A 242772-nucleotide genomic window follows, 5' to 3' on the forward strand; every position below is an offset into this window, starting at 1 on the left:
TATAGACTATTTATAGTAGTATCTTCTGAATAAAGCAGATACTACTACTAGTTCTGCGAGTTCTACTACTCTCTTATCTACCTCTTTTAACAGCATTACTATAGTTAACCTATAGTATATCTTTTAACTACCTCGATAAGCTTAGTATAATACTAAGCTCTCTAATATAGGAGCTTATAATAACTAAGGCTATTAACTAATAGCTTTATACTATTAACTAGAAGCTTATCTATCTTATCTCTAGGATTATAGTCTAAGTAAACCTTCTACTAACTTTCTTCTACTCTTTTATAATATTTTTTTAAAGTTCTAAATATATCTAATCTAGGGTTCTAACCTTAATAACTATTTAAAAACCTATATTTAGTTTACTCTCAGTATCTACCTAAATGGTATATCTCTAAAGGAGGTAGAATATGCCTTTCCTCCTCTAAAGTAAGCCTATAAAGATACTATTATTATGGCTAGAGAGGAGGATACTAAGATAGATGTTAAAGAAGAAGAGAAGTAGAGATAGAGAAAGACAAGAGGTATATATATATATAGGTTAGTACTAGAGCTTTCTACTATAAACCCATTATAGTTCTATAATAAAGAACTATAGTTAAATAAAAGTATTGCCCTCTATTATATTGTCCTCTATAAATATAGTTCCTTCTTCTAATATTCCTTTACTACTTTACTTTACCCCTACCCTTACCCTTTCTAGCTAGTTCTCTTTTTAGTCTAAATATTAGTTGGAATTTATTAAATTATCTAAAGTCTAGAATCTATTTTAATATATAATCTATTATGTTAATAACACCTAGTTACTTTAATAACGTATTAAAATTATTTAACTATAGTTAAAGCTTCTCTATAATATTAGTATACTGGAGTACTAAATATATATATATCTCTCTAACATTACTATAGTAATATAGTAATATTATTATATTTAGAACCTTCTATATATAGAGCAAAGCCCTTATAAAGCCTAATATTCCTAGTTCTTACTTATATATAGAGACTACTTCTTACCTTTAAGAGGCTCTATTTTAGATCCTTTAACCTATAATAGTTTACAATTAATATATTAAACTATATAGTTATATCAGCTAGTTTAAGAGCTCTAACTATCTCTTCTTTCTAATACTCTATCTATTCTCTCTTTATTACTATTACTATCTAATCTATAACCTGTTTTCTATAGTTTAATATTAGTTTACCTACCTCTAGTTCTGATATCCTCTCTTATACCCTCAATTTAAAGATACTCTACTCTAATACCTATATCCTCCTACTTACCTAACCCTTTCTCTACTAAGGCTACTACTACTTTACCTATTATCTACTCAAATATCCCTCTTCTACCTCTATATCTCCTATTCAAATATTATAGTAATAGTAGATAGAATCTAGAAGATTAGCTTTACCTCTTCTAATATCTATATATAACCCTTAAGGACTAGAAACTATTTATTAAGATAGAGATAAATTAGTATATAGTAGATCTTTAGTTCATGGTTCTAGGTTAGTATAGTCTTATATATCTCTATTATTATTTAGAGATATTATAACTAGACCTTTATAAACTTATTTATAATGCTATAGAAAGCCCCTCCTACTTCTATTAGAATATAGCAGTTTAAAGCTCTATATAATTATATTATATATTACCTTTAAATAAATCTCTTTATAAAAGTATATTTCTATATTTTTGTAATAAGTCTTACTGGAATATAAGTCTAGTTCTTTATCTTCTTTTTAACTATTATAAAATATATATAATAGTATAACTTTCTTGTGACGAACCTGTCTCTGGACCCGTCCTGTTAGGGTTCAGTATCGGTCGAAGGTATTCTCTCAAGGGTGCTTAGGTTCGGTGCAGCCAAAGGGTGCACAACAAAGACTTGTCTCAACAGTAGGCTCTCGAGCTTGTAGCGAACTGTAGTTGTGATTGCTAACTGGAGAACTCCCAGAGCTCTCCAGAACGAGTGACTATATACCTATCTAATTCTTGGGTGCTCAGTGTGCTCAGTCCGGGTTCGACAACTGAGCTCACTGATCACTTCTGAGTTACAATCGTCCTGATTGGTGACCTTGCCTGGTGCTCAGTGTGCTCAGTCCTGGCTTGGCAACTGAGCTCACTGATCACCATCGATCCTGTTCCTGCCTTCCGATTGGCTTATTCCATGACTGGCCCGGGGCGTCCCGCGCCCCGCGGTTCCGCCTGTTGGCATATTCGTGACACGATGCCCCCCCTCCAGGGTCGACGTCCCGTCGGCCACTTCCTTTAGCCAACTTCTTGAAATAGCGCCAACAGTCCCCAATCTGTTTGGTGAGTGGTCCCCACCATCCTTTCCCATTCATCCTTCATCATGGCTAACGGTGTGAGGAAACGCAAGCGAAAGCAAAAATCCAGCACCGAGCGCCGTCGTACTCGTGCAACTTTATCCAATCTTGTTGGCACCGAAATGGTGAGGTGTACTCGCTGCAGGGAAAAGAAACTTTCAGATTGCAAGGTTTCCGACAATTCCGACGTTTGCGGCAACTGTCTCGACGCGGGTAACCATTCATGCGACGCTTTTGGGTATAGTGATTCTGCCGTTCGTCGCATTGTTGACGAGGAGCGCGATCTGGACGAGCAGGAGCGTGCTGCCACTGATGCCATTCGGGAGGCACAGCGCGAGCTCCTGAATGCGAATCGCGACCTTGCGACGGCCCTGGCGAAAGCGGATCGCCTGCGGACCCAGCGTCTGGCCTTGAAACGCAGGGCCCTGGCGATGTTTGACCAGGAGGGGGAAGTGCTTGTGGAGCAGGAGCGCCGGGAGGTTGCTACCGGGCAACCGTCTTCCTCGGGTGTCGCCGGCGTTCCTTCTTTTGACTTTCCTTGGGTTCAAAAGTTCGTCTTCTTTACTCCCCTCCTTGCTTCCTTGCTGACAGTGCTTAGTTTTTCTTCGGACGACCCCTTCCTCGCCGGGGTCGACTTGTCTGTGGGGCTTCCTTTGGTCGGTCCGGATTCCTCTGGTGGAACTCCTGAAGTTTCTCGGGGCAGTTGAGGTTGGTAGCTGGTTGCCATGAATTGTCTTCTGGGCCAAAGTCCAGCCATTTGACCAAATACTCCAACTGTCCTTTCATGATGCGTGAATCTAGGACTTCCTCAACGTCCCATTCCTCCTCTTCGTCTTCTGCCTCGGCGTCCTTGTCGAGTCGCGCGTTCTCGGGCGCTGGTTCCAGAAGCGAGATGTGAAAAACGTTGGTCCGTAGTCGCATTGTCGAGGGTAACGCGAGTGCGTAGTTGTTCTCCGAAATCTTTTTGTCGATCTTGAACGGTCCGATTTTGCGAAAATCGAGTTTCCTGCTTGGTCGCTTCGTGCGAAGATTTCGAGAAACGAGGTAAACTTTGCCCCCCTCTTCTAGGCGAGGTCCCTCGAGCCTGTTTCTGTCGTAGAACTTCTTCATCCTGGTTCGTACGAACTCGAGTTCTTCCTTGAGCATCGCATGCAGCGAGCTCATCTTGTCGGCTTTGACTGCCGCTCGGGGCACCGAGACATCGGGCCCCTGTCGCAAATCTGCTTCGTAGCCGTAATTCGCGAAGAATGGCGTGACCTTCGTGGTCTCCGTGACGGTGGTGTTGTAGGCGAGTTGTGCTGCTGGCAACAGCTCGACCCAATCGTCCTGCTGGAAGTTGACGTACAACCGTAGATATTGCTCGACGACCTGGTTGAGTCGTTCCGTCTGTCCGTCCGTCTGTGGGTGGTAAGCAGTCGAGAGCTTACTCTTCGTACCCAGCTTCGTCATCAGAGCTTGCCAAAACTTTGATGCGAACTTCGTGTCTCTGTCCGTGATCCATTCCTCCGGCCATCCGTGGACCGAGGTGACGTTGCGATAGATCACGTCTGCAAGTTGTTCTGCCGACCATGTTTCCTTGTAAGGGAGGAAGTAGCTCCACTTGGTGAGTCTGTCCACCATTGTGAGGATGCTGTCGTATTCCACTCCCGTTACCGAGTCCTTGGACAGTGGTAGTTTGGTGATGAAGTCCATCGTCACCGAACTCCATGGTCGTTCCGCGACTGGCAATGGTTGCAACAGCCCGTATGGCTTGTGTCGTGGCGGTTTGCTTCGTCCGCAGAGGTCGCACTCTGCCAGGACTTCTTCCGTCGCTTGCTTGGTTCCTGGGAAGTCGTAGTTCTGCTTGACTTTTGCAATTGTCTTGCTGATTCCCATGTGCCCTCCGAGTTTCGACTTGTGGATCTTCCGAATGAGCTCCTTTTGGTCGCCGGGCCTGACGTAGGCTTTGTCGTGGTACCAGAGTCTCGTTCCTTCAAGTCGCAATCCCGCGATCTTGGATTCCGGCTCTTCTTGCCATGCATCGCGCTCGTCGTCCGCGATGGTTCCTTGGAAATCTTGTTCCAAACGTTGTTCCCTGAAGGCCGCACAGCATTCTACAAACGGTTGCAGAGGCCTAGCTTCGGGATCTTCCGACTGTTGCTGAAGTGCTGCGATCTCGTAGTCTTCAGTCGGTTGGGAAGCGTGCCGTAGCGATCCGTCTGTCTGTTGATGTAGCAATGGTGGTGAGGCTTCAGATGTGTTGTCATGATGATCCGCTCTCCTACTCAAGGCGTCCGCTCGTGCGTTCTCTGACCCTTTCTTGTAGTGGATCGTGAAGTTGAATTCGGACAGGAACTCTGCCCATCGAGTTTGTCGTCCGTTCAGCACCTTCGTGGTGGTGAAGTAGCGTAAGTTCTTGTGGTCCGTGTACACCTGGACTTCGTGTGTCGTGCCGCTGAGGTATGGTCTCCATTCCTGAAATGCTTCGATGATTGCGAGAAGCTCCTTGTCGTGGATCGGGTAGTTGAGCCTTGGTCCTTCGAGTTTCTTGGAGAAGAACGCAACTGGATGCAGCTTGCCGTCCTTGTCCCTCTGACCAAGTTGTCCTCCGATCGCGAAGTCCGAAGCATCAGCCTCGACTTCGAAAGGTGTGCTTGGATCAGGCAGCATGAGCACCGGGTCGGCGATGATCGCATCGCGGATCCGCTGGAAAGCCTGCTCGTGCTCCCGCTTCCACTGGAATGTGGCATCCTTTTTGGTAAGTTCGTGCAGAGGTCTCGCGATGTCGCCGAAGTTCTTGATGAACATCCGGACAAAGTTGGCGAATCCGATGAATCCTCTGACCTCTGTGGCGTTTGTTGGTGTCGGCCACGTCCTGACAGCTTCCAGTTTCTCGGGTTCGATCTTGACCCATCCTGGGGAGATTTCGTAACCCAGAAACACTGTCTTTTTGACATGAAACTCGCTCTTGTCCTTGTTGACTGACAACTTGTGCTCATGCAGTGCATCCAGCACCTGCTGCACATGCTTCTTGTGTTCTTCGAGTGTCTTGGAGTAGATGAGAATGTCATCCAAGTAACAGACTGCAAATTTATCGAGGCAATGTCGTATTGCGTGGTCGATAGCGGCTTGAAATGTCGCTGGTGCGTTGGTCAACCCAAACGGCATGACGAGGTACTCGTAGTGCCCGTAGGGTGTCCGAAAAGCCGTCTTCCATTCGTCTCCTTCCTTGATGCGGATGTGGGCGTACGCTGTCGGAAGATCGAGGCGCGTGAAGTATTGTGCCCCTGACAGTTGATCTCGGAGTCTCGAGATCAGTGGCAGTGGGTAGCGGTTCTTCACCGTCTCGTTGTTCAACTGTCGGTAGTCCACACACATCCTGAGCTTCCCATCCTTCTTTGGAACGAAGAGGACTGGGTAGCCCGCTGGAGATGTCGATGGTCTGATGTGTCCTATCTCGAGGTTCTTCTCGAGGTAGCTCCTCAACTCTGCATCTTGCTTCTCGTTGGTGTGATACACCTTGAAAAACTTCAACTGGGCGCCTTCCTTGAGTTTGATCTCGTGATCCCAAGGTCCGTGGTCTGGTAGCCCTGCAAGATGTTTTGCCGTGAACGCCGGGTGTCCCTTGTAATTGTCTGGGATCTGTCCCGTTTTCGCGTTCTTCGCCGTACCTTCGTAGTACGCGAACTTGTTGTTCCCAGGCTCGATGCTCGCTGCTTCGAGTTCCCTGACTTCTTCTGCTGCCAGCTCGATGCTTGTCGCTTCGAGCTGATTGACCCATTGTTCGTGTTTGAGCATTCCGTGCTCGTCGACTGAGACGACGGCGATGGTTCGTTCCTCCCGTGTCTGCTTCTTTCGTCGTGTGCCGCTTCTTCCGGATTCCAGAGTGCGTGGTTCTGCACTGGCTGCTTCCTGCGGTGGGCCCGTAGAGGGGGTCCGTCCTGACCCGCTGCTCTCCCGTGGCTCCTGTTCTGCGCGTTCTCCCATCAAGTTGGTCGGATGCTCCCGCTGTTCCCGCGGTCGCAGATGGCCATCTCCCTTCCAACTGATGTCTGGGTCGTAATCCTCATGCCATGGGCGTCCGAGAATCATGTCTTTCTCTGGTCCCATGTTCACGATGTCAAATACCACTTGGGTGGTTTTTCCCTCCACCTCGATGTCGAGTGGTTCTGTTTCTCGTCGTACCCATTGCGTGTCGAATGGTCCTTTGACGACGTGTGGTTGCTTCTTGATCCTCCATGGGATTCTGAGTTGATTCACAAATGCGGGCGAGATGAGATCCATCTGCGCTCCTCCATCCACTAACGCGAGGGCTTCGATCTTCCCCCATCGCGCTGTGATCCAGAGCCTGTTGTCTGGCTTGGTGCTTCGTACAGCAGCTACTTCGTGTTCGTCTGCTGGGAGGTCGTTGTAAGGCTTCTGCTTGCGCCAGTTCTTCCTGTACTGCGCAGCCTGTCTTCGTTGTTGTGGAGTTAAAGATTTCCGGGCCCCTCGGAGGGCCCTGAGCCGTTTCCCAAGCTCTCGTGGTGTTTCAAGGCGTCCCTGTCCGCACCTTGGCTTGCGGCGTCAATCGTCTGGTGTTCTTGGAGCCATTGGGCCGCCCATGCCTCAACTGGGCGCCTCTCGTTCCTTCGGGACGCTCTCGTCCTCTGGTGTGGCTTCCTCTGGGATTGCTGTTCCATGTATCCCCAGATTTTCTCGTCGGCGTGTGGTAGGCAGTCTGCGCTTCGGCATTCGTTGACTCCTACGCCCGCCATACAGCGTCGGGGCCAGGCTGCCTTGGGTTTAACCCTCAGCCTGCCCTCGTGAGTGCGTTGGGTGTCCCACAACATGCCTGCGGGAGCGTCGCCGCTGTCGTATACCCATCTGATGGGTAGGGGTTGCATTCCTTTTTCTTCCCTCGTGGGCCAGAAACTGTTGCGAAATTTGTCCTGGAAGTGGTACCGACATTCGTGCGCGATGCACTGGAACCAGGGCAGGTAGATGTGACTTTCTTTTCGTGGGTTCACCCGCTCGTGGTCTTCTGGCAACAACTGGAATCCCTCCGTGTTGTTCTCGCCCCGGAAACCCCACCATTCAAGGTCGGAGGTTTGTCGTCCGGCGCGCACGATGTGCTGATGTCGCGTCCAGTATTCTTCCCAGCTCTGCTGTTTTCTTCCTTTCGCCGCATTCTGTTCCTGTGCGTAGTCGAAAAGTTGCTCGGGGTATCGTACTCCGTTTTCGTATCCTTCCGCCTCTTCGGTGGGTCCATCCCACGGTGTGTGGTGCGGAAGTGCCTGGCGGATGTCGTCCTGCAAGGCCTGTGCCTCTCTTAATGTCTTTTCGACGTGATCCCCGGCCCTGTTGTTGGCCTCGGTGATCTCTTGGACTCGTTCCCTGGCGAAATCGAGTTCCGCGCAAAGTCGTCCGTACTGGTCGTTCCTTCTCTGGAGAAGTTGCTCGAGTTCTTCTTTCTCTCTTGACAACTCCTCGATCCTTTGCCGTTGGCTTAGGACCTTCTGTTGCAGAAAAATGAGGTTCGGGCTGACTCCTCCTTCACCCTCGTGGGTTCGCCATTGCCCGTCCTCTTGCTGAACCAGGGTGATGCCCCAGTCCTCAGCGACTTGTCGGATGTGCCGCGGGGGAGCCAGTTCTCCCTCGTCATCCGTTTCGATGAAAGCGTGATGGGCGGTGTCATTTCCCTCCTGGTGGTTGCTGCTCATCAAGTCTTCTTGATCCGAGTCGGTGAGTTCATCGTCCTGCTCGATGACTCGGTCAATGTCGATTTCGAGGTCGTCCTGCGTGTAGCTGGCGGCTGCGACCTCCAGAAACCGGGTTCTTCTTCCGACCGTGTTTTGGTCGATGGTGGCAGCTTCCTTCCCTGGAACCGGTCTCCACTCTTTCTTGCTGCGGCAGTCTCGTTTGAAGTGCCCCTTCTTGCCGCAATTGTAACAAGTGATGCCTGATTTGTCCTTGGCACCATCTCTCTTTCCTGCCCATTGTGCCTGGGCAGCGCTGACGTCCATGGGTCCCGAGTGCGTGCCGTATGACGTGCTCTGGTGCTGGCGTTTCTTTTTGTCGTTGGGCTTGTGGTAGCCTGCGGATCGCTGAATCTCGCTGCCCTTCTTCTGTTGTTTGCGGGCGAACTGTCGGTCGTCAATTTTGACAGCCATGGCGATGTACTCGTCGAGCGTGTCAGGTCGGCTCTCCTTGTAGAGCTCGTCCTTGACCTCCTCCTTCAGTCCTCCGTAGAACAGGTGCATCAGCCCCTCGTCGTCTATTTCTACCTTCATGGAGTCTTGTCGGAAAATCGTGGCGTAGGCGGTGGCTGACCTAGTCTGCTTCAGCCGTCCTAGCCGTTCCTGGGCGTGTAACTTCTCGTCCTTGTCACCGAACACCTTCTGAATCTCACTCTCGAACTCGGAGTAGTTCTCGAAGACCTTTTTGGTGAAGGGTTTGTGGATTGCTCCGCCGAGGAAATCACTCAGTGTTCCCGTGAACCACTTGAGGGCCTTGTCCTTGAGTCGGGTGGCGGCGTATCTGGTCTTGGATTCCTCAGTGGCGAACTGGTGCGAGTTGTGGTCGAGATAGTTCCGCATCTCCGTGATCCAACCTGGCAAGGCTTCCTGGTCGCCCCCGTACTTCTCGGGTTGCTCCAATTTGACCTTCGTCTTGGCCGGGTCCTTGGTGTGGACCTCGGTCGCCGCAAGTCGGGCTGCCAATGCCGCGTTGCTGGCCTTGGTCTTCGCAAGCTCTTCTTCAGTTTCATCGAGTCGTTCGGTGACTCTCTGAAGCGCGGCCGTGATCTGGCCCGGCGTCGGTTGAGTTGCCATGTCGTTTTACCTTCGAGCCTGAACTGTAACAGATCAAAGGGAGTTAGCAACGTGTGACGAACCTGTCTCTGGACCCGTCCTGTTAGGGTTCAGTATCGGTCGAAGGTATTCTCTCAAGGGTGCTTAGGTTCGGTGCAGCCAAAGGGTGCACAACAAAGACTTGTCTCAACAGTAGGCTCTCGAGCTTGTAGCGAACTGTAGTTGTGATTGCTAACTGGAGAACTCCCAGAGCTCTCCAGAACGAGTGACTATATACCTATCTAATTCTTGGGTGCTCAGTGTGCTCAGTCCGGGTTCGACAACTGAGCTCACTGATCACTTCTGAGTTACAATCGTCCTGATTGGTGACCTTGCCTGGTGCTCAGTGTGCTCAGTCCTGGCTTGGCAACTGAGCTCACTGATCACCATCGATCCTGTTCCTGCCTTCCGATTGGCTTATTCCATGACTGGCCCGGGGCGTCCCGCGCCCCGCGGTTCCGCCTGTTGGCATATTCGTGACATTTCTATTAAGCTAAACTCTAAGAAACCTTTTATCTTTAACTAAGCTATATTCTATATCCTCTATTATTAAGGTCTTTATTACTAATAGCCTTATCTAAACAAAGCAGATTCCTTAATCTATTAGTTTAAACTTTATTCCTTTCTCTACTATCTAGTTTATATATTATCACTATACCTCTACTAAGATATTATAGATCCCTTTTATTATCTCTATTCCTAATAGTATATTAATACTATCTATAAATCTAATAACTATAGCTATACTTATTGCCTTAAATATCTGATAGAGTATAGAGATAAATAGGAGAAAGTGGATTAGTAAGAGGGAGGCCTTTTATAGAACCTCTATAGTTACTTTATAGCTCTCTAAGAAGGTAATATTGAATTAGAGCTTTACTAACTACTCTATAGTGAATAAATTCATCTATCTAAAGGTCTACTTTAGGAGTTCTAACTCTATAAAGGTTTATAAACTAACTATAGTAAATATAATTAAAGGCCTCTTTATACTTTAGCTAGTAGATGGAAATACTTACTTACATTATACCTCTAAACTCTATATATAGTATCTATAACTACCCTTATTATAAAGTCTATTAAATGTTTATTATTGTTTTCTATCTACTCTTTAAAGAGTTAGTTTTAGTTTTCTACTTCTTAGAAAAAGTACTATTCTATAACTACTATCTTTTATCTTTCTAATACTATTTAGAAAAGAGATTAATTTCTAAACTCCTACCATTTAGTATTACTCTTTAGTTTTACCTAGTTTTCTAAATATTATTATACTATCTTTAAATATATTATAGTAGAATACTATATCTATAAGGCTTACCTTTATAAAAACTACTAATACTTTATAGAGAGGTTTACTATATATCTTTAGATATCTATTTAATATCTCATTACCTTCTAATACTATATTATTTACTATCTTTACTAATAGCCTTTTAATCTCCTTACTAGTAACTCTATATATAATATAGAAACTTATATTCTTATTAGGCTTATAGCTATACTCTTTTTATAGCTTTAGATCCTCTTCTAGTATAGTATTAGTAAGGAATCTACTAGTAAGGGCTTTAAACCTATCTCTATATATCTCTACAATATCTCTATTCTCTTTTACTAGGGTAGGAATCTTCGATAGTACTACTACTATATAGCTTCAGAGTCTTACCTACCTTTTAACAGCCTATAGCTTTCAAAGATTAGCCGTAGCTTTATAGATACTTTATATCTAATATCTTATTTATAATCTTCTAATAGCTAATCTCTACTTTTTCCTAACTTCTTTAAGTTCCTTATAGTACTACTATATTCTTACTATCTTCTAATTCTAATAAACCTTTCTAAACCTCTATATAGCTACCTTAGCCTTACTATTATTAAATAGCTTATCTTCTATAGCTATACTTCCTCTATAGAACTACTTTATTACTATTTCTATTAGTTCTATAATTAGTTTATAATAAAGAGGCTCTAACTCCTACTATTACCAGACCTCCTCTAGCATAGTAACTTTTGCTACTATAAGTTCTCTAACCTATCCTCTATTTATTAGTCCCTAGCTCTAGCTCTTAATAGTCTTACTATACTTCCCCCTCTACTTTACATTATAAATTAAGATTTATTATAGAATATAATCTAATCCTTAAAGGATAGATTACCTACTCTCTAATACTCTACTCTACTAGTTTATATAACCTATATATACTTAATAGTACTATTATATTCCTTCTTTATTATATTATTATAGTAAGTAATTATATACTATAGTAAAGTTTAGTAGGTTATAGAGTAAGTTTATTCTTTAGTTTATCTTACCTTTTATATCCTATACCAGATAGTAGAGGTTTATATTATCTATAACTATATTATAGTCTTATAGCTACATCTATATATATTCTCTAAAAGGTATTTTATATTAGTTATATAACCTTTTAGGCCTTTAGCCTAAGGAGTATATTAACTATATAATTAGTACCTCTTTAGTTCTGTTATAGAATGTTACTACTATTTAGTTATCTCCTCTTTTAAACTTCTAGCTTTCCTCTATATACTCCTTACTAAATTAATACCCTTTCTCTATTTATACTTATTATTATTCAATATCTATAGCCTACTAGATAGTATAAACCTCTATTAAACCCTATCCTAGACTTTTAGATCTCTTAACTACTATCGGTTCCGCTATAGTATTAGTACTTACTTATACTACTATATAGTATATCTATAGAGGCAATGAGCCTTTGCGAAAATAACTCTATTATTAGTTTAAGTTGATATACTAATATTATTAACATTAAAAGTATAATTATTATAAGTATTAAATACTTATATATAACTATTTAACTATATATATAAATAATTATCTGATATAGTTATAGGATTAAGAGTATAGAATCTAGGTAATTAAGTTTATCTAATTGCTTTTCTAGAATATTAGAACTTATTAGTGTTATATTATAAACCTAATGTAATATATAACCTAACCTTATTATAAATTAAGTAGAAAGAATGTTTAAACTAAAATAATAAGTAAATAACTTGAAGTTATTAGAGTAGCTTCTAAATAATACTATCTCTTACTTACTTTATATTAAAGTAGTATAAACTAACTATAAAAATAGTAACCTTTATAATAGTAAAGTCTAGATGTAACCTAACTAGGTTACTCTTTAGGAGAGAGGTAACCTACCTCTAGATACTATAGGATATCCCTAACTTAACTAAACGAATCTAAAGATAAGAGTAGCCTAGATAATAAAGTAGTTATTAAATAAGAGACTCCTATAATTCTAGATCTACTAGTTAGACTATTAGGGTAAGTAATTTTAAAGATTATAGTTAAAGAGTTATTATTAAGCTTAGAGAAGAACTTAACTAGGTTACTGAAATTCCTAACTATATACTATTTCTAGAACCTATAAATACTAATAGATATAGTCTTAAATAGGCTTATTTATAAAGATATACTACCAGATACTTCTAACTAGGAGGGCTCTACTCTTACTTTATTTAGTAATACTCTAGTTCTTAGTTAGGCTCTAAGTAGGGAATATTAGAAGACTTATAACCTAGCTAAAGTACTTTAGATAGCAAGCTTTAATATAAATAATAATATTCTAGTTTACCTCTAATTAATCCAATATAAAGCTAAAGCCTAGAGTAAAGAACTTTAGAAGGTAGTTAATATACTATATTATAATATAGATAAAGAGATAGGCTGTAAATAAGTAGTCGGTACCCTAGCTGCTTATACTCTAACTACCTATACCTTAGCTACTTTGAACCTCTAAGCCTATAGTTCAGTAATCATCTATATTAAATACCTATTTAATAGGTCTACCTTATAATTATTAGAGAAATAATAGTACTTTAGAAATATATTACTCTATATAGATAGCTAGTCTAAAGGATTCTAAACTATACTTTAAATAATACTCTATTAATAAATACTAAGGTTTACCTACCTATTATTTAAAAACTAAATAGTACTAGGGCTAGACCTTTATATAGATAGAGGAAGTAATATATATATAGTATAATTATTACTAGTAGAGGTAGAAGTTATATATAGAGTATATATAGCAAGATAACTAGAAAGAGTAGGTTTAAACTTATAGGTAGGAGGTATTATAACTCTGAAAGAGAAGTATAAACTACGATATTAGCCTCTCTGTAACTAGAGGGCTATAGAGTCTAGATATTTATTTATCTATTTCTTTATTATATTTATCTACCTAAGGTATCCTTATATTTAGAGGCTTAAGCCCTCTCAAGGTTTATAGGGCATACAATTCTATTTCTTTTTTTCCACTTATTTAAGTAACTTCTTTTTGTAGTAGGTATAACTGTGCCTTCTAACCAGAATGCTATATATAAAGGTATATCGATTATATAATTATAGAGTCTATAGATATTAAAAGTTATTCTCTAAGCTAATTCTTCCTTTATATAACATTGATATTATAATGTATATAGTATGTAAGCTACTATATAGTATTTGGTAGTGTATATAGTTTTGAAGTATAATACTACTTTAATATTTATTCGATATTACTTTAATACATTAATTAATACTCTTTAATAGTAAAGTGTTATTTTAATCTAACTTCTTAATATACTAATAGCTATATAGAAATATTAGTATATCCAGTACTTATATTTCATTATATAAAGATAATTACTATCTTTAGTTATTAGTATTAATATTATTTTAAGATTAAGTAGATATAGAATAGAAGATTAGAATACTGTAATTGGTTTTATAGAAGGTATTAGTAAAGCTATTATTATATTAACTATCTATTTGTAAGCTTTTTACAATAGTAAGGGCTATATTATTGTTATTTATATTATACTTAAACTTATATATTATAGAGAGATTGTCACGGATTAGGCCCAACGCGGTCTTGGCCTGCGGGATGCGGGACGTCCCGGCCAATCATTTAAGGGTCCAACGGCCAATCGTTGCGACAAGTGAAAGCGCTCCCGACGCTCCCTCTCGAGGAAGGGAGCACGGGGAGCACTCGCCGCACTCACTGCTCACGACGCTCCCATCGCTCCTCGGGAGCATAGGGAGCAGAGGGATCAACACGTTAGATAGCAGTATATAGTCACTCGTTCTGGAGAGCTCTGGGAGTTCTCCAGTTAGCAATCACAACTACAGTTCGCTACAAGATCGAGAGCCTACTGTTGAGACAAGTCTTTGTTGTGCACCTTTTGGCTGCACCGAACCTAAGCACCCTTGAGAGAATACCTTCGACCGATACTGAACCCTAACAGGACGGGTCCAGAGACAGGTTCGTCACACGTTGCTAACTCCCTTTGATCTGTTACAGTTCAGGCTCGAAGGTAAAACGATATGGCGACTCAACCGACGCCGGGCCAGATCACGGCCGCGCTTCAGAGAGTCACCGAACGACTCGATGAAACTGAAGAAGAGCTTGCGAAGACCAAGGCCAGCAACGCGGCATTGGCAGCCCGACTTGCGGCGACCGAGGTCCACACCAAGGACCCGGCCAAGACGAAGGTCAAATTGGAGCAACCCGAGAAGTACGGGGGCGACCAGGAAGCCTTGCCAGGTTGGATCACGGCGATGCGGAACTACCTCGACCACAACTCGCACCAATTCGCCACCGAGGAGTCCAAGACCAGATACGCCGCCACCCGACTCAAGGACAAGGCACTCAAGTGGTTCACGGGAACACTGAGTGATTTCCTCGGCGGAGCAATCCACAAACCCTTCACCAAAAAGGTCTTCGAGAACTACTCCGAGTTCGAGAACGAGATTCAGAAGGTGTTCGGCGACAAGGACGAGAAGTTGCACGCCCAGGAACGGCTAGGACGGCTGAAGCAGACTAGGTCAGCCACCGCCTACGCCACGATTTTCCGACAAGACTCCATGAAGGCAGAGATAGACGACGAGGGGCTGATGCACCTGTTCTACGGAGGGCTGAAGGAGGAGGTCAAGGACGAGCTCTACAAGGAGAGCCGACCCGACACGCTCGACGAGTACATCGCCATGGCTGTCAAGATTGACGACCGACAGTTCGCCCGCAAACAACAGAAGAAGGGCAGCGAGATTCAGCGATCCCCAGGCTACCACAAGCCCAACGACAAAAAGAAACGCCAGCACCAGAGCACGTCATACGGCACGCACTCGGGACCCATGGACGTCAGCGCTGCCCAGGCACAGTGGGCAGGAAAGAGAGATGGTGCCAAGGACAAATCAGGCATCACCTGTTACAACTGCGGAAGGAAGGGTCACTTCAAACGTGACTGCCGCAGCAAGAAAGAGTGGAGACCGGTTCCAGGGAAGGAAGCTGCCACCATCGACCAAGACACGGTCGGAAGAAGAACCCGGTTTCTGGAGGTCGCAGCCGCCAGCTACACGCAGGACGACCTCGAAATCGACATTGACCGAGTCATCGAGCAGGACGATGAACTCACCGACTCGGATCAAGAAGACTTGAGGAGCAGCAACCACCAGGAGGGAAATGACACCGCCCATCACGCTTTCATCGAAACGGATGACGAGGGAGAACTGGCTCCCCCGCGGTACATCCGACAAGTCGCTGAGGACTGGGGCATCACCCTGGTTCAGCAAGAGGACGGGCAATGGCGAACCCACGAGGGTGAAGGAGGAGTCAGCCCGAACCTCACCTTCCTACAGCAGAGGGTCCTAAGCCAACGGCAAAGGATCGAGGAGTTGTCGAGAGAGAAAGAAGAACTCGAGCAGCTTCTCCAAGCAAGGAACGACCAGTATGGACAACTTTGCGCGGAACTCGATTTCGCCAGAGAACGAGTCCAAGAGATCACCGAGGCCAACAACAGGGCCGGGGATCACGTCGAAAAGACATTAAGAGAGGCACAGGCCTTGCAGGACGACATCCGCCAGGCACTTCCGCATCACACACCGTGGGATGGACCCACCGAAGAGGCGGAGGAATACGAAAACGGAGTGCGATATCCCGAGCAACTTTTCGACTACGCACAGGAGCAGAATGCGGCGAAAGGAAGGAAACAACAGAACTGGGAAGAATACTGGACTCGACATCAGCACATCGTGCGCACCGGGCGACAAACCTCCGACCTTGAATGGTGGGGTTTCCGGGGCGAGAACAACACGGAGGGATTCCAGTTGTTGCCAGAAGACCACGAGCGGGTGAACCCACGAAAAGAAAGTCACATCTACCTGCCCTGGTTCCAGTGCATCGCGCACGAATGTCGGTACCACTTCCAGGACAAATTTCGCAACAGTTTCTGGCCCACGAGGGAAGAAAAAGGAATGCAACCCCTACCCATCAGATGGGTATACGACAGCGGCGACGCTCCCGCAGGCATGTTGTGGGACACCCAACGCACTCACGAGGGCAGGCTGAGGGTTAGACCCAAGGCAGCCTGGCCCCGACGCTGTATGGCGGGCGTAGGAGTCAACGAATGCCGAAGCGCAGACTGCCTACCACACGCCGACGAGAAAATCTGGGGATACATGGAACAGCAATCCCAGAGGAAGCCACACCAGAGGACGAGAGCGTCCCGAAGGAACGAGAGGCGCCCAGTTGAGGCATGGGCGGCCCAATGGCTCCAAGAACACCAGACGATTGACGCCGCAAGCCAAGGTGCGGACAGGGACGCCTTGAAACACCACGAGAGCTTGGGAAACGGCTCAGGGCCCTCCGAGGGGCCCGGAAACCTCTAACTCCACAACAACGGAGACAGGCTGCGCAGTACAGGAAGAACTGGCGCAAGCAGAAGCCTTACAACGACCTCCCAGCAGACGAACACGAAGTAGCTGCTGTACGAAGCACCAAACCAGACAACAGACTCTGGATCACAGCGCGATGGGGGAAATTCGAAGCCCTCGCGTTAGTGGACGGAGGAGCGCAGATGGACCTCATTGCGCCCACATTTGTGAATCAACTCAGAATCCCATGGAGGATCAAGAAACAACCACACGTCGTCAAAGGACCATTCGACACACAATGGGTACGACGAGAGACAGAACCACTCGACATTGAGGTGGAAGGAAAAACCACCCAAGTGGTGTTCGACATCGTGAACATGGGACCGAAGAAAGACATGATTCTCGGACGCCCATGGCATGAGGATTACGACCCAGACATCAGTTGGAAGGGAGATGGCCATCTGCGACCGCGGGAACAGCGGGAGCATCCGACCAACTCGATGGGAGAACGCGCAGAACAGGAGCCACGGGAGAGTAGCGGGTCAGAACAAACCCCCTCTACGGGCCCACCGCAGGAAGCAGCCAGTGCAGAACCACGCACTCTGGAGTCCGGAAGAAGCGGCACACGACGAAAGAAGCAGACACGGGAGGAACGAACCATCGCCGTCGTCTCAGTCGACGAGCACGGAATGCTCAAACACGAACAATGGGTCAATCAGCTCGAAGCGGCAAACATCGAGCTGGCAGCAGAAGAAGTCAGGGAACTCGAAGCAGCAAGCATCGAGCCTGGAAACAGCAAGTTCGCGTACTACGAAGGTACGGCGAAGAACGCGAAAACGGGACAGATTCCAGACGATTACAAGGGACACCCGGCGTTCACGGCAAAACATCTTGCAGGGCTACCAGACCACGGACCTTGGGATCACGAGATCAAACTCAAGGAAGGCGCCCAGTTGAAATTTTTCAAGGTGTACCACACCAACGAGAAGCAAGATGCAGAGTTGAGGAGCTATCTCGAAAAGAACCTCGAGATAGGACACATCAGACCATCGACATCTCCAGCGGGCTACCCAGTCCTCTTCGTTCCAAAGAAGGATGGGAAACTCAGGATGTGTGTGGACTACCGACAGTTGAACGGCGAAACGGTGAAGAACCGCTACCCACTGCCACTGATCTCGAGGCTTCGAGATCAACTGTCAGGGGCACAATACTTCACGCGTCTCGACCTTCCGACAGCGTACGCCCACATCCGCATCAAGGAAGGAGATGAATGGAAAACGGCCTTTCGGACACCCTATGGGCACTACGAGTACCTCGTCATGCCGTTCGGGTTGACCAACGCACCAGCGACGTTTCAAGCCGCTATCGACCACGCAATTCGACATTGCCTCGATAAATTTGCAGTCTGTTATTTGGATGACATTCTCATCTACTCCAAGACACTCGAAGAACACAAGAAACATGTGCAGCAGGTGCTGAATGCACTGCACGAGCACAAGTTGTCAGTCAACAAGGACAAGAGCGAGTTTCATGTCAAGAAGACAGTGTTTCTGGGTTACGAGATCTCTCCAGGATGGGTCAAGATCGAACCCGAGAAACTGGAAGCTGTCAGGACGTGGCCGACACCAACAAACGCCACAGAGGTTAGGGGGTTTATCGGATTCGCCAACTTTGTCAGGATGTTCATCAAGAACTTTGGCGATATCGCGAGACCTCTACACGAACTTACCAAGAAGGATGCCACATTCCAGTGGAAGCGGGAGCACGAGCAGGCTTTCCAGCGGATCCGCGATGCCATCATCGCCGACCCGGTGCTCATGCTGCCCGATCCAAGTACGCCTTTCGAAGTCGAGGCTGATGCTTCGGACTTCGCGATCGGAGGACAACTTGGTCAGAGGGACAAGGACGGCAAGCTTCACCCAGTTGCGTTCTTCTCCAAGAAACTCGAAGGACCAAGGCTTAACTACCCGATCCACGACAAGGAGCTTCTCGCAATTATCGAAGCATTTCAGGAATGGAGACCATACCTCAGCGGCACGACACACGAAGTCCAGGTGTACACGGACCACAAGAACTTACGATACTTCACCACCACCAAGGTGCTGAACGGACGACAGACTCGATGGGCAGAATTTCTGTCCGAATTCAACTTCACGATCCACTACAAGAAAGGCTCAGAAAACGCACGAGCGGATGCCTTGAGTAGGAGAGCGGATCACCACGACAACGCGTCTGAAGCCTCACCACCATTGCTACATCAACAGACAGACGGATCGCTACGGCACGCTTCCCAACCGACTGAAGACTACGAGATCGCAGCACTTCAGCAACAGTCGGAAGATCCCGAAGCCAGGCCTCTGCAACCGTTTGTAGAATGCTGTGCGGCCTTCAGAGAACAGAGACTGGAACGAGACTTCCAAGGAATCATCGCGGACGACGAACGCGATGCATGGCAAGAAGAGCCGGAATCCAAGATCGCAGGGTTGCGACTTGAAGGAACGAGGCTCTGGTACCACGACAAGGCCTACGTCAGGCTTGGTGACCAAAAGGAGCTCATTCAAAAAATCCACGAGTCGAGACTCGGAGGACACATGGGAATCAGCAAGACAATTGCGAAAGTCAAGCAGAACTACGACTTCCCAGGAATCAAGCAGACGGCAGAAGGGGTCCGAGCGGAATGCGACCTCTGCAAGCGGAGCAAGCCAGGACGACACAAGCCGTACGGGCTACTACAGCCATTGCCAGTCGCAGAACGACCATGGAGTTCGGTGACGATGGACTTCATCACCAAACTACCAGCCTCCAAGGACTCAGTAACGGGAGTAGAATACGACAGCATCCTCACGATGGTGGACAGACTCACCAAGTGGAGTTACTTCCTCCCTTACAAGGAGACATGGTCAGCAGAACAACTCGCAGATGTGATCTACCGCAACATCACCTCGGTCCACGGCTGGCCGGAGGAATGGATCACGGACAGAGACACCAAGTTCGCATCAAAGTTTTGGCAGGCTCTGATGACGAGACTGGGTACGAAAAGTAAGCTCTCAACCGCTTACCACCCACAGACGGACGGACAGACGGAACGACTCAACCAGGTTGTCGAACAATACCTACGGTTGTACGTCAATTTCCAGCAGGATGACTGGGTCGAGCTGTTGCCAACGGCACAACTCGCCTACAACACCACCGTCACGGAGACCACGAAGGTCACACCATTCTTCGCGAATTACGGCTACGAAGCAGATTTGCGACAAGGGCCCGAGGTTTCGGTGCCCAGAGCGGCAGTCAAAGCCGACAAAATGAGCTCGCTGCACGCGATGCTCAAGGAAGAACTCGAATTCGTACGAACACGGATGAAGAAGTTCTACGACAGAAACAGGCTCGAGGGACCTCGCCTAGAGGAGGGGGGCAAAGTCTACCTCATTTCTCGAAATCTTCGCACGAAGCGACCAAGCAGGAAGCTCGACTTTCGCAAAGTCGGACCGTTCAAGATCGACAAAAAGATTTCGGAGAACAATTACGCTCTCGCGTTACCCTCGACAATGCGACTACGGACCAACGTTTTCCACATCTCACTTCTGGAACCAGCGCCCAAGGGCGCACGACTCGACAAGGACGCCGAGGCAGAAGACGAAGAGGAGGAATGGGACGTTGAGGAAGTCCTAGATTCACGCATCACGAAAGGACAGTTGGAGTATTTGGTCAAATGGCTGGACTTTGGCCCAGAAGACAATTCATGGCAACCAGCTACAAATCTCAACTGCCCCGAGAAACTTCAGGAGTTCCACCAGAGGAACCCGGATCGACCAAGGGAAACCCCGCAGACAAGTCGACCCCAGCGAGGAAGGGGTCGTCCGAAAAGAAACTAGCATAGTCAGCACGAGGACGAGAAGAAGCAGGAGAGAGAGGGGGCACACCTTTGACCCCAGGAAGGACCCAGGGGAGAAGCGACAACGGCACTCGAAGACGGCTGCGCGACGGCAGCCTCGCGGCGCTCTTGCTCCTCCAGCACCCTCCCCTCCTGGTCAAACATCCGGCGTGCCTGATCCTCCAAGGACTGGTGTTGACGGCGCAAGCGGTCAACCCGCGCGAGGGCGGCGCCTAGGGCCTGATCGGCCTCTTGACGCTCCTTGTCCAGTTGACGTTTCTGCAGGACCAAGCGTTGGAAGGCGGAACTATCGTAACCGAAGGAGTCACAATTGTTATTGTGCACCTTGGCGCATGCGGTGCAGACGTCGTCCTCAGGAGGCACGCGGCAATCAGGAATGTTCTTTTCTTTGCAACGAGAACAACGGGCCATTTCAACGGCAAACTCGTCTCGGGCGGATGCGCGATCGCGGCGGCGATCAGTACTGGATTTCTGCGATCGTTTCTTTCGCACACGGTTAGGAGGCATGATGGGTAGAGGCGCAGAAAGAAGGGAGACACCCACCCCAGGACGAAGGGAGGAGGACTAGCCGGCTCCTTATGACAAAAACCACGGAAGGGAATAAGGTCGTCGGGACGTCGACCGCGGAGGAGGGGCATCGTGTCACGGATTAGGCCCAACGCGGTCTTGGCCTGCGGGATGCGGGACGTCCCGGCCAATCATTTAAGGGTCCAACGGCCAATCGTTGCGACAAGTGAAAGCGCTCCCGACGCTCCCTCTCGAGGAAGGGAGCACGGGGAGCACTCGCCGCACTCACTGCTCACGACGCTCCCATCGCTCCTCGGGAGCATAGGGAGCAGAGGGATCAACACGTTAGATAGCAGTATATAGTCACTCGTTCTGGAGAGCTCTGGGAGTTCTCCAGTTAGCAATCACAACTACAGTTCGCTACAAGATCGAGAGCCTACTGTTGAGACAAGTCTTTGTTGTGCACCTTTTGGCTGCACCGAACCTAAGCACCCTTGAGAGAATACCTTCGACCGATACTGAACCCTAACAGGACGGGTCCAGAGACAGGTTCGTCACAGAGATAAATAGTTGTTAATAAGGTCTAATAATAGGATAGGATAAACTTATAAAGTTTAGCATTCTCTTCATTAAATATTGTTAAAATATTTAAAATGAGATATAACTAGTTAACTTAGTTATTTAAATATATATAGTTATATCTAGTACTTAAGAATATTTTATATTATTACTATTATAGCTTGCTGTTTTCAAAAATATATATATCTAAAGTAAGTAGCTATCCTAAATATTTATTTATTTATATAGTAGAGTAGTTAAATACCTTAATATTATTAGAGTATACTATAAGTATTAGATATATAGAAGTAAGTTATTATTATTATACCTAATATTTACGTAATACTTTGCTTAATATAAGATATAAATGTTTATAATTTATTAAATTTATTTAATGGTTTATAAGAGGGATATTTAAACTATAGAAAAGGGGGTAATATAATAATAACAGTATATTTAATTCCTTAGCTCATTCTTTACTATATAATATATTATACTATAGTAAATTAACTAATTATCATCGATTCTAATTAACACTTCAGTTATATAAACTAAGATTATACCTTAAGAAGTTAGCTTTCTACAATATTATCTCCTCAACTTATTAGGAGTCTCTAACTAAAGAACTAGAAACTGAACTCTTTAGAGAATTACTAAAGAAGATGCTAGTACAGATACGGGCTGCGGAACTAAGGCGATTTACAGGCAAACAAAGATTTAATTCCTAGCTAAACACTCTTGTTTAGACCTAAGGTTAGGTCTGGGGAGTAACTGGAACTGATCCTTGGGGAGCTTCCCCAGGATCGGGTTCGACTATGCTTAAAAGGCTCCTTACTGAGCCTCATAACATTACTATCCATTCTGGGGCTCTGAGGCCCTGTTTTGTAACAAAAACTTAGATCCTAGCTAAGAATCCTAACTTAATAATATAAATATATATTTTTAAGGAAAAAGACCTTTTTAGTTAGAGTTGTTTTTACAAATGCTCCTATATATTGAATTTTGCCTGTAATTTCAACGATTGTTAGGCTATTAAGGTAAGGGGGTTTTTAAATTTTAAATGTAGGCCTGTGTTAGAAGAACCGCGTTAATAAACAAACCCGGGTTGTACTGTAGAATACCCGGTGGTTATGTGTAGAGGTAGAGTTGAGCTAAGATCACCTGACCACCGGGTACTTAATATATGATATATTTTATTTCTCTGCTTTTGTACCTTGACGTTATGCTGTATTTCTTTACTTTAGTTTCCCCCATTAGCTTCGCCAATATTCAACGTACAGTCGTTCACTTCCTGGTAAAGGGAGAATGGCTTGTTTTATTGTACGAATCCATGTTCGACCTGTGACGCTTAACATCGGGTATCGTGATATTAAAACAGCTCGCAATGAGAGCTGAGCACAAATGACGTGGGAAACCAAGTAAAGCCAATTGAACATGCTTCAAACGAAAGGAAAGAAAAGACCCAATCCTCGACAAGACTGCCGCCTCGCTATGGCTCAGAAACGGCCCGCATCCCTCGCTTCGCGCCCGAGAATCCGGCATCTCCCGTCGAGCACTGCCTCGATCCCAAGACCAAATGCTGGTGGTCGGTGGCTTGGCGCCCAGCCAAGACTCTTGGAAGTTGATGTCATCGCTGCCGGCCCCACTGGTGACTTCTGGTGGTGGTGTTCTCGAGAAAACGCCGACAAGTTCGCTATTCTGTCGTCTGTAGACTTGAGCGCGCGTGAGTTTATCACGGGGGCTTCATCGGGCGTCGAACCAGGCGAGGTAATCATGGCCGGGCCCTCCTTAGTATCTGCAAATAATCCATAAGGCGTGGACGATACCGGGGAGGTACTGCAGAGGGCAGTTAGTTTTGCTGCGCGTTGGGATCATGCGGGACAGAACGAAACTTACGCCCAGGATAGTCAAGAGGATGTTAATTAGCAGGTCGGAGCCACACCCGCGCTCGAGGAAGACACCCAGCGGCGGGAGGATGACAGCAAAGATGATCTTGCAGATGTCGCTAACAGAGAGGGTAAGTAGACTGCTAAACAGGCGCGGGGGGGTTGGGCCGGTGTGTTCTGGGGCTTACCTCGCGGTGAAAGGCATGCTGACGGTGTTTGTTGAGTGTTGATGTGAATGAAATGTTTTACTTTTGCGGTTGATTTCGGCTGAGGGACTCGACAGGTTCGAAGAAATCGTTGATAGCCGGTGATTGTGTGTGAAGAGGAGGACAGGAGTGAGGGCGCTGGCGGCGTCTTAAATATCTGCCGGGTGTCCAGTGACACGTCGGGCGGCTGCCAAGGGATGCTCCGTAGGCTTTTCCAAGGTAGGGATGGCAAGTGTGTGTGCCGCCGGATGGGTTTGGAGCAGGCAGGGCGGATTACACCTTGTCGCGACAATAACCTAGCGAGACTGCGTCATACCACGGCACGCACGTCGCATGCAGCCGGCCATTCCAGGTTGCCCAGTTTGGAGGCAAGCCCTCCAGTGGCGGGGATCCCGACGCTTCACCGTACTTCCCGCGGGCGGAACTCGGAACTCAACGGCTGTCGGCACTCGGAGGGCCGAGAACTCGTCGACGGGACCGCCAATGCGAACGGGAATACCGTATCGTGTTATACGGAAATGATCTCACGTTAGGGCCGAACCTGGTGAAATTCGTCACTCCCGGGCTGCGAGTTCCCGACGGAGCCAACCAACGGCTTTGTTTGTTTGTGTTTCAGGCAAATCAGGAGGGTCCTCATTGTTTCGCGAGCGCGCGGAGCTGGTAACGATTGTAGAGTCCTCGTCCTCATGGTCGTGAAAACGTACGAGGTGCGTTGTTACACCCGGTACATTCCCGCCTGCGCCGCCTCCCCTGTTACATAAACCCTTGCTGCGGCATTCGCCATGCCTCTGTTTCTGTTGGCTGGCGCCAACATGCTTGGTGGCATGGCGCAGCGTCTCAACGGCAGCTGGGCAGCTTGGCGGCTGGGACCCAAGTGTTTGCCAATGCCACATGCATCTCCTGCATCCCTTGAACGCGCACTTGGAACAGTTTTTAGCGGGTCCGAAAATCTACTTGGGTACAATCAGCCACATTATTTTGGTGAGATTGTGGCGCCCAACAGGGGGGATTTTGGTGTTGGCTAGGGTCAACAAATGTATCACCACCAAACAACAATGTACTGTGGATACGGACTTGGCGCATCTACAGCTTCCAATTGGTGGCCCCGCTAAAACTGTTCCAAGTGCGCGTTAAAGGGATAGGGCTCGACACTCAGCCGAGCGCCTGCCCCAAAGTGACGTCCCGTAAACGGATGACGTCACAACTATACGTAATGTGGCTGAAGGGCGTGGCGTAGGCTGGTCACGAACCAAACGTAATTTAACCAGAACCTTTGGTTACGGCTTTGTATTCGTAGCGTGGCCGTGGATAGGTAGTTAAGGTTATCCTGCCCGGGCCCATGGCACCTTGAGGAGCTCTGGTCAATACCCAGGTTCCAATATATACTGCTTGTCAAGGCAGATAAACAACCCGTTCTCCTTCGTACAAAATCCCAAGAACGCTATTGAACGGCGGTTGACCTCGTTGCCCGTCTTATTTCTAGCGTTGAATAACAGGTTTGGCCGTTTGACAGATTGATATGCATATGGTTCCGTCCATCGACGTACTCCCGACCACCTTACTACCAGCAACGAGAGTTCTGCAATGCGATGCGGCGCAAAACTTTGCCAGAAGCCCGTTCGGCATGAGCCTTGGCACGGACCTTGGCACGGACCCGTTCCTCTGAGTGCTTCGGCCCCACCATAACCCTCAAAGCCCTAAAGTTTGGGCCACATTTTTGCGAAACGCTCCCCAATAGAATCTTTCACCGCCCGCAACGCAAGATTTCTCGATATTTTAATATCGCGACACCACACAACTAGGCGCAGGATATCAACCTCTTTGCGTCCCAGACAACAACGGTTAATACTCACCGACCCTTACCGACAGAAACAATGGCTCCCATCGCAGTATGTCCCACAACCTGACGGCTTTGCTGTTGGCCCAGTCCCTCGGGCCACCGAGTCGGATCATGGCGTGAAGCAGTAGGCTAAGTCAATTCCTTCGGGATAACAGAAGAAGACCGGCGCCAAGAAGGGCCCTAAGGTGACGAAGAAGGTGAGTGCCGCACCGCCGATTATGCTTGCTTGCTGTCGCTAACAAGCCGCCCGCACAGTTCATCATCAACGCTTCGCAGCCCGCCAGCGACAAGATCTTCGATGTCTCGGCATTTGAGAAGTTCCTGAACGAGAAGATCAAGGTCGAGGGCCGCGTCGGCAACCTCGGCGAGACTATCAAGATCTCGCAGCAGGGAGAGGGCAAGATCGAGATCATTGCCCACAACGAGCTCTCTGGCCGGTATCTCAAGTACCTGTAGGTCCTCGCTATATCTGCTGCCGATCCTATCAGCAGAGTGCTAACGTCCGTCGCAGGACCAAGAAGTTCCTCAAGAAGATGCAGCTCCGTGACTGGCTCCGCGTCGTCTCCACCTCCAAGGGTGTCTACGAGCTCAAGTTCTTCAATGTCGTCAACGACGAGGCCGAGGATGACGAGGAGTAACCTGTTCGGACTTCTGCGAGATCATTGGCATGAATAACAAAAGCATACTGGACGGTTGTGCATAGCGGGAATGGGTCAATAAAAGACACAGCCGTTGGTACGGCTACAGCGCATCTAGTCAAACCGCTTTAATTCTCTGGGTATAATATCGTGTGTGATCAAAGAGCCTCGCCTCCGTCTCCAGCGCTCAACCAACTGTAAATAGCAACTCATTCCGGCAACGACCGCATTGCCGCCTCAAACGCCACCAGCGCCATTGCATTTGCAGGAAACGCCCGTAGAAAACAGGGCAAGAAACCGCGCCAGTACCCCATAGCACCGCTCTCCCGGTAAACTGCCTTTGCACCGTCCTTCCATCTCGGGAACCTCTTGATCCCGTCATTCAACCCGCCCCCCAGCGGATCTGTCATGATCCTCTGCTTCACCACATCGCTCGGGTAGCTCATGATCCAAAACACCTGCGCGCTCAACCCACCCGCCCAGAAGTTGATCGCCGGAGCGCTCAAGTTCGTGCGCTGCCGCATCCAGCGCGAGAACAAGTCGTAGCTGCCCCACCAAAAGAAGAAGAAGCTCCTAAACAACAAGGTTGCCTGTAGTCCGTGGTAGACGCCCCGAATTCCGTGGCTCGCCCATACCTTCCGCACGCAGTCCACGGGCCCGCTGTAGAGGCGGTCGCGCTTGCGCGCGGCGTACTGGATCTGCAGGCGCGCCTTGACGTGCTCGACGGGGGCCGCCACGAAGCTGACCGTCGCGCCCGCCAGAACCCCGGCCAGGCCGTGCCCGTGCGCCGGCAGCGCCGCCGCGCTGTCGAACAGCTGCTCCTTGACCAGCCGCCGGTACACCGACAGCGAACCCAGCATCACGCTGTCCATAAACATCCACCCCACCAGCGGCGGCGTCGCGCCCTTGTAGAGTCCCACTAGCCCCTCATGGCGGAGGGTTTGTGTGAGGCATTGCAACGGGCCGGAGAAGCGTGTTGATGTGGTTGTTTGGAGCCGGACTTTGATCGTGTCGAAGGGGTGACCGACTGTAGTGGTGCACGGGGGAAATTAGTGCTGGTAGGACGGCGGGAAGTAGGGAGGTAGGGGAGGGAGGTACCGGAGAGCTTGGCTATCCCCGAGAAGACGCCTGCTACAAAGCCTTTATAATTCTTATTGGACTTGGTTGGGGTTTGTGGTGGTGGTTGCGCAGGCTCCGGTGCCGGGGCTGGGGACTGTATGGTTATGTTGGTTGCCATTGGGGCTGATCCGGGGGGACGGTCGGGAGGGAGGCGGTGGCGCAAGACGGAGGAGACGACCCAGCACGGCAGTGGGCTGGCAATTGGCGTTTAGGGAACGCATAGACGTCTTATAGGAGCCATCTTTGTTGATGTGTCGGATGTGCGGGAGGAAATTCGGGGTCTCACTGACCCACAGATGCGGTATCGGACCAGCGACAGCCGAACAGCTCGGGGTTAGTGGGGCCGACAAGTCAAAGTGTGCCGAGCCAGCATTCTTCAGTCGCCTTCACCTTAGCTGGATGCCTTCCCTACAGAAGGGGACTCATTGGTACATCAGGTAGTTACCATATGCTCCTGACTCAGGCGCTCGACCTCCTGTCCTGGAGTACCGAAAACGTTATTAGGTAGCTAGGAAGTAAATTGTGACGCGAGCTTCCAATCTGTAGTTAATGCACACGCGAAGGGCATTCCAGCTCGGGGATTGTTATGATTTTCACATGTGGCCAGACGAGGATATTTATTCCGCGTTATATGGTTTACTACCCAGTTGGGAAATATACAATATGCCCTCTCAGTGTCCATCCCTGCGCAGTAAGGGTATCTCCTCCAACTCTTCTCCCGCCCCGACACCTCCAGCTTACTTATACCCGCCGTGTTTTTATATTTCTGCCCTCAGAAGCTCTTTCCCCAAACCAATGTCCCTCCCACAACTCGTCCGAGTACGTACCCCCCCATACAGACCACACAGAATCGTAACCGGCCACCGCTGCCACTCGCGATCCCAATCCAGCGGGATTGGCACGGCCCCAAGCCAAGCTCCCACCATGCCTCCTAGCAGTCCACCAAATGTCTCGTCGAGAGGCGCGCTAAAGCTGCCTACAACCGCCCAGGCACTCCCATCCACGCCGTGCACGAAGAAAAGCGGGAGGAGCGTTAGCACGGCTAGGTGCGCCGCGCACAGGAAGGTATGCGCGCTGTGCGTGAGGAAGGGCGCGCCGAATAGGATCATGGCCGCGTATAGGAAGGGCGAGACGAGAAGCGAGAGAACCAGTGAGAGGAGCGAAGTCTGTTTCCATCCCCCCATCACCGTCATCATTAGCGCGCACATTCAACAGGAAAAAAGAGAACGAAAGCACGCGGTGCAAAGAAAACAGCGCAACGTACAGCAACAGCATTGGGCGCACCCGCGTCCGCACCCGCCCTCCTCTTTATACTCTCGCCGGGCCTAAGCTTCGGGGCCTTCCGCGCCCCGCCACCACCACCGCTGCCAGTCTGAGTCGAGCCCGGAGCGGGGAGACAGAGCACGGCGTAAGCGACCTGTAGGGCGGCGACGAAGGGGAGGGCGGTGGCCATGGCCGAGACGGGGTCGGTGACGAGAGGGCGGAAGCGCGCGATGAAGAGGACGGCCAGCAGGGCGGGGAGCGCGTGGCGCGTGGCCTGGGCGAGCGGCGTCGGTCGGATCTGTACCGGGCGGAGCGTCGTAGCAGGCGAGACCGGTGCCGTCTTAGAGAAGGCGACTTGTGCTTGCGCCTGCGCGGCGGCGCCTTTGGCGAGGGTGGTCGACATTATTATTGGGTCGACGAGGGGCATCGCGTGGGTGCGGACGTAGATGACGGGGAAGGAGGGAAGGAAGAGGAATTAATGGATAATTAAAGTTCACAGGCTCGGCATACTCGGCATTGGACCCTAACCCTGCTTACTGCGAGGGGAAGTTTCGCCCTCTGTCCAGCTATGACACACCCGGGCATGGATGGAATTCATCGTGTGAAACTCAAACCCCCAATGTCCTAGGCCATCGGAATACCCTCACTGCGGCTCCTGGGCCGGGATAAGATTTCGCAGCGACAGATCGTACACCACATCCTCAACCTTCTTGACCGCATACTTGATTGAGTCCACCCGCTTTCTCAGGATATCGTTCTTCAAGTTCAGCACCTGAAACCCGGCATGTAGGTCCTTAATAAACCCGCTGATCTTCACGGCCATGGAAGTGTCGCCCAGAGTGACCGAGTTGACTGCCAGCCGGCTCAGGTCATCAATAACGGTAATCAGCCCAAGTAGGTACTCCTCGATTGTGATGTGGAAGGCATCACGGTCCTTGAGGTTGACGGGAACTATTTGGAGTCAGTTGGCGGCCTGTAGCAAAATGTATAACTAGAACGAGACGGACCGTTGAAGGCCTGCCCAATGTCTTCCAGCGTCAACAGGCGGCCAATCTCGCCGGGCTTGGAGTCGGTCGACATGCCGCCTAACCAGGCACAGATTATGACGGTAGAAACGGCGTCCTGAACCATACGCGTCCACTTGTGGTTATATCTACAAACATATATTTAGTACAGAAGGACCCTCGCGACCGGCACCAGGGAAAGCTCACTTGTAGTACGGATACTGGGACGCAAACGCCGACAGTTTGCCGACTGTCTCGATCTCCTTCCGGATACCACCCTCGATTTGGCCCAATAGGGTTGCATCTACTTCGTTGTCAGCCAAAGATCTATCGTAGTCAACTCTTGGTTAAGAACGCTGACATTTGGACCGCGGCGTGGAGTGTATCCGCGAGAGCACGCCCTGGGTGAAGGAAACCTGCTGGTTCAGGTCATCAAGGATCTGGTCCAGATCCTTCCGAACGCTGGTGTCCTCTTCGATCTTGGTTTTGAGCTCATCAAAGAGCGTGGGGTCGATCATGGGAGGTGCCATCTCGGACGCTATTTTGGATAGGTGAGTGTGTTTGTTGCTCGCCTGATGTTTGCGGGGTGGAGCTCGGTAGTGAAGACAATTACTTGTACTTGTTGGAATCGTCTCCGGAAGTTGGCTACAGACGTGAGCCGTGAAGACTAAACTCCCCAATCAATACGATGATTGAGGTAAGTATTGTATTCTTCAACGTTTACGCCTGGACTTCGCTTTTCTGAAAGGTGTGGCCGTGACATTTGACGTAGCCCTGCGCGCCAATCGCTGCTTTGTGGACCCTAACCCTGTTCTTTCCAGCACCTTCAACAGCCTCCCCCCTCCCCCGGCTCATCGTCGGGGCCCCTTTGGTGTGTTGAACTGCCTTAGTTATTTTACCATGAAACATAGAGCACACACGCCATATCGAAGCCACCAGCATTAATCGAGTTCCTGTAGAGGGGGGATTGATATTCGTTGTGTCCGTCATCAAAATACATCACATGCAGGGAGTTACTGGAAACTCATCCCTTTCTCATACCAAGCAAACAATCATCAAATCATCAAGGCATCCCTACCACCCACCCCAATCCTGCCCTTCGCTCACACAAATCATCGTTATCATCATCACCACCGTCAATCATCACCAGTCAAGAACCACCCAAAATAACTAAGAAAAAGTCGTATCTTCGTCACCCTCAACCAACCCGTATCAACTGCTCTTGCCCACCCCAAGTCTCGATCCCTCTCACGTACTACTCGTAAAGAACCGCTTGAAAGCAGCCCTAATCCCACCCTTCTCCTTCCCCTCCCTCTCTCGTTCCCGCTCCCTCTTCTCTTGTCTCTTGGCCCGATGTGCCTGCGAGTCCGGATCCCCTCCGCTTGCCGAAGAAGACAATCCGGCCGCATCATCACCACCACCGCCACCCACACCAGCCGACGCAGCCGGCGCCTTGACCTTCTGCTCCGCCGTCGTCGGTCTCGCTCTCTCGGTTTCCCTGTCCCTATCTTTATGTTCCCGGCTTGACTTGGGCACGGCCTCCTCGTCATCGCGGGCCGCCTTGCGCAAGGAGCGCTCCTCGGATCTGCGCAACTTGGTCGTGCTGCCACGCGTCGTGCTAGAGCGTCTGAGTTCGGGGATGACGGCCGTCCTGGAGGATGATGATGTCGGCGGCAGGGCACCGGCCGAGGCTGAGGTGTCACGAGGCCCGCCAAAGTTGGACTCGAGCACGCTCTGGCCATTCTTCATGTCGAAGAACTTCTTGCTTGCTGCCGGCGAGGGTGGAACAACTACGTCCGTTTTGGGATCGATGCTGTGGCGGCTCTGGCTGTGGCGGCGGGATTCGCGGTATTGAGAATGTCGGTGTTCCGAGGATCGCTCCGAGCGGTCGCGGGGGGCGGACCGGTCTCTGTCCTTATCTGTCCTGGCCGGTGAATCGGGTGTGCCGTCCCCGACCTTTTCTAGTTCCCGCGCACGGCGTCGCTCCTCCTTGCGCTTGTCGTGAGCTGCTTGTTCCTCCGGGGTCCGGTGTCTCCGGGAGTGGGGGCTGCTCTTATGCTCTCCGAAGCCGGGGTCCTCACGGGTTGGCGTACGCGGAGGCTCATCCTCGCCCCGCGAACGAACCGACGTGTGGCTATCTGACCGGGAGCGGTGGGAACGTTTGGATACGTCCTTGCTTCCATCCCGGCTGTCGCGGTGGGGTCGGTGGCGTGAAGAGTGGTGACTATGGCGTCTGGCGCTGTGAGCAACCTTGGAATCCTCGGCCTTCAGGGGTTCTCTAGTTTTTTCTTTGTCGTCTACTGAGAGGTCAGCAACAGGATCAGAAAGGTCTCTCGACCTGGCTCTGCCCCTATCCTGCTCATCCTCGGCGGGTATCGCGGAATCCTGGAGAGACATGATGGGCACCTCAACCTCCTTCCCCTTCCCCTTCACAGCAGAATGCATTTCGGGCGAACCAAGGACATCGGTGCCTGAACTGGCGAGTCTCGGACTCCCTGGCGGACTAAGAACCTCGGCCGTGGCGTAGATAACTACGGCGGCTGCCACCATCTCCTCGGCCTGTTTGATGGTGTTCCTCCGTTGTCGGCGCAAGCTGCGCATCCGGCTCAGTTGCCGAGCCACAGGATCGTCGAGGTCAGGAAGAATGAGAGCAGGTGTGGGTACGCGGAAGTCCACACTGATGTCTTGTTGAGCGGGTCCTGTTCCATCGGTTTTTGGCCTTGGGGCAACCAGATAGCCTTCGTCAGTCTTCTCTTCCCCGACACCAACAACGACACTCCGCGCGGCAGATTCCTCACCATCCTCAGAAGAAGCTTCCTTCTTTTTCTCACTCTCCGCCGCTTCTTCTTGGGCCGGCGTATCCTTATCCACAATGTGGAAAGACTCTGAGAGCGGGACAGATTTGTCCACCACAACTTGCGAAGTCTCTATCGCCTTGCCTTGCTCGTGGGGTAGCGACCTCTCCAGCTCGGCTCCCTCTCCGGAACTCTCCTTGACCGGGACGGTCTTTGGGGCTGCCGTGCCGTCAAGCTTGTCCGCAAACTGCTCAAGGCGCGCGATTGTTGGCGGGAGATCGGGGTTGTCAGAGAAGTTGGGTGCAGCCAGAGCAGCTGTAACCCCGACCGCGCCGGCTACTCCAGCACCGATTGCGACCTCCTTTACGCAAGAGTCACTCGTGTCCGCGCTACCCCCTTTCCCAGACAACGTCTCCTTCGCGACGCTAGGCAAAGAGAACGATGTGTCGGTGGGTAAAGTAAAGCTCGTATCTGTCGGCAGCGGGTACGTTGTCTCTGTTTGCAGAGAGAAATTCGTGTCTCTAGGGTCATAATCCGAGCCGGCATGATAAACTGTGTGTCCGAGAATAGGACTCTCCTTGCCCGTCTTCCTAGTGTCTCTGAAACCCGTGGCGGAGGCGTCGTGGGTGACCGCATAGTCGGCAATGGCGATTTGACCCGAGGTCTTCTCGTCGATGACTGAAGGCACTGGGACAGCGGCAGCCTTGATAGCACGAGACGTAGCATCTGGATCTGTCGCACTAGGCTCCAGGAGACGCTGTGCGTTGTGCTGAGCAACGGTTTCATACTCGGGTGCAGACTTGTCGGCCGCAAGGGGTGCGTTGTCGGTGACCGGTACCGGGGTCTCTGCGCCGCCGTCTGGAACAACCTGCCTGCTCGACATATCACTTTGAACTCGCCCTTCCGGCGATGGGAGTTTGGGGGCGGTTGCCTCTGGGGTAGCCTCCGTAGCTAAGTCAGTGGTTAGAACCGGTGGCTCTGCTGCATCAACTGACTTGGCCGCTACAGCGGCGGTAAAACCGCCAACAGCCAGCGAAGTCGCTAAAATTGGGACGGTTGAGTCCTCGCTATGTCTAACAGCTGGCTCCTTGGTTTCAAGTTCCCTCTCGGTCACTAACACCGTTGAGTCATCAGCCAGTTGAGGGTTCTCGGCGCTCAGCATGGCAATGGATTCATCGCCAACGGTGGCAGCAGGGATTTCATCTTGAGATCGCAAATGCTCGGAACTCGAGACCTGCTGGAGTGATGTGGTGGATTGGCCAATGAGCACTGGTTCGTCAACAAGCTGGGAACTTTCAGCGGCGACGACAGCAGGCTCGTCGACTGCAACATCGCTGGCGAGTGAGTCGTTCTGGGGCCCTGGCATGCCAGGATCAACGGCCGCTTGTGGTAGCGTAGTGGATGGCTCGGTAGCGGCTGATTCGCCAACGGCGGTCTCGGTTTGCCCGGCGTTGTCGGGGATTGAAGCAGCCTCGACCAAGATATACTCTTCCGAAGCCGTCTCAGAAGCGACCTTTTCGGCCCCAGGTTCTGGAACATGGCTCGAGACCTGCGTTGCTTCTGTTTCATTAGGCTCCGGCGTCGGCTCCGGCTCGCCAGAGTTGACCCGGGCAATATCGACATCTGGCTCGGTTACCTGTGTCTCGGCAGCGGCGTCGGTGGCGGCCTCGCTGACTGTGTCCTGAGAGATGGGTTCAAGGCAGTCGTCTGGCTCTTCTGTGATGTTAGACTTTTCAGCGTGGTGAGACTCAGTGGAGGCGGCAGATTCTTCTGTGCTGATTGGCAGCACAGATTGTTCGGTTATGGCGACTTCTCCATCGTCGGATGCCCCGACGTTAGCACCCTCGGCCACTTCAATCCCTTCAACTTCTTTGGTTTCGGTGGACTTCTCATCGACGGCGGGCTGGTCAACCGCGGGAACTTGCTCAGTCGGAGCAACTTCATCAAGTTTGACGGGGTTCCCGGGCTCAATGCTTTCCTCAGCCTGGTCAGACTGGTTTAGCAGGGGAAGTGCTTCGACTTCGGCGGGCTCTTGGGCTACAGTAGCCCCCGCAGCGGGTGCAACCTCCTCAATCTTGACGGCGGGCGCTAGGGCAGCAATGGTCTCATCACCGACAGTGGCGGTCTCCTCAGCCACGACGGGCTCCCCCGCCTCGGTGGTCTTTTCAGTGCTAACGGGTTCGCCAGCCTTCCCAAGGTTGACAGCTTCAGTGGCTTGTGTTGGCTCAACCACTTCTGATGTAGCAGTGTTGACGACTTCTTCTGTAGCTGTAACGCCGGGGGTCACTTGCACAAGGGCCGGGTTTTCCTGGGATTCAGCGATGCTCTCGACCTCTGCCATCACAGATGAGGTGGAAACCTGTCTCCCTGTGAGTAAACCTGTGGGAGAACCATGAGTCTTCATCCCTGCACTTACAACTTGCTCGCTGGTTGCCGTGCTTTCCAGATTTGAGTTTTCTTGGGTCTTGGTCTGCTCCGCGCCAGCGTCGGAAGAGACGTTTTTCGTTTCCATGTCGTTTTCATTATCTCCAGCCGTATTACCGGTATTAAGTTGTTTGGGGGTATCGGGGGTATCATTGTGAACAGCCGAAGTCGTCAAACTCGTGTCCTGGGTATCATGGGTATCCGGAAGTCGCAAGTCCGAGTCCGTGTCTGTTGGTTGCGAAATGCACTCTGCCGCCTCCTCTCCTGCCATTCCACTGCCATCCGGGGTATCAAGCAATGTGGGGTGTGCCTCACCTGTAGCCTTTCTCTCAGCTGCCTTTTGTTCACGAGGAATTGGCCCAACCGTGTCCTTGCTCTCGTCGTCTTCTGCCTTGGGTTCTTGGGGGTTTTCTGCCAACTTCTCTTGAACCGGAGGAGCGGCCTCGGGCTCTTTCTCTTGGTGTTGTTTCGGCTTGTCGGTCGTTGCCTCGTCGGGGACTAGCTCAGCGGTCTTGTCGGTGGGTTTCTCCTCCGGTGCTAGAGAAGCTTCATCTACGTTTTCCCTCTCGGGTGTAGTCACCACCTCATCGGACTCCGCTGCCGCCTCCAATTGGGGTTTCTCCACGAGCTCCTTGGACTCGGCCTCAGAAACATGCTCATGCATTACCTCCTCCGCGGATTTGGGCTCGACATCCTTAGCCAGTATAGACTCAGCTTCCTGGACCGGTTCTGTCTCGACTTCCTCCGCCGGTTTGGCTTCATTGGTTGATTCCAGCTTTGTCTCCTCGGCGAGTTCAGTCTTGACCTCTTCGGCCGGCGTCGGATCTTCCGCGGGTGTTGCCTGTGCTTCCCCAGTAGACTCGGCAGCAAGCTCTTCAAGAGGCGCTGCCATGGAGTCCTCGGCCTGCTCCACTTTAGCCTCTTCGACCGGTTCGGATTGAGACTCCTGGTCCGTTCCAGCCTTTGCAGCTTCGGTAGGCTCCAGCTTGGGCTCCTCGGAGTCTTCTTTGGTAGCCTCGGGTTCAGCGTTGACCTCCTCGACGGGTTCCGTTTTCACCTCCTCGGCAGGCTCAACCTTTGTCTCAGTAGGATCAACTTTCACCCCTTCGGCGGTCTCCGCAACAGCTTCAGCCTTGACTTCCTCGGGCTCGGCCCCGATATCATCAGTGGGCTCAACCTTGGCGTCTTCGGCGGCCTCCACAGCAGCTTCGGCCTTGACTTCCTCAGGCTCCGTCTTGATGTTTTCGGCAGGTTCAGCCTTGGTGTCTTCAGCGGCCTCCACAGCAGCTTCAGCCTTGACTTCCTCAGGCTCAGTCTTGATGTCTTCGGCAGGTTCAACATCAGTATCTTCAACAGCCGCGGTCTTGACCTCCTCTGGGGCCCGAGGCTTGGTGTCTTCGGCATTCCCGACCTTGGTTTCCTCGGATTCGACCTCGGCTTCTTCAACGGGTTCAACCTTGGCTTCTTCAACAAGTTCAACCTTGGCTTCTTCAACGGGTTCGGTCTTGACGTTCGCGTCAATGCCTTCCGCAGACTCGGGCTCGGGTATAGTTTCCTCTGCTGGTTCAGCCTTGACCTCGTCTTGAACCTCAGTCTTGGCTGCCTCAGGCTCGACCTTGGTTTCCTCGATGGGTTCACACCTCGCCTCCTCCACCGCCTCGGGTTCAGTTACCTCGACAGCCTCGGTCGCAGTTTTCTCGGTGGGCTCAGCCTTAGTTTCTTCTCCAGCCTTAACCTTGATTTCCTCTGTAGGTGTAGGCTCTGCCTCCGCGGTGGCCTCGTCGTTTGCGTCTTCGACAGCGGAACCCTTCGTCTCCTCGGCCGGTGCCACCTCTTCTGTTACCGCGGGGGGTTCTTCGGGAGCTGGGGCAGACTCTTCTTCTTCAATAGCTGTCACAGTAGGGATCTCAACCGCCGCCTCTGCCTTTGCTTTCTGAGCATCACTAGTCCCCTCCTCAGCCTGAGTCTCAGCGACAACAACTTCTGCCTTCTCTTCAGGCTGAGCAACTTCTTCGTCGGTAGCGGGGGCAGCCTTGATGTCGGTATCCGGATTGGCGGGCTCAGCTGAATCCTCTTGAGCAGCGCCGGTTTCGGCTGGCGTTTTGGTGTTGTCGCTTTCGGCTTTGGGCTCAGTAGTAGCCTGGGTTGTGTTAGCAGGGCGAACCTCCAGGTGCAGAAAGGTCGATCTTACCTCGTCGGCAACGGCAGGCTTCTCCTCATTACTCTCCTCTTCAGATTTGCCGTCGGCTTTCTCAGCAGGCTTCTCATCGGCCTCTGCCTTCTCCGGATCAGCAACCGCTTCCGCCGTGGTATCGGCAGCCTCAGCAGCCGGGGTCTCGGGCTCGTTCTTGGCTTTCTCGACGGGTGCGGGTTCGTCCACAGTATCGGCCTCGGCGGCAGCGGCAGCAGCTTCCAGGGTTGGGATTTCGCCCCTATTCTCGGCTTTTGACTCCTCAACCTCCTCGACCGGCGTGTCCTCGACGGTCTTTTCCACGACCGCCTCGGGGTCAGAGGTAGTTTCGGCCTTGACTTCAAAGGCAGGCTCAGCAGCTTCTGGTTCGGCCGCAGCCTCCTCAACCTTTTCCGATTTAGCGGTTTCCACCGCAACGGGGGCTTCCGTTTCAGCCGAAGCCTTGTCCTTGGTCCCCAGTTCAGGTTCACTTGGCTCTTCAGCCAAGCTAACCTCAGACATGAGCTTGTTTTCGCTAACGGGCTGCTCCTCCACCGGAAAGTTCTCTGTAACTTCCCTATGTCATTGTTAATATCATGTGAAACCAGGTGACGGAATAGCGCCACCGCATCAATTGCTTTACTTACTCGGTGGGCTTTTCATCGGCCTTGGTCACCTCTTCTGGAGCAGGCGCATCCTCAGTCGCAGTATTGCTGGTTTCAATAGCAGCAGCGAGTTCGTGAGTTGGTTCGGCGGCCGGCTTTTCCTCAAATTCGGTGACTGATTCGGGGTCGTCTTTTGGGTCACTGCCTGAAGTAGGCTCAGTTTCCGATGTTTGGCTGACCGCCACTTCGGACTCAGACTTGGGAGTCTCCGCCGCCTCGAGAGTAGGCTCTTCTTTAGCTTCTGTAATAAGCTCGGGGACGGGCGTCTCCTTGACGTCACCGGTGGGTTCGTCCCCAGCGGGTTCGTTCCCAGCCTCAACAACCGGGTCCGATTGGGGCCCAGCGGCCTCCTCGCTGTCGGCGGAGAGAGCAGGTTCTACCTCAGCGACTGGAGTTTCCTCGACGGCGGGTTCAGGGGCAACATCCGACACGCCCTCTTCCTTCTCGTCGGCTTTAGTGATCTCCTCGGTGTTGGCCACTTCGGGGGCCTTCTGAGCGTTTTCTTGAGGCGTATCGGCTTCAGGTTCGGGTTCGGCCTCATCCTTAGGCCCAGCAGTAGGTTCATCAGCCTCTAGGGGCTTCTGAACTTCCGCCGACTCGGCAGTTACCGTTTCGGTATCTTCTGTCGGCTTTTCGGGCTCGGCAGCAACCTCCACGGTTTCAGCAGCTGCTGCCTCGAGAACTGGCTTGTCATCCGCCTCCACAACCGGCCCTTCCGCAGGTGAAGCTTCAGCGTCAGCAATGGCCGGCTCTCCCTGCTCCTCTGCCGCTGCGGCCTCCTCGGCATGGGCTAGGGTATTTTGTTGTTCGGCAGGCTCGGCCTGCACTACTTCTGCGGGGGGCTCGGTCGGCGTAGCTTCGGCTTGAGAAGCGGCTTCTGTGGTCTCTTCGGGTTTTGACTCCGCCGAGGGCGCGTCGGCGGCAGGGGCATCCGCGGCCTTGGCTGTAACTTCTGGCTCAGGCGCAGCTTCTGTAGTAACCACAGATGCAACTTCTTCCGCCTTGGTCTCATCGTCCTTAAGCTCAGCGGAGGGTGATTCGGTGGTAGGTTCACTAGCCTTCTCCTCCTTGGCAGATGACGTCTGTGTCTTGGTTTCCTTTTTGTCTTTACCCTTCTTGCCCTTCTTTTTCTTTTTGCCTGCGGGTGTTGCCCCTTCGGGCTCATCTTTGACTTGGGGTCCAGGGTCAGGCGTAGGCTCAGGCGCAGGCTCAGGTTCGGCTGGCGGCGCCGGGGCGGGTTCGGGCTCGGCGGCCTTCTCTGCTGCTTTGGCGGCCTTCTTCTTTGCCTTCTTGTTCTTCTTCTTTGCCGCAGCACTCGTGGCGGGTGTGGCTTCCTCTACCGGCACCTCCACTTCCTCTGCCGGCAGGGCGGGGCCGGCCTCGCCTGCCTGGTCACCTAAGATAGGAGATGCCGTTAGTAACAAAATTTTACCCTCTTCTCATCCCGCCGTGCATAGAACATCAGGACGACAACTAATACTCACCCTCGCCATTCACCCCATTCGCATTCGCATTGTCGTCCTCTGAGTCGGTCGGCTGGAAGAACTTGACATCCCCATATTTGGCTACCTGCACCTTATTAAAATCGGCAAACTCGACTTGGTTATACTGGGCCTGGGACCAATGCAGGTCTGCCCGTGTCGGACAGAACTCGACATCTTCGCCTGGGAAGCTCATACTTGTGGGACGTCAACCTCGGCCTTGTCGCCGGAAGGGAGCTCGACCGTGAGGACTTGGGGGGTGTTCTTATTATCCTCCATAGAGCAGCACAGCGCACCACAGCCGTGTGCACTACTATCGCGGGAGAGAGAGGCGGGGCCGGTGTGACGGTCGAAGTTGGGGGTCGTTCGGGAGGCTGCAGATAGGCTTCCCGAAAAGTAACGTGGTGGGGCGTTGGGTCGCGAGTGTCTCACGGCCAGTGGTCGGGTTGGGTAAATGGGGGTTTAATGTATGCAGAGCTGCTGACGCGATTGCAACCGAGAGTAGGTTTCTTGATGGTGTCACGGTCTGTGGTTGGCCGTGACAATTCTCGCACCGGTGGTCAAAATCAAAAGTAAACAAACGGGATGCTCGGGAGAGGCCCGGTGTTGGGTTTTTGGCTTTGAGGAAAAGTCAACGCGCTTCACAGCTCCCGTGGGGCTGCAATATGTGAAAAGGAAAAACCTTGCACTTCTTGGACTGTTACTCAGAATTGGGACGAGGAGGGGAGACAATTCGGGAAGGAGGGACCCTGGAGGGAGGGGCAGGTCAGTGAAATGGCCATTGGGTCGGGTCTTGGCAAGAACTGCTTTATCCCACCACGGCAATCACCCCCCAATCCCATCGGCATGGAGACTCAAACCCCACGCAACAGGACAGACTCAATGCGCGGGGTCGTGAGACCTCAAGTGACTGGATTGAGGGGATTGACTGGACTGAGGACGAGGCATTGGCCCACCCAGCTGCAGTGGCGCCACGTCTGCAACGGGGGTTGGACACCGAGCCCATCAATCACTTGGATCGGAAACGATCACGACGACACAGGGCGAGGCTGCTGCCCAATCGATAGAGACGCATTCGGCAAGCAGCGTGGGCAATCACAAACTCGCAATGGCTCGTGACGAGGAGGACACCAGTCCAAGCTTAGAGCCGAGCGGAGAAGAACAATCCGTGCCTGGTATTCACGGTAAAAAGCTTGCCGGGTCTCCATTCTGCCCGGTCAGTCGACGGACTCGCCCAACTGGTGAGCGGATATCAGAGGCATTGAGAAAGCCTCGCGCCCAATTATTGGTCGGGAAGCATTGGGGAATTGGCGCAACATTGGGCAGCCATTGAGCCATCACGCGGCGCTTCCACACTCGGCCGAGGTGAGCTTCTTGGTGTGCCCTGTTTCGGGATGCCGGTCCAGTGCGGCATTGCAGACACAACAGACGCTGCGTCGAGATGGTGGTGTGGCGACGGGAAAGGTCCTGTGTATATACCCTTCCGGCCGGCCGAAAATGAGAATCAGTGCGGTGATACACTGCCCCCCGTCCAGCGAGTCCGGGGTGATGGTGGTGGTGCAAGTGCTGTCGTGTGGTGTTGCGGTGTGCTACGTGGTTGTTCGCTGGCTTGTCGCTTGTGGAATCCCTGCAGGACGGCCAGTCTAACCGCGAAGGTACCTTAGCTCTGTGGGGCCGCTAGCGACATCGGGACGGAGCGTGGGGCATTGACCGGGGCGGGTCCCAGCCAACGCAGCAACCCTAAATTTTTTCATTGCTTGCACCGAGCTCGGTGTCGCGCAATATTCCGATGTCTGGAACTCTCCTCGATACGGTTGGTAAATATCGGGTGCTGAGAAAAAAGCACTCGTTGCCAAGTCAGAGTGAACGGGAGTAGGCAGAGAATCCGATCTGTTAGCCTTGGGACCTCTGCGGGGATCGTCTGACCGCTCGCAATGGCGCTAGGCAGGGGTTGATACCATGTCCCGCGCTAACAACCTGGCGAGGAACGTTGACCTCGGCGAGTTTGCCGAGCTCCGGAAAACGCGACACCATAATCTTTCACCGCAAAACACGACAAGAGGCGGTGTGTTTTGGCGACGAAATCGACGAGGTTAGGCGAACTGACTGTCTGTAATCTGCTTCGTACAGTCATCCGGATTCCGTTTTACACCCCGCAAGACAACCAAATTTGAGTTCGAAAAAGCCGGAGTTGACGCTGAAATTTCAAGGCTCACCTCCCGCGAATTCCGTCCCGAATATCACGTGTGTACCGTACCGTGGTGGGAGTTCGAACTGCCCGTCTTCTGGGAACCCATCAGATACGGAATACACTGATTTGGACAGGAAGACTCATCTAACCGGAGCGAACCAGCCCAGTTATAACAATCATATTGCTCTCCAAATAGATAGCCAATTCCCTCCAATCTGGCCAATGGCTTGTTTTGACCGACACTGATGTGTTGGGGACTCACGTGGACAGCTCGGAGGTGATAAGTTTTCTCTAAAGCTCGGATGGTCGGCGTGGCTCGACCGCACCAACCAAAACTTGTGGCGACACTAAGTACGAGCAAATTAGACTTCAATTTGAGTGTTTGTCGCCAAATATGCGATGTGTTTCACTTCAAATCCATCTGCAAAACTCGACATTTCGTGGTTGAGGAACGGCAACAATGGCTTCGAAGGCTCAACCGCCAGCCAGCCCACACCATTCTTTCAGCAACAAGCGACGGAAGTTCCACTGTGCTTCGTACCGTGAATCTCAGATTTACGATGGTTTAGCTCCTGTTTGCTGAGATCGGATAAACAACGAGCATCGAGCTCTGGAACCACTTCAAGTGCGTCTCACGGTTTCAGTGTCCTCTAGCGCACAGCGGTTTCCTACAATTCCCATGAATTAAGCCTTTCGATAGTTTTCTACCATGTGCTCACCCCGGCGCGTTCTCTCCAGCTGTACCTTCCGGGCTCAAGTATCACCTGTACAAAGACTTTTCCAGGGTCTGGCTGGCAAGGTTCGGGTGGGAGGATGCGGCCCGATGTGCAGAGGCGGCGTAACGGAAACCTGGGAGTTGCTGTGGAGGCAACCGAATTATGAAAGGCAGTTGGCCTCTTGCGTATCATGGTTCTAGCCGCAAGAATCGCTCAGCAACCAACTGCGCAACGTGGAAGCAACCCAAGCTGTGAATCTACAACTCTCCGCGTATACTGGGAGAGCTTCCTTGCCCGTGGTCTTCTGCCAGGTAGAGCGTTCAGATAGATCCCGAGGAACTGCTGTCGATGACCGAGGATGGAACGTGGAGTTTCGATAATACCTTTACGATCGGTATGGTAATTATGTTCTTGTGACCGACGAGGGTGGAACCCAGTGTAGCAAACCCGAAGACAGTAGACCTCGTCTTGCCCCATTTCTCATCTGTATCAGATACCATTCTTCCTTTGCGTTTTCCCTTCTCGACGATAAAAGAACCGCTGCCGCTGACGATGGCAATGATTTGGCCAAATTTGTTGAGGCTGGACACTCTAAGCGTTTGATTGTGGCTCCAGGCAGCATAAAGACGGTGTAGGTCCCTTGTTTCCTAACGGGGCTGGGGGTCATTGGTCATGGACGAAAGAGGTTTTGGGTGTTCGACGACGACCATGTCAGTGCCCCAACAAACAAGCCCGTTAGAGTTCCGAGCAAGTCAATGGAAGGGTCTAGTGTATCAAGGGTTCGTACTACTTTAACCAAGTTGCATCTGAAATGTCCCCCGTGAGCTCCCATAACTACGTCAAATCCCGAACCTCAAACGCCGTCCCTCCTCAGCTAAGGCAAAACTCCCAAAGTCATGTTCATACTTACGCGGAAACAGTACCTATACCATCCACCAGCAGCCAACCCTCCTCCCATATGCTCATAACTGATGGGAGGGAGACCGCGACAAATCGAAAACCGGTTCGTATTACTCCACGCAAGTGACAGCGAGGCCACGCCATCTTGGCGCGAGTCTCGACGATCACATAGCCATTTCGGCTTGCAACCTCCTGAGTTCCGCTTCTTCGTCGTCCTCGGCAGCCACAGGTGCCTTGCCCTTGACTAGAACGGCATTAGCAAAGTCTGGTCCAGCACCAGGGTTATCCGAGCATGTATTAACTTACTATCTCCGTTCGCCACAGCCGGCAACCGCTGGATGGAGTCTACAGGGACGGCGCCCGTTTCCAACATTTTGTCTTCGAGCTCCTGCTGCTGGAGTGCCTCAAGCTCATCCTCCAGTTCTGTGTCGTCGAGTTGCGGGCCCACGCTGATGCTGCCCATTGCATCTGCGATCTCTTCATTGAGCCGGTTGTACTCCTGCAGTGTATCCCTGCCAGCGGGGTTAGTACTAGCCCGTGCTATATATAGGGAATGACCTACATCGTTTCGTCAACCTTGGTCGGTGTGAGTTTGCCGTGTATGGTTTTCATGGCATCGCCTGCCCGTTGCATAGCCATGAACGTCTCTTGGTTGATATTTGCCGACTCGATCGCGTTCACTTGCTGCTCGATGGTTCCGATGTGGTTTAGTGTCTGCTCGAGATTGTGTTCGTGGACCTTCTTGCGTCGTAGTGCCGCTTTCGCAGCTGTTGGGTTCCATGGGTCAGCACTCTCGTCGCATAGGAGCGAGCATCGACAGGGGAGCCATACTGGTCTTGTTTGTGTTGACATTTTTTCGCGCGATCTGTTCCTGTTCCTCGATCTGACGTGTGAGATGCATTTCGCGCTTCTGCAGCATCTCCAGCTGCGTCCGCAAGTCGAGGATGACATTCTTGGGCGTGTCTTTCCGCTTCTGCGCGGCGCCACCGCCAAACCAGCCCCAGATACCTGACATGGCGAGTTTGTCGAGTCGGAATTGGCGGGAGACGGTGGTCTAGGCGAGGTGGAGAGTCCGGGGTCGGAATCGAGGTCAGACTCGGGGTTTGTTGGAGTATTAGCGGGAGGGCAGGGGCACCTGATCAGCTGTGCCGATGACGCCTCGCGGTGTTTTGGCGGGGTCGAACCTGACTACAGGCAGTTTTATCGTTCGCTTATCGAATGGTCGCGAAGGAGAGAACGCGCCAGCTGAGCAGGCTGCCTCGTTCGAAATGTGTCGAAATAGGAGTAAACGCTGCGGGTGACGAAAGCATACGGGAATTGCCTGAAGGTTGAGCAAGGCTGCCTATCGGGGGTATGATGCAAGGCGTGGCCAACAAGGCCGCTGCTGGGTCGACGGGCAATTGCGGCACGCGCGCATGGAAGCCCGGTCCAACCCGGGATTTAACCGACCATGCCGACGAGTCATGTGACACAGGAGTTCGTTCGAGACGATGGGAAGGCACGGCACCACATAAGAGAAATTGACGACGTTCAGCATTCGGAAGGCGCCCTTGTTATCTGTGCCGCTCGGTACACCTTCCTTACCGTGGGAACCGATTTTCTTCAGCTACCTGGACAAGCGCCCAGCTGAAGTCGGAGTTTCGGACTCCAACGCTAAAGTTCAATGTAGAATGTGTTGACCGTGCCCGGGCCGCACAATCACCATGTCGTCGTACGGTCCACGCCCGTCCCAGTTATGCCTGCTCTCATCGCTGCCGCGGAAAGAGACGGGGGATAAAGTTCGATTCTTAGGGTGGTAAGTTCTTCTCTCTCCTGGTCACGAGCCATCATGTTTCCCGTTTATAGCACCCGTGAGATCAGACAGATGGTTCTAAATCGTCCCGCCCAAGCATCCGCGGACGGCTGTAGTGGCTCGGCTGGTACCTTCACAACCCATACTGACTAGATACCTACAGTGTAACATCCTACTCGCCAGAGTCTGGACTTTTGGCGCTGGAGCACCGTTTGCCGGAAGACACTCACTCCGTCCTCACCTTCGTGGATGTGAAATTGGTTCTCGAAAGCCTCGGATCGGAACAGACCCGCGTGGGAGAGTGGGTAAATGTCATCGGTTATATCACTGATACCGCTCCGATAACCTCAAGCGGAGAGTTAAGCCGTGGAAGCCTTGCGGTTCATACTCAGGCGGTCCTTCTGTGGTCGGCCGGGCCCTTCGATATACGCAGATACGAAACATCGGTCAAGGTCATCGAGCAAGCTACCCGAGCCACGGGCCGCGTCACTTCTTGATCTACACTTTTCCCATCAAACGGCATTACTCGAGGTATCGTCACCTGGTGTGGCACTGCGAGACATGCTGCCTCAATCATTATCCGAGGAGAAAATCCTCGAGCTCAGCGGGGAGAGCGCGCTAACTCAGAACTGGTTACCTTTCGGATCGCCTCCCCCCCTTTTCCTGCGCTTTCCGGGGGCAGGACACAGCTCTTGCTATGGGAGCACCACCAGCTCGAACTCAGTCAGCGTGGCACAGCATATGCTGTGAGACCACATTGAGCGGGAGCGCAACCCGGGCGTTCCTGCTCTCCACACATCCCGGGCCATGGCCTTATTTATGGAGAGTAAACACAATCGTGTTTAATTCACCATATTTTTCAGAGGCCACTATGTTCTCGCAGTACCGTGGTTGGCCGTCAATGGAGTCTTCGGGGTTGGGTGGGCGGAGAGGGCGTGATGCGACAATCGACATTTCTGCGGCAGTGCGGGATACAGACCAGTGCAAGCCTGCCACAGATACCTGCGCAAAGCTGGCCGCGATGACCCAGCATCTTCACGATCTCCAGTTTCAACCGTCGCTGAGTCTCGCCCCGTCTAAAATGCACAGGGATACGGACCCAGCCCAATTGGGGTTCCCTGTCTGTTCAAAAGCTTACTAGCCCTCGGTTCGGCTGCAGGATCCGACATACACATGCAGTTCTCCGCCAAACACAGGGGGAAATCCGATGTCCATTGCAGTCGCGGCATGCCAGATGGCACAATATTGCTGGTCCGAAGCTAAAACCCCCTGACCGCCATGCCACAGTCTGATCTTGCAGCTGCATCCTTGGCGGCCAATATCAAGTACTGTGCGCCATGCATTCACTCTCCTACCTCCCCCTTCCACAAACATCGGCCGAACCCATTGAATAGTGGAACACCAACCCCGGTGCCTCTTTCGCAAGACAACTCCCTGCAGGTTTACCCTCCGGCTCCCCGCATCCATCATTAGGTGCCAACAAACCATGGCCTGGGTTGGGCTTCCATTGGGGTATCATTATCAGTTTCTCCGTCTCTCATCACGTCGGCTTCTGGACTCGGTACTCCTTCGGCTCTCTCTCCTCCGCCTTGTCGAATCACTCGCGCCGGCCTTCGACATGACCACGGGCTGATGGAGTGGCCGCTTGAGGACTTTGTTCGCCGTCCCGGACGCCCTGGCTGCTGCTTGTTTTTCCCACATCTCTTTGGACTTGACACATATGTCGTCTATTTGCTCCTAGGGGGTGGGATGTCAACCTCGCGGTTGGGTTTGGGTTTCGCCGCGTAATCGGGTGGCTCACATCTGTCAGGCAAGGTCCTGGTGTTGTGATCAAGAAACCATCCTCTCCCTGTAGCCGTTAGCCCCCGGATTCCGTCGGAGCCAGGCGGATCGAGTAACGCACCTCGCGAGTGAAGGACCGCACTGTCGCCTCCGGCCCGAGGTAGTATTGTAGCTCCTGGGTGATGACTTTCTTGTGGATGTCCAAATGTGGGATCCAGTATTTGTTCATGGAGGAAGACGACGACATGGTGGGCAGGGGGGAATCTCGGGGGATGACGGCGGGTCAATCAAGTGTACGTTGCTTCCTTCTGCGTTCCTGTCTGAAAAACATGCGGGGTGGTCCCTATTTATGGTCTCGTACAAGGGGCCCTACGGCCGAGGCCTGTCCGGTGAAGGTACGTCCATGGTCGAGAAGGCTTCGTCCAAGGCCATACAAACCACATACCCTTTTCGTCAGCTACACCGCCCAGTCTGTCCGAACCACCCACGTCTACCTTACCGTAAGGTCGTGGATGGCACGGGAGCTGTTTTGGGAATTGGCAGACCCGCCCTGACTGGCTTGTTTTCACGACCCATGTGGTCCGCCTCACTTTTCCGCCTCGTCCCTCTCCCCCCCCCGCCCCCAAAACCCCTTTCATCTGTGAGACACACACGCCCGGAAGCGGACCCACTGCTCCAGCTGCACTTCCCTTGATATGGGCCGTCATACCAAAAGGCCCCTGGGTACCGCCAAGATGCTGCTTAACTATTGGTCACCGCCTGTTCCGTCGTTCATCTCCCATGTGTCCAGTAACATGGATCCGATGCAGCCCTATCAGCTCGCTTGGCGAACCGCGCCGGGTGTTCTCGAGCTTGGTTTCCGGTATTTCCAGCTGAGGTACCGCCGCGAATGGATGTGGCGATTCGTGTTCATAGTTGGTTATGCGCGAAATGCGATGCGCCGCTGTCGTCATAGGGGTTTCGCCACCGGCTCTTCTCTCTACATGTAGCATATGCAGGAAGGCCCAGACTGGAGATGCCCTGCCATCATCTGCCGAGGGATTTGGACGTGTTTCATACCCCAAGTGGTTTGGGGCTGGCTGTCGATCTCCCGTTCGTCTTGTGGAGTGAGTGAGAGGTGGGCCGCTGTCGTGCAGCCTCGTTGGAAACCGGTCGTAGTCTGTGTACAACGTCGATCGTTCTTCCTTGCTCCTGACTTCTGGTTTGAGGATGCTTCAGGCGGCTTACTGGTTCGCTTGAACGCCGGCGTCCAATATCATCTGCTCCCGTTTGGTTTTTCTTGGATGGCCATGACGGGTTTTTGGTGTCGTGGGGGTTTGATACCACCACACCATGCATCCATTGGGACATGCCTAGCATGTACGGTCATGGTTACGAACCACCATGTCCTACGTATACTGTTTACTGTGCGTCAGTCCTTGTTTAGCCCTTGTGTGCCGAGTCATCAAACCATCGTCCTCCATTCACACTTGTTCTGGGGCGATTTGGCTACCAAGGTAACATCGCATGCGCATGGCATGGCTGTCACTCATTCCTGCCTTTTCTTTTCAGTTCTTGTATTCGTCCGCTCCCAGCGGCATGGCAAAAGTCAGGCGTAACATGACGACAAGGGGGACTAATGGGGAACGCACGTGGACTGGGCTCGTGTGAAGTTTTGGCAGGGCTGCTTAGCAGTACTCCACACAACCAACAGTCAGTGACCGCCTGGCGGAAGGGTTGGGGGGTTGGCTAGTTCCCGTTGCTAACCTAGCTGAGCCGAGTGTTTTGGAAGGCCGCAGTGCAGGGCATCAGGTCTCGCCACCCTGGTTGCAACGCGTCTGGGAGCAGTTCCGCGGGCGCCAATAAAAAGACTGAGGCGAGGGGATCGCCGCACCAAGCATGAAGGGCTTTCTGGATGGCTTCAGTGTTTGTCTTGCTATTTTACACACCGTGTTGCTGTTGTGTTGCTGTTGGGAAGGTTTGGGTGCCGTAACCATGCTTGAATGTAAGCCGGCCATGAGATCGATGGACTTTGCCCGAGGTAGGAATATAGTGATCTTCCCGGTGATAAACACGGCAGTATTAGGATGAGCTCTTACATCAATGACCTGAGCGAAACGATAAGGTCACGAATAAGTGACTCAGATACTGCGGGTTCACGACCTCTCTCAGAACACGCGTTTGCCCGATGAACTCGCTGGACCATGTAGAATGAGGGGAAAGATAATAGATAGAGAGCTGGGAAACGAAAATAGAAAGCTCACCATGGGACCCGTTCGCCGTTTGTATGGAGGTTGATGGCTACGAAAACCCCAAAAACTACGTTTCTACGTCAGGCGTCGGAGCCGAACCGGCCCTCTCACAATGCTGCTGGGCGAAACCGGTGTCTAATTCCAATCTGGGGAGGAGAGTGACTACCTGACTGGGACCGGCCCGGCTCTAAGCAGAGATACTGATGTTTAACTAACTACATATGGAGACAGCAAAAGTACTACCTAGGTATATGGCGTGAACGGGCGGTTAACCTTTGATAGACAACTCAAACACAGCTACCCACCCCCGCATTTCCTGGGCCGATGAGAGACACTTGGCGTGTTAATGTCACGGCACTCCCAACTATGGTTTCAACGGCAAGTGTGAAGCGAAGGAGAGGTATGTGAGCATCCCGATCGGGCCCGAGCGCCTGGTTGCATCCCGGTCCCCGGTTCAAATGGCATCATCACGGCGGCCGGAGCGGAGACCCACCTTCGACCACAAACCCGGAATCCACTCGCTCCGAAAGGTGTGCGCTGGTGTGTGTGAATCATGTGGGCTTACTATGTAAGGGAGCCCTGGTTGGTGCATACCGAGCAGAAAGCCCTTAATCCGTCCATCGTGAGAAAAGGGCCAGTTGACGTTGTCGCTATCGACGCTCGTGGTTGGCGGGTGACAGGCTGTCACATGCCGCTGAACGATGCCAAGACCGCTGGCGCATGCATTAACTGAGGCGGTGAGATGCTGCTCGCTCAGGGGCCTAGCTGCATTCCCGAGTCTTGCGTCAATCATTTCCAACAAGATTCCGGCACATGCGACACGCCAACAGCAGCCTCTTCCTCCAACGCCCGGGAACCAGATCTCCATCTTCGATTCGCGTGGCCATGCTCAGAGATCGTTTGCCGGGACAGGTCCAGCCATCAGATCGGACGATGCAGTCAATGCCGGGGTCGACCTGAGCTGCAGCTGCGACTGGACACACGTGCAGATAACAGTGGACACTCTAAATTTTGGCGCAGGGCACGCTTCTTTTTTTGGACACGGTGGACAAGGAAAACTCTCAGAGAAACCTTCTTGAAAAAAGGTCCAAAGAAACGACAAGCTTTACGAATTTTCAGTGCTATATCTCGACGACGGCGTCACTCCAAACCGCCGGCCGCCAGCTCCCCACCATTCATGCGAAACATTGGGAACCAAATGGGCCACAGACCGATACCCCAGACCATTGACGAATCGATTCTTTCGACCACCGCTTAAGCCGCGAACTGTATCGCGCCATCGCATTCACCGCCTACGTTGACGAGACGGCGAACACCGTCGGCCGATCGTGGGAGCTTGTTGCTGTAGTATAACTACACCTCGGCTGCTCGATCGTTCTCGCCTTCCAATTTCTACCCCACCCCTTCAACAAGTGGGCGCACAGTGCCGAGCCCGCTTGTCACGAGCACCCCGCGACTGTCTACCACGACCGAACGTCGACGAAAACATATCCCTCGCCGTTGGCTCCGGTTCCCGGGCGTCACAATCGGTCACCGCTACGATGTGGTGGTTCATTAGCGCGTGCTCGAGCGCTATCTTCCTACTCAGCATCGTCCTCTCAATACCCATCGCCTTTGACGTCGGGGGCCGCGATGCCGGGCTAGCCTACTCGCTGGCGCTCTTCTTGTTCTACTTCTTCTACAGCATCGCAAAGCTGTTAACACCAGAAAAGTCGCGCGTACGGTGGTTCTTCAGGAATCTGGTCGGTCTGTCACAATGGGTAGTCATCCCGACGCTGTTGATTTGGTCGCTGAACCGCTTCTCGGTCGATGCCGAGAGCACCGGCTGGGTAGCGCGAACGTTCTCCCAAATTACATCGACACACCATAAGACCTGGAAGCAGTGGTTTTTTGGCCAGGAGGGATTTATCGAAACGGTGGCACTAGGCGCATGGGACAACACCCTGAGCTATTCGAGCCCTGTTTTCCAGCTGCTTGAGGGCTTCTGCAGCCTGCTGGTCATCCAGGCCGCCGGCCAGATTACAAGGTGGCTCGTCAACCGCGGGAGGAGTGACACATGGGTGGTGAGTACGCCGGTCCTAGAGGCAAGGCCCGTTACTAAATGAACTGCAGATCATCCTCCTCGTCTTCTCCGGTTCCATCATTTCAAGCGCCGTCTATTTCTTGTGGCGTGTAATTTCCTTCCCGCAAGTCAGCAACCTGGATGCCACTCTTATCGGGGTCGCCATGACATCAGCCGCCTTCCTGTGCGCTTTCGGCATCGCCAGCGGACGCGGAAATCCCGTAGAATCCTCCCTGCTATTCGCCTACGCCGTCCTCTGCGTCTACCAGATCTTTACCGATTACCAACCGTCGGCCGAGGCTGCAGCCGCGGCAGAGCAGGCAGCCGCGGCGCAGCCCGACTTCCCGCCGTTACCCCCGATTATCATGGCCTCGTACTCGACACTGATGCATATGCTGAGCAGCCTACCCACGGCCGTGAGCTCATCATTCCAGTTCCTCTACGCCGCATTCCAGACCATAACGCCCAGCGTCATCATCTCGCTAACGTACCGTATCATTGTATTCTATTGCGCCACGCGGATCATACCGGCCGTGAGGGAGTTGGGCGCAACGGCGATCATGGAGGAACCGACGCTGGAGGACACGGAGGGGGCGAACCGCCTGATTGGGTTCCTCAGCTGGTTTTCCCCCTCCATGCTCATTGCCGTCTACACTAGCCTTCTTCTGCAGCATTTCAGCGTCTCCAGTGGCGACGATGCCGGGTGGACACTGCGGGCGGGCGATGCCGGTGGCAGCACCTGGCGATGGGTCAACATTGCCGCAACCATGGGGCTGTATGCTGTCGAGTTGTACCTCGGAGGGGACGGGGACGGAGGAACGCATTGGAAAACCGACTAGGAAGGGCATGGATTCTGCAGATCCTCGAGCATAGGTCTGCTACGAAATTACTACCAGCGCTGTCAACTTGGACGCCCGAATAAGTCTCGCATACGAAGCGGTGGCCGCACCGCATTACGATGAGTGGAACCGGTGGTGGAAATGGCAACGGGAGCACCAAGCGGAAAGATGACGAGAATATGGAGGGAATGATACCCAGAGCTACGCCCGCACTCGGCCGGGATAGCCATTTCGGAAGGAGGGGGGAAGGAAAGAAAGGAGGTACGGGGACGGAAACAAACTGATGGAGGAATAACAAGGTGGACGGAATCAAGAACGGTCCTCGACGAATGATGCCGCATCAACGAGTCTTGTTAGCGGCCTGGTGGATCTATTACGTTTTGTTTTTTTCTCTTCTTTTATTTCTTGCTTTTGCATTCCCTTTGTCTTAGCTGCATCAGAGATACGGGATAGGACGGGAGCAAAAAGGGTACTGGGACGGGGGCGGCTGGGAATACCTGAGCGGTAATGGTATATGGCACACCGGCAATGCACACAGCGAATGGCGTTATTGGACTTCAGGCATAGTTTCGTTTAGTGTCATGTGTTCCCTTTGGCATATTGGTGGTCAAGGTCTACCTTATTCCTGATAACCTGGTTGGTTTGGCAGGTGTTCCTGTGAGATATGTGCGTCGTCGCCTTCACGCACGGGGTGACTGCTTCTGTTGAAGTTTTGGAAGGAGTTGGCTACCTCGGCAGCCGCTTCATCCGTCTCGATTGGTTCTGGATGAACATTCCATGTGGCATGGCACGAGGGCTTGTGGCTGGGCTATGGGATGCCCTCATTTTGACCCATTTCCGAGACTTTTGTATTTCGAGTAGGATAAACAGCTGGGTCTTCTCATCTGACAACCATAACAACCTTCCAATCACCCCAGCCTGTTGGCATCGCCAATACAAAACTGCAGGTTTAGCCGTACCGCGCGTTGCACTCGACCAGGGGTAATAACGTCACTACAGCCGGTATCTTACACGAAACCAGCATTGAGCAATAAGGAAGGAGCGAGACAAAAGGGATAAGAGAAATTGCCGAAAAAAAGAAAAAGAGATTGAAGTAACCGGAAATGGGCAGGTTAAAACCGAATTTTATGGTATTTGTTTGTTAGCCCGTGCACTGCTTCAACAACCGCCAACCGCTGATTTTCTTTCCTTGCTTCTTTTTCCCCCATTCTCACAAGGTAAATAGCAACGATTTGGAAACCCAATCTCATTTCATCCTGAGGCATTGCAGCACGGCCCACACATAACCTGCTTGCCTGCCCACGCGAGAAACCTGTCATGTTAAATTCGCCCTCGTAACAAATCCTTCAAACGTCATTGATTTAAACGGCAGAGACGCGTCTAAACGCGTCCTCGCGAGCAAGCAGCGAGCCGACCAAGCCAACAATCACGCCCCACCGCCAACACTACCTCGACCAGTACCTCCGAATCACCCGAAGAAAAAACGAACACAAGGCAAAAAGAAGTAAAACCAAAGTATGGCATCAACCCCCCCACCGTCCGCCAGCCCCAACGCGGACCAGCCCGCGAAGCGCAAGCGCGGGCGCCCCCCACTGTCGCCGTCCAAGCGCAAGCCGAAGCCGGTGCCGTCGGGCCGCCCGCGCGGGCGGCCCAAGGGCAGCGGCGCCAAGACGACGGGCGCCGGCGTGAAGAAGACGGCGGCCGCCGACCCCACCGCGTCCGTCGCGACGCCGCCGCGCCGCGGCAGGGGCCGGCCCAGGAAGGACCAGAGCGCGCAAAAGTTGCTGGATGCGGCTGTCACTGCTTCGACCACTGCTGCTGCTGCTGCTGCTGCTGCTGCTGGGGAGGAGGGAGCTGAGGTGGTTGCTGCTGCGACCACGCCCGTGGCGCAGGTCAAGAGGGGCCGCGGTAGACCGAAGGGGTCGGGGAAGAAAGCTGCTGCGGCTGCTGTTGCGGTGGCGGATACGACGAAGAGGAAGGGACCAACTACACCTGCGAGGGGAGGGCCCGGGCGCGGGAGGAGGTCTAGGTCAGCTGCGAAGCAGGCGGTGAAGGATGAGGATGAGGATGCGGATGGGAACGAGGATGAGGACGAGGATGAGGTGGAGGTCAAGGGGGTGGACGAGGACGAAGATGGTGGGGACGAGGATGATGTTGAGGGCGAGGATGTTGATGGGGAAGAGGACGACGTCGACGGAACATAGACTTGAGGACGTTACGGGGAGGAATTAACCTCTAGTGATGTGATGCCCAGTGAACCAAAGTCGACATGGGGCACGGGGTCGGCATACATCTAGTGGGAGAAGGCATCGCATTTCAGGTTGGGGCTTTCTTAGTTCTGGCAACCTAACAACGGGCGTTACAGCGACAGTCACCCCCGAACCATCCGAGCAGCGAATGGGTTTACGGGTGGCTAGAGCCGCTGGGTGTGGAGGCGATATTTTGCCATGTATACACGTTGCCTGCCATTGCTATTGACTTGGAAAGGGATCAGATTCTGTGGTACTTGATGGGCTTTTGCTATATATATATATATATTATTCAACGGGATATTTTGGGATCGACCGTTCACATAGGGTAACTTGTATTTAATGCTTCCGTTCTTGTTGGAATGATAGCCGCATCACCTTTCTGCCCACTCGTCGGAACCGATGATGGCCCGGGCCCTTAAACGGCGTAGAGTTGTTCGAACTGCCGTGTGTTGAAGGATGGAGGACGTATTGACCGCTTATAGCGAAACTCCCCGTAACTGCATGCCTCAAGCTTCAGGAAGGGCCCACAGCGCCAAGACCTGTCAATTATTCTCCAACCTTCAACACCGCTCCAGGCTTTTTCACTCCTGCCAAGGATTCTGCAAGGTCAATATTCATCTGAGCACACAGACGCATCTCACAGAAAATTGCTTGCGCTTGATGCGAACACGAGCAAGTCGCTGTTAACTCACTTCCCAAGCCCCGGACTGCCATGGACCGCTGTGCACCGGCAATTTCAGTACCAGGGTCATCTGCCATCGTGTGAATTTATTCACCCCAACACTCATGGTTCACTGATAACTATCCGAAACCTGCTTCTCAAAATTATCGTCAACCCATACCCAACTGGGAATCGAACGGATCAAGTCCCAAAATGGCAAAGAAGGGCAAAAAACACTAACAGCGCCCCGGCGTCCACACCGTCTGCCGCTCCCGCCAAAGCCAACAAGAAGGATGCCAAGACGAAGCCCCCTTCCGAAGGCGACTTTATTGTCTTTACCAACTCGGATAAGGATCCCAAAGGAAGACGAGGTGGTGGCGGCGGCCCCTCCAACACCACCACCGCCGCGCCTAGTAACAACGCCAACCCGTCCGAAACCCCCGATGGGCCGCCTCGCCCAACTGCCCGCCAGCTCATCGGCGGCGCTTCTTGGACCGGCAAACTGCCCGTCAACCTGCTCTCGGAGCACTGCCAAAAGCAAAAATGGGAGCGCCCAGACTACAACACTATCAAGACAAAGGAGGGCTTCTCCGTCTTCACTAGCCTCGCCGCCAAAAACCCCAAGACCGGTGAAGTCACCCGTCTGCCGCCCTTCAAGCTGCCGCCGAGCCACGTGCACCTGGCCTACAAGCCGACCGCACTCGAGGCGAAGCACTTTGCCGCCACTTACGCCCTGTATCGTGTGTGCAACATGAAGAACCTGCACATCTCGCTGCCGCCGGACTACAAGGCGTTGTGGAAGGACTTTGAGGCGCTCAAGAAGCAGGACGTGAAGGAAGGGAAGGGCTGGATGTACGAGGCCGATCCGTTCCAGGCAGCGAGAGAGCGGGAGGAGGCTAAAGCCACCGCCGAAAAGAAGAAGGCGCAGGCGCAGGCGCAGAGGGAGAAGGCTGCCGAAGGGAACCAGCCGGGGGTGTCGCTCGCTTTCAGGGGCAGCGGAGGTGGCGGCGGTGGTGGGGGTGGAGGGGGATCGCATTCCCTTATGAGGGGCTGGGCGACGGTGCCCAAGATTGAGATGGGGAATAGGACGCGGTCGCAGCTCGAGGACTTGTTGCGGAGGGAGACGGTGTGGAACCCCCATGGCGTGGTCATGCCGCCGGCTCAGAAGGCGGCGATTGTGAGGGAGTTCAAGGAGTTGGGGTTCCGTCAAAGCCACGCCGAAGAGGCGGTGGAGGAGTGCAAAGACCGCGAGGAGACCCTCGAGTGGCTGCTTGTCCACATCCCGGAAGACGATTTGCCGCGATGGGCTCTACCCGAGAGGTATACTGCCGGAGTAACGGTCGCAGCTACCGATTTGCGGAGAGAAGGCGTTATCAAGCGCCTCTCAGAATCCGGGTATTCAATAGATCTCTGTCGCCGGATTTTGGACGCCAACGGCGGCGATGAGGGCAGAGCTGCCGAGGCCTTGCAAAAATTGCTTCTGTCAAGCGGTACAGGTCAAGGTGCGGCCCAAGAGGAGGAAATCGACTCATGGAGGACCCCCGACGAGAGCTGGGATGAGGAAATGGCAACCATTGAGGCCAGTTTTGGGGACAAGTACACTCGCACTTCGCCCGAAGTATGCCAGGTACGGCTCGAATCGGTGGTTAACGGGCCCAATACCGACGTCGAGACGTATCTGCAGTTCCGGAAGACGCCTCAGTATCCGACTCATGTCGTCGTTTCGATCGTAGCTCCGCTGCCCGCCTACATCAAACTAAGCATCATCAAGAAAGCCCTTGCGTACGCAAGTGAATCGCTGCAGGGCGAGGAGGCGAAAATCTATTATCTCATAAGTTGGGTGCAGGAGAGTATCAACGAGATTATTGAACGGCCAGGAGCCCTGAGGGACGTTGCTGCTGTCTCATCAGCCGCTTCCGAAGAACCGACGACGGCTGCCGTCAGGACAGCGCGGCGGAGACCTCGGTACCCGAAGCCAATCAACTGGACGCCGAATCCCCATAGCAGACAAGAATGGGTGGCAAGGACGGAGGCACCCGGATACAAAAAGATGCTCTCACAGCGCGAGCGTCTCCCGGCGTGGCAGGTCAGAGCCGACGTCATCCGGACTGTCTCAGAGAATCAGGTCACCATTATTTCCGGTGAGACCGGTTCCGGCAAGTCGACACAGTCGGTACAGTTCATCTTGGACGACCTGTATAGCAAAGGCCTTGGAAACGGAGCCAACATTATCGTCACACAGCCACGCCGTATCTCTGCACTTGGTCTTGCCGACCGTGTCGCCGAGGAGCGGTGCACCCAGGTTGGACAGGAAGTCGGTTATACTATCCGCGGCGAGAGCAAAGTCACCCTGGACACCAAGATCACCTTCGTGACGACTGGTGTACTACTGAGGCGTCTCCAGACTTCCGGTGGTCGGGTTGAGGATGTAGTATCCTCGTTGGCGGATGTCAGTCATGTTGTGGTTGACGAAGTCCACGAGCGCAGCTTGGATACCGATTTCCTCTTGAGCATCGTCCGCGATGTCCTTTACAAGCGGCGGGATCTAAAGCTCATTTTGATGAGCGCCACCCTGGACGCTGCTTCCTTCAGGGACTACTTCACGGCGGATCGACAGAATGTCACCGTTGGCCTGGTAGAGATCTCGGGCCGCACATACCCAGTCCAGGACTACTACCTCGACGACGTCATCCGGATGACAGGTTTCAGCGTTGGGAATAGGTATGATTATTATGATGATGGGGCTAGCACACCCTCCGGAGACCAGGCGGATCCCATCAACAAGATTATCCAGAAACTTGGCACCCGTATTAATTACGATCTGCTTTTCGAGACGGTCAAGAGCATCGACGAGGATCTATCATCGAGGCAGAAGCTTGGCGGTATCCTAATCTTCCTCCCTGGCGTGGCTGAGATCAACCGCGCCTGCAACGCCCTACGGTCGGCACCGCCCCTTCACGTATTGCCTCTACATGCGTCTCTAGAGACTAGGGAGCAGAAGAAAGTCTTCGCCCCCGCTCCGCAAGGCAGGAGGAAGGTGGTTGTTGCCACCAATGTGGCAGAGACATCCATCACCATCGACGACATCGTCGCCGTCATCGACAGCGGCAGAGTCAAGGAGACCTCCTTCGACCCAGCAAACAACATGCGCAAATTGGAGGAGACTTGGGCGTCCCTTGCTGCCTGCAAGCAACGCCGCGGTCGTGCCGGTCGTGTCCAGGCCGGCAAATGCTACAAGCTGTACACACGCAACCTCGAATACCAGATGGCCGAGCGCCCGGAACCAGAAATCCGACGCGTTCCGCTCGAACAACTCAGTCTCGCTGTCCGTGCCATGGGCATCCGCGATATCAGCCACTTCCTCTCCCGCGCCCCCACCCCACCCGAGGCGACGGCCGTGGAGGGAGCCATCACCATGCTCCGGCGGATGGGCGCCCTGGATGGGGACGAGCTAACAGCCCTCGGTCAACAGCTAGCTATGATCCCCGCAGATCTGCGCTGCGGCAAGCTGATGGTCTACGGAGCCATCTTCGGTTGCCTTGACGACTGCGTCACTATCGCTGCGATCCTAAGCACAAAGAGCCCATTCTTGTCACCGGCTGAAAAACGCAGCGAGGCGAAGGAGGCAAAGATGCGCTTCGCTCGCGGGGACGGTGACTTGCTCACCGACCTGCGGGCATACCAGGAATGGGACAGTATGATGGCCGATCGCGCCATCCAGCACCGCAGGGTCCGGCAGTGGTGCGACGAGAACTTCCTGTCGTTCCCCACGCTGTCGGACATCGCCTCGACCAGATCGCAGTACTACACCTCGCTGTCCGAAATGGGCATTCGCCCTTCTACATCTCAGCCTTCAGCATCCACCCCGCTCCTCCGTGCCCTCACGGCATCCGCCTTCGCCCCGCAGCTCTGCCGCATCCAGTTCCCCGACAAGAAGTTCGCGACGTCAGTCTCCGGCGCGGTCGAACTCGACCCCGAGGCCAAGACGATCAAGTACTTCTCGCAAGACCACGGCCGCGTCTTCATCCATCCGTCCAGCACCATGTTTGACAGTCAGGGGTTCTCAGGGAATGCGACGTTCGTGTCGTATTTCAACATGATGGCCACGAGCAAGGTTTTTGTACGGGATTTGACGCGTGAGTTCCCCCTTTCCCCCCTTCTCTACGAACAAGGCCTTTTCGGTCTTTGGACTGCAATGGATAACAGACTCCCTCTCTTGCCCCCAACCGCCCTCGCGACACAGTAACTAATCAACCCCTCCGTACAGCATTCAACGCCTACACCCTCCTCCTCTTCACCGGCGCCATCGCACTCGACACGCAGGGTCGCGGGCTGTTGGTGGACGGCTGGCTGCGGTTGCGCGGATGGGCGCGCATCGGCGTGCTGGTGTCGCGGCTGCGCGGGGTTATCGATCGGCTGATCGAGCGGCGCATTGAGAACCCGGCCATGTTCAACTCGTCGGAAGGGCCCGGGGCCGAAATCATCCGGCTCGTTACGCGGTTGATTGAGTTGGATGGGATGGATGCGTGATGGATATCACGTCTTTCTTGTTGTTGCCGATGTTACATGAGGTTGAAGGTTGGAGGTGGCTGGGTCGTTGGGTTGCTTGGGTGTTGAATGAATGCTGAGTATATAGGATAGCCTGGTTGGTCTCGGGATGAATGCAATCAACGCAATTGACCGGCTCAACGAGGCTGTCGCGGCGAGTTGCATTGTCTAGGTACATACACGTGGGTGTATGTGGAAACACGGTTGGCTATTTGCTTTTGCAGGCCGTGGGAATAGACGAACTTGATCACGACAGCTGAGCCAACAGGGCGTTTGATTCTGACTACGTGAACGCCACACACGTCCATGATTTCACTCTGAACATCCATTATCTCTGCAATTTATGTCAACGACGTTGCCGTGGCTTCATTTGTCTGTCTGCAGGGAGCTACTAGTAGTTTGTATACCAGACACCCCATACATCCCGTCATCAAAACCTGTCTCGACTTTTCCTGCCGCCCACCACTTGGTGGGACCAGTAGCCAAAGACCAGTATCCACGGCAACCACCTCTCTTGTGACCATGCACTAGCAATGGCCGGTTCCGAGGCGATACATGCGCCCAGGTTTGAGCCATCTCGGCCCCATTTCACCTCTGGCGCGGCGCGGCTCGTGCGCCCCCACTGTCTTCGTCATAGGGTAGGAGCTATCAAGCTACCATTCAGACCCTCTTCTCCTTCTTGCGCTACTCGTGAGACGCATCCATGTTTTCATCAGGCTGGAGCTATCAAGCTACCAAAGGACCTGGCCGCTCCCTCTATGCTGTTATTCCGTGGGTTGTCGATAAAACAAAATTAAGGTAAAGCTTGTTGGGCTGTGGTGTGGTGTCGAGGGGTACGTGTGGGGGTTAAGGGATGGGTGGTGTTAGCCGAAAGCATAGACGTGTCGTGTCTTCGGAGTTCGGTGAAAAACGCAGCGGGACGGTAGGGATACCAGTATTGCATGGCTGGGGTGAGGGAAGAGGGCATGGTGCTCCCAGGAAGGCCGATGATAACAGCAAGGCCGACAGTGCATCGAGCCCACCCCTCAGCACCCAACCCGTCATATCCTTCCTTGGCCGGATTTCTTTACATGTCCATCGACTCGGCGCCGTTGCCACCAAAGTTGAAACCGCCCTGCTGAGAGCCGTTTGCGGCACCAAAGCCAAACTGTTGGTTCTGACCCATGGCATCATCAGCAGCGTTCTCCTCCTCATCTGAGAAGTACTTCTCGATGATGTTGTAGGCCTTCATGTAGATCTCCTCGTTGGCATTGGTCTGGCAGTCATGGATCTTCTCCATGCCGCCGCACTCCTCGATGAACAGCGCATAACGGTTGATCGAGTCGGAGCCCTCGCCAGACGCCTGCTTGTCGAGGTCGCCAACCTTGAGGATGTTCTCGAGACCGTCAAGCGCGACCTGAATGATCTTGTTATCAGGGCAAGCAAGGAGGTCACAGAGCGGCCTAATGCAGCCCTGGTTGACCAGGTACCGAATCTGATCAGGCTTCTGCAGACCGCCCGAGGTGGCGTTGCTGATTGCCCAGCATGCCTCCTTGCGAGTCTTCAGGTCGCCGTTGGTGAGCAGGTGGATGAGCGGCGGGATGATATTGGCATCAATGACTGCCTGGATCTGTGCAGAGTTCCCGGCCGTAATGTTGGAGATAGTCCAGCAAGCCTCCTTACGGATCCCATCCTTGTTGCTGCTCAGCAGCGAGAGCAAGCAGGGCAAGGCGCCACAGTTGATGATGACTTGAGTTTGTACATCATCGCCGGTAACGATGTTGCCGACAGAGCGGAGGGCGGGAGTCTGAACGGAGGTTGACGCATGCATGAGAAGCTCGACCAGCCGGCGCGGGATGCCCGCCTCGATCACGGCTTGGATCTTGTCGTTCGAACCGTCGGACAGGTATGAGATGGCCCAGCACGCATCGATCAAGACCTCATCATCCAGAGAATACACGAGCTTAGCGAGAATCGGAAGGGCGGGCTGAATCTGGGACACATTAGCATCACGTGATAGCGGACAGGAGTGGAGAAGAGGGAGGTCGACGCACCGTATTCCAGTCTGGCTGGGGCGTCTTTCCGCGGCAGAAGTTGCTCAAGGTCCAAGTCGCATTCCGAAGCATGCTTAGCTTGCGGCTGTCCCCAAGAAGGTTCAGCAAGGGGCGCAGGGCGCCCTGGCTCAATACATAATCTCTGCACTGCGGGCTGTCCCCGGCAATGTTACCAAGAGCCCAAACGGCCTGCTCACGGACGTCGGGCTCGGGGCTGTTGAGAAGTTCGACAAAAATGGGCACAGCGCCGGCCTCGATCACCACTTGGGTCTGTGTGGCGGAGCCGGAGGCGATGTTGGTGAGGGCCCAAGCAGCCTCGAACTGGACAAGTGTATGGGGCGACCGCAGGAACTCGACGAAACGGCTCACGACGCCAGTCTTGATAACCTCCTCGATAGGAGGGTTCCGCTCTTTGCTGAGGAGTTTCCGGAACTTTGTTGTCGCCTGAATCTGCAGGTCAATCTGCTCTGAGAAGACGCCAGCGACCATCTGGGGGAGGTCCTCGTTAAGCTACGCATTTTAAGTTAGCACCCGACTCTGGCAACGGCAGGCGTGATAAGGAATGGGCAGATGGTGCATGAAGCCGTTGAATAGTATTGCTGCAGCATTGCTGTGGTGCGATGATGCTGGTGTAGTGCGGGCGGCGCCGAATGCGGGCGCGGTCTCACCAGCGACGGCCACAACAGACGGCGGGGTACAAGTGGGGTGAATGTGCCATGGGAACTGCAGCTCTTGGATGCGGGGAGGCGATGACAAGTGATGATGATATGGGTATTCAGGAAAGGACAGAAGATATGACATACCTGAGACTCGCTCGGCGGGTTCTCATCGTCGCTATCGGGGGCAGCGCCCAAGGAAGCACCCGGACGGTCATCGCCAGTGCCAATACCACGGCGCTTGGCCAGGTTCTCCTCACGCTTCGCCTTGCGGATCTCGACCTGCTGCTCCTCGCGGCGGCGACGGAGCTCCTCGGGTTTGAAGGTGCTCTTCGCCTTGAACTGAGTCCGACGATGCTCGGGGATATAGCGTTCCGCCATGGTTGCGATTGTCGGTTGCCGTTAACGGCTAGAGCTTGAGTAATGGGAAAGGGAGGGGGAGCGGGCGGCGATCACTGAAACACAGCGACGAAGGCCGCGACAGTGATGTCGAACTAAAATAAATGAAGATATGCGCTGGAAGTCAGGTTGCCACAGCGTTGAGAAAAGCTATGTTCGGTGTGGCCCAGCACTTGGTCTTCTGAAAGGAATGGGTGGAAGAGTTTGTGATTGTTTTTGGACAATGAAAGAATTTGGAGATGCAGAAACTGGAAACAGAACGGGGCCTCTCGTCGCTCTCAGTGTTTGACCAGAATGGGGGGGCAGCCCAGTTTTACGCCCCACCAGGCCGAGTCATCGGCAAGCTGATTGGTGCCTGAGGCAAAAAGGCACAAGCAGCAGCGGGGCATTGCTCTAAAAGACCCACAGTGAAGCACGGACCCAGCAGCGGGGTCAAACTGCATGTGCACATGAAATGGCGATCGAATGGCGATTTGGTCATTTCCAAAGACGCGCCCACAGGCGCGTTTGTCGCAGCACCACGGCTCCACTGATAGTTGGTGGAATGGGACAGAAACCCAGAGACCAGCACCAGCAACACCGATCCACGCATGCCGATGGGGCTGCGACTTCGATTCCAAATACCGTCTCACTGGTTTTTGAAAATACTAAATAATATCTCTCCAGTCGTTGGCACCCTTCAACAACAATGACCGCGAGGGACTCCCGGAAGAGCGTGGGACTGGGAGGTGCTGCCCCACCGGAGCCCTCTCTTCCCCCCAAGTTTACCAACATCAGGGCCATCTTGGATGAGGATGTACCTGTAGGGAGCTTTGTCAATGTCATCGGGGTGGTAAAGGATTGCCGCCTCCCCATGCCAACAAGTCGCACCGGTGAGTTGCATCTGTTCGCAGTCTTTAACCAGAACCATTTCTCTAACATATCGGCAGACTATAAATCTACCATCACCCTGTATGACCTCTCCATTGATGATGAGAGTTACGGTCTCAACCTTGTTATTTTCCGTCCAGAGGCCTACATGCCCCAAGTCACCGTCGGTGATGTTATCCTCGTGACCTCTGCAAAGGTGCAGAAGTACCAGGCCAACCCCCTTTCCCTCATTACCAACCACGTAACTTCAATCCGCGTATACAAGGCCTCCAAGATCCCGGATCCCCCCCAATCCGCCAAAATCGCCCTGGAACCGGCACAAAAGGGAGATGGCCATGTGCCCAACCCCGAGGAGACTGCTTATGTCTCGCACATATATCACAAGATTGACAAGTATTCTCTCCCCGAGGAGACTGAGTTTCAGGCCAGAGCTGTACAATCTCTCAATATCAAACGGAAGTTCAGCTTGCTCAGGGATGTGGAAGAGGGCAAGTTCTACGACTTGGTCGTACAAGTGGCTAGGGAGCCCTACGCCGGCTTCGATCTGGTCACCCTGTACGTCTCAGATTACACCGAGAACCCACACTTCCACCCGCGTGTATGGGAAGGTCTATCAGAACCGACATCGGGCTATGGTGATCCGTACGGGTACACCACGGGCGGCGGCGATATGCCCCGCGAAGATTGGGTTGGGCCGTACGGGAAAAGGTCTCTTCAACTCACCTGCTTCGAGCCTCACTCTAGTTACATCCGTGACGAAGTAAAAGCCGGCCAGTGGGTCATGTTGCGCAACGTCCAGATCAAGCATGGCAAAAACGGCCAGTTTCTTGAAGGCTTCATGCGCGGGGAGCGCAATGCTTCTAGCACAACAATAAATGTGCATGTCCTCGAGACTAGAGACGCTGACACAATAGATCCAACCTTGAAGGAGGCGCTCCGCCGATGCCGCGACTACCAAAAGAAGAAAAAACGGCAAATTAAGGAGGTCAAATCGGCCCAAGCGGCAGGGCTGAAGCGAAAAGCTTCCTCTTCGTCAGGACAAGAAACCCGCCTCCCCAATGGGAAAGACCGCCGTAAGGCCCTCCGAGCGGTAAAAAATCAGGAGGAGGATGAAACCCCGAACAAACGGGGATTGCGACCCGATCTCAACCGCCATATTACCTGCGAAACCCACGACGCACCCTCCGCTACTATCGAATCCATCCTCCAGCCGACAGTACATGAGGTGACCAGCAAGAATCAAGCCACCGCCCTAGTGCTACCCTTCATTTGCGGCAAATCCCGAGCTTCCGCTCGCGTAATCGACTTTTTCCCGCCCTCGCTCGAAGACTTTGCCTGCGGCCGGAGACGAACGGAGTACGATGTGCTCTCCGACAACGAGGAAGACAGCGAGGATCCTTCGTCGTCACACGACGAGGATACCTCTAGCAGCCAGCTAATCTGGGAATGGCGCTTCGCCTTACACCTCGAAGACGCAGCCCTTCCTAGCGACGCAAAGGGGTCCGGGCCACGCTCTCGCCTGTGGGTCTTGGTTGACAACCCCGAGGCGCAGTGCCTAACTGGTCTTAATGCGGCCGACCTGCGCCAGGACCCAGACACGCTCAACAAGCTACGCGAGCGCATGTTTATGCTGTGGGGAAATTTGGAGGAGGTCAAGTCCCTGGCTGCGGAGAGGAAACCAACGGAAGAAAGGACGGAAGATGGCAAGCAACGCCGTCCCGGAAAGTCCCAACCGCCGCTCCCAAAGCCGCGGTTGCAGAGCTCCCCGGCTGAAGACGAGCGCGAGGGTAATGAAGAGACAGTCTCGAACAGCCCCTTTTCCTGCTGCATCAAGCAGTATGGAGTTTACGAAGGGAGGGAAGGCGAGGGTCAGTGGGTACGATGCTTTGGGCTTTTTGGGACCAAGATTCTCGTTTGAGGGTTCATGAATGTTAAGGCGAATGTGTTCGGGTATATACGTACGGTGCAGTGCCCCTGGAGTTTCAAGACGGCCGAGAATGGTGGTGGTGTTTGTAATTAGCCATGGATATACACCACTAAGGTCTTGTGAGGCTGTGATGCGACTGTAAGCTGGCTCTTCCTCGCATACACACATACAATAATAGCACGGGCAACACTCGAACTGTGAGGTCAGCGAAGCAGAATAGCCAGCGAAAAATATCTGGAAACTGATTCTACAAGAGCAAAGAATAATAGTGGTATGAACGAAAGTCAAGCCCAGTCTCATCACCCATACTCATGATACAACCGCCCCCCGCGTTAGGCGGGAAACGAAGAGAAAATAGGAACATCCGAGTAAAACCCAAGCACAAGCACCCGCCTCAATCTCCTAATACCGACTCATCTTCGTCCATCTTGTCTCCCCCACCGTCACCGTCCCCCAGCTCTTCATCCTCAATCGGATCATCCAACAACTCCCGTCTCCTCAAATCTTCCATCGAGCCCTCCTCCGGCTCGGGTTCGGCCTCCTCAACCTCGGATAACTCCGAGTCGTCATCCTCAACGACAATCTCTTCACTCAGCGCCGCCCTTTTCGACCCGGTCGCCGTCGACGCAGCGGTGCCGTTCCCAGTGGCACCCGCCGCAGCAGGCTTCGACTTGGCAGCAGACGCAGCAGCCTTCCCTTTCCCCTTATCCCTCTTCCTCCCCATGGCACCACCACCGCCGGCAGCCACCCGCTCCCTCAACTTGGCCTCGTCCAGGAACCCGACCGTCTCCCTCAGGTTCCCGCCCAGTTTCGCCTGGTTGCGCACCATCCTGCGGCGGAGCTTGCCGGCCTGCGGGCCGATCTGGTCGACCGTCTTGGCGAGGATCGCGAGCACCAGCTTGCCCGCCAGCTCGCACAGCGCGCGCTCCAGCTTGAGCTCCTTGCCCTTGCGCTCGGTGGGGCTCATGGCGGCGTCGGCGGCAGCTTCCTCCTCGTCCTCTTCGTCGTCATCGTCCTCCTCCCCGTCGTCGTCGCCCCCGTTCGGCGGCTGCGTCGGGTCCTGCTGCTGTTGTTGCCGCCGCTGTTCATCGGGCGAGGGCTCGTTCAGGGCGCGCTTGGTGACGCGCGCGTACGCGCGCTCGGCGGCGTTGTAGATCTCGATGAGCTCGTTGGTGAGGCCGGGCTGGATGGGTTCGTAGAGGGATTCTAGTTCCTGGTAGTCGTGGTGCGACTCCTGTTGTTGCTGTTGTTGTTTGACGGCCTCCCGGAGCGAGGCGAACAGCACGTGTAGGTCGCAGAGGGCGCCGGTGGCGAAGAGCCGCAGCTCGTCATTTGTGCCACGCGAGGAAAGCGTCCAGATCAGGTTGTCAGCGTAGGTTCGGCGGAGGGTAGATAGGCGCTCGATCGTGCGGATAGGGATGCTGGCGGATGATTGGACCGCAGAAAGGAAGGTGCGGACTTTCCACATGAAGTAGAAATGGGCAGCTTGGATCGCGTACGAGACGGCTTCGTCTTCAAGGTCGTCGAGGGCCTCGTCAACTTGGTCAAGTTTGCCGCGGTGGACGGTGCGAATGAGAAGTTCTATGACAGGGTTCGACGATTCTTCGGACTGGCCGTCAGCTTCGAGAACGTCGATGCATTCGGCAATGCCGGCGAGTTTGCTGATCTTGAGGAGAATGCTGCCCAGCTGGGAGACGGCTGCAGCCCCCATGTTGCCGCGGTCGTTTAGCTCTTGGGTCTTGTCCATATGCCGAAGCGCGTTGATGACGGTTTCCCAAAGGTCAGCGATCTTGGTATCTGTCATCTCCTCTAGCTCATCATACTTGCGAGCGTGCAGCAGCGCTGTTGTCGCTTCCGCAAGCACGCCTCTGTCGGCGTGCCGTTCGAACTGGGTGCATATCTCATCTAGCAAGCGGCTGTATGTAGTCGAGTCTTGACGAAGCTGTTGGAACACGTCGAGCGGCAAGAAGTGTTCCAGCCGTAGTACGACGACTGCGGTGCTCGCTTCGGCGCCATACTTGTTCAAAAGACGGGGGATGATGCTGGCTAGGTGCACGGCAGAATCTTCGGCGCCATCTACAGCATCTGGCCGCTGTTTCCTCCTGCTCCTATCGGTTTCTGAAGCAGAGGCAAGGCTCAACCTGACAGCAGAGGCAAGTACCTCAAGAAGCACCGGCTCCTCATTGCCTTCTGGAGCAACAGCGCTCTTGAGCGTTGCCTCGCTGGAAGTCCGCCTCGATGACGATCGTGATTTTGTACTCGTTGTGTGATCATAAAGCAGGTAACCCGACAAGAGTTCCCAGTTTTTGACCTGGTCAATCTTTTCGTACAGAACCTGGGCAGCCAGTGTAATACGGTTCTCAGGCGCCACGGCCTGAACCATCTCAACGGCGATATCGAGGCCACGAACTGGCAATGTTTGATTCTCCTCCTCGAGCTGGGCGTCGTATGCCGCGAGGAGCTCGGCGAGACACTTAATGCTGATCCAGTCCCTGCGGGGAGAGAAGTAGTCGTCATCCTCGTCATCCCCGAAGATTTCGTCGGCGGCATCGCTGCCTCCTAATTCCTCCATCTTGGTCTCGATCGAGTCGTTCACGCAACCGGCGAAGAAATCGATGACGGCTCTTCGTACACGAAGTTCAGAGTCGAAGACCAGCCGGCCGATCGAGTCGATCTCGTCGGGTTCAAGCATACCAGTGTCCTTGAGGATTTGTATGACCGAGATGGCTACAACTCGAACGCTGACGTCGGCGTCTTTGGTAGCCATCTCGACTAGGCGTGGCCGGAAGCGGTCGATAAAATGGCCAAGCTTCTCAGCATCGCGCTTCAATATACGAGCAAGCTGCTTCAGCACTTCCTGCCTCGTCTGTGACGTGATGTCGGACAGCATCCAGCCCAGGTACCGCAGATATTCGGGCTTCTCAAAGAATGTGGGCAGGAACCAGATCCAGGTGCCGAGGGCCTCAACACACTCGGTCCGGATTTTGGCGTCAATGTCGCGGTATCGGTGGACGAATACAGTTTCGAAGAAGTCCGTAACCTGCTCCTGGCAGAGCTGTCGGTTCTGTTCAGCTTCGTCGAGGTTTTTCTGGATTACGGCTAGTCGTTCCTTGTTTTTTCCTTTGCGGCTCTTCTCGGCGTCAACCTGCTGGGTCATCTTGGTGATGCGATCGTCGAGCTTCTTGGCGACTTCGACGAGAGCGGCCTCCATCGCGAGCGCGACAGTGGTTGCAGTGTGTCTAAACGGCCGCAGTGTTGACGAAGACATGGAGGCCACCCATCGCGCGATGTTCTCCATCAAGGTGCTGTCCTTGTAAAGTACGTCGGTCTCGTGGAGAACGGTCACGAGAGACCTGAAGAAGCCGATCAGCAAGTCGCGGAACGACTTGGTCGACTTGGCCTTGGAGATAAGGGGGTAGTCGGTGATTCCCTCCTGTAGCGGCCGACGTTAGCATGGCGCAGCACCCGACACACGTGCGTAGCCAAACATACCTCTGTGTAGACATTCTGTAGATCCGCCAGCCTGTTGGAACAGTTCTCGGGATCTCGGATATCGTCTTGGGTGACCTGCTGGTCGCACCCGGCGGACAGCAGGATGCAGTTCACCAGGTCGGTTACGGCAGCGGCATCGTCCTCTTGGTACTTGTGGTACCACTCTGTCGCTACCTTGTCGGGAAGATCCCCGGAGGCAAAGATGTCGGCTATATGGGCATGATTAGCACAGCACGAGCAGCCTACGCAGGCGCTTGCGGGAAGGGCACCCACCATAAAGCCCATCCGCGTCGCCCTGGGCAATCGCAATGCGCACCGCCTTCTTCGGGCGACTCGGCAGTTGTGCGCTATGCATGGTTTCACTTGCCAGCGCATCGCCGTTGATTTTGGGCTTTTTCGCAGCCGGTTTTCTCGACCTTGGCGCGTGCGACGATGAGGGCTTCTTCTTCTTGCTCGCGCGGCGGGGCTCTTCGGTAGCCGTATCGTCGGCATCATCATCATCAGGGTCGCTGACATCATCTATCTCGTCGGGCGACTCGTTCTCTGCGTCATCTTCGTCATGTTCCGCATTCCGCTTCCTCTTGGTAGCGGCGGGCGCATCCGGAGCGAACTTGGCGGGTGCCTTTGTGACGCGTCCGGACCGACGCGCGGTAGAAGTTGGAGCGGGCGAGCTCGTCGGGGTGTTGTCTGAGGTCTCCATGAGTGGTTGCCGTCCAAATGACATTACATTTGGGGTGTGGATGAGAGGACCGTCTCGAGAGAGGGCGGTGGGTTTTGGTTCGTTTTCGGCAATTGACGCGTCGAGGGCGACCACCCAAATCGCCAGATTATTTTGGCGGATTGGCACACCCAAACCTCTGGTCGACCCACAACGTCCCGCCAAGGCTAGCGCAATTATATGCAACTATCGGGACATGCACATACTTCAGCACCAATAACCAAGGAGAGGAGGGTAAAAGGATGAATAGTCTTTCTAGAAAATGTATATTGAAGAAAATCCGTGATATTAATGGATGACTGTGCTGGGTCTCGGTTAGATATCTTCACCAGGCAGTTTGCATGTCTGCTGTTTGGTCCCTGGAGCCCCCATCAGGCACCTGGGCTTGGCAGAGCGATCACAGAGTGTCTCGCCTAGGTAGTCAAGGGGAAGGGGGTTACCATCTCAGACACATCAGCGCCTGCTCGCCAAAGTTGTGTGCGATGCTGCCTTCTTGAGTCAACATGGATCCGATCCAGAGCCGGCCAGCCTCGACGGTGGGAGCACCGAACTTGACCACGACACATCCCCTGACACTGGCCGCAGACCAAAGCACTTTGCTGTCTTTCTCCCCCTGAAGCCTCTCTGCCCGCCACTTATCGAGGGGTGATAAACGATCATCCGACTCCTTCGAGTCCTTTGCGTCGTCATTCCGCCAGTCCCGAGCCCCGAGCCGGGGGAGAGCACCGAATTCAGCTAGGAAGAACTCCCCAACCGACTTCATCAGAGGGCCCCGCAAAATGAGAGTCCCGAATATGCTAAGCCCGTTCATCGACTCGCGCAGGGCCGGGAGATGGGGGTGGACGCTCTTGCTATCGAGGATCGCAACGTCTCTCACGAGCAACCGGTCTTGAGTGGCCTGGTCGTCGGCCATCCTCCAGACCTCGTTGCGGCCCACCCATTTGACGAAACTCCAGTGCTCCCCAAGGGCAGTTCGCCCCTCGGTGACCCAGTCCAAAAGGCATAGCGATGCGTTGTGTGCCAGCCTGAAGATCTGGATCTGCTCGTAGACGCTGTGTGCAAAAGGCTGAACCGGATCCGGGAGGAGGCAGATAGCGGCGTTGGTAGCAATATTGACGCGCATTGTCTGGCGAGTGACAATGTCCGGGCTTGCCGACTTGAAGATCTTGGTGTGCCCCTGCGTGGCCAAACTCAGCCTGGCACCGGTCTTGACCTCGATGGTCAGGTTGACTTGGTCACCCCCCACCAAACCGCCCCCGTACGAGAGCAAGTAAACCAGAGCGCTGGTCTGGGGGGGCCGCTTTGGGGTGACGAGCTTGAGCGGGTACTGGTATTCAAAAGTCTCAAGCCCTGAAACGCCTGAGGGGAGGCGTCGGACGACGATGCATCCCTTGCCATCGGCAGAGGAGGATTTGGGGAATGGTGAGTTCATGGTGCTTGTCACCTCATGCCGATTTCGAGGGCATCCGGGTTGCAACAGTCCAAAACAGTCCAAGGACGTGAGCGAGCAACTGGAGAAGAACCGAGTGGTGCGCTATCACCAAAACTTGGGAACCGCCCGGAACATGCCAAGACTTCGAAATCGCCCTTATCGCACAGCGACGTGCCCCGCGCTGGCGCTTGGTCCCCCACCTGTGATCCCTGCTCCCATGCTGACGTTCGTAGTGGGGCAGTCAAGAAATGCAACGGGCAGACGCGACTTTCTCTCCTCCTCGTTTCCCGTTTACAAATTCGCACCGATCATCACAACCACGCTGATCCATCACAGATGCCTCCAAAATCGACAACACGAGGGCGGGGACGAGGCCGTGGCCGGGGAGGCGCAGCCCGCGGTGCGGCTGCCGCTGCGGCTTCCCAAGATGCCGTGCAAATATCAGAAGCCGATGAGTCGACGCCGTCAACGACAGCAGGCGCCGCCAATCCCTCAGGGCCCGCACCCGTTCCGGTGATGACAATATCTTCCGGATCGACACCCGAAGTCGTCACAGCTTCAACATCTTCTAGAGTGCCCAGCACCACCCCCGGACCGAGCTCATCGACTCGTGCATCTACCACCAGCAAGTTCAAACCCAAGGCTGTCCGTCGGAGTGAAACAGAGCGTGCTCGCTTGGCCGAGGAACAATCGAGGATACAGGAGCAAAGGAACGCCGAGGAGGCAAGGCGATTAGCCCGCCTCAACCGTGGCCGAGGTCGGGGGCGTGGTCGCGGCCGTGGAGGGTTCCTCCGTGGGAACTTGAGGAATTCCACTGCTGCGGGGCCGCTCTCGGCGGGTGTAAGCTGTGAGTCGCTATTGCTCCAAACCGGATTGGTCTGTATTGTGCACGTCGTCTAACAATTTGATAGTCGGTGGAGGGGGTGCCTCAGGCTACCAAGGTGCAGGCGGCTACGCCGTCGCCTCTGGCTCCATCTCTGGCTCCGGCTCCGGCTCCAGCTTCGTCAAGGGCGAAGGCGGTATTAAAGGGGAGGGGTCCGTATACGACGCGTCGGGCATCATCGACAACAGTAGAATCAATGCCGACATGCTCTACAACTACGTCGAAATATCCGATGAAGAGGATCGCGCCTCAATTACATCAACGAAGAAGAAGAAGAAGGCCGTTATGCCTATGGGTATCCGGCGAGTGGAGCACAAGGATGAGGGGGTCACTATGACGACCGCTGCCGAGATTGAGGCCCAAGAGAAGGCCGGCGCTGTCGAAGTGGACTCGGATGAAGAAGGTCTATTTGTTGGCGGGCCTGCACAAGTTGAAGATCTCGAGGAGCCGGCCCAGGACGAGGCCGCCCCGGTGGTTGCGCAGACACGCAAAATCAAGCAGGAAGAGCCGGAAGGCGGCGCAATGGACCTGGACGTGATCCCCGAGGGAATCAAGGCACCCGACTCCCCCGAGCTAAAGAAGAAGGTGCTGGTGAACGAGCAGAAGCTTAAGAAGCCGACCGGACCGAAGGATACCGAAGCCGAAATCCTTGCACAAGACCTTCAACACATGCTCGATTTGTTTACCCTCCAAAGCGACGGCGCGGTGGCCGAAGATGGGACAACGAACAACGCCGCGCTCGAAGGACACATGTTCCTTTTCCAGTTCCCACCTGTCTTGCCACCGTTGCGAGTCGTTCCACGCGACGGCACCTCGACGAACCCGATCCCGATAAAGCCGGAGCCGGATCACGATGTTGACATGCTGAACCAAACGCCGGTGAATATTGACCTCACTGGGGACAAGGAAGATAAGGCCAAGAAAGAAGACGCTGGTGACGGCGAGGATTCTGGTCAGGACGAAGAGGATGGTGATGAGCTCAAGGAAGGGGGGTTCCTTGGCAACCTGACTGTGCGCAAGTCTGGCAAGGTCGAACTCAGCTGGGGCGGGCAGCAGCTGGCAATGATGCCGGGCATTCAAACTAACTTCCTGTCGACGGCTGTGCTGATTGAGCAAGCGGATGTCAAGCCCGGCGATCCGAGTCAGATGGCCGGTGTTGCGTATGGAATGGGCAAAATCCAGGGGTCGTTTTCGCTCGCCCCGGTTTGGGGAGATGAGGAGGAGTGGGTGGTGGATCCGAAAGATCTGGAGCTCCCTGGGCAATAGAGAGAGGATGGGTAACAAGGGCGGTGATAAGGTGTGACCTGTCGGTTGCCCTTTGACTGAACAAGAAGGCCCGGTATCGAAATAGTTCGTGTTGGGATATTATGTCCGAGGAAACGGAAAAGACAACAGGGCTACCAAAAGCGTATAGACGGATGGTGTATGGATTAGATACCCAGATTCAAGCACATGGCGGATCGGTTTGGGCAGAACCGACAGCCCCGTTACCTTCCATCTCTGTCTTCTGATCCGAGTAGGCAACATGATAAAAGTCATATGCCGAGTCGGGCCTACCCAGATATTCAAGCAGCCGACACGAACAGTCGGCCGCAATAACCCGAACCACATCCCCGCGTTTCCCGGCATCTCGGCATTCCCTCTTTTCCCCACACTCCAATGCTACATGAACAGCAGCTATCCCAAGACGCGGCATTAGTTACGCCGGTCATTGACACGTCTTGACTTTCGGTGCGTTTTAAGACGAACGAGGGGAAAGGAACAGTTCAATTACTTTCGCTAGTGGTTCCACAGACTTACAATCGTCGACGTGCACGAGTGTTGCCCCGAGTGTGTCCTTTACCTCACTAGTTTATCCAGGGCATATCTCTAACACCGGTACAATGGGGGGCGTACAAACCAACTCTGAAGAGGGAATCCACCTCATCATCATCGGTGCCGGCCTGGCAGGGTTGAGCGCCGCGTTGTCGACCAAACTAGCAAACCCAGCACATCGGGTGACTGTTTTGGAGGCTGTAAACGAGCTCCAGGAGGTCGGAGTAAGCTATACCATAACCCCCCAACCCCGGCCCCCCGCCTTCCATTCCTTTGCTCTCAACCAACCCAAGGCTACACCACACTCCCAAGCTCAAGCCACTCCCTCTCCCCAGACCAACCCAGCTCAACTCAACCCCACCCGGCCTCCCAATTCACACTAACCACCCCGATCTAATCCCCAGGCCGGTCTCCAACTCACCCCGAACGGCACGCGCCTGCTCAAGGCCTGGTCGCTGCACGAGCAGCTCGCACCGCTCGCGGCCGTCCCGTCTTCGCTCTCGGTCCGGCGCTACGACGGCACCAAGCTGCTCGCGCACGAGCCGGCCCTGCAGGCGCAGGTGCGCGAGCGCTACGGCGACGGCGCGCCCTTCTGGGACGTCCACCGCGTCGACCTGCAGCAGGCCATGGTGGCGCGGTGCGAGGCGCTCGGCGTCGAGATCCGGCTGGGCTCGCGCGTCGTCGCCGTGGATTTTGCCGAGGCCCGCGTGCGCCTAGCTCAGGGAGGGCTGGTCCTCCGCGGGGATGTGGTGCTGCTCGCCGATGGGCTGTGGAGTGCCATCCGGCCGGCGTTTTTGGGTAGGCCGAGCCCGGCGGTCCCGACGGGGGATCTGGCGTATCGGATTAGTATCCGTGTGGATCAGTTGGAGGGGGAGGATGCGGAGGAGCTGAGGGCGTTTATCAAAGACGCGACGGTTAACTTCTGGGTTGGGCCGCGGGCGCATTGTGTTGGGTACTCGGTGCGAGCCGGGGAGATGTATAATTTGGTGTTTTTGTGTCCGGATGACCTGCCCGGTGGCGTGATTAAGCGGGAGGGGGATATGGACGAGATGAGGGCGAGGTTTGGGGGGTGGGACCCGTTGTTGGGGCGGTTCTTGAAGCAGGTAAAAGGGGTGGTGCATAAGTGGCGCTTGATGTGGCTAGATGCGCTGCCAGAGTGGGCAAACGAGGAGGGGACGTTCTTCATGGCGGGTGATTGCTGCCACCCAATGTTGCCATATTTGGCACAGGGGGCGAACTCGAGTCTTGAGGATGGCGCTGTGCTAGGGTCGCTGCTAGGAAAGGTGAGGAGGAGTGAGATGGCGAGGCAGTTGCCAAGTGTGTCGACGCTGTATCAGAAGTTGCGGATAGAGAGGGGAAGAAAGATCCAGCTAGAAACGTTCAAGCAGAGGGACGATTCGCACATGGAAGACGGAGAGGCGCAGGAGAAGAGGGATGCTCTAATGGTGAGCATGCTGGGTAAGGAACTCAAGGCACCGTTCCCGAGCCGGTGGACGTGTCCTGAGATCCAACCGTTCTTGTATGGTTATGATGCATACGCAGAGGCCGAGAAGGGGTATCGGGAGAATCCCTTTTGATGAGTAGATGATAATATTATTGAACGTGGCCGTCTTTAGGAACTAAGGGGTAAACAGTGATTTTCCACACATATGTATTGGCGATAAGATCAATTAATCCCGTGATACCAATCCGTCGTCAATCTCGGGTACGGCCCAATGGGAACGGTTTGTTGTTGTCTTACCTCGACCCATTCCTCTGTAAGACATGTTTCCAACCCCATGTCTCAGATTATGAACCATCACAAGCCAACCTCAGATCTTCGCCCACAACTTAAAGCCTACCACGGCGCACCTCGTCGCCACGAACATCAGCGACGCCAGCACGATCACTATTCCGGCCCAGATCTGCGCCCACAAATAGCGTCCCCCGGACTTATCAATTATGGCACCGGCCGTCGGCGGCCCCGCAAGCGAAGCAAATGCCACGATGGTACAGACCATACCGAACCGCGTACCCATTTTCCTTGGATCCTTGGTCAAGCTAGCCAGCGACCCGGCAAATAGCCCCTGAGCGGCGCCAACTGAGAGGCCAAAGAAGACCGAGAACACGTACATGCCCGTCCGTGTCGTCACACCGGTCCACGCAAAGAGCAAGCACCCCATAACTAGCGTTTGGAAGGCATACAGATTGATGGGCCCAAAGTACCGGTCAGCGAGATAGCCCGTTACCGGCCTGCTCGGCACACTCATGCCGTTTGTGATGAGGAGGAGCTGCACCGAGTCCGTGGTCGAGAAGTGGATGGCGTTGCGGGCGTAGGCATTGATCTAAGAATGGTAAGTTTGTGTGCTCCCCTATACGCCCAATGAACAAGCATGAGTACTTACGTAGAAGAAGCCGAAATAAAGTGCCCAGAAGAAAAGGAAGGCACCAAGCATGTATAACAGGTAGGGACCCTCTTTGAATGCGTCCCACTCGATGATAGGGCCCGACCGTCTTGGCTTCAACTTCGGTCTCAACATCAAGACTGAGACCATCGACACAAACAGCGCCACGAAGGCAGCACACCTGACTGCCCACGGGAACCCAATTTGCGGGATCAGGTATTGGATCGTCGCAGGAAAGATGACACTTCCCAGACCGGTCCCGGTTGCCGAGATGGCGAGCGCCGAAGATCGTTTTGTCACAAAATATGAGTTTATGACGGACAGCGGAGGCATGAAGATGATGCCTAAGCCTAGCCCCGTACACAGTCCCTGGGCGAGGAAAATCTGCCAGTACTCCGTGCAAAGACTCGTCATGAAGGTCCCAAACACAACCATTAACGAACCCACAATGATGGTTGACTTTACATATCCAGCATCTGCTAGTCTCCCAGAGAAGGTGCACATAGCGAAGGCGAGGAAGACTTGCAGGGACCCAATCCACGATATCTGTGCCTCGGGGAGCTTGAGTGTGTCTCGGTAGTAGAGTTGATAAACGCCAAACGTCGATGGGTAGCCCCAAGCCATCATGTTAATAAAAATACCCGCCAGGACTTGGGTCCAGGCAACGAGTCCTCCGTCAGGAGGCTGGAACTCTTCTTCGGCTGGTGGAACGGCATCCTCGCCCCCTGATACCGAGACGTCATCGAGCCGTGAGGGCATTCTCTCCGCGGGAACCGCTTTCTCGGCGTCGGGTCCGGCAGTCATGTTGAAATGTGTTTTGGCGGCTCCTCCCAACACTTGATCTTTGCGAAGGGGTCAGCATGCGCGTAAAGGGTGTTCATGTCTATCCGGAGAGGCCGCGAAAGGACCATTGAGCACGGGAGTCTCCTCGCGTTCAAGTCCCGGGAAAACTCCACCGAGAATGGCTACATCCGGCCTTATTTCCGCCGACATCGCCCTCTCCTGGATGTCATCCTCCACGCCTTTTTGGTGGGCCCCAGCCCGTGCCGACCAACCTCCCGGCGGCGAATCGCGGGCCGGTCCCATGTTCCCCGCAGCCCGGTTGGTGACAGCCAAAATCGCACAAGGGAGATGCGAGCCCATCATAACCCGCCCCTTCGACAAGGTGGTTTGCGCAGCGTCTGTGGGTTCTGGGCGCCCAAGGGGCCATCTCCGAAAACCATCCCGGTAAGATCTAGAATCCAACCCGCTTGACCCGCACCAGCGATGACGGCGGCCGAGTCGAGCCGGGTTTCTGTCCGATTTTGGCCCGGGGAAAAGGTTCTTAGCAAAGGTCCACTTCAGGCGGGCTGGGCGCAAACGCAGTTGGTGTGAAAACTACAGAATGCCCTCATCGCTGCGATTGCGAGTCTTTGGGAAATTGAAGGTTTCTTGAAGCCACGAAGACGAACGAGTGCGTGGTCTGGATTGAAATAGAATGACTTTCGTCCTCATGCAGTGGTTGTGGTGGGTTTTCCTCACAGGGGCAGCCAGCGTCTTTCCTCGGCCAGCGATTTTTCCACTGAAGGGTGTGTGGGTGGGATCCGGAAACGGCGGCGTTTCAAGATCCTCCACCGGGGCTACCGGAGCTGCAAAGTGACAAAGTCTTGAGCAGAGAAAACATTGTCGCAACAACTCGCCTCTGACTCATTGTGGAGGGCAAGTCGGCCCAGAGCAACTCGCGGCGGGCCTTGGCACGGATGCTCCCTGTCAATTGAGCAAGGAAAATGGACTCGCCATCGAAGAAACTGTGAAAGCAGAGAAAAGGAAACAAGAGTTAACAGGCGGTGAGCACGGGAATGGTGAGCATCCCAGCAGAATGCGACACCCAATGCCAAAACCCAACCGGATCTCGCCCGAAAACCATGACCCAACCAGGACAGACCGCCAATCCGAATCAACTTCAACCCACGCCAACGCACCAGCTGTCCACAACCGCCACCCCCTCTCGAAATAACCCCACCTGAGAAAACTGGGTCTCACTCGCAAACGAGCCGATGGCCATCTCAGCCAATAAAACAACACCATTCTATCACATCTGATCGGAAAGGGAAGGCGCCGGGGCCGCTTTCGCCCCACATGCTAGGCTGGAACGCAAGAAGCAGCAAAAGCGAAAAAGCACAAGCTCACAGACGTGGCACACAGAAACGGAAACAGACTGAAATAGCCCCGGACTTACCCAAAAACAGGAAACCGGTGCGCGATTGACGAATCCCCGCAAAGCCATCATGTCAAAGAAGAACCAGTCAGCCCCGTCCGATGAGACTCGAAACGGGATTTTTTCGTCCGTTTGTTAAAGAAGGAACGTGGAAGAAAATGGAAGCGACCCCACTTTTCAACATCTCATTCCCGACTTGCCCGCACGCGCTAAGCTAGATTGGGAATAGCGCAAAAGTTTGTTTAAACGGACGGACAACTGAACATTCAGCACCTGGAGGGCAATGCTATCAGGTGTCAAGCAAGGAACGTAATTAGTTGATGCTGACAGAACGAAGGTGGCTGCGGCTGTAGTTTTAGGAGTAAAAAGCCGATGTGATAATGTGCAAAGTGTGTGGGATTCATGAGACGGGATCTGAGATCATCGATCTGCCAAGGGCCGTTTCCGCGCGGGTTGGAGCGGGCAAAGCCGGGTTTGCCGCAGGGGGATAACGATTGCGCGATGCTTGTTATTAATTCCGAAAGGTGATGGATTCAGCGTTGTTCAAGACTTGGATATTTTATGGCTTCAATATACTGGAAGTCTGCTTGATTTTGAAAATTCCAATTTCGCTGCATAAGGAGGGTAGACTACACCAAAGCACTTGGAAGCCATTCGGCGTTCCTTGCTGACCTTCACCGTTACCCCTGATGGACGCCGTTAGCCCGTGGACAAAGGGGGAAATACAAGCATGCGCAAAGCCATAAAAGCAACCCCATTGATACCCCGTCACCCAAATCCACATAGATCAACAGACAACATGATGCGAAGGGGAAAAAAGATCCAGAGCTGGAAATGCAACCCCGCAGTTCGCCCTGCTATCGCTGTGCCTTCATCGGCTTATCGCCCCAAACTCCCGAGATGCCTGTTTGCCTGCGGCGTCTCCAAACTACCATCACCGTTTCTTCCAGCCAGAATTCCCATACAGTACACTCCAGATGCAACTTGAAAATCCATTTCCCCCTCTCCTTCCTGGCGGCTGCTGTTCGCTCTACGCGAGTGGGTGATCGGGTTATGCGAATGCAAACGACAGAAGGATTGGCAAAATTCCACTGGTATTTGAAATGCCTGCTTCTCGTGTACACGGCAAGTCCGGATCGGCGCCCGGCGGTCGAGACAGCGCTGGAAATACCGTTGCTTCTAACCGCTTTCTCCCGAGGAGCGAGCAACTGACGTTGAAAACAAACAAACCCATGAAACTTGAAACAGGGGGCATGGATTGAAACAGGTGCCAGCAAGACAGAAAATCACTCCGTTTTCAAATGCTGCATGGTTTCTGATGCAAAGGAGCGGATGCCAATCCTTAGATGGCGTTAGGTATGGCGTACTCGAGCTCTCCCGAGATCTGGTAATGATGGCCCTAGTTCCAAGCGTAATCTTGCTGGAATTGGACAATGGGCGGTCTTGAGGAGAAAAGCCGACCTTTTCAATCAGAGAAAGGAAGCTTGCGTTCCTGAAACCCAATGGGGGGAGGGGTGCGGTAGCCGATTAGTGTTACCAGCGCCGTCCAACCCGAGAGCGGCAGCCGTCGCCGCCCGCCTACCGCTTCCGTTTCTTATTCTTGTCGAGAAGACTAGGCGCCGACATTGCGAACGCAAGCGCATTAGGAGCGATCGGAGCGGCGGGTAATAAGTTTGTAGCCGGGGGTGGCATGTCGTTCTTGACGGGGACGCCCATATGCCGACCGTACCGGCCCTTGCGCCCGTTTCCCTCGTCTTCACTAATGCAGAGCTCCGCAGGAATGCCAGCATCCCGGCACCTGCCGCAGGGGCGTTGCCTGTCGCATCCCTTTTTGCTCTTGCGGCAACGCTGGCACCGTGGCTTCGTTGAGAGGTCGGGCTGCTCCTCCTCGCCAGGGGCCAAAGGAAAGGCCGGGTTCGAGGTAAGCGATGGCTTCCGGGATGCGGGGAGCGAAGCCGGAGTCATGGGGCCGACAATGCTCGATGGCTTCTTCGCTTTCGGCTTAGCCAGCTTGGGGGGCTTGGCCTTGTGTGACGATTGCGGGCGAGGTTTGGAACCGACTAACGTGTTGGCCTTGAGTTTACCACCCTTTCCGGTGGGTGCGGCCATCGACCCGTTATCAGCACTATCCGAGCTGTAGGCGTCCTCGCCACTGGTGTCGGCATTGTCCCCTGGACCGGCGAAACGGGTTTCGGCGGCGCTAAAGACGTGCTTGTGGCTGCCGGAAGCGTCTAGGTTTTGTTTCCGTGCGGCGGGCACGTCATCCTCGACACAGCTATCGGCATCACTAGTCGCGCCCGTGGAGGATGCCGCATCGGCTTTCCCGCTGCAGGTGTCATCCTGGGTCGACCCGGACGCCCGGCCGTGCGTCGACATCCGCATCAATTGCATGGCAACGTCCTTGTCTTCCTCGGACACGGCGCTGCGCACGGTAGGTTCGGGCGTCGGCATCACTGAATCATCTCCCTGTCCGGGCTGAAACCCAAAACTTCCACGACTTCGGCGGTTGTCACTGCTGGGAGTGGCGTACATGCCGGAGTGCGGAAACCCGTTGATGTATGCCTGCGGGGAATGGAGCGGGTGAGGGTTGCTGAAGGGATTCTGTCCAGGTTGGAGGAATGGTAGCGGCCCTCGATGAGAGTCTGCCCGACGAGCTGGCGAAACGGAAGGATTTGACGTCGCGGCCGGCATTTGGGGAGGAGCAAAGAGAGGCAATTCCTGTGAGGGGTGGTGGTCAGTAACGAGAAGCTATAAGGCGCCAACAAGCAGCGAACTGCTTACCGAGCTCTCAAACTTGGTACGCTTGCGACGGCCACCTTCGACGATGTTCTCGACGCTGATATCCGTATTGCCTAGCTGCTCTTTGGATCGGCTGGACGAGGCGGCACCGTCGCCACTGCTGTAGCCACTGAAGCTCTCCCCATGTCCGTCCCCGTTCGTTTGGGTGCGGTTCTTGGACGAGCGGGACCGCCCCTTCTTACCGGCGATGGGGTTAGCACCTGTCGAATTGCTGCGGCGCCCACGTCCACTGTTTGGAGACGGGCTACGCATGCGTGATGTCCTGGACGTGGGGCGGGGTGCGTGGCTGTCTAGGTGCTGGGTCCCCTGGATTGGGTAACCGGTGGCGTTGGGGTGGCCCTGCGCACCGCCGAAAGCAGCGTGGTAGTCGGGCCCAAGAGGCTCGTCAATGACACGCACGCGTACTATCATGTTGCCCTTGAAGTTCTCGTATCGCGCGATGAGGGTATTTCCCTCCTCGTCTTCGAAACTGACTCCCATAGAAATGCCTGGCCCCGAGTAGAGGCCATAGAAGTTTTTGACCGTTGTGATGATGGAGTCGGTGGTATCATGAGGGTAGATAGATACGCGGAGAGGCAGGCGTCCTTCGTATGGTGGATGTTGAAATACGAGAACGAATTGAACTGCCTTGGGCGCTGTGACGGTGCGAGGGGACACACTTCCGCTGTGCAATCCCGAAAGCGCGGCTCCTGTCCCGTTCGGGGACATGGCAGCCATGCCGGTCATGGCTTGATGTGAGGTACCAAAATGCATACTGCTGTGTATAGGAGAGGGATACGGCCGGGTGGTGGGCTTGAAGGCGGTGTCGAGTCGAGGCGGTGCAGTCGGGGTCGAGGTCGGGGTCTTGATTTGCGTAGGCGAATTCGGCTCACGGGCGAACAACTCCATTCCAGGCTAATAGGGCCAGGATGTCAATGTTCCCGAGCCGATAAACGGCGTCGGCTTCGGGGTGGACTGAGACCGGTCGTTTCCGGGTTGCGCGGTAGGAGGAGTCAAAGGGTCGGGTGTGTGTGCGTGTGTGTACGATTCGAACGCCGAGGTAATAAGAACTGCTTTTGCGGCGGAACCTATCGGTGGATCGTGGGTTAGGTAAAGTCAAAATAATCGGACATAGAAGAGGGCGAAATTTCCCTCGGTGCAGAATGGCGGTGCTCTGATGCTCGAGTAGGGGGAGGATAGGAGGGGGTGGAGGTGCTGTCTGCAGTGATCGGGTCGGGCGCATGGAGCCGGGACTGGCTCTGCGGCTGGAACAGCTGTCTCGGGGAAGCATGAAAGGGGCGGGCGAATATGACATTGTGACCTCGATCGCACGTGAAAAGAGAACCAAAACGACTTACCGGAAGTCCTGGGGAGCGGTGGTGTTGGTTGAGAAACGGTTGCGAGCTCGAGGTCACGCACACAATTCCGACCGGAGAACTGGGTCAAAGCAACGGTGAGCGACAGGGCGGCACACAACGAACGTCGAGCAAGGTGTTGGGAACAGGCGGAAGTAGCAGGTAAAATGTGGATGATGCGAGATGGCAATGACTTACCAGGCGGATCTGGGGTGGTTTGATGGTTTGAGTCGGGCAATTCCAAGGTTGTGCGTGGAAAGAGAATGGAGGAGTCGCAAGATTCTGCATTAAAAGGCGGATGCCGGTAATCGCACACCACGCACTATACACACTACTGGACTTGCGCCCAATCCCAAAACTCGACACTGTGCCACTGTGCGACGACCACCACTCCCATCCCGGAATTCAAGCACAACGAGGGCTTTTCAGCAGATACCGCACATTGTGTTTGGATTATCTAACTTTTCTCCTCTGCCTTCGTCTGCGTCAAGCCGCATCCTCGGGTTGCTTCCCCGAGTCGCAGCCTTCTTTGTGATCGTGCGCCGACACGGGGTGGGGATGGATCCCAGTTTTCCGCACGGTCAGCACAGCGCTTGCATCTATCCGCATCGCCAGCACCACCGCCGCCCTGCCTGGTCGACCCATGTCGGGCCGCCTCAAAACGGGCATGAAGTGATCCTACAGGCCCGCAGTCTTCAACACCAGCTGTCATTTGGGCCGTCAACTTACCGGGGCGCGGTCGGCTCGAAAGTGCTTCTTAGCCCTGAGCATCGGATTGAGCGCAACTAATCTTGTCGCATTCCTCTTTGCCTGAGCCTCTGCGATTTAGCGGCAAACGGAAGACACGGCAAATAATTGGCGACCAGGAAGCTCATGGCTACCGGGCTGCGACAACTCCTACACAGTATGAGCATGCCTCGAGGCGGTGCGCCAAAGTCACCGGTCCTCGAGGTAGAGGACAGCGGTGCTATGACCAGCGGTTTCCGGTCTTGTAATAAGTGCGCGGGTCTTCTAATGAGTGCGCGGGTCTTCTGAAGAGGCCCAGATGCGGCTGCGCTATGTTTCCTCGGAGCGGTCGACGGTTTGCCGCTACCTACGCAGTATCGTACCTTGGGTTACGAATGGGCAGATGTCCTCAGCTCAACCCCAGGCCCAACGCGCTGGCACCAAGGCATAAAGAGCCAGCTGTTTCTGGGTCGCGCTATCAGCGCCCAGAGCCAGATTGTGTTCGGATGGCCTGAGAGCGCGATGCGACTCGATCGATTTGCCTTCACGGCACACGACACGGCGCAAGACTCAAGGCGGATGCGACAGAACTGCCCCCAGCTTTGTGGAAGGTGGAGTCGACTCAAAAACCAATGACAGAATCAGTTGTGGGGCGAGTGGACAAGGACCTCCAAATGCGCAGTTCTGGCCGCTGGGGACGAAGTACACACTGCGCATTCGCTACATACCTACCTAACGCATCGCGGATGGGCGATATCTTTGCAAGAAGATGAGATGGTCTGTCTGAAGGAACCTCGAATGACGTCGTTGGCACGGAGTGCCCGACGGAGGTGATTTCAGCTTTGCGTGCGCACGGAGGACGACGGACTTCTCGGGCGTTGAAGACGAGCAAGGGAGCGGGTCCTTCCGGGGACAACGACTGATGGCGCTCGCCAATGGCTCGCGGTGATGATTTCGGACGGGAGACGAGGTACCAAGTTAACTGGCAGGTAGCAAACTGGAGGGTCGTTTTGGGCGGCGTGTTCAGGTGGGTGGGCACCTGGGCAGCCAGCTGCTTTGGCCTGGCGGTTGAAGAATGGAGGACCGGGACGCGGCTCGATGCGCTGGCAGGGTTTCAAATGCGACACGGCGTCGAATCAGCTTCCCGAGTCCGCAAGTCGACCATCGACGACGGAACCCGCCACCTTTCCCCAAACAGTGGCCGTCGCGGTGCCTGCTCGAGTTACCCGTAGGCCGCAGTTGCTTTAATGGAGAGTCTCACCTAGCTGCCCGGGCAGATTGCAGGTGAGCGATCTTTTGCGCATCGGCGGTGGCGGGCATGCCTCTGAGACTGCATGCTGCCTGCCCACCTTGATGGCTTGGAAGGATCCCTACCTGGCCGTTGGTTGGAGACGCCCGCAATGGGCGCTTCAAATGCTGGGCTTCCACGCCCGCTTTACCCTTGCCCGTTTTGAGTCGCTGATCTGCGACCCGCCGCCTGATCTACCGGTTTTGTCGCAGGGGATCGCGGTTTGCAAAGATGCTCTCTGTTGTTCCTTGGGTTCATTGAGCGCCATGGGGGCGGTTCACTGGGGTATTACACGAACCTCTGCCACAGGTAAGGAGATGGAGAATTCACAAGCCATCTCGAAACCTCTGGTTTGCCCTGTCGCTCGTCTTGCGCCGGGCGATGGGAGGCACCGCTGATGATTCGCGCCAAGCTTCTAGGCTCTTTCCCCGCCCCTGTTTGAACGGCGCTGCAGCGCTGTGGAGGCTGCAGGCCACGAAAAAGCCCGTGGTGGCTGCGATTTTGCTTTCTCCGTTGCCACGCTCGCTGACCCGACGGGCATTGACGTGGTGAAGGAGGGGTCGGGAGTGCTTTCGTGGAACGGCAGAAACCGCAGGCTCGACGGCCTGGGGGATGGATACCACCCCGACGAGATCCCAACTTGAATAGCCGCACGAACCTTCCTCGAGCCCCCCTTGCCTTGGCCAGGGAGTTGTTTTTACAAGGCAAGCACATGGAAGATAAGAGGTTTGCTGAACTCTCTGCCTCCGGGACCTAAAAGTTGAGCCTGAGGCGATGCATGGCCCGGACAGGTCCGGTCTTTGTCGTTGAAACAGCCCCGCTCACACGCATGCGGCCGCTCGTCGCGCCGCAGGCGTCGTTTGACCAAAACATCAAAACATTGCGCTTTCGCTCGGGCTGCGCTCGCTATCTCACTGGTCGGTTATTCCCTGGGCCGCCAGAAACGGTCAGCCCCCACCACGCGCATGTTGTCGAGGCCTGATCCCCTAGCGAGGACTCTGCAGTAGTTGCTGGAAACAAAATCCGAGGGTGCGGGGTGACTGCCACAGTCGGCTCCGCAACCGACGAAGTTGGACATGAGGAACTTATCGGAGGAAACTGCCCTGGACTGCGATAGCTCACAGCTAAATCCCTCACGTGACGACGCGACGAACTCGTGGTCCCAGTTCCCCACCAGTCGCGTCTTGGCATAGAGGAGAAAGTTTCTCGCCTTATGCGCATTGAAACCGCAAAACATGTAGTGCTGCAGAGAAATTTTGTCTACATGTCATTTAAGTGTCTCTGAAAACAGTCCAGCAGTTGAAGACGAAAAGGAGTCACAGTTGTGGCGCGGGAAAGGTATTGGCCTGCTGAACAGTGTCTCTGGTTGACGCGACGGTGAGACTGCCCCACAGTTTCAAACAAATGAGTGGGGCGACCTCACCTCAAAAATACTACCCAAGCCCCTCGTGCACCGGCGCAACGACTGAGCAACAGCCACCAGGGATGGCACAGACATTTACAGCCAGGGATCGACGAGTCTGTTTGCCAAGTTTTGTCACAACGTAAACAGAAGCCGCAACACAGCAAGCAGAGAGCTCAGGAGACTTTGAACCTGAAAACATTGGCTCTTCAGTTTCGCAACTTTCCCTTCCCCCTCCGGGCCATAACAACCAACCAGAGAAGGCATCACTATTGCACCTCTATCGGTCATACTTCCCATGTATGCGCTCGAGCGTTAATGCTAGGCGCGCTGTTTCGACCGCGTCAATACTCTACCAACAGAGCTTCTTTCCGTCTTCGTTACGTTATCGGCTCGTCTTGTCGATTCGACGCGGTTAGCAGTCTTGGTGAACTGGGAGCAGCACCACATCGCACTGAGCAAAGACATTGACAACAGTGTTGGAGCGCGTCTCAAATTCCGGATCGCGAAAATAGATTTTTCTTCATCAACCTCCTCCATCGCCTCCTTGCCCACGCCGCCGCGGGCTTCAGTCGCCTGGTGCCAGTCGGCAGCTTGGGAAACTTTGCGCGCTACCGTGCATACAAAGTTCGGAAACATATCAGAGTCGAGCAACATCGTTCAAACCCATTCCCTCAAGATGGACGCGAAAGTAAGGCTTCACTTTCATCTGGTCCTCTCATTCCCTTAATCACGGGATTTCTCGTCGCAAACTTTTTATGGCCCTCGGGTTTCCCAAACACTACAAGCCCTTCCTCCCTCTTCCACACCTTCCCAACCTGTTTTAGATTTTACTGCCACGGTTTGCGGCACAAAGAAAAAACTAACACAGACACTCGTCTAGCCTCAGCGCCCATTACGCGCTGTCGTGGGCGTCTCCGGCAACGAAAACACCGTCCCTTCCAAACAGCCCTTCCACCACCAAAACAAGTCGGTTGGCAACCACAAACCGATGGCGGCAACCGGTGCGCTCAACGCGCCGCCGAAGCGAACCGCGTTTGGCGATGTGAGCAACACGGCTAGAAGCCGTGTTGGTGACCCCATTGGTAAGCCTGCCAGCAAGGAAACCATCAAGACTCGCGCCAAAGCGGTCACCAAGGCACCCGGTACTCGCAACTCTCGACTTGGGGACAAGGAAAATGCGAAGGATGGTGTCAAAGAGAGCCGGGCTAGAACAACCATCGCGTCCAAGGGGACCAGCCATAATTCCAAGTTCCAAGCAAGCGCCCATGTTCCGGCCGCAAACCCCGGGCCGCGCGTCAGCGCGCCAGTTCAGCAGCACACGGGTACTTCCCTGGCCCAGCCTCCGCTGCGAAACGGCGCCTCCAAGAAGATCGTCAGTATCTTTCAAGATCCATTGGAGAAGGCGAGCATTCGTCCGGAATTGGCGTCTCTCGTCGACGACCTCGCGGTTCCGGTGGAGAAGCCGGTTAAGAACCCACGTAATTGCAAGAGCCAACCATCACTCCGGACTGAACCGCAGAGTCTTCGAGCCCAACAAACCAGGTTCCTCACCCAGTCCGACAATGTAGCCGAGGTTGAGGAGGAAGGCGATATTGACGACAACGTGACCGAAGCGGCTTACGAGGACGCTGTCGAGCAGTTGCCCCAGAGAGCTGAACATGCGCTTCGCGACGCCCTGGCCGACATGGAGCAAGCCAACTATAGCACTCTATACCGCGATGAGCCAGAGGTGGCCGTCCAGCCGAAGGCCCTTCCCGATCTACCTGCTTCGGCCGAGTTGGAAGAGTACTGGGATGATGAGGAAGAACCGGAGCTCTACGACGAGCAGGGATATACTACGGCGCACTCGTACCGGTCACACGGCGATAACACTATCAGTGGCACCACGACTTTGCTGGCGCCCCACGCCACAGCTGGCGACGAAGAAGAACTCGACATGGCGAAGGTGTATGTTGTGGACCATCAAACTGAGGAGGAAATTGAGGAAGAGGCGTGGGACGTCAGCATGGTTACGGAGTACGGTGACGACATTTTCACATACATGCGGGAGCTCGAGGTATGTTCATCTGTTCCCCACCCGCCCTGGTGCCTGGTGCCTGGTGCCCTCAGGGTTAATCCTGGTACTCCGCTAACATCCCCGTACAGGCACGAATGGTTCCGAATGCCCACTACATGGACGACCAAACCGAGATTCAATGGTCGATGCGATCGGTCCTCATGGACTGGCTGGTTCAGGTTCACCACCGGTTCTGCCTCCTTCCGGAGACCCTTTTCCTCACGGTCAACTACATTGATCGCTTCCTCTCGGTCAAGGTTGTCTCTCTTGGAAAGCTCCAGCTCGTTGGCGCCACCGCTCTCTTTGTGGCCGCCAAGTATGAAGAGATCAACTGTCCGTCGGTTCAGGAGATCGTCTACATGGTGGATTCAGGCTACAGCGTTGATGAAATCCTCAAGGCTGAGCGTTTCATGCTAAGCATGTTGCACTTCGAGCTTGGGTGGCCCGGTCCCATGAGCTTCCTCCGCCGTATCAGCAAAGCGGACGACTACGATCTCGAGACGCGCACTCTGGCCAAGTACTTTCTTGAAATCACCATCATGGACGAGCGCTTCGTGAGCAGCCCTCCCAGCTTTCTTGCGGCTGGAGCTCACTGCATTTCTCGTCTATTCTTGGGCAAAGGAGATTGGGTAAGCAGACCACTCGGTTCAACACGGCCCGACAACGCTGACCATTACTAGACACTTGCCCATGTCCACTACTCCGGTTACACGCTCTGCCAATTGAGACCGCTCATCAAAATGCTTTTCGAGTGCTGTCAATATCCGCGGAAGCACCACGGCGCCGTCTATGACAAGTACTCGACGCCGAAATACAAGCAATCATCGACTTTCGTTGAAGGCAAAATAGCGAACGGGCTCACATTGTCCCAATTGTATGCTGGGTGCGTCCATGGAGACACATCTGGTACTGGAAGCGGCATGCCTAGCCAGTACAAGGTTCCCAGTAACCCGATCCGCGTTCAGGGCTAGTCAAGCCCTACTACAAGTCGAAATCCTGCGACATTTTTCTCTCGTTTTGTCTTCGATGTACAGACTTATACCAAGCCCATCTCCGCTGTTGGGGCACGGCTTCACTGCCCATCGGCGGTCTTCTTCCTTTTCGGCGCCTATGCCTCGGCACATTTCCTAATCTTTTACCACTGGCGGATCTTCACGGCAGCGGGTTTCTTATCTAACCTGTACTCTCTCGCCGGCACCCATCTGGCGGCCATGCAGGCGATGTTGAACTCGCTGTCGCTCTGGCTCACCGACAACTGTTCTTTCGCATCAGTTCCTCCAGCCCGCTTCGCCCGAGCACACTCCCGTCTTGAAACATGGCCGGGATGGAGCTAGCTGGTCGTTTTGGCTACTGGATATTCCAGGATCCTGTGTTCCTGTCTGCACAGTACACGACTCACACAAGTCACCACGGAAAACGGCGGAGGCACAACGGGGCGAGATGCTCATGACGAATTAATGCGACTTATGACCTTTTCCTTCTTCTTTTTCTTACGAACCCTTGCCTCGACATCCACATTTGCTGGATCTCGGGCCAACGGCAACCCACTTATTGTCTGTCAGAGGGATCGGGAGGCGAGGCTTTCTGGTGGGCGTTGGGATGGCATAATTGCACTCGGAATAGTAATGGGGCGGTCATGGCTGGATGATGATGAAGGCATCTAGCAACGTGACGGTATGGCGTTCTGGCGGAACATGGGGTATGGGCGGTTCTTTGAGGTGTGCTTTATAGAAGGGCTACATGTATATGTATCATTTCGCTACGGGTCATTCTGGCGGCGGAATCTCGTTATCTTCGTTCTTCTTCCATGGGAGATGGAGAACACTTGGGCATGTCGGGGCGATCGTTTGACGCTCCGGCAGGATAGTTATCAGCAATAAAAATGGTCGACGAAATGCTTTGCCTCGTGCGATCACGGTAACCATCGAGGTGGCGTTGCAATTGGTGCGCATCCCGTCTTCCCGGATCTCATCGTCGATCGCCAGGAACAAGCTTTGGGGTTGGGGACCCTGAACCCCCACTCACCCTTCGGGCGCTGGCCGATTACGTAACTCATGCCCATGTCCCCATGATCGGAGCAGCACGGAGCGCATCGGTCGGAATCTCGGGGTGCGGGGGTTCCCGAGCCAATTCTTTCTCGGCTAATGTGTCCCTGCCTGCAGCCGCGTGCCAAGATATGTCTGACGGGTCCCCCACTGCAACCTCGGACCTGCGAGACCGGATTGGCCGGGGGCGATTGGAAAAAATAGCCTCCAACGATTTCGGCGGCTCAGCAGGGTCATCGGTCAGGGTGTCCTCTCTCTTCAACCCCAGCGTCAGATCCACTTTCTCACGAGACCGACTGCTCTCGTCCCGCCAATTCGGCAAACCTGTCCTTCTCGGTGCGCATTGAGAGGGGAAGTTGTTGGTATCGTGTGAAGTAACGGCGTTGTTCATTCTTTTCTGTCCGCGCCAAGCAAGCACGCCGCGTGGGAGACTGGGAGTTGTGGGTTTTTTTTTCCCTCACTGCTTTTTCCCGCCGCTTTGCGACATCTAAGCCCTCCCGCCCCATCACCCAACGGGGCGCCGATCCTCGCAGTCTGCCCTCATTTTCCTCCAACACCGCCAGCAGCGAGGTGACTTCCGACACATCCAAGTGTGCGTAGGGAAACTAGGTCACCATGTCGAAAGCCGCAACCGTCAAGGAAGCCGTCAAGGAGACGCTCGTCGGCTCGACAGAGCCCGAGCAGTACTCGGTGCAAACCAAGGCTCGTTTCAACCGCCATGCTGCGAAGGACCCCGCAACGGGCGAGCTCTACCTCGGCCCGGAGCAGTTCATCGACGCGATCGCCCCCCCTCATGAGGACTACGTGAGTGCCCCGCGGTTAGTCGCGTGCCAAGCAAGGCGCACGCAGCTAACATAAATCCGTATGCAGCACAAGATCAAGCGGGAGCAGTACTCGATCCTGTTCCACGTCGCCGACCGGACAAACAAGGGCAGGCTGTCGCTCGCTGACTGGGGATACTTCGAGAACATCCTCAGCAAGCCCGATGCCGAGTATGAGATTGCGTTCCGCCTCTTCGACATCGATCGCCTGGGAACCGTAAAATATGAAGACTTTCGTAACCTGTACGAGCTGAACAAGGGGCCCGACACGATCCCGTTCGACTGGGACTGTGAATGGGCAAAGCTGTACATTGGTGGCAAGGCAAAAAGGCACAGCATGAACTACCAGCAGTTCTCGCAAATGCTCCGCGGTCTCCAGGGCGAGCGTGTACGGCAGGCCTTCCAGCGGTTTGACGCGGACGGCGACGGGTTCATCGAGCCTGAGGAGTTTGCTACCATCATCCAGCAAACGGCCAAGCATAAGCTCTCGGACCACTTGCTCGAGAACCTCCACACGCTTTGCAACATTGCCCAGGGCAGCAAGGTCTCGTATGCCAATGTCCGGGCCTTTTTGAACATGATCAACGAGATGGACTTGGTGGAACTCATCGTTAGGCGCGCCTGCTCCAAGAGCAAGGATGGTCGCATCACCAGGGCCGAGTTCCTCAACCAGGCTGCCAGGATTACACGGTTCTCGCTCTTCACCCCGATGGAGGCCGACATTCTGTTCCATTTTGCCAGTCTTGACGAACCCTCTGGCCGGCTGGGGCTCAGGGACTTCGGCAAGGTTCTCGATGCCGCTTGGAGGCGGCGTGACGAAGAGGAGGATGGCCGTCCTGCCGCCGCCAAATCGGCGAGCCAAAATTTCCTCGGGCAGGCTCTTGAGTCAGCCTTCAATTTCGGTCTCGGCAGTATCGCTGGTGCCTTCGGTGCCTTCATGGTGTACCCGATCGACCTCGTCAAGACGCGGATGCAAAACCAGCGTGGTGCGGATCCTGGCCAGCGGCTGTACAACAACTCGATCGATTGTTTCAGGAAGGTGATTCGCAACGAGGGATTCAGGGGCCTGTACTCGGGTGTCCTCCCCCAGCTTGTCGGCGTCGCGCCCGAAAAGGCCATCAAGCTCACCGTGAACGACCTTGTCCGCAACTGGTTCACCGATAAGCAGGGTCAGATTTGGTGGGGTGCCGAGGTGTTTGCTGGCGGTGCTGCCGGCGGTTGCCAAGTCGTACGTTGCCGTCTCTGAGCCCCGGGGTGTGGTGGTATTGATGCTGACTTCGTCGCAGGTTTTCACCAACCCCTTGGAGATTGTCAAGATTCGTCTCCAGGTCCAAGGCGAAGTCGCCAAGAGCGTCGAGGGCGCGCCGAAGCGGTCGGCCATTTGGATCGTGCGCAACCTCGGTCTCGTCGGCCTGTACAAGGGCGCATCGGCGTGCCTGCTCCGCGATGTGCCTTTCTCGGCCATCTACTTTCCGACGTACTCCCACCTGAAGAGGGACGTCTTTGGCGAGACACAGACCAAGAAACTCGGCGTTCTCCAGCTCCTGACGGCGGGTGCCATCGCCGGTATGCCGGCAGCGTATCTTACCACGCCGTGCGACGTCATCAAGACCCGTCTCCAAGTCGAAGCCCGCAAGGGCGACACGGCGTACACAGGACTCCGGCACGCGGCCAAGACGATCTGGAAGGAGGAGGGTTTCCGGGCCTTTTTCAAGGGTGGCCCGGCACGCATCTTCCGCTCGTCGCCGCAGTTCGGCTTTACGCTCGCCGCGTACGAGTTTCTGCAAACTGCTCTCCCTTTCCCGGGTGGGAAGGCCGAGGCCAAGGGGGTGAGTGGCGTTGCGGAGGCCGTGTCAACCCTCAAGGAGAAGGCCATCGATAGCCCGTTTTACCGCTCCCGCAACGCGCTCAAGATTCTGCTCGACCTGGACGAGCATTTCGGACGGACACCGCTTGGACCCAATTCGCAGGGTTGGAAAGCGCTGCCCGGCTGGATGGGAACAAAGACTGCGTAAGGGGGTATTAATATCGGTTTGCGGTGACGGTAGGTAGGGCGGCATTGATCTCGGCCGGGTGAGCGGCTTCGGCAGTGCAGATCGGCAAGGGCGGGCGAGCCCGCAGCCGCATCTATATCCGCCCACCCGGGTCGCCCAGCGACTTGTACACATTAGCCAAATAACGCGGCCCGCCAACCACCACGCAGCACCGTCATCCGATCTTTAATTTCACAGGCGGGAGGGTAGCATGGATCTTGTCTGCACCTGCATTGGCATCAACGATCTACCCGGGAGACGGAAACGGCCGTTTCCAAGACAAGACGATTTGTATGGCATGCATCACGGCAGCAGGCGTTACTGGTATTTTCCATGGTTGTGATTTCCTTTTTTTTTTTTTTTTTTTTTGGCTTTGTCTCTTTTCTTGGGTCAATCTTTTCTTCTCTCTCATTTTTGAGCGATCTAGCTGATGAAAAGGGCGATGATGGGTACCCGTTGGCTTGTTGTCGTGTATTCGTGTATCTATTTCTCAGACGAGCTGCGTCTTCTTGTGTCAGTGAACAGGGGCCTTAGATAAAGATGGGGGCGCGTGCCATAGACACCGTACACAGATACACCCATACAGATAGGCGGGCTAGAGGTAGATGGCAATAGATGCGTTCGACCTGTTGTTTCCGTTTGTGCATTCATTCTCAGCGCCGTCCATCCCCTCTATTAGTCTCATTACCCAACATCATATCATAGCTACCCTTTCCCCCTCCCACCTCGACTCCATGACCCCCTCAATTAACACCCCCTTCCCCCTCCCTAGGCAAGGTACCTGCCTGCCTACCTAAACAACCAAGCCCACCCCACCAACCGCCCTCCTCCCCTCCGCCCCGTCCACCGGCTCACATCTCATTCCCACCACCCCCAACCCCTCCCTCCCGTTCCCAACCGCCGCCGCCGTCATCATCCGCCCCCGCAATCGTGCGACATATGCCTCGAGCCCGGCCGTCGCGCCAACGATCTGCACGCGCCGCACGCCGCGGACGTGCTCGAACGGCCGGAGGGTCTCGACGCCGATGTCGTCGTCGGCGCTGGCGGCGGGGTCTGCGTCCGCGTCGCTGTTGGTGTTGGTGTTGGTGTTGGGGGTGGGGGCGGGGGTGCGTGTGCGGGTCGCCGGCATCCCGCGCCAGAGCTCCAACGTGAGGGCGTCGGCGTGGCTGAAGGATGCGCCGAGCCTCGCGGACATGGTGGTGTCGCTGTCGCCGTTAATGATGTTGTTGTTGGTGCTGGGTTCGGATGCTGCTGCTGGGTTTGTTGCTGGCGTGGCGTCGAGGCGCAGGCGGAGATGCCATTTTCTAATTAGGTGGGTGTTTGGGTTGGTGGTGGAAAGGGGGGCTTTTTGGTTGGGGATTGTGGTCGGGGCGAAGTTGGTCCCGAGGAGGGTCGCGATCGGCCGGCAGGGGGTGCAGTATGGGTGGTAAAGCCTTGGCTGCGCGGTGAGGCGGACGGGGTGGGCGGAGAAGGTGTTTTGGCTGTACAGGACGGGGAGGGCTTCGTGGTAGACTTGGCTGTTGACCCGCAGGATTTCAGGGTGTAGAGTCGGTTTGGGGTTCGTTTTTGTGGGAGAGGAGCTCAAGGGCGAGGCGGCGTAGGAGCAACGGTAGGTGGCTTGGAGTGTTTCTCGGGGTGGCGGCGGCGGGAGCACGAGAAGGTGCGTATATATCTCGAGGCGGAGTTCGACGGGAAGTGTCAGGAACGTTGGGGGATTTCGGGGCATTTTGACGGGATGGGAGGCTGGCTGGGCAACTGGTGGTGTTGATAGTGGACGACGCAAAGGACACAATGGGATGAGAGGGATGATGGGGAGATAAACTCTCGAATCTACCGTGTAGGATAATCTACTTGTTCAAAAACGCCGTGGGCGCCCCCTTCGTCAAAACGAGCGCCGTCCAGATCCAAGCGGTGAAGGTGAATTCAGCTTGCCCCAACCGATTCTCGTCGACATGACGTAGCTCGAATCAGGAAGTGCATCGGCCCAGCCACGGCGCTCTTATCGCCTTCTGAAATCGGGATGGATCGAGACAAGAAGCAGACGCGACACACATGTTTGCCATGCACCGGCATCGATGGGGTTTGTGATTCGTCTCCCTTACGGGCCCAGAACGGTGACCTGTCAAGAATCGGACCGGTCAGACTCGGGACCAGGATTGTGCATGGCCGGATGCAATGGGCTCGGCATCTGCAGTGAGCCTAGACCGGGGTTGGGATGCTGCTGTCAAGTTGAAGGCAAGCCTGCCGTTGCTTTCTGGCTCTCACCATTTGATGATAAGATGGAACCAGAAAAGGAACGAGGATGGTTCGCATCAATGGAAACTAACTACTCAGCCTCGGAATGGTATCATCAACAAAGAACACACGTGATTCGTATATATGTATTCGTAGTTACCGTTCAATTCCCATCTCTTCGTGTGCGAGTGCTGTGTAGCGACAGAAAGAGCTTGAGATGAAATGGACTGTTGGTTGTGTCTTGGTTTTGGTGCTCTGAGACCCTCGCAGTCGTGTTGGCGTTCCGAATCGGCAGTGATTGCGGGTCCCTCCCATCTCATCCCATGACCCATGTCCGATGTTCAGCACCTGAGCACCTGGACAAGTTCCTGGCGCTAGCCATATACAGATTAGTCACTCCCCCATGCACGACCCACCCCAATCACCCAAGATCAACGACGTCTTGTGTTCTCCCGTTCTGACAGGCTCTCAAGGCTGTGTAATCTGCGCACAGTAGCAACCGCATCCTTTGCGCATTCCCTTGCAGCAGCCCGCATCGCGAACATTGGCGCCGCCGCAGACCGCCAGCGCCTTGTCCTTCATTCAACGTTTGCTTTACATGGCCTCTCTCTACTTTTATCCGTTACCATGGGATTTCTCGAGATCCTGTCCGGGCTTTTTGGTGTGACGTATTTCGTGGCGTGGTCGGTGAGCTTTTATCCGCAGTCGATCCTCAACTTCAGACGGAAATCCACGTCTGGGACCACTGTTGACTTCCCCCTGATCAACTGCCTGGGTATGCTATCTGTCCATAATTTTGTGTGTCTTTTACAGCATGTTGATAGTTAGTGCAACAGGCTTTGCCGCCTACCTGGTCTCCAACACGACATTTTACTACTCGCCTTTGATCCGTGCTCAATATGCCGCCCGGTACAAGGGACTGACTCCAACCGTGCATTTCAACGACATCACCTTCGCTGCCCACGGCCTCCTAATGTCGCTCATAACTACCAGCCAGTACTTGTACCCTCGGGCATGGGGGTTCACTCCCAGTATGGGCAACAAGCCCAGTCGCCTCATCCTCGGTATCTTCTTTGGCTGCGTGGTTGGCACCGTAACCGCCATCCTGATCGTGCTCGGGTCTCCCGAGCGGGGCAGCACTGACGAAGCCGTGTCGTCGTGGGTCTGGCTTGACGCCATCTACGCCATCTCCTACGTCAAGCTGGTCGTGACGCTCATCAAATACACACCCCAGGTCATTGTCAACTACCGCAACAAGTCGACCAAGGGCTGGAGCATACTCCAAATTCTTCTCGACTTCTCCGGCGGCATCTTGAGCATGGGCCAACAGTCCATCGACAGCTACCTCCAGCGCGACTGGTCCGGCATTACTGGAAACCCCGTCAAGTTCGCCTTGAGCAACGTCTCCATGATGTACGACCTAATATTCATGACCCAGCATTATGTGCTTTACCGCGGCGCTGACGAGAAGTCGGCCGAGGGCGACTCGCTCCTTGGGGCGGATGAGGAGCGCCGGATCGACTGATCTATTAGCCATGAGTCGACTGGCACTCTAAGGCAAAAAGAAAGAAGTCGTTTCTCCGTCGCTCTAGACCTAATGGGCGGCAAGTATCTCATGCAAGCCTGGAGATTCGTCAAACCCGGAGGAAAGATTCTCGACATCGCTGGCGACCTATTTGCGGCAAGGCCAGCAGCCGATGCGTGCCAGGATATCGAGCCTGCGAGCTTTGCTTCAAGGAAGAACCCCACTGCTCTCCGCTTAATCAGAATGCTTGCGGGTCGTGGTCTGGTGGCACCACTGTGTGACCCGGGCGACGCGTTTGCAAGGGAAAGCGCCAAAGACGCCCTCGATAGATTAGCGAATCATCTGTGCTGCCAGATGATCCCCGTGTTCATTCAACCCTGACTGACCTTCCTCGCGACCAAATCGAGGTGCTCAAATATCACGGCAGTCCAGCGGCTGTCAACGAATTCACCCCGGCTAATACGAGTCTGACCTTCTTTGGGGATGCCGAGGAGTTCAAGTTCGTCAGATGGCTAAAGACTGAGGGCTTGAATCACCTTGACCTAACCGAGGCTACAACAGCTGAGCTCATGCCTCCCCCACCGCTCAGGCCACAGATAAATCCCAGCAGCGGCTCGCTGAGCGGCTAAGGAAGCCGTGGAACAACCCTATTTCGGCTTGCAATATAATTGGAGTATCAGAGCAGGAGCTCGCGTTGGTGCTGGGTCACATTCGCTAAGAGATGGGTGCCAGCGTCATGGTATCATCATTGGGGTCAGTGTCTTATTATTGCAATCTAATTAATTATACGTCATGGTATTGCTAACCATGGGCTTTTTGTTCCATGGCTTGCCCCGAATGTGCCTATCTTGGCCGTGAGCTCAAGGCCGCTTTGTAGAGGGGATTATGTTATCCTCCTTTGCGTTCTTCGATGTCTTTTTTGCATCGGAATCGTCGCTAGCCATTCATGCCCTGTGTTCGTGGCCCTCCACATATCCAACCGCGTTTCTCCCCTCTCGACTCGACCAGAGAATCCTGGCGCTCGAAGTCGCAACCGGTATTGGGCGCTTAAGGAGGGCATGGGGGTTGGTGTGCCTTTTCGTGGGACGGGGTAGGCCTGGTGAAGAAGACGCAGGCGATTTCGAATGCCGGGAGGAGTGAAGGAGTAAGGCGCCCAAGTTGATGTTGGCGCTCCAGGCGGCCCTCCTAAAATGGCCCGCGCAGCCGCTCCTCTCGCATCCGCTCGAAGTGGCGCGCCACCAAGACCTCCATGAGGCCCTCCTCGAAGAACGTTGTCTCCGGGCAATCTTCGGAGCACCCCTCCAAAACCTCCGAGGTGCGCTCCATGCAGCGCTCCTCCCTGCTCTCCTCCACCCATTCCTCCGTCTCCCCCAAACACTCCGCCATCATCTCCTCGAACCCTACTTCAACGCGGCCGTCCAGCTCCTCCTCCCCACTCTCCTCAGCACCACCCTCAGAGCCGGACGACACGCTCTCCTCCTCCCCCTCCTCCGACAACCAATCCCCCCCCTCGCCCTCATCCCACCCCATCCCCTCGTCACCACCGCCGCCGCCGCACAGTACCACCACATCCTCCCCCACCGTCTCCCAAACCCGGTACCCCTCCTCCCACCAGCAGACCCACGGCTCCGTGTCGCCCTCGGTGAGCTCGGCCGCCCGCTCGTCCCGCGCCGCCTCCACGCGGGCGAGGTACGCCTGCTCGCGGCGGTGCAGCCCGCGCCGCCGCGACCACTGCGCCCTCGCGTCCAGCTGGATGGTCGCCTGCACCCACGCGATCCCCGCGAGCTCGGCGGCGACGTCGGCGGCGGTGGTGGTGGTGCCGTCGCTTCGGGGGGTCCTGTGGAGATGTGTTGGTTTTTATTCTGGGTGCTGGAGGGGGCGGGGCCGGGGGGGTTGATTTGGTGATCGGGGGTTGAGTGGGGAGGTGAGGGCGACGGGGTGGTGGTGATGTCGAGGGGTTGGAGTCGAAGGGGGGGGGGGGCACTTACCAATACTGCTCCCAGCAGTCGAGGCATCGCAGCTCTGTGTAGTAGAGCGATGCTTCTTTGTGGGTGCAGCACCGGGGGGTGTCGCATCCGACGAGGGTGTCGACGGTGTGCCCGCAGACGGAACGGAGTGTCGAGAGGAGACACATGGTGAAGTCGGTGGTGGTCGGCGTCTCGAAAGCTGGTCGACTTGTTTATAAAGAAATTATAAAAAATGGCGAAACTTGCTTTGTCTGAGGTGCAAGTTTGGTCGGTCGTCTGGGTTTGAGTTTGTGTTCGCAGGGACGGATGGGGTGCAGACGACACTTGGGATAGTATCTCGCATCCTCGCACGAGCCTCAATTTGTGACTCCCATATTGAGTTTGCCACTCCTAACAGCACGGAGCAGGGATATTACTCTTACATGTTAACACGCAATGTGCGCCCGTGACCACTCTTGGGCGTTGTATTCTCGGTGGGCACGTCAGCGCGGCGGGGGAATGATGGGATGTCAGTCCACATTATGTATGCATGCTCCGAACAGGCGTTCTAGACTGAGTAGCTTGATGGATATATAGCCTGGGGCTGTTTCCCTCTGGGGAGCGACCTAGGGCCTAGGCTTACGAACAACATCATGCTTGATAGGTAGCAGGTTTTACTTTTACCCAAGCATTCATACCCCAACCGCCCTTCACGTTAACGCACGATGGTTATCATTAGCAGTGGCAAATGGCCAGTATCGGCTAAGCTCCAGTACCGCCGGTGAGGATCAAGTGCGGCCGGGGAAGGCTTGAGCCGAGGTTAAGAGTAAAAGATGTTGTGACATACCGTGCGTTGTTTTGTTCGGGGGTGCCTATGTGGCTAGAGAATGGTATGTAGGTGGGAACTTTGGTGTCGACAAAACCCCTCGCACTGTTTACCATGTCTCCCACCCTGCAATTGGGTCGTCCTTCTACCTAATTCGCAAATTCATCATCTTTCAAGGTTGGGCTTCCTGGTACTTGGCTGGCCTTGGGTCCTCAACCGCTCAACAGCGGCTCAACAACACCGCAACACCGGGCACCCTCTAGCGAAAAAAAAGTCAAAGTCTAAGAAGTAGTTAAAGGAAAATAAGAAACTAAGTAAAATGAAACATGTATCATACATCGAGCAAAAGAAATCGAGCAAAGAAATCAAATACAAGAAAAGTAGATAAGAAATCGAATAAAACAACTCGAGTAAAACAAAAACTTAACGGAGTAAATACAGTTTGCTTGGGTTTCCGGATAGCACTCGTTTCATTTCTATAGTCAAGGTTTGGTCGACATCTACCCTTCGAGTCTGGCTCTATCCATCCATGATGTGCCGGGGTCCGCGGCGCCAGTGTCGTCCCCACGCGACTCCGACCTCGGCCCACAATTCTTCCCACGAGCTATATAAACCGGCAAGCGCGAGCTGAAAAAAAGTAGAATTAAAGTTGCCAGGAAGTCACCATTCATCTCAACCTTTCTCGCACGTCCATCTTAGAAATTCGCATCAACACACAACTCGGCAAAGCGATAAAGAGAAGGTCGTAGCCAGAACAGACTATCAGCACGCACCTCCATTGCTTTTCAGTCAAAGTATGGCTCACGACCCGGGTCAGGCCCACGCCCGGGCCGGCGACAAGATCGCTCAGGTTCTCACCTCGGACAGCGCTCCTCAACAGAATGGTGAGGATACTGGGAACCAGAGCGGCGGAGGCAACACTCGGGAGCCCATCCAGGAGTACAGCGTCGAGCGGGTCGAGAAGGTCTACCGGTATGTCCCCCTCCCCACCAACTCAGTAATCCCATCTCCATGGGTAGGTAGGGCAATTTGGCTACCTACCAGTGCCGCTGCTAATACCCGGCTAGGAAACTCGACCTCCGCATCATTCCCGCCTTCTGGGCTCTCTACTTCCTCAGCTCCGCCATCCGCTCCAACATCGGCATCGCCCAGACCATGAACACGACTACCGGCCACGACCTGGCTTCGGTCCTCTCTCTCTCGCCGCGCGACACCTCCACCGCCCTGGCCCTGTTTTATGTGTCGTACGTCCTGTTCGACCTGCCCTCCAACCTCGTCATGAGCAGGCTCTCCCCCCGCGTCTGGATGGCCCGCATCGTGTTCGCCGTCGGCGTAACGGGCACGTGCTTCACCGCCGTCAACGACGCGTGGAGTTTGAAGCTGCTGCGGTTCTTGCTGGGTGTGGTTACTGCGGGTATGTGGCCTGGCATGGCATATTATTTGACGCTGTTCTACCCGCCGTCGCGAACTGGGAAGCGGATTGGCATGTATTTCACCGCGTCCCAGGTCTCGGCCGCCGTGGTCGGCTTGGTGTCGGCGGGGTTTCAGCAGATGGACGGGCTGGGCGGCCTGGTCGGGTTCAGGTGGATGTTTCTGATCTACGGACTGTGCGGTGTGCTGCTGGGCATTTCCCTGCTCTGGTGGCTACCTGACCGGCCGCTGGCGCCGGGCGAGCAGAGGGCGAAGAGCTGGTACTCAAGCTTTCTTCCGCAGAGTCCCGAGGCCCTGAAGGGGGAGGATGCCGTTGTGCATTATCACGATCTGAGGAGGGTCTATCACGCCAGGGCCTGGAACATGAGGGACCTGTGGCATGTGCTTATCGACTGGCGACTATGGCCTCTAGTGCTGATGTACTTTGGGGTCGTTGGCGTCGGCATTGGCACACAGCTGTACGGGAGTGTCATCATCGCGGCGATTAATCCGACCTTTACCGGTGTTCAGGTCAGCTTGCTGTTCGCCCCGATCTGGATGGTAAGTTCTCTACGCATCGAAATCCCGAAGCTGGATACTGACTATAACAGATGGATTTCTGCGCCATCCTCCTAGTCACCCCGATTTCCGACAGATTCCACCGACATCGTGCCATCTTCTTCTCTGCCGCCGTGTGCATACAGATAGCCGGCCTCCTCACCGTCACGTTTGCCCTCGACAACCCCTGGGCTAGATATGGTGGCCTTCTGATGGTTGGCTTCGGGCTCGGGCCAACCGTCCCTATCTGCATGACCTGGACCAACGAGATCTTCCAGCGCCGCCATCGCGAGGTCGGCGTCGCCGCCGCGTCGGCCCTCGTCTCAGGTCTTGGCAACCTCGGCAGCATCACCACGACGTACGCGTTGTACACTGGCTGGCCCGAGGACGCCGCCAAGGGCCCGCACCAGTACCGCATGAGCAACTTCACCATGATTGGGATTCTCTGCATGAGCATCGCCAGCAGCTTCGTCATGACTGCTTTGCTCCAGATCTTTGGGAACGAGCCCAGCAAGAAGATCACCAACAGCAGCAGCAGCTCGGCCGCCGACTCGGACGAATATCTCGACGGTGCAGCTCGGAGAGAAACCCAGCAGCGTGGGTTCAGACGGATGTGGTGGAACAAGCCGTCCGAGGCTTCCCCACATGCTTAAGGAGCGCGATAGAGATTAGGAGAGGGCGGACGGGCCCGCGGTGCAAGCGACAACCACCACCGCCAATTCCGCCCGAGAGGGCTCTCGAGGGCAGGGCGAACTGCCCCGCAACTTCACTTCTCGACGTTCATTCAACCACGACTTTTACCCATACCTGCTCGATACATCGAAAAAAGAACGATATACGATCGGTAATACCCAGGTCCGGGTTTCAAACAAGCGTCTTTTGTTCCAAGGAACGGCATGTCATACGAGCTCCCCCGATTATTCAACAAGCCCACTGGAGCTTGACATCCTCAATAGCGACAGTGCCGCTGCGCCATCGCTGACGCCTTGGAAAACGGGGCTTGGAAGAAGCCTGCTTCGGAGTCTTAGTCCGGGAGCAGTGACAATGCTGCTTACGCTATCGCTCTCCCGGCATGGCTAGTCTGGGTTTTGACTGAGCTTGAAAACAAAAAGAGGTGGACCGCGACTTGTTTTGATTTTGGTTTGGTTTTCCTTGGTTTTCTTTGGTTTTCTGCTCTTGGTTTTGGTTTTGATGATACCCCATCTGTGTTTTTGATACGCTGTCGCAATGTCCGAAGGGCTTTTGGTTTCCGGAAATTCACAAAAGAGGTCTCAATACTTCGACAGCGAAAGTGCTGCTACGCCATCGCTGGGACGGCGTGTCGGGACTGAGGCGTCGGGCGGGCGACAATGCTGCTGCGCTATCGCCTTGCCGGCCTCGTGGGCGTTGTTGGCTTTTTGTTTTTGCTTTTAACATGCTGCCTTTGGTTGTATCGATAGTGGGCAGCAAAGAAAGGGGAACTGGTCACTCTTTAGATCATCCCGGGACGGTATACGATTGCTCGGGATCGAATTGAGTCATTCCCTCGTATCCCGCGCTCTTCTCCCACACTCACTATTTAGCAGGCATCCCTCTTACAGTTGCTTCGCGACTTAACCACTAAAAAGCAGATCGAGCCCGTGCGTCCTATTGCTCTCTGGTTAGCGAGATACTTCAATTGTAAAGGGAACCTGGCGGATGACGGGTGGACGTACCGAGATCTTCTTCTCTACCTCCCTCACTGAACGATCGAGTTCCACAGCGATTCTCTGCTTCTTGTCACTAGGGAGTAGCCTATATTGTTCGCAGAGGTCCCCATCGATGACTCCCTTCGCCGGCACATAGTAGCCACGATACGCGAGGTGGTCGCGGCCGATTAGCGACGGTTCTTCGCTACGCATATGCAGCTCCAGGGTCTGGAAAAAGTCGGCATCCTCGCGCGCAACGAACGGGATAAATACGCCGAGAGTACCCTGAAAACCGCTCCAGACGAGAACCTCTTGCCCGCCTACGACGAGGTTGGTTTTGGTGATGCCAGTTGGGATGTCCTGGGTATGGAAGTGTGTCATCAGATTGAGTCGGTTCGGGGCGCCGTGGAGGTTCTTGCGGGCGTGTATCAGATGGTGATCCCCTGGCTCGTCAGCTTCGAGACTAGCTTTCTCGGGACTCCGCACGATCCAGAAGTTCCCAAACTTATCGCCACCCGCCACCGAGTCATAGTCGACCATAACCATACAGGTTGTCCACCGCGCAATCGTATCGTCGATAAAGGGTATGAGCTTATTAGACTCAGTCCTGTATGCCACCATAGTAACGCTATGTTGCACGTCGCCAACAACAATGCGGTTGCCCTGTGTCTGTAAAGAGACAATTTGACTCGGTGTCACGTCGGCTTGGGCCTTTCGAAGCAATTGCTTCAGACCCAAATCGTAAATTAGCAGAGTCTTGCCAATTCCCGCCGCCAACCGGCCTTGGAAGGCTGCCAGCGCTGTTGGTGGTTCGGTCATCCTGGTTTTGTGAATGAGCTCGAGGTCCCGTCCGTCCTCATGAAATCGATAGACGGAGATGTAACCCTCGGAAAACTGTCGCGGATTCAAAACCATGTCCTTCCCCGTACCAACGACCAAAAAGCATTCGTCGTCTTGGCTCGTGAACGATACTATCGCCAAGCTCGTAGCTGCTTCGTTCCCTTGGAGATGGATAGTCTGGAGTATCCGTTCCCCGATAGGGTCGACGATGTTTATGCAAGAGGCCCATCGACCCCGTCCGCGGGGGTACCCGAACTCCTCGGGCGGAAGTATCTCGGCAACATCTCGCTCATTCGCATCCCCGCCTGGCGCTGTGGTACATGCAGCCACCAACTGTACACGCAGCTCTGGTGCGAGGGTGTTGTTTTCAGATTCAATCGTATAGAAATACGGTTGATTTGGGTGCTTTACAAGGTGCCGTGGCGTGTATGTGAGCCGTATCGATCTCTGCACTAGGTTGTCGTGCAGGTTTTCGATAGAAAATATCCTAATAACGTATCGCGAGTTAGCTAGAGGAGCTAGGAAAGGCGGAATAGATAAAGCCAGAAGATAGAAGACGCTTACCGAAGGTGGTTTGCGTGGACTCCAATGATACCCTCCTCACACTGCTCGCTACTGAAGCTCCATCCCCAGTCTAGACTCTCGTAGCTAAGAGGGGTCACCATGAAGCCTCTTGCCGGTTGAACATAGCCCAGCCAGGACTTGGAACTGAGAGCCAAGACACATGGTTTTTGCTTGACTGTGACTTGGAAGAGCCTGACAGGCTTGACACCGAGAAATTTGTGTTCAGTGTCTGTCAATGAACCTGTAGTTTCTTCCAGCACTGTTCGGAGGTAGACGCCGGAATGGAGACCGATGTGCAGATATGTCGTTTTCGCCATATTCGAAGAGCTTGAGCCACCAAGTGAGGAGTCGTCCATCGGTAGAATGGCCAAGGCCGAGGGCGCCGCCGTTAGAGCTTGTACCGACATGCTCTCAAGCGTAGATTCCGGATCCAAACTGAGAATCCGAATAGTACGGTCGTCGCATCCGACAGCCAAGAAGGAACTTCGTAGACGGCCGTCGGGGACCTGGCCGAGACCGAGACAAGTTACGGTCCCAGACATCTCCTCTCTTCTGTCATACTCAGCAAGCGACCCATCGGCATCGTCGAGTTCGAAATAGACAATCTCTCCTGAGCTCAAAGCAACAGCGATTTGCCGCTGGTTCGTGGCAGCAGCCACTATAGAGCGGTGTTGCGGAACAGGCCACTCAATGATTTGACCGTTGCTGCGGATATGACGGATACCCTTTGGGTGGACTTGGGCTAGACTGTCGTCCCCTATTTGTTGGATAGCAAGAGTGCTGACCGATGTAAGAAACCCCGAATCGCTGACTTGCTTCACTTCTTCCCCAATGCTCAAGACCAGCGTATCGGCGGATGAGGTTAGGATGATGTACGTGTCGTGTTCGTCCTTGGCTGTAAGCTTCGTTGTCCAGACAGCCGAAACTGTTCCCGGCAATTCGGAAGCTACAATCTCATTGACCTCTAGCCCATGCCTCAGAATCCGAAAGTGGCTCCTTGCACCGCTGCCACAAGCTGAGTAGATTTGCGGCGCATCGTATTCCTCCCTCAAATTGGCAACTTCGGAAGCCAGGAGGGGATTCATGGAATCGATGATTTCCACCAAAGTAAGGTTTTCCGAAGGTCGCGGGTCAAAGAAGACGGGAGCGACGTCTTTCTCGCTGCTGAATTCGACTTCGTCGCCTCCGAGCTTTTCAAACTGATAGAACTGGTGATTCCCAAACTCGCTGGCAACGAAGAGGAAGCCGCTTTTGAGGACGCAGAGACTCTTCGCGACTGGAACCGTATCAAAGTACGCGAGTTTGATAGAGTTCACCTCCCCTGTCAAATTACCCTCACTATCTTCCCGCATACCTAACGTTACCTTGAACAGGTCACCGTCTTCAGTTTGCAGCAGAAAAAAGAATGCCTCGGGACTGTTCTTCAATTTATGCATGACCCCGGACACGATGGTGCGCTTCCGCTGGGGATCCTCTGTAGCACCCCGACGTCTCGGAATAGGTACACAAAACGACTCTTGGTTGGAGTGTCGGTATGTGATGCTTTCTTCCCCACACACTAGCACACCACTTGGGCCGTCGTTCCCACCAGGTACTTGGAAAAGCAACGAGGAGGTTGGATCCACGGGCTCGGACCATTTCCGGACTATGCGATTTAGGCCCAAATCCAGTTCGTAGTAGACGAGCTCGACATCTGGATCTTGAGCGGATGGATCCTGGTCCAGGCCCGAGTAATCCGTCTCGAGAGATGCAAACACGGGGTTCAAGTAGCCCACATCGAGCGCTACCAAAGAGAGCACAAGTATGCCGGTTTTGTGGGCCTCCAGAGGCGAGGATATGGTGAGCTCGGCCTCCGTATTGCGATTTAACACGTACACGAGCTTGCTCTTTTCGATAGAGGCGATGAGACAGGCTCGGCCCTTGGGATCCGCAGCTAAGTACTGACCGGGCACCACACGGCGAACCCCGGATCTACCAAACGTCTCTAAATGGACTCGAGAAAAGCGGTTCTGGGCCGCAAGATACTCGAGCACAGCGATGCGACCTGAATCCGTGGCCAGAAGGATGTAGTCTGGTTGGTGGCATTAGCTTGGAAAACATATGATAGGGGGCGTCTACTTACCCTTAGAACTTCCGGCGAGACGGAAGACGGCAATGGATCTGATGATGCCGAACAAGTCCTGCGTGATCAGCGGCAATATTTTGCCCAAGTTCGCATCTTGGCGAAGGAGTGTCAGCCGGGAGCCCGAAGCTGTGAGAATTTGCTGCTCCTTGGTGCCCGAGAAGAAGCCGACGATGGCTTGTGTGATGGCAGTAGGCGGTTGAATTGTGAGCGAGTACAAAAACATATTCGATGTGGTCGCCATGGTGACGCCTTAATATGTTGGTGTCGCAAGCCCTCGGCGACCGGAGAATAAATGCAATCCTTTGTCTGTTGAGGTAGGAAGGCACGCTTGGGAGAAAAGTTGAACTGCCCGGAAGTTCTGCCTAGACGCAGTTGCCTTCTTTCAACCTTCGCGTACAGTGTGGTATTCAGTCCACACCGTTGTCACTGCAGTGCAAACCCGCAACCGGGCACGACGTAGGTATTGCGTAACTGCCCGGGAATCACCCATGGGACCCGAACCCGTTGGACTTAAAAGGACCCGTGGGTTACCAAGGTTACCAATTGTAATCTCTTTCTTTAACCATCACCCGCAGTGAAGGTTTTGACGACTATGGCACCCATAGATTACTCCAAATGGGACAACATAGACACGGATTCCGAGCCAGATATGTCGTCTCCCCAGGTGCCCGCGCCTAAAGCCAACCAGCCACCTGCGCCAACCACCCCGCAGTCCCAGCCGTCCGCATCCACTCCGATGGCAACGCTGCAAACGCACGACGCTCCGGCCCCCGCCCGAGTCAAAGCTGTCATTGTCCGGTGCGACGTCGACAAAATCAGATCTGCGCCTTGGTCCGCGACCACAATCCCCGCCGACCATCCCGTTTTCTCCCAGGCCGTCCCTCCCCTCCCAGGCCTCATCGGGGTCCCGCTGGTCGTCCACCGCGTAGGCACGCGGTCCGCCGACCGCGCCGACCTCGACAACCAGATCGCCACGTACCTCAACATCGACCCCGACTCCGGGTTTGCGCCCCCGGCATGGCAGTCAAATGTCGGCACCGTCGTGGTCGCGCGCAAGGACAAGAAGCCGTTACTGCAGCACCATCTCGAGGGCGTGTGGATGTACTGCGACTACATTCTGGACCTCTTTGGCGAGGGAGAGGGGCCGCCGACGCGGCTGTACAGTCGGCGGGCCTTTGAGAAATGGTGGGGCAATTACTGTGAGGACCAGAAAGGGTCTCGGCCGGGGGATGGAGGCGAGAAGGATCCGGATGACTGGCGGGCGGTAAAGTCTCCATATGAGATGTGAGACTCCCTCCAGGACAGGGCAGATTTAAATGACTAGCCCTTGAGAATGTACAACCCTGCTGTTTTTACGTATCGCGACCGTGACCCTCAAATACGCGTCTCGCTCCCGCAGCTACCCAGGCTCCTAAGACTCTGCGCACTCATTGTTCTCTAGCTCGCCGTCTTTGGTAGTGATGTTGCCCAAGCTTTCCCTGGATGGTTTATGCTAGAACCGTCCACCCCCCGTTCCAGCAACACGATAAATCTTCCTCTTTCTTTTCTGTAGCTTCCTGGATTGGGGGACCATTTGCTTTTTTGAGACAATCGACTACAAATCACGCAGGACTGCTCCGGCATGGATGGTACCTCAGTACCTGGCACCCTCTGGTTTAAAAAGGCCGAACTTCCCATGGAAAGGAATCGTACCAGGTCGGTACCTAACCAAGGAATCAAATAAAAAGAACAAAGTAACATGAAATCGAGCGAAGAAAATAAAATAAAATAAATGGGGTAAAAGAAAAGTAAATAGGGCGAATCCAGTTTATTTAGGGTTTGGGGTGGCTTTCGTTTTGTTTCTATAATCGAGAACTCGACCTAGGTTTCCATGGTCGACATCCGCACTTGGAGTTGAGCCTTTTTGGACTCGGGGTGCCTAGGTAGCTATCGAGACCGTCGAAAATGGCGGCACTGCCCTGCCGGATCCGGCGGTTAGAACAGCAAGCTTTGTTCCTGTTTTTCCTACAAAGAACAGCTCACCCCCTAATAAACTTCATGGCAACATCCCGAGTACCGACACTATTTACGAAGCCTTGGAGATATCACCGTCGTCTCCTACCATTCCGCCCAGTACTTCAATTTTGTCCCCTCATGACTTCTGCTTCGGCTGCTCAGCGGGTGGATTCATCCACGGATCCCAGTGTAGACCTGCACGGGGTAAAGGCAGCCCTTGCGAAGGCTTTCCTTCACCTATATTTCAAGAGCGTGCGTTGGGCTAGTGTCTTTAGTTCTGTCGCTCGGGGAACGGCACATGAACGGAGTGATGTCGATCTTCTTGTCATCGTGTCACCCCGCAACCGGTCCGACCCGCCTCCGCCGCCGGATACGCAACTCCTCGAAGATGCCCTGCCGCAAGCTCTGGGCAAACCTGTAGACGTGGTTTATATTGAAGAAGGACAGGCGGCGCTGCGTGGATACATCCAACTAGAGGCATTGCTGACCAGCAAGACGGTGTACATTCGAGACCATGGAGTTCGGCCTGAGGTGGTTCGCCTTCGGAAACTTTGCGAAGATTGTCTCCAACAAGGGCATTCGCGGTTCACTACTGTTTTCGATCAAATCCAACGAGTTCGTGATGAATTTTATGGCGTGTCCAAAGAGGTATAGTATCCGGCTTCTTGAGGATTCCATCTTATCCTAGATTATGCGTCCCTGATTAACACGTCATCGCAGGCCTTCCTAGGGTTGCCAGAGCCGCAGAAAACTGCCGCTCTAGCACAACTGGAATCTCTTCTCGAGCTTCTAGACATTCAGCCCCCATCCGACCCCATGCATGAAGGGTTCTGGTTCATTGTGGTTGAGGATGCGGAAAAGATTCGCACCCGGCTCACCAAATTATATCCGAGAAATTTGACACGCGAGCAACAAGTAGGGAGTGTTTTGGATAGCGCCGTGGCCGGGGCTGTCTGGGAAATCATAGACTCTTCTGGGGAGGGCGGCCTCGAAAAACTGCAGAAGAGGATTAAGAAGTTTGTGCTCCCAGCCCTGACTGAAACCCAGGAATTAGTTGGTCGAGCGGAGGACATTTTCACTATCCATTGATGGTAGACGAGATGTTATTTGCTTCTGTTATTCTCTTGACGTTCCTTGGGTCAGCTTAGTGCTGTAGACGTTAAGTGTCACGCTTGGATTAGTATCAATCGAGAAGATGATATTCACGAGGTGGCAAGGCTCGAAGTGCGACTCGAATACGCATCAATAGGACACCTTCCGACAATCTCCTTCTGCCACATCTACCCAAGAGCCGAGTAAGCATTGAGCGCCAACTGACCCCCCAAATGCGCATAGAGCACGTTGCTCCCCTCGGCAATCTCCTCCCTCCGAACCATATCCATCATCCCGGCCAGGCTCTTCCCCTCGTACACGGGATCCGTAATAAACGCCTCCGTCCGCGCGCCGAACTTGATCGCCTCGATGGTCTGCTCATCCGGAAGGCCGTACGTCCCCGCATGGTACCGGTCATCCAGCACGATATCCGCCTCGGTAACGTCCCCCTCCTCCAGCCCGATCTTCACGGCCGTGTTCTTGGCGATCCTCAGCACCTGCTCAAACGTCTGCGGCACCTTGGCCGACGCATCGATCCCCACCACTCGCCTCTTCCGCCCGCCCAGCTTCTCCACCAGCTTGAACCCGGCCACCATCCCCGCCATGGTCGACCCCGTCACGGCGCACACGATGACCGTGTCGAAAAACACCCCCATCTCCGCCTCCTGCGCCGCCACCTCAAACGCCCAACGGGCAAATCCCAGCCCGCCGAGCGGGTGGTCGGACGCGCCGGCGGGGATGTAGTAGGGGTTGCGGCCGGCGGCGGCGAGCTCGGTCTTGAGACCCGCCAGGGTCGGCTTGTGCTCGATGCCGAAGCCGGACGGGTCGAGGCGGACGTCGGCGCCCATGAGGCGCGACAGCTGGATGTTGCCGACCGTCTCGTAGCCGCCGTCGGTCCAGTCCACCCAGTGCTCCTGCACCAGCGCGACCCGCAGGCCCAGCTTGGCGGCGGCCGCCGCCACCTGCCGCGTGTGGTTGGACTGCACGCCGCCGATGCTGACGAGCGTGTCGCAGCCTTGGGCGAGGGCGTCCGGGAGGAGGTATCTTTGGGAAGGGGGGGAAGGGGGTTAGTGGTGATGAGATGGTGGTGGGGGAGCAGACATCTCCTCACTCGAGTTTGCGCGTCTTGTTGCCGCCGTAGGCGAGGCCCGAGTTGCAGTCCTCGCGCTTGGCGTAGATATTGACCTTGCCGCCGAGGGCCTGGGAGATGCGGGGGAGGTGTTGGATTGGGGAGGGGCCGAAGGTGAGGACCTCGCGAGGGATGCTCGCGAAGGGTTCGGGGAGCTTGACGGTCGCCATATTTAAGGGGGTAAGAGTGAAGAGTGAGGAGGTGGTAACGTCTTGGAGTAGTGAAGAGAAGAATGGACTGATGAAGTGACGTTTAAGGAGACAACCGCGTCGTTGAGAGGGGTTATGAGGGGCTCAGATGTCTGCATCGGGGTTAAACTCGTCTTGTTCGCTGCTTGGTTGCTTACTCGTCGCCATCCACCGGCCCCGATGCCCCTCTTTCCCCAAGTGGGACGACTCTTGGTCAACATGGTACTCCGCACGTGCGGGTATGTGAATCCAAGAGTTGGCATGTCGGAAGAGGGTCTTGTGTGGAGACAACAACTGAGCTAGCGAGTCCGAAGGTGCGGAAGGTCGAGGTCACATTCATCGATGGCAACTAATCACGATGACCTCCATTCACTGACTGGGCTCGCTGGAGCCACTTGGCACGCAAGGCGAATGAGAAGAGAGAAAGCAGGCCGACATTTCTGCCTCTTCGCCTCGGATGCTCGGGCACAGGCCCCTGTCACGTTGATGGGGGAGGGGCGCGGCAACTCGGGGCATGCTCTGTAAGCTACCAGCACCCGTCCTCAACCACGCAATGGAAGCTCAGCATATTCTCCTTACCTATTTAAACAGGCATCATGTCCCTGTTTTTCAGGCATCCCGATACTGAGGACACTTATGAGTCACTCGGCACGATCTGCCGGCCTCAAAAGCGGGGAGGCGGCTGCTCATCCACCACAGGCCATCGTCGGTCTTGATGCCTCTGGCTCTCTTGGATAGGACCGAAGCAGGGCCTCACTTGATCATGAATATGCAGGCCTATCGTCCTCAGGTCGGTTTCCTCCTCGTCACACAAGTCACGGGCCACCCATGTTCCCTTGATGCTGCCGATGACACACCCGATTCTTTGAATGGCCATGCGGGCAATCCTCAAGGCCCTCGCCATTGGAGATAATCCGTCGAATGCTTCATGGGATAACGAGGATCAGAAGGATGCTGGGCGGTGCTCGGTGTGTGCCTCTCGTTCTTACGCCCAACGTGCACTTGCGGTTCGACCACTCTGCGACCGGCTTGCGGGGTGGTGTTGGTGCTCTGCAGTGCGTTCATGCCGTTGGCCCTTGGTTCGGGTCTGGTACCAGCGTCCTTTCCGCTCTTCCGTGTGATTCTGGAGGGTCGGGTCCTGGACAGTCTTGCGGGGTTGAGGCCTGCATGGCAGGAGTCGCAGGCAGCCGGCCCATCCGTCGTCCTAGACACGGGACCTGGCGACGATATTGCCGCTGTCGAGTTCGACGTCGCCACACCAAGCAATGTCTCCCAATCTTCTCAATTCGGTAACACTTTCGACATTGGCTGCCTGGCCGACTTTCGCGGTTGCCGATGCGGCTGCGAACCTTGCTCAAAAAGCCCTGGCCAAATCGCGGGAGGGACTCAGGGCGCAGGCCAAACTCGAGAGACCCCCTGGCCTTTCACACGACCGTTGGGGAAGGCGATGCGAATCCTGGGAGGGGTGAGGCTGATCATCGAAGAGTAAAACAAACGGACCGCAGTGGTCGACTGGACGTGGATTGGGGGTTTTGAGGCCTCGAAGCTCCGCAGCCCGTCTATGCAAGGCTGCAAGCGCCAACCCAAACCCTCGACCCGGTGAGTCACGTCGCGTGGCTGCCTCACAAAAGCCCTTGCAGGGGGTGCGTCAGGTCGGTCTTGCCCCCATCGAGTCATCCTAGCTGCCTGTCTGTCGTCGGGGGAAATACTAAAAGACCCGGCGCGCGCGCACATGCAGTTGCCATGCTGATGAATGTCTCGAATTAATCGAGCCTGAACGATAGAAGTTGAAGGAAGGAGTCGTCATCCAAAGCCGCAGCAGAAACTGAGAGATCACCGAAGCATTACTCAGCGGGCTTGCGCCTTCCCGAGACCCCGGTCACGTGTGCTTTCCACGCAAGCAACAAGGATAAGAGGTAGAGCTTGCCCCCACTTCTATTCGCCCCAAGGCTGCGCCCGAAGCTGAGCCTCGTTTTTGAACTTGCACCTCAGTTTTAAGGCAGATCTCTCTAACCTCGTGGCTTTCCGCAATAGGAACATCGACCTTCGCCCAAGGCAAGAACCTCCCATTATTTCTACATCCGACCACGCACTTGACGCGTCTCAGCGGCGGGCTGCACACGTTCCTTCCCGAGCAAGCCGCGTTCAGTTCCTCGACCGAAATCGGTCGTTTTTTTGACTTGTATTTTACCTCGAGTCTATCGACAACCACTTCGTTTCCACAACAGAACCCCGGCGCAACCGATCTACCGAGTTTCAAATATCTGGTGCAGCGCACCGCCATCTCCGTCACAATGAGCGTTGTTTACGAACCCCGCAGCTTCATCCATGATGGCGGATATCCGCCCATGGATGATCACCACGACCCCTCCCCAGACGCGGACCGATTTACCGATCCCACCGATGCCGTTGTCAACGAACTGGCAACCACTGTCGCAACATTCACCGCTCCCCACTCGCAGTTCGTGGACGCGACAGAGCCCCGGCTTGATCTGCCCGTCGGCCCTCCCCCAGCCACGACGACGACAGCCGTCAAGGAAGACTCGCCAATCGCGACAACACCTCAGCGCATCAAGGCGATTCCCAAGCCGGATCGGGAGGTGACCAGGAATTTGGAAGGCAGGTTTATTTGCACTTGGCCCGGCTGCGCCGAAGAACCAAAAGAGTTTGTCCGCAAATGCGAGTGGAAGTAAGTTTTTCGTAATCGCTGCCCAAACACGTGCGCCGAAACTAACTGTTGCAATAGTAAACACATGGACAAGCATGATCGGCCCTATAAATGCGCTGCAGCGGGGTGCGAGAAGCTCCCCGGCTTCACATATTCCGGCGGCCTCCTGCGGCACGAGCGCGAAGTCCACGGCAAGCATGGCGGGCCCAAGAACTCGTTCTACTGCCCGCATCCCAACTGCAAGCGCCACTCCGGCAAGGGCTTTTCGCGCCAAGAGAACCTCAACGAACACTTGCGCCGCGTGCACACGCAAAACGGGGCTGCGATCAACGGGACCGAGGGTGAGACGGACGACAATGCGAGCGACCACGCCGTCGCAGCCGGCCAGAAGCGCAAGCGCGACGACCGGGGCGCCGACGCCGACATGCGAGAGGAGATCAAGCGCGTGCGGCAGGAGAACGAAGAGCTGCGCCGCCAGGTCCAAGCGCAGACCCAGCAGACGGTGATCATGATGCAGAAGATCACCGCGCTCCAGCAAGCTCTCGAGACGCGGATGCCCAGTGCCGTGCCCACGGCACCGATGGCGGCCGCGACGATGATTTAGGGACCATCGGGCGCCGGCATCGTCGCCAACGGCCTTCCGGACGCGCATCATAATTTCCATTACGAGTGCTCGTATCCGAGCCCTATGCGGGGCTGAATCGGCACGTTTCCTTCCGGCTCTGGGACAGGCATGGGTTTGGTGTTGCATCACTACTCTGACTTTATTTCATTTTCCTTCGCACGTCTGGCTTTTGCATTTGCAGCAAAGATTCCCCTCTCCTTCATGGCCGGGTTGCCGGCCGTTGAACGAGCATTGCATGGACGGGGAGTTTTGGGAGTATTTACGATGATTTCAAGTTCTTATGAGGGGTATATATTGTACGACGGATATCGATGATTTTGGCGGTGGGGTGCGGCGTTCCGGTCGGGCACTGGGGGAAAGGATACCTTAGCCATGGTCTCAGGGAAGACTCGACGATTTCTCGCAGAAATATTCAAGGAAACAGAGAGACAGGAGAGTCATCCTTTGTGTTATGATTAGATATGGGCACAGTTGCTGGTCATGGGCGGAGAACTTCGCCTAGAGAAGGAAATTGCTAAGAACCTCGTTGAAGAGGAGCCCACACCGACGAGGTGGGCGGGCTCCCATGCATTCCACTTGCAAACCCCTCCAATTTTTGTAATCTTTATTCTTTTTTAGCTAGGCATAAAGATACAGTCGAAGCTACCACCTGTCCCTGAAGCAGTGGTGAAATTAGGCTCCAAGTTTGTGGATGGTGTCTCGGCTTGTCGCCTCGGGTTGCTTGTCGGAACTCAAATTCAACGTCATCGGGTTGACGCAACGTGAGGCTTGCACCCCTGCTTCCCGTCCCTGTTGCCTGCAGCGCGCCAAAGCACATGGATCTGCAGATCGTTGGTGAATGAGACGGCGCTAAGTATGTACAATTGCCTAAGGCACGAGAGGCTGGTTGCCTGAGGGTAAGCATCGCTGTTGATGCGAATCAAAGCAGCTGAACCAGTTCGCCTCACTTCTATGGGGCTATATGCCAAATGCAAAGTACTCTAACCGCCAGCAAGGATTTTATCTTTAATCTCGACGGTCACCACCCATAATAGACAACCTCCAAGCTTGTTTGTTGGATCAAACTGCAATTGTCATTCATTATCCTCCATGGATCGGAGCCGCAGTATCACGTGTAGTTATTCATATCACGTGCTAGTCACGCTCATCATGTAAACCCACCCGCCCTTTCGTGAGCGCATCGTCTTGTTGAATTAACCCTATCTGGTGTTGACGGGGTAGACATGAGCCTCCAGCCCCTTTATGCTCGGGCTGCCGCTATCATCGGGCGCTGTTGCGGTGGATGATCCATGCTGGGCTAACTCCAACCTCGCTTTGACGGATTCGCCCAACGCGTCTAGCTCTTTTAGACTCTTAACCCCAGTTCCCAGGTTGCCCACCCCGTTCTCGTCCTCGCTGAACCTGACATCGTACGTCAACAGCGCGGTGGTGGACGATTTCCACAGCGGCAGGTCCTTGGTCCGCGCGCTCTGGACCAGGATCAGAAGCAGGAACGCGGCCGAGATGACCTGCACGGCGATGGGGAGTATGATCCAACCCCACTCGACCTCGACGAACACCACCTGCCGGATGCTCTGCCCGTCACCCTTGACCTCCCGGCTCGCTCGCAGCTGGTCGGTCATACTGTTCGCCATGTCCTGCATGGTGCGGGAGATGTTGCCCGACCGGAAGGCATCGCCTAGACCACCGGGCGGGAGCGGCGGGGTCTCGCCGTCGTAGATGCTGCCAATGAACCGGGTCGACGCATAGAGCTGCGCCAGGGCCGCGATGTCTGGGAGGCGGGCCTGCAGCACGGGAAGCCCCGGCTGATCGAACATGAGCATGTCTGCGTGGATCCCGTCTATGGTCACGGTGCCTGGGTCGAGACGAACCATTTCGACGTCCCCGATGGTCAGCTCGCTGCCCGAAGACGACAGGTTGGAGTAGCGGTATGCTGCCACTTCGACGTCGCATTCGACGATTTCCATCTTGTCCGCCCAGATGATCCAGTCTGTTGCGTCGACTGGTGTCCTGAACACCGCAATGCGGGCGATATCGGGAGGCATCAGGACGGGTTCATCGCCGGAAGCGTTAGAGACTTGGTCGGAGCTGATGCGAGAGAGGCCACCGACGCTGACGACTGTTTGCCATGAAGTGGCCGAATAAACCGCTTCTAGATTGACACCGCCGGGGGTTATCAGGTTCATGTCTTCTTGGCGGCCCGAGCTGGTGCCGTTCCATGTCGCGGACGCATTTGTATGACTTCGGAGAGTCGCGTCCGTCACGTCGGCACAGGTGCTGGTAAAGCCAAGCGACACATATGTGCCGGTCCATTGGCATTTCGAGGCGCAGTCAAAAACAGAGGGAGAGTCGAGGTTGAATAACCCTCTATATACGGCTCCTTGCATCGACCTATCGGCGGTGGAGGCTGCGAAACAGAAAATGGAAGCGTTAGAAATAGCGATACCACAACTTAACATCGTGTGTGGCCAAGCACTCACCTCTGAGACTATCAATCGTAGTCACAACGCCGATTGGCCTCGCGCCCCCGTTGTAAGTGTGTGCGAGGCCAAGGACGGCCTTTCCGTCATCGAAGACAACGTCACGCGGATTGAACTGGACCATCTGCTGAACGAAGACCTCGACGGCCATTGCGAGCAGAGTGACTATGGCGCCGATGCTCGCCAGCCCCATCGGCCGTCTGGCCAGGAGAATTAGCGACCCCAGCGGCCCCCGGCTGGCTTCCTCAAGCAGGTCGAGATCGGTCAGCTTGCGCGGCTTGCGCTTGAAGTAGAGCCATTTGTACTGGCTGATGCATGCGCCGACGCCGATGGCCGCCGTGGACTTGGCTATCAACCCCAAGAAGGCGAGCGTGGCGGGGATGCTGAAGTAGAAGTCCCATTCGCTTAACGGTCGGTCCTTTGTCGTCACGAGTATGGCCACGATGGCGGCCATACACGCCAGGCTGCTCGCCATGGTCAGGAGTTCCCACGACCAGCCCCATGCTAGTGACTCGCGCCTGCTCGGCCGGCTAAACCCCTGCCAGGGGAAGGATTTTGAAGTGTCGGCCGCCATCGTCTAGGCAGTGTTGTGCACTTCTCGGGCTTGTCGCGTGGGAGTACAAGATTTTGGAGACGCTCGGAGAAATCGGCATGAAAAAGAGTTTGCGGCTCAGCCACTGCAGTCGCGCGTCACAGGACTTTTTAATGTATCACAAAACGCGAACCCTGGCTGGGGGCTGAAAGGCGGGGGGGGGGAAGTCGGGGGGTGACAATCGAGCTGCAGGTCTGTCTCATGCTCTCGACCTCGGAACCAACTGCATACATTCTCGAATCTTCATTCGACGCCCATACGTTAGCGGGCCCCTGAAATCGAGACCAGGAATACACGTCCTCGCCATGCAAGACGATAGCCGCCGCGTGTCGGTTGAATACGGCCTGATCGACAACAGCGGCATGATTTCTGTCGATTGGAGCTGAAATTTCGAAGTGTTCTCATCTTTCCACACCCAATCGATTGAAAACCGCCTTCTTCATGCGCCTTGAAAAATCACCACAAGTGCTAAATCAAGGAGGCGAGGAGATGGCTTCCATTTGACAACGAGAATTATTGTCATCCTCCCGGTGGCTGTCGACCTCCTTCTTGACATCGTTCTCGACCTCTCGGTGTGCGCAGGCATCGATAACAGCCTCCTGCTGTTGACGTACTCGTAAACTCTCCTGGTACTGAGCCAGGAGCATATCGTATGGCTGGGACCGACCCGGAACGGCCCGCTTCGCGCTCATGCTATAGCCCTTGCAGGTGAGCGATCGTGCGCAGGCCTGGCCGTTTGGCAACACGACACCGCACTGCTGGTCGACGTCGACAGGGCCATTTCTATTTGTAGCCTTTGGCTTGGGCTCGCGTCGGGCGCCACTAGTTGAGGACATTTTCAAGGTTGGGCCGATGGGGGCCAGCGAGTGTCCGATCTTGGGCTGCAGAAAGAATGAGGTATTTTGTTGATTTTGACTCCATTCCGACTGTTTTCGGTTGGCCGTACCAGCCGTCCGGGTAACCCAGCTAAGAGCCAGCCGCCGCCCTCGTTCCCTCCTCCAGTTGAGATGAACAGAGAGTGGGTCTTCCAGGTTTCCGAACGTCCGGACCCACAAGCTCCAGGGCTGAAGGATTGAAACGCATGCCCGGCAGGAACCCCGCTGTGGAGACCATGGGGCCGATCCGAGCCGAGGCCTCAACCGATGGGATGACCGATGACGGCGACGTGTGACAAGACCGACCTTGCATTGGACCACCAAGAATACGTTTGTCGACGACGCGGACAATAACCCCGACCATCATCGGGGATTTCTCCTATCTAGCCCACCAAACACCAACCCGACACCAACCCCCCCATCACCAACGACGACGACGACGACGAGACAACCACCTCCACCCACAACACCCACGACCCAACCCCTCCCCCCACCAGCAAAAATGCCCCTCGAAGCACACACCACCCTCCCCAACCCCCCCAAGATCTCCATGCGCACCCTGCAGATATCAGGCCTCCTAGTCGACGTCTACGGCCTGGCGGAACTGCCGCCCACCGCCACGCACGTCTCCTGTCTCTGGCTGCACCACCCGCGCGGGCGCCGCAAGGAGGACATGGCCGACATTGCGGCGCGGTGCGTCGGGGCGTGGAACGGCGGTGGTGGTGGTGATGGTGATGATGCCGGCCAAGTCTCGGCGGCTGCGGCTGCTGGGGGTGGGGATGGGGGTGGCAATGGGGAGGGGGGAGGGAGGGGTCGGGTTAGGACTAGGGGGTTGGTTGCGCTGGCGTACGACCAGCGGAATCATGGGACGAGGGTTGTGGATGAGGCGGCGAATGGGAGTTGGAGGGAGGGGAATGCGATGCATGCTTTGGATATGTTTGGGGTGGTGCAGGGGATGGTGGCGGATCAGAGGGTTATGCTGTGAGTTTATTCTGGTGTGGGTTTGGGGACGCGGTTCGGGAGTGGGTGCTAACCTGTTGCTTGGAATAGGGACCTGATTGAGGGGTACCTAAACCGAAATTTCGGGGGAGAGAAGAAGATCGACCAGCATCTTGCGCTCGGGGTGTCACTCGGCGGGCATAGTGTGTGGCAGTTAATGTTTGCCGACCCGAGAGTCACGGCGGGGGTGGTGGTTATTGGGTGCCCGGACTATATGAGTAAGTGGCCGCGCCAACCTACGTTGGTTTCGTCGGATCTGACGCATTGTAGATCTCCTATCCGACCGCGCGAGGTTGTCGAAACTCTCAACATACTCCGCCCAGGACAGCGGCGCGTCGTTCATCGGCAGCATGGACTTCCCGCCATCTCTTGTCGATGCTTGCAACAAACTTGACCCGAAGGCCATATTCTTTGGTACCTCTCCAGTCCCCAACGCTAAAGCGTCCACAGCCAACGACGAAACTGCGAGGCAGATCCTGCGCGATCGCCTACAGGGCAAAAGGCTCCTACTCTGCTCCGGAGGCGAAGACAAGCTAGTCCCCTACCGCTGCTCGGAGCCGTTCCTACAATGGTTCAAGCAAGCTGCCGGGTCCTGGTTCAAGGAGGAGGATGTCTCCGTGGATGACAGGGTATACCCAGGGGTTGGGCACTCGTTCAGTGCGGACATGGTCACAGACTCAGTGCAGTTCGTCGTAGATGCGGTTTCTGACGCGGACCAACGGCTCTCCGTTAAGAGCGACGAGCAAAGGCCGTCCAAGATTTGATGTGAACGAAATATCGCACGCATACAACGTAAATAATCCAAACGATCACTGGCCACCCCCTATCTTCCGCGCCAAAAGGGGGCAGGCCGGCGACGCAACCCCGGTGGGTTTTGTTGAATAAGAACTTCTTGACGCTATCGCCGGCTGTGTATAGCGTCAACGGCAGGAAACTGACCTCTGTCGGTGGTGTCCGTGGTCTAAAGTATTCGTAAGTTGAATATTCGATGTAAACAGACGTTATAAAAACTGAAAGCTCCGAAGCTTCCCATTGCTTTTACGAAATCTCCGCCCAAGGTCTCCTCCCGCCCGGCAGCAACCCCCCACTCCCACCCTGAATCTCGCTGATATCAACACCACTCCTCTCCTCCTCCTCTTTCGACAAGAACAACTTCTGACTCACACCCCAGCAATTCCTCTTCACCCTCTTCCCCAGCAACTCCTCCCCAACCCCATGCGGGTCAGCCTCCCACTGCCCCAGCGCCAACTGCACACCGCTCCACGCCTCCTTCTTCTCCCGCGCACCCCCTCCCGCCTCATCCAAACCCACAGCGTCCATCCCCGGCGCGTTGATCCCCACAAACGCCACCCTGTCCAGCGGGAACCCGATCGCGGCGCAGTGCCCGTCCACTAGCCGGGCGCGCTTGAACGCGTGGGAGACGATGGTCAGCCGCGCGGGCCAGGCGGCGTGCCGGCGCCAGAAGGCCACCAGCGAGAAGAGGATGTTGTGGTACGAGTCCAGCGCCTGCTCGTCGAGCATGATGCGGGAGGCCGTGGTGCCGTCGTCGTCGTCGTCGTCGTCCATGGGGAGGAGGTCGAAGTAGCGGTTGGCGAGCGCGAGGTTGTGGTAGCTGGCGGCTTCGGAGAGGGAGGTCTCGGGGCGGGTTGCGCCGCTGGGGTTGGCTTGGTCAGAGGGGGTGGGGAGGGGAGGGGAGGGGATGGGAGGGTTGGTATGGGAGGCGGGAGTGGAACGGACAAAAAGCTCACCCGGAAAACACCAACGCTGCGTCCTGATCTTGGCTTAGGAGTTTCAGGCCGGCTTTGATGTGTTCAATGAAGGTCGGTGTTTCGCCTTTTTGGAAACTCGAGATAAGCCATTCGGCCTCGTCCCAGCCGATCTTGGGCCCACCTTGCCAGATTGCATGTCCGCAGACGATGATGAGGTGTGACGGACTCATGGCGGGGTGTGCCTGCAGCGAGAGCTTGTTATGGGGATGCATTGCGTGGATTAGGGTATTGAACGCCTATTTGAGGGCAATTGAGCGCCCAATCATGTGATATCAAGAGGAGCCGACGGACAAAAGAAAAGGAGGGCACAACTTGACCACCTGTCTTGACGATGGACCGCCCAAGGGACATAAGGGGTGTAGACACATCGATATAAGATACGCATTGTGCTCTTTAGGCCTCCCGCAACGTCCGCAAAATACTCGAGACTAGATAGAGGCTCCCAGCAACGACTATCGGCCGGCTTCCGGCGGCCTGGGATGCCCATATCAGAGCCCCCTTAACGTCATCTCCAGCGTTGTGCGTTGTCGCTCCCTGTGTGCCATGTCGGGAAGCTGCTTGAAGGATTCCTGCAGGGTCGGCAGGTTTGACCCAAGGCATTCCATCAACAGGTCCAAACCGGACAGCCGCGACTTGGTCGCCGGGTTGCAGTAGCAAGCCTAGAATGCCATCCATGTCTTTCCCTTGCGTAGCGGACAGGACCCAGGTAACAGGTTCGCCCTCCGAACGCAAGTGTCTCTCCACATACCTAGCCAGGACTTCAGCCGACTGTGGATTGTGGGCGCCGTCGAGAAGGACTTCTCGCTGATGGCCTGTGATGTTTGAAATATCAAGCCTCTGCAGCCGGCCCGGCCACTGTGTCTGCTTGATGGAGGGCAGGAAGTCGGCCAGTGGGCGGTCCTGTTCGGGGCATGCCAGGCGAAAGGCCAAGTGTGCGCACGCCAGGTTTTGTATTTGATGCGGCTCAAACTTCTCGGTCGCCACAGCCTCGGTGACGCTCGTAACTGACGGGAAGTGGAGTTCCGCCCCAACCTCACGGGCATGCTCTTCGATTACCTTTAAAACAGAGGGCTGGTTGCTGCCGTCTACCACACAAGGAACGCCGGGACGGATGATGCCCGACTTTTGCAAGGCGATTTCCTCGATCGTATTGCCGAGGAAGGACTGGTGATCGAGGCCGATCTTTGTAATCACGCTGACTGCCTTCTGCTTCAGCACATTGGTTGCGTCTAGCTTGCCGCCCAAACCGACCTCGACCACTCCGTAGTCGACCTTTTGGCGATGGAAGATCTCGAACGCCGTCGCGGTCAGCAGCTCAAACTCGGTTGCGCCGATCCGGTCCTCTCTATCCCGTTGCTTTATCACGTCCTCGGCATCCCGAAACACGGCCTCCGAGATGGGCTTGCCATTGATGGCGATGCAGTCCCAACGGTCAATGAGATGGGGCGACGTGAACCGGGCGTGCGAGAGGCCGCTTGCTGCGAGCATGGCTGAGAGATAAGCGCATATCGACCCTTTTCCGTTCGTACCAGCCACATGAATAGCCTTCCACGTTTGCGGCGTGTGCTGAACGAGGCGCCCGACTCGGGCAAGTCCCAGATCGATCATGTTGCATATGCTCGCTCAGCCTCAACTCAAAATCCCTTTAATCCGCAGCGCAGCACAAGCCTCGGGCACCCCCGTCTTCAGACAAAGGTCGAAACAACGACTGGGGCAACGAACTCTCGGACTTCTTCTATTGACTACCGACTGTTGTAATGAAAGAGGGTGGATGTTAAGGGCGATAAGCGTGAGTCATGCCGTTCATTGGTGATGATGTCCCTGCTGTGTCGGGAGTTCTTGCCAAGGTATGAGCAAGTTCGTCAGAGAGCCTGTCGATTTTTGGCGGCCGTTGTTTCCTTGGCAGATCAGCGACAGGGGTTTGAAGTTACATAGTGCCCCGGTAAAGTCATGCGGCAGAGGTGGTTGGCGCATGTTTGCTTAATAGCACAAGAGTTATTTGTTACATGCAACTTATGCTTCTACCAAATCTCTACACGGGCGGGCAAGGGGGCTCCGGCTCCTGGCGCAAGGAGCGTTGGAGCCCCTGCGCAACCGCGTGTTGACAGGGCCCCCAGCTCAAAAGGGACTCCGCCTCTCCCCGTTCATTTTCTTCAATCACTCCCGCAACCAACCCCACGCAACCGATGCGCGAGGGTCAATCAAGCTGAGAAGGGCAACCCTCGGAAGCTTTGACACATCACATTTTGGTCCATTGCCGAATCGCACTGTCGTTTTGCGACCGCGACTCGTCGACCATTTCACTCCCTTCCGGTTTCCCATTTCATTCCGCGAAGAAGAGGGCGTTTCGTTGACGACCGGAATCAAGATGGGTCTTCGGTAAGTTCCCGCCCCCAACACCCGCGCTTACCTTATCCCACCGGCCACTTCGCGCCAGCGCGCGCCAACCCGTCGCGCAATCGCCCGAGTGGCGGCATCATTTGTTCGGGTATGCGATCGCGTTTCGAGAGGCACAACACTCAAATGTATCATTTCTTTGTCACTGCATTTCTGCGAATCAGCGCTGACGACTAGCGCGTCCCATCAGATTGTACCAGCCGCCGGTTGAATCGGACATCCCATTCAAGCCCCTGGCTGCTGATAGGTCAGGACGGGCGCGGTCCAACATCCGCCGGGTCCTGGACCGTAACGAGGACCGAATACGCGAACGTCGCCGTCGCGTGCTCGCCGCGTACAACAATTACGACGGGAGAGGGGTGGACCCAGCGCGGCCTCCTCCCGCCACAACTGACAACACCGGAACGAGGTCGGGTTCCGAGCATGGCCACCGTGCTCTGCGCGATGCGAGCAGGCGCCTCGGTCTCCTCGATGACCGGGCCGTCACCATATTCGGTGAACGATGGGCGCATCTGCACCCCGAATCGAATCCGAGCCCGCTTCGCGACCACACCAATGACCCGCCATCCATGTCGAACATGGCGGTTAATATCGAATTCATGGCCCGTCGCAACCGTCGTAGCCATCTACGCCCTGAGCCGCCGTATACATTGTCCAACATGAGGTCCACGCAAGCCCTTGGCGATTCTGTAAGGATAACTGATCCGCCATCGCGGTTGCCCGGATCTGACCTGGCGCAGTCCCGAAACACATCAAGGCCTCAATCGACCGTCTGGTCCCGCATGCGTAGGCAAAGAAGCGCTTTGCGGGATGATTTGCCTTTGTCCCCAGGTGACGCGCCCCCCGCCGGTGCCAGCCCCTGGATGGTCGACACCGACGGCTTGGGCGACCGTAACAGGAGCCTTAGCCCGGAGGGTGACAATTGGGACACGCTGCAGACCACCGTGACTCCAGACCCACAACCACCCAGCGTTGGGTCTTCGTTTGCGTCCGCCTCCGCCGCGGCTACGCAGAGCACAGCCGCCGCCTCGTCCCGCACCTCCTTCACCACGCTGGATCGGGCAGACGAGCTGGAGTTGTCGTTCGAGCCTCCGTGCGAGTCCGGTTGCGACAATTCCGACACGGAGGGTGATGAGGAAGACGAGATGGGCCAAATATCTTATATCCCGGGCTCCTCCTACCACCGCAGGGCTGCCGACGACGACCCGGTGGAGCTTCTCGGCGGCATTGGAGGGATGCAAAGGATCGTGCGGAATCTCGCCCGACGGGAGGACATCCCAGACGAGTGGTGGGCGGATGCCGGTCTTAGCCGGACACTATCTCGCGAGACCTCGGGCAACTGATTTTTTTTATATTTGTTCGCGATGGGAAAGTAGCACGGCTCGCAAAATTACGGAGTTAGGGTACCTATTGGAAATTTTCCGGGGTTGGGATGTGGTTCACACGGGTACTTGATGGCGGTATATTATACCCATCTTAGTTTTTGAGGGCAGGCTCACGGTTCTGTCACGATCGCATGGGGAGGGGTCATGGCACGAAAGGCTCAGCTATTCTAGGCATATTTGGTCTGCGGTAGGGATGGTTTGGTTACGATCTCATGCAGCGTCAGGATTGTCACCTTTTGGGCCGCTAGGGGCAACATCCACGGGTCGACCATGGGTTTCAGCATGTGTACGATATTTGTAGCTCCAGCGATTCCAGCGGGAGCTTAGAGGTTCTCGGGGCGTGCCTCCCCATCCAGGTTATAATCGACTTGATCGAACATGACGGGCCATCTTTAGATGACGGGGGTGGACATGGGGCATCTCCCACGCAACCTCCACTATGTGTCGCATTTTGTTCCGCTCTTGGGTGCCAGGGGCTCGTCCCCTCAAACAAACCACCACAATGCTACCATGGAACTGAGGTTGCAACCGGTTCCCCGCCTTCCATGTTCGAGAATTAGTGGATGCCATGCGTCTTACAGGGCTGGCCAGGGCAACATGAGGCCCTGAATGTATCTATAAACAGCGCGAGTGTCCATGGATGTGAAAGGAACCAGGTATTGCCCGAGTACGCCCATGTCGACGACATGAAGCGCAGGTGGAGCGGAGAATCCAAGTACATGAGATGCCCCGTTGACCATGGATTCCGATATTCATCTAGCCGATTGAGACAGCTTTGATATCTAGACAATGACAGACCTGATAGAATGGAATCTGAAAGGGCCTTTCGCTCCGGTACTTAAACACCTCAGAATCACTACCGAGCCCTGTACCTGAAGGAGCCACCGGACATACCTACCACCTACCCTACAAGACCGCTTTGGCGCGGCACAACAACTTCGTACCTCGCCAACAATGTGACAACCCGGAACCATTCGAGTAGGTAGTGCAGCAGCAGCTGCAATATACCCCAACCCGGGCTTAGTTCCGGTGTTTTTTTGCTGCTGGACACTTTCCACCCCACGGGAGGCTCTTGAAGTGAAACACAACGCGCAAAGCCGAAAAGAGACGCACATACACCCATTTTATTTTTGCTCTCTTCTGTGTTTATCCTCTTTTTTCTGTTCCCTTGGCCCCCACTCACCTCCCATGATTTCAAGTGGCCGATCTCATCTCGCTGACCCCTGTTCGGTCTGCCTGTGCCCCGCGACCCCAGCATTGGTTCGGTGTTGCTGCCGCCCTTGCCTTGGCCCTGGGCAACGAGTTGAAGCACACCTAACCTAAACATTGGAAAGCAAACAGTTGCTTCCTACCCACCGATCCGATTACATCCCTTTCCGGCCGATGACCCGCCTACCTTCCCCTCCGACCGTTGACCTCCGCGCAAGGAACGACGACGCTTTCGGGTCCACATTCCAGCCTTGACGAGTACCCACGCGCGGGGCAGCAGCCAGCACAAGCCAGCTGAACATCCCTCTTCGGGGCACAATTCGCGATTTCGGTCAGCAACTTTTTTTTTCTGCTCGGGTTTCAGGCGAGAACCAGGGAATGGGCAGGGCGCAAAATCCTATTTCCCGCGCGCAACCCGAGAGTGAGAGAGGGACAGAGCTCGCACGTCCACGATCCCCGAATACGAACCGAATCGACGACAGCGACACCCACGAGGTCCTTCCACAGCAGTTACGGACGACGGACGAGGACCGGGAAGGGGGACCAGCCCAATTCAAGCCGAACCGAACCGAATCGGCCGTTCAGACCGCCAGGCCGGTGAATAGCGCACTGCTGCTCGGGGGACAAGCGACAACAGCAACGGACCGGCCATGGCGCCGCCGGGCTCCCGCCCTGGGAGCTCCGCACGCCCCGCGAGCGCTGGCGTACCGTACCACCACCACCAACACCACCACCACGGCTCCATGGGCAAGGTTGCCGTTGTGACGGCGGCAACAGCAAAATCGCCCGGGACGCCGCGCAGGGAACAGAGCCATCGGCTGGAGAAGGCCGTTGCCGTGCAGGATCCGGGGTTGAGAGACTACGTAAGTCAGGCTTGCTTGCACATCCGTTTCCTCTGCCGCCTGCAGCACTGCATTTCTAGTCCTATTTTTTTGCTCCTGGGGACTGGCAGCTTTGTGTGGTGGACAGAGCATGCACGGCCCGTCCCTATACAGCTTATATGGTTGCATGCCCTGCCGGCGCACATGTATGCACCTGCGATTCGCTCGGTGGCTTGGCGGCCGACCTCGAGTTCTTTGTTTGGATAACACCAGGGCTGCGGGAGCGGGAGCTGCGTGGATGGGATGAGGGGGATATGTGGCTGGCGACCCCCCATTTCCCCCTGGCTTGCGGCTGGCCCGATTTGTGAGAAGTGAGACATGGCTAACGAGGGGGTGCTAGCGCCTCGGAGACTGTATCGGGAAGGGAGCATTCGGGTCCGTCTACAAGGCCTTCAATTGGGGGACCGGTGAGGCAGTGGCCGTCAAGCAGATCAAATTGGTTGATGTGCCCAAGAGCGAGCTGCGCATGATCGAGGTGAGTTCAGGTTAGCATTGAGGGGGTTCAGGGGTTGTGATACTGACTGTATGCAGGCAGAGATCGATCTCTTAAAAAACCTCCATGTTAGTCGTAAAAAAACGCCACCTCGGCTACAGGCACGGCCGCGATGCGGACCCCGAAAACCACTGACCGGCTGATAGCATGACAATATCGTGAAATATATTGGCTTCGTCAAGACGACCGACTGTCTCAACATCATCCTCGAGTCTGTCCGCCCACACCACACGGAAGCCCCCTAATCTTGCTAATATATCCCAGGTACTGCGAGAATGGCTCCCTGCATTCCATCTGCAAAGCCTACGGCAAGTTCCCGGAGAATCTGGTCGGTGTGTACATGACGCAGGTCCTCCAGGGTCTGCAGTATCTGCACGATCAAGGTGTTATTCACCGCGATATCAAGGGCGCCAATATTCTCACCACAAAGGATGGCACCGTCAAGCTGGCTGATTTTGGCGTCTCGACGAGCACCCTCGCCGGGCCAGACAAGGAAGCCCAGGTCGTCGGAACCCCCTACTGGATGGCCCCGGAGATCATTCAACTCTCTGGTGCCACCTCAGCTTCAGACATCTGGAGTGTCGGATGCACCGTCATCGAGCTGTTGCAAGGGAAACCACCATATCACAACCTCGCTGCGATGCCGGCGCTGTTCGCCATCGTCAACGACGACCACCCCCCGCTTCCCGAAGGGGTGTCTCCGGTTAGTCTCGTCGGTTCACGCAAATCCGTGGCGATGGTTGCTAATACCCCCTAAACAGGCTGCTCGCGATTTTCTCATGCAATGTTTCCAGAAGGATCCCAACCTGCGAGTCTCGGCGAGGAAACTACAGCGGCACCCCTGGATTACTGGCTGCCGAAGAAGCGACGCGCCAGTTTCGAAAGCGCCATCGAACTTCAGCCAGGCGGTCGAGGAAGTGAAGCAGTGGAACAAGGCGCTCAAGTCGTCTGAAGGCAATCTTAGAACTTCAATGGGGTCAGACGCCAGTGCTCTGGGACATCGTGGAAACTTGGCCAGGATGCCTTTGTCGTTGGCAACGAAGCAAAGGCCATCGGCCGACGCATTTAGGTCTCCGGAGGTTGCTGGTAAGTCTTGAGCCCAATGTCTGTCGAGCGGTTGCGCTAACTCCTCCAGATGACGATAACTGGGACAACGATTTTGCGACAACCATCTCACCATCTGCCCTTCATCTTCCACAGATCAAGGGGCAGGATAATTTTGGCGGGTTGCTCTCCGGAGATCGGCTGAAGGCGTTTGCGTCTATTGACGCCCAGCGAGAGGATTCTGAAAACTGGGACTCAACCTTTGAGGGTGAGCTGATGACGATCAAGGGCTTGGGCCACTGGTCCGAGATTGATCCTCAGGAGGAGACCATCCGGCCGCTGCCCAAAAAGCCAGAGAGGACACGAGAGTCCAGGATGAGGGTCCCAGAGCATCAGGGGCACAGGCGCCAGAGGAGTGCCCGGGGAGCACCCAACAACTCTCATCCCAAATCTCCCGTGAAGCCACTCGGCACGAAATTCGAATTACCTCCACGCCCAGACGTCATCTACCGCGAGCAGTCTACCGAGGACTACTCTGACCTTTTTGCTGATAACGACCATGTCTTTGACAGGAGGCTGAGTCTTACCGGCAAGGTGAGCCTATCCCAAACTCAGCCAAACATTAGGTATCATCATGCTAACGGCGTGCAGGACGCCCCCCAGCTTTTCCACCCATCAGATCTCACAACCAGCGTCCCGAAATCCTCTCACGGGTCCTCTGCCGGCGGCAGCACGCGCCGCTCAAAGACCACCCCCACGCCTGCCCTGCTTTCCCCAGAGCAGCCTGTCCGCCGGCCCCGCGCCCGCTCCACCGTCGAAATCACCAAGTTTGCCGAGGACGAAGGCGACGAAGATTTCTCCGACATTTTTGGCGTTGCTGGTGATGCCATAACCGAGCCGGAGGAAAGTGACCGCGGCTCGGAAACGGACGGCCAGGGCGGCCAGCTCATCCTCTCACGCCTGTCCAACAACTCGTGGCTTGGGGACGATGAGGACGAGGACGATCCGTTTGCCATGATGGATCCTGGTTGGGATGAGATGGATCTCGAGGCAAACATCGCGAGGGATAGGCATGCGAGGTTGGCCGAGAGGGTGGAGGAGCTGGTGAGGAGCATGAAGATCACCGAGGGGGAGGAGGTGGTTGGGGAGTTAGCGGAGGATTTGGTAAGTTCACCCATCGTGTGGAGGGCCAGGGAGTCCTGAGCTAACCGTGCTTGCAGTTGGCACTTCTGTGGGAAAATGACGAGGTTAAGGCATTGATTATTGGCGCGCATGGGTTGTTGCCAATATTGGAGATTCTAGAGCCTTGTACGCTCAAGAGCCGGCAGCACATGATCTTGCAACTGCTCAAGATCGTCAATGCGGTAGGTTTTGGCTCACTTGCCCCTTATTCTAGACAGACGCTGACAGGCACAGATTATGCTAGACGATGTCGAACTGCAAGAAAACTTGTGCTTCGTCGGCGGCATTCCCATTGTCACCAAGTTCGCTGCCCGCCAATATTCCAACGAGATTCGCCTCGAGGCTGCAGCATTTGTCCGGCAGGTGTACCAGACTTCCACCCTGACATTGCAGATGTTCGTCAGCGCTGGCGGTCTCAATGTCTTGGTGGAGTTCCTCGATGAAGATTACGAGATGTCCCAAGATCTTGTTTTAATAGGGGTAAACGGCATCTGGAATGTCTTTGAGCTCCAGGGGCCAACACCCAAGAACGATTTCTGCAGGATATTCTCGCGAAGCAAGATCTTGGATCCGCTGGCGGCAATTTTGCACAAGGTCTTGGATGAGGACAGGGATGAACTCTCGGAGTTGGTGGAAGGCCGCATCGTCAACATCTTCTACCTGTTCTCTCAGGCTGAGCCGTATGTCAAGGAGGCGGTTGCGGAGCGGCAAGTCCTGAAGAGTAAGTTTTCCTCCTTGTATAGCCGAATGAACTAACAGTTGGCAGCCGTACTCAAGGACCTCCGACGGATGACGCCCTCGCATCAGATCACGATGCTCAAGTTCATCAAGAACATCTCCATGTGTTCGACGGTGCTCGACTCTCTGCATTCTGCGGATGCGATTGACTTCTTGATTGATGTCCTGAGTCTCTCGATGAAGAAGGGGCAAACCAACTTCCGAGAGATCTCCAACCAGGTGCTCAACACCATGTTCAATCTCTGCCGTCTCAGCAAAGAGCGGCAGGAATATGCAGCCAGCAACGGAATCATCCCGCTTCTGCTCAAGATCATGAGGACGGACCGACCGCCAAAAGAGTTTGTGCTGCCCATCCTCTGCGACATGGCACATTCCGGGAGCAAAGGGAGGCGGTACTTGTGGCAGAACGGAGGACTGGACTTTTACGTATCGCTCCTCGCGGACCAGTACTGGCAGGTTACGGCATTGGATGCCATCTTTGTGTGGCTGCAGGAGGAGACAGCGAAGGTGGAGAGCCACCTCCTTGATGGCAACTTCACCACGGCCATCGTGTCCTGCTTTAACCCTACTAAGGCGAATGCCTTCGACCCCAACCTACTAGAACCATTGCTCAAGGTTCTGCGGTTGAGTCCGGCGGTAGCGGCGTCCCTGGCCAAGGCAGAGATGTACGCCGGCACTGCTCAGAAGCTCAGCCACAAGAAGGCCGTCGTCCGCCTCAACTTGTTGCGCCTCGTGCGTAACATCATGGACGGGTGTGAAGCAAACAACCTATCTATGTCGGCGCTCAGCACATCCGAGACCGGCCGGCAGCTGCGCGTTCTACTTGACGACATCCAGACACTGGCGGATAAGGACCCGGCAGTGCTGGTGAGGAATTTGGCGTCGGAGCTCATCCGGAGTCACATCGACGTCGAACTACAACACGATGCAATGGCCCTCGGCAACATGGGACTGGGCGCCTCTACCAGCACCGCCTCTAGCACAGGCTCGGGGCCACGCTCGCGCTCCGGGCCGCGGCGCAATACAAGTTACACACCACCAGGGCTACACCTCAGCATGTCCATGCCTCCCACGCCAACCCACGGCCACCGAATGACGCAGTCTTCCTCGGCCGCATACATCGAAATCGCCGCCACCCCGAAACGCTCAGCCATCGGCCTCACTCACGAACGCGACCCATCCTTCTACCGCCCCCGAAGCCGCGACAGCATCCCAATACCAACGACCGGCATCCCGCGCCGCGTCTCCGACACCCCTCCCGTCCCGCCGCCAGGAAACAGCACCCCCACCAACTCAGGCTCCACCCCAGCCTCCCGATCCCGCCTCCCGCGCACCTCCATCACACAATACACCTCGGTGCGCCCGACCCTAACCACGGCAGCCACGGCCCCGCTATCCACCCTCTCCCCGGGCGCCGGGCCCCGCCCGCTCTCGAGCCGCCGCGCGGGCAGCGGAGGGCGTAGCGAGTCCTTCAGCCACGGCGTGGGCGGCGGCGGCGGCGGTGTCGGCGGCGGTGGTGGCGTTGGCGGCAGCTACAAGGAGAACTACCAGACCTACCTCCAGCAGAGCCAGGCGGGTAGGATCCGCTCGGGCTCGTCGGTCACGGTCGCGAGCGTCTCTAGTGCCGGCGGCGGCGGCGGTGGTGCGGGGACGCAGTACTCTGGTTCGCCGACGGGGAGTGTGGTGTCTGCTGGTGGTGGTGGTGGTGGTCTGATGCCGCCTGTTTCGGGGTATGGGGTTGTGATGGGGGGTGCGATTGGCGGTGGTGGTGGTGGTGGTGGGAGAGAGGTTGGTGGTATGAGGGAGGTTAGTAGTGGTAGGAGGGAGGTTAGTGGTGGGAGTACGGGGTCGGGGACGGGGTCAGGGGCTGGGACCGGTGGGAAGAGGAGGAGCAGGGCGCCGAGTGCGCGGTCGGATGCGGGCTCGAATGCTGGGTCGGAGGCGCGGTGGTCTTAGGAGGGCCACCGCGCGCAGCGGCTTGTTTCTGGTGCACGTCCTGGTTCTGGGCCTGGTTCTGGTTCTGGTTCTGGTCAGCGTGGGGGGAGGGGAGCGGCGGTTGGTGTCGGGCTCGGTGTCGGCGTCGGTGCGAATATCACGGGGAGTCCCGCGGTTGCAGGACGAGGTTCTCCTGGTGGCGCTATTGGGGCTCTGAAGGGAAGGGGAAGGGGTGGGTTGGGTCGGAGACGGTGTTAATTGGTTCTGGGTTTATATATTAGGTTTGTTACCACTGCCGGTTAGGTGGTTCCTTGCCGGCCTGTGCTATTCTTATGCATCTTAGAGCGGGGCGGTTATTTATTCTCTCTTCTGGTTTGGGGTTTTGGTATGGTTTGAAAGGACAGGCAGGATTAACATGGAAGTGCCTCTGACTGGGAAAGCGGAGGGAGGCCGAGCAGGGCTTGGATCCCCTCGGATAGACGCGAATGGATTACTATGCATACCGCAGATTCTGTGGTCCTTCTATCTTTCTTTTTTTCCCCCTCTGTAATCCATCGCCATGTAACTCGCCAAAACTGAAAGTCCGTTTCCCGTTGATGGTGGGTGTCACTGGTGTCTCCGACCGACGCTCACGAGGGCCGAAGCATGTGATGAACCCGCCAATCACAGCACGTCAGGCCAACACAACGACCCGGTCGGATCGCCGGCGCGGAGGTGGCTGTACCCCTCCCGGCCCGGCTTGCGCGGCACATGTGCGACCTCCACGGGGACGTCATCAGCCCAAGGCACCAGCCAACCTGGCATCTCAACTTCATCTCATTGTGCAACTGTCTGTCTTTCTGTGCGATTTGATTCATCCGCCTTTTCGTCTGGCGGATTTTGTTTGCTCTACTGGCTCGGCCGTTCGTCGCATGTTTTGCTTTGTTAAATTGAAGGCTCGAGTCTTGCTGCCACCATGACGCGCACCGTTGTTTACCGCACGGCGTTGGTTGCTTTGGTTGCGGGTGAGTACCGATTGCCTCTTGCTTACATGCGCTCGCATATCAAGCTGGAGTGTTGTTCTGCGTCGCTTTATGCGCCAGATAGACCTGAGCAGAGGCGTCATCGCGTGGCTCCCTCGCGATGACTGAAGCCGTCTATGGCACCGTCTCTCGCAGGCATGCCGAAGGCATCTTCAGGTCATCGCAGACCTACTACCTCTATGATCTTCACCTCTAAACCCACCCCCATCAAGACAAACCAACCCATACTGACAACTGCACACCCCACAGCAACGGCCCTGACCCTAACCTCGATCGTCTCCCCCAAATGGGTCTCGCTCACGGTCCCCTCGCCGTCGGGCGGGACGGTCACCGACACGATCGGGCTGCACCGGCGGTGCGCGTCGTCGACGGGGTCGTGCACCCCCTTCCCGGAGGAGTCGCGCTGCGACGACGACCGGTCCTTCTGCTCCATGTGGCGCACCACGGGCTTCCTGATGAGCTTCGCCGTCGTCGCCGAGCTCGCCACCCTCGTCGGCTTCCTCGTCATCCTGGCCGGCGGCCGCATCAAGAGGGAGGGCGGCTGGAAGGTCCTGGGCGGACTGCTGACTGTGGTGGCGGCGGCGCAGTTCGTGGGTATGGCGGTGGTGGTGAGTCGTGTTTTTTTTTGTTCCTTGTCCTACCTGTTTTTGATGTAGCAATGTTGACGATGGCGACGGTGACTAGGCATACTTGTTCGATTATGATGACTTGTTCCTGGTCCCCGGATACAGGCTGGACTCATCGTGGTACTTGTGCACGATCAGCGCGAGTGCTGCGCTGCTGGCTGGTGTTGGGCTGGCCATCTCGGCGCTTGTGCTGCCGCCCGAGGATGGGTACGCGCAGTTGCTGAACGACTCCAACGGCGTGTAGATGTCGATAGTCACATGAATTGGGCGATTTGATGACGGTGATCTGATGGTATGGTATGAACTCTATGCTTAATGGGTTGGCTTTCGCGGGCGTTGTTTAGGTTTTGACGCTTTCAGTTCTTTCATTTTCAGACACGACGAATTTGTTTGGTTTGAAGCCCGAGCAGCAAGCATCCCCATCGGCTAGTTAGGTAATACGAGTAACTCAAACACACTCAGAAAGAGACGAGATGGGGAAATACTCGGCTCCCACTTTAGCCCACGCAAATACGGAATACTAGTATAGTGACCGGATACTCGTGAAAGAGACTCATACCAAGGAATGGTGTGGAGAAGCTGGATCTGGGAAATGAGGAAGGGATCGGTTGGTCGGGGACGATGCATTCCATCTCGAATCCTTGGAATTCAGCTTAGCTAATACTAGTGTCTTGAAGCCACTCGCACCGCTTGCACTCGGAAGCCACCACGGAGCTGCTGTGGCACCCACCGATGTGGGGAGATGCTACCCCGACAGGGGGTGAATTGCCCGGTCAAATTTTGGAAAACAAACGGGATTGGCAGCAACCATTGGTCCTTGCATCTGCAGCTGCAGCGCGCGATCGCCCGAGCAGGAGGGTGCCGCGGTCTTGGGACCACGCATCTTTTTCTCTCTTCTTGCCTTCTCCTTGCTTTCTTCGCCCAATCTGTACACGGTTGCACATTCTTTTTGGCTTGACCGCCCAGAAAACTGCCAGGCCACTCGGTCGTCAAGGCTCCCCTGGGCAACCGCCTTGTCGTTCTTTTCTCGATACTAGTATCCAACTGTTTCGGACTTTTCTTCCATTTTCACCTCCGTGACCAGCCCCTGAAAACCCCAGAGTATAAGGTTGCGCCGACGTCGCGTATCAGTCAAGATGTCTGCGAGATATTCTCTCAGGCAGACGCCGAGGTAAGTTGCTTGTCTTCACCTCGCATCACGCGACTTCCTTGGCCGCGAAGCTCCTCCAGACGCTAACCACCGGCGCAGGAAAAAGGAGCTCTTTGACGGCATGATCGAGACTCCGGCCCGACGCAACACCCGCCGAAAGACCCCGTCCCCGACCGAGGACGAAGCCGAGTCCACACCGCCCCCCGAAGTCATGGATAACAAGCAGTTGCGCCGGCGCGTCGCGCCCAAGTTCACCGAGCACATCGACGAACTGACACCGCCAGAAACGCCCGTCGACAGCGACAGCGCCGAGACGTCCTTCTCCAAAATCCATGGCAATGAGGCCAGCGCCAAGGAGACTGACGGCAAGGAGGCTAACGGCACGGCGGTGAAGACTCAACAAAAGCTCGGGGACGAGCATTTCTCGGGCGAGTACGAGTTCGGCGGCCCTTGGTTCGTCTCGCTCATGATGGTCGGCTTCCCCGTCCTCATGTGGTACATGTGGATTGGCGCCACGTACTACGACGGTGGCTTCCCCGTCCGCGCCGCCGGCCAGAGCTGGGGCGAATTCGGCAGCCACCTCGTTGACCTCGTCTACACGGGCGCCTTCCCGCACACCAAGGCATGGTTGATCTACTGGGTGTTCTTCGTCGTCGAGGGTGCCTTCTACTGCCTGATGCCTGGCATCTGGGCCTATGGCAAGCCGCTGGAGCACGAGGGTGGCAAGCAGCTCAAGTACTACTGCTCCGCTTACACGTCGTGGTACGCCACGCTCACCATCGTCGCCGGCCTCCACTTCTCGGGCGTGTTCCCGCTCTACACCATCATCGACGAGTTCGGCCCGCTACTATCCGTCTCGATATTGTCGGGCTGGCTGGTGGCCATCGTGGCGTACGCGTCGGCCCTCGCGCGCGGCGCGCAGCACCGCATGTCGGGCAACCACGTCTACGACTTCTTCATGGGCGCCGAGCTGAACCCGCGCATGTTCGGCATCCTCGACTTCAAGATGTTCTTCGAGGTGCGCATGCCGTGGTACATCCTGTTCCTGCTGTCGTGCGGCGCGGCGGCGCGCCAGTGGGACCGCTACGGCTACGTCTCGGGTGAGGTCGGCTTCCTGATCCTCGCCCACTTCCTCTACGGCAACGCCACGGCCAAGGGCGAGGAGCTCATCGTGACCACGTGGGACATGTACTACGAGAAGTGGGGCTTCATGCTCATCTTCTGGAACCTCTCGGGCGTGCCGCTGTCGTACTGCCACTGCACCATCTACCTGGCCAACCACGCGCCCGAGACGTACCGGTGGAACCCCTGGGCGCTCGCCGCGCTGTACGTCAGCTACGTGTTCGTCTACTGGGTCTGGGACAGCGCCAACAGCCAGAAGAACCGGTTCCGCTCCATGGAGCGCGGCACCCTCGTCAAGCGCAACACGTTCCCGCAGGTGCCCTGGCAGACGCTCTACAACCCCAAGACCATCGAGACCGGCCTCGGCGACAAGATCCTCGCCGACGGCTGGTACGGCCTCGCCCGCAAGGTCCACTACACGTGCGACATCTACTTTGCCACCACCTGGGCCCTCATCACCGGCTTCAACAGCCCCTTCCCCTGGTTCTACCCCGTCTTCTTCGTCGCCATGATCACCCACCGCGCCTGGCGGGACATCACCCGCTGCCGGGAGAAGTATGGCGCGGCCTGGACCGAGTATGAGAAGCAGGTGCCGTATCTGTTCATTCCGGTATGTTTTTCTTTTCTGCCTCTTTTTTGATGTAAGGTATGGTTGCTAATATGTCGCAGTACGTCATCTGATTTCGATGCTCTTTTCAAACTTCTATTAGCATATCACAGCATAGGTGTTGGTGCGAGAGAGGGGAGGTGTGGTGGGTGCATGGTGAATTTTGCATAGAGTGCGCTAGGGATTTGGGGGCATTGTGACCTGATGGATGCGATGATTGATGGACAGGACATATGGGGGAAGGTTCCAAAGGGGCAGGCACATGGACTTGGTTTGCTTGAGCCGGCAACGAACGGTGTGGCCAAGCTGGGGCGCGTGCGGGTTGGCTTTCCTATTTTCTACCAACTACCCTTGACTGGAACTAAAATTAATGGTAATGCTTTAAACTTGTCTTCAAGCGAGCATAATAATATAATGTTTGACCAAGCTGTTGCCCGTGCCTGAGGCAGTCACCAAGTACGTTTGACACGGAATTGCTGGTGTTGTTGTTGGGAGGGGGGAAGATAGGTAGGAGAGGGACGAGGAGTGGCCTTGGTCCGTGTTATCCAACCATAACCCAAAGACCAGACAGCAAGGCAAAAAGGGGGAAAGAAAGAAAAAGGAGCAAAAAGATGCGCGCGCCAATCGAGGACGGGAATTGAGCCCGACGTGGGGGTCGAACCCACAACCTTGAGATTGATTCTGATCATGCGTGATCCTTAAGAGTCTCACGCTCTACCGATTGAGCTAGCCGGGCGCGGCTTGTTTGGTTGTTGAGGCCGAGGTAGTTTGGAAGAGTTTTTCTGTGCGGAGTTTTTTGGTGTTTCGGTAGGGTAATATCAAGCATGTTAGCGCGCTGTGGTGTGGGCCGCCTGTCCGGGCTGCTGGGTGACCGGGGTCTTGTTTGTTGGTCGTTTGACAACATGAGACGGACCCAGAACAAGATGTTGGCCAAGGAAGCCTCGAGGCAGCCCGCCGGGTCAATGATCAAACATTGTTTAACCTGTTACTTGATATGTGGGATACAAACCCAGGGGAATAGTATCATTGTCGATGAACCTGTCCTTTCCCACAAACCAGCCGATGCCGGGGAGGGAGAGGCAGGTCTTTCAATGCCTATGGTGTTGGCACGCAGACCATGGGGAGCCTTGCTGATAACGCCGTCAAAGTATTCCCTAGGTACTCTAACGGTGGATCATCAGTCTCATGGCCCCGCGCGGCCAACACCTGGGACGACTAGAGGTTACAGCCCACCTCCATTCAGGGCACAGTGCGCTGCGTAGAGGGTCTCCCTCAAAGAACTATGTGACCTTTATTCCGTGATTAAAATAGCGAACAAGAGCCACTTCCAACCTTCGTGCTGGATCGAGCCGGCAAGCCCGCACACGCTCTTCATGACCAAATGGAGAGCATCACGGTCATGGCAGAAGAGAAAGCTCAAAAACGGGACCAGACCTATGCGGCTCCTCTACATCAAGTCTCTGACCCTCACCTAGTCCTCCCGTTGAGAACACCCCTTCCGTTACATGATAACCGCTCTCTCACTTTGACCTCCGTTGATCAACAATCTTACGCTGACCGCACGACTACATGCCGGGCCAACTGCAAGTGCGCATGTCACAAGATCCAGAGGTCGTCTACACCCTCATTTCTGAGCGGGATCCTGGGCCAGCTCTTTGTCGAACATGCCGGCATTCCGACCCTTAACACCAAATGCAATACAACCGGATGCATCAATCCGCAGGGCTCGCAGTTATACGCTGAATACTGGCTTCCATCCGGTGCCTTGCGTTCGCAAATAGTCCGCTTCTGCGCCGCTTACCACACCAACTCGGGCCCGTCGTTCCAACTACGCACCCTACGCCGTGTGCCCGACTCGGCACCCGCCGTTAGCTTTGCCATGAATGGGAATATCCAGGGCCTACAGGACCTGTTTAACCGTGGTGAAGCCTCGCCTCAGGACGTCAGCGACACCCGTGGCTACTCCCTCCTACGTGTTAGTTTTCTTCCCCTCGGAAGGTGGCACATGGCTTGTGTAATCTGTATTGACGGTATATTTTGTTACCTAGTGGGCACTTTATTCGCGGCAGTATAAAACACTCCGTTTCCTCCATGGGGCCGGCGCGGACGCGGATTACCGGTACGTAACCCTCCCCCTTTCTTTTCGTCTGCCAGCACCATTATCGAGGTGCTAACTCTTACGGCATCAAGGCCAAAGGCCCTCCACGACAACAGCCCCAGCAACAAGGCGGCCGATGCCTTGATGATGGGCGGCCTTACCAGCGACGTTGTCGAAGACCTTTCATGCATCGCCAACAAAGACTGGGCCGACGAGCAGGACTTCCCGCTGCTGCACCGTATCGTCCTCGGCTTACACGGAAAAGACCTGGAACAGGCACTCGCCGAGGATCCCACTGCCGTAAACCACACGGACGCCATGGGCCGCACCGCGCTAAACTGGGCCGCCGCCCGGGGCGACAACCCCAGCATAACCACCCTCCTCCACCACGCCGCCGACCCCAACATCCTCGACCGCCAACACTCGGGCTCCCTCTCCTACGCCGCCGAAAAGAACCACACCACCTGCGTCCTTACCCTCCTCACAGCCGGCGCGCACACCGACCCGCCCATCCCGGGCCACCACCCCGTCGGCACGCCCCTCAACTGCGCGGCGCGCAACGCCTCCGACCCAGCCCTCGTCGAAGCACTCCTCGCCTCCGGAGCGTCCGTCGACGCCGCCGGCATCGACGGCCGCACGCCGCTGCACCACGCCGCGCACGCCGACAACGCGTCCTTCGCGCGGTTATTGCTTGCCCATGGCGCTGATGCCGACGCCGTGTCGGCCGCGGGACACACGCCGCTCACGGCGGCGGTGGTTGCGAATAGTCATGGTGTTCTTCGCGTGTTGTTGTTGTTGCGGGAGGAGGGGGTGCAGGGAGGGTGCTTGCGGGCGCCGGGTTTGTTGGATGCGGCGGCGCGGTATGCGGATTGTGAGACGTTGGGGTTGTTGGGGCTGGGGGCGGGTCGGGTACGGTTGGAGGGGTGTGGTGGTATGGGGTATTATAAGGGGGAGGGGGGGTTGGAGGAGGTTTTGCGCCGGCGGTATGATGGGGACGAGAAGCTTGGGTGTGCGTTTGCTGATTTCCTGGCCGCCATGCGGGAAAGGGAGTTGGGTGAGAAGGGCGTTGCCGGGGGTGGGTTTTCTGGTTCGACGGAGCATCTGCTTGACTAAGGAAGCAGTGGTACTCTAACGATGGACGGGAGTCTGAGGAAGGAATAACTAGACAGGCAGTGATGAGCGGGTATGCCTGTGATATGACTACGAATGGAGGACATGGGACAAGGTAGGATATGGAGTTGGGAAGGCACCTCATGGACAAAAAAAGCCGAACTCCAAGTGCAGATGTCGGCAATGGAAACTTCGAGTCCTCGGCTAGAGGAATATAACGAAAGTCATCCTGACCTAAAGAAACTCTATTTACTCCATTTCCTTTTCTTTTACTCTGTTTCCTTTTCTTTTCTCTATTTCCTTTTCTCTACTTCGTATTTCCTTTTCTTTTCTCTATTTCCTTTTCTTTTCTCTATTTCCTTTTCTTTTCTCTATTTCCTTTTCTTTTCTCTATTTCCTTTTCTTTTCTCTATTTCCTTTTCTTTTCTCCATTTCCTTTTCTTTTACCCTCTTCTTTTTATTTGACTTAGTTTTTTTCGATCTCTTTTCATTTGTTCTTTTTGCTTGATTTCTTGCTTTCCTTTCGAGTTCGGCTTTTTTTGGCCAGAGGGTAGAAGGATAAGACATGTTCTTGCTCCTGCTCCTGAACTGACACCGGACCAGCCTTAGTTAGATGATGCGATAGTTTCCTTTTTCCGATGTTGTCAGGCCATCATCGCTCCCATCATTGCTTTTTGTTTACACCCATGTTCTCCCCTCCATGAACAGCCACGCCACGCTGGCAGCAGCGCTGAGGATCGCAATGAAGCCCGATCCGCTGCTATGCTCCTAACGTCACATGATGGTCACAGTCGGTTGAGTGAGCCACGGCAAGGGCTTCCTCAGACAAGAACTGGTAATAGCCAAGCAACAAGACCACGTACCACCATCGCGACCATAGCCGGTTATGCCCAAAGTTCAGATGAAAAGACGCGAAATGCAGCAACTATTGACAAACTAGACTACAATCTCGCCCATCATCCGTCTATGATGAGAAACCGAAACCCAGAGCGATGCGCAAGCCGAAAGTGACAATAGTACAGGTACGTCCCGCGAAGCCATTAACCAACCCTGCCCGAGATGCGCCGCTTGCTCAACCCCATAACTGCCCCCTCACCCCGACCCTATACCAACCCCAACGTCGAACCCCCCCTTTCGCGCCTGGCCCTATGCAGATAGGATCGCGATTGTGTTGTGATAGTCCACGTGGGAGTCTGGGCTGTGGATAGTTACAGCTTGTCCGCCCATCCTCCATCCGCGTCTATATGAGCGCGCTTATTAACACGAGATGTTAAGCGTAGCCTTGGAGTTCATGAGCAGCGCGACAATCAGGCCGTAGAGACCTAGGCTGTGTTAGCGGAGTCCGACACCCTAAAATCATGACAACTTACCCAAAACTTCGGCGAAAATGAGAATCAGAATCATGCCGACGAACAGCCTAGGCTGCTGCGCCGTGCCGCGCACACCAGCATCACCAACAATGCCGATCGCGAAACCGGCAGCCATACCCGCAAGACCGACGGCGAGACCGGCGCCGAGCTGGATGAAGCCGGTGTAGAGCGCATAGTTGTCTTGTGTGAGGGCGTCGGAAATCAGGACCGAGACGACCAGACCGTAGATACCGATAATACCCGCCATAATGACGGGGACAATGTCTGGAGCGGCGTGTTAGCAATCTTTGTTCCCGGATGCTCTTCGCGCCATTGCGCCGCGGTAAACGCACTCTTGACGATGAGATCAGGGCGCAGAACACCCATGGCGGCGATGCCGACACCCGACTTGGCTGTGCCGTACGAGGCACCCAGGCAGGTGAAGACGATAGCTGCGGTGCAGCCCATGGCACCGAAAAAGGGCTGTTGTCATGTCAGTACGAGAACGTTTGTGGGTGTATTGTGGGTCGGATTCCGAGCGATCGGATCGCCGTTGGTTGGAGGCAGCCGAAGTTGTCACCGCCGGCAAGCTGACGGTCCAACGCGGAGGGTGCACTAACCGCGTAAACAGGGCTGCGGAAAAGGCATTGTTAGCGATAGATCCATTGAGCCATTGAAGCGCGCGTAGGCGCCATTGTAGCGTGATACTGCAGAAATGCAGGCTCGGTTGTTGGCTGTTGGGAGTAGGAAGAGCTCGGCTTGTTTTGAGGGGAAGACGCCGGCTTGGGGAGCGGCTTACCAGAGGTCCGACATTGTGAAAGTTTGAGCGCGCGCTGTAGCGGGGGAACTAAAGGTAAGTAATTGGGGGCTCGAGGGCGATGAGGGCAATTGCGCGATGTGTTGTGCGTTGGGAGTCGAAGCTCTGTTGGGTGGATGTCGGGAAGATGGTTGACAGTTCGAGGTTGGAGGTCGGTGTTTCCAGGTTGCAGGTTGCAGGTTGGCGCAGGTTGGTGCAGGTTGTTGGTTGGCTGTGCCTCAGGAGCTTTGCTCGGCGGCATCCAGCATCCACCTCAGCCACCTTCAATTAGGTAATCCGGATGCCGGTTGAACCAAAGTCCATTCTGCCGCACATGACCGCCCAAAGTTTCCGTCAAGCTGGGGCCTGTTTTTGCTGCCAGCGCTGGCAATCCATCTTTTTTCGTCGTACCTCGCGATCGCAATTTCTCACGGCATCCCACTCCACCCCAGGGCGAGCAAACGCAGTGAACCCTGGTGACAAGATAATTCCTACCGAACTCTCAACCTTTCAATTCTGATCGACGTCAAGATGTCTGCTGCTCAAAACGAGTCTGCCGCCTGGCCCAAGGCCGAGGACCCCGCGCTGGTCCAGGAACTGCTCGACTGTGTTCAGCAGGCTAGCCACTACCGCCAGCTCAAGAAGGGCGCTGTAAGAAAAGCCCACCAATCAATTTTAGCTAGGATAATCACTAACTCGGTTCCAGAACGAAGCGACCAAGTCGTATGTCCACCCTTTCCTCGAGTACGATGCGATATTGATTGACTGACGGGTATTCAGGATTAACCGCGGCACGAGCGAGCTCGTTATTCTCGCCGCTGATACCCAGCCGCTGAGCATTGTGCTCCACATCCCGCTCATCGGCGAGGAGAAGAACGTTCCCTATGTGGTACGTAACCTCGCTGCACGTAACGAGTTGTGAGAAGCTAACATGCCCGCAGTACGTCCCTAGCAAGGTCGCCCTCGGCCGCGCCTGTGGTGTTTCGCGTGCCGTCATCGCGGTCTCCCTCACGTCGAACGAGGCCTCGGACCTCAACTCGAAGATCCGCGCCCTGCGCGACAAGGTCGAGCGCCTGGCTATGTAAAGAATTTTTGGGTTGAGAGAAGGCCGTTGTGGAGGTTGGATTGGACTAGATGGCCGACATGCCGGGACGGTGAAACGCTTGAGCATGTCTGGTACTCGGCTGGCTGCACAGAGCAGGATTTGGATCGGCACCAACCCGCTGTAGTCTAGCAAGTTCGTTTAGGGAAAATACACCTCGAGTTCTCCCGACCTCTCCATTCTCGATTCAGGGTTGGGGTTGCAATTTGCAACACGCCTTTCTTTCCTCGATTTCCATTTGCTTGGCAATCTGACGTGGGGGCCTGCAGGATGGGTCGAAAACCCCACATCCCCAGACATCATCGGTGCCAGGTCAGGTCCCAAGTCGAGGGCCAGGTAGACCCGGCAATGTAGCCCGCTCGAGGTCTTATTAATAACCGGCGCTTTCTCCCAAGACAGACTTTCCTTGGTTTATACACGCTTATTTTATCTTATTCTACGTCAAATAGTTAGACCCCTCAACCCACAGAACAAACCAAGCACATTACCATTCCTGCTCAATAGTGACTTTTGGGCATGGTTTAGACCACTTACACAAACCATTCGCCATGCCGGGCCTGGCGCGCAAAGTAATCATCTGCGCCGCGGTCGACGGGCTGGTGCTGCACCCGCTCAACTCGCGCAGCAAAGACCAACAGCAGCAGCGATCCGCCGCCCTCCCCCCAATCCGCATCAAGTACGGCGACGCCTCCATCTCCCCCGCCCCGCGGGACTCGGCGCCCGATCCAGCCTCGCTCCCGCCAAACTCCTCCTTCGAGGCCTTCGGGATCGTCGGTAAGCCACCACCCACTCGAACCCTCGAGCTCCCTCCCCAGTAACAAACAAACAACCCCTTCCCCGAAAACAAAACCATCCACTAACCACCCCCTCTCCTCCGCCAACCGCAGGCCTCGTAACCGTCTTCCACTACAGCTACCTCATCTCCATCACCCGCCGCCAGCAGGTCGCTTCCGTGCGCGGCCTGCCCGTCTACGTCGTCACCGAGGTCGCCCTCACCCCCTGCACGTCGCAGCAGGACGCCGCCCAGGCCATCGCCGCGACTGCGGCCGCCCAGGTGCGAGGGAGGAGGGAGGAGGATAATAAGAGTGGTGGTGGTGGTGGTGGTGGTAGTGAGGAGGAGCTGTCAACTGCTGGTGCGAGCGGGGATGAGACCGGGCCGGAAACGGGGGGTGGTGGTGGTGGTGGGGGGGGGAGTGAGTGGTCGGGGGAGTGATGAGGTTGGGGATGATGGGGAGGTGTTGAGTGAGTCGGAGGCGGCGACGGCGGCGGCGGTTGCTTCGGGGAGGCGGAGCAGCGTTGCGCAGGATGTCATTGGGCGGAAGGGGAGTTATGGGCGGTTTGCCCAGCGGTGGTTCAGTCGGTCTGGGTGGGCGGCGGGTCAGAAGCGGTCGATGGGGCTGAGCGCGGATGATGGGCCGGCTGGTCGTGGTGGTGGTGGTGGTGGTGGGAATAATGGGAGGGAGGGTAAAGGGGCGGTGCCGACCAAGTTCGGCGTTACTGCCGACGCCGACGCCGACGGTACCGCGGCTGCGATTAGCCTGCTGCCGAAGCTGTTGAGGACGAGTCAAATCTTGTTTGGATCGAGCAAGACGTTCTACTTCGCCTACGACCAGGATATCACGCGGAGTATGGCGAACCCGAAGGTGCCCGAGACGCCGCTGGTGCCGTTGCATGAGCATGTCGAGCCTGCCTATTTTTGGAATCAGAACATCATGCAGCCGTTCATCGATGCCGGGGTAGACAGCCTCGCTCTGCCCCTGATGCAGGGCTTCGTGGGGCAGAGGACGTTTCTCGTGGATAGTCACCCTCCGCAAGACGATGGCGCTCATAAGGATTCTGTCGAGCTTAGCGACTTCGCTTCGTCCAGAGCTGCGTCGCCAACACCACCAGAAAAGGCTACAGCTGATAGGAGGCCGACGGAGAAGGAATTCGATATCACGGTCATCTCGCGCCGTTCCGTCAAACGCGCCGGGCTTCGGTATCTCCGCCGCGGGATCGACGAGGAGGGTAACGTCGCCAACTCGGTCGAGTCGGAGCAGCTTCTCGCGCCGGCGGATGCGGCGTGGGATCCTAAGGCCAAGGTGTTCTCGTTCGTACAGACAAGAGGGAGCATTCCGTTGTTCTTTACACAGTCGCCGTATTCGCTCAAGCCAGTGCCAGTCATGCAGCATTCGGTGGACTCCAACTTTGCGGCACTAAAGAAGCATTTCACGGGCCTGGGTAAGCGGTATGGTTCGGTGCAGGCCGTCAACCTAGTCGAGAAGCGCGGCGTTGAGGCGCCGTTGGCTGAGTTGTACGAGAAGAGCATACAGCGGTTCAACGATGAGGCTCAAACGGAGGCGGACAAGGTCAAATTTGAGTGGTTCGATTTCCATGCCGTCTGCCGCGGCATGAAGTTTGAGAATGTCTCCTTTCTCTTGCAGATCCTCGGCGGCCAGTTGGAGAATTTCGGGAGCTCTGTCTCTGTGAACGACCGCTTAGAGGCTCGGCAGAAAGGCGTGCTGCGGACAAACTGCATGGACTGTCTCGACCGGACCAACGTTTGCCAGAGCTCGTTTGCCAAGCACATGCTCGACTTGCAACTCAGGGAACAGGGCTTTGACATGGGTGTGCAGGCAGACCAGGAGAATGCCTGGTTCAATACCCTCTGGGCTGATAACGGCGATGCCATCTCCAAGCAGTACGCTTCCACGGGCGCGATGAAGGGTGACTACACGCGGACGAGAAAGAGGGATTACCGCGGCGCGCTAACTGACGCCGGGTTGTCCTTGACTCGGTTGTTCAATGGGTACGCTGTTGCTGGATGATTCTTGAAAATTGAACTTTTGCTAACGGCTGCCAGCATGTTTAACGATTTCTTCCTCCAAGCTAGCATCGACTTCCTCCTCGGCAACGTCACCTCCCTCGTGTTCGAGGAGTTCGAAGCCACCATGATGACCAAGGACCCGGCTGTATCAATGCAGAACATGCGCCAGCAAGCCATCGAGCTCTGCCAAAAGCGGGTCGTTGCTGACGAGGATGAGGAGTTCGTTGGCGGCTGGGCGATGCTCACACCGAACGTGTCCGACACGGTGCGGAGTGCTTCCTTGGAGGAGGCCGTCCTTCTCCTAACCGATGTGGCGCTCTATCTCTGCCGGTTCGACTGGACTCTGGACAAGGTATCCTCCTTCGAGCGTGTTGATCTGGCCCACATCCAGAAAATCAAGTTCGGCACCTACATCACGTCAACCATTTCCCCCGCCCAGCTCGACGATATGCGCAACGTTGGTTTGGTGGTTGAGTACAAGCCTGGGCTAACCGACATCACCCGCGTCAACACACGCTCGTTGTCCTCTGTCTCTGGCGCGCCCAAAACCCAGGGACCCGAGGAAACTGACAAGCAAGACGCTGAATCCGCGCCCCCAGCCTTAGGCATTGCCGGGTTTCTCACCCGCCGCCCGCAGACGGCAGCACCACGGAAGATTGCTCTGAAGGCACTGCATAGCCAGACATCTGCCGCTGATCCCATGGCGAAAAACAAGCAGGCCGATCCAGGGGCCATCACCCGACTGACGGAGATCCAACAGGTGGTGCTAATTGCGGCCGAAATCGAGAGGCTTGCAATCCAAAACCAGCCGCGGTTGGCGAGCAAGAATACTGAGGAGACCAGCCTCATCGAGAAGGGTGATATCATCTCCTTGGCGGAAGCGAAGAAAAATACCACCCTTCTGGAACAGCTGGGACATTCGATCAAGAAGTTGGTGTGGGCATAGCCACGAGTCGGTTCATTGGGGGGTTGGCTGAAGTGATAGCTCGCTTGTTGTATATACCGGTCTCTCCCTCAAACCGAGATAACAGACTCTTGGTCATCCTCCTGCTGCTGGGACGCATCCTCTGCCCTGTAAAGGTGCATCTGATACCGCATGTTCTCGAGCGCGACTGGGTAATCCAACCCTTCACTCGCTAGGCGGAACCAAACTGATTCATGGGACTCAATCTTGACCCACCGGCGCCCGTTGACGTTCTCGGGCTTGGTGCGAAGCAGAATCTCGTCCAGCAGCCAGTGCATCGGGTATCGTTTCGCTTCCTTGCCAACGGTGGTCTCGGAGTAGCTGCCGGGACTGTCGACGACCAGTAGCAGAGAGCCGAGCGGGATTGTAGTGGTGAGGTTGAGTAGGAAGGTAGTGGGCTTGCCGATGCCGCTTGTTGTGAAGAGCTCGTTGAGGGTGAAGAGGATCGTAACGAGGAGAGGAGTGGTGCCAAGGAGGGAAGGAAAGCTATCTTTGTCGAATGTGAGGACATCTTGTTGGCGGAAGGTTGTCGTGAGGCGCGAGGGGGGGACCATGGCGGCGTTGGAGAGTTTGACCGCTTCACTGGCGTATTTGGAAACCGGGGGAGGGGTGGTAAGGGCTGTGGTGAGTTTGGCGACGATGGTTTCCCAGGGGCCAGAGTCGAGGAGGGTTATGGAGCCTGATAGTGGTGAAGGGTTCTGGTTGACGAATGCTCCGAGGGCGACGAGTTCGGCCGCGCCGCCACCGACGGAGAGAATCCTGAGATTTTGTGGTTTTTGTGTGTCGGTCGTCGATTCCGTCTCTGTCTCATCACCATCTGATAGCGGTTCAAGATGCTCCTTTATCCTTTCCAACACAGAGGCATAACACAAAGCTCTAGTCGGGCTCCATCGTGCCGCATACACTTCCAAGTGCTCTGGATCACCAAAGGCCCTCGCAAAATCTCGATCATAGAGGGCTTGTTTCACTGATTGCAAGGTGGTGGTGAGGGTTGATGATGTGAGAGCCTCGCTAAACGCATGGCGGAAGATGTCTAGAACACGCTGCTGTTGTTTTTGGTCATTGTCCGACAAGGCCGGCTTGTTGTCTAGCTCATCCTGCGCCTCATTATCCTTGGCCAAGGCAGAAGCAGCTTGCTTCCTTTTTTGCTGGTTTTTCTTGATTGTAGCGTAGTCGTTAACCTTGGGTTTTGGCCGAAAGGAGGCCTTCTTTTTGCCAACCATTTTTGTGTTTGTTTTGTTTGGATATTGCTTGTTTCGGTTCTGAGCTCTTCAGCCTCATCTCAAGGTGGAGGTTCAAAAAATCGTAAATCTGGAATTAGGCTGAATTCAAGTTCGTGTGGTGGAACGAGGCCGATGTTGAGCTGCAAACCCCACCCTCATCGAAAATTTGGTGTCTCGAGTTTCGCTTCGAGAATTCTCTCAGAAATGACCCTAACCCTTGCCATATTCAGCAGCGTTCATCTCAAGTTCACGAACAAACAACACTTCTTTGCCAGCCAGGCCCGTCCCAAAACATTATTATTGAGCAAAGCGGGAATTTCAGCGCCGTAACCGGCCATGCCAGTCTTCCATGACACAAGGCCATCCTGGAGGCAAAAGCTTGTAGCCAATGGCGCTCCCTGTCTCCAACATATGGCGCGGGAGTGCCTCTGTGCCCCCGCCATCCATGAAACTCGTTCCGTCAGCGGCAGGCAAAGGTTCGCATCAAACCTCGCTTTGCCGTTGGGCTGCAAAGATCTCGAGAGCGGCGTGTCGAACTTCATCGGGAACCCCCAACCCCTCATGCTACGGCTTGGCAACCGAGGAAAAGCCCGCACTGATAGGTGACCCCAAGTTGATAGCTTCACCGCGGAGATGGGGCGCTGAGTGAGCGAATCTCCGTTGACATGATGCTTGGTCAACTCTCACGTATTGATTGGTGCTGTTCGTTGTCATGGGCCGTGGCAACATACTTCCCGGATGTGCCGTTCGCCAACTGTTTCACCTCCAGGCCTCCCCATTCCTGCGGTCCCTGCAGATATGTAAGAATTTTACAAGCCTTAATAAACCCGCTCTTTGTGGCACAGTGATGGAGCAAGCATCGCATCCGGGGATCGGCTCTTGGGCAACGTCACTCAGTCTTCGACGTCAGGATGCCCCGCTGTACTCCGGTGATAGGAAAACAGATTACCATCATTGGAGGCAGGGGCAAAACAGAGCGAGAGCACTGGCCATACGGGGTGGGCATGAACCGGTCAAGCTCAGCCCGAGTCTCGATAACTCCACCGTGGCATTCATCCGGGCGAACCAGAAGCCTCACGGCAGCTCGTTGCTTCCCAGCGCTGGGCGTGGGCTTACCCCACCTGCCTGATCCATGAGGGTGTCGATACCCCCAAACACGGCGGCAGGGCGGGTTCCTGGGACACCACATACATAAAACTAACACCCCACCTTCCTCCGTCTCCCACCTTCTCCCCTTCGCATCCTCTCCAAAGACTCTGCCACAGCAGTGAATTTGACCCTTTCGTACGCTTGATTAATCTAGAATCCGCGAAGATGGGTTACTCCGACGTCGACAACCTCGCGATCAACACGATCCGCGTGTTGGCGGTAAGTTACTGCCCCTCCCAACAAAAAAAGAACCCCGCCCCCGCCAAACGGCGCGTCTCGCTGCCCCACCATTGAGCGAAGATGAGGGCTGTTTTCTCGGGTTCACGACGTGTCGTACGGTGATAATATTGTTAAAATGAGCAGTCACTCACAAGTTATTTTCTCTCCAGGCCGATGCGACCGCCCACGCCAACTCGGGTCACCCGGGTGCCCCAATGTAAGCTCCTCGACAGCAGTAATTGGCCTGGCCGCCGATTCCGGACCAGAAACCGCTAACGCAAAACCAGGGGCATGGCGCCCATTGCCCACGTCCTCTTCAACCGTTTCATGCGGTTCAACCCCAAGAACCCCGAGTGGCTCAACCGGGATCGCTTTGTCCTCTCGTAAGTCGCATAGGTTCGGCTGTCTTCGGGGATGGGATTGGCTCACACAACTACCCTCTTAGCAACGGGCACGGCTGCATGCTCCAGTATGCTCTCCTCCACCTCTACGGCTATGCCGTCTCTATGGATGACCTGAAGGCTTTCCGGGTAAGTTCTCGCAGTTACCTGCATTCAGGCGCGCCATGTTCTCTAACATGACCACAAGACTGTCGACAGCATCACCCCCGGCCACCCTGAGGCGCACGACACCCCCGGCGTGGAAGTCACCACCGGCCCGCTCGGCCAGGGTATCAGCAATGCCGTTGGTCTTGCTATGGCCCAGGCGCACACCGCTGCCGTCTTCAACAAGCCGGGTTTTGACCTGGTTGACAACTACACGTACTGCTTCCTCGGTGACGGCTGCTTGATGGAGGGTGTCTCGTCCGAGGCCTGCTCGCTGGCCGGCCATCTCCAGCTTGGCAACCTGATTGCCGTCTGGGACGACAACAAGATCACCATCGATGGTGACACCAACCAGGCTTTCACCGAGGACGTTGTGAAGCGGTACGAGTCGTACGGCTGGCAGGTCCTGACGGTCGAGAACGGCGACAGCGATCTCGCCGGCATGGAGGCCGCCCTCAAGAAGGCCCAGGAGGTCAAGGACAAGCCCACCCTCATCCAGCTCAAGACCATCATTGGTTTTGGTTCGAAGAACCAGGGCACCCACGGCGTCCACGGCTCTCCCCTCAAGGCCGACGACATCAAGCAGCTGAAGGAGAAGTTCGGCTTCAACCCCGAGCAGAGCTTCGTCGTGCCCCAGGAGGTTTACGACCACTGCAACAAGGCGGTCACCTCCGGTGCCGCCCACGAGGAGGAGTGGAACAAGCTGTTCGCCAAGTACGCCGAGCAGTACAAGGCTGAGCACGCCGACCTGGCCCGCCGTCTGAAGGGCGAACTTCCGGAGGGCTGGGAGAAGCACCTCCCCACCTACACCCCTGCCGACGCTGCTGTTGCGTCCAGGAAGCTCTCCGAGACTGTCATCAACAAGATCTTTGACGCCATCCCCGAGCTTGTCGGCGGTTCCGCTGACTTGACTGGCTCCAACCTGACCCGGTGGAAGGGAGCCATTGACTACCAGCCCCCCTCGACTGGCCTCGGCACCTACGCCGGCCGGTATATCCGCTTCGGTGTGCGCGAGCACGGCATGGGCGCCATCATGAATGGTATGGCCGCCTACGGTACCATCATCCCCTATGGCGGTACTTTCCTCAACTTCGTCTCATACGCTGCCGGTGCTGTCCGTCTTTCTTCTCTCTCCCGGGTGCGCGTCATGTGGATTGCGACACACGACTCGATCGGTCTCGGCGAGGACGGCCCTACTCACCAGCCTATTGAGACCCTTGCCCACTTCCGTGCCCTGCCCAACTGCATGGTCTGGCGCCCGGCGGACGGCAACGAGACCAGCGCTGCTTACTACGTCTCTCTCGTTTCCAAGCACACTCCCAGCGTTATGGCGTTCTCGCGCCAGAACCTGCCGCAGCTCGAGGGCTCTGTCATTGACAAGGCTATCAAGGGCGGCTACGTCCTCCATGAGCAGGAGGGTGCTGACGTCACCCTGGTGTCGACTGGTTCCGAGGTGTGCATCTGCATTGACGCCGTCAAGGAGCTGGCCGAGAAGCACAACATCAAGGCCCGTGTTGTCTCGATGCCCTGCTTCGAGGTGTTCGACACCCAGTCCAAGGAGTACCGCCTCAGCGTTCTCCCTGACGGCATCCCGTCGCTGTCCGTTGAGGTCATGAGCACCATGGGCTGGGAGAGGTACACTCACGAGCAGTTTGGCCTCAACCGTTTCGGTGCCTCGGGCGCCTACAAGGATGTGTACAAGGCAAGTTGTTCCGGCCCTTTTGTTCTATCGCTCCATGCTAACGTCTCTGCGTCCAACAGAAGTTCGAGTTCACCCCTGAGGGCATTGCCAAGCGGGCGGTCGCTACCGTCAACTTCTGGAAGGATGTGCCCAACATCCGCTCGCCCATCAACCGTGCGTTCCAGCAGATCCTCTAAACGGAGCGTGATAATGATAAGGGCGAGGTAATGAACGGCGGAAAACAAGTCGGGGAGATAACTAGCGATAGACCACTGCCTTAGGAAGGAGCTGAGGAAGGAGGATGCCCGATACACGGAGCCATGAAAAGAGCTATGTCTTGTGCTGTCGAAATATGCGGTTATGAACGCCCATTTTATGATCTTGGAAGCAAATAGACTTCTGTGTTACCAATGTCTTGCTTCTGTCTTGCTTCAGTTCCCGTAAAAATGCTGTGCCGTGGTGTGAACACCCCTGTGGCTGCTTAGACAGGGGTTCCGGAAACGCACAGGGCAACCGAGCAGCTGGTGTGGGGGTGTTGGGTATCCCTGTCGTTCCTGCGGCGGGCTTAAGTTGGAGCTGCCACCTCGCATGTGCGACAAGACAAGTTGCATTCCCGGAACAACGACATTGGCACAAGCAAGTCCTCAACTTAACATAGAAGGCCGTACTACATAGACTTGTCTTGCGATTCGTTTGCGATCAAAACCACCCAATTTAGTAAACAACACAACCCCCACCATGGACGAAGACAAGGCCAAGGCCGAGAAGATGGCTGCGGCCAAGAAGAAGGTATTTCCTCACCATCTGTTGGATCGATGTGGTCGCGTACTTAACAGATGTGACAATGGCTAGTTCGATCAAATGCGAAAAGCAAAGGCCAAAAAGGCCGGAGGCGGCAGCAAGAAAGGGGGTGAAGCTGCGAACCCCGCCCCCGCCACCGAAGAGACCCCCTCGTCGCCAGCAACCCCGACTGCCACGGATGCGCCCGAGAAGGACGACAAGGAGGGACAACAGGAGCAGGAAAAGCCGACCGAGGCGTTCCCCTCCGTCCCGGAAGACACCACCGCCGAAGCGGTTTCCACGTCTACTACACCCTCGCTCTCGCAACAATCAAAGGCGCGATCAACCTCGTTTAGGCAGGGGTCTGTCTCCCTCTCTAGCGGCGCGCCGTTATCGCCCGGCGCCGGCACAGGACTGGGATTGTTCAGCCCTGAAGGCGAGACGGCGCCGGACATTTACCGGAAACATGTGTTGCGCATCGAGGAGCTTGAGAAGGAGAACAGGACGCTGGCGAAGGACGCGAAGGATGCGGAGAAGCGATGGCAGAAGGCCGAGGGGGAGTTGGCAGATCTGAGGGAGGGCGAGGGCGAGGGTACCGCTGCTGCGGAAGGGGGAGGCGAGGTGGGAAAGTTGGTAAGTACACGTTGTTTTAGAAGCAAGTCAAAAACCCGGTGACCGACTAACACCGCACAACAGAAAAGCGATCTCGCCGCCCTCCAACGCCAAAACGCCCAGCTCCAAGCCCAGGTCACCCGCCGCCACGGCGCCTCCCCCTCCCTCTCCATGACCGCCCCGCCCGCCACCACCGAGCTCGAAGCCCAACTCCGCAGCAAGTCCGCCACCATCGAAACCATGGAACTCGAGATGTCACGGCTACGTGCCCAAGTCGAGCGGCTCTCCGTCTCAGCATCCACCCCATCGGAGCAAATCACCGCCCTGGAAGAAAAGCTCGCGCGCGCGGAGCAGGCGGCCGGCTTCGCGCAGCGCGAGCTGCACGACGTCAAGGCGGAGCTGGAGCAGGCGTCGAAGAGGGCGGTCAAGGAGGGCTCGTCGCGGGCGTCGGCCGAGACGCAGCTGCGGGCGCTCGAGCAGGCCGCGGCCGACGCGTCCGCCGCCCGCGACGACCTCGCCCGCAAGGCCGAGGCGCTCGAGAAGAAGGCCGCCACCCTGACCACGCTGCACCGCGAGCAGGACGGCCGCGTCCAGGCCCTGCGCCGGGAGAAGGAGCGCGCCGAGAAGGAGGTTGTCGAGGTGCGTGCGAAGTTGGAGAGGGTGGAGGCGGAGAATGTGAGGCTGCGGAAGAAGGATGCGGCCGAGGGTGGCGGGGATGATGAGGGTGTGGATGAGCTCGAGGATGAGGGCCGGCTGAGGCTGGAGCGGAGGGTGCGGGAGCTGGAGGCGGAGAATACGGAGCTGAGGGGCGGGATTTGGCGGGAGAAGAGGCGCGAGATGCAGGTCGGGCCTGATGAGGCTATGGCCGCCGCCGCCGCGGGTGGTGGGGTGGGAGGGAGGTTTGAGACGGTTGATCTGGGTGGTGGTGGTGGTGGTGGTGGCATGGGGTCGCCGCCGAGGAAGGGCGGGGCGGCTGGGTTGGGGGATTTCTTTACCAGTGGGCTGAATGCGCTGACTGGCGCCGGCGCCGGCGCCGGCGGGCCTGGGGGTGCACATGGACAAGGACATGGTTATGGACACGGACATGGGCATGATGAGGGGTTGTTGGAAGATGACGATATGGAGTTTGACGAGGAGGCGTTCCGGCGGGCGCAGGAGGAGGAACAAAAGAAGAGGATTGAGAGGATCAAAGAGATCAAGCGGTCGTTGAAGAACTGGGAGGGGTGGCGGCTGGATTTGGTGGAGAACCGGAGGGGCGGGGGAGAAGGGATTGGAGAGATCTTTGAGGTTTGAGTGCCTGTTAGGGTGGGCGTTGGTGGTTAGAGGTGACTGTGCTCTTAGAAAGAATACCATCTCATTGCGTCCTCTTTGCCGGCTTTGCTTACACTTGCAGCAATCGTTTGTCGACTTAGTTTGCTTTTGTCCACATGTGGTAAGCAAACTCCAATCCAATCTATCGACCTGTCACTGAATATACTGACTGCTAGGACTAGAAAGGATATTTGTGTGCATCAAGCAAGCGCTTTTATAGTCAAACCGTTCGTGTTTACCAGCGAGTCATTTCAGTGGTGGTGAGTAAGGAACCTCATTGTTTGCCGTGACTCCTGTGAAGGAGGCAGCTTGGTGGTTTGTAGCTCCCTGTCCTTCTTAGTGTTACCCTCATGCTTTCTTCTAATGGTGTATAAAGTCCGGTTGTCACACTGCCGTCTCTAGCAAGTTTCATCTTTCTCTTCACCCACATCACTCAGCATTCAGGTGCCCGACAATGACTACATCACGCTCTCCATCAGTCTGTTCCTCATCTGGCCGCGTCTGGGACAGCGACAGTTCAAGCGAAAGCGACTTCAGCGAAGACGACTCAATATGGGAGAAGATGTGGCCCCGCCACTTCCCCGGGTTTTTGTTCCTCAAGGCCATGGGCGACTTGCGATGGCTCGAACTAGATTCCGACCTATCCAACGCCACTTACGATGTCGTCCTCCACAACGCAATGGCTTCGGTCCCGCTTCTCGAGACGCTCGGGGATGACATCGTCCGCACCAAAGGCCTTGGAATCGACTACGTCGGCCGTCTCCGCCACCTCGGCCCGGGCGACAAGGACTACAGCGACAGGTTTCGCGATCTGGTCGCGAAAATTCGGCCGAGGTTGGAACCAGACACGGGACTGTGGGCTACGAAGAATGATGTCAGGCTGGATATCGGTTCATTCACGGGGAACTGCTGCCCGCAGTACCTGCCCGAGGATAGGATCGAAGGCCAGCAGCTAAGCAAAGTGAAGACGCTGCGCAATGCGGTCCGGATCAAGAAGCTCTACGAGCTCGACTTCGAGGCCCAGGACGTCTACGTGGTTCTTCTACTATGCAAGCCGGCGGCTGCCGAGTTGGCGAATTTCAGAACCCTGGCCAGGGAAGTGCGCAAAGACCTGTTGAAAGAACGACCGCCCAGAAGATGGGATGAACTGCTCGAGATGCGGCGGTCTGTGGGGCTGAATTTTCAAGGCACTGTTGATGGGATGGAAAGGGCAGGACAGGTGAATACACCTGCCAAAAAGGTCATCGACCTGATTTGGAACGACTTGGGGCTGTCCGAATTATGGTCCGATCAGATTAAAGTCCTAGAGTACCGCCTAAGACTCGCCATCCGCAGGTTTTCAGCCCTTGGTGCGATCTAAGCGACGAGGAGCCAACAAAAGGTGCTGCCAGTACTTGATGTGGCAATGAATGAACAGGCCGGGACTCGCTGTCTGGGACTGGCTGTCTGGGACTGGCTGTCTGGGAATGGCGTCAAGAAGAACGCGACAGGGAGGGAGGGGGTTGTGGTCGGGAAGGAAGGCGGTTGATGATGATAATTATGATGATGATTGGAGGGACTCTGTTCTTGGTAAATTGGATTTGTGTTGTTTTTGGAATGATGTTGTTGTTTTCTTGGGGTGGTGCTGCTTTCTAGGAGTGGTGTTGTTCTTGGGACAATCTCGTTTTTTGGCGACGGTGTTGTTTTCTCAGGGTTCCACGGCCTTTTTGGGATAATGTGACCCGTGAAGACATGATTAGGGTAATAGCAATAACACGGTTGTTCTCAACCGCTTCTCTCAAGTGAATCATAAACAAGGGAAGTCTCGGTCTATTTAAACCTTCACTCTCAGCATCCTCCTCTCAGCCGCCTACTCCCCAATGCTTTGGCGAAGAAACAACTACTTTCTGGGTATTACTTCTTCTACAATTCATCCTCCTCAAATCCCTTCTCCTTTTCTTCGTTGCTAGTCACGTCACCACTCACCCCTTCCGGGCGAAGAAAAGGTCACTTCGCTCCCATTAGCTCTACTAGGGTTTACGGAAGCACAAAATAACTGGTCAAGGCAGGCGATTATCGCAACATCCTACCTGCTCCCGCTAAACACCAAAAGAGTGGAAAACATCCAAGTAAGCTTTTCTTTCCGAATTGCTCCTTGCACCACTTGATCCTAACCTCGATAGACTACTCGAGCTTAGCTAGTCCGAATCCCGCCACTCGCAAGCTCTTGACGGGACGATAGGCCAGACAACATTGACCGACTCACTCTCCAAAAGAAAGCAGGTCAAAAGAACGACCGCTACAATGGGCACGCCAGGCCATTCCTCGACCACCCACTCCCAGGCAGACCCGACAGGGAGTGCCGGCCGTGGAGTTCGTGCCTACTCCCCTAGCCAGGCTAGTGAGCCTCCGCACTACCGTTACGACTCATCCTGTTCTGAAGTCTCGGATAGAATCCCCGTCTCGACGTTGCAGCTATTTGATGGATCGGATAATGGCTCCGATTATGAGAGCATGGATGGAGTACGCACCGAGGATCGCGACACAGAGGACGATACGATGGAAGATGACGAGGAGGACGACTATATGATGAAAGATTTGCCTGCTGTGGATCATGGTCCGACCGAGAGCGAACTGACTTACTCGGAGCCTTCCGGTGGGGAGGAATCCGATGAAGAGCAGCTTGATGAGGGACCGTTGGAAGCCGGATCCAGATGGTATGACAAACCGTCCGAAAGGAATATTGCCCGCTTGACCGAGTGTTCGGGGCTGGACAAAAACACGGCCAAGGGTGTCCTCCCTACGTCAACTGCCAGAGACGTCGTCGTGAACGCGTTGGCCTCGGTCCGGTTCCTCAAGGAGGTCAAGGAGGTTGGCCAGCCCGAGCTGTATCCCGATGAGATAGGGATCGACCCTGAGGGCCGCCTGTTTCTGATCGACTCAAGCAGATATCGCCGCAACCACCGGGTTGGCTTTTCCGACATGGTTTCGAAACTCGAGGAGAGCTCGAGATACAAAGAGATCAGGGAGCACATGCAAACATACATAACTGCCAGAGACACAGACTACTTCAGCGAATGCACCCATCAAGAGACTGCGAACTTGGCCTCTCTCATTGAGACTGTTCTGCAGGAGAAGGACATTGGGCTTGCCACGCTTGAAACGGTTGCGGCTGAGTGCGAGAAGGTAGCGGTGACGCTTGACAAAACCATCACGCTGGTCAACGCTGTGAAGCAGGATATCCTTGACACCGGCTCGACTAGCCTAAGGAGGTGGAATCAGCTACAGAGCATGGAATGGAATGTTTGCCGCCTCAGACATCTGGCCGAGGGTGTACCCGGTGTCCCCACTGCCGCCATCATCGACGAGATGGTCGAAGACATAACTCGGGATGTTTCGGCGTGGCAGGCACGTCTCGGGCTCACTTTGAAGCTGACGAGAGATCTCGAGCTCGCCATCGCGGGTATTTCTTCTTCCTAGCAGGCTAGTACTAGCGGCGTAGGCGGCAAGATCAATGACGGCCCTAACCCATGCCGGGCGTGGCTCAAGCTCAAGGCTTAGACAACTCGGGAGGCAGTTGGTTTCCGGGCCGTCTACAATCTCGGGACAGCAACGGGAATCTGCGATGCTGCATGGTTAGCACCTTATCGGCGATGATTTTGGCAGTTACGGGGAAATAAATCGGTTACGAGCAGGAGGAGCATTCGACATGGCAATGGCTCTTCATTTCACCAAAAATGGCGATCGGGAAGAAGGTAGAGCGCGAGTTCGCGCATTTATTTGCTCATCGCTGATTCACGAGAGGAACCCCCCCTCTTATTCCCCCCTTTTTGCTCCCTTATTCAAGCAATGGTATTGCGTTGCCATCTTCAAGTGGTCTCTGCAAGTTAGATTTAACTAGGTATTTTCATTACCATCTCTTCTCCGCCTCTTGCGTTCACATTACTCCTTTGAATGAAAAGCAATGATTGCATTTACAATAAAGTCTAGATCGTTTCCTCGCCAATTTTCGGTTCCATAAATGTAGAAATACCGTCCCATCCCACACCCTAAAGCCACCCACTCCTCAACCTCTCCGCAAAGAATTGCATCATGGGCAACACCTCCCCCCGACTCCTCGGCATCCCGTCATCGCTCCTATTCCACCTCACCACTTTCACCGTCTCAAACTCCCTCTCTAAAACCTCCTCCGCATCCGCATCCACCGCCTCACTCTCCCGCCCACAGCAAACCAACACCGGCGTCTTCGCCTTCCCCACCACACCACCACCACCCCTAACCGGCGGCGGCACCATCGACAACGGCAACCCCCCACCCACCGAAACAACCCCCTTCAACGCCCTCCCCCCCAACCCATCCCCATTCCCATCCCCACCCCCCTCAGAAGCCCCCTCAGAACTCCCCTCAAAACCCCCCCGCCTTAACCAACTCCCCAACCCCAACGCCACACTCCCCCCCTGCCCAAACCCAAACACCATCACATCCCCCACCTCCCACCCACACCGCCGCAAAAGCACCTCCCCGATCAGGCGCTCCGTGATCCAGCGCCGGGCGGTGGCGAAGCCGGGGTCGGGATCGAGTTGTCCGCTGCTGGAGGAGAAGGTGATGTCGTCGCCCCAGTGGTAGCCTTGTTGCTGTTGATTGTTGGGGTTGTTGGTGCTGGTGAGGAGGGCGGGGAGGGGGGCGGTGCCGCGGATGGAGATGGAGAGGACGCCGGGGAGGGAGAGGTTGCGGGCGAAGGTTGTGAATGGGGCTGTTTGGGGGCGGGGTGTTAGTTTATTTTTTTGGGTTGGTTGGTTGTTAGGTTGAGGGGGGGAGGGATGGAGGGGGGAGGAGGGGGTGGGGAGGTGGTGAGGGGTGGTGTGGTGAGAAGGGAATGGAGGGAGGGGTTATGGAGACATACCCTCAGAGTCACCCAGCCCGTGTAGCAGCAACAGTATTGAAGTTGTCGACTCCCGTGGGTTGGGGTAGACGAGGGAGATGGGACTGGTCTGTGTTGCGGGGAAGGTGGGGTGGGAAGGGAAGATGGAGGCGAAGTCTTCCTCGGTGGGGATGCGGGTGGGTGGCATTTTGGGTGTGTCTGTTTTATTTTTGCTAGACTTTTCTGTTTGGTTGTGGAATGTAATGCGCAGGTTTCGATCAGGGTAATGCTCGGTAAGAGGACCGAGAGGTTACGTGATGCGATGTGGGGTGTGGGCTCCGTCTTGGCGGTCGGTGCTCCGTCTTGGTGGTTGGTTCTCCGTCTCGGCGGCCGGTGCTCTGCCTTGGCGGTCTGTGGTCCGGGTGGGGCCACCCGTGGGCCGGTGCGGCCCGGCACTGAAGTTCCGTTCCGGGGACGAGACTTGAATGATGACGTGCCTAGCTGATTGCGTGTCTGGCTGATTGCGTCTGTGCCCGCTGACTACTTTAGGGCAGTTCGTCCCGGCACTCCAAAAATGCAGACACAAGCTTGCATCAACGACGACGACGCACCATGACCACCGAGAAGTCATCCGCGTCTGCAAGCCAGCAACAGCCGGCGAACAACAGGGCTGCAGAGAGTGCCCAGGTACAGCAGAACTACAATCTGCATGTCAGTCTCCCTCCCTTCCCCAACGTTCCAACGACCTCTGCCCTCTATTTCCTCACTGTCATCTAGATCCGCAACCTGTTCCAGCGCCTCCATCCCGCCCTGTACTTGGAGGACGCCTCAATCTTCGTGCTTCTCGCGATTCTCGGAGCGCCCGAAGCCAACATCATCTGCATGATGAACGACGCGGCCAAGCTGACAATTCGCCAAGGTCATACCGTGGTCACCTTGGTGAGCGATCGTGTCCTCGGGTCTAACGCGTTCTCCCATGCTGACTAGATATTCAAAGGAAGAGGTCAAATCCGCACGACATATGATGATGATGAAGAAGTTGAATGGCGTGCCAATCTGGTTGTGAGGTCTCCTCATGGGATATAACCCATAACGTGTCGATTTGGTTATGAGGTCCCCTGATGGGTTTGGCCCATAACGGTAGTAATCTACCCGCCACGCCGGGGCAACACCATAGAAATCTAGATAGCCACCTAAGGTGACTAGGTAAATTGACCTAACTGAATCGACCCAACGCCCTGCTGCAAACACAAAAAACCCGCTTCCCTTCATCCCCTCAAATCGCCACCCTCATTCCTCGCCCTCAGACGTGACGGCCCAGGCGCCATCTCGGACCACTCCCCCCTCTCATTCCATTTCCCCGCCCGCGTATAATCGCCCCTCTGACTGCCCTGCATCCACGCAAACCGAAAGTACTCATTCACCACCAAATCTTCATCCCTCACCCACGTGACATTCGACACCTCGTTAACACCCTCGTAAAAATACTTCCTGAACCGTTCCACGTCATTCACCAGCACGCTGAGGCCATCATACGATCCCGGGGGCGGGTCCCAAGAGAAAGTGATGCTGCTGTTCCCGTCAATCACGGGATTGTGGATGGACGGCAGCGGCGATTCCATCGGGGCGTCGGCGCGGAGGGCGTAGTCGGTCTGCAGGACGGGGTCGAAGCCCCAGCGGGCGATGCCGTTGATGAAGAGGCCGATGAGCAGGCCCTGGTAGAGGAGGGAGGGGCGGATCTGGATAGCGGTGCCCGGGAGCAGGAGCAGGGCGAGGATGTAGTGGTGGATGCGCAGGTTGAAGTCGGGGATGACGAGGCAGATGATGATGGCCAGGATGAAGAGCGCGTAGAGCCGGAGGTTGCGGAGCAGGCGGCCTTCTTGCCGGAAGAACCAGACCTGTGCGGCCGCCACGGTCACGAGGACGATGATGATGATGGCGAGCGCGGCCTGTGCGCCGGGCTGTCGCTGGAGGTCGCGGGCTGTGAGTCGCTGGATGGGGATGAAGTCCAGGGTGTAGTTGGTCAGGGCGCCCACCCACGCGGCGCCGAGCCAGACGACCGTTTTCTCCACCTGCGCCGTGAGGCCCTTGAGCGTCCGTCTGACGCCCATCTTGTCATACATGACCCATGCAACGAACATGGCCGGCAGGAATCTTCCAATTTCGATCGAGAAAAGCGAGGGTACGTCGCGGTGGTTGGGGGTGTCCGTAGCCATGCCGACGGTCCAGTACAAGACGGTGAAAATGGGGAAAAATAACAGCGCCGGCGAGGTAACGAACAGCGAAAAGACGGCCGTAAAGACGACCGAGATGGTGAGAAGTGACCAGACCACATCGCGGGCATCACACTTGATGTCCTGCTCGAAGGTGAACGACAATGGAAAGTACGAGTCAAACCCGATGCTCGTGATGCCGTTCCTCGTCGAGCTGTTGAACCCGGTGTTCCGTCCTATTAGCTTAACCACACCGCATCCACCGTCAGTGTTGGAGATGACCCCTGCGTGTATCGCGGAGCCGCATATATACGAGTCGCCGCGGTACACTGCCGTCGTATTGCTAGGTGCCGGCGGGCCGCCGATGACGAGCGGTTGGTAGATGATCTCCTGGTCCCCGACAGCGCGCGGGTTCAATACCTGATAGCTCGCGCAGTTCGCCGGACACCGGAACGGGTATCCGCCGTCGTTGAACGGCCGACAGTCCATGCCGTCCACGCCGCAGCCGTTCCCGGACGTCCAGTACGTAGATCCACAACCGATCTGGGTGGGCGTTCCCCACTCCGGGATCTCGGCCGCCATCAGGCCTTCGCGCATGACCAGGGCGAAGGTAAGGAGCCATATCCCGAAGAAAACAAACACGGCAAGTCCCCTGTGAAGCTTCCGGGGTAGGTACTTGTCGAGGACTACGATAGGAGCGTGCTGCACTTGGGGGAGGAGCGGTTCGATGTGGTAGCGATGGGGATTGGGCGGACCGCGAGCCCACTTTGCGGTGGCCTTGATGACACGGCGAACGGGGTATGGCACCCATTTGAAGCGCTTCCACGCCCCTTCATCCTGGATGAAGCGGGGAGTTGGCGGCCTGCTTTCCTGCTCGAGGTCCTCGACCAGCGGGGAGCTTCGAATCGGGGCATCGGGATGGTCGTTGCTGACCACGGTCACCGATGTATCAGAGTCAGTAGTGACATCCTGGCGCTCCTCATCGCGAGTTTGGCCATGGGTTGAGGCGGAATTATCGCCCATGATGGGCTGAAGGGACGCAAACGAGGTGGGTTGGATCGAATTGGTTTGAGGTCTCGGATAGCTCGGCTCTGCGCTGTCGGCACTTGAGGAGGGATTGGCGCATCAAACAGGGCAATGGTTAATTATATCATGCGGAAGGGAAACCAGTAAAGGAGTCGCTCTCCTCTGGGGAGAGAATGGAAAGATAATATCACATTGGGGAGTAGAAAGGTGCATTGAATTGGCCGGGAGAACTTGATGCATTAAGCCAGCAGCCAAGACGCGAGGACGCGGCGGGCAGCATCCATTCAATCCAACGGTTGTCCCTGTCAAAAGCTCGTGCCTGAGGGGCTGATTCACAGCCCTGCAGGGCGGGTTCCGCAGCGGGGTACCGGAATGGTGGGATGCAACCGGAACGGGCAAGGCAGGGGAATCCAGCTTCTGGGCAACCCCCCGATACAGCCAATTATTATGGGTCTACTCAAGCACATGTTGCACGGCACCACAGTTCTTGGCAACCGACTGCGCCCAAAATTGAAAGTCGAAACTGAGATTCAACCTCATGAAAGAAAACGGCTGTCAAAAAAGAAGTAAATTCCACTTACCGACTTTCCCGGGAAAAATTCAAATCCTTAACCGTCACTTTTGTTTCAGGTATTTTGCCACAGCCAGCTCCTGGGGGAACAGGTGGAGTCTTCCTTGGCTGCCCGAAACCAGACGCTGACACTGGCAGCCTGGCAGGGCCTAACGAAACAAAGCCTGTCTAAATTCTGCACTCAGAGATTCAGTGAGGCCCCTGGAGTGTGGGAGTTCAGGACAACGAAGGGGGCGAGTTCAGATCTGCAACATCACAACATGACAGTTGATACTCAAAACGAGGACTCGAGAGCCATGAGATTTGAGGTCCTTAAGGGTGCCCTTAAAGATGGTGTCGCAGCACGGGTTGGTCGTCTCGCTTTTGCACGGAGACTGCCCATTGACACACCCAACTTCATCGGGATGACTTCCCGAGGTACCGTACCGCATGTCACTCCCGACAACCTGGGAAAGCACCTGCAGACTACTGGTGCATATATGGCACTAGAGGACTGTGAGTTACCGTCTTGCTGCTCATAAAAAATCAGAAAGTCAAGCTGACTGGATCCAGTCATCGAGCGACCTCAGCGATACTCCAAGAGGACGCCCCCTATTTATGGGACTCCCACAACATCAAAACACAACACCCGGCTGCACAGCTTCACTGGCATGCCGCAGTCCACTACCACAGTCCTGAGTGCTCGCCGCATCCCGGCCGTGTCCTCCCCTATGGGCAATACCAACGACTCCATCTCCGTTTTTACCTCGACCGGCTTCCAGGCCCTCACGCTCAAAGAATACCTTTCCGCCGTTGAGGCCCTCGACCCCGACGTCGCCATTCCGCTAGCCGACCTCACCAACAAAGGTATCGCCCCCAATTCCAAGCGCGCCTTGCGCATGGCCGAGCGCACAGACGAGTGGGTAGTCGAGTGGTTCGCCTCGCTGTCCGAGTCGACCACCACCGCATCATCAACAACCGCCACCTTCGCCCCCATCCTCCCCGTGTCCTACCCCATGCAATGGGAGTACATCTCCCGCCTCGCCGAGGACTACCTCCCGACAGGCCAACTCTCGGGACTCGCCGTCTACGACCCAGATCTACTCCCCGACCTCGCGGAGCACGCCCCGGCGCTGCTCCCCCTCCCGCGGCTCTCCCTCTCCAACCCGCCCACGCCGCACCACATCCTCCGCCAAATCGCCCTCGGCATCGACATCTTCACCCTCCCCTTCCTCAACACCATCTCCGACGCCGGCCTCGCCCTCTCCTTCACCTTCCCGCCCACCCCCTCCACACTCACACCAGCATCCACATCCACACCCACACCAACATCCGCATCCACATCCTTGGAACCGACCCCCGGCCCCCAACCCCTCGCAATCGACCTCTCCAACCCGGCCCACGCAACCTCCCTCGCCCCGCTCACACCCGGGTGCACCTGCTACGCCTGCACGGCCCACCACCGCGCCTACGTGCACCACCTGCTGTCGGCGCGCGAGATGCTGGGCTGGACGCTGCTGCAGGTGCACAACCACGCGGTGATGGCGTCCTTTTTCGCGGGCGTGCGCGCGGCGCTGGCGCGCGGTTGCGGGGAGAGGGGGCGGTTCGCGGAGGCGGCGAGGCAGTTCGCGCTGGCGTACGAGCCGGATTTTCCGGAGGGGGTTTCGGAACGGCCCAGGGCGAGGGGGTATCAGTATAGGAGTGTGGGGGGTGGGGAGGTCAAGAGGAATAAGGCCGCTTGGGGGAAGTTGGAAGGAGAGGTGGGGGAGGGGGTGAATGGGGGTGTTTGAGGGGTGGGATAGACTACGAGGGGATAGATAGAATAATGGGAGTAGAATATATACCAGAGTTAAACAGGGTGGGGATTCTCCGACCTAAGTAGGTCTTGGCTCATGGATGAATGTCCAGTTGGGTGTGGTTTGACAATTGCATTGCTTGGTTGCTTTCTGCTGCTTCTATTTTCCGTGGCATCCACCCATATGTGCGCCTCCTAACTTCCCTCCGCAGCACCGCCCTCCCCCTCATCCAACTGTACCAACCTCCTGGCCTTCTTCTTCTTTCCCTTCACAACCGGTGCCCCCTCCCCACCTTCCCCATCCCCTTTCCCTTCCACTTTGACGGCCTTCTTCTTCTTCGCCTTCACCACCCCCTCCCCACCTTCCTGGTCGCCTTCACCCTCCGCCTTAACAGCCGCCTTCTTCTTCTTCTTCACCTTCACCACCCCCTCCCCTCCCTCCCCTCCACCGCCCCCCTCCCCATCCTTAACCTTCTTTTTCTTCTTCTTCGCCACAACCACCCCCTCCACCGGAACCCCCTGCGCGACCTGTATCCGCTCGTTGGCCCGCTGCATCTCCAGCCGCAGCCGCTGCACCTCCTTGAGCGCCTGCGCCATCTCGGCCTCCTCGCGCTGCTGCCGCTCGTGCGCCAGCCCATCGCCGCCACTGCCAGCGCCCGACTGGCTCGCGTCTCCGATGCTGAGATCGCCGAGGTTGGCCGGGGCTATTTGCAGGAGCGACTGCTGCTTGAGTCTCTTGGCGGCGGCGGTTTTGGATGACTTGGACTTGGCGAGCGTGTCCGAGGTGTTGTTCTCGGAGTCGTACGTGCGCGGGGTCGAGACGCCGCTCCCGCCGGCGCCGAAGCCGAGCGTTTCGTCGGCTGCTACGACGATGCGTTGGTGAGGTTTGGGCTTGGGCGGCTGTTGTTGCCGATTCGCAGGACTGGCACGGCCGGAGGAGTTCAGGTCCAGTTGCATGATAGGGATCGAGTCTATGTCGAGGCCGGGGCCGTTCTCTTTTTGGAGAATGTTGTGGATTGGCGTTGACCTGCCGCCGGATGCGGTGGCGTCGGGGATGTAGAAGGGGTCGTCCCGGTAACGCTCAGCGCGCTCAGCCTTCCTCCTAGCGACGATATCTGGGTCGAGATAGCTCTCTTCAGATTGTTGGTACGACCCTGTCACCACCTCCTCCGGTGCTTCCACGAGCCTATTGATCGCCGGTTCGCTGGACATGCTCGTGGCGGCAGGTTTATGGTTGTAGTACACTTCGAATTCGTCGTCACCCTGCGTCGGCAACATCAATGAGTCTGCCTGAGACAACAACCTGTTGAGATCGCCGTGAATCGGTTCGTCGAGGTCAAGGTCGTCCGGTATGGGCACGTTCTGCTGTGTGCCGGCAGCGACCGAATTGAGCTCCCACCCAGTGAAAAGCGACGGGATCGCTTGTGTGAGCAGTAATGGAGGATCCTGGTGCACATCGTCCGTGGACGGCCCCTGGCCGGCTGCCGCCTCGGCTGTGAGCTTGAGTAATTCGATAAACTCAACAGCACGCTCCTGAACTTCTAGATAGGGGTGCAATGCGAACGGCTCCAATACGTGGATGACACGGGCCATCAGTAATGTGACGCTCGACTTCCTTTCCGGCGTCCAGAGTGCTTGATCATCTCCAGCGACATAGGAAAATAGTTTCAGCACGGCTTGTAAACATGTTGCCAGGCCCTCAGGGTACTCAACCCGCGGGACCAGGTCCAGTAAGTTCCGTAGCGTGTCGTCAGGCGATAATAACTGGAAAGCATACTCCCCAACAACCCAAGCGATCGGGTTTATTGCTCCTGAGACGATTGGCCTTGTGGGTGAGATTTCCGTACTCATTCGGGACACGGCAAGTTCAGCTGCCCGCACGGCAGCAGCTCTGATAACCTTGACCTTCACGGCCACATTCCTGAGCTCGTTGCCAATCTTCTCGGAAACGTCGCCGCTTGACTTTGGACTTGATGGGTCAGCGCCCAGATCCTTTGTCCGAGGCGCGGGCGCGATCCGGACGAGCTGAGTTAGAACATCGAGGTACCAGTCAAAGTCAAGCATGTTGGCGTAGTTATCATGAGAGCACATCCTTAGAATGCGACCGATGACGTCGACGGCGTAATCGTCTGGGAGAGGCGGGGCAGCTTCGAATGTTTTGCGACGCCGCCTGGAGTCTGCGCTTGTTTCATCGCTCGAGTCGGTCTCGGGATCCTGGCCCTCGGAACTGGTTGTTGTTGACTGAGCGCAGCGGAAGACGCCTTGAGCTGCCTCATCAAACGACTGACAATCGACACCAAATTGTCGCCGCTAACCATCCCCTGCACCAAGTCGAGTGCCTTTATCCTGATAGTAATATCCTCACTGTCAATGCACTCCAGGATCACGTCTTCCTGCTGCGCAACGAGAAACGGATGAGTCACGACAATCCGGTTGAACGCGAGGAGCGCCACATATTTGACTGGAGGTGGTTGTTAGTACCTGCCATGTGATAAAGACAGTGACGCTGGACTCACGATTCGGATCGCTGTTGGTGGACACCATGCCGCGTAACTTTGTGACACAAAGTGAAGCTACCTCTTCCCTGGCCGAGAAATCCTCCCCGTCGCCGAGAATGCCGCCCTGGATAATGCCGTTGATACACTCATACAACAGAGACATTGCCGGAGTAGTCCGGATCAGGTTGGTCAGTGGCGGCAGTAACTTGCGAACCAGGCGTGGTTCAAGGGGCGTGAGCGTCGCAAACTACAACATGGTTAGGAAACCCAAGGTGACAGAGCACAGACAGGGCTTCTTACAAGCTTGATCAGTTTTATTGCCATCCAGTTGTTACCGCCGTCAACTAGGAGCTCAAACAACCGCGGTGCTAGCGGGAGAAAGTCATGGGGTCTCCGCCAGCCCAGCTCGCAGACAACATTTACGATGGCTGCTGTTACGCTCGAGTCCTCGTCTGGGTCCATCAAGCGCTCCTTGATCTTGGGCCATGAAGCGCGGAGCGCTTCGGGGTATACCAACGCTAACCGATAGAGCGTAACGACGGTTTTCTTTCTGATGGCGGCGTGGGAGTGGCTGAGACGTGGTAGCAAATCGCCGAGGAGCGACATGGTTTGTGACGGCGTGACGATGTGAGGAAGGGCGGCAATAGGGAGCGCTATGATTGTCGGTAACGAGGCGGCCACATCCTGGACACCGATTAGCAGGCGGCTTCAAAGAAGAGAGCCAGATTCGCCCACCTTCTTTAGGAGGTTGGTTGCTAGCATGGATACGTCGGTGTCGGGGCGGAAGCTCTGGACAGCGGCAAGATATCCGACTCGTTTCTGGTGGTATTTCTGCGAAGACATGACCTCGAGGACATAGAAGGAAGCCCAGGACATGTCGTGCCCAACCATTTCAAGGTATACAAGCTTGAGTACGGCCCTCGCCTTGAGGTCTGCATTTTCGGGGTCAGCTTTGCCGGCCGTCGGTCGGAGGGAGCCACAGTAGACCAACCCATATCCTGGCTTCGTATTTCGGAGCGGCATTCTTTCAGACAGTTCTGTATGTATTCATTCTCGTTTCCCTTGTGGTTCCGTAGACCTCGGATGAGGTCGTACAGCGATTTCTCGAACCTAGCTGCCGTCAGCAGGGCGATTCCGAGTCGATAACCGGAAAGAGGGGGCCGGCGCACATGTCTGAGACGTGTAGGTTTCGGCGCCTATAATCCCAAATTGTGGACTCCGGTAGCCTCCGAAGCCGGATAATCGATATTTCGATGGTTGTCGTCGAGGGGTAGGATTGTCGAATTCGGGGTCGGGTCGGGAGGGGTCTAGCGGGGGAATGTTCTGTTGGAAATAATTACAGAGGAGGCGATGAGGCGCATCTTGCCGTGGGCCTTCGAGAAGCGCTAGCGGCGGGCTTATTGTGCTGAAATTTAGGTGCGTTCTGCCCCTCCACCAAACTCGCTGATAGTTAGTGGACGACGATCGCGTTGCCTGGTGGTGAGACGCTCCAATGCTCGGGCGCAGCACGTCACTGTACAGTGGAGCGGCTTCACAAACAACACTGTGTTGGCGCGGAAAAAACAAACACCGCAGCGCCGGTGCATCCATTCCTGGAGCTGAAGGAGCTGCCCATGCACGTGTCAAGCTTGCCATTTCCGTCTCAGCTCCTTTCAAGCTGCTCTGTCCGCACAGTGTCCACTCCACTCCATCGGAACCAAGCTCGACGCGACAATCGTGATATCTTCCGTTCCGTTCAAGTCAATTCTCGATCCAGACGATTTACGATCCGTTCGATTCACTCGTAGCACTGATGGCTCCCCCGATTCTCCATTCGCCGGTTCAGCTGTCCCCAGCGGCGGCGCTGGCCTTATCTCAGCAAGCTCCTGCATTCCTGCGAAGCTCGTCCTCGACCGTGTCATCATCGCCTCTCAGCACCTTGCTCTCAGGCCCCGAGAAGTCAGAACAATGGCTACAATACGAGAATCTGATCGTGTCGTGTCTGCGAACGGGAGATGACCAGGCCGCACACCAATGCCTCCGGCGCCTCGTCGCCCGTTTCGGAGACGACAACGAGCGGGTGCAGGCGCTCAGGGGCCTGGTGAAGGAAGCCGAGGCCCAGGGCAACGGCGCGTTGGAGGAAGTCCTGAAGGAGTACAACCAAATACTGGATGAGAATGATACCAATATTGTTCGTCCGCCCTTCACCCTCTGTTCTGCCGATCAAGAAACCATTGGCTAACACAGGATGCAGCCTATTGCAAAGAGGCGGATCGCGCTATTGCGGTCCATGGGGCGTCTGTCCGACGCAGCGTCAGCTCTCGTGCAGCTTCTCGACTTCTCCCCCACCGATGCCGAAGCGTGGTCTGAGCTCTCGGATATCTATCTCTCGCAGGGCCTGTACCCACAAGCCATTTACGCCATCGAGGAGGTCCTGGTATTGGCGCCAAATGCATGGAATGTATGCAGTCCAACCAAGGCACCGAACCTAAGCCCTATGCTAATGCAGCCGTCATAGATCCATGCACGACTGGGAGAGTTACAATACATGGCCGCGACTGCCCCGGGCGTGGCCAATGGGTTGTACCAAAAGTACATGGCTGAGGCGGTCAAGCGTTTCGCGCGGAGTGTCGAGCTGTGCGACGATTATCTCCGGGGATACTACGGCTTGAAGCTGGTAAGGTGCTCCTCACTGGCGGAGAACTCATAGTTGCTGACACTCTGTAGGTCTCAAAAAGGTTGCTCAACGATGGTGCCAAGGCAACAAGGCAGACAGATGACAGCGAGTTCGCGCTGCCAGGCACCAGCACCCTTGAACGGCTTAATGAGCTGGCCACAGCAAGGCTGTCCGAGATTGTCCGACACAGCGCCGCGAGTGACCGGGGCTGGCGTGGTTACAGCGAAGCTGAGGTTGCTGCAGCTCGGGCGTTGCTTGCTGACGATGCATCTGCAATCGAGAGGTGATGGCACCTTGGCTCGAGCTGTGGTGCCGCGCAGAGGTCAAGTGACGCGTTCGCGATGCCCGCAATAGCGTGAGTCAGGGCGGAGACGGCCAAGATGGAGCAATTATGGCACAGATGCAGAGACTTGCACCGCGAACTTCCAGATCGCGCTCGCAGTCTGAACGGTTTCCAACAAAACACCAGGTCTCATTGGTGCCCGACTGCTTCCTGCATTAGCCGAGGTGTGGGTCTTGGGCAGGAAGGTTCGCGAACGCAGGAGCCCGAACGTGGCTCCAGTCAACGGGGCGGGCGAGGTCCGCTGCGCGGTGGGGAACGGACGGGGCGGGCCTTTGGAGCCCAACCAGATTACGATTCATCAATCGGGTTGCTGCTTGGTGAGGCTCACCCGATGCGCCTCCGGGCCCTCTTTGGGCACAAAATGGTGATCGTCAGGTTAAGCTCACGAAAAATCTGGGTTTGGCTGGGCGGCAGCGAGCAGGACAAGCGCAACTCCCTACCCCGTTCGCGATGTGTGGTTGCAGGCATCCCAGTGGCTGTTTGACGAGCTCACTCGGCGCAGACATCCAATGTACATACCTGGAACTGTTCCCAAGCTTGAGCGCTAGCCTGGGACGGCTCTGCAGAGCCGAAGTTGACGTGTCTAACGACGAGGCTCGCGGTAGAGACTGAGGTATCGTTGCACTGGGTTAGCAGAGTTCTATAGACACAGAAACGGCAATCGAGATGGTGGTGGCAAAATTTATATCTAAGGCGTCGCTGTCCGCGGAGTCTGATCTTGCATCTCCACATCCGCCTGCTCGATCCCGCCGCGAACCAAAAAAGATTGACTCCTGCCGTCGCCTCGCGGCCTCCCTGGTAGTTGGCGTCGCTGTGCCGGCTTACACATTCGGATATTTTGTGCTCCCAACCCCACGTCCTCGCAACCTACTTTCAAGGCCTGAGTGCCGACAACAAGGCAAAAAGAAAAACCATGCGGGATGGTCGAGGTTGCCTTCAGCATCGTGACCATGAAGAGAAGCCAGTGAGGTTGCAGAGAGAGAGCTGCACTCGTCACCGGTCCAACAATACCGGTGGGGGTTGACCAAGTGTTGAGGGTTGGTGTTGGCCTCTCTGGCTGTGGTCACTGTCACTGACTTCTGCCAAAACCACCAATGCCTTCGCTCCCTTGGCTCAGGACTGCAGACGGGGTTCACCGCCTGACAACGGCCACCCCTTGGGCTGGCAGAGGGCCACGAGTGCACCGCCCGTTTGCGGATGAGGTGGTCTGGATCCGGGTGGCCTGTGTTGGGTCTCGAACAGAACCGCTGTGGCGGGTGTTGAGGGCCGCAGAGCCTGAGCCTGTAAGTGAGTTTTTTTCTGTACACGCAGGGCAAAGCTCCGCCTCTTGTTCGTGCTGCAGCTGCACACCTCGCGCAGCTTGCATCCGCTTTCCACAGTTTCCGGTCTCTGCCATTACACTATTACCCGGCTGCAGCGTGGCTCCAGCTCGTCCGGCTACGAAGTTTGTCCACGAAGCAGCCAAACTGCCCGAGCCGTATAATAAACAGTCGGACCCAGCACCGTGCGTGTTCCCCCCGGTCTGCCCTCCGAAAATTGATTCTTATGTTTTTAATCGGTCCGTGCCCTGACAGCACAAATTAAACTTGTAACCTAATCTGCATCTCAGGTCGAAACCAGCAGAAGCATCCAAATCTGAACGGGCTCAAGCAGCATTTTATTGACGAATTCCGGTGAAAGCACTCGTAGTGAAGCAGCGCTCCCAAACAGACCACCTCACCTCCAAGCAGAATTACCAGGTACCGAGCGGAACCCCACCACACCAAAACTTGGTCTGATCTGTTGGACGGCACACAGCGCTCATTCCGTCCTCACCGAGATCGACGAGCGGGAACACCCACCTGGCAGTTTGTGGACGAGATTCATCCCATACTGGGTCACAATCCATCGGCCGGTACGACGACATTCTCTCTCCTCATAGTTATTTCCTTCTGTTCCGCCGTATGCACACCATTTCCCTTTCCCATCTCACTGCTAGTCGCCCGGTGCCGTACAAACCTTAGGTGTATTTCCTCATTGCCTTCAATCTCCGGGCTGTCAATCCGTTACGTTGCTTTTCTATTCTTCCGGGCTGGACTCTCTTGTTGAGTCCCGGAATGGTGGCCCCTCTTCGGCTTAGCGGTCAGTTCCAGGCACGCGCTGCAAACCTTGAGGACCAGTGTCCCATGGGGCACAGGCGGAGGGCAAACGAGGTCCAGTTTCGTCCTCGGCTCTACGATGATATTGCGGTGTTCTATGATGCACCGGACTCGAAACCAACAACGTTGGGTGTACAACCGGGACATCGTCAAACCGGCCCATGTGGTCTGCCATCACGGCACTGGAGCCCAATTGAGGCTAGTGGTCCCGCCTTGCCGGCTGCCTTGGTGTGCTGATGTTTCCGCTGCTATCGCGGGGTTTCTACGTTCCATCAAGCAACTTGGCCCCCTCACTGACGCTATGCAAGTATTGAAGCTTGTTGCCGAGTGCTGAGTGCCCGCTGAGTGCTCCTTCCCTCACCGGACACTCCCGCCATCCGCGCCCCCCCTCCCCTCCATTCCCCAGGACTCGACCGTCTCCGTGGTCACGAGCGTCACCTTGGCCAGGTTCACTGCCCCCCTTAGAGCAAGAGGCAAGTACCCAACCCCGCGCCATCGGCTCTCTCCCCCATAATAAAACCAGCTCCCCTCTCTTGGTCCCTCATAGTCGTGAGCGGTTGCCAGTTTTCTCACTCCCTTTCAACCATGGCGGACGGAATGGGTTAAAGGGTTCAATTTCGTCGCGCCTTGGGTTGCCTCGCCCTCTCGCCTCCCCTGTCTCTTTCTCTCGGCGGCCCCTCGGGTGGATCTGGTCTAGGCTTTTGGTGCATATCCTTCCCGCTGCCCGTCTCTGACCACAGCGACCCAGACCTTACCCGATCGACTCCCCTCCTCTCCGTTTTCGCGCCCAACATATAGCGCCCGTGCGTCGACATTTTCCCGAGCAACCAGTGCTGAAACGGGAACAGTCCTGTCACAGAACCCTTTCGCAGGCGCTCTCGTCCTTTCCCAGCAATATTTACCCGTTTCTCAAAGCACACAGCCTCCTCCCCTCCCGGTTTGCGCATTCCAGACACGAACATCCCTGCATCCCTTCACAACACACACCGCCAACCCCCAGCGCCATTGCACACCAAGTCAATTTAGGTCGCCTTGACTCCGCTTCCTGTCCGTGGATTGTCGAGAGTTGCAGGTGACGGATATAAGCACTACCAATGCCGCTGTAAGTCCACTCCCGGGACCGCCCTCTCCCTTGTTGACTCGGCGACTGCGCCGCACGACCCATTTTGCCTTTCCGGTCCAAGGAACTATTTGGCTGACCTGTCGCGCCCATCTCCCCGTCGCCGCGCACAGAAAACAGCGAACAGTACCAATCAACCAAAAACACGTTTCAGCCTCAAGTTCTTCTAGTGAATACGACGACGGGGACGAGTCGTCGTTACAACGGAGCGAGGACCTCAGCGAGTCCTTAGTCGACGACGACGACGAGGAAGAAGAGGAGGAGGACGAGTGGGATGATGAGTACGGGGAGCTCGACCCCTCCGATTCGGCGTCAATAAGCAACGAGTACAGTCACGCACTCCCACGATCCCACAGTCCACACCCAGTCCGTGGGAATCCTCGTAGCCACAGGATTCCTGCTGTCGGGCGCCAGTCCTTTCCATATCACGCACCTTCGGCACCGCCAATGAGTATCGACCCTTCCGACGAGTATAGTCCGTCGTACGGGCGGGGCTACGGCGGCCCACCACAACCGCAAAACCAGGGTGCCTTCTATGGCGCCAGGGGCGGGGGCCATCAGCCGAACGGATATGCGCAAAGCCACGTGGGCTACATGCAGAACCATTACAGCGGCCAGATGGTCCCCTACAATGACTATCGGAATCCCTTCTCGCCGTCGCCAATGGGTGGGAACAGCAGCAACTTCTTTCAAAATGAGCATCGCGGGGGCCACGGCCACTATGACATGATGCCTTACCACCAGCAGCAGGGTAACCACAACCACGGTTACTACGGCGGCGGCGGCGGCGGAGGCCCGGGGGGCTACGGTGTACCACCACCGCACCTTCAACCGTACATGTACAATGCGCCGCCGCCACCGCCAACCGAAGCGCCTGCGCCTAAACCACCGACCCCTGCCCCCCCACCGCCTGAGAAACCAAATCCAGAGATGGAAGCGCTGAAAGCGCAACTTGCCAAATTTGAACAAGAAGAGAAGAGGAAGGCGGAGGCGGAAAAGGTAGCGGAAATGAAGGCCAACATGCAGAGAGAAGCCGAAGAAGCGCTCAGAAGGCGGATGGAGGACATGCAGCGAGCGCAAGAGGAAGCAAAGAAGGCGATCGAGCTGGCACAGGCCGAGGCTGAGAAGGCGGCGCGGGAGCGGCTAGCAGAGGAGAAGAAGCAAGAGGAGGAGAGAAAGAGGTTGCAGGCGGAGGCCATGCAGCGGATCGAACGGGAAGCCCGCGAGAAGCTCGCCGCCGAGATAAAGGCGGCTGAGGAGCGCAAGAAGCGCGAAGCGGAGGCTGCCGCCTTAGCTGAGGCCCAAGCCAAGGCCAGGATCGAGCTAGCCATCAGGGAAGAGCAGGAGCGAATTCATGCTCGGATGAAGGCCGAAGAAGAGGCAAAAGCCGCCGCCGCCGCCAAAGCAGCCGAGGAAGCAGCACGGCTAAAGCGGATGGAAGAGGATGCCAAAAGGGCGCTCGAGGCCGCCATCAAAGAGCAAGAGACTAAGCTCGCGGCCGCCGTCCAAGCCGAACGCGAGAAAATCGAAGCCGCTCAGAAGGCCGAGGCCGAAGCGAAAGCCGCTGCCGCAAAGAAGGCAGCCGAGGAAGCCGAGTGGCGGAAGCAGCTCGAGGCGGAAGCCAAACTCAAAGCCGAAGTTGAGGCCCGGGAGAAGCTCGAGGCCGAGCGCAAGGCGGCCGAGGAGGCCAAGGCGGCCGAAGAGCAGAGGAAAAAGGACGAGAAGATCTACAAAGACAAGCTCCTCCAGGAAGCCAAGGACAAGGCCGAAGACGCTGCGAAGAAGAAGGAGAAACCGCCCATCAAGTTCAAGGATGCCGTCGGCCGCAAGTTTAGCTTCCCCTTCCATCTGTGCCAGACATGGCAGGTACGTAGCCACGCACTCGGACTTTTCTTTCGCCTCTGCTAACTGTCTACAGGGTATGGAAGAGCTCATCAAGCAGGCCTTCCTACATGTCGACGTCATCGGCCCGCACGTCCAAGAAGGTCACTACGACCTGATCGGCCCCAACGGCGAAATCATCCTCCCGAGCGTCTGGGAGAAGGTTGTCGAGCCCGACTGGGCCATCACCATGCACATGTGGCCAATGGACAAGGCCCCTCTTCGCCAGCAGATGCCCCCTAACATGCAGCCCGGCGGCATGCCTCGCCCTCCGCATCCCGGCCACCACCCACAACAACAGCAACACCACCCCCAGCGCCCCCACCCCGGGATGGCCGCGGCTTTTATGCGCCCGCCGAGCACCCGCCCAGGAGGCGGCGGTATGGGCGTTCCGCCCCCGCCACCGGGCGGCATTTGGGCAGGCAATATGCAGGGTGGCCCCGCCGGCATGCCCCCTGGACCTCGGATCGTGCGACCATCGATGGAGCCGCAGATTGTGACAGTCGACCCGAATAAACCCCCTCGGAGAAAGGATAAGGCCGCTCCGTCGTCCATGCTCGGGTGGATGGCCGGGAGCAAGCCCAAGAGCAGCAGCAAGAAGTACGTTGGCGTCCTAGGCCCCGACCCCGTCCCTCCCAAGCATAGCCATAATCACCGCTCCTCCTCTTCCGCCTCCTCCCAGCAGTATACCTTGTATTTCTTCTACCCAGCCCAACTATGGCCTCCCAAGTCCGTTTCTTTCCCTTGTTGAGTGGCTGGCGGTGTTTGTTTCGTCATGGTTGAAGTTGGTTAAAGGAAGAGTGTGCTAACGTGAGGTGACTTTAGGAAGAAGCATTAAACTGGAACGCCCCTCGTCGATAGCCGTCGATCGCCACATATTGTGGTCGCCATTTTCGCCGATGAACGTCGCCGAATCGTTGAGCTGGACGATCAATCCGATGACACTGCCCCCATCTTCCGCTTTTAGAAAGTCGCGGTCTTGCCTGCAACCTGCTATTCGGTTTGGCTTTTGATACCTTGTCGCCCTACTCGTTTATTTCCCCTTTTTTGGTTTTGGTTTTGCTTTGTTTTGCTTCGCCGAGTTATGTTTGGATATCCCCCTTCTTCTTCCAGGTTTGATTTCTAGCGCGGCGTATCCAAACGGCCTGGTCTGATCAGGGCGTCAGGTGTATCGCCGCCGGAGTATGGGGTTGAGGGACGAGGTATGAGACGTGGGACGACGAGGTATGAGGGATGAGTGACGGAGTATGATGAATGGAGGTCTGCCACCGTCATTAAGCTTCGGAGGGAAACGATACGGCCATGAACACGTTGGGTGGCTGTCTTTTGAAACAGCAACACGATACCGCGGCGAGTTTTGCCCGGTTCCGGCGCAAAGAGTCAATGTCAATAGTCAGCCGCGTGGCGAGGGAGGGTTTGCTTGTTCTGGATTTGCTTTGCAGATTTAGACGGATTGTTTTTGTTGTTTTGCCTTGTTGTCTGAAGTCGTTGGAGATGCATAGTCTTGGTTGGGATGTTTTGGTTTATATTCTATGTTCTATACTCAGATCCCTCTTCTAGGAAACCAGCGAAAACAGAAAAATCGTATACACATAGCATACATGTTTGTACATGCCTCCTGAAATCGTACGCCTGCTTGACTCTCCACCAGGACTGGCCAGCCCTGAACACCACCCCCCAAGGAAAGCACATGCCAGCATCACAACCACTGCGCCGTCACCTCCCTCCATACAACTGCCTCGCCCGCCCCTCAAACGCCTCCACCATCTCGTCCACCTTCTCATCCGCCAACTGCCCCGCCGCAAACCCCAGCGCGGGATTCGAAAACTGAAACGTCACGCTCAGCACCACCTCCGCCCACTCCCCCTCCGATCGCGCGAGGGGCTTCACCGTCCACCGCGTAACGAGACTCTCAAAAATCCCCTCCATCTTGCCCCCCTCCTCAGAAGGGGAGGGGGAGTATCCCACCGACCGGAGCACGTCGGCCGGGATGCTGGTCGCCGCGCTGCCGCTCACTGCCTCGACTACCGACCCGGGGACGCAGTACACGCGTGAGGTGTAGGTTTGCGTGAAGGGGCCCCAGCCCACTGTGAGGTCGGCGAGGGCTGGGTGGCGCGTTGGTGTGCTCGCTGCTGATCCCGCTGCCGCTACCGCTGCCGCTCCCGCTCCTGGGTTGTGTTGGGATGTGTTGCTGGTGCCGGTGCTGGTGTTCGCGGTAATGGGGGCAGTGGTGGTGGGCGTGGTCACCCACTTCGTCACGCGCGAGTGTGGGCAGTGTGGGAGGAAGTGTGTGTACGAGTCGATGTCGGCGATGAGCGTGTAGACTTGCGCCGCTGGGTAGGGCAGCAGCCGCCGCGCGTGTAGGGTCTTTGGGGGGGAGGGGCCGCCGTTGGCGCTGGCTGCGAGGTTGGGGAGTGCTGAGAGTAGCCAGGGTCGGGAGGGTGTTGTTGAGAGCGGGCGGGTGGTGGTGGTTGTGGTGATGGTTGGTTGGGATTGTGGGTTGTGAGCTTGAAGGAGGGGCGGCGGTGGTGGGAGTGGCGGTTGTGAGAGCGACGGGAGTGAACGTAGATTAGTACGCTTTGCTAGGAGGCGGCGCGCCGGTGCTGGTAGACGCGGTGCCATCGTTGGAGGCGAGAGGAGGATCGCGTGATGTGTTCGGGGTTGAAGGGATATGCTCGTGGTCAGGGCAGGATATGTCGGGTTTTCATGGTATAATTCGGTCGTTGAGGGGAGGCTAGTTTTCGCGCAACGCAGATATTGTTATCGGGGCTCCATTGCTACACAGATGTTTGGCCAGCAACATCTATCCCAACGAGTGACTTCGAGATGTGATGAACCGATGGTTCGTCTTGGGTGAGATTGCCGAGGCCGGACCCTGCAGGACTAATTGGACAGTGGACATAATTTTTAACCTTGTCAATCCTTCAAACCCTCGCTGTCTACTAGCCGCATTAGGCAATGTGACGTCTTCATGCCCCGCGGTGCATTTCACTGTTTATTGAGGGGTAGAAACGGGACAAGAGACCTTTTCAGGGCTTCACAACAAACCACCCCGAATTTCTCAGAGTGGGAGTCTCAGAAAGGCTTAACTGTAGATACGGCCCACGGCGAAGCTGTTTGTGCCGTTGACCTTATCTACAGGTCCCGCCTCTCATAGCATCTCACTGCGGCGTGGTCACACGTCGTTGGAAGCTGCGAGTTTCGGATGAGCAATCCCAGATAGAGGAAGATAAAGGAGCTTACATACTAGTACACTGATGACTCGACTCTCCCCGAACTTAAACTACTAGACCATCCACACAGAAGCATATCCACACCAACGGCCACCCACAACCATGGGTCACCTTGTGACGGTTGCGACATGCAGCTTGAACCAATGGGTTCTCGACGTGAGTAATTCGCCAATAGTTTCCGTTTCTTGTATCTTCATGTTGAGTGCTGATTCTGGTTTCAGTGGGAGGGTAACCTCGGTCGTATCATCGAAAGTATCCATCAGGCAAAGGCGGCTGGTGCTCGTCTTCGTGTTGGTCCCGTAAGTCACGCATCAGAAGCCACGAGCGTATTCTGGTTACAGGCCCCATGCTCACTCCAAATAAAGGAACTAGAAATATGCGGGTACTCGAGTCTGGACCACTTCCATGAGCTCGATGTTTACACACACAGCCTGGAGATGCTGGCCCAGCTTCTGCGGGACGAAAGCACTTATGGCATCCTTCTCGACGTTGGCGTGCCTATCCTCCACCGGAACCTGCGGTACAACTGCCGGGTTATCTGCCTTGACGGCAAGATCCTCCTGATCCGGCCCAAGATGTGGCTCGCCAACGACGGCAACTACCGCGAGATGAGGCATTTCACCCCCTGGATGCGTCCCAGAGAGACGGAACTCTTTCACCTGCCTAAGATACTGGCCGAATTGCAGGGCGAAACCCACGTCCTATTTGGAGATGCCGTCATCTCCACCCCCGAGACCGCCTTTGGTGCAGAGACCTGTGAGGAGCTCTTCACCCCAAAGGCTCCGCATATTGACATGGCCTTGGACGGTGTCGAGATTATCACCAACTCCAGCGGCAGTCACTTTACGCTGCGGAAACTCGACACCCGGCTGCAGTTGATCATGGAAGCAACTCGCAAGTCAGGCGGTGTCTACCTCTACGCGAACCAGCAGGGTTGCGATGGCGAGCGCTTGTACTTTGACGGCTGTGCCATGATCATAGTGAACGGCGACGTCGTCGCCCAGGGATCTCAATTTAGTCTCAACGATGTTGAGGTCGTGACTGCCACAGTCGACTTGGAGGAGGTGAGATCGTACAGGGCAGCCATCTCCCGCGGACTTCAAGCAGCAACATCCACCGCCAAGTACCAACGAATTCAGACGCCGTTCGAGCTTAGTTCCGAGGAAGATGACGCCGATGTTACGATGGCACCAACCCTGCCAATCCAGCCGCGGTACCACTCTGTCGAAGAGGAGATTGCGCTGAGCGGTGGCTGCTACCTCTGGGATGTAAGTGAAGACTGTAAAAAACAAACGACCCGGCTAACATTTTTGCTCTCCAGTACCTCCGGAGATCCGGGACTGCGGGCTATCTCGTGCCCCTGAGCGGCGGTATCGACTCATGCGCAACTGCGGGTGCGTTCCGAACAATTTGAATATCCTTTCGCCCACATGCTCATACTCACCACCTTCTAGTAATCGTTTACTCGATGTGCCGCATCGTCATGGAGGCCATAGCAGACGGAAACAAGCAAGTAATCGAAGACGTCAAGCGCATCGCCAAGTACGGCGGCGAGAACGTGCTGCCCACAACGCCGCAGGAGCTCTGCAACCAGGTCTTCTCCACCATCTACATGGGCATGAAGAAGCAGAGCTCGCACGAGACGCGCCAGCGCGCAAAGGACCTGGCCGAGGCCATCGGCAGCTACCACGTCAACCTCGACATCGACGACGTCTACGAGGCCCAGAAGCAGCTCGTCGTCAGCACCGTCGGCTTCGACCCCAAGTTCAAGGTCGAGGGTGGCACCGTGCAGGAGAACCTGACGCTGCAGTGCTTGCAGGCTAGGATCAGGATGGTCACTGCTTATGTGGGTTGAATCTATTATTGTATTGTTGTTGTTACTTACCGTGTGTTAACCTGCCGGGTAGGAGTTTGGTCAGATTCTCCCGACCGCGAGGCAGAGGCCTGGCGGTGGAAGTCTCCTGGTCCTAGGCAGTGCAAACGTTGGCGAGGTAAGAATTGTCGCAAATGCAACGCTGGTTTCACCACTGACATGAAAATAGAGTATGTGACTCCCTGTGCTGTGAACGCCTAAACAGTAGGTAGAGCCGATTCTGACGTATATCTTGTCTAGGCTTGAGAGGCTACTTGACGAAGTACGACTGTTCAGTAAGTCTATCCTGGCTAGTCTGGCCACCTCATCTCGGGTGCTCGTTATAATGACCGCTAACTTCAATTTTAGAGCGCCGATATTGTACGTCGGCCATGCTGTTCCGTGTGGCGAAGAAAGCATGAAACTGACACACCCGTCTAGAATCCCATCGGCTCCATTGACAAGGCCGACCTGAAACGCTTCATTGCGTGGGCCGAGAAGAACTTTGATCTTCCGTGCCTCCACGGGTTCTTGACGGCCGTACCCACCGCCGAACTCGTACGTGCTTCCTACTAATGATCTTTGAGCCCCTCAAGAGGTGTGCTAGTATGCTGATTTTACTGCACCCTGTAGGAACCCATCACGCAGGATTATGTCCAAAGCGATGAAGCAGGTATGACCTTGTCCGCCAGTACTTCTAAGGCAACGATACTCACCCAGGATTAGATATGGGCATGACCTACCAGGAACTGACCATCTTCGGGCGCCTCCGCAAGCTCAACAAGCTCGGCCCGTTCGGCATGTTCCAGCGTCTTGTACACGACTGGAGTATCGACCGCGAGCGCAAGCCAGAAGACGACGCGCCGTACTATACGCCGACACAGGTCGCCGACAAGGTCAAGAAGTTCTTCCACTTTTATGCCATCAACAGTACGTATTTCCCGCCAGAATCGGTCCTCGAAATGGGAGCGTAGCTGACGGCGGAACAGGGCATAAGATGACCACACTGACGCCGGCTCTGCACTGCAACGACTACTGTAAGTGGAATTGCGCAGACTGAACATGGGAATCGTGGCTGATGAGTGTTGCAGCGCCGGATGACAATCGCTTCGATCTGCGGCCGTTCCTGTATCCGCCCTTCTGGAAGAGCTGGAGCTTCAAGCGGATCGATATGGAGCTAGAGAAGATCGAGAAGAAGCGGGCGAGCAAAAACAGTGATTAGAGTGTGAAAAACGTCGGAATCTGGTTGATGGATATAGAAATACGTCAAGATAAAAGACATTTCCCGATTTGGTTTGGTGTGTGTCATGAATGTTTCTTGCAGGTGGCCCCGCAGAGAGCCCCACTTCTGATAGCCCTTTTCTGCAAATCGCCTTTTTTTCGCGGTTACAAAATTTCTTTCCTCAAGTTTCAAACTTCGAAACCTCCTCGCACGAAATGCTGCGCCGAAGTTGCATTTCATCAGGGGCAGTTCAATGACCTGCAGCAGCTGCTAGCTGCTCCTCATAGGCGCGCCGCAGTTCTTGCTTTCTTTTTTTTATTTCTAAACAACGCCCACCATGACGGTCGACAGCGCCGTGGACGTGGCCGTCGCTGCTCCGGCCGACGCGCAAGAGACGCTGGCTGCCCAGATGTCCTCGCTCGAAATAGCGCAGAGCACGCAGCAGGCCGAACTGCCTCCCCACCGGTCGCACGATCCGCAGTACAACCAGAAGAGGAGCGACCCGTTTCAGTTCGGATCCCGCTACCTCGGACAGGAGGACGACCCCTTCGAGTTCAATGCCTGGGACCACGTTGAGACTGACGACACATACAAAGAGTATGCGGAGCAGCAGTACGCTATGCAGCGTCAGGCACCTGTATCCGACTTTGACAAGAGTGAGTGGAACTTTTCTCGGTTTATTTTCTTGTCTCGGGCTGAAAAGCCCGGCGCTTGTGATGATTTACAATTATAAGCATAGTTCATCTGAGTTTCTATGAAGACACCTATGTAGTTATAGTCTTTCGCTCCCATCTGATGCGCCTCACCCATACCCCGTCGATGTTTGCCTTGCAAGAAAGACTGTGGGCAAATCGGCTAACTAGTCAACAGTGCGTTTCAATTCGGATCCAGCCAAGTGGTGGAACTTGTTCTACAAGAACAACACGGCCAACTTCTTCAAGGATCGCAAGTGGCTCCAACAAGAGTTTCCGATTTTGGACAAAGTGACCCGGGAGGATGCCGGACCCGTGACACTCCTAGAGATAGGAGCCGGCGCCGGGAACACGGCGTTTCCCGTTCTAGCCCAAAACAAGAACCCGAAGCTGAAGCTCCACGCTTGTGACTTCTCCAAGAAGGCAGTTGAGGTCATGCGCAAACATGAATCTTACGATGCGGCGGTGATGCAAGCTGACGTTTGGGACGTTGCTGGCACCGAACTGCCGCCGGGCCTTGAAGAAGGATCCGTGGACGTGGCCGTAATGGTGTTTATCTTCTCTGCACTTTCCCCATTGCAGTGGAAGAAGGCGGTGGAGAACGTCTACCGTGTGCTCAAGCCGGGCGGTGAGGTCTGCTTCCGCGACTATGGAAGAGGTGACCTTGCCCAGGTGCGGTTCAAGAAGGGGCGGTACCTGGAGGAGAACTTTTACATCCGAGGCGATGGCACTCGCGTCTACTTCTTCGAGAAGGAGGAGCTGCAAGATATTTGGGGCGGCAAGCTCAGCAAGTCAGTCGAGGGCGACGAGGCCCAAGATCTACAGCCAAGCTTCGAGATTGAGGAGCTTGGCTTCGATCGCAGACTGCTTGTTAACCGTGCCAAGAAACTTAAGATGTATCGGTGCTGGATCCAAGGCCGATTCAGAAAGAAATAAACAATATATTCTCTCGCAAATTCTTTTCGTGCCGTGCCTTGTGCTATTGTAGGAATCTCGCAGAATAAAGATCCAAGCTTGGTTTGCGAGCTCCGGGTCCAGCATGTCTCCCACATGGTCCGAGCTTTCTCGGCCGTTTTTGGGCGGACAGGGTGTTCACCGCCCGAGGTTCAAAGGGCAGAATTGGTTCAATGCGACAAAGCCAGCCGACGAGTGCGCCGTTCGAAACCTTGCATGATTGCATATTCAAGGTTCGCAGTCAATCTCGACTGCGGCGCGCCCTGCCGATTTCCTTCCCCGCAGCTTTAATCACTCGGATACCAAGCACGCGATAGAGATTTGGCGTCTCATGGTGCCTGGACTCCTGATTTGCTCCACAGCATAGGTAGAGCTTGCGTCCTCGTTCCGTTGTGCTCACGCGTCGGCGATCCAACCCCATCGCCATTCATCAGACCCATCACCTCGTCGATCGAGCGACCCTCCTTTGGTAATTCTCCATCCCGACTCGCGCCCAAATCCGTGTTCGATATCTTTGTCCACGACGTCGAAGCCCCTTTCGCGACGCTCCAATCTGCACCCCGATCCTCCCCTCGAACCCCGGTCTTGAGTCCGCGATCCCCTCCGTCCGTTGTCTTCATTCGGGACCTTCATCGCCAATGCTTTGCCCCAACCACCATGGCGGCGCCAGCTAACAACCCCTTCGGGGCGCCCCCAAGCCAGGTTCTTCAGAATTCCTTTGGACCCCCTGTCTCTGGTCAGCCTGCCTCTGTCTTCAACCAGCCATTTCAAAACTCGTCTGGCGCCGGGGCTCCCAAGGCGAATCCTTTCGGTTCGGCGCCCACTGCGAATCCCTTCGGCGCGCCCGTCAACAATTCTTTAGGAGCCACAGCCGCATCTGGGAGCAGGCCATCCTCGTCCGGGAGCCACTCTGGCGCGTCTGCCAACAACCCCTTCGGAGCTCCCTCCGGTCCGAAGGTAAACAGCCTTTTTAGAGCGCCCCCGAGTGGGCCCAAGAACAGCCGGAGTCCATCCCCTTTTGGTTCCCGAGCGCCGCCGTCGGGCCCGTCAAGTCAATCATCGGCGCCTAAACACGTCGACGCGAACGCGATGAGTCGTCGGAATAAGCTCACTGGTGGCAAGCCACCGGTTGCGACCAAAAGCACTCGTCCTGCTAGTCGGGGAGGTCAGGCCAAAAATGGAGGGTTTGCTGGGCAAGGGGGTAATCATCAGGGACCGCAACAACCAACGCCGTTCGCCGGTACAAGCCCATTCGCGAAGCCGTTGGTTTCTCAAATTTCGGGGGCGAGCACAAAACCACAGCCTGCTGGTCGGGGCAAGCAGCCTGGGCGCCAGGAACGCCATCAGCCCCTCTCCAGCCAGCGCGGTAACCAAAATACCACAGCCACGGGCCCTACCGAACGGACCAAGCAGCTATCGAATTTTGCCTTCAACTATGCGAATAAGCTTTACGATCACCTCAAGAAGGAGAACGTCCACCCGCCGAAATGGCACGCCGACCCTGGTGACCCCAGCAAGCGCGGCGCCATTGATGGTCTGAAGGACACATACAAAAAGTATCGCACCCGCGCGTATGCAACACTTAGGAAAGCCGACCTCATCGACGATCCGGACAAAAGGCGGAAACTCGAGGATGCGCTTCCATTCAAGGGGATTTGCGAGAACATGTGCCCGGAGTTCGAGCAGGTCTCCCGTATCGCCGAGTACGATGTCAAGATGGAGGAAAAGGAGACCCGCCCTGATGGGCTAACCATGTGGCCGGACACGGCTCGGATGGTCAAGAAGTTTGGGCGCTCGGCCGCTGGCCAAGATGCGCCGCTACCGATGGACGTTCGTTCTGTGGACGCCCTGCGGAGGACGACAGATTACCTCTTTAACGACCTCCTCCAGTCCGAGAGCAACCTGCCGGCGATGCACAACTTTTTGTGGGATCGGACCAGAGCCGTGCGCAAGGACTTCACCTTCCACTCGCAAAAGTCGGCCGAAGAAATGAAGGACATGGTATACTGCTTCGAAACTATCACACGATTTCACGCCACCGCCCTGCACTTGTTGTCGAAGAAGGGCTTCGCAAACGAGGACTTCGACCAGAGGCAGGAGATCGAGCAGCTGGGTCGAACCATCCTGTCACTCGTAGAGGCGTACGATATGTGTCACGACAAGCAAGTCCACTGCCCGAACGAGCCGGAATTCAGGGCGTACTACCTCCTCCTCAACGCGCACGATCCCTCCATAGCAAGGCGGATTCCCACATGGGGAAAGGCGTCCTGGTTCGAGTCCGAAGAAGTCCAGACAGCTCTGTCTCTGATCCAGGCGATGGAGGACGTGCGGGAACCAAAGGGTCCTATCAAGCCCCGCGTGGCGACGAGCTTGTCCGACATCTCGCTTACAAACTACTTCTCCATCGTTGAGGACACACGGGTTTCTTACACAATGGCCTGCGTGGCCGAAGTCCATTTCACGACAGTGCGCCAGGGCATACTTAAGAATCTCGTGAGGGGCTATGCTCGACATCGCGATGCCCCTCGCACCATCACGGCGTCGGACCTCAACGCGATGCTGAGGTTTGACACACCCGAGGAGGCGGTTGAGTTCGCCGAGCTGCACGACTTTGAGTTCTCAACATGGGTCCCTGAGGGGCGAAACCCCGTCACGGAGCCTTACCTCCTCCTCAATAACAAGAAAAGGGCCGTCCCGTCTCCAAGAGTCCGACAGGCGTTCTCGGGAACAATCGTTGAGCGGAAGCACACGACGCAGTCCCTGCCTCATGTGATCTACAACACCATCTTTGAGGAGCCGTCGGAGAACCCGCCCACTTCCGAGAATAGCCCGGATAGTCTATTCTCCGAGGACGGCGGTAGTCTGTTTGTGGCGAGAGCAGCCGAATCCAAGGACTTGTCCATGGCCAACCCGGCCTTCGTACCACCAGCCACAACTTCCTCCCCTTTCGGCCTCCCCGCCTCAAGCTCACCATTCGGTACAACGGTACCTTCCACGACAACGCCGTCATCATTCTCTGGCTTCTCAGCCCCGCAACCATCAGCTGCAACGGCGAACCCATTTGCAGCCCCGAGCCAACCTACATCACAAACCCAGCCAGGACAGAGCCCGTTCTCGTCTTTAAACCAACCGCCGGCCTTCTCAGCAGCCGGCACAACCCCCAAGCCTGTTGCGGGCCTAGGCCAGCCGGCGCAACCCGGGCAAACAGCGGCCTCGCCCTTTGTTACAACCAAGCCCACAGAGGGTTCGAATCCGTTCGGTTTTCTCACCAACACGGCCTCGGCTACCCTACCATCCCTTGCTCAAGCGGCACAAACCCAGCCTTCCACAACCTCTCCATCCGCGCCTTCAATCTTCGGAAACGCCGCTTCCAACTCGGCCACCACCGCCAACCCGGCACAGGCTACCGCCTTCCCCCAAGCCAAACCGGCCGCGTCAACTCCTTCGGCTTCCGTTTTGGGCTCAGCTCCGCCGGCCGGAGCGTCTCTATTCCCAACCACCACGCTCGCAAAACCTACATCGGGACAGCAAGGAACCACTTCCGCGCCATCAGTTCCGTCTATTCAAGTCTTCCCACCTCCCGCCACAACCACGCCTGTGCCTACAACCCAAGGCCTGCAACCTCTCTCCTCTACCCCGTCCCAACCGCTTGGCCAGGCCCCTCTTTTTGCCTCATCATCACGAACGCCGGCAGCCCCTTCGCAGGCAGGAGTTGCCTCAGTGCCGTCCGGACCACCGCCATCTCACAAGCGCGATTTACTCGGCGATTTCACGAAATGGTTCGTCACAGGCGACGAAGGTCTCGTAGAGCAGTTCACCGAGGAAATTCTAAGTCACATACTCTGGGGCGCCTGGCAGGATTTTGAGCGTGAAGAAGCGGAAAGAAAACGGCGGGAAGAGGACCAAGAATCGTGGCGGATTGCGCGCGAACATCAAAGCTACCGATTGCGACTAAAGTTCTTTTACCGTTGGCGCAACATCACCCGGTCGCTTGCCACCAAGCGCATTCTTCGGGAAGGCAGAGAAAAAATGCGCCTCTACCGCGAACAGCAACAAATCGTCAAGAAACAGCTGCACGAAGAAAAAGAGAAGGCCGAACGGGAAGCCAAGCGCGCCGCAAAGAGGCAGCTCATGGAAGACAGCAACCGCCTTGCCTTGCTCGCCAGCTCCACCGGTCGCCGAGGCAGCGTCGCCTACAGCACTGACCAGAACCCCGAAGACCAGCTCCTCGCGAGTGGCGTGTTTTCGGGGCTCCGCGACGACCCGCGCTCTCTCGCCCGCCGCTCCGTTCGCGGATCCGCTATCAACGGCGGGGACCCGTGGGCAATGGACAGCGCAACCCGCTCCTTCCGGTATCCGGAATCGGAGCTCGAGCTCGAACCGGCGCCATCCGACACGAGCAGCGTTGCAGGCAAGCGCGAGGGTTGGAAGACGCGCTCGCTGCGTGAAAAGTTCGGAATCGAACCCCGTCGGAGCCTGTCCGCCAGCGGCTCCGTCGTCAACGCCAACATCAACGGCGGGTCGTTTACATCGTCATCGCGTTTCAGGCAGTCGCTTCCTGGGACGGGGCACGACAATCATCGGACCACGAATTTCTCGGCCACTAGGAAGAGGTCGGCGGAAGAGGAGTCGGATGACGAGCCCGGCGCGAAGCGACAAACAAATTTCTACAGCGGTACAAGTAACGGAGAAAAACCAAGTCGATTCGCCAAGTCCACGCACTGGGACTTGCGCGCGCGCGGGTTCGTGCCCATGCCAGACGGGAACTGGCTTCCGGAAGCCATCGCCCGATCCTCTTCTGCCAACAACAAACCGGGCCGCGCCAGCGGGCGCTACGACCTCGCGTCTCCCTCCGGCTCTGCCTCGCCGGACGGGCCGATCGACGTCGACATGGCCAGCGACACCGGCCGCGCCCCCTCGCCCACGCCCTCTGAGCTGCGCCTGGCCAAGATCGGCAAACCCCGTCCGCCCGCCTATGGCCATGCCTCGCGACACAGCGTCGACCTCCCCGGGTTCGCGGCCCAGGGCCTGCTCTCAACCTCCCCGCCCCATCCGCCGTTTGCATCGACCGCCGCCGGCAGCATGCCGCCACCGCCTATGCGGAGCCGCAGTAGTGGGGATAGAGCCGCGCTGGGGATGGGGAAGAGGAAGCGCAGTTCGGAGATGGATTTGGATGGTGATGATGATGATGTTGGGGGACGGGGGAGGGAGGTGTCACCCTCGGCGAAGAAGAAGGCGGTCTTGAGTAGTGGGGTGGTGCCGGATAAGGCGGAGACCAATGTCATGGTGGAGAACACGAGGCGGATGCTGAGGGAGTTGAGGGAGGCTATGGATCGGGCGGACCGCGAGGAGCCTGGGATGAGGGCCGAGGTATATCTGGAGGGGTAGTCTACCAGTCTACCCGTTGGGTATTTGACTCGTCTATAGCTGGGGAGAGGGAAAGGGTGGATTTTGTGAACTGGACCCGGGAGTGTGAGGGAGTGGGTCAGTCTGTGTGATACCCTGGTTAATGGGAGTGATTCAAAATGGGGCATACCAAGTGAAGTATGGGATCTGCTGAAAATGCCGGGTGTGTGTGGGAGAAAGCGAGCAAAGCAAGCGTGAAGGCAACCATAGCATATCATGGCGTTTCTGGATGGGAACTGAGACTGGGGCACTGGAATATGCATCTACCTAGCCATTGTCGTTACCGTCTGGTGTCTCTAGACGGGTCTTTGCTTCTAATTTGTATATCTTGCATCAAGTCTCGAGTTGTGGGGGGACCAAGGTGGATGGGGGAATAATGACTGAAAAGTCGAGACGTCACTCTGCCAACTGCCGTTTCAAGATCAAAGCTGCTGGGGTCATGTACTAATCTAGCGGCAACTTCCTGAACGGAGGGGAGGGATACGCCTCCTCACTCCACACATAATACAACTAGGGGTAGCATGTAGTCAATAACTTCGTCTCGACAATCAATTTTGGCGTACTCTTACACAACTACCATGATTCCCTCGCAACCGGACACCGCTCCTACATCATTAACTAATACCACATCAAAAAATCAACGTTAAACTCCGTAGACCCCAGACCAACCGCCTCCCAGTCCAATATCTAGCCATCATCCCTCTTCCTCCTAGCAACATAAACAAAGCTCCACGAACCGGGTATCCAACCATCCCCAACCCCCCAACCCAAAACAAAAGAAAAAGACCCAGCGCGCAAGAAAGACAAAGAGTGAAAAGAAGATCACCGCCTCCCCGGCGGCGCCGCAAACGCCGTCCGTATCTCCCACGACTCCACCGGGCTCCCCGTCACGCGCGGACTCTTACGCCCGCCCACCGCCAACACCCCACTACCCCGTGACGATGACGTCTTGAGCTGTGGCGGCGGCGGCGGCGGCGGGGATGGCGACACCGATGTATCGACCGCGCTGCTGTCCAACCTGATCACAGGCCTCCGCCCCGCCGCGATCCCACTCTCCCTATTCCGTCCGGGTGTCTGCTCCGATGCCGGCAGAGGCCAGGCTTGGCTGCGCAGCAGCGGCGTCATGCCCGTTCCCGGGGCCGTGGCCGGACTGGTGGTGGTGGTGCTAGCGGTAGGGCTTGCCGCTGCCGCTGTGGTGTGCACGCCGTGCTCGGCCGGGACGTAGGGTCTGAGGGCGGGCAGCAGGGCGGAGGTGCTGCGGACGGACTCGGCGGAGAGCGGGGAGCGGAAGTCGGAGGGGGAGTGGTAGGTGCGTTCGGCGGAGGAGGGGGAGGTGTAGGCTTGTGGCGGGGGGGTGGGCGGGATGGTGGTGGTGATGTGCAGGGGCATGGTCGGGTGGGCGGGGGGTTTGGGGTGGTGATGGGTGGGGTGGGCGGTTGTGGTGGCGGTGGTGGTGGTGGTGTCTTCTTCTTCGTCGATTTGGGGGTAGGGCGGTTTCCAGGTGGAGGAGCGGTGCGGCTGGAAATCGGGGTGCTCGGCCATGGGGGTGGAGAGGCCCTCTTCGGTGCCGGGCCATAGGCGGGGCGAGGCCATGTGTGTCTGGCACTGGAAGGACATGGAGGAGTGGTGGCGGTTGTTGACCTGGGCGTAGTAATCGGCTTGGGCGCTGGCGCGGACACGCTTGTTTCTCCGCCTGCGCAGGCAGACAAACGTGATACCCGCCGCGATGAGGAGGAAGGCGATGACACCAACAACAATGCCGACGATGACGGGAACGGTCAGGCCGGGCTTCCCGTCCTCGTCCCCGTTGAGGCTTGCCGGGTCGACAATGCTGATTTCTGTCTCGGAAAAGATGGTGTCGCTCAGGCCTAGGAGGGTACCCAGGGCGGGTTGCTGGCGACAACCAGCGTCTAGGGCACGGAAGTCTAGTGGGATTAGCACATGGTACCAATAATACGGCAGAGGGTACTTACAGTTTGCCAGATAGTCGTTCTTTCCCTCGGCAGAAAGACAGGGGATGCAAGTGTCAAAGTTGGTAAAATCCATGGCGTGGCCATCCCCGGCTGAGCAGTAGGAGTAGGCGGTCGTGCCCTTGGGGTCCTGGATACCGTGCTCCATGGCAGCCTTGAGCATACCGCACGCGGTGCTCGTGGTGCATGGTGTCGACTGGACATCCGTAGCGTTGGGGAAACCGAAAACACAGTAGGCAGCTGTGTACCTCAGGTTGTCTGGTTCAGGGGTAAGTAGAAGTTTAGAGACCTGGAACCACAGTACGTACAGAGAAACCACATGGTGTCACTCTCACTCCCCTGAGAGAAGGTGCTGGTCTGTAGGCACGCCATACAACTCTGGAACTTGGTGCCCACGGGACCCGAGTAGGCGGCATCTTTACATGTGATGTCGGAGTTTTTGGTGGTAGAGGAATTGGGGTCCGAGGCATCGAGGTCGGGCGAGTCTTGACATACTGACGAGCATGGCGAGTCTGGTGTTACTTGGAGTGCTGAGGAGAGGTGTGATGCTGAGAAGAGGGCGAGGAGTGTGTATAGAGCCAGTTTCGCCATCTTGTCGATGTGCTGGTCTGGGACCGAGGTATTAGTGGTCGAATAGAGCCCAGGTCCAGCCGGGGCTATCAGAAGAACGTTTGGTAGGATAAAAACAAGTCTATTATTCAGGAGGATCAACGAAGCGAAGGACGTTCAACCTCAACACCAGGGATGAACAATAAAAAGACTAGAAACTAAACGAGGGCCATCGGAAAAAGAGAGCGGGAACCATGTGAGGGGCGGGAGAGGTCTGTTTCAAATAGCTATCTCTCGTTGCACGACATGAGGAAAAGGAGCTCTAGAAACATGGTACTTTCAGGCTCTCCCGTGCCGCCCATGGGACGGTTGACCTCACGAGGTGGTGTGTGGATGTGACGAGCTGCATGCAGTTCCCCGAGGCCTGAGCAGAACGGGTAAGTGGGGTCTACTCGGCGGCGAAGGGATGCTCAGGTACGGCACTGACAAGCCTTTTCTAGGCCAGATCGGGATGTGACGGGCTAAGAGGGTTTCCTATCTGCTGCTGGGCCCCCTTGTGCTCCCTCAGGACGGCCGGTCGGCACATGGCTGCTCCCGGGGTACACTAGTCGGCAACGGTAGACTGGCCGATAGGCCAATCAGGTCGACAAGACCTTTCAATAGCACGGATGGTTTCTTGGTTCAACCGATCTGTTGCGACTGATGAGATGGTGTGGGCGAATCCTCCCGCGCTTAATCCAGTCTTAACGTGATTCCATTGGGTTCTCATCGACTCAACTCGACTCTTGACTCCCAACTGACTCAACTTCGACTAGCGCTCTGATCAAGGCTGAAGCTGCAAACAGCAAACATCAGAAGACCGCAAGCACCGGCCGCATCGGCCGCCTCGACAGGCCGATGGTCCCAACAGCCCGGGTTGCGTCGTGAACGGCCGCAGCGTTTGGATGATTTTCTTGTTTTTCGGAGAATTGAGCCAATTGACTTGTCGTGCAAGAGGTTATGCGGGGCAGGTCTTGGCCGGCGCTTCGAGGCCTGCCAAGGCACACTAAACCAAATCAGCGCGAGCGATCGGGGCCTGGAACCAATAGAGCGCCACTGCCACTTCTCATTGGTTTTCCCCAACGACAGCTTCTGCAAGTCACAACCAAACCTCACACACAGCCCCTCCAGCTTCTCTCAACGCCGCACATGGTCCCGCCAGAGCGCTAAACTGTTCAGGTGAACGGCATCAGATGCGGCGATGGCAAAGGCAGATGCACGACAGTGTCGGGGTATCGAACCCGGGCCCGCTTTTGTGTCTGCCGAGGTGCCGAGTATGGAGGGAAGTATGGTGTATCTCGGATTCCAGCCGCCGGCGAGGTGCTCTTCCGAGTTTCAACATCTCCAGCTTGGCTCAGCTCAGCGCAGGGCAGAGGCAACGTACCAGGCTATGTTTCAAGACGTGCAGTTGCGGCAGCAGGTGATGGGGATGTAGTTACTCGAAGGCAAGGTGAATGCTTTAGGGCTATTTCGAGACTGCAAGACATCCGAACTGAACGTTTTCACTCGCGAGTCTCAGCTTAAGTCACGTAAACATATATAGCTATAACTAACGCCAAGTCGATCAACTCAACTCCCTCTGTAGATGCTTCGATATCCCCATTGTAACCCCTTCTAACAACGCCCAAAACACCATCATGATACAGTAACCGTGCTCCCCACAACCTTCATCTCCGCGCCAAACAAACACCTCCCCTCCGGACAATTCCCATGAAACAACATCCACCCACCGCCCGGCACGCTCACCGCGCCCCCAGGCGCCGTAACATTAAACGCATCCCCCGTCCGAATCAACGGCCCTTCCGCCCTCTTATACGGCCCCGTGATATTCTCCTCCGACACCGCATAATTAACACTATACCCCGGCCCATCCCAACAGTGATTACTATAAAACAACACATACCTCCCCCCCTTATCCCCACCACCACCATCTCCATCCCTAGTAGAGCCACCACCGCCGTCTCCATCCCTAGTAGAACCACCACCACCACCCTCACCACCACCCCCATCCCCATTATCCCCCCCATCACCACCCCCCGTAGAACCCCCCCCAGAAACCCAAACCAACTCAGGCGCCTCCACCAACGCCCCATCCACCTCCCCGACCCGATCCAACACCTCCACTCCCCCGCCCACCAACCCCACCCCATCCGCCCCATCCACCTCCTGCAACACAATCGGCGTCCTCCGAAACGGCGCCACCCCATTATTGCACTCCCCCCCACCGCCCAGCGCGTTCCCGTCGACCTTGTACAGCAGGTAGCGCCTGCCGTCGGCCGGGTCGCGGAAGGCGGACGGGTCGATGGCGCCGCCGAGGGGGAGGGGGCAGAGGATGGGTTCTGGGAGGGGGGTGTAGGGGCCGAGGATGGAGGTGGGGGAGGTGGCGGCGCCGATGCAGTGGATGTGGGTGTGCGGGGGTGGGAGTTGGGCGGAGTAGTAGAGGATGTAGGTTGTGTTTGTGTTTGTGTTTGTGGGGGTTGTGGTTGTGGTGGTGGGGTTGGTGGGGGTGGTGTTGGTGGTGAGTTGGGTGAGGGAGGGGGACCAGGTTTGGGAGCCGGGTCCGGCGGTCCAGGGGCCGGGGGTGGGGAGCGGGTCGGCGGAGGGGAGGTAGGTCCAGGGACCGGTCGGGTGGGCGGCCGAGGCGGCTTGGATGTGTTTGTAGGTGGTGGTGGGTGGTGTTGTTGTGGTATCGCTTGCGGTGGTGTCGGTGCTGGTGTTGGGCGTCCAGGAGCCGGTTGCGAAGGCGTACCACGTTCCGGAGGCCATGTCTTGGATGATACAAGGGTCGGGGAAGTTGAGAGCGAGGAGGGGCGTTTTGGTGAGGGTGGTCGGCCGCGGGAGGAAGAATGTTAGAAGGAGGTAGAGTGGTATTAGGAGCGAGATCGTGATGATCAGTCGGACAAGCAGCCGGCGTCGGTTTTGTCGGAGCTTGAGGGCAAAGGGTGACGCGCACATCACGAAGAACAAGACTAGTCGTCGGGTGGCCACCGCCATTCATTATCGGGAGCGGGGAGAGGTTTGAAGGTGGTTTTCGCTTGCGACATGGTTCCGCTCTTGGGATGTGGTTGAGGTTCTGGACGGCTGATGCGGATTCGAAATCGTTGCGGCCTCTCCAGAAAAGTCAAGAAGCTCGGACACGGAGCGGAGGAGAGGGACACAGGCAACATCGCTGTAGGCCCAGGGATGACATCAGATGAACGTAGCCACTCCAAGGCACTCAGTTGCGTGCGAATGGTGGCAGTTATTGTCGAAGATGTCGGCGCAATGAACGCGCGCTCGCAGAAAAGAACTTGGCTAGCCATATTAAACAAGTCAGGGGTTGGATGCTTTAAGTCAGTCCTAAAGGAGGTGGCGTGGTTGAGGATACTGTGGTACATGGCATTCCGGCACCTGGGCATCCACCACCAGATATTCGCCATGGCCACAGCGCAGCTTCACCCTGGTACGGTAGTCCACTCAAAGACAGGCCCGGCTTCAGAACACATCTATTTTACCTGCGAGGAAAACCCCCGAAATATTAACAGCTGAATCCACCACCAAGACCAGACAAACAACCAGAAACGCCGTCATTTTTCCGTGCAACGGCCGCAGCCCGCAAAAACGCCCTCCATCCAGAAGCGAGAAGGAACCCCCAGATCATACAGTTTTCCCTTCTTAATCACTGTCATCCGCCTCCTTCCCCTTCTTCTTCTCTTTCTTCTCCTTCTTCTCCTTCTTCAACCGTTTCCGCTCCGCCTTCTCCTCGGCCGTCTCGCCGTCGTGCTTCTTGCGCTTCTTGTTGTCCTCGTCCGCCTTCTCCTCCGCGGCCGGCGCAGACTCGGCCTTCTTCTCGGGAGAGGCAGGCTCAGGCGCAGCAGCAGCGTTGGCAGCAGCGGCAGCGGCGTCGGCGGCGCCGTAGTCGGTGTAGCCCTGCTGCCACTTGGCCGGGGTGGCCTCGTTGGTGCGGCCGAACTTGTCCAGCTTGCCGTCCGCCTTGAGCTTCTTCTTCTCCATGGCGACAGGGCCGAGACCCCAGCGGCGGGGGTACAGGTCGCGCTCCATGATGCAGCGCTTCACCTTGGCGACGACGCCGTGGTCGCATGTGGACATCCTGTGCGACGGTTATTGGAAGGTCAGACAAGGAAAAAGGTGACAGGATAACGTACTCAACAGTGCTCATCTGGGCAATGCCGATGGCGATGGCCTCGCCCTTGGTGGTCATGAGGACGACCTCCTCGTGGGCGTCAATGCCGGCGTCGTACCGCAGCAGACCGGGCAGCATCAGCTTGGCGCCGTAGCAGACGGCGTTGACAGCCGAGTCCTTGACGACAAGGCGCTTGTACGTGCAGAGCAGCGTCTCGAGCGGCTGGATGACCTTGCGCAGGTACGACTCGTCGCCGCCGTTGTCGTACTGCCATTGGGCATCGAGGACATCGTGCAACGTAACTAGCGAGCCGTTGTCCTCCGACATGACACCGGAGCGCACACGGCGGAGCTCCTGCATGTGCGCGCCCACGCCGAGGAGCAGACCCAAGTGCACGCAGAGAGTACGGATGTAGGTACCGGCCTCGCAGGACACCCAGAAGACGCCGAGGTGGCGGTCGTTGTCGAACTCGATCAGCTTGCTCTCGTGGATCGTCCGGATACGCAGCTGGCGCTTGACGGCCGAAATAAGGGGCGGGCGCTGGAACAGGGCACCGGTGAGGGTCTCGAGGGCCTTGGCGAAGGCCGGCTCGCCGCCGGGGATGGTGTCGTGGAAGCGGACAACGGCAACGTACTCCTTACCGGCACCTTGCTGGGCCTTGACGAGACGCGTGGCGCGGTCAATGCAGACAACTAATCCGGTTAGCCGAAGGTGCCATTGGCTTTTCAGAATATGGATTCACGTACTCAAGCAGCCAGTGACCTTGGGATCGAGGGTACCGGAGTGACCAGTCTTCTCCACACTGCAAAACTGTCAGCACCGTTGTCCTGATATTTTCTTTCTTTCGTTTTTCAGATCCCACATACCGGAGCATTCGCTTGAGCCACGCAACGACTTCGTGCGACGAGGGGTTTGACGGCTTGTCGAGGTTGATGACACCGCTCGAAACGTAGGACTTGATGTCGCGCTTGTAGGGCGACGAGCCGTTGGGAATGGGCGTGAAGTGGCCGGAGCGCACCAGCATCTTGTCGTAGTTCTTCAGCAGCAGGGGCCAGTCGCTGGTGTTAAGCGTCGGCACCATGTTCTGCGGCTTGATCATGTACTGCTCATCCCCATTTCCGCCCTCCTTCTTCACCAACGACACCAACGCTTTCGAGTCCGACATTGTGATGGTGTTTTGTGCGTAGTCGTGCAATGTAGTCCGTACTGAATAAAACCCCCACTCAAAGCCTCAGATTTGTTGTCCAAAAACACAAAGGATCCTTGGATCTGGTCGCTCGTATAGCAATTGGTCGATTAGAAAAGACAAACAAGGTTATAGGTGGACCGTGATTATATTCACGCGTCGGCCGGCAGGCTGGATCGAGTAGTCGGACAGTCGCCGTACGATTTTCCACCGTCTGTGATTGTTGACCTCGAAAGCTCTGTCCACTCGCCGACCCGAAATTTTTTTGAGCAAGAGGCGGGTGTGGGGAAACGATAACGCTCGCTTCGAGTTGGCGCTAAACTCATTGTGAACATAGTCTCACGTGCCGATAAGAGGTGGGTTGGTGGGTGATCGCCAGTGGTGTGGGTGGTTGGGTTATGCAAGGTTTATGCAAGTAATTGAGCACAAATGCATGGGACCGTGAGTTGAGTCTCGGCGGGCTGATGCATTCAACAAATGTGGTGAAGACAAGGTGATTATGAGTATTGTGTCTTGTTGAGCAACTATTCTCAACTACCTGGTTATTGATACAGTACAGATCCAGTATATACGTGTCCCCATCCTTCCATGTCCACAAAGCAAAGGCCGACCATGAGGTGGCATCCAGGTATATCCAACTCCATCCAGATCCGGGTATTATAATTTCAAAGAAAAACACACTCCACGCCCTCCACCAGCAGGGCTTACCCTCCTTACCCGTGTTGTGCGACCGGGAATCCTCTTTGTGCGTGTTGCCCCGCGCCGTATTCTCCCATCCCCAGCCCTTCCGTCGCATCCGCGCCCCCTGTGCCACCCGACCCGGGCCGCGACCCGTGATGCCTCCCGTAGCCGGGGTGGTGCAGCACTGGAGCTTGTGGTTCCGCGGGCATCCTGTATGGATACTCGTACTGCCGACCCGCCGCGTCCCCGTTGGCAGTTGCGTACGGGCTTTCCACCTCGTGCATCTCGTATGCCTCGTCTCTCCCCTTGCCCTTGGACTCGATCGGGTAGCCGTTGAGGTTCAGGTTTGACGCCTTGGACCGTAAACTCGTCTCATCCCCGCCGAGCGCAACCCCGATCGCCATCTCGTTTTGCCTCTTCTCGGGTTGCGTGTGCATTTGCATGACCATCTTCTCCTGGCTGGTCGTTGGCCATTGTGTAAATGCGGGTGGTGGTGAGCCGTGGGCGGGTGATTGCGCCTGGATTATCTGGTCGAGCTGCTGCTGCGTGGGGAGATGGCTCGCGATAGTCGGCCACTGAGCGTTGCTGGGTCCTGATCCGTCGGGCCCAGCAACAGGGCTGTTGTACTGGCTCGAGTAGGGGCTGAAGTAGCGCGGGAACGTCGCGTCCGTATGTGCGCTTACGGGGCTTCCGTTCTCCCACCCGCGCAGGGGCTGCTGGCTGACCGGTGTCTCAAACATGTCCTGCCCGTCGCCGCCGCCGTAGCGGGTTTTGGGGTGTGGCCAACCCTGGCCGCCATGGCGGCGCTCGAGATCGCGTAGGAAGGCACGGCGTTTCCGCTTGCCGTTAAAGACGATGCAGAAGCCAACGATGGCGAGGATGAGGGCCAGGCCACCAAAGGCGATGCCGACACGGGCACCGAGGGAGACAGGGCCGTAGTCGGGGCTCGGGACCCCTACATAAGTAACTTCCGGCGCGACGATGGTGATAGGTTGGAAACCGAAGGGATCGCCATCAATAGATACGGTCGAACCGGGTTTCGTCTTCTGCTCGCATGCTGCCTCGAGGATCGTCATGTAGTTGTTCTGAGATAGGCCGTCGACGTCGTCTTGTACGAGTGGCACCAGGCAAGTACTGCAGTGCTCGACCATATCCTCCTCCCACCTCTTGCAATAGTCCAGAGGGCCGACCGAGGTCGTCATGTTCTGGTATATAACGGCGTCCTTGAACGGTTCGCATGCCGTGCTTCCGCCCTGTTAGCGAGGCTCTTACAGGCCAAGACAATAGGATGAGAGGGGCTCACCTGGTCACGCATGGGTTTGTGCTCCCGCCGAACAGACAGTGTCCCATACTAAACCGTAGGTTATCTGGAGAATCCGAAGTCAGTAGCTGGAAGAGTACTGTTGCGGAGTCTGCTACGATACATACAGAGTAATGCTTGTAAATCTGACTGCTTGCCGGCGACGTGGGTGCTAGTAAGTAGGCAGTCGATACAGCTCTCCCACACGACACCTGTCGGGGTGCCCCTAAGAGTGCCGGCATCGCAGGCCATCTCGTCGGTAGCCGTCGAGGATTGGACATTGCCGCAGTATTTTGAGCATGGCGAGTCCGGGGAGACGAAAAGGGATGCCGCCAGCGGTGCGGACACGGCGGCGGCGGCGAGCAGACGAGCGGTGCTCTGCGGCATCCTGAGGGGTGCGTCCCTCTGCTGCTGACAAGGGTCGAAAAGCTGGATCGGGAGCGTTTATAAGGAGTTATGGATTCGGTCGCCGTTTGACTTTCGTCTGGTCCGAAATGCGGGGACGCAGTGCTGCAGTCCGGGGTTGATTACTGCCGCACAGCTTTCTTGTACGACATGCCGATGATAGGTGTTCACGAGGGTCTTTTGGGCGCAGAGGGCAGTCGAGCAAACCGGAAGTCGCCTGTGGATATAAGAAGACGGTGAAGAGGACCGAATTGTCGGTGTCGACAGGCGCAATATTAGAAGCCACAGCGACAAAGGCGCGCTCGACAGCTATCAGTTAAGCGCGCATTTCATCCGGGATGCAGGTTGTTGGTTTGAAGATGGCAACAACGCCAACAGATGTGACAGTGACGGGGCACTGGTGAGGGCGCAACAACAACATCGGCACACAGTGAGAACAGAACGCCGGAAACCCAGTGCGCCGTCTGGTACCATGGTGTGTGTGTGTGTGATTGGGGGGCTCGGGACAGGCCGTGGGATGGGCAAATCAAGCAATTCGCACCCCGAACCCCCGATCGACACGGCGCATTGCTCGCTGTCAGCCAAGGTGAGCGTCCCCAATGGCCAAAGCTAAGATGCGGGAGGGATGCAGTTCGATGGCACAGTCAACGCTAACCATGCGGGTGCGCACAGCATTGACCAGTCGCAGGGCAGGGACCAGATGTGCCTGCTGCAAGGGCCCTCGCCGTTTTCACACCCCCACTCCAGTCACCTGTTTACCCATTATTATTGGCTGCCGTTGGTTTACCCGTGACCCACGATTTGCCCGTTTCGGCCGAAGCTGAGCTGCTCGAGGCCAGCCCGGAACTCTCCTTCCTCTCCTCACCACCACTCGTCACACACGAGAATTCTGCCGTGAGGGGAAATGCGACTTGTTGCCAAACAGGCCCCCAAATCGGCCACCATCTCAAATCTTCACCAGCATCCGACACAGTGTGAAAATCACATGTCCATCTGCCGAGATCCGATACCATTCGCACATCTCCGGAAGGCGAGCATCTCAAAAAGACATCAAGGAGGATGGCCGTCATGCTGAAATGGACCTCACGGACCAGTGTTGGCCGAGCGATAATGCGCTACCAAGTACACTATATAAGCTTCCCAAGGTCCATCGAGTTCGAACCCCGTCGAGTAACTCATCCCTCATGAGATCCTTGGCTGAAGGATGGATGAGGTTGCCGTGTTCCGAAGTGCTGGGTGGAAGTTGGTTACCCGGTATGCGAGGGAACTCTCGACTTTCGGCAATAACACCCTATTCGCTAGAGGTTCGCCCCTGAGCTTGCCCCCAAGGCCAGCCGCGGCACAGCGCAACGCCGTCGTCAATGCATCTCCGAGACCTGAACCTTCACAGCCACGAGATCCAGGTCGCATCTCCCCAAGCCAACGCCACGGCGCTACCCCCGGCTCCGAGGAGAATGTTTTCGGTGTCCATATGTTAACTGGTCCACATCCTCTCAAAGACGAACATGTCGAGCTACCGTTGCGAAGTCCTCGTGGTACTCCACGGTCAAAACCCACCGATTCTCACGGGAGGTATGCGTTGCGAGCAAGATCTGGGGCATGGAATGCGACTGCTTAATTTCCACCCGGCCCATAAGAGGGTGGATCCCGAAATATTGATAACTATGCGTATGCTCAGCATGAATGTTGCTCCGGGCAAATTATCATGACGATATGAACGCGATCTGTGGAAGTCTACACAGTAAGGACCCTGTAAGCTCTTTGGGGTCGCTACTTGCCGCCCATATATGGCCGAGGCACGCTGAGGCGCCCCCTTTATTCGGAAATTCAGTGCGAGACATGCAGGACACAGTCTCACGGTAAGCCACTTTGTGATTGAGCTCCCGGGCCAACAATATCTTAGCGCGAGGTAAAGTCGCACCTCGAAACGCTCCTCAACCCGCTCCTCTTTCCTCGGTGCGCCTATGGAATATCTGGGGCATGCATACTAGTCATCGATGTGAGCCGCATTTGCGAAGAGTGGTCTGAGAACACTTCCCATACCGAGCCGTGGTGCCGGTATTGCGTAGTATGGACATGTGAGATGGGTGTCACCCACTTGGTCAGTTTCCCTTTATGGCCGACGAAGAATAGCCCCCAAAACGGCAATGTCGTCAAGAAGTACAAAACAACCAAATGCCTTGTATGATATACCTAGTTATGCGCGTATAATACACCTAGAGTAACAACATGACTCCCTCCGCTTGCTCCAAAACCCCTTTCTTCTCCCAACCCCTTCATCAAACCTCGACCCCAACACCACCGCTCCTCCCAGCACTTTTGATCCCCATAACCCCATCAAAACATGCAAGCAAGTCCTAGTATCATAACATCATCGGCCCTCCCCACCCCATCCCCCCGCCACCTCAAAAACACCTACGAAACCCACCACCTCACCACCACCCACTCCCAACCCAACCACTAGTTAACACCCCCGTGCAGGCAGCCCCTCCCTTCCAAACCAAACCTCCCCAACCTTCTCCCCGCCCTCCCCAGCCAGCACCACAGCACCCGGCTCCCCACCACCACCACCACCGCCACCGCCGCCTCCATACTCCCGAAACCTAACTGGTGCATCATCATCCAACCAGGCGCCGGCGTCTGCCCGCGGCAGACTGGGTGGCTCCCCAACGCCCGGGTGGTCGGCGAATGTCGACACCGAGGTGGTTGATGTTGCTGAGGTTGCTGAGCAGAGGCTGGGTGTGGCTGTGGCTGTGTTTTGGTGGTGGTGCATGTCGAGGGTTGGGTCGATGGAGAGGGGGGAGAGGTGGTCGTCTCTGTTTTGGTGCGGTGTTTGTTGTTGGGTTTTGGATGGGGCGGGGTCGCTGGTGTTGGTGTTAGGGTTGGGGTGTAGTGGCCAGCCTGAGTCGTTGTCACGGGGGGGCGGCGGGTTGTTGTCCTTGTTTGGGTATGCGTCTGGGTAACTCTCACGAACAGGGCTCGGCTGGTCGAGGGCGGGAGAGGGCTGGGAGTTGGGTTGTCTCCCGCGGCTTATGCTGATATGCCTGGGGCTGTAGTCGTCCGAGTCGTAGTCTGGCTCATCCTCCGCAGCCTCCTCCGCGAAGATGGCGTGCCGGAGACGGGATGGTTGACGTTTGCTTGCCCACTCACCGTGGCCCCGGTTGCCGCTGGGGTTGTCGAACGAATAGCTCCTCTGGGATGATCTGTGATCTGCCCCGCTAGACGGCCTGGCAAATGTAAACAACGTACCCCCGCCTCTATCATTGTCACCGTCGTCCCAGATGTCCCCAGCCACTGATCGTGGCGGATCTGAATCAAGCGTTCCCCACGCGGTCTGTTCCTGCTCTCCATAGCTCAACTCAGATGGTTGAAAAAGCTGAAATGGACTTGAGGTTCGAGGCGGGTATCGCGATTTGGGCGAGCTGGGCCTGTCGTCGCGGGACGATTTGAAATCGAATGCTGAGCCAGGTCGTGCTTTTAGTCCTCCCAAGACGCCGGCGAGTTCGGCCCAGTCATTCAGAGGTGCGGTGTCTGGCTCTGGATCAAATTCTTCCGCCTCACCATCTGCTTTTCTGTCGTCGCTCTCGGAAACAGTATTTTGAGTCTCGAACTGCGTTGGCTCCAGTTTGGTTTCCGTTCCGGAATGCGGCATCCTTGTGTCCGGTGATTCGTTTGGCTCCTCCTCATCCTCATCCTCTTCCACGATCGACTCCTTCAAAGCCGACAGTGTTGGTTCATGCTTCCAAAACCACTGGGGCGGGGCCTTCTGCTCGATCGGCGTCGAGCTCCAGCCGTCCTCGTCAAACGGCGTAATGGGTGTCATGGCAGCCCCGCCACCAAAAACCGAAGAGTGTGACCCGTCATGGTGGTGCCAGGGATACGGGCTCTGCTTAGTGGGAAACCTCCACGGCGATGATGGAACTGCTAGTTTGGGGCGGAATTGCCGTCTATCGAGGGCCGGGGTATCTCCCACGGCCGGCGTGTCGATTATGATATCATCTGAGATGGCACTGTCAATGGTAACGTATTCGTCGAACTGGGGCCGGGTAGGGATTTGCAGGCGGGTCGGTGAGCGGGTGTCCGTGGGAGTTTCACCCGGCTGGGGGACTTGTGCGAGCCAGGGTAGCTTGGGAGAGGTTGGTTGTTGGGGACTATCGAGTTCGACACCGACCCCAGAGTCGGCAGGATAGCATGGGTACGCTTGTCTTTCTCCGATCAGGGTATCGTCCGGGATTCGGTGCGTCCGCAAGTCGTCCTCCACATCCAAGGCGGGCGCCTCGGTGGGATACTCGTCGCTCTTTACGGCGTCGGCATCAGTGAGCTTGCTCATGGGCGGATGGTCCGTATCAACGATGAGCAAGTCGTCCACCCCACGCCCAAGAACTCCATAGACGAACACCTCGCCCTTTTTGATACCGATGACAGCACTTGTACCCGTGTATGTGGCTTCCGTTTCGGAGCCGGTCCTGTTGCAAAAGACGACGATAACCTCCTCCTCTTGGTCTGCGTGAATCAGGGGCTCGAGTCGCTGGACCCAGTAGACCAGTGTTTCGATATCGGGTTCCGCGGGGTTGGCGCCGAATAAGCCGGGATCCTGATGTGTCTGCCAGGCCATGGACACTATCACCACGTTTGCCTGCGCTTTCATGACGTGGAAACCAAACTCAAAGGCCTCCCAGGGAGCTTCGAGTTTGTAAGGGCTGTGATGTTAGCGGATGGAATGGGAGGTATGGTGGGTTCCGGAGAACCTACTTGAGATCGGTACAGATACCCAAAGCGACATTTCCAAGTCCGTCAATGTTGCCTTTGAAGAATCCACTGCCGCCCTCCAGAGCCCAAGTTTCGTCGGTGTAGAACAAGAAAGATTTCCTGTAGTTGCCGACGGTGTCTCCATCGCCGTTGATGATAAGAGCCGAGTTGTAATACTCAGGGGATGCCGGCCAGTTCTCCGAGACGTCCACCTTCTCCGGATATCCCACGACGACGGTGCAGTCGTGCTTGAGTGCAGTGGTCTGCGCCCAAAGAGAAGTGATACCCGAGCCAGCCTCTTCGAGACAGGGGGCGATGTGCTGCAATGACTTGAAGTTATAACCTGTGTTATGTTAATCTCTGAGCCGCAAAGCCCACGGGCGGATGGCGGCGGAATACGAGGGGTTGCCACGTACCACTGAAAGCGAGCTCGGGCAGGACAAGCAAGTCGATGCTGTCGAGATCCTCGGGGTCTATCTTGTCGAGGACGGCATCGGCGCGGTTGAGGTTGTCATCGACGTCACCGACTTGGGGGTCGAATTGCAAGCAAGCAATCTTCATGATGGCAGAACGGAGAACTGTCTCGAGGCAACCTCCACTCGATGGCAGCAACCAAGCAGGTCTACACGATCCAGCCCAAAGATTAGGTTATTCGACGTTCAATGTTGATATTGACGGGCCATTGCGGTAGTTGGCAAGATGAGGGGATACATGTGGTCTCGGCCAGACGGGAAACAAGAAGCACCTGACGAAAAACAAGGGGCAAGCCCCCGGGGAGGCGGGGAGCGGGAACGGAGCGGCACAGTCGTGTTCAGGCACGTTTTGAGATGTATTTTTGGAAGCCAAGGTCAACCAGAGTCCAAACTTGTGGCACCATGGAAACGGTCAGCTGGCTGATTGGGAAAAGTGTCGAGAGTGCCGACCTGTAAGCGCCCGCCATTCGACGTGATGGTGTCACGCTGCAGGGACTCTGCTTCCATCCTCCGACTTTCTGTGCTAGCTGGGCCTGAAACGACCTACTGGGGCGTACTAGTGTATGTACACCGGCAGACCCGTCTCCGGCCACTGCCGAAAGGGACGGAAAGGATTCCGGACGTTGAGCAAGCGAGATCGATCGAGGGCAAAAATGGAAATCGAATGCGTGAAGAGAGGGAATCATGGAAGAGAGGGCAATTTATTTTCTTTCCCTTCTTTGACTTGTGGACTTTTGTCGCACAGGAGCAGAGCATACCACGATGAAAATATCGAATCACAATGCCCGTGCCCTGCCCTGGAACTGGTTGTGATTCCCGCAGTTCAGGTCGACCTGGACCTGCGAGATTTGGGAAAGTGTGGGAAGCAGTGACCAGCTGCAGTTCGTCCCATCACATCCCCCACCATCCCGGTCGTGCATTCTGCGATCGAGCGGGCGGAGCCGGTGGGGATTCACACGCTTGAGTGGATTCCAAGCTAACAATAATCAGCCAATGGGAAAACGGACTGTTGAAACAAACTTGGAGAGAGCGAAGCTGATTGGACAAGATGATCTGCGGGGGATGAAACGGAAGACCCGCCAAGAAACAGGCTGGAGGGTGGCTTCGAATCGAGCGAGGGCAGTGGGGAAAGGCCACAATCGTCACTCACACTTCCACAAACTCGCGGGGAAGAAGAATCACGACGCCCTCGACAAACGATGGCTTATTCCGCCCACTGTTATACCATGTGTATCGTTGTGGTCTCCGGAAAATTGACATTCTTGCCCAGTATCTCGTCTTATTTATTCCTAAAATCGGCCTCGATTATATTCGAAATTGAATGCAGCCGTGGGCTCTGCACACCTATTTTTTCACAATGTGCATTTCCCACATGGGAACCAGAACAGGCTGGGGATAGCAACCATCTCCATGCTGCATCATCGCCCACCAAATCCTCTGCCGGCAGTTGCAGATAGAAACAACAGATGCCCCACGCTTACACTCACGTCCCTTGCAGTAGAACGCTTTTGCAACAACACTCGTGGGTGTGGACCTTGCATACGCGGCAACGGCTGCGCTGCGGCTTTCTGCGCCGTTTCCGGCGATTTCTGTACACAGTAGTATCAAGCTTTGAAACTTCCTCTGGCCGGCTGAGGCGGGCTTCACTCAGGCCGGCCATACCTCGGTGCCCGGCACCGCCTCCCAACTGCAACTCGGATTCGTGGCCGCCGACTTCCGGTCCGCCTTGCGGGAATGGACTTGCGAACCAACACCACCAACTCTTTCGCCTGAAACCGTCGAGAGACCAAACATTCAGAGTCCAGATTACTCGGGCACCTTTTCAGCCACCGCCAAACTTTGGTCAAGGCACCGCTCCGGAAAGGGGGTCACGTTGTGGCTGGGCCCCCAAACCAGAGCTCTGGGCCTGCCCTGTCCGCATCCGTCTTTGTCGGTTCGTGGCTTGCATATTGCTTCGGTTGCATCCATGGCCGCCACGAGGATTCTGCGTGCTTCTGAATAAGCGCTGACACCCTCCCATTGTCCTGCGGGTGAGCCAAAATAGGCGGCACATCTTGACATTTCGAGATCATTGTTTTCCATTTTGGTCGAATCCATACCACACACATCCTTGGGCAAAACCGTTGCTTGGTACGGCATAGCGAAGGCTGTCCCCAAGCTGGGAACAGCATCAACCGCAGCTGCTTCAGGGCCTACCCGCCAGCACCGCGCGTACTATACATGCGTCCATGCAGGACGTTGTGTACACAGAGTTCAGGACTTTTGGCGGCGCAGTTGATCTTGGCCCCGTTCCCCCCCTCTGCTGCTCTGCCCCTCTTGCCCCCATTTCAGGGGCAAATGCCGGAGGCGTTCACTCGGGTAGCCAACATTGTTGGTACCAGCGACCAACCAAGCTCTCCCGGTTCTTTGAAGCTTGCAAACCTGCAAAAGTACCTAGCTTGTCAAATGCCTGCCCGTCCCAACTGGAATTTGTTTAAGCGCGCCGGCGCTTAATCTACCGCCAACAGGTCCTATTCCGGACGGAGGGTGGTATTCATGGCGCCCGGTTTTGTGTACCACCGTCTTTGCGGGCCATCTGCGCCGCATCATCGTCAGCGGTACCACCCTACCCGTCCTATTCATGTTCCCGAGCCGGTACCGTGGGCCAACAGGCACCGCCTCCGGCACGCTTGGTTTACTCGCAGGGAGTCCGTAGGAATGAGGCAGAATAATCTAAAGGTGGTGGCCAAGTGGTGGTACATACCTAGGTGTCTGATATTCTGCCCTCGTGTGGCTCGGCTTGACATGCTCGCGCTTATAAGCCCTATCCCCTCGCTTCCGCGCGGGACGGGGAGTCATGGCCAGCCCGTTCTTTGGTCCCGGGGTTTTGGAAAGTCTATGATGCATGGCGTTCCGAGTAAGACGTCGGGTTACTTTGCATCTTGATCAACGGCAGCCGACATATACCGCCCAGGCGCTGCCCGCCCTTGACCTCACCAGCAGCATATTGACGGTGGACGTCGGCCCGTGTTGCACGGAGCCGCCGTACGTTGGATCTAGATTCGATCCTATCCCTTCCCAGGCCACTGATCCGCCAACCTCCCCCCAGACCGGTAGCATACTACCAGTGGCTGCCATCGTGGCCATTACCGTCGGGGCAGCCCTGATCCTTTGTGGCGGGATCTTCCTTCTATTCGCCTACCGTCGCCGGGCCGCAAAGCGCAGGCGAGCAGCAAAGATGTATCCCGACATAAAAAAGTACCGAACCGTCGCCGCCAGACCAGAAACACCACCCGCAGCGCCGTCGTCTCCATCCAGCTTGTCCTCGCTCTCTACCCGGGCGTTGCTAGACCTGGGGTATTCCGAAGACAGCAACGAATCCCCTACACCCCAACAACCACACAGCCGCGACCGCCGAAGCGTCGACACAGTCATTGCCCTCCGCTATTACCGCCACGAGCGCTCCCGCCAATCCCATAGCCCCTCTGTCGCCGAGCTACCCGCAACGCCGCCGCCCCAACCAGTCCCAGCACCGCTTTTGACCCCGCCTTCATCGACAACACCGCCGATGAAAGCGCGAACATTCCCCAGGCGAAAGCCCATCGGGAGCGGAAAACCGATCGTCTACCTCAACCCAGCCGGCGAACCATGGGTCCACGTCCCACCCCCAGCCCTCCCTTTACCAACACCCCCAACAGCACCGCCGCCCAGACGCTCCTCACGCATCCCACACACCCGTCCGCGCCCGGCCTTTTCCCTCTTCCCATCAGCTCACAACCCACCCGCCCGGCCGAAGCTCCAGATCCCGAACCAGGGGCGGCAGCCCCAACCACAAACCCAACCCCACATCTACCGCCCACAGAACAACCACACCCATAACAACAACAACCACAACCACAACCACAACCACAACCACAACCACAACACTACCGACGCACCCCCCCAACCCCGACCCAAGAAACGCAACCTCCCCCGCCCCTCCCCCATCAGAATCCACCCGCCAACCCGCCCCCTCCCCACCGCGCCCGCAACCGCGCCCCTCCCAACGAGCTTAGCACCCACGCACGAAAGAGGAAGCGCTAGGCTGGGGATGAGTCCGCCGCTGACAGCATCGGGGCCACGGACGGGGGCAGGGAGAGCGTATTTCGCGCCGCCACCGGGGCAGCTTGATGGTGGTGGTGGTAGTGGTGGTGGTGGGGTTGTGTCTGGGGGTGGGCGGAGGTCGGGGAGTGGGAGGTGGGTTTGGGGCGGGTGGCGGTCGCCTGGGTGGGGTGGGGGGGAGGTTGTCTGAAGGAAGGGGGGAGGTTGTCTGAAGGAAGGGGGGAGGTTGTCTGAAGGAAGGGGGGAGGTTGTCTGAAGGAAGGGGGGAGGTTGTCTGAAGGAAGGGGGGGAGGTTGTTTGAGGGGAGAGAGGATGAGAGGGTCAATGTTGAGAGGGAAGGTGAGGGAGGGGTTGCTGGTGCTGGGTTTGTTGAGTGGTTAAAGGTTGGGCTTCTATTTATTGTATGCTGACTGTGTGTGTGTGTTGTGTACTGTTACTGTTTGGTGGGTTGTATTATTTATTTTGTAATCTGGGTCAAGTAGGGTTCAGAGGGAAAGGTGCATACATTGGGAAAGGGGCATACATGGCGGGCCGGGGGCGTTGTTTGAGCGGTTGTGTTTATCATTGCTGGGGAGCCTTGCATACCTTACTGTACAGATACGAATAGTAGTGTCGAATGAGAACTTGGGTCACAACCCGTCACAGCCTCTCGCGCCTTGCCCCAGATACCTCGTGATTGATGAGATACCTTGGGAGTACACCTGCTGGCTCGACGTGTTTTCTTCCAGCTTTCTTCGCAGTAAATGAGGCGAATGGGTTTTGCAGGATTGCGACGAGGAAGCCTCTTCCAAGCGACGAAAGGCATAGAATGGAGGATGCGTCAATGACGTCGTCCTGCTCTCACATCCTTTTTTTTCTCTCTTTTGGTATCATTTCTTCCGTCCGCTTATGACTTTCCCTTCTTTGTTTCTCTCCCGTCACTTCAGAGTCGAAGTTTGTTGGGTTGTGGAGAGAGTCTGGCCAAAAACGTCATTGTTAGCGCGAGAGTGGGTCCACCGTCTGGGAGTCTCGCACCCCATGGGCAAAAAAATAGGTACACCAAAACCACACAGAACTATCTTGATGCAGTATTTCTCAGCCAAATCAAACCCGAATTTGATAAAATGAATTGCAATGCAATCTTTGACTGTTGGTCTTTCTATTTCCACGGTATCGCTTATTTATCTGGTCTAGTGGTCTATACACAGCTTGTTCGGGAGTGATGCGTTCGTTGCCGGGACTTGCAGGCGGGCCCACCTTAAGTCGGTTTTGGTGTATCGGTTTTTTTGGCCAGAGGGTGTCTAGCACGTCTGGCACTCTGGATGCCCCACCTTGACCCACCACACTCGTCGTGTTATGACTCAAACCGCGCCCCTTTTTTGCCGCATTCCACAGAAAGAAATTGATCCGAGTCTTCCAACAGATATACCCCTCCGCCTTTTCCGATTCCAACAACCAGTGCGGAAGCGCACAGTAGGTTAAAGCGATTTGGCGCAGCGGAAGCGCGCCGGGCTCATAACCCGGAGGTCACTCGATCGAAACGAGTAATCGCTAAGCTTATACTTTTGCTGGTGATTTAGGGGGGCATTCAGGTTTTTTTCTCTTTTCTCGCTATATTTTGTTCACTTTTTTGTTTCCCAGCACACATTCCAGCCAAAATGAAGAAAGTATTTATCTTCGTTGCTTACCTCTGTTGTACCTTGGTGGCAGCTCAGGAGGTTTTGTTACTTTTTACTATACTAGGTCGGTCGCCCTTTTCTTTCCCAGCAGATTCCACCACACATTCTAACACAGACGAGCACGAGAGTTACGTAGTTAACAAATAGGTAAGATACCCTAACATATCTTCCTAATTTACCCTTCTCACCAGACCCCTCTCACATCCAATGCCCCTATCCGAAACAAACCCCAACGCCAGCTATGTATGCACACTATAAATACCCATTTCCCAACTGTATGTACCACCTCCCTCCCAAAGAAAAAAGAAGAAAAAAAAGAAAAAAAGAAAGATAAAAGGGAAAAAGAAAGAAAAGGAAAAAAGAAAAGAAAGAAAAGAAGAAAAAAAGGAAGAAAAGAAGAAAAAAAGGAAGAAAAGAAAAACCACCACTACCCCTCAAACACAAACCCCCCGTCCCCCCAAAAACCCCCCTCTAAAAACACTCGGACTCGCCGCCACACGTATCACCCCGCCACAATGCGACCCCAACGGCGACGACGCAGCCGAATTTGAAACCGACCCCGAAGAGCGCCAACTCGCCACACTCCACGGCGAGAGCGCGCCCAAGTCGAACTTGACCGCCCCGTCCCGCCAGGAAGACTCATCGGGTTCGTCAAGCTCGTCGGGCTCGTCGGGTGTGTAGACGTCGACAAAGATTGGTATCGCCGACAGCGGGTGGGTGCTGTCGTCTGGTGAGGGTAGGGCGATGGGGGCTGATGATATGGGTAGGTTGGTTTGGAGGGATAGTTTGGGGCGGGCGTGTGGGCCGGTGCCGGCTGGTCGCGGGGGTAAGGCGGCTGGTTGGGGGGATGAGGCGGCTGGTCGCGGGGGTAAGGCGGCTGGTTGGGGGGATGAGGCGGCTGGTCGCGGGGATGAGGCCAGCCGATGTGTTGTTCTATTACTCGAGGCCGGTGGCGCGAAGCCTGAGGGCAGCGTCGGTGAGTCGACGTAGCCTGGCCCAGCTCCCGGACCGGGGCCCTTCGGCGGGCCGTCTTCCGGGTCGTCTTCTCTTGCCGGAGACGGTGGTGCTGGTGGCGCTCCTGGTTCCTCGGCCACTGGCGCCGCGAGGGGGTTGACTAGTTTCCCGAACGGCGGCTTCTCGGTGTCAACGACCAACAGCTCCTCGACACCGCGGCCGAGGATGCCGTACACGGAGACCTCGCCGTCTTTGATCCCGATCACGGCGCTGCTGCCGGCGTATGTGGCCTCGTCCTCGACCCCGCAGCGGTTGGCGAATACCACGATGGTCTCCTCGGAGCTGTGGGCCCGGATGACCGGCTCCAGCCTCGCGACCCAGTAGGCCAGCGTGCTCAAGTCGGGTGCGTCCGGGGAGGAGAGGAAGGCGCTCTGCTCGTCGTTGGTCAGCCATGCTGTGGAGAGGATGACCAGGTTCGCCCGCACGTGGAGGACGTGGAAGGCGAATTCGTAGGCGTCCCAGGGTGCTTCGAATTTGTAGGGGCTGGGTTGTTAGTCGGGCGTTGGCTGGCATGATGAGTTTGTGGCATTCTTACTTGATGTCCATGCCTGAACTGTCAGCGGAAAGCTTCTGTGGGGGACGTTATTATGGCTTCACATACATATCCCCAAGGCGGTCTGTCCCAAGCGGCCCAGCTTCCCCCCGTAGAAGCCTCGTCCCTCGTTGGCCCATGTGGCGTCTGTGTAGTACAAAAATGACTTGCTATAACCGGCCAGCTTCTCGCCGTTGTCGTCGACAACGACGAGGGAGTTGTAGTATTCTGGCCCACGCCCTGCTCTCTCGGTCTTTTCCGGGTACCCAACCGCGACGGTGCAGCTATACTTACGTGCAGCGGTGCGCGCCCACTGGGAGCTGACCCCAGACCCGGTCGGTTCAAGATACGGCGAGATGTGTTCTCTCGACTTGAAGTTGTAGCCTAGCAGAGTTAGCCAGATGCTCATCCGAGCTTAGAATGCTCGTACCGCTGAAGGCCATCTCAGGGAGGACGAGGAGGTCCAAGTTCTCTCGGTCGTCCGGGTCCGCCCTTGAGAGAACGGCTTCGGCTCGCATAATGTTGTTTGGCACATCGCCCACTTTTGGCGCAAACTGGAGACACCCGATCCTCATGTTGACGTCGCTGGTGACGACTAATACGCGTATGAGGATGTGTAAAACGATGTGAAGTCCAGGTCGGGCATGAATTGCCTTCGTACGAGAGGCCCGGAAAGTAGGATACTCTGAGGCAACTTCCCCCTATTTGGTCCAAAATAGACAGAATGAGACGCGTTGCCCCAAAATACAAGCGCGGGTATTTTTATCTTGTTCCTACGGCGCCAGTCGTGGAGGTGAGGCGCAGTTTACGGCAAGCATCAGACGATGTAACGAGGAGGGCGAGAACCAGCGATTAGCAATCGGGATGGTATAAATTACCGTATCGTTGGGTACGAGTATCTGAAGCAAGAGCGGCCCCGGGATTGTGGGGTTCTTTGGGGTGTGAATGCCGCCGGCTCCCCTCAACGGGAGGTACGAATAGTTACCTGCAAATGGGTTAGCCCTTGGTTCTTTCCTGCAATCCCATCCTCTTCGGCATCTCCCACGCACCACTCTTTCCCTGGTTTCCCTGCAAAGTGCTGCATCTCGCACCAACACGTCGCAATCTTGGCCGAAATCCACGCACAAATGCCAGTCCCCGCATGAACCCAGGCATGTTCTGGTCCCTCGATTGGTAACCCCTCCCTTCCGGGTGAAAGAGCCGGAAAAGCCACCTGCTTGCAGTCTGCAATCTGCAACCGAGCCTGCAAGTTGCAAGATTGAAAAAACCCTTGACTTGACCACGCCACCAATGCTCAAAGGTGACCACCGCCCGCCCGCCGCCCGTCACGGCCGCTCCATCTCCAGTATTTCCGTCGATTCCATAACTGGGATTGAAACCATTGCTGCTTAACGTACGAAAGTATCATTCTGGGAACCCTTGCTCTTGACGATGGGCGACTCGTCTCGAAAAGGCTCCAAGAGCCCCACCAGCCCACGCGACGCTACGAAATCGTCTCCACCACGGGCCGCCTCCGGTTCGCCCGGCCCCGTTAGCCCGCTCTCCGCGGCGAGCCCGCCGGGCAACATTGGACCCCTCGAGGCCGATGTGGGTTGACAGCGCATGATGATGATAGGAAACAGCGCTGATATCTCGATGTGTTACACAGGATGATGAGCGTGACAGCGATGGCGATTCCCTCTTCAGCACGGTAGGTTAGCCTGTTGATCCACGCCAGCACATGTAATTTAGATGTGTTGTGCTCACTGTTTCTAGGCCGACGTGAGCGACACAACGTCCATCTCGTCCAGTATCTTCAAGTTTCGCGAGGAGAATGGCCGTACCTACCATGCCTATAGGGCAAGCGGTCAGTCCTCCCAAGATGCGGCTCCCACCCCCGGTTGGCTGACATGTTCCACAACAGAAGCCGCCTATTTCCTGCCAAATGACGAAGTAAGCTATGAGACACCTTCATGCGCAGCCTTACCCGCTAACGGTCTCGGCTCAGACAGAGAATGAACGCTTGGGTAAGTCAACGCCACGGTGCTAAGGCCTCATGCCGCATCCCCCGTGCTCACTAGCAACCAGACCTTCAGCACAACCTCTTCCTACTGTGTCAAGATAACCATTTGTATCTCTCGCCTGCTGGAAAGGACAGGCCGCTCAACCGCGTTCTTGATGCCGGCACCGGGACCGGCATCTGGGCCATAGAATTTGGTACGTTCCTCAGTGTTGATGTCGGCCCAGGCTCTAACCCTCTCCAGCCGACGAGCACCCCGATGCATCAGTATGTATTCTATACCATCCGTGTGGTGTGTACAATCAGTCACTGACCGTTGCCAGGTCGTCGGTGTTGATCTAAGCCCCATCCAGCCGACCTTGTGAGTTGCTCGTGTCACTCACTGCCAGTAATCATGCTCACAAAACTAGTGTCCCCCCCAACCTCGAGTTTTTCGTCGACGACCTCGAAAGCGACTGGACCTTTGTGACAAAGTTCGATTTCATATATGCCCGCATGCTAACTGGGTCCATCAAAAACTGGCCTAGGTTAGTTGAGCGATGCTACCAGTAAGCACCTCCTTTTCCTATACGCCATTATGCATCACCTAGGAAGGCCCATGCCTCATACTCACGTCTCCATTTAGATTCCTAAACCCAGGCGCCTACGCCGAGTTGGCCGATGTCTTGCCTTTATCGTGTGATGACGGCAGCTTGCCAGATGGTTGCCCGCTCGCGCAGTGGAACCGCTATCTGGTTGAGGCAAGCGAGAAGCACGGCGCCTCGATGAGGTCGGCGGCATCATACAAGCAGCAAATGATAGATGCCGGGTTCCAGGATGTGGTTCAGATCGAGTACAAGTGGCCCGTCAACACGTGGGCCAAGGATGCCAAACACAAGGAGATAGGTAGGAGAGCCAGACCGGCTTGGACGATACTCGCTAACCCGCTGCCAGGCGCCTGGTCCTCGGAGAATATTCTTTCCGGTATCCAGGGAGTCAGCTTGATGCTCTTCACCAATATCTTGGGCTGGTCCGCCACTGAGGTGGAAACCTTCCTTGTCGGTGTACGAAAGGACTTGAAAGACCGAAGCATACATGCTTATTGGCCCGTGTAAGTCCTGTGTCAAGGTCGAATGTGAGTCGTGCTGACCGTTGAACCTGTAGGTTGGTTGTCTATGGGCGAAAGCCCGAGTAAGCAGGGCCGCAAACCGAAGGGCGAGAAGTCCTTACCCAATGCGATGCTAGGCTACCCGTGCTACTACGGTGCCGGATATCTCGCTCGGACAGAGTTTTATTTAATGGAGCCCCGTCTACCCTCACCATACCCTCCCTTCCGATACTAGAGTCACAGACAAACGAATTAACTTTGTGCCCACCGCACATATTGAATTCACCGCGTAGGTTTCTAAAGAAGAACGTCACAAGCTGTAAAGAGGTGGCACCTGAACCAGTCCAGTGAGTCGACGTGTGCCCCCTTGTATTTCGATAGACTCGACCCTCGCCTCAGCTTTAGCTCCTCAACCGCAACCCGTATAATAGACCGGTTCCTTCTTGGAATCTCCCAGCCACTGGTTGTGAGAGACTTGCTCGTACCCGAACCACGCGTCTGTTCCGTTCGGCACGCTGGCTCATCGTCAGGAATCTGTCCGTGTCACAGTGACGGCATGATCTGAGGGAATACTTACTAGCACAGCGTCATGACAGCGCTGTCGGCGTCACTGTTGTACCCCCACGAAGCTTTGAAGTCTGCGTCGTCGTTGATGCCGCAGGGGATGCCGTAGAAACTGCCCACCGGGTCGCTAGTGGGCGCCGTGGGCGAGCAGTGCGTTTCTTCGCCGCCGCTGTGTACGATGGTGAACTGCCAGGTTGTCGTGTTGGCGGCCATATCGGGGACTGTTCGGGTATTGTTAGCCTCAACCTACCCAGGGGAATCAGGAACACTCACACCGCGTCAGCCCCTTGATCTGCCACTTGCTACCCTCCTCCGCGTCACCCCTTTTCCCAACCCTCTCCACCCCCCCTCCCATCATCTCACTCCCCTCCTCCTCCATCATTTCCATCCCAACACGCATCCTTCCCCTCTTCTCAACAACCCCCCTCCTAACACCACCACCACCACCACCACCCCCGTTAGAACCAACCCCCTCCTTAACCACGTCCTCCCCAGCGCCATCAAACGCCCCAACACGATAAACCGCCGCCCTCCGCAGCCCCGCCACCCGTCCCCCCGCAAGCTCGGCCTCGCCATACCCAAAGAAGGCATGGCGCCCAGCGGCCGGGTCGGTCGGGACTAGGGTGAGGAAGGAGCCCTGTGGGTTCCAGGAGCCGGTGAGGGTGTAGGTGTACTTGTTCTGGATGTTGATGTCGTTGTCGTTGTTGGTGTTGGGGTTGGTGTTGGGGTTGGAGTTGTGGCAGGGGATGGCGGTGAAGTCGGTGTGGCTGGCGGGGTGGTTGGCGGGGTCGGGGTCGGGGGAGGTGATGGTGAAGGTGCAGGTGTGTTGTTGTTGCTGCTGCTGGTGCTGCTGTCTGGGGGGGTCGGGGGTGGTGAGGGATAGGGTGTAGGTGCAGGCTGTGTTGGAGGGGGTGCATTCTGGAGGGTATGACATGGAGGTGTTAGTTGTGTTTTTCTTGTCGGGGGCACGGGGGAAAGTTGGGGTGCTGTTGAGAAGAAGGAAAGGGGGTTGACATACGGCGTGAGAGGGCGGAGATGGTCCAGGAGCCGAGGGTTTCGGCCGAGGCCAGGGGGACGAGCAGCGGGAGGAAACGCATCGTAAAGTGGGATGCCGTGGTTAAAGGTGTCTAGGGATGGTAAATGCGGACGCGATAGAAGACGATTTGTGGGCAGCCAGACGTGTTATTGCCGATGTAGTGACCGGGGAATCTGCCCGCTGGAATGTGTCTTCTCTCCCTCAGAGACAGGCGTTGGGCTTATTTTATACTCCACCGAGGGAACCATCTTACCGCAACGTGGCGGACTCGCGAGCCGACGGCCAGAGAGTCAATGTGTCTAGCATTATCATGATGTTGCCTCGTATCAACGGGTGGAACATGGAGTTGAACACACGGCAAGGATGGCTTCTGTCCTGTACTTTATTGAGATTGCATAAGCCTCCTATAACCCGAACCTGTCAAACGCTGGGTAACCACAGGTCTCGGTCAGGTGCTTGCTCTGGTTGAGCCCCTTTCGCTTGTTTATTCCAGAGCCATATCTCCCGAAATTGGCATTGTCAGTTACGATGGTGTTTTGGTCGTAGGTAAGGAAGAAAAGGCCCCGAGACTGTTGTTACGTCTCAAACCGGAAGTTCGGGTCACGCTACTGAACGTCTCCTCGTAGGTCTCACACTGGAGCAAACAAGGTTTTGAACCAGGTCAAGGGACACTTGGCATTGATCTAGTCCGATACCGCTACCCGATGACGCCGAGAGACTTCTACATATCGAGACAGAAGACGCTGACGACAGCAGTCCCACAACTTTTGCGACCAGCGCCGACAATGTACTATCAACCACGTCGACAGGTTCGACATGTGTATACACCCGGAGAAGAGGTTAAGGTTGTTGTGGCCCGGAAGTCAGCCGGAGCTCGGAGGACTATGGCTGGGAATGCATGATACTTTCAACAGGTCAACTTGTCTCGAGAGTCAGCGATTTGGTCATGTCGGACTCTTTGCTTTCTTGAGTTTATTCGGGCTTCGTTGTTCGACATAATTAGGTAGCTAAGGTGGGGGGGGGGGGTGAGTTTCTTCGAACAACCAAAGGTGGGACAAGGCGCCCAGCGAGAAATGGAGGGACCGATACACAATAGCACCCGGCTATTCCGAGCCTCCAACACGCTCGGATGTGATCCCGGGCTCATGTTGGTTGTTTGATCAAGATAGGCAAGGAGTTGCTTGATGTGCGAGCAAGCTTGTTTGTTTAGCGCCGTCGACCTCGGGGGCGGGTACAAGGTGCCGAGGTCTTCGTAACCGAGTGGTACTGCTCGGCCCGCCTTGACGACTTGACCGGCAGCTGCAGGTACGAAGCGCCGAGCCGAGGGTTGCCATGTGGCTGTAGCCATCCGGGCTGAAACACGGGGTCAAAATGAAGAACCCAGAGTCTGCGGGTGTGACGACAGGTCAACCCATACTTGTTTGTCAGGATGGAACACTTGACAGGGGTGTATGGGTTGGGAGAATAGGGGCAGAGGGGGAGGGAAAGAAAAATGAGGGAAGAAAAGTGGAAAAGGGGATAGAAGGGGGAGAGGCAAAGGGCATTAAGACGATGTGTATAAAATACTCTAACTCGCGTTTTATTTCATTTGGACGGAAGGTTGGATACTATCATAAAGAGTGACCCGCTAACGTGGATTCCAGGCTCGGTAGACCGCACTTGATCTCGGTGTGAGCAGCATGTCGGTGGAAGGCAGCTTCATGAGATCAAAAAGACCGCGCGGCTCGCCCTCAGACACCCCAGGCACTCCCTCGCCGGGCACACAGTGGCGCTCCGAGGGAGAACCAATGGACGGAGACCCTTTTGGTGTTCCACAAGCACCAGCAGTGCATTTCCCGGAACGGTTACACAATGTCATATTTCCAGATACGGCCGAAGACCATATCCGGCATCCGGAACTCGACCGGAGGGCTGAATCGACGAGGTGGAAAACACGTCGCTGACAAACTCGGAGACGCCAAGCCGCGATTCGAGCGGATGAGCGATGGCGACAACCCGGCAAGACTTGACCTGGCGGTCCTGACCTTTCTTGCGAAGGGCGGGGAACACGGGAAGGACGTTCCCGACAGACTGGTTCTTAGCGCCGGGCGACACCCTATTAAGGCCCTGATCGGCTGGCCAAAGTAATGTACAGTACAACACTGGTTTGTTTGTTAGCGCGTAACTTGCCCCACAAACTAAGCCATTTACAGTTAGATTTTACAGGGCCGCCTGGTTACCAACAACCAACCAACTGTTCAGCTTTTCGACTTTTTGATCCACAACCTTCTTTCTTCCAGGGACCAAATCCTTCCACTTCCACCACTTTTTCAACAATCTTTTCAACAATTTTCCCTACACCCACCAAACTGGCTTAGCCCAGTTGATTGCAGTGCCACCCGCCAATCGAAAAAATCGCCCGCATTCAAGGGTTTGATTGATTCTACCGATTTTTATTGATTTTCATTCTTTTTCGACAGGGCGCGCAAATCAGCCAGATCAATCAGCCCAGCCCAGTCAACCATAAAAAGCCCAGATTTCGACAGTCAATTCAAGATACCGCCCAGGGTACTGCAAAACGGCTGCACCAGACTGTAAGTCATCCTAAACCTATTCAGGCCAGTACCCACTTTTCTAACACGTTTTAACCAACCAGATCAGCCGCATCCACTTTACCCCGCGTTTTTTCGTAGCCCGCACACACCACCAACTACACCCCGCCAACCGTACCCACCCACAATCGCCATACCCAGACAACTCCCCTAGAAGATTCAGCCCACAGATAGCGGCTATACGCAACAACCACTTACAGTAACCGACCTATTGAATCCAGACAACGAAGATAGCCCAGATGTGACGAACCTGTCTCTGGACCCGTCCTGTTAGGGTTCAGTATCGGTCGAAGGTATTCTCTCAAGGGTGCTTAGGTTCGGTGCAGCCAAAAGGTGCACAACAAAGACTTGTCTCAACAGTAGGCTCTCGATCTTGTAGCGAACTGTAGTTGTGATTGCTAACTGGAGAACTCCCAGAGCTCTCCAGAACGAGTGACTATATACTATCTAAGTCCATAGGTACCTTCGTACTTTTCCCTAGGAACATAGGGAACGGTAGCCGTTCCCTTCGTTCCTTATGGCACCTGAGGAACGGTAGTCGTTCCCTCCGTTCCTCTGCTGATTGGCCGGAGGCCCATTCTTAATGATTGGCTTGGGGCGCTTCCCGCGCAGCCCCCACATAGCCCTGCATGCGACCATGACCGTGACACGATGCCCCTCCTCCAGGTCTTGCGTCCCGAAAGACTTGCCAACCTCCCCATCCCTTAAGTAGCGCCAACAGCCCGAATCCCAGGTGGGTACTCTTCTTCCTTTACCCCCTTACCCTGCTGATCATCATGGGGAATCGCGTGGAGAAACCCACCAGGTCGTTGACCGCTGAAAAGAAAGCTGAACAACGCGACGCCCTTCTTGAAGCCATCCTCCGAAACGCCATCACCATGAAGCGTTCCTGTTCCTTCTGTGAATCTCGGGGTTACACGTGCAAGGCGTCTCCCTCCGACTCCGCGAGTTGTTATGAGTGCGTCTCTCACCATGAGCCTCACTGTGACGCTCAAGGCGTTACTCTGCAGCAACTGCGTCGTATCACTAGCCAGTACGATAAGTTGGACGCTGAAATGGAAGAAGCCGAGCGCCAACGGGCTGAACTGGACGCGAAGATAAATCGTCTTCGTCTCTCGAAGAAAAGGTGGTCTGAGAAGATGTCTCGTGCCTTATCCCGTGGTGTCACTACCATCGAGGATTTGGAAGAACTGGAGCGGCAGGAAACAGAAGAGTCGAAGCGACGAGAGGCTGAGAATGCTGCTGCTCAGTCAACAGTGGAGCCTGTTCCTGAGGAGGCTTTGTCCGACCCTTCCTGGGTTCCGAGGTTCGTGTTTGCCGTGTTGCGTGGCGTTGGTTCCTAACCGTTGCTTAGTGCTTCCTTCGCCGACTTCCCTGCCGACTTCGACTGGTCCTTGACGCCTCCTTTGGTCGATCCGGGTTCCTCTGGTGGAACTCCTGGAGTTTCTCGGGGCAGTTGAGATTCGTAGCTGGTTGCCATGAATTGTCTTCTGGACCAAAGTCCAGCCACTTGACCAAATACTCCAACTGTCCTTTCATGATGCGTGAGTCTAGGACTTCCTCAACGTCCCATTCCTCCTCTTCATCTTCTGCCTCGGCGTCCTTGTCGAGTCGTGCGCCCTTGGGCGCTGGTTCCAGAAGCGAGATGTGGAAAACGTTGGTCCGTAGTCGCATTGTCGAGGGTAACGCGAGTGCGTAATTGTTCTCCGAAATCTTTTTGTCGATTTTGAACGGCCCGATTTTGCGGAAGTCGAGCTTCCTGCTTGGTCGTTTTGTGCGAAGATTTCGAGAAATGAGGTAAACTTTGCCCCCCTCTTCTAGGCGAGGTCCCTCGAGCCTGTTTCTGTCGTAGAACTTCTTCATCCTGGTTCGTACGAACTCGAGTTCCTCCTTGAGCATCGCGTGCAGCGAGCTCATCTTGTCGGCTTTGACTGCCGCTCTGGGCACCGAAACCTCGGGCCCTTGTCGCAAATCTGCTTCGTAGCCGTAATTCGCGAAGAATGGCGTGACCTTCGTGGTCTCCGTGACGGTGGTGTTGTAGGCGAGTTGTGCCGTTGGCAACAGCTCGACCCAGTCATCCTGCTGGAAATTGACGTACAACCGTAGGTATTGCTCGACGACCTGGTTGAGTCGTTCCGTCTGTCCATCCGTCTGTGGGTGGTAAGCGGTTGAAAGCTTACTCTTCGTACCCAATCTTGTCATCAGAGCCTGCCAAAATTTTGATGCGAACTTGGTGTCCCTGTCTGTGATCCATTCCTCCGGCCATCCGTGGACCGAGGTGATGTTGCGGTAGATCACATCTGCGAGTTGTTCTGCCGACCATGTTTCCTTGTAAGGGAGGAAGTAGCTCCATTTGGTGAGTCTGTCCACCATTGTGAGGATGCTGTCGTATTCCACTCCCGTTACTGAGTCCTGGGAGACTGGTAGTTTGGTGACGAAGTCCATCGTCACCGAACTCCATGGTCGTTCTGCGACTGGCAATGGTTGCAACAGCCCATATGGTTTGTGTCGTCCTGGTTTGCTTCGTCCGCAGCGGTCGCACTCTGCTAGGACTGCTTCTGTCGCCTGTTTGATTCCTGGGAAGTCGTAGTTCTGCTTGACTTTCGCGATTGTCTTGCCGATTCCCATGTGTCCCCCGAGTCTTGACTCGTGGATCTTCTGAATGAGCTCCTTTTGGTCACCAAGCCTGACGTAGGCCTTGTCGTGGTACCAGAGCCTCGTCCCTTCAAGTCGCAACCCTGCGATCTTGGATTCTGGCTCTTCCTGCCATGCATCGCGCTTGTCGTCCGCGATGATTCCCTGGAAGTCTCGTTCCAGTCTCTGTTCTCTGAAGGTCGCACAGCATTCTACAAACGGTTGCAGAGGCCTGGCTTCGGGATCTTCCGACTGTTGCTGAAGTGCTGCGATCTCGTAGTCTTCAGTCGGTTGGGAAGCGTGCCGTAGCGATCCGTCTGTCTGTTGATGTAGCAATGGTGGTGAGACTTCGGATGTGTTGTCGTGGTGATCCGCTCTCCTACTCAAGGCGTCCGCTCGTGCGTTCTCTGAGCCTTTCTTGTAGTGGATCGTGAAGTTGAATTCGGACAGAAATTCTGCCCATCGAGTCTGTCGTCCGTTCAGCACCTTGGTGGTGGTGAAGTATCGTAAATTCTTGTGATCCGTGTACACCTGAACTTCGTGCGTCGTGCCGCTGAGATATGGTCTCCATTCCTGAAATGCTTCAATGATTGCGAGAAGCTCCTTGTCGTGGATCGGGTAGTTAAGCCTTGGTCCTTCGAGTTTCTTGGAGAAGAACGCAACTGGATGAAGCTTGCCGTCCTTGTCCCTCTGACCAAGTTGTCCTCCGATCGCGAAGTCCGAAGCATCAGCCTCGACTTCGAAAGGCGTGCTTGGATCGGGCAGCATGAGCACCGGGTCGGCGATGATGGCATCGCGGATCCGCTGGAAAGCCTGCTCGTGCTCCCGCTTCCACTGGAATGTGGCATCCTTCTTGGTAAGTTCGTGTAGAGGTCTCGCGATATCGCCAAAGTTCTTGATGAACATCCTGACAAAGTTGGCGAATCCGATAAACCCCCTAACCTCTGTGGCGTTTGTTGGTGTCGGCCACGTCCTGACAGCTTCCAGTTTCTCGGGTTCGATCTTGACCCATCCTGGAGAGATCTCGTAACCCAGAAACACTGTCTTCTTGACATGAAACTCGCTCTTGTCCTTGTTGACTGACAACTTGTGCTCGTGCAGTGCATTCAGCACCTGCTGCACATGTTTCTTGTGTTCTTCGAGTGTCTTGGAGTAGATGAGAATGTCATCCAAATAACAGACTGCAAATTTATCGAGGCAATGTCGAATTGCGTGGTCGATAGCGGCTTGAAACGTCGCTGGTGCGTTGGTCAACCCGAACGGCATGACGAGGTACTCGTAGTGCCCATAGGGTGTCCGAAAGGCCGTTTTCCATTCATCTCCTTCCTTGATGCGGATGTGGGCGTACGCTGTCGGAAGGTCGAGACGCGTGAAGTATTGTGCCCCTGACAGTTGATCTCGAAGCCTCGAGATCAGTGGCAGTGGGTAGCGGTTCTTCACCGTTTCGCCGTTCAACTGTCGGTAGTCCACACACATCCTGAGTTTCCCATCCTTCTTTGGAACGAAGAGGACTGGGTAGCCCGCTGGAGATGTCGATGGTCTGATGTGTCCTATCTCGAGGTTCTTTTCGAGATAGCTCCTCAACTCTGCATCTTGCTTCTCGTTGGTGTGGTACACCTTGAAAAATTTCAACTGGGCGCCTTCCTTGAGTTTGATCTCGTGATCCCAAGGTCCGTGGTCTGGTAGCCCTGCAAGATGTTTTGCCGTGAACGCCGGGTGTCCCTTGTAATCGTCTGGAATCTGTCCCGTTTTCGCGTTCTTCGCCGTACCTTCGTAGTACGCGAACTTGCTGTTTCCAGGCTCGATGCTTGCTGCTTCGAGTTCCCTGACTTCTTCTGCTGCCAGCTCGATGTTTGCCGCTTCGAGCTGATTGACCCATTGTTCGTGTTTGAGCATTCCGTGCTCGTCGACTGAGACGACGGCGATGGTTCGTTCCTCCCGTGTCTGCTTCTTTCGTCGTGTGCCGCTTCTTCCGGACTCCAGAGTGCGTGGTTCTGCACTGGCTGCTTCCTGCGGTGGGCCCGTAGAGGGGGTTTGTTCTGACCCGCTACTCTCCCGTGGCTCCTGTTCTGCGCGTTCTCCCATCGAGTTGGTCGGATGCTCCCGCTGTTCCCGCGGTCGCAGATGGCCATCTCCCTTCCAACTGATGTCTGGGTCGTAATCCTCATGCCATGGGCGTCCGAGAATCATGTCTTTCTTCGGTCCCATGTTCACGATGTCGAACACCACTTGGGTGGTTTTTCCTTCCACCTCAATGTCGAGTGGTTCTGTCTCTCGTCGTACCCATTGTGTGTCGAATGGTCCTTTGACGACGTGTGGTTGTTTCTTGATCCTCCATGGGATTCTGAGTTGATTCACAAATGTGGGCGCAATGAGGTCCATCTGCGCTCCTCCGTCCACTAACGCGAGGGCTTCGAATTTCCCCCATCGCGCTGTGATCCAGAGTCTGTTGTCTGGTTTGGTGCTTCGTACAGCAGCTACTTCGTGTTCGTCTGCTGGGAGGTCGTTGTAAGGCTTCTGCTTGCGCCAGTTCTTCCTGTACTGCGCAGCCTGTCTCCGTTGTTGTGGAGTTAGAGGTTTCCGGGCCCCTCGGAGGGCCCTGAGCCGTTTCCCAAGCTCTCGTGGTGTTTCAAGGCGTCCCTGTCCGCACCTTGGCTTGCGGCGTCAATCGTCTGGTGTTCTTGGAGCCATTGGGCCGCCCATGCCTCAACTGGGCGCCTCTCGTTCCTTCGGGACGCTCTCGTCCTCTGGTGTGGCTTCCTCTGGGATTGCTGTTCCATGTATCCCCAGATTTTCTCGTCGGCGTGTGGTAGGCAGTCTGCGCTTCGGCATTCGTTGACTCCTACGCCCGCCATACAGCGTCGGGGCCAGGCTGCCTTGGGTCTAACCCTCAGCCTGCCCTCGTGAGTGCGTTGGGTGTCCCACAACATGCCTGCGGGAGCGTCGCCGCTGTCGTATACCCATCTGATGGGTAGGGGTTGCATTCCTTTTTCTTCCCTCGTGGGCCAGAAACTGTTGCGAAATTTGTCCTGGAAGTGGTACCGACATTCGTGCGCGATGCACTGGAACCAGGGCAGGTAGATGTGACTTTCTTTTCGTGGGTTCACCCGCTCGTGGTCTTCTGGCAACAACTGGAATCCCTCCGTGTTGTTCTCGCCCCGGAAACCCCACCATTCAAGGTCGGAGGTTTGTCGCCTGGTGCGCACGATGTGCTGATGTCGAGTCCAGTATTCTTCCCAGTTCTGTTGTTTCCTTCCTTTCGCCGCATTCTGCTCCTGTGCGTAGTCGAAAAGTTGCTCGGGATATCGCACTCCGTTTTCGTATTCCTCCGCCTCTTCGGTGGGTCCATCCCACGGTGTGTGATGCGGAAGTGCCTGGCGGATGTCGTCCTGCAAGGCCTGTGCCTCTCTTAATGTCTTTTCGACGTGATCCCCGGCCCTGTTGTTGGCCTCGGTGATCTCTTGGACTCGTTCTCTGGCGAAATCGAGTTCCGCGCAAAGTTGTCCATACTGGTCGTTCCTTGCTTGGAGAAGCTGCTCGAGTTCTTCTTTCTCTCTCGACAACTCCTCGATCCTTTGCCGTTGGCTTAGGACCCTCTGCTGTAGGAAGGTGAGGTTCGGGCTGACTCCTCCTTCACCCTCGTGGGTTCGCCATTGCCCGTCCTCTTGCTGAACCAGGGTGATGCCCCAGTCCTCAGCGACTTGTCGGATGTACCGCGGGGGAGCCAGTTCTCCCTCGTCATCCGTTTCGATGAAAGCGTGATGGGCGGTGTCATTTCCCTCCTGGTGGTTGCTGCTCCTCAAGTCTTCTTGATCCGAGTCGGTGAGTTCATCGTCCTGCTCGATGACTCGGTCAATGTCGATTTCGAGGTCGTCCTGCGTGTAGCTGGCGGCTGCGACCTCCAGAAACCGGGTTCTTCTTCCGACCGTGTCTTGGTCGATGGTGGCAGCTTCCTTCCCTGGAACCGGTCTCCACTCTTTCTTGCTGCGGCAGTCACGTTTGAAGTGACCCTTCCTTCCGCAGTTGTAACAGGTGATGCCTGATTTGTCCTTGGCACCATCTCTCTTTCCTGCCCACTGTGCCTGGGCAGCGCTGACGTCCATGGGTCCCGAGTGCGTGCCGTATGACGTGCTCTGGTGCTGGCGTTTCTTTTTGTCGTTGGGCTTGTGGTAGCCTGGGGATCGCTGAATCTCGCTGCCCTTCTTCTGTTGTTTGCGGGCGAACTGTCGGTCGTCAATCTTGACAGCCATGGCGATGTACTCGTCGAGCGTGTCGGGTCGGCTCTCCTTGTAGAGCTCGTCCTTGACCTCCTCCTTCAGCCCTCCGTAGAACAGGTGCATCAGCCCCTCGTCGTCTATCTCTGCCTTCATGGAGTCTTGTCGGAAAATCGTGGCGTAGGCGGTGGCTGACCTAGTCTGCTTCAGCCGTCCTAGCCGTTCCTGGGCGTGCAACTTCTCGTCCTTGTCGCCGAACACCTTCTGAATCTCGTTCTCGAACTCGGAGTAGTTCTCGAAGACCTTTTTGGTGAAGGGTTTGTGGATTGCTCCGCCGAGGAAATCACTCAGTGTTCCCGTGAACCACTTGAGTGCCTTGTCCTTGAGTCGGGTGGCGGCGTATCTGGTCTTGGACTCCTCGGTGGCGAATTGGTGCGAGTTGTGGTCGAGGTAGTTCCGCATCGCCGTGATCCAACCTGGCAAGGCTTCCTGGTCGCCCCCGTACTTCTCGGGTTGCTCCAATTTGACCTTCGTCTTGGCCGGGTCCTTGGTGTGGACCTCGGTCGCCGCAAGTCGGGCTGCCAATGCCGCGTTGCTGGCCTTGGTCTTCGCAAGCTCTTCTTCAGTTTCATCGAGTCGTTCGGTGACTCTCTGAAGCGCGGCCGTGATCTGGCCCGGCGTCGGTTGAGTCGCCATATCGTTTTACCTTCGAGCCTGAACTGTAACAGATCAAAGGGAGTTAGCAACGTGTGACGAACCTGTCTCTGGACCCGTCCTGTTAGGGTTCAGTATCGGTCGAAGGTATTCTCTCAAGGGTGCTTAGGTTCGGTGCAGCCAAAAGGTGCACAACAAAGACTTGTCTCAACAGTAGGCTCTCGATCTTGTAGCGAACTGTAGTTGTGATTGCTAACTGGAGAACTCCCAGAGCTCTCCAGAACGAGTGACTATATACTATCTAAGTCCATAGGTACCTTCGTACTTTTCCCTAGGAACATAGGGAACGGTAGCCGTTCCCTTCGTTCCTTATGGCACCTGAGGAACGGTAGTCGTTCCCTCCGTTCCTCTGCTGATTGGCCGGAGGCCCATTCTTAATGATTGGCTTGGGGCGCTTCCCGCGCAGCCCCCACATAGCCCTGCATGCGACCATGACCGTGACACCAGATAAAGCCGAATTGGTTAACCACTTTGAAGAGCTAGAAGAAGTCGAGGATTTTAACAGCGATTTCGTCTTAGTTAACCAGCACGTTATATTCCAAAACTAGTACCATCGCTACAATAAATATATAGCCCTAAAAAAGTCTCCGGCAAATATAACTAAGCTAGTATAATCAGGTTAGTTAATCTACCTTATAGCTATTTCAACAGCTAACTAATATATCTAGTCCTTTCTAAACCGGCTACTTTTAACAACTATAAGTAGCTGGATAGCCAGTATTCCGACAATAACAACGACGATACATTCGATCCACTACCAATACCCTCCCCCTCCTACATTAACCGAAACAACCTTTCTTTTACCAATAACCTCCAGTTGCTAGGTACATCGAAATCCTCAGCTATAACTTACAAAGAGAGGGTTATAGTTAAAGCACTTTAATACTATATAGGAATATCCTACTATAATATTACTAAGGCCCTCAGCATTATATAATACCAGGCCTAGTATACTATATTTGGCCCTACATACCCCCGCTATTCCGAAGTATACAGCCAGGTCCTAATTATACCTAACTGTTAAGGGCCGGGCTGTGCCCGGCTAGTAGGAAGTTAGGAGCTTTGTCCTGACCGCTCTATATCCGGTGCGGCTCCGGAGTGGAACCGTACCGGGTCTACCCAGATCACGTACCGGTAGGTCATACAAGAAGGAATCCCCGTACAGGACCCTATAAAATAGCTTTTCCCTCCTTAAGCTTTCAGAATAGAATATTATACACCTATCTACAGTTGCTATAGGGCCAATACCTTACATTTCTAAAAGCTTCTAACAGGATCCGACAAACCGATAGACCGACCGTACAATAGAAAACAATACAACCTAACCGCAGGGCAGTGCTCCCATTACTAACGAATAGGTTCGCTAATACATTTATAGGCTATAATAGAGCCTCGCCCGGTAGGGTAAGGAAATCCTCTATCTCTAAGCTATAGCTAACCGCCCGAAGCGTAAACCGCTCAAGCCTACCTTATTTAAAGGTAAAAGAGAGCTCTTCTCGTCCTGGAAGGACACGATATAATATATCCTTACCAACGATAGGGACTTTATCGGTGATAACCGTAACTAGTAGGTCTTCCTTTAGGGAAACCTTTCGAGTATAGTCTAGAAGAAGGTTATAGCCTTCTATAAAGGAGCTAGTCCTAGCAGATAATACCTCTCTAAAGAGTTCCTCGCCTATCTTAAGAAGGTCTACCTTAACCCCTATAAGAAGATCCTTGCCCTAGGGGAACTTAACTATATCGAGTAAAGAGATAAGAAGTCCTTCCCTATATTCTTTATACGATTTGAGGCTCTCTTAGTAAAGGTAGATAGCCTTGAATAATCTAGTAAGATATAACTTCTTAAGCTTAACTATATACTTTTAGAAATAATTTAATAAGCTGTTATAGGATATAATATCTTATATATTAACTTTAACTAGGCTATAGCTAGTTATTATAAAATTGTAACTAACCTTAAGGCTCTAAACCTAGATATTAGATAGTTCTATAGATAAGGTTACTAGAAAGAGAGTATAGCGGCCCTACTATATGATATTAACAGTAATTCCTTAATAACCGGAATTAACGTTATATAGATATACTAAAACTACCCTAGTAACAGCCGGTATAAGGAAGGGAAGAACTATAATAAGGTAGGCTTATAGAATACTAATACTCTATATATAAAATAGGTTTCTTAGAAAGTTTAGAATACTAAACGAGCTACTAGAATATATATCTATTATAGTAATAAAGGCTACTTTATAGTAAAATATCGGTTTACCCCTACTATAAACCTAAACTGGAAAGAAGGATAGAGAGTTGATATTAACCTCCTAGATATAGATAATTAGAATAGAGAGGATAAAACTTCCGATAATAAAGGAGATAACTAGGGAAACGAGTAACCCCTATATAGAGTCTTGTAAGGGGGCCTCTACTACCCTTCCACCTTAAGAATAAGTTAGAAGAGATTAGAGAGAGAATAGATAAACCCCCTTTTTTTATTCCTATCCTCCTAAACTTATCTAGCTTTATAAATATATAGATAGATAACGGTTATTCCAGCTATAATATAATAAGTGAAAGATTATATTAGAAGTTAGGAATTGAGTAGATTAGTTTACTAACTTCTAGGATATTAGGAACTATAGTTAGACTATAGAAAGAGAGAAGGATTATATAGATATCCTATATAATAATAGATATTAATAGATAGATAAGTTAGATAGTACTTTATATTATTTCTAGCCTTATCTAAAATATTATTCTAGATCTTCTATAGATAAAGTACCGGAAGATTATACTAGATATAGATACTAGCCTACTAGAGGTTGGTATATAGCCGGGACTCTCAGTATAGAGTTATACTATATACCCTAAGGAGATAGGGATCTTCTAAATCATAGGCACGGTATTTACCGCTATAGTACGGTATATATAGAGGCAACGAACACCTAAAACCAGCTCTGAGATATTCCTTATTATAAGTATTAGGGAAATAACGGCCGTACTAGAGGAGACCTACCTATATCCTATACCTAAAGCGGATATAATACAGATACTTCCTATAGAACTATAGGACTTTACTAACCTCTTTAATAAGGAAAAAGCTAGTAGACTACCCCTATACCGAGATAAGGCTAACTACTATATTAAACTAAAAAAGGATATAGATAGGAATAGCCCCGAGCTCCTATAGGGGCCTCTCTACAATATACTCTACAACTACCTCCTTAAAGTATAGAAGTAGGTTATTAACCTAATAGATAAGGGCTAGGTATAGGTAAGTTTATTATCGGCTATAGCCTTAGTCCTTCTTATAAAGAAGGTAGATAGAGGATAGAGATTCTATATCGACTACTAGGCCCTTAATAAGATTATATAGCAGGACCGTTACCCTCTTCCCTTAATTAAAGAGACTCTCCACTTACTTATAGGGGCAAAATGGTTTATAAAGCTCGATATCCGGTCAACCTTCTACCAGATTAGGATAGCAAAGGGGGACAAATACCTCACTATATTCTATACCTATTTCAACCTCTTTAAGTAGCTTATCTACCTCTTCGGGCTAGCGGACACCCCCACTATATTCTAATACTATATTAACAATACTCTCGGTACAATATTAGGGGACTTTACAATAGCCTACCTCGATAATATATTTATCTACTCGGAAAGTTCTCGAAAATAGTATATAGGATAAGTATAGGAGGTACTTAGAAGGCTCTAAACAGCTAGTCTAAACCTTAACCTAAAGAAGTATATATTTGCTATAAAGGAGGTTAAATACCTTAGATATATCGTTAAAGTAGGGGTATAAATCCGTCCCGATCCCGAAAAGTTAGCTGCTATCTATAAGTAGGAACCCCCTAAGAAGGTTTGAAGGGTCTAGAGCTTCTTAGGGTTTACTAACTTCTACCGAAACTTTATCCCTAGCTTCTCCAAAAAGGCAGTACCTCTAACAAGGTTAACGGGTAAGAATATCCCATTCTACTAAGGAAAGGAAGAACAAGCTACTTTCAACACCCTCTACTATATATTTATTTCAGAGCTAGTACTTATATAGTAGAACCCCGATTAGGAGATAGTCTTTAAGGCTAACTATTTAGGTACCGCCCTAAGTAGGTATTTATCCTAGAGGGGAGAGGACGGTATTCTCTACCCTATTACCTACTATTCCGCAAAGCTCTCTCTAGTAAAAAGGAACTATACAATCTACAATAAGGAGCTACTTACTATTATCTCCTATCTTAGAGCCTAGATAGCCGAACTCTATAGTATTAACACCCCCTTTCTTATCCTTATAGACTATAAGAACCTTAAATACTTCTCCTAACTATATCCTATCAGTAAGTAGTAAGCGAGATAGATAGAGGACCTTACTCTCTATAACTTTAAGCTATATTATTAACCTAGATTCTAAACATCGAAACTAGATACCTTATTATATTAAGAATAGGACTAAGTACTAGGTAAGCTGTAGATAGCCTAGCTCCTCTCTATAATTTAGATCCTTATATTAGGGATAGAAGATAACGAATCGCTAGCTCTACCAGCTAGAAAGATACTCTTTATAGATAACTAATATATAGCTCTCTAGGATAAGGGTATTAAGAAGGACAAATACTATATATACCGCCTCTAGGCTATATATAACAGTACCTAGAAGTTCCTAAAGGAAGTAAACACTATATAAATACAGATTATAGACTATTCGCTAAATACTTAAGGAGCTCTATAGTTTAGAGGCTACCTCTGGCTCCCGATATAGGAGCCTCTTATAATAAGGATCCTCTAATAGACCTATAACTCCCCTATATCCAGGTATCCTAGGAGAAATATACTATTTAAGCTACTTTAATAAGACTTTTATTAGGATCTAATATTACCTAATATAAAGAGGTTTATATATAACTATTACATATACCGTAGGGTAAAGAAGTTAAGACAGCTCTACTAGGGACTGTTCCAGCCCCTTCTAATAGCCGACCAGTTCTAGTAATAGATCTCTATCAACTTTATAGTCAACCTCCCTATATAAGACAAGTCCTTACCCCACTACCTAATAGTTATTATAGACTATCTATCTAAATTCATCTAGTTAGAGGTAATATACTTAATAGGGTCCGAGGTATATATAAAGCGGTTCCGGGACGTATAGTAGAAGTTCTATAGGTTCCCCTCTTATATTATTACTAACTGAGGGTTGGATTAGTTAAGTAGGTTCTAGATAACCTTATATAAGGAGGTTAGTGTTAAGCAGCTACTCTCAACCTCCTACTACCTACAGACCGATAGAGGGACAGAATAGGCAAACTAAGAAGTATAAGCTATTCTCTATATAGTTATCTCCTTTAGATAGTATAACTAGCCCGAACATCTTCTAGCCTGTCACGGATATGGTCACATGCAGCCGGCCAGCGGGGCGCGCTGGCAGCGTCCCGGGCCAATCAAGACGGGACGCCTAGCTACCAATGAGAAGGAGATCTGTGGTGGTTACAATGATCTATGGACAGACCACGGCAGTGGTAACAGATCAAGGGGCTCGGCCTCCTGGATCTGTTGACGACCCACCACGGATCACGCAGATCCAGGTACAGAGGTACCTAGGAATTAGATAGTATATAGTCACTCGTTCTGGAGAGCTCTGGGAGTTCTCCAGTTAGCAATCACAACTACAGTTCGCTACAAGCTCGAGAGCCTACTGTTGAGACAAGTCTTTGTTGTGCACCCTTTGGCTGCACCGAACCTAAGCACCCTTGAGAGAATACCTTCGACCGATACTGAACCCTAACAGGACGGGTCCAGAGACAGGTTCGTCACACGTTGCTAACTCCCTTTGATCTGTTACAGTTCAGGCTCGAAGGTAAAACGACATGGCAACTCAACCGACGCCGGGCCAGATCACGGCCGCGCTTCAGAGAGTCACCGAACGACTCGACGAAACTGAAGAAGAGCTTGCGAAGACCAAGGCCAGCAACGCGGCATTGGCAGCCCGACTTGCGGCGACCGAGGTCCACACCAAGGACCCGGCCAAGACGAAGGTCAAATTGGAGCAACCCGAGAAATACGGGGGCGACCAGGAAGCCTTGCCAGGTTGGATCACGGAGATGCGGAACTATCTCGACCACAACTCGCACCAGTTCGCCACTGAGGAATCCAAGACCAGATACGCCGCCACCCGACTCAAGGACAAGGCCCTCAAGTGGTTCACGGGAACACTGAGTGATTTCCTCGGCGGAGCAATCCACAAACCCTTCACCAAAAAGGTCTTCGAGAACTACTCCGAGTTCGAGAGTGAGATTCAGAAGGTGTTCGGCGACAAGGACGAGAAGTTACACGCCCAGGAACGGCTAGGACGGCTGAAGCAGACTAGGTCAACCACCGCCTACGCCACGATTTTCCGACAAGACTCCATGAAGGCAGAGATAGACGACGAGGGGCTGATGCACCTGTTCTACGGAGGGCTGAAGGAGGAGGTCAAGGACGAGCTCTACAAGGAGAGCCGACCCGACACACTCGACGAGTACATCGCCATGGCTGTCAAGATTGACGACCGACAGTTCGCCCGCAAACAACAGAAGAAGGGCAGCGAGGTTCAGCGATCCGCAGGCTACCACAAGCCCAACGACAAAAAGAAACGCCAGCACCAGAGCACGTCATACGGCACGCACTCGGGACCCATGGACGTCAGCGCTGCCCAGGCACAGTGGGCAGGAAAGAGAGATGGTGCCAAGGACAAATCAGGCATCACCTGTTACAACTGCGGGAGGAAGGGTCACTTCAAACGTGACTGCCGCAGCAAGAAAGAGTGGAGACCGGTTCCAGGGAAGGAAGCTGCCACCATCGACCAAGACACGGTCGGAAGAAGAACCCGGTTTCTGGAGGTCGCAGCCGCCAGCTACACGCAGGACGACCTCGAAATCGACATTGACCGAGTCATCGAGCAGGACGATGAACTCACCGACTCGGATCAAGAAGACTTGATGAGCAGCAACCACCAGGAGGGAAACGACACCGCCCACCATGCTTTCATCGAAACGGATGACGAGGGAGAACTGGCTCCCCCGCGGCACATCCGACAAGTCGCTGAGGACTGGGGCATCACCCTGGTTCAGCAAGAGGACGGGCAATGGCGAACCCACGAGGGTGAAGGAGGAGTCAGCCCGAACCTCATTTTTCTGCAACAGAAGGTCCTAAGCCAACGACAAAGGATCGAGGAGTTGTCAAGAGAGAAAGAAGAACTCGAGCAACTTCTCCAGAGAAGGAACGACCAGTACGGACGACTTTGCGCGGAACTCGATTTCGCCAGGGAACGAGTCCAAGAGATCACCGAGGCCAACAACAGGGCCGGGGATCACGTCGAAAAGACATTAAGAGAGGCACAGGCCTTGCAGGACGACATCCGCCAGGCACTTCCGCACCACACACCGTGGGATGGACCCACCGAAGAGGCGGAAGGATACGAAAACGGAGTACGATACCCCGAGCAACTTTTCGACTACGCACAGGAACAGAATGCGGCGAAAGGAAGAAAACAGCAGAGCTGGGAAGAATACTGGACGCGACATCAGCACATCGTGCGCGCCGGACGACAGACCTCCGACCTTGAATGGTGGGGTTTTCGGGGCGAGAACAACACGGAGGGATTCCAGTTGTTATCAGAAGACCACGAGCGGGTGGACCCACGAAAAGAAAGTCACATCTACCTGCCCTGGTTCCAGTGCATCACGCACGAATGTCGGTACCACTTCCAGGACAAATTTCGCAACAGTTTCTGGCCCACAAGAGAAGAAAAGGGAATGCAACCCCTGCCCATCAGATGGGTATACGACAGCGGCGACGCTCCCGCAGGCATGTTGTGGGACACCCAACGCACTCACGAGGGCAGGCTGAGGGTTAAACCCAAGGCAGCCTGGCCTCGACGCTGTATGACAGGCGTAGGAGTCGACGAATGCCGAAGCGCAGACTGCCTATCACACGCCGACGAGAAGATCTGGGGATACATGGAACAGCAATCCCAGAGGGAGCCACACCAGAGGACGAGAGCATCCCGAAGGAACGAGAGGCGCCCAGTTGAGGCATGGGCGGCCCAATGGCTCCAAGAACACCAGACGATTGACGCCGCAAGCCAAGGTGCGGATAGGGACGCCTTGAAACACCACGAGAGCTTGGGAAACGGCTCAGGGCCCTCCGAGGGGCCCGGAAATCTTTAACTCCACAACAACGAAGACAGGCTGCGCAGTACAGGAAGAACTGGCGCAAGCAGAAGCCTTACAACGACCTCCCAGCAGACGAACACGAAGTAGCTGCTGTACGAAGCACCAAGCCAGACAACAGGCTCTGGATCACAGCGCGATGGGGGAAGATCGAAGCCCTCGCGTTAGTGGATGGAGGAGCGCAGATGGATCTCATCTCGCCCACATTTGTGAATCAACTCAGAATCCCATGGAGGATCAAGAAGCAACCACACGTCGTCAAGGGACCATTCGACACACAATGGGTACGACGAGAGACAGAACCACTCGACATTGAGGTGGAAGGAAAAACCACCCAAGTGGTGTTCGACATCGTGAACATGGGACCAAAGAAAGACATGATTCTCGGACGCCCATGGCATGAGGATTACGACCCAGACATCAGCTGGAAGGGAGATGGCCATCTGCGACCGCGGAAACAACGGGAGCATCCGACCAGCTTGATGGGAGAACGCGCAGAACAGGAGCCACGGAAGAGCAGCGGGTCAGAACGAACCCCCTCTACGGGCCCACCGCAGGAAGCAGCCAGTGCAGAACCACGCACTCTGGAGTCCGGAAGAAGCGGCACACGACGAAAGAAGCAGGCACGGGAGGAACGAACCATCGCCGTCGTCTCAGTCGACGAGCACGGAATGCTCAAACATGAACAATGGGTCAATCAGCTCGAAGCGGCAAGCATCGAGCTGGCAGCAGAAGAAGTCAGGGAACTCGAAGCAGCAAGCATCGAGCCTGGGAACAACAAGTTCGCGTACTACGAAGGTACGGCGAAGAACGCAAAGACGGGGCAGATCCCAGACGACTACAAGGGGCACCCGGCGTTCACGGCAAAACATCTTGCAGGGCTACCAGACCACGGACCTTGGGATCACGAGATCAGACTCAAGGAAGGAGCCCAGTTGAGATTTTTCAAGGTGTACCACACCAACGAGAAGCAAGATGCAGAGTTGAGGAGCTATCTCGAAAAGAACCTCGAGATAGGACACATCAGACCATCGACATCTCCAGCAGGCTACCCAGTCCTCTTCGTTCCAAAGAAGGATGGGAAACTCAGGATGTGTGTGGACTACCGACAGTTGAACAACGAGACGGTGAAGAACCGATACCCGCTGCCACTGATTTCGAGGCTTCGAGATCAGCTGTCAGGAGCACAACACTTCACGCGACTCGACCTTCCAACAGCGTACGCCCACATCCGCATCAAGGAAGGAGACGAATGGAAGACGGCTTTTCGGACACCCTACGGACACTACGAGTACCTCGTTATGCCATTTGGGTTGACCAACGCACCAGCGACGTTTCAAGCCGCTATCGACCACGCAATTCGACATTGCCTCGATAAATTTGCAGTCTGTTACTTGGATGACATTCTCATCTACTCCAAGACACTCGAAGAACACAAGAAACACGTACGGCAGGTGCTGGACGCACTGCACGAGCACAAATTGTCAGTCAACAAGGACAAGAGCGAGTTTCATGTCAAGAAGACAGTATTTCTGGGTTACGAAATCTCCCCGGGATGGGTCAAGATCGAACCCGAGAAACTGGAAGCTGTCAAGACGTGGCCGACACCGACGAGCGCCACGGAGGTCAGAGGATTTATCGGATTCGCCAACTTCGTCAGAATGTTCATCAAGAATTTTGGCGACTTCGCGAGACCTCTGCACGAACTTACCAAAAAGGATGCCACATTCCAGTGGAAGCAGGAGCACGAGCAGGCTTTCCAGCGGATCCGCGATGCGATCATCGCCGACCCGGTGCTCATGCTGCCTGATCCAAGCACACCTTTCGAAGTCGAGGCTGATGCTTCGGACTTCGCGATCGGAGGACAACTTGGTCAGAGAGACAAGGACGGCAAGCTTCATCCAGTTGCGTTCTTCTCCAAGAAACTCGAAGGACCAAGGCTCAACTACCCGATCCACGACAAGGAGCTTCTCGCAATCATCGAAGCATTTCAGGAATGGAGACCATACCTCAGCGGCACGACACACGAAGTTCAGGTGTACACAGACCACAAGAACTTACGATACTTCACCACCACCAAGGTGCTGAACGGACGACAGACTCGATGGGCAGAATTTCTGTCCGAATTCAACTTCACGATCCACTACAAGAAAGGCTCAGAGAACGCACGAGCAGATGCCTTGAGTAGGAGAGCGGATCACCACGACAACACGTCTGAAGTCTCACCACCATTGCTACATCAACAGACAGACGGATCGCTACGGCACGCTTCCCAACCGACTGAAGACTACGAGATCGCAGCACTTCAGCAACAGTCGGAAGATCCCGAAGCCAGGCCTCTGCAACCGTTTGTAGAATGCTGTGCGGCCTTCAGAGAACAACGACTGGAACGAGACTTCCAAGGAATCATCGCGGACGACGAACGCGATGCATGGCAAGAAGAGCCGGAATCCAAGATCGCAGGGTTGCGACTTGAAGGAACGAGGCTCTGGTACCACGACAAGGCCTATGTCAGGCTGGGTGACCAAAAGGAGCTCATTCGAAAGATCCACGAGTCAAGACTCGGAGGACACATGGGAATCGGCAAGACAATTGCGAAAGTCAAGCAGAACTACGACTTCCCAGGAATCAAGCAGACGGCAGAAGGGGTCCTAGCAGAATGCGACCTCTGTAAACGAAGCAAACCAGGACGACACAAGCCGTACGGGCTATTGCAGCCACTGCCAGTCGCAGAACGACCATGGAGTTCGGTGACGATGGACTTCATCACCAAACTGCCAGTCTCCAAGGACTCAGTAACAGGAGTGGAATACGACAGCATCCTCACAATGGTGGACAGACTCACCAAGTGGAGTTACTTCCTCCCTTACAAGGAGACATGGTCAGCAGAACAACTCGCAGACGTGATCTACCGCAACATCACCTCGGTCCACGGATGGCCAGAAGAATGGATCACGGACAGAGACACCAAGTTCGCATCAAAGTTTTGGCAGGCTCTGATGACGAAGCTGGGTACGAAGAGTAAGCTTTCGACTGCTTACCACCCACAGACAGACGGACAGACGGAACGACTCAACCAGATCGTTGAACAATACCTACGGTTGTACGTCAACTTCCAGCAGGACGATTGGGTCGAGCTGTTGCCAACGGCACAACTCGCCTACAACACCACCGTCACGGAGACCACCAAGGTCACGCCATTCTTCGCGAATTTCGGCTACGAAGCAGATTTGCGACAAGGGCCCGAGGTTTCGGTGCCCAGAGCGGCAGTCAAAGCCGACAAAATGAGCTCGCTGCACGCGATGCTCAAGGAGGAACTCGAGTTCGTACGAACCAGGATGAAGAAGTTCTACGACAGGAACAGGCTCGAGGGACCTCGCCTAGAAGAGGGGGGCAAAGTTTACCTCATTTCTCGAAATCTTCGCACGAAACGACCAAGTAGGAAGCTCGACTTCCGCAAAGTCGGACCGTTCAAAATCGACAAGAAGATTTCGGAGAACAACTACGCACTGGCGTTACCCTCGACAATGCGACTACGGACCAACGTTTTCCACATCTCGCTTCTGGAGCCAGCACCCAAGGACGCACGACTCGACAAGGACGCCGAGGCAGAAGACGAAGAGGAGGAGTGGGACGTTGAGGAAGTCCTAGATTCACGCATCACGAAAGGACAGTTGGAGTATTTGGTCAAGTGGCTGGACTTTGGCCCAGAAGACAATTCATGGCAACCAGCTACCAACCTCAACTGCCCCGAGAAACTTCAGGAGTTCCACCAGAGGAACCCTGACCGACCACAGGGAATACCAAAGAAGGATCGACCCCGGCGAGCCAATCGTCGAAGGAGGGCCTAGGAGACAATCAGTAAGGCGGTCTGTTGAGGAGGGAGGTGACCAACTCTTCAGCCACGGAAGGAACGGCGAGCGAGGCCACAGCAGCCGCCTCCTCGGCCTCCAGTTCCCGAATGGCGGTATCCTCACGCTCAAACGCTTTCCGAACACGCTCCTGAAACGCGCGCGTTTGCGAATCCAGACGGGCCAGTTTCGCCGTAACCTGACCCAAGGCTGCCACGACTCGATTCTGCTCGGCCAAAGCCGCCGCACGCTCCAAGTCCAACTTGTTCTTCTCGTTGGCGAAAGAACGGATCGTCGAATCCGCGATGCCGTTCCAGTCGCAGCCGCGACGGTTAGCAGCAACACAGGAGGCGCACCGATTGGAGTCTTCGGCCACCACACACGACGAGTTGTGCTCTCGGCAATAGGAACAACGGGGCATAGCGTCACCCAAGAAACGGATGCGAGTAGCAAGATCGGCACGACGCTCGGTGCTGGTTTTTGGCCGCTGTTTACGCACTCGGTTAGGAGGCATGACGGGCGACGAAGGCAGGATTGGACAAGAGGATAGCGAAACTCACCAGGGTTAGGCAAAGAATGTTGGCGCTACTTAAGAAGGGGGAAAACCAACGAGCCTTCCGGGACGGAAGACCTGGGGAGGGGCATCGTGTCACGGATATGGTCACATGCAGCCGGCCAGCGGGGCGCGCTGGCAGCGTCCCGGGCCAATCAAGACGGGACGCCTAGCTACCAATGAGAAGGAGATCTGTGGTGGTTACAATGATCTATGGACAGACCACGGCAGTGGTAACAGATCAAGGGGCTCGGCCTCCTGGATCTGTTGACGACCCACCACGGATCACGCAGATCCAGGTACAGAGGTACCTAGGAATTAGATAGTATATAGTCACTCGTTCTGGAGAGCTCTGGGAGTTCTCCAGTTAGCAATCACAACTACAGTTCGCTACAAGCTCGAGAGCCTACTGTTGAGACAAGTCTTTGTTGTGCACCCTTTGGCTGCACCGAACCTAAGCACCCTTGAGAGAATACCTTCGACCGATACTGAACCCTAACAGGACGGGTCCAGAGACAGGTTCGTCACATAGCCTATTAGCTAGTACTTAACAACCGAAACTCGATAGTAACTAATATAAGTACGAACTATCTCCTCTATAGATATAATATATATCCGGTCCAACTTCGGAGTGGACCTATTATACCTATATCTTCCCCCTAGAAGTAGGCCTATACATTCCTATACTACCTTAAAGAAAGGGTAGAATAGATATAAGCTACTATTATATATACTTAGCAGTAATAATAGAAGGGGGTAAACCGTTTATAATATCCTATAGAACGCTTTTAAGTAGAGGATAAGGTATAGTTATTACTTTATAATATTAAGATAAACCGCCTAAGCCGAAAACTTAACTAGACCTAGGCTAAATACTATATTATTACCGTCCTAACCCCTTTAACCGTTACCCTAGATATCCTCCAAAGTATTTACCCTAACTTCTATATAGATTTGGTAGAACAGGCAGCATCCAACCCTCTCCCCTCCTAATATATAACAGACTCTCAACCAGACCCAACCTAGGTACTAATAGAGGAGGGCATCCTACAATAAAAATACTATATAGAGGCAATCTTAGCTATACACAACGCAAGAGTCAGAGGAAACCGCTACAATATACTAGTTAAGTAGGTAGGATACGATTCCCCTATATAGGAGCTGCTAGAAAATATAGAGGATTCCGCAATACTAGATACTTTCGAGGTAGAATGGAGGAATATATATATAAATAATAGCCCGATTATAAATCGGAAGAGATAGAGGAAATAAGTTTCATTTAACTAGAGTACAACATATAATAAAACAGTATATAGAAGCCTATAGTAGAGGCGGACCAGATCCATAACAGAAGTAGCCAGAAGCCAGCCAGCTTACTCAGTAACGTCGGACTTAGAACCTCTAAAGTATATAGCCTCCTCCTCAGTAGTATAGTAGGCCTAGCCAGGTATAGTATACTATAGGGAGGGGGCAATAGGCAGTAGGGCAGGTACAGTATATAGCGGAGAGGAACCGAAGGGCTCTAGAGTAGGCACAGTACGTAGCGGAGAGGAATCGAGAGGCTCTAAGGCAGGTACAACGTATATAAAGACCGGAGAGAAAACCTCCATAATATAAGAGGACTACTTACAACGATTGTAAGTATGTTCGGAGGTATACTCAGTAGGAGATATAGAACAGCACTCCTAGCAGAGAGTATATAAGGTAGAATAGAGGCTATATATACCTACAGCAGGTATAGTATAGATATAATATATAGTAGAAGAGGGAGTCTAGAGGCAGCTAAGGTAGTAATTAATAAAGGCTATATTAATATTAACTAGTATTATTATATTATTATTCTAATAGCTAACCTTATATATAAGAGAGCCGGTATAGTTATTAGCTATAACTAAATAATAGGAGAATATATTTCCTATAGTACTAACTATATTAATATTAGTATCTGGTATAGAAGTAAGGCTAGTATAGTAGAAGAAAGAGGTAGGAACGATAGTACTATATCTAGTATATATAGGAGTGGACAGCGGTATAAGGGAGGCGGCGGATTGCTATATAGATATAGGCGAAAAGGCAGCATAACCGGATATACGATTCTCCTAAGCGAGCTCGAGAAGGTAGCGGAAGTTCTATACTAAGGTAGCAAATATATCTATTAGGATAGGACATTTAAAAGGCTTATTAAGAGTATAGGTACGGCCAGGCTCAAGTAGGGTAGTATTATTTAGATATAACCTCTTAATCTTCTTAAGACTAGTATATAAATAGGGATTATTTACCTATAGCTATATATCCTAGATATAGGCTAAATAAACAGAACAATATTCCTTATAGGATCTATAGGTACCAATAGTATATATAGTAGGCTTCCTATTCAAGAGCCTACTAATATATAGTATATAGTATTAATACTTCTTAGGGAGTAGGTTAAATTCCTTATTAGAGGAGTTACCCTCTATAACAAAGCTACTAAACAAAACGTTTATATACTTATCTTTCTATACCGCTTATATCAGTTTCTACAGTAGGTATAGGAAGGGCTTACTTATATTACAATCCTTACTAGGATCGCTACTAGAATAGCATCTACTACTACTACTACCTATAGAGCTAACTATAATCAATATTCTATATAGTTTTATACTACTTATAAAGAGGGAGAGATAGGTAAGTGGAACGTATACAAAAGAGGAGGTTAAAATATCCTAAAAGGAAAAGAGCTAATACGGAAAGGTTAACTGTAGTGCGAGGAAAAGAAGAGAAGAGGAAGCGGAACAGAGGAGGGGGGAAAGAAAAATTTATAAACCTATATATAGGGCAGGGTTACCTAGGAAACGCAGGCAGATAGTACAGTATAGGCTCGCAGGAGGAAGGCGTATAGTAGGGAGGGTACAATATAGCAATTCACAGTAAATAATAGGAAGGTATATATATATAAGTCGTATAGTAAGAAGCCTACCCGCACCCGGTATACGCACAGCCCAGAGCCGGTACGTACAACAGCTCCCTAGAAGCGGCGGAGGAGGGGGGTATATTAAGGGCCGGGCTGTACCCGGCTAGTGGGAAGTTAGGAGCTTTGTCCTAACCGCTCCGCGTCCAGTGCAGCTCCGGAGCGGAACCGTACCGGGTCCATCCAGATTACGTGCCGGTAGGTTATATAAGAAGGAATCCCCGCGCAGGACCCTGTAAAATAGCTTTTCCCTCCTTAAGCTTTCAGAATAGAACATTGTATGCCTATCTGCAGTTGCTATAGGGCCAGCACCTTATACTAACAAGATCAAGCAGATAATCTATAGCATTATCAATATACTATACTATACCAAATACTATCTACTATAGGCCGAACTTCATCGACTATTTCCAGCCCTCTAGGCCTATAATACCTATACTATCTAGAGTACTATAGAGGATAATAGTATCTATAGGGTTCTCCAACCTATTTAGCAACCTCTTTTACCTAAAGCCTAGCAACTATACCTTAAATTTATACTAAAATAGACCAGCCTTCTTCTATAGGAATAGGAGCAATAGATCTAGTCTAATAAAACCTAGATCACTAAACTAGATATAGACCAACGATTTATTACTATTATACCTAGCAAGGACCCCCAGGAATTTACAAAGATTCGGATATAAACCAATAGGTAGATATTCTAGGCTTATTTTACCAGAGATACCAAAGGAACTACAGTAGTTTAGGACAAGAAATAGGGAAAGATTACTTCAGTTACCTACCAGCAACGGATTCTCCCTCTTTTCTACCAGTTTTAGCTAGAAGATCCAGATCGAACTATATAACAAGATAACGCCCCAACCTACAGTTCCAAATCCACCAAGGCGTTCATAGCCGAAAAGTTCCCCGGGGCTACGGTCGTTGCCTAGCCACCCTACAGCCTAGATCTCAACCCCATTAAGCACGTATAGGTTTGGATAAAGTGCTGGCTTGA

The 242772-nt window shown here is 55.1% G+C and overlaps 65 protein-coding genes and 2 non-coding genes across 67 annotated transcripts; 36 read left to right on the forward strand and 31 right to left on the reverse strand.

The window, feature by feature from the left end:
• Positions 1–23566: 23566 nt before the first annotated feature.
• B0H64DRAFT_439537 (uncharacterized protein) lies at positions 23567–23869 on the reverse strand (the record flags this gene model as incomplete). The annotated part of the gene is made up of 3 exons (XM_062806437.1): positions 23567–23614; positions 23675–23783; positions 23853–23869. The coding sequence occupies 3 exons, from the start codon at positions 23867–23869 to the stop codon at positions 23567–23569; spliced, it is 174 nt and encodes a 57-aa protein (XP_062662647.1).
• A 1875-nt stretch (positions 23870–25744) lies between these two features.
• B0H64DRAFT_439538 (60S ribosomal protein L22) lies at positions 25745–26348 on the forward strand (the record flags this gene model as incomplete). The annotated part of the gene is made up of 4 exons (XM_062806438.1): positions 25745–25759; positions 25866–25907; positions 25966–26162; positions 26222–26348. The coding sequence occupies 4 exons, from the start codon at positions 25745–25747 to the stop codon at positions 26346–26348; spliced, it is 381 nt and encodes a 126-aa protein (XP_062662648.1).
• Positions 26349–26501: 153 nt separating this feature from the next.
• Positions 26502–27853, reverse strand: B0H64DRAFT_387442 (mitochondrial carrier domain-containing protein). Its single transcript, XM_062803202.1, has 2 exons — positions 27447–27853; positions 26502–27375 (listed from the first exon to the last, which is right to left on the reverse strand). Exons 1-2 carry the CDS (start codon positions 27583–27585, stop codon positions 26558–26560), a joined length of 957 nt encoding a protein of 318 aa, XP_062662649.1. The 5' UTR covers positions 27586–27853; the 3' UTR covers positions 26502–26557.
• A 146-nt stretch (positions 27854–27999) lies between these two features.
• Positions 28000–29183, reverse strand: B0H64DRAFT_387445 (GPI biosynthesis protein family Pig-F-domain-containing protein; the record flags this gene model as incomplete). Its single annotated transcript, XM_062803203.1, has 2 exons — positions 28732–29183; positions 28000–28633 (listed from the first exon to the last, which is right to left on the reverse strand). Coding segments are annotated over exons 1-2 (820 nt in total), but the record flags the coding sequence as incomplete, so codon positions are not given.
• Positions 29184–29196: 13 nt separating this feature from the next.
• B0H64DRAFT_387447 (Translin) lies at positions 29197–30557 on the reverse strand. Its single transcript, XM_062803204.1, has 4 exons — positions 30096–30557; positions 29942–30038; positions 29738–29883; positions 29197–29681 (listed from the first exon to the last, which is right to left on the reverse strand). The coding sequence occupies exons 1-4, from the start codon at positions 30262–30264 to the stop codon at positions 29374–29376; spliced, it is 720 nt and encodes a 239-aa protein (XP_062662651.1). The 5' UTR covers positions 30265–30557; the 3' UTR covers positions 29197–29373.
• Positions 30558–43240: 12683 nt separating this feature from the next.
• B0H64DRAFT_371523 (Snf7-domain-containing protein) lies at positions 43241–44091 on the reverse strand (the record flags this gene model as incomplete). The annotated part of the gene is made up of 4 exons (XM_062802165.1): positions 43241–43320; positions 43383–43588; positions 43639–43843; positions 43908–44091. The coding sequence occupies 4 exons, from the start codon at positions 44089–44091 to the stop codon at positions 43241–43243; spliced, it is 675 nt and encodes a 224-aa protein (XP_062662652.1).
• A 599-nt stretch (positions 44092–44690) lies between these two features.
• B0H64DRAFT_92949 (CST complex subunit Ten1) lies at positions 44691–45465 on the forward strand. Its single transcript, XM_062808978.1, has 2 exons — positions 44691–44871; positions 45032–45465. The coding sequence occupies exons 1-2, from the start codon at positions 44780–44782 to the stop codon at positions 45363–45365; spliced, it is 426 nt and encodes a 141-aa protein (XP_062662653.1). The 5' UTR covers positions 44691–44779; the 3' UTR covers positions 45366–45465.
• A 924-nt stretch (positions 45466–46389) lies between these two features.
• B0H64DRAFT_318049 (uncharacterized protein) lies at positions 46390–46897 on the reverse strand (the record flags this gene model as incomplete). Its single annotated transcript, XM_062800368.1, has 3 exons — positions 46390–46605; positions 46670–46717; positions 46772–46897. 3 exons carry the CDS (start codon positions 46895–46897, stop codon positions 46390–46392), a joined length of 390 nt encoding a protein of 129 aa, XP_062662654.1.
• Positions 46898–47493: 596 nt separating this feature from the next.
• On the forward strand, positions 47494–48428 carry B0H64DRAFT_92953 (uncharacterized protein). Its single transcript, XM_062808979.1, has 2 exons — positions 47494–48342; positions 48422–48428. The coding sequence occupies exon 1, from the start codon at positions 47643–47645 to the stop codon at positions 48246–48248; it is 606 nt and encodes a 201-aa protein (XP_062662655.1). The 5' UTR covers positions 47494–47642; the 3' UTR covers positions 48249–48342; positions 48422–48428.
• A 1853-nt stretch (positions 48429–50281) lies between these two features.
• B0H64DRAFT_93091 (ICE2-domain-containing protein) lies at positions 50282–51813 on the forward strand. Its single transcript, XM_062808980.1, has 2 exons — positions 50282–50944; positions 50994–51813. Exons 1-2 carry the CDS (start codon positions 50423–50425, stop codon positions 51780–51782), a joined length of 1311 nt encoding a protein of 436 aa, XP_062662656.1. The 5' UTR covers positions 50282–50422; the 3' UTR covers positions 51783–51813.
• Positions 51814–54436: 2623 nt separating this feature from the next.
• Positions 54437–59662, forward strand: B0H64DRAFT_387469 (P-loop containing nucleoside triphosphate hydrolase protein; the record flags this gene model as incomplete). Its single annotated transcript, XM_062803205.1, has 8 exons — positions 54437–54458; positions 54902–57531; positions 57568–57654; positions 57694–58245; positions 58276–58656; positions 58690–58713; positions 58753–58831; positions 58963–59662. The coding sequence occupies 8 exons, from the start codon at positions 54437–54439 to the stop codon at positions 59223–59225; spliced, it is 4038 nt and encodes a 1345-aa protein (XP_062662657.1). The 3' UTR covers positions 59226–59662.
• A 512-nt stretch (positions 59663–60174) lies between these two features.
• On the reverse strand, positions 60175–62604 carry B0H64DRAFT_93112 (armadillo-type protein). Its single transcript, XM_062808981.1, has 3 exons — positions 62080–62604; positions 61277–61786; positions 60175–61215 (listed from the first exon to the last, which is right to left on the reverse strand). The coding sequence occupies exons 1-3, from the start codon at positions 62311–62313 to the stop codon at positions 60310–60312; spliced, it is 1650 nt and encodes a 549-aa protein (XP_062662658.1). The 5' UTR covers positions 62314–62604; the 3' UTR covers positions 60175–60309.
• A 210-nt stretch (positions 62605–62814) lies between these two features.
• On the forward strand, positions 62815–65356 carry B0H64DRAFT_472321 (uncharacterized protein). The gene is made up of 2 exons (XM_062807930.1): positions 62815–63203; positions 63261–65356. The coding sequence occupies exons 1-2, from the start codon at positions 63020–63022 to the stop codon at positions 65117–65119; spliced, it is 2043 nt and encodes a 680-aa protein (XP_062662659.1). The 5' UTR covers positions 62815–63019; the 3' UTR covers positions 65120–65356.
• On the reverse strand, positions 65357–69589 carry B0H64DRAFT_472322 (uncharacterized protein). The gene is made up of 3 exons (XM_062807931.1): positions 68894–69589; positions 68621–68829; positions 65357–68561 (listed from the first exon to the last, which is right to left on the reverse strand). The coding sequence occupies exons 1-3, from the start codon at positions 69342–69344 to the stop codon at positions 65523–65525; spliced, it is 3699 nt and encodes a 1232-aa protein (XP_062662660.1). The 5' UTR covers positions 69345–69589; the 3' UTR covers positions 65357–65522.
• Positions 69568–70856, reverse strand: B0H64DRAFT_387475 (UreD urease accessory protein-domain-containing protein). The gene has a single exon (XM_062803206.1). It carries the CDS (start codon positions 70768–70770, stop codon positions 69775–69777), a length of 996 nt encoding a protein of 331 aa, XP_062662661.1. The 5' UTR covers positions 70771–70856; the 3' UTR covers positions 69568–69774.
• Positions 70857–71002: 146 nt separating this feature from the next.
• B0H64DRAFT_387476 (RNA polymerase III RPC4-domain-containing protein) lies at positions 71003–73150 on the forward strand. Its single transcript, XM_062803207.1, has 2 exons — positions 71003–71617; positions 71682–73150. The coding sequence occupies exons 1-2, from the start codon at positions 71107–71109 to the stop codon at positions 72917–72919; spliced, it is 1749 nt and encodes a 582-aa protein (XP_062662662.1). The 5' UTR covers positions 71003–71106; the 3' UTR covers positions 72920–73150.
• Positions 73151–73300: 150 nt separating this feature from the next.
• On the forward strand, positions 73301–75123 carry B0H64DRAFT_387478 (uncharacterized protein). The gene is made up of 2 exons (XM_062803208.1): positions 73301–73692; positions 73873–75123. Exons 1-2 carry the CDS (start codon positions 73537–73539, stop codon positions 75043–75045), a joined length of 1329 nt encoding a protein of 442 aa, XP_062662663.1. The 5' UTR covers positions 73301–73536; the 3' UTR covers positions 75046–75123.
• B0H64DRAFT_387479 (major facilitator superfamily domain-containing protein) lies at positions 75124–76806 on the reverse strand. The gene is made up of 2 exons (XM_062803209.1): positions 75853–76806; positions 75124–75792 (listed from the first exon to the last, which is right to left on the reverse strand). The coding sequence occupies exons 1-2, from the start codon at positions 76654–76656 to the stop codon at positions 75280–75282; spliced, it is 1317 nt and encodes a 438-aa protein (XP_062662664.1). The 5' UTR covers positions 76657–76806; the 3' UTR covers positions 75124–75279.
• Positions 76807–79444: 2638 nt separating this feature from the next.
• B0H64DRAFT_93191 (uncharacterized protein) lies at positions 79445–81902 on the reverse strand. Its single transcript, XM_062808983.1, has 2 exons — positions 80831–81902; positions 79445–80767 (listed from the first exon to the last, which is right to left on the reverse strand). The coding sequence occupies exons 1-2, from the start codon at positions 81734–81736 to the stop codon at positions 79628–79630; spliced, it is 2046 nt and encodes a 681-aa protein (XP_062662665.1). The 5' UTR covers positions 81737–81902; the 3' UTR covers positions 79445–79627.
• Positions 81903–86173: 4271 nt separating this feature from the next.
• Positions 86174–88871, forward strand: B0H64DRAFT_93221 (cyclin-like protein). The gene is made up of 4 exons (XM_062808984.1): positions 86174–86289; positions 86482–87657; positions 87747–88286; positions 88338–88871. Exons 1-4 carry the CDS (start codon positions 86278–86280, stop codon positions 88626–88628), a joined length of 2019 nt encoding a protein of 672 aa, XP_062662666.1. The 5' UTR covers positions 86174–86277; the 3' UTR covers positions 88629–88871.
• Positions 88872–90330: 1459 nt separating this feature from the next.
• B0H64DRAFT_93271 (mitochondrial carrier domain-containing protein) lies at positions 90331–92671 on the forward strand. Its single transcript, XM_062808985.1, has 2 exons — positions 90331–91751; positions 91810–92671. The coding sequence occupies exons 1-2, from the start codon at positions 90567–90569 to the stop codon at positions 92536–92538; spliced, it is 1914 nt and encodes a 637-aa protein (XP_062662667.1). The 5' UTR covers positions 90331–90566; the 3' UTR covers positions 92539–92671.
• On the reverse strand, positions 92672–94282 carry B0H64DRAFT_454843 (uncharacterized protein; the record flags this gene model as incomplete). Its single annotated transcript, XM_062807285.1, has 2 exons — positions 92672–93182; positions 93435–94282. 2 exons carry the CDS (start codon positions 94280–94282, stop codon positions 93152–93154), a joined length of 879 nt encoding a protein of 292 aa, XP_062662668.1. The 3' UTR covers positions 92672–93151.
• Positions 94283–94975: 693 nt separating this feature from the next.
• B0H64DRAFT_430221 (PQ loop repeat-domain-containing protein) lies at positions 94976–96316 on the forward strand (the record flags this gene model as incomplete). Its single annotated transcript, XM_062805925.1, has 2 exons — positions 94976–95566; positions 95616–96316. Exons 1-2 carry the CDS (start codon positions 95419–95421, stop codon positions 96314–96316), a joined length of 849 nt encoding a protein of 282 aa, XP_062662669.1. The 5' UTR covers positions 94976–95418.
• A 1185-nt stretch (positions 96317–97501) lies between these two features.
• Positions 97502–98450, reverse strand: B0H64DRAFT_439558 (uncharacterized protein; the record flags this gene model as incomplete). Its single annotated transcript, XM_062806439.1, has 2 exons — positions 97502–98153; positions 98305–98450. 2 exons carry the CDS (start codon positions 98448–98450, stop codon positions 97502–97504), a joined length of 798 nt encoding a protein of 265 aa, XP_062662670.1.
• A 1175-nt stretch (positions 98451–99625) lies between these two features.
• Positions 99626–101996, forward strand: B0H64DRAFT_93281 (major facilitator superfamily domain-containing protein). Its single transcript, XM_062808986.1, has 3 exons — positions 99626–100060; positions 100156–101059; positions 101110–101996. Exons 1-3 carry the CDS (start codon positions 99885–99887, stop codon positions 101707–101709), a joined length of 1680 nt encoding a protein of 559 aa, XP_062662671.1. The 5' UTR covers positions 99626–99884; the 3' UTR covers positions 101710–101996.
• A 700-nt stretch (positions 101997–102696) lies between these two features.
• B0H64DRAFT_316889 (CPSF A subunit region-domain-containing protein) lies at positions 102697–106493 on the reverse strand (the record flags this gene model as incomplete). Its single annotated transcript, XM_062800310.1, has 3 exons — positions 102697–104050; positions 104128–106198; positions 106250–106493. 3 exons carry the CDS (start codon positions 106491–106493, stop codon positions 102697–102699), a joined length of 3669 nt encoding a protein of 1222 aa, XP_062662672.1.
• Positions 106494–106718: 225 nt separating this feature from the next.
• B0H64DRAFT_387499 (uncharacterized protein) lies at positions 106719–107699 on the forward strand. Its single transcript, XM_062803211.1, has one exon. The coding sequence runs from the start codon at positions 106845–106847 to the stop codon at positions 107538–107540; it is 696 nt and encodes a 231-aa protein (XP_062662673.1). The 5' UTR covers positions 106719–106844; the 3' UTR covers positions 107541–107699.
• A 549-nt stretch (positions 107700–108248) lies between these two features.
• B0H64DRAFT_93330 (uncharacterized protein) lies at positions 108249–109454 on the forward strand. Its single transcript, XM_062808988.1, has 2 exons — positions 108249–108895; positions 108968–109454. Exons 1-2 carry the CDS (start codon positions 108290–108292, stop codon positions 109334–109336), a joined length of 975 nt encoding a protein of 324 aa, XP_062662674.1. The 5' UTR covers positions 108249–108289; the 3' UTR covers positions 109337–109454.
• B0H64DRAFT_93323 (tryptophan synthase beta subunit-like PLP-dependent enzyme) lies at positions 109341–110818 on the reverse strand. The gene is made up of 2 exons (XM_062808987.1): positions 110451–110818; positions 109341–110383 (listed from the first exon to the last, which is right to left on the reverse strand). Exons 1-2 carry the CDS (start codon positions 110636–110638, stop codon positions 109528–109530), a joined length of 1044 nt encoding a protein of 347 aa, XP_062662675.1. The 5' UTR covers positions 110639–110818; the 3' UTR covers positions 109341–109527.
• A 2132-nt stretch (positions 110819–112950) lies between these two features.
• B0H64DRAFT_415546 (uncharacterized protein) lies at positions 112951–113928 on the forward strand (the record flags this gene model as incomplete). The annotated part of the gene is made up of 2 exons (XM_062805104.1): positions 112951–113345; positions 113403–113928. The coding sequence occupies 2 exons, from the start codon at positions 112951–112953 to the stop codon at positions 113926–113928; spliced, it is 921 nt and encodes a 306-aa protein (XP_062662676.1).
• Positions 113929–115148: 1220 nt separating this feature from the next.
• B0H64DRAFT_316859 (uncharacterized protein) lies at positions 115149–116904 on the reverse strand (the record flags this gene model as incomplete). Its single annotated transcript, XM_062800308.1, has 2 exons — positions 115149–116356; positions 116430–116904. 2 exons carry the CDS (start codon positions 116902–116904, stop codon positions 115149–115151), a joined length of 1683 nt encoding a protein of 560 aa, XP_062662677.1.
• Positions 116905–117395: 491 nt separating this feature from the next.
• Positions 117396–118127, reverse strand: B0H64DRAFT_93376 (SCA7, zinc-binding domain-containing protein). The gene has a single exon (XM_062808989.1). The coding sequence runs from the start codon at positions 117855–117857 to the stop codon at positions 117495–117497; it is 363 nt and encodes a 120-aa protein (XP_062662678.1). The 5' UTR covers positions 117858–118127; the 3' UTR covers positions 117396–117494.
• Position 118128: 1 nt separating this feature from the next.
• Positions 118129–119770, forward strand: B0H64DRAFT_93393 (uncharacterized protein). Its single transcript, XM_062808990.1, has 3 exons — positions 118129–118877; positions 118947–119113; positions 119166–119770. Exons 1-3 carry the CDS (start codon positions 118399–118401, stop codon positions 119657–119659), a joined length of 1140 nt encoding a protein of 379 aa, XP_062662679.1. The 5' UTR covers positions 118129–118398; the 3' UTR covers positions 119660–119770.
• Positions 119728–122272, reverse strand: B0H64DRAFT_454857 (Mur ligase; the record flags this gene model as incomplete). The annotated part of the gene is made up of 3 exons (XM_062807286.1): positions 119728–120549; positions 120644–120900; positions 121094–122272. The coding sequence occupies 3 exons, from the start codon at positions 122270–122272 to the stop codon at positions 119934–119936; spliced, it is 2052 nt and encodes a 683-aa protein (XP_062662680.1). The 3' UTR covers positions 119728–119933.
• A 435-nt stretch (positions 122273–122707) lies between these two features.
• On the forward strand, positions 122708–124828 carry B0H64DRAFT_387513 (uncharacterized protein). The gene is made up of 2 exons (XM_062803213.1): positions 122708–123043; positions 123252–124828. Exons 1-2 carry the CDS (start codon positions 123033–123035, stop codon positions 124402–124404), a joined length of 1164 nt encoding a protein of 387 aa, XP_062662681.1. The 5' UTR covers positions 122708–123032; the 3' UTR covers positions 124405–124828.
• Positions 124829–126305: 1477 nt separating this feature from the next.
• Positions 126306–131949, forward strand: B0H64DRAFT_316811 (uncharacterized protein; the record flags this gene model as incomplete). Its single annotated transcript, XM_062800305.1, has 11 exons — positions 126306–126518; positions 126877–127011; positions 127068–127097; positions 127176–127240; positions 127294–127732; positions 127791–128115; positions 128165–128667; positions 128725–129237; positions 129294–129437; positions 129490–129976; positions 130022–131949. 11 exons carry the CDS (start codon positions 126306–126308, stop codon positions 131947–131949), a joined length of 4782 nt encoding a protein of 1593 aa, XP_062662682.1.
• A 934-nt stretch (positions 131950–132883) lies between these two features.
• B0H64DRAFT_371553 (uncharacterized protein) lies at positions 132884–133820 on the forward strand (the record flags this gene model as incomplete). Its single annotated transcript, XM_062802166.1, has 3 exons — positions 132884–132932; positions 133200–133558; positions 133635–133820. 3 exons carry the CDS (start codon positions 132884–132886, stop codon positions 133818–133820), a joined length of 594 nt encoding a protein of 197 aa, XP_062662683.1.
• An 803-nt stretch (positions 133821–134623) lies between these two features.
• Positions 134624–136835, forward strand: B0H64DRAFT_93488 (Delta(24(24(1)))-sterol reductase like protein). Its single transcript, XM_062808991.1, has 3 exons — positions 134624–134747; positions 134826–136458; positions 136518–136835. Exons 1-3 carry the CDS (start codon positions 134713–134715, stop codon positions 136527–136529), a joined length of 1680 nt encoding a protein of 559 aa, XP_062662684.1. The 5' UTR covers positions 134624–134712; the 3' UTR covers positions 136530–136835.
• A 260-nt stretch (positions 136836–137095) lies between these two features.
• On the reverse strand, positions 137096–137191 carry B0H64DRAFT_t35. Its single transcript has one exon. It is a non-coding gene; the product is annotated as a tRNA-Lys (tRNA).
• A 663-nt stretch (positions 137192–137854) lies between these two features.
• Positions 137855–139666, forward strand: B0H64DRAFT_317343 (ankyrin repeat-containing domain protein; the record flags this gene model as incomplete). Its single annotated transcript, XM_062800327.1, has 3 exons — positions 137855–138430; positions 138504–138574; positions 138646–139666. The coding sequence occupies 3 exons, from the start codon at positions 137855–137857 to the stop codon at positions 139664–139666; spliced, it is 1668 nt and encodes a 555-aa protein (XP_062662685.1).
• Positions 139667–140920: 1254 nt separating this feature from the next.
• On the reverse strand, positions 140921–141825 carry B0H64DRAFT_415554 (V-ATPase proteolipid subunit C-like domain-containing protein; the record flags this gene model as incomplete). Its single annotated transcript, XM_062805105.1, has 5 exons — positions 140921–140985; positions 141034–141297; positions 141366–141495; positions 141642–141645; positions 141812–141825. The coding sequence occupies 5 exons, from the start codon at positions 141823–141825 to the stop codon at positions 140921–140923; spliced, it is 477 nt and encodes a 158-aa protein (XP_062662686.1).
• A 301-nt stretch (positions 141826–142126) lies between these two features.
• B0H64DRAFT_387529 (50S ribosomal protein L30e-like protein) lies at positions 142127–143081 on the forward strand. Its single transcript, XM_062803215.1, has 4 exons — positions 142127–142459; positions 142515–142531; positions 142589–142697; positions 142750–143081. Exons 1-4 carry the CDS (start codon positions 142340–142342, stop codon positions 142891–142893), a joined length of 390 nt encoding a protein of 129 aa, XP_062662687.1. The 5' UTR covers positions 142127–142339; the 3' UTR covers positions 142894–143081.
• Positions 143082–143329: 248 nt separating this feature from the next.
• Positions 143330–146662, forward strand: B0H64DRAFT_454895 (SAC1 family phosphatidylinositol-3-phosphatase; the record flags this gene model as incomplete). Its single annotated transcript, XM_062807287.1, is given in 4 exon segments — positions 143330–143684; positions 143798–144088; positions 144105–145698; positions 145753–146662. The coding sequence occupies 4 exon segments, from the start codon at positions 143459–143461 to the stop codon at positions 146660–146662; spliced, it is 3021 nt and encodes a 1006-aa protein (XP_062662688.1). The 5' UTR covers positions 143330–143458.
• Positions 146663–146730: 68 nt separating this feature from the next.
• On the reverse strand, positions 146731–147903 carry B0H64DRAFT_317450 (uncharacterized protein; the record flags this gene model as incomplete). Its single annotated transcript, XM_062800333.1, has 1 exon — positions 146731–147903. One exon carries the CDS (start codon positions 147901–147903, stop codon positions 146731–146733), a length of 1173 nt encoding a protein of 390 aa, XP_062662689.1.
• A 1449-nt stretch (positions 147904–149352) lies between these two features.
• On the forward strand, positions 149353–151694 carry B0H64DRAFT_415558 (Transketolase, thiamine diphosphate binding domain-containing protein; the record flags this gene model as incomplete). The annotated part of the gene is made up of 6 exons (XM_062805106.1): positions 149353–149382; positions 149442–149488; positions 149559–149654; positions 149717–149801; positions 149860–151539; positions 151578–151694. The coding sequence occupies 6 exons, from the start codon at positions 149353–149355 to the stop codon at positions 151692–151694; spliced, it is 2055 nt and encodes a 684-aa protein (XP_062662690.1).
• A 350-nt stretch (positions 151695–152044) lies between these two features.
• Positions 152045–154415, forward strand: B0H64DRAFT_93640 (uncharacterized protein). The gene is made up of 4 exons (XM_062808994.1): positions 152045–152286; positions 152350–152910; positions 152974–154321; positions 154377–154415. The coding sequence occupies exons 1-3, from the start codon at positions 152236–152238 to the stop codon at positions 154180–154182; spliced, it is 1821 nt and encodes a 606-aa protein (XP_062662691.1). The 5' UTR covers positions 152045–152235; the 3' UTR covers positions 154183–154321; positions 154377–154415.
• Positions 154416–154418: 3 nt separating this feature from the next.
• On the forward strand, positions 154419–155696 carry B0H64DRAFT_93629 (uncharacterized protein). The gene has a single exon (XM_062808993.1). The coding sequence runs from the start codon at positions 154655–154657 to the stop codon at positions 155558–155560; it is 906 nt and encodes a 301-aa protein (XP_062662692.1). The 5' UTR covers positions 154419–154654; the 3' UTR covers positions 155561–155696.
• Positions 155697–156636: 940 nt separating this feature from the next.
• On the forward strand, positions 156637–157638 carry B0H64DRAFT_294212 (uncharacterized protein; the record flags this gene model as incomplete). Its single annotated transcript, XM_062800063.1, has 2 exons — positions 156637–156875; positions 157191–157638. Coding segments are annotated over 2 exons (687 nt in total), but the record flags the coding sequence as incomplete, so codon positions are not given.
• A 306-nt stretch (positions 157639–157944) lies between these two features.
• B0H64DRAFT_454909 (uncharacterized protein) lies at positions 157945–159465 on the reverse strand. Its single transcript, XM_062807288.1, has 2 exons — positions 159083–159465; positions 157945–158932 (listed from the first exon to the last, which is right to left on the reverse strand). Exons 1-2 carry the CDS (start codon positions 159246–159248, stop codon positions 158229–158231), a joined length of 870 nt encoding a protein of 289 aa, XP_062662694.1. The 5' UTR covers positions 159249–159465; the 3' UTR covers positions 157945–158228.
• A 722-nt stretch (positions 159466–160187) lies between these two features.
• On the reverse strand, positions 160188–162371 carry B0H64DRAFT_93660 (uncharacterized protein). Its single transcript, XM_062808995.1, has one exon. The coding sequence runs from the start codon at positions 162274–162276 to the stop codon at positions 160309–160311; it is 1968 nt and encodes a 655-aa protein (XP_062662695.1). The 5' UTR covers positions 162277–162371; the 3' UTR covers positions 160188–160308.
• Positions 162372–162794: 423 nt separating this feature from the next.
• Positions 162795–164646, forward strand: B0H64DRAFT_454925 (tRNA-guanine(15) transglycosylase-like protein; the record flags this gene model as incomplete). Its single annotated transcript, XM_062807289.1, has 3 exons — positions 162795–163345; positions 163403–164601; positions 164632–164646. Exons 1-3 carry the CDS (start codon positions 163111–163113, stop codon positions 164644–164646), a joined length of 1449 nt encoding a protein of 482 aa, XP_062662696.1. The 5' UTR covers positions 162795–163110.
• A 97-nt stretch (positions 164647–164743) lies between these two features.
• B0H64DRAFT_422713 (adaptin N terminal region-domain-containing protein) lies at positions 164744–168776 on the reverse strand. Its single transcript, XM_062805575.1, has 8 exons — positions 168292–168776; positions 168114–168232; positions 167858–168054; positions 167423–167806; positions 167141–167369; positions 166884–167085; positions 165048–166851; positions 164744–165005 (listed from the first exon to the last, which is right to left on the reverse strand). Coding segments are annotated over exons 1-8 (3123 nt in total). The 5' UTR covers positions 168294–168776; the 3' UTR covers positions 164744–164819.
• A 138-nt stretch (positions 168777–168914) lies between these two features.
• B0H64DRAFT_317765 (uncharacterized protein) lies at positions 168915–170065 on the forward strand (the record flags this gene model as incomplete). Its single annotated transcript, XM_062800352.1, has 4 exons — positions 168915–169292; positions 169356–169562; positions 169620–169778; positions 169829–170065. The coding sequence occupies 4 exons, from the start codon at positions 168915–168917 to the stop codon at positions 170063–170065; spliced, it is 981 nt and encodes a 326-aa protein (XP_062662698.1).
• A 1150-nt stretch (positions 170066–171215) lies between these two features.
• On the forward strand, positions 171216–171798 carry B0H64DRAFT_371570 (uncharacterized protein; the record flags this gene model as incomplete). The annotated part of the gene is made up of 3 exons (XM_062802167.1): positions 171216–171404; positions 171440–171569; positions 171731–171798. The coding sequence occupies 3 exons, from the start codon at positions 171216–171218 to the stop codon at positions 171796–171798; spliced, it is 387 nt and encodes a 128-aa protein (XP_062662699.1).
• A 1263-nt stretch (positions 171799–173061) lies between these two features.
• Positions 173062–176046, forward strand: B0H64DRAFT_93685 (uncharacterized protein). The gene is made up of 3 exons (XM_062808996.1): positions 173062–173361; positions 173493–175245; positions 175298–176046. Exons 1-3 carry the CDS (start codon positions 173354–173356, stop codon positions 176009–176011), a joined length of 2475 nt encoding a protein of 824 aa, XP_062662700.1. The 5' UTR covers positions 173062–173353; the 3' UTR covers positions 176012–176046.
• An 827-nt stretch (positions 176047–176873) lies between these two features.
• B0H64DRAFT_387571 (dehydrase and lipid transport-domain-containing protein) lies at positions 176874–178200 on the reverse strand. The gene has a single exon (XM_062803216.1). The coding sequence runs from the start codon at positions 177880–177882 to the stop codon at positions 176977–176979; it is 906 nt and encodes a 301-aa protein (XP_062662701.1). The 5' UTR covers positions 177883–178200; the 3' UTR covers positions 176874–176976.
• A 100-nt stretch (positions 178201–178300) lies between these two features.
• Positions 178301–181731, forward strand: B0H64DRAFT_387572 (carbon-nitrogen hydrolase). The gene is made up of 13 exons (XM_062803217.1): positions 178301–178649; positions 178715–178792; positions 178859–179761; positions 179815–179887; positions 179948–180339; positions 180401–180484; position 180536; positions 180607–180641; positions 180787–180903; positions 180979–181018; positions 181072–181275; positions 181335–181382; positions 181437–181731. Exons 1-13 carry the CDS (start codon positions 178596–178598, stop codon positions 181565–181567), a joined length of 2160 nt encoding a protein of 719 aa, XP_062662702.1. The 5' UTR covers positions 178301–178595; the 3' UTR covers positions 181568–181731.
• A 4-nt stretch (positions 181732–181735) lies between these two features.
• B0H64DRAFT_387575 (S-adenosyl-L-methionine-dependent methyltransferase) lies at positions 181736–183215 on the forward strand. The gene is made up of 2 exons (XM_062803218.1): positions 181736–182223; positions 182438–183215. Exons 1-2 carry the CDS (start codon positions 181905–181907, stop codon positions 183193–183195), a joined length of 1077 nt encoding a protein of 358 aa, XP_062662703.1. The 5' UTR covers positions 181736–181904; the 3' UTR covers positions 183196–183215.
• A 540-nt stretch (positions 183216–183755) lies between these two features.
• B0H64DRAFT_93929 (SAC3/GANP/Nin1/mts3/eIF-3 p25 family-domain-containing protein) lies at positions 183756–189021 on the forward strand. Its single transcript, XM_062808998.1, has one exon. The coding sequence runs from the start codon at positions 183871–183873 to the stop codon at positions 188599–188601; it is 4731 nt and encodes a 1576-aa protein (XP_062662704.1). The 5' UTR covers positions 183756–183870; the 3' UTR covers positions 188602–189021.
• A 130-nt stretch (positions 189022–189151) lies between these two features.
• On the reverse strand, positions 189152–191476 carry B0H64DRAFT_355066 (uncharacterized protein). The gene is made up of 3 exons (XM_062801549.1): positions 190898–191476; positions 190593–190847; positions 189152–190544 (listed from the first exon to the last, which is right to left on the reverse strand). The coding sequence occupies exons 1-3, from the start codon at positions 191178–191180 to the stop codon at positions 189442–189444; spliced, it is 1641 nt and encodes a 546-aa protein (XP_062662705.1). The 5' UTR covers positions 191181–191476; the 3' UTR covers positions 189152–189441.
• A 1336-nt stretch (positions 191477–192812) lies between these two features.
• On the reverse strand, positions 192813–194132 carry B0H64DRAFT_317971 (glycoside hydrolase family 43 protein; the record flags this gene model as incomplete). Its single annotated transcript, XM_062800362.1, has 2 exons — positions 192813–193108; positions 193223–194132. 2 exons carry the CDS (start codon positions 194130–194132, stop codon positions 192813–192815), a joined length of 1206 nt encoding a protein of 401 aa, XP_062662706.1.
• A 699-nt stretch (positions 194133–194831) lies between these two features.
• On the reverse strand, positions 194832–198854 carry B0H64DRAFT_415570 (centromere/microtubule binding protein cbf5-like protein; the record flags this gene model as incomplete). The annotated part of the gene is made up of 8 exons (XM_062805107.1): positions 194832–195267; positions 195323–195992; positions 196047–196102; positions 196167–196402; position 197195; positions 197306–198412; positions 198471–198534; positions 198596–198854. 8 exons carry the CDS (start codon positions 198852–198854, stop codon positions 194832–194834), a joined length of 2829 nt encoding a protein of 942 aa, XP_062662707.1.
• Positions 198855–201254: 2400 nt separating this feature from the next.
• B0H64DRAFT_93971 (carbon-nitrogen hydrolase) lies at positions 201255–204307 on the reverse strand. Its single transcript, XM_062808999.1, has 3 exons — positions 204038–204307; positions 203625–203964; positions 201255–203572 (listed from the first exon to the last, which is right to left on the reverse strand). Exons 1-3 carry the CDS (start codon positions 204180–204182, stop codon positions 201337–201339), a joined length of 2721 nt encoding a protein of 906 aa, XP_062662708.1. The 5' UTR covers positions 204183–204307; the 3' UTR covers positions 201255–201336.
• Positions 204308–209635: 5328 nt separating this feature from the next.
• B0H64DRAFT_t26 lies at positions 209636–209707 on the forward strand. The gene has a single exon. It is a non-coding gene; the product is annotated as a tRNA-Met (tRNA).
• Positions 209708–210266: 559 nt separating this feature from the next.
• Positions 210267–211953, reverse strand: B0H64DRAFT_316225 (carbon-nitrogen hydrolase; the record flags this gene model as incomplete). Its single annotated transcript, XM_062800278.1, has 4 exons — positions 210267–210646; positions 210842–211329; positions 211444–211606; positions 211809–211953. 4 exons carry the CDS (start codon positions 211951–211953, stop codon positions 210267–210269), a joined length of 1176 nt encoding a protein of 391 aa, XP_062662709.1.
• Positions 211954–212380: 427 nt separating this feature from the next.
• B0H64DRAFT_387598 (S-adenosyl-L-methionine-dependent methyltransferase) lies at positions 212381–214913 on the forward strand. Its single transcript, XM_062803219.1, has 12 exons — positions 212381–212965; positions 213027–213068; positions 213134–213224; positions 213282–213310; positions 213366–213384; positions 213446–213574; positions 213622–213644; positions 213701–213738; positions 213788–213925; positions 214003–214262; positions 214311–214467; positions 214521–214913. Exons 1-12 carry the CDS (start codon positions 212810–212812, stop codon positions 214549–214551), a joined length of 1113 nt encoding a protein of 370 aa, XP_062662710.1. The 5' UTR covers positions 212381–212809; the 3' UTR covers positions 214552–214913.
• On the reverse strand, positions 214501–216440 carry B0H64DRAFT_454985 (uncharacterized protein). The gene is made up of 4 exons (XM_062807290.1): positions 216047–216440; positions 215302–215946; positions 215084–215249; positions 214501–214979 (listed from the first exon to the last, which is right to left on the reverse strand). The coding sequence occupies exons 1-4, from the start codon at positions 216123–216125 to the stop codon at positions 214874–214876; spliced, it is 996 nt and encodes a 331-aa protein (XP_062662711.1). The 5' UTR covers positions 216126–216440; the 3' UTR covers positions 214501–214873.
• Between the last annotated feature and the right edge of the window lie 26332 nt (positions 216441–242772).

The sequence above is a fragment of the Chaetomium fimeti genome (genome assembly GCF_033439085.1).
Source record: "Chaetomium fimeti strain CBS 168.71 chromosome Unknown B0H64scaffold_2, whole genome shotgun sequence".
NCBI classification, from domain to species: Eukaryota; Fungi; Ascomycota; class Sordariomycetes; order Sordariales; family Chaetomiaceae; genus Chaetomium; species Chaetomium fimeti.

Bases quoted from the DNA above. Each gene is read 5' to 3' on its own strand.
- B0H64DRAFT_387442 (XM_062803202.1), bottom strand. From the start codon at position 27,585: ATGGCAACCAACATAACCATACAGTCCCCAGCCCCGGCACCGGAGCCT. The intron at 27,376-27,446 runs GTACCTCCCTCC...GCACCACTACAG, and splicing joins GGGGATAGCCAAGCTCTCCG to TCGGTCACCCCTTCGACACG.
- B0H64DRAFT_387447 (XM_062803204.1), bottom strand. From the start codon at position 30,264: ATGGCACCTCCCATGATCGACCCCACGCTCTTTGATGAGCTCAAAACC. The intron at 30,039-30,095 runs GTCAGCGTTCTT...ACAACGAAGTAG, and splicing joins CTCCACGCCGCGGTCCAAAT to ATGCAACCCTATTGGGCCAA. The intron at 29,682-29,737 runs GTCCGTCTCGTT...GACTCCAAATAG, and splicing joins CATTGGGCAGGCCTTCAACG to TTCCCGTCAACCTCAAGGAC.
- B0H64DRAFT_92949 (XM_062808978.1), top strand. From the start codon at position 44,780: ATGTCGTCGTACGGTCCACGCCCGTCCCAGTTATGCCTGCTCTCATCG. The intron at 44,872-45,031 runs GTAAGTTCTTCT...AGATACCTACAG, and splicing joins AAAGTTCGATTCTTAGGGTG to TGTAACATCCTACTCGCCAG.
- B0H64DRAFT_92953 (XM_062808979.1), top strand. From the start codon at position 47,643: ATGCAGGAAGGCCCAGACTGGAGATGCCCTGCCATCATCTGCCGAGGG.
- B0H64DRAFT_93091 (XM_062808980.1), top strand. From the start codon at position 50,423: ATGTGGTGGTTCATTAGCGCGTGCTCGAGCGCTATCTTCCTACTCAGC. The intron at 50,945-50,993 runs GTGAGTACGCCG...AATGAACTGCAG, and splicing joins GGAGGAGTGACACATGGGTG to ATCATCCTCCTCGTCTTCTC.
- B0H64DRAFT_93112 (XM_062808981.1), bottom strand. From the start codon at position 62,313: ATGGCGGAACGCTATATCCCCGAGCATCGTCGGACTCAGTTCAAGGCG. The intron at 61,787-62,079 runs GTATGTCATATC...TAAAATGCGTAG, and splicing joins ACCCGCCGAGCGAGTCTCAG to CTTAACGAGGACCTCCCCCA. The intron at 61,216-61,276 runs GTGCGTCGACCT...AATGTGTCCCAG, and splicing joins CCCAGCCAGACTGGAATACG to ATTCAGCCCGCCCTTCCGAT.
- B0H64DRAFT_472321 (XM_062807930.1), top strand. From the start codon at position 63,020: ATGACCGCGAGGGACTCCCGGAAGAGCGTGGGACTGGGAGGTGCTGCC. The intron at 63,204-63,260 runs GTGAGTTGCATC...ACATATCGGCAG, and splicing joins CATGCCAACAAGTCGCACCG to ACTATAAATCTACCATCACC.
- B0H64DRAFT_472322 (XM_062807931.1), bottom strand. From the start codon at position 69,344: ATGTCATTTGGACGGCAACCACTCATGGAGACCTCAGACAACACCCCG. The intron at 68,830-68,893 runs GTGGGTGCCCTT...ATGCCCATATAG, and splicing joins CGACGCGGATGGGCTTTATG to CCGACATCTTTGCCTCCGGG. The intron at 68,562-68,620 runs GTATGTTTGGCT...CGGCCGCTACAG, and splicing joins TACAGAATGTCTACACAGAG to GAGGGAATCACCGACTACCC.
- B0H64DRAFT_387475 (XM_062803206.1), bottom strand. From the start codon at position 70,770: ATGAACTCACCATTCCCCAAATCCTCCTCTGCCGATGGCAAGGGATGC.
- B0H64DRAFT_387476 (XM_062803207.1), top strand. From the start codon at position 71,107: ATGCCTCCAAAATCGACAACACGAGGGCGGGGACGAGGCCGTGGCCGG. The intron at 71,618-71,681 runs GTGAGTCGCTAT...ACAATTTGATAG, and splicing joins GCTCTCGGCGGGTGTAAGCT to TCGGTGGAGGGGGTGCCTCA.
- B0H64DRAFT_387478 (XM_062803208.1), top strand. From the start codon at position 73,537: ATGGGGGGCGTACAAACCAACTCTGAAGAGGGAATCCACCTCATCATC. The intron at 73,693-73,872 runs GTAAGCTATACC...TCTAATCCCCAG, and splicing joins ACGAGCTCCAGGAGGTCGGA to GCCGGTCTCCAACTCACCCC.
- B0H64DRAFT_387479 (XM_062803209.1), bottom strand. From the start codon at position 76,656: ATGACTGCCGGACCCGACGCCGAGAAAGCGGTTCCCGCGGAGAGAATG. The intron at 75,793-75,852 runs GTAAGTACTCAT...TACCATTCTTAG, and splicing joins TTTATTTCGGCTTCTTCTAC to ATCAATGCCTACGCCCGCAA.
- B0H64DRAFT_93191 (XM_062808983.1), bottom strand. From the start codon at position 81,736: ATGGAGTTGTTCGCCCGTGAGCCGAATTCGCCTACGCAAATCAAGACC. The intron at 80,768-80,830 runs GTAAGCAGTTCG...CACCCCTCACAG, and splicing joins GTACCAAGTTTGAGAGCTCG to GAATTGCCTCTCTTTGCTCC.
- B0H64DRAFT_93221 (XM_062808984.1), top strand. The intron at 87,658-87,746 runs GTATGTTCATCT...ATCCCCGTACAG, and splicing joins CATACATGCGGGAGCTCGAG to GCACGAATGGTTCCGAATGC. The intron at 88,287-88,337 runs GTAAGCAGACCA...GACCATTACTAG, and splicing joins TCTTGGGCAAAGGAGATTGG to ACACTTGCCCATGTCCACTA.
- B0H64DRAFT_93271 (XM_062808985.1), top strand. From the start codon at position 90,567: ATGCAGCACAAGATCAAGCGGGAGCAGTACTCGATCCTGTTCCACGTC. The intron at 91,752-91,809 runs GTACGTTGCCGT...ACTTCGTCGCAG, and splicing joins CTGCCGGCGGTTGCCAAGTC to GTTTTCACCAACCCCTTGGA.
- B0H64DRAFT_93281 (XM_062808986.1), top strand. From the start codon at position 99,885: ATGGCTCACGACCCGGGTCAGGCCCACGCCCGGGCCGGCGACAAGATC. The intron at 100,061-100,155 runs GTATGTCCCCCT...ATACCCGGCTAG, and splicing joins CGGGTCGAGAAGGTCTACCG to GAAACTCGACCTCCGCATCA. The intron at 101,060-101,109 runs GTAAGTTCTCTA...TGACTATAACAG, and splicing joins TGTTCGCCCCGATCTGGATG to ATGGATTTCTGCGCCATCCT.
- B0H64DRAFT_387499 (XM_062803211.1), top strand. From the start codon at position 106,845: ATGGCACCCATAGATTACTCCAAATGGGACAACATAGACACGGATTCC.
- B0H64DRAFT_93330 (XM_062808988.1), top strand. From the start codon at position 108,290: ATGGCAACATCCCGAGTACCGACACTATTTACGAAGCCTTGGAGATAT. The intron at 108,896-108,967 runs GTATAGTATCCG...ACGTCATCGCAG, and splicing joins TTTATGGCGTGTCCAAAGAG to GCCTTCCTAGGGTTGCCAGA.
- B0H64DRAFT_93323 (XM_062808987.1), bottom strand. From the start codon at position 110,638: ATGGCGACCGTCAAGCTCCCCGAACCCTTCGCGAGCATCCCTCGCGAG. The intron at 110,384-110,450 runs GTGAGGAGATGT...CCCTTCCCAAAG, and splicing joins AACAAGACGCGCAAACTCGA to ATACCTCCTCCCGGACGCCC.
- B0H64DRAFT_93376 (XM_062808989.1), bottom strand. From the start codon at position 117,857: ATGTCCTCAACTAGTGGCGCCCGACGCGAGCCCAAGCCAAAGGCTACA.
- B0H64DRAFT_93393 (XM_062808990.1), top strand. From the start codon at position 118,399: ATGCCCCTCGAAGCACACACCACCCTCCCCAACCCCCCCAAGATCTCC. The intron at 118,878-118,946 runs GTGAGTTTATTC...TGCTTGGAATAG, and splicing joins GCGGATCAGAGGGTTATGCT to GGACCTGATTGAGGGGTACC. The intron at 119,114-119,165 runs GTAAGTGGCCGC...GACGCATTGTAG, and splicing joins TGGGTGCCCGGACTATATGA to ATCTCCTATCCGACCGCGCG.
- B0H64DRAFT_93488 (XM_062808991.1), top strand. From the start codon at position 134,713: ATGTCTGCGAGATATTCTCTCAGGCAGACGCCGAG. The intron at 134,748-134,825 runs GTAAGTTGCTTG...CCACCGGCGCAG, and splicing joins TCTCTCAGGCAGACGCCGAG to GAAAAAGGAGCTCTTTGACG.
- B0H64DRAFT_387529 (XM_062803215.1), top strand. From the start codon at position 142,340: ATGTCTGCTGCTCAAAACGAGTCTGCCGCCTGGCCCAAGGCCGAGGAC. The intron at 142,698-142,749 runs GTACGTAACCTC...ACATGCCCGCAG, and splicing joins AGAAGAACGTTCCCTATGTG to TACGTCCCTAGCAAGGTCGC.
- B0H64DRAFT_93640 (XM_062808994.1), top strand. From the start codon at position 152,236: ATGGACGAAGACAAGGCCAAGGCCGAGAAGATGGCTGCGGCCAAGAAG. The intron at 152,287-152,349 runs GTATTTCCTCAC...GACAATGGCTAG, and splicing joins TGGCTGCGGCCAAGAAGAAG to TTCGATCAAATGCGAAAAGC. The intron at 152,911-152,973 runs GTAAGTACACGT...ACCGCACAACAG, and splicing joins GAGGCGAGGTGGGAAAGTTG to AAAAGCGATCTCGCCGCCCT.
- B0H64DRAFT_93629 (XM_062808993.1), top strand. From the start codon at position 154,655: ATGACTACATCACGCTCTCCATCAGTCTGTTCCTCATCTGGCCGCGTC.
- B0H64DRAFT_454909 (XM_062807288.1), bottom strand. From the start codon at position 159,248: ATGCCACCCACCCGCATCCCCACCGAGGAAGACTTCGCCTCCATCTTC. The intron at 158,933-159,082 runs GTATGTCTCCAT...GCCCCCAAACAG, and splicing joins CGGGCTGGGTGACTCTGAGG to CCCCATTCACAACCTTCGCC.
- B0H64DRAFT_93660 (XM_062808995.1), bottom strand. From the start codon at position 162,276: ATGGGCGATAATTCCGCCTCAACCCATGGCCAAACTCGCGATGAGGAG.
- B0H64DRAFT_422713 (XM_062805575.1), bottom strand. The intron at 166,852-166,883 runs GTCTTCCGCTGC...AACAACAACCAG, and splicing joins TTGATGAGGCAGCTCAAGGC to TTCCGAGGGCCAGGATCCCG. The intron at 165,006-165,047 runs GTGAAGGTGAAG...GTTAAGGCGGAG, and splicing joins GGGAGGGAGGGGAGGGGGTG to GGTGAAGGCGACCAGGAAGG.
- B0H64DRAFT_93685 (XM_062808996.1), top strand. The intron at 175,246-175,297 runs GTACGTAGCCAC...AACTGTCTACAG, and splicing joins ATCTGTGCCAGACATGGCAG to GGTATGGAAGAGCTCATCAA.
- B0H64DRAFT_387571 (XM_062803216.1), bottom strand. From the start codon at position 177,882: ATGGCACCGCGTCTACCAGCACCGGCGCGCCGCCTCCTAGCAAAGCGT.
- B0H64DRAFT_387572 (XM_062803217.1), top strand. From the start codon at position 178,596: ATGGGTCACCTTGTGACGGTTGCGACATGCAGCTTGAACCAATGGGTT. The intron at 179,888-179,947 runs GTGCGTTCCGAA...ACCACCTTCTAG, and splicing joins CGACTCATGCGCAACTGCGG to TAATCGTTTACTCGATGTGC. The intron at 181,276-181,334 runs GTACGTATTTCC...ACGGCGGAACAG, and splicing joins CCACTTTTATGCCATCAACA to GGCATAAGATGACCACACTG.
- B0H64DRAFT_387575 (XM_062803218.1), top strand. From the start codon at position 181,905: ATGACGGTCGACAGCGCCGTGGACGTGGCCGTCGCTGCTCCGGCCGAC. The intron at 182,224-182,437 runs GTGAGTGGAACT...ACTAGTCAACAG, and splicing joins TGTATCCGACTTTGACAAGA to TGCGTTTCAATTCGGATCCA.
- B0H64DRAFT_93929 (XM_062808998.1), top strand. From the start codon at position 183,871: ATGGCGGCGCCAGCTAACAACCCCTTCGGGGCGCCCCCAAGCCAGGTT.
- B0H64DRAFT_355066 (XM_062801549.1), bottom strand. From the start codon at position 191,180: ATGGCGAAACTGGCTCTATACACACTCCTCGCCCTCTTCTCAGCATCA. The intron at 190,848-190,897 runs GTACGTACTGTG...CCCCTGAACCAG, and splicing joins TGACACCATGTGGTTTCTCT to ACAACCTGAGGTACACAGCT. The intron at 190,545-190,592 runs GTAAGTACCCTC...TAATCCCACTAG, and splicing joins GAACGACTATCTGGCAAACT to ACTTCCGTGCCCTAGACGCT.
- B0H64DRAFT_93971 (XM_062808999.1), bottom strand. From the start codon at position 204,182: ATGAAGATTGCTTGCTTGCAATTCGACCCCCAAGTCGGTGACGTCGAT. The intron at 203,965-204,037 runs GTACGTGGCAAC...AACATAACACAG, and splicing joins GCCCGAGCTCGCTTTCAGTG to GTTATAACTTCAAGTCATTG. The intron at 203,573-203,624 runs GTAGGTTCTCCG...CTAACATCACAG, and splicing joins GGTATCTGTACCGATCTCAA to CCCTTACAAACTCGAAGCTC.
- B0H64DRAFT_387598 (XM_062803219.1), top strand. From the start codon at position 212,810: ATGGGCGACTCGTCTCGAAAAGGCTCCAAGAGCCCCACCAGCCCACGC. The intron at 212,966-213,026 runs GTGGGTTGACAG...TGTGTTACACAG, and splicing joins TTGGACCCCTCGAGGCCGAT to GATGATGAGCGTGACAGCGA. The intron at 213,739-213,787 runs GTGAGTTGCTCG...TCACAAAACTAG, and splicing joins AGCCCCATCCAGCCGACCTT to TGTCCCCCCCAACCTCGAGT.
- B0H64DRAFT_454985 (XM_062807290.1), bottom strand. From the start codon at position 216,125: ATGCGTTTCCTCCCGCTGCTCGTCCCCCTGGCCTCGGCCGAAACCCTC. The intron at 215,250-215,301 runs GTGAGTGTTCCT...ATACCCGAACAG, and splicing joins GATCAAGGGGCTGACGCGGT to TCCCCGATATGGCCGCCAAC. The intron at 214,980-215,083 runs GTACAACAGTGA...ACGATGAGCCAG, and splicing joins GACTTCAAAGCTTCGTGGGG to CGTGCCGAACGGAACAGACG.